We start from the raw sequence: 217,947 nt of genomic DNA, 5'->3' as shown, positions 1-217,947 counted from the left end.
TTATTTTGTTTTGAATTGTATTTTCATGGTAGTACAGAATTGGATAGATCATGATTGATCGTACATTCCAGCACAGTAGGTGGCAGCATGCACTTTAAACGTTTTTTTCCTGCCCGCCCTGATATCGTTGAAGAAGAAAAAGAGCTAGGGTTAAGGTTAGAGCTATGGGTTATGACTTGTTAGGGCTGTAGCCTAATGTATGCCCCATATTTTACAGCTAGATGGAGCTATGTGGTTGTAGCATGTCTTTGGCAAGGATTGCCTTGCAAGTAGGTGCAATTCCTTGCACAATAGCTGGAGGCACTGTGCCTCATTTATTGTTGGAGTAACAAGCCAAGAGAGGATCTGCTGCTCGTTTCAATGTAATCCTGTCTCTCCCCGCACACAGTCGTCCGACATGGCGACCATGAAGAAGCTTCTCGGCGGTACAACCAGCATCTGAACTCCATTTGGCTCCACGCAAGCAGCCTGAACTGCGTCTGGAAGTGGATGTAAAATATTTTGTAAATTGGGAATTATACAGGTGGATTATCCACATTTTAAAAACAGGGTAAGATTTTATACCATTCATTTCCCTATGTGCAAAACGGCAGTGTGCAACTTGTTTCAGCAGATTAGAGAAATCGTAGAAGTAGCCTATCCCCAGTTGTCTTGGATTTTTGTAATCGTGTAGCCCGTTTTAAAGAATAACAGTATGCTTCACCATATAGGCTAATTGTCGCCGATAGAACAATTTGTTATTAAAATCAAGTAGTACATTGATGGAAGAGCTAACCGTGTTTTTGCCCAGTCGTTCTCACAACCAAGAGCGGTGGTTAAAAAAAAAAACGGCAATAGTCATCCACTAAATCAGACGTAACAACACCAACATTGAATGGGATATCATCTCATGACCGTAGACCATAGCCTGTATACAATATTGTTGGCATAAAGGTGTTGGATATACGGCAGTTACATAGCCATGCCTCGTTTGCAATTTAAATAGAAACGTCGTCAGTGAGAGTACGTTTTCCATTGTTAGTTTGTTACCCTTGAGGGTAGTTAGTGGCTGGTCAGTTGAGTCGAGGTTATGTATTTGTGTCACACCACGCGTGGTAGCCTAACAACGTTTTAAGGATTACTGTACTCCTCAAGACTGCATTATCGTAGCTATGGGCGCAAAATGTCATGAGGACTTTTCAATAACTAATCCAGTTACCGTCTTGCATTCTTAATAGGCAACAATGAAATATTTAAAAAAAAAACTTGTCAATTTGTTTTGTATTGGGTGTGCAAACATTTCCTGTACGTTTCCAAATTGGTTCAATTTGATAATCCAAATATGCCTGCGTCAAGACTAGATTTTTTTTGTGTAATTTTTCCAGAAAGATTACATCGTATGACTCACTGAACTGTCAAGCAATCGCTCCTCCCCCATAAAGTACACTCATTAATAATCTGGATTGTCAAACAGAAAAGGCAAACTGATGTTCTGTTATTTGATTGATCCTCTTGTAGGAACCACAGCTGTAGAGGGGTTTTGGTTAATTGCCCAGATCTGGGCTCCTACATAATTTCAGAAATATGGGTATATTTCTTGAAATCATATTCAATCATACAAACCCCCTTTAACACGTAATTTATAATGGTATATACATTTAAAATTGAAGTTCTGCATACAGTTGAATGCATAGGTTAAAATATGCGAGCCACACCCAGGTATACATGTCTGTGGAGCTGAAGCAAGTTGCTGTCCAGTGGAAATAGGAGTGGGTTTTCGGCACGTCTCAGGTAGACAGTTGGCTGAACTACCCCATCCTCAAGCCCATTCTGCTGGCTGTAATCAAATCCAGCTGTACAGTTGCAGAAATGGTGCCTGCATGTGTTGGACTGCTCTGAAGGACTCTGTGTGCTTCTGCTGCATACAGACAGAGGAGCCTCTGTTAAAGCCCAAACTGCCTGCCAGCAGCCACAGCACTATCTTACATGGTTGTGGGGAATTTCAAGCCAACAAGTTCCAAGCTTGGGTAAATCGCCCTGTGAACGCTGGGGGTATGAATATGTTCCCCTGGCATTGTACGCAATAGTATCCTGGGCTGGGTTGGCATACCAGTAATATGTCCCAGCCTGGTTGTCTTCCACAGTAACAACATAGTAGTAACAGAGCTGTGACGGAGTCACACTCGTCAAAGACTACATTCTTATTCAGAGGGCCACATACTGTAGGGCGACACATGGCAGACTGGCCGTTGATTCATGAGCTTGGGGGCAGGGAAGGGTAAGCATCAGTTGAAATAATCATTGTCTGCTCTCTCATAGCCCTGGGTCTCACTCTGTTGTTTGGAGTGTTTAGTTACAGTATTTATGGGTTACTTCTGAGCCAAGGGTTTCCAGTCCCATATTAAAATCCCAATGCACATTTGACATGGTGTGGTAGCTTGTAAAACAATAAGGGAGTTAACGTCTCCTTCATGGTTTCTCTTGAAGGGGAAGTTGTCCCCTTCAAGAGAAACCATGAAGGAGACGTTAACACAGCCGTGCTTGGACTGCATGAGTATCGCTATGCCCCTTGTGACAGCAGTGACAACGGCTTTCATCTCCCCAAGTGAATGGTGTCTTCCCTCCCACGCGTGTGACCCCTTTGCTGGAACATTCTAGCAGCACTCCACCCTCATCCAGGCCATGGCCGTGTATATTATGGACAGGTGCAGCTGATTAAAGCATTTGCTCTAAACAAGGTCGGTTGTGTGGCGTGGCAGCGTGTTCAGCAACCTCCAACCATGATGATGATGATGATGATGATGTGTTAAATATTCATTGTGTGTAATGGTGCACTGCCTCCACACTGTAAACAAACCGTTTATTTGATCAGCTCTATGGGGGACTAAGAGGCTGCTAGAAATAAACAGAACGGTCGTTGAACAGATCAACAGTTTTAGCCTCAATTTGCCCCGCTCTTGATGGGTCGGCCAAATTCAAATGTCTTTGATATGCAATCCTCAGCTTAATTCGAATCCGAACTTTGAACATTGCGTGTGCACTTCTTCAAGAGTCAGCGAGCCACCACTGTACTGTCTGAATGAGAGCTGCCCCCACCACCACGCTCCAATAACCCATTTGGTGAGCTCTCAACATGACATCAGCATGCTGGAATGTGTGATAAACAGAATTAAGCAGGGCCTCTGGGTTTGGCTTGAGAGATGGAGGTGGATTGACCTGCTCCTGTTGCCTCAACCCAGACCAAATGATCCTGCAACTGGTCAAAACACATTCCCATCACCTAGAGCTAGTCATTCATTGAAAGGAACTGATTTAGGCACTGCTCATTCACACATGTCCACCTATGCCTAATTACACTATCTGCATGTTGCATGTGATTTAATATGCCATGCATGGCGATCTCCATGGAAACCGTGCTGTCATACATAATGAGGAGATCCACACAGCCCAGATGTTATGTCCTTATTAGCAGCTGGATGTCTGTGAACTTGGGACATACTCTCGCTCGGCTGCTCCTTACTATCTCTGCTGTTTTGTAGTTCACTCACTCTATCTGCCTATATACTGGAACACCACAGGTCATTTGTCCAAACAAATAGTTTGAAAATAATTTACAAAGAGTCAATTGTTTCTACTTTTTGATTTTAGGGACTATCCCTGTTATTGCTTTGTCGAGTGACTTTGCACTTTGAAATCAAGCAACACATTGACAGAGAGAGGGACTAATTGCTTCTCCCAAAGGCTACAATTATCACCCATTAGCTTAGAGTGCAAATACCTCATTTGCAATTACGTTGCTAGTCTGACACAAGCTGTGAACTCTCTCCCCTGGGACTTCATCTCCTTTTATGTAACCTACCCACCTCCTCTCCTCTTTTTTCCCCTCCGGGATAGGGGGCGGGGGGGTCCCACTCCATAATGCTCAAGTTGTACAATGAATAGTTGAACGGTTGACAGACGTGACATAAACTGCATTATTGCCCCACCGACAGGCAAAGGCGGGCAAGGTGCGTGTTTGTGTGTGTGTGCTATAACCATGTAACCCAAGGTGCGTGTTTGTGTGTGCGTGCTATACCCATGTAACCCACGGTGCGTGTTTGTGTGTGCGTGATATAACCATGTAACCCAAGGTGCGTGTTTGTGTGTGCGTGCTATAACCATGTAACCCAAGGTGCGTGTTTGTGTGTGCGTGCTATAACCATGTAACCCAAGGTGCGTGTTTGTGTGTGCGTACTATACCCATGTAACCCACGGTGCGTGTTTGTGTGTGCGTGCTATAACCATGTATCCCAAGGTGCGTGTTTGTGTGTGCATGCTATAACCATATAACCCAAGGTGCGTGTTTGTGTGTGCCTGCTATAACCATGTAACCCAAGGTGCGTGTTTGTGTGTGTGCTATAACCATGTAACCCAAGGTGCGTGTTTGTGTGTGTGTGTGCTATAACCATGTATCCCAAGGTGCGTGTTTGCGTGTGTGTGCTATAACCATGTAACCCAAGGTGCGTGTGTGTGTGTGCTATAACCATGTATCCCAAGGTGCGTGTTTGTGTGTGTGTGCTATAACCATGTAACCCAAGGTGCGTGTTTGTGTGTGCATGCTATACCCATGTAACCCACGGTGCGTGTTTGTGTGTGCGTGCTATACCCATGTAACCCAAGGTGTGTGTTTGTGTGTGCGTGCTATAACCATGTAACCCAAGGTGCGTGTTTGTGTGTGCGTGCTATAACCATGTATCCCAAGGTGCGTGTTTGTGTGTGCCTGCTATAACCATGTAACCCAAGGTGCGTGTTTGTGTGTGTGTGCTATAACCATGTAACCCAAGGTGTGTGTTTGTGTGTGCGTGCTATACCCATGTAACACAAGGTGCGTGTTTGTGTGTGCGTGCTATAACCATGTAACCCAAGGTGCGTGTTTGTGTGTGCGTGCTATAACCATGTAACCCAAGGTGCGTGTTTGTGTGTGCGTGCTATAACCATGTAACCCAAGGTTATGGACGAAGACTGGCGTGAAATAATACAAATAATTACCAACAGAAGATGGGACGGCCGGGCGTTTGTGCACTTATGTCCTTTTCTGCGGTAACACGGACTCTTAAGAACATGATGAAACTTTGTTGCTCCTTGCTGAAACAAGAAACTATCAAAATAGTTTTAACCCCCCCCCCCCCCCCCCCCCCAAAATGCAGCAGTAGCAAACATAGAAAGGCCATGGAACCTTTAACCCTAACGTTTTGACCCTGTAAACCCATGGGTAGACTTGCAATGGCTGCCTGGTATTGTGATGCAATCATTTCCATGGTAAAGTTGAATGTTCATTCAAATGATGTAAACTGATGTGGCCCATGTAATGGGATGTATTTTTTTGTAATGTCAATTCGGTTAAATGAACAAATCACAGCACATATTGATGGTTCTGACTAGGTGGAATACAGCCACTACCGGACGTGACTTTTTCGTCGCAGGTTGGGGGAATTAGCTAACCTTAAGGATTAGGGTTAGCTAAAATGCTCTCCCAACCTCCTACGAAAAGTCCCTTCCGGTCGTGGCTGTACTCCATCTAGTTACAACCCATATTGATGGGTAAACTACACGTCCTTCTTTTACTTCCTGCTTTTACCTCCTGCTCTGCTCTTATGGGGTACACTAGTAATGGCTGCCCATCCACCCGTTTATGCCATCATTGACTTGAATGGGGACACCCTTTCTATTCCCTCTATTTCTGTGGTAACACATGTAGTCAGGAACGAAGGAGAGGAGAAAATGTGCATCTAACATTTATTACATTTGAGCTATTTATGACATTTTTGCTATTATGGAGAGAGACTGTAGCATTTGGCTGGTGTGTGTGCGTGCGTGCTTAAGTACATGTGAGTGTGTGTGTTGTACAAAATGTCCCGGGTTCGAGCCCAGTGAGGGACAGGGACGGAACCTACTTTGTTACACGTGTGTGTGTGTGTGTGTGTATATGACGGTTCTTCTGCCTCCCCTGTAGGCTGTACGGTAGCACAACAGAGCACCATGGTGGAGCCTGAGCACAGAGCATCAGCAGCCCAGCGTCTTGGAGCCCAGGAGACCCTGGGCATCAGCACCCTGGACCCTGGCCACCGGCCTCCAACAATGCCCCCTGGACGCCACGTCTCCATTAAGATACGCATGTTGGACGACACAGAAGAGGTCTTCGACGTCTCGGTGAGTTCTGATTGGCTGTCTGTCTCATTGGTTTATAGTGCACTGTGTTAAAGGTGTAAATGGTGGCATCCTTTTGTCGTCTTTTTATAGCTTTGCCATTAAAGCAATACATCAAAGGAAGGACTTTTTTCCCCCCCTTCTTGAGAGCAGTCTGTTGTTAAGGGTTACAGGTTGGCATGGTTACTGTATTAAACTTCAAGGTGCTGAATGCATGAATGAGCCAAGACTGATAAGTGCTGGAAAATGTCTGGGTTCTAACCGGCGTTCTGAACATCTCTGACTTCAGCTGTTGGTGTGATTGATAAAGGTTACTGTTCTAGTTCTTTGGATGTTGTTGTGTAATTTAAAGCCTTACTAAAAAGATAAGAGCAACTTTTAAAGAGGACTATCGTCGTTGTCGGGTGAAAACCTCTTATCTCCAAAACTGACATTTTACCATTAACAAACATGTTCTTTCTAAACTTCAGAAGGTACTGTATTTTGAGTACATTTTATTGGTCCTAGAGTCATGGAATGTTAAGAGGACATTGAGGAGAGTTACTGCTTTCAATGCATGAATAAAAAAAGTATGAGGTTTTCATTAGACCACATGTGAAAACACCCTGAATGTAAAGTGTTACCCAAGTGGGTGTATGGATTGTGTTTAGTTTATTGAGATACACATTTATACATCAGGACTAAACTTCCTAGGTTCATACGCTAACACACTGTTATATATAATGAAAGCCAAGGTATGAGACCAACTGGTCTGTCTTGGCCACAGGGGTGGGCAACAATACAGCCCGTGGGCTTGATCTCGTTCCAACTGTCCCGCGGGAGGTTTGAGTAAAAAAACACTTCAGGCAACTCTTCAACGTCTAAAACTTAATAGAATGTATGTAGAAATGTTAGTGGACCTATATGTTTTCAAATAAGTGCCAATGCAAATTGCTTTTGACAAGAAAACAACATAAAAAAAATCTGTGCGGGCCTCCTCTGAATTTAAATCCTGATGATTCCCAAAATGATTCAAATCAAATTGTATTGGTCACATACACATATTTAGCAGATGTCATTGCGGATTTAGTGAAGTGCTTGTCACAGTGTGCCCACCCTATACAGTATGGTTGGGGAAAGGGGACGATTTGTGATGTTTGAATGGGCAGAGATCTGCCATGATAAATTGTGCTTTTCATTACCAGCCTATTTACTTCTGTGGTTATTAAAGATTCTCTCTGAGATTGCTTTGCTTTGTGATCCAAATCAGCCAATGTATGCAATGCAATATTTTAGCCTAAAATCACATCTCAGAATAGTCCTAGATTGGTGCCTTTCATGTGAAATGTAATCTGCTTGATAATGAATGACTGATGTTCTGAAGACTGCAATATTGTTTGAAGATGTTTTAGAGAATGGTAATGGGTGCTTATTGAAAGTGATGTGAATGTTAATTTAGGACCTTAAGATTTAGCAAACAGACATGTAAATCCCAGCACTTCCTGTTGAATTGGACAAAAACAGATTGGTTGTTCTGTACCGTTTTTTTTCTCCTAGAGTTCCTCTGAAATTGTGGTATTACTGAAAGGTATACTCTATGACCCTGATATAGCCCTTGAACTACAGGGTGGAGTTTGGATCAAAACTATGTTATTTTCCTGAGAATAGTCCAACTAGCAATATCCTTTGACCACAGTTCTTCCTGCTGGGAGTGAGGGAGCGCGATGGGTAGTGAGAGGGAAGAAGAAGTGATGATGGAGGGAAATAGACACGCAGAGCATTCATTCAAAGGGTATGAATAGAGCTTCATAGTAGAGATGCTTGAAATGGAACCCTATGACCGACAATATGGACGTGTTTGACGCTAGCTGCTGAGAAACATTGGCAGGTTCCCAACTGCCGTGCAGGGAACAGTCTTGTTCCCACAGCATGCTGTGAGACTTCCTCTACAGACCATGAGGATTGGCTTTTCAGGGAGACATTTCACTGGTGCTAATGAATTATTTATATACAGTGCCTTTGGAAAGTATTCAGACCCCCTGACTTTTTCCATATTTTGTTACGTTACAGCCTTATTCTAAAATGTATTAAATATTTGTTTTTTCTCATCAATCTACACACTATCCCATAATGACAAAGCAAAAACAGAACTACCTTATTTACATAAGTATTCAGACCCTTTGTTATGATACTCGAAATTGAGCTCAGGTGCATCCTGTTTCTATTTATCATCCTTTATGTTTCTACAACTTGATTGAAGTCCACCTGTGGTAAATTCAATAGATTGGACATGATTTGGAAAGGCACACACCTGCCTATATAAGGTCCCACAGTTGACAGTGCATGTCAGAGCAAAAACCAAGCCACGAGGTCGAAGGAATTGTCTGTAGAGCTCCGAGACAGGATTGTGTCAAGGCACAGATTTGGGGAAGGGCACCAACATATTTCTGCAGCATTGAATGTCCCTAAGAACACAGTGGCCTCCATTATTCTTAACATGGAAGAAGTTTGGAACCACCAAGACTTCATCGAACTGGCCATCCTGACAAACTGAGCAATCGGGGAAGAAAGGCTTTGGTCAGGGAGGTGACCAAGAACCTGATGGTCACTCTGACAGAGCTCCAGAGTTTCTCTGTGGAGAAGGGAGAATCTTCCAGAAGGACAACCAATTCTGCAGCCCTCCAACAGTCAGGCCTTTATGGTAGAGTGGCCAGACGGAAGCCACTCCTCAGTAAAAGGCTCATGACCGCCCGCTTGGAGTTTGCCAAAAGGCACCTGAAGACTCTGAGACCATGAGAAACGAGGTTCTCTGATCTGATGAAACCAAGATTGAACTCTTTGGCCTGAATGCCAAGCGTCACGTCTGGAGGAAATCTGGCACCATCCCTACGGTGAAGCATGGTGGTGGCAACATCATGCTGTGGGGTTGTGTTTCAGTGGCAGGGACTGGGAGACTAGTCCGGAAAGATGAATGGAGCAAAGTACAGAGAGATCCTTGATGACAACCTGCTCCAGAGTGCTCAGGACCCCAGACTGGGGAGAAGGTTCACCTTCCAACAGGACAACGACCCTAAGCACACAGCAAAGACAACACAGGAGTGGCTTCGGGACAAGTCCCTGAATGTCTTTGAGTGGCCCAGTCAGAGCCCGGACTTGAACCCGATCAGACCTGAAAATAGCTGTGCAGCAACGCTTCCCATCCAACCTGACAGAGCCTGACAGGATCTGCGGAGAGGAATGGGGGGAAAACTCCCCAAATACAGATGTGCCACGCTTGTAGCATCATACACAAGAAGTCTCAAGGCTGTAATCGCTGCCAAAGGTACTTCAACAAAGCAAAGGGTCTGAATACTTCTGTGAATGTGATATTTGTTATTAATTTGCAAAACATAACTTTTTTTTGCTTTGTCATTATGGGGTATTGTGTGTAGATTGAGGGGGGGGGGGAACTATTTAATACATTTTAGAAGGCTGTAATGTAACAATGTGGAAAAAGTCAAGGGGTCTGAATACTTTCCAAATGCACTGTGTACTCTAAATTACTGACAGGCTGCTGTTGCCACCTTGACTCCATCTTGGGACTCCCCCACCAGTGTAACTTTTCTTCGGAAGCTATAGAAATGAATTCATGAATGTCTATATTTTGTTTTTGCCATGTTTATTATATTTCACCTTAATGCATACTTTTAAGTTGTATTATGTGAGCTAAACATACAAATAAAGTTCTGTCACCACTACAGCAACAAAATACCTAAATACGTAATTTTGTCCTTGAAACATTTAATTGAAATACTGTAGAATTCCATTAATTCCCATGTAGGTTTGCTTAAACTGGGGAGTGCCAATATGGCTGATAGGTAGCTTCAAAGCCTCTCATCAATACATTGCATCTGCAATCCAGGGTTTATATACGTCATTTGGCACTAATGTGTAGTGCTCTTGTGTGCTCTTCTACTGTACACTGAGGAAAAACTGACAGGAAAACTCACATTGACATGTCATGAGTTAGCTAGCCTAGCATTCATATCCTAATTTAAAGTCACACCAAAAGCCAATTACTCTTTTGAGAGAAGGAAATCACTCACCCTACCCAAATGACACTGCATTTAGCTAACAGGCAATGTGTGACTTTTTAAATTAGGATATGAATGCTAGGCTAGCTAAATGCAGTGTCATTTGGGTAGGGGGTGAGTCATTTCATTCTCTGAGTGGTTGGTTTTAGTTTTAGGAGGTATTTTACTTCCCAGCTCATGACCAAGAGCTTCAGGTCATGCAGTCGTTCATGCTTGAAGCTCATTCAGAAGTTTTTTTTGTCTCTGAATTATAGAATTTTGCATCGTTTTAACCAAATGTGAGTGTGAACTCTGGGGCCCATACATTAATGAGCTGCCACCTAGACTAATTTTAGAAGGAGAAGGAGGGCAGTTACGAGGAATATGGAGGGAGAGACGACATGTTTCTTCATCCGAAGCTAAAACGCTCTAATTAAAAAGGGAAGAAGGGAGTCGTAGTGATTATGCTACACTGTAGTGGTAACACTTTTCTCTGTGTGAGTTACTTCTACGAAGGAGTCTTTAGTTGGATAGTGTTCTCATACATTTACCCTGTTCCCACAATTGGGTAGTGGCCCTCATGCAGCGATGGGTAGTCCTACCTGGGTGTTATGACTGCTGCAGGGAGGCAGCTGCACTCTTAGGTTCTTCGGCTGTCCCAAAAGGAGAACCCTTTTTGGTTCCCGGTAGAGCCCTTTTTGGTTCCCGGTAGAGCCCTTTTTGGTTCCCGGTAGAGCCCTTTTTGGTTCCCGGTAGAGCCCTTTTTGGTTCCCGGTAGAGCCCTTTTTGGTTCCCGGTAGAGCCCTTTTTGGTTCCCGGTAGAGCCCTTTTTGGTTCCCGGTAGAGCCCTTTTTGGTTCCCTGGAGAGCCCTTTTTGGTTCCCGGTAGAGCCCTTTTTGGTTCCCGGTAGAAACCTTTTTGGTTCCCGGTAGAGCCCTTTTTTTTGTTCCCGGTAGAACCCTCTGTAGAAATGGTTCTACCTGGAACCGAAACGGGTTCCACCTACAACCAAAAGGGTTCTCCTATGGGGATGATAGCCAAATAACCCTTTAAGGTTCTAGATAGCTAGACTCTTAGAAAAAAATTGATCATAATCGTGTACACTAATAGACGTCAAAGCTCGATCTTTTAACTATATATATATTTATTTAGATTTTTTTCAAATTCTTCATAACGATTTGTAGGAATGTGCTTTGGCTGCCGGAATGTGCAAGTGAAATTTTTGTCCTGGGGAAAAAAATATACAATTATATCTTGAAGACCACGTTAATTTGCTTTGAGTTTAGGGGAGTAGTACACGTGTATTTGTGGGGCACAACAAAAAATAAACCAATCCAATTATCACAAAGTTCTTCTCCCTAAATTCCCTTTCCTCTCCTTGTCTCATTCACTAAATTGCATTCTGACCGCTCCCTCCACACATGCTTGCTAAGTGTGCACACAACCTCCCGTTTGGTCTACAGCAATGCCTATTATAAACGTATCTAACTGATGGGATACACAATCTACATTCCTTGCCAAATGACGACAGTTTTATCACAAATTCAAAATGGACTGGTTGATTGAAGTAGGAAAATATGTGTTCCAGCAACGAGCTGAAGTTTTGGAATAATTGTGTCCCATATATTTTCCGCTTAGGCTACTTTGCAAACTGCTAGTGCCATTTCTAATTGGTTAGCCTATGCCCCCTAAACAGAGACAAGTTCCACACTGAAAATATGCAAAAACATTAGTTTGATAAAGACAGAGCGTATTTTAGTCAGAATCACGGCGCCCGAGGCCTGCAGCGTGACGCCCTTAATTGCGTCAATAACTTCCTGCAGTCCCCTCCCCCACCCTCCTGTAATAGACTATGCCTATTGGTCTTTTTCACTCTGAGCTTCAAGAAAGAGGAGGGGGAAGGGGGGGGGGGCTGCACAGATTTAAATGCAAATGTGCTTGGCTTCAGCAGCACTGATGGTGATGAATTTGATCACTGCAGTAATAAGGCAACATGATCGCTGAATCGTTCCTATTTGCAGTGAGACAGGCTGCGTTCTCTCCACTGTAGAGGCTCAAGATGTTTAGGATTGTCAGTCCCACTGGCCCAATGTCAGACCATCCTTCCTAGACAATTAGATTATCACGATTGTGTATTTCATTACAGGAGCATCGAGTTCAGGCAATGAAATCTGAATCTGTGGTGGGATTTATATTCATAGTGACTGATCGGTGAGAAATGTTTTCTATTTCACTGATCTGCATGCAACAACCCAACCACTCCTGTGAAAATCGATCCCTTTCCTGTTCCCCTGGTATAAACTCCCAGCCCGTCAGACAAGGTATTGTATTGTAGGGAAACAAAAGGAGCATTAGAGTGGGTCACATAACCTGCTGTGGCCTACTTAGTGCTCCCTCTGGCTGGGAACTAAACTGTTGTCCCCTGTGGCTGATTCGTCACACCTTGATGAGCACTCTTTTGTGGCCCCATGAAGGCCTTTAGTATGCACCAACCGAGAGCAGACCTGATCTGACCAGCCCAGAGCTAACACTACCGTGAGTCATACAAGGGAGCTGTGCTTTCCAAACACATGAGGTGAACCTCATATAGAGTCATGTGTTCATATCAGTAACCAAAGCTTTCTGGCCAGCTATAACATGACTTTGGACAAGTGACCAAAAATGTCATGGGATGGATGTTCATTCTGGAGATGGCAGTGGTTGTCTTGTTGGCTGTGATCTCTGTTTGGGTAACATGTAGTTGAGGAATGGGGATTGACAGACAGAGAGCCCCATTCTCATTTGTCAGGATGAGAGAAACAGTCGAGCTCTAACTCCAGACACCTAAACCTTACTGGAATGTTACTGGAGAAAACAGAGATCCTGGCAGTTCATGTGGAGCGTTCCGCATGGTTCTCTCTTCTGTCTACTGTATATCTATCCCTTCTGTCTCTCACACTCTCACCCTCTCTGTATTAGTGATGGGGGGGAAAACATAGTTACATATCACAATATTATTTTTGACGTTATATTGTATCGTTTTGACAATTCCTCAATATTATTTTTGCGCTAGTTGGCTGTACCTGCACCAAAACTCCTTCATAGCCTTTTCTCCGTCTTCTTTTTAAATAGGGAGACCGTTTGTTTTCAGCACTTTTATTTCCATGACTGATCAAAACTCGTTTTCTCATGTCTCTCTCTGTCCCACTGCAGCAGACATATGGTGAGGAATATGTTTGGAACATGGAATCTCAATAAAATCACAGTATAGAATTGCAATACATATCGTATCGTGATATGGCAATTCCCAGCCCCTAGTGTGTATGTGGGTGTACCCTACCCTCTGTGTGTGCCCTACCTATCACTTCTCCCCTAAACAAAATCCCCTAGAATAAAAAAATGGCCTCTTATACATATTCTCAATATCCATTAGGCACACTGTTCTGGCGCTGTGTACCAGCATGTTAGCATTGCCTTTACATAGTTTAACTTGGGTCAAATGTTTCGTGTAGCCTTCTACAAGCTTCCCACAATAAGTTGGGTGAATTTTGGCCCATTCCTCCTGACAGAGCTGGTCTAACTGAGTCAGGTTTGTTGGCCTCCTTGCTCGCACCCGCTTTTTCAGTTCTGGCCACATATTTTCTATAGGATTGAGGTCAGGGCTTTGTGATGGCAACTCCAATACCTTGACTTTGTTGTCCTTAAGCCATTTTGCAACAACTTCAGAATTATGCTTGTGGCCATTGTCCATTTGGAAGACCCATTTGCGACCAAGCTTTAACTTTCTGACTGATGTCTTGAGATGTTGCTTCAATATATCCACATCATTTTCCTGACTCATTTTCCTGCCTCCCTTGCCTTGATGACTGCTTTGCACACACTTGGCATTCTCTCAACCAGCTTCACCTGGTATGCTTTTCCAACAGTCTTGAAGGAGTACCCACATGCTGGGTTACGTGTTGGCTGCTTTTCCTCCACACTGCGGGCCAATTTTTTAAAATTATTATTACGTTTTTATTGGGCCATACGGTTTCTTCAAGGCCCACCTAGGTCTCGTGCAGACGAGACTTAATTTACACAGCTCTTAAGACCCCAAGATCACAGTAAATGCAAATTGTGTGGATGTTAATATAGCAAAAGCTAATTTGCGCTCAAGCCATAATGCATTATACATCAGCGGCATGTTGTTTCATGAATGTACTACTAATCACAGTGAAAGGGAAGAGACTCACTGCTGTTGCCTGGCACTAATCCTGTGAACCGCCACAGACAATCCTGTCTAGCTTTAGCTTCTGCTCCATAACATTGACTTAGATCACTGGGCTAGGATTAAGATGCTTGTTTCTATATGCTGTGTGGTAAACTCTATTTGTACCCCTATATCTCAGTTGATATAATTTATCCTCTAGTATCGTTAGGGTTGCAAAGGGAGGGTATATTACTTGAAACTTCAAGTCTACTGGTAAACTACCAGAATTTTGGTATCTTTTTCAAGGATTTTATGTAATCCATCACAAGACATCTCATGTCTCTGATTCAGAGGGGCTGTGTTAAATGCGTAAGACACATTTCGGGTTGAATACTTTCAGTCGTGCAACTCACTAGGTATCCCCTTTCCCTTTTGGATACTTCAGATTATCACAGGTGTCTAATCTCTGGCCCTATCACATGTAAAATAATTAAATAAGGTCATTTTAAAGTGTAAAAATAGAATGACAATGGTGTAGAACATGAATCGTCAACTTAGTGAAAACCATTGGTGTTTAATATAAGGGTTCAGCATTCATTAAAAAATATATATTTTACAGTGTCTGTGTTTGCTTTTTGGCATCAAACTGGTGGCAGTTGTGAAGAAAAGTCAATAGTTGGACGATTGCAGAGTTAATTGAAAATAATGCCATGCATTTTTCATTAATTAGGCTATTTTCTCTAAAACCATATGGTCTATCTACTAGAAACTCATGGACACCGATATACAAAATGAATGCTATATTTGTATGCATTTTTTATAAATAACCAAAGTCACAATAGATTGTCATAAATGTTATGTTAATATCCAAACTGAATCTTCAGTAATTTAACTTTCATAAGTTATCGTCATCTTTGCAACCCTAAACATCGTACTTCACACTTCCTTCCCACAGGAGTTAATGGAGTGATGGTTGAAATGGACATGGTTGTCCCATAATAGTGTACACTGAGTGTTCAGTTTATTAAGTACACCCTTCAAGTACCGTGTCGGACTTTGCCTCCAGAACATCCTGAATTCTTTGGGGTCTGGATTCTAGAAGCTGTCGGAAACGTTTTGCTCAATTGGTATCAAGGGAACTAACGAGTAGCAGGAAAATATTCCCCACGCCAGTACACCACCGCCACCTGGCTGTACCGTTGACACCAGGCAGGATGGGTCCATGGACTCGTGCTGCTTTACACCAAGTCCTGATTCTGCCATCAGCATTTCTCAAAAGGGACCGGGATTCGTCAGACCAGGCAATGTTTTTCCACTCCGCAATTGTCCAGTGTTGGTGATCACGTGCCCACTGGAGCCGCTTTCTTCTTGTTTTTAGCTGCCATAGCCAATCCGTGACAAGGATCGAGGAGTTGTGCGTTCCGAGATGCCGTTCTTCACACCACTGTTGTACTGTGCCGTTATTTGTCTGTTTGTGGCCCGCCTGTTAGCTTGCATGATTCTTGTCATTCTCCTTTGACCTCTCTCATCAGGACTGCCGCTGACTGGATGTCTTTTGTTTCTAATATACTGTATCTGGGATGTCTATTGTTTCTAATATACTGTATCTAGCGCGCCTGGCACCGACGATCATAGCATGCTCAAAGTCGCTTAGATCACCCCTTTTGCCCATTCTAATGTTCAATTGCACAGTAACTGGATGCCTGTCTGCCTGCTCCAAATAGCAAGCCACGGCCACGTGACTCACTGTCTAGGAGCAATCCCATTTTTGTGCTGGCCAATGAGTATAACATTCATGTAATATTGGTGTTTCTCAACCCATTTTAGGGTGCATTTAACACTCAGATTGGTGTAGGGATTATGTCCTTGGGATATGAACCCCCCCCTTTGAAAGAGGAGGTCCGAGGTAGACTCATCCATTCACAATGATGTGTGTGTGTTGAAGGTCTGTTAATTCCACTTTACTCTGTAACCCGTCTCTCCACTCCATCTCTGAAGTTGTATCCCCCTTTTTTTCTGCCTGAGACATTTATTATAATCAGTCATTTGTTACAAATGTGTAAATCAGATGTTGGAAAATGCTAGATGAGATCATTAGTCTATCCAGTGGTTTGATGTGTTTACAATCGCTAAACATTTTCATCTTTAGTTCTCATGTCTATTACTAGAAAAATCTGACCTAATGTAGCAAAACGGATCCTTCCATTTCTAATATTAGCCTGTTTGTAGATATCAGCTTGTATAACACTTCCGTTTCCCATTCTATCAAATGTCTTCAGTATGGGTACTCATGCCATGTACATAAATGTTTATTGAAATTCCCAGCCTGAGAATCAAGAGAAGGACAGACCACCAAGGCTACACCACACGTTAGTGACCTGTATTTAGCATGACTGGCGCTAACCATAGCTAGGCTAACTGGTCCTGAAGACACACACTCACACCACCGTCCGCCCACAATCATTCACTGAAATGGAAAGCAAGGGTATTTTAAGCAGCTCCAGCAGGCCTTGTTGTCAGATTAATGGCTTCAGCAGTGACTTAATGAGTGGAAACATGATGAAGGGGCTCTTTGGAGAGGGAGCTGGTCCTGGTCTGGCAGCTACAATATGGAGACCAGCAGCCTTAGTTCTCACTGACCCGCCATGCTGATGTTAGAGCAGGGCCCATATTAAAATGTCTAGGATCAGTCTTGCCTTATACAGTGGCTTGCGAAAGTATTCACCCCCCTGGCATTTTTCATTTTTTTTGGGAATTAAAATAGATTTTGGGGGGCGTTTGTATAATTTGATTTACACAACATGCCTACCACTTTGAAGATGCAAAATATGTTTTATTGTGAAACAAACAAGAAATAAGACAAAAACAGAACTTGAGCGTACATAACTATTCACCCCCCAAAGTCAATACTTTGTAGAGCCACCTTTAGCAGCAATTACAGCTGCAAGTCTCTTGGGGTATGTCTCTATTAGCTTGGCACATCTAGCCACTGGGATTTTTGCCCATTTTTCAAGGCAAAGCGGCTCCAGCTCCTTCAAGTTGGATGGGTTCCGCTGGTGTACAGCAATCTTTAAGTCATACCACAGATTCTCAATTGGATTGAGTTCTGGGCTTTGACTAGGCCATTCCAAGGTTCCCCTTAAACCACTCTAGGTGTTGCTTTAGCAGTATGCTTAGGGTCATTGTTTTGCTGGAAGGTGAACCGCCGCCCCAGTCTCAAATCTCTGGAAGACTGAAACAGGTTTTCCTCAAGAATTTCCCTGTATTTAGCACCATCCATCATTCCTTCAACTATGACCAGCTCCCCAGTCCCTGTCAATGGAAAAACATCCCCACAGCATGATGCTGCCACCACCATGCTTCTCGGGGTGATTAGAGGTGTTGGGTTTGTGCCAGACATAGTGTTTTCCTTGATTGCCAAAAAGCTAAATTTTAGTCTTATCTGTCCAGAGTACCTTCTTCCATATGTTTGGGGAGTGTCCCACATGCCTTTTAGCGAACACCAAACGTGTTTGCTTATTTATTTTCTTTAAGTAATGGCTTTTTTCTGGCCACTCTTCCGTAAAGCCCAGCTCTGTGGAGTGTACGGCTTAAAGTGGTCCTATGGACAGATACTCCAATCTCCGCTGTGGAGTTTTGCAGCTCCTTCAGGGTTATCTTTGGTCTCTTTGTTGCCTCTCTGATTAATGACCTCCTTGCCTGGTCTGCGAGTTTTGGCTTGTTGTGGCGCCATATTCTTTCAATTAAAAAAAAAAGTTTAAGATATTTTGTATTACTCTGTACTTCTCCACAACTTTGTCCCTGCCTGTCTGGAGAGCTCCATGGTCTTCATGGTGCCGCTTGCTTGGTGGTGCCCCTTGCTTAGAGGTGTTGCAGACTCTGGGGCCTTTCAGAACAGGTGTGTATATACAGTCGAAGTCGGCTGTTTACATACACCTTAGCCAAATATTTTTAAACTGTTTTTCAATTTCTGACATTTAATCCTAGTAAAAATTCCCTGTCTTAGGTCAGTTAGGATCACCACTTTATTTTAAGAAGTTGAAATGTCAGAATAATAGTAGAGAGAAGTATTTATTTCAGCTTTTATTTCTTTCATCACATGCCCAGTGGGTCAGACGTTTACATACACTCAGTTAGTATTGGTAGCATTGACTTTCAATTGTATAACTTGGGTCAAACGTTTCAGGTAACCTTCCACCAGCTTCCCACATAAATTGGGTGAATTTTGGCCCATTCCTCCTGACAGAGCTGGAGTAAATGAGTCAGGTTTGTAGGCCTCCTTGCTCGCAACTGCTTTTTCAGTTCTGCTCACAAATTGTCTATAGGGTTGAGGTCAGGGCTTTGTGACGGCCATTCCAATACCTTGACTTTGTTGTCCTTAAGCCAGAATTATGCTTGTGGTCATTGTCCATTTTTAAGCTTTAACTTCCTGACTGATGTATTGAGATGTTGCTTCAATATATCCACATTATTTTCCTCTCTCATGATGCCATCTGTTTTGTGAAGTGCACCAGTCCCCCCTGCAGCAAAGCACCCCCACAACATGATGCTGCCACCCCCGTGCAGGGATGGTGTTCTTCAGCTTGCAAGCATTTTTCCTCCAAACATAACGATGGTCATTATGGCCGAACAGTTCTATTTTTGTTTCATCAGACCAGAGTACATTTCTCCAAAAAGTACAATCTTTTTCTACATGTGCAGTTGCAAACCGTAGTCTGGCTTTTTTTATGGCGGTTTTGGAGCAGTGGCTTCTTCCTTGCTGAGCAGCCTTTCAGGTTATGTCGATATAGGACTCGTTTTACTGTGGATATAGATACTTTTGTACCTGTTTTCTCCAGCATCTTCATAAGGTCCTTTGCTGTTGCTCTGGGATTGATTTTCTTTTCGCACCAACGTACATTCATCTATAGGAGGCACCGTCTACTTAGTGAATGTAAACTTCTGACCCACTGGATTTGTGATACAGTGAATTATAAGTTAAATCTGTCTGTAAACAATTGTTGGAAAAATGACTTCTGTCATGCACAAAGTTATTGTCCTAACCGACTTGCCAAAACTATAGTTTGTTAACAAGAAATTTGTGGAGTGGTTGAAAAATGATTTTTAATGACTCCAACTTGTGTATGTAAACTTTTGACTTCAACTGTGTACTGAGATCATGTGACACTTAGATTGATTGGACTATATTTATCTAATTATGTGACTTCTGAAGGTAATTGGTAGCATCAGATCTTATTTAGGGCCTTCATAGCAAAGGGGATAGATATGCACGCACCACTTTTCAGTTTTTAATTTTTTAGAATTGTTTGAAAAAGTTGTTAATTTCACTTCACCAATTTGGAATATTTTGTGTATGTCCATTACATGGAATCCAAATAAATATCAATTTAAATTACAGGTTGTAATGCAACAAAATAGGAAAAGCACCAAGGTGGATGAATACTTTTACAAGGCACTGTAGATCATAATGAATGGGGGGGGGTCCTTCTCAGGGACACTTTATGAATACGGACCCAGGGCCATGTCTATAGGGCTCATAGCCTGCTACACCCAGCTGCTTACTCAGACAGAGAATAGAGTGAGCATGCCATGTCATGTTCACCTTCTGGAGTTTCCACTTTGCCATTCTCGCACCTCCTCTCCGCTTGGTGAGAAAAATTTGTGTAATTGGTCATTCAAGAGTTGAGTTACAGAGAAGCCCCACAGCGTCTCGTGTTTCCTGTTGCATGTAGTTCAAATGAGATGGGTGGATTGCATGAGAGCAAAGCAGTGCTCGAATAGGGGAGAGTGGGGTACGTTGTACCAAAGGGTGAGTTGACCCACCCCTTGTTTCTAGGAAACCATACACACAAAATGAATGATGTGACCAAAATATTTATTCCACGGAGTCTGTGAAGGAAAAAACAACATGGGAAAAGTGGTAAGCAAATAAAGTCTCAAACCTTTTACACAGTTAAATGAATGTATTGTTAGGTTTCGTGATGCTTGTGTCTAATCCAAAGTAGATTGTTTTAAGACTGTTTTATAGATCAGTTGGGTTCTCTAAATGCTACAGTATGAGGTCCTAAAGCTAGCATGGAAGTGTGTCCTTGTAGCTGTGTGGGCTAATATAGTCAGTGGTTGCTTTGTTTGTGCCATTTGGCCAGGGGCAAGTTGAGCCAATGATGATTACATTTAGTCAGTTTTATGCATAGTATGCATAGTATTTTTGCTATTTGTCATGCATGTGAACTCCAAAATAGTGTATTTTTGTTGTTACAGAGCAGACATCATCATGCCCCGTGTATCCAAACGTAAAACAATTCGGGGTCTACTAGATCCCCTTGAGGTTTGACAAAATAGACTGACACTGAAGAGGTACATTGACAAAAAGGAAAACGAACAAAGAGAGTCTGTGACAGAGTAGCAGAGGGCACACAAGGTCGTGTCTGATGACATAGATTCTGAGCTTGAGAAACATACCAGGAATATTTTCAGACCAGTTTCATGTTAGGGTTAGGGTTAGGGTTTAGTAGACACAAATGCGGAGAACTTGCTTACTAATTTGATTGGCTCAACATACCCTGTTCCTATGCTCAATTTACCCTCATACCCAAAATTGTCATGTTTACCTGAATTCTGATTATTTCCAGGGATACACATCATCCTGAAATATATGTAGATATCTTTGTAATAAATCATACTATATTTCCCTTGATGCTGAATGTGGCTCAACATACCCCGCTCTCCCCTACAGAAACGGTCTAGATGCCTTTCTCTATGGTAGTTAGTAGATTCTGGTGAACTGTGAGTCGTGGTGGAGTGCAAGAGCTGTGTCTGGTTTATCAGCCAGACTACACTGTGAGGATGGACGAGTCACTTGGACATAGACTATGATTTGGCCGTGACATTTTCTGATGACCTGTCGTTGGCCAAGCAGGATGAGTGGGATTTGATTGGCCATCCCAGACAGAGCCACAGGGAATCTACCTATAAGGATGTAGCAAGAGCCATGGATTACTAACCCACCACCATGAATCCTGTTACCAATCTTTCTACTGTGAAAATGAGCTTTCTCATCCTATTACCTCACTACATTTTCATAAGTGAACTGTTAGTATTGGATCTGAAATGTGCTGTCCCTTTCTATCTCGTTCAGATGAAGATGCATTTTTAGTGTGTTATATTTCTCTATGTATTGTGGGTGAATGGGGCCTTTGGAGAGTGAGAGTACACCATTCTGTAATTCTCCAAACCATCACCATGACACTCCATAGACCAGCAGCTCAGAAATGCTTCAAATCAGACTGTGGCCATGGCAACCTCTCCCTCAGGGTTAGCTTGGCTGTGCAGAAAATATTGAATGAAGGGATTGTGAAAGACTTCAGTCGACACTGTCTGCAGATATGGCCCTCTAATTTAATCTTTCATGGCGACTGCTTGCTTGTGGTTTGACTCGTTAGAGAATCCGAAAGGAGCCTTTTTGATTGGTTGACACAGGCAACATCACTGTGGGGAGGCCAGGGGGTAACTCCCAATCAGCTGATGTTTTTCTCCCCCTATTTTCTTCTGTCCTCATGATTGTACAGGCTCTTCAAACCAGGAAAACACTTTCATTCTGTGTCTAGACTGTGTGTGAATGAATGAATCACAGACAGTCCAAGTACTGTCTGCTACTGCTCATGTGTGATTACTCTCTAGAGAGAATATGCCACCTTGGCAGTGAATTTGTCAGGATGCTCACTCCTGTCATTCATCATTACCTCAACCTCATTACCTCTATGGCACCCTGGTAATTCTCTCCAGCTTCACTCTGAACGTCCTTGGAGTTTCCTGTCCCATTTTCACCTTCCTCCTCTGTCAACCTAGTAGTCCTGTGTAATCACCAGGCATGTGAAGGTGTGCACATGCATTTGAACCCTGTATGAGCTCGTTGGCAAGGCGCCACATGGAATTGCAGATGGCCTGTCTATCTGTGGGTCGCCATGGTTACACCAAGGGGCAGAGGGAGGAGGACTGGGGGAGGAAGGGGGTGTGTGTCGGCCTCTGTTGGTTGCCGTGCTGCAGAGTTCTGAGTTCTGTCTCCCACTGATCTACGCTGCCATTTTCTCCGGAGAGGGGGGGGTCTAGATGTGATGCGATGCAGGGTTTTAATGGGAGTGCAGGGGGGGTGGGGGGTGGTGCTAGCAAGTATATACGAGGCACACCAATTAGGTGCAACATATTCAGGTTACACACCATGTTCCTTGTGTATGCGGCTCTCATGTTAAAATGCCACGGCGGACAATATGGTCGACAATACTGAAATATGGCATCTTCTGTTTAGCGGGGGTAGGGGGCATCATGAAATTAAATGTTGGGCAATGTAGGGGCACCTTATTTTTGATTGATTTGACCTTTATTTAACTATGCAAGTCAGTTAAGAACAAATTCTTATTTATATACACAAAAGTATGTGTGTATTCAGCTATTTCAGCCGCACCCGTTGCTGACAGGTGTATAAAATCAAGCACACAGCCATACAATCTCCATAGACAAACATTGTCAGTAGAATGGCCTTACTGAAGAGCTCAGTGACTTTCAACGTGGCACCGTCACAGGATGTCACCTTTCCAACAAGTCAGTTCGGCAAATTTCTGCCCTGCTAGAGCTGCCTCTGCCTCTGGAAGCAACACCAGCACAATAACTGTTCACCAAGAGCTTCATGAAATGGGTTTCCATGGCCAAGCAGCCTCACACAAGCATAAGATCACCATATTAAATGCCAAGCGTCAGCTGGAGTGGTGTAAAGCTCACCACCATTGGACTCTGGCGCAGTGGAAACACGTTCTCTGGAGTGATGAATCACGCTTTACCATCTGGCATTGTGACAGACAAATCTGGGTTTGGAGGATGCCAGGAGCACGATACCAGCCCAAATGCATAGTGCCAACGGTAAAGTTTGGTGGAGGAGCAATAAGGGTCTGGGGCTGTTTTTCAGGGCTAGGCCCCTTAGTTCCAGTGAAGGGAAATCTTAATGCTACAGCATACAATGACATTCTAGATGATTCTGTGCTTTCAAGGCCCTTTCCTGTTTCAGCATGATAATGCCCCCGTACACAAAGTGAGGTCCATACAGAAATGGTTTGTCGATATCTGGGTGGAAGAACTTAACTGGCCTGCACAGAGCCCTGACCTCAACCCCATAGAACACCTTTGGGATGAATTGGAAGGCCGACTGCGAGCCAGGCCTAATTGCCCAACATCAGTGCCCAACCTCACTAATGTGGCTGAATGGAAGCAAGTCCCTGCAGCAATGTTCCAGCATCTAGTGGAAAACCTTCCCAGAAGAGTGGAGTCTTATTGCAGCAAAGAGAGGACCAACTCCATATTAATGACCATGATTTTGGAATTAAATGTTTGACACGCAGGTGTCCACATACTTTTGGTCATGTGGCGTATAATCACCATTGTTGTGTATTTTATTCCTCTTGTGCTTTTAATATTTTTATTTTTATGATTATTTTTTAACTCTGCATTGTTTTGGAAGGGCTTGTAAGCAAGAATTTCACGGTTTAGTCTTCGACGCATGTGACCAATACAAGTTTATTAGGTTTCTGTATCGTAACAAGTCTCTTTCATTAAGAATGATGAGCTTTTGCACTCTGTTGTGAGTGGATAAGTATGAAACTGCAAAGTCACCTTTTGTTCCAGTTACATTAAGCAATTTCTTTGAATATTAGGTTTGTATGTTCAGTGTAAACGTGGTCTTTATGCTCCTTCTGTCAGTCTAAATGATTGCTCTATCAGTCTGAACATATTATTTCTTATGTTGAACTCTGAACCTTTTCAGTTGCCTCTCGTGCCATGAAATTGAAATCCCACACATGGTGATGTGGGAGAGATTGTTTTCCGTCGTACACCAGTCTTCCTGCCTGCCTGCCTCCTGTGTTGTAATGTAATTGGGTCTTGCAGGACGAGAAGCACAGGGATGAACAGCCAAGAGCTTATCTGGTGTCCTCATGGCTCAGAATACAGAATATGGTGGTTGGTAGGAGGGATACACACTGGGAGATTCTCAATTGGTTTTGCTAACTCCTCCGTCCTCTCCTCACCTCTGGGGGGGGGGGGGGGTCAAAGGTAATCAAGGAGAGGAGGAGAGGAAACGTGGAAACAAATGATCTTGTATGGAATGAGACACCTTTTCCACTTGTGCGTCATCAGGCAAATTCAAGTTCATAGGGGTGGAATCCCAAAATAAAAATGGTTGTTTAACAAATTGTTTGATAATGTGTGCATGCTTTTCTCCTTAGAAAACCAACAGCTGATCCAAAAGGCTTGTGGCTGATTCGAAAACACTTCCACGCTATTTGCTGTGAGGATACTCTTGTGCATCCTCTGTCGAAGTAGGTAATCAAAGAGGGGAGGAGCCTCCTTCCTTCACCTACTAATGAAATGACTCTCCTCGGCCACTCGACTTCTTATCGGACGTTGGGATGGCACATCTTTCCGTCATGTCTCTTTTTGCCTTGTTGTGTAGATTGAAGTGGATGGAGCACAAGATTTATTCACTCAATGCCGTGAGCGTTTTGGAGCTGCCTGCGACAGGAGAGCAGTGCCAGCGTTTCCCTCCATCTCCTCATAGATCTGCAGTAAAAAAACAAAACATAATGGGTCTCAAAAGGCAGTTAAACACAATTGATGGTGTTAAGGTTCTATACACTGGGGCCACATAAAGACTTATGATAACCAAACAAACCTGTGTTAGTAAACAACCCTAAGGTGAAACATTCAGCGGTACCGCATAGCACGGTACACTCCCCTCCTCACATTCAATTACACGTTTGTCTTGTTATGGCGTACACCGTATATTTACTTAGAGTAAAATGCTTAACTTGCTTAACCTGAGATTCTATAGGTTCTTCCATGTGCATAGGGACAAGTGATGACTTCATGAATCTGTTCCTATAGAAACTGAGATGGTTCTTGTCACTGCAGTAGCTAGCTTATTCTGTTTGGTTCGCTCTCTGCTTTGGAGAGATTCTGCCTGCCTTTGTCTGACAACATGTCTGTGTCAATTCACAAAGGCACGAGACTTACGCAAACACTGTTCTGGGGCAATTCTTCGACTCTAGTTTGGCTCTTTCCTGCTGTAAACATGCATTTATTCCTTTTGAACTGTGCCCCTTGATGATGCAATTCAGATTCTTTCATTACCTTGCATTGGAACTACGGCCCTGCTGGGGTGAGGCGGTAGCAGCAGTATTGGTGGTGGTACAGGCTACACAGTACACTGTAGAGTCATAGTGGTTGGGTGTGGAAGCTATGCAGCTCATTGCAAGCTTACTGCTTTCCCTGGCAGCGCCTGAAGCCCCTGTGGGAGGCTGTATGCAGGCGCTTCACAGTTGCATTGCTCCTCCTCCATGAATTATGAATTTCTCATTGATATTCCAAAGGCTAATTACGATGTCACAGCAGATGAGCCGCATGCAATCACAGCCTTGACGTACCCTCCCCACCCCACTGCTCGTCCACGGCCTCACCTCTCCCATCTTTATTAACCAACTCCTATAGGGAGGTGAGTTCGACATGCTTTCATCACACGATGTATCCTCAAGATGCCCTTGTCTATAATAACTAAGAATAAGTCATTTTGAGCATAGCAAGGACATGAGCTATGGGGTAAGGATGGAAACGGGTAACCCTGTGAGTTAACCACCACCACTGTCTCCTTTAATGGAATGTTCTGCTGTGCTTAGTGTCTGAATGGAAATTAAATGCACCCCTCCCCCCAGTTGCATTTCACCTTAGCCCTGCCCTCATACTGAGCACTTGAGCCTTGGGCAATATGCCTGTGATGATGTCATGATCTTGATGCGTTTGGCTTTGACTTTCATTGCAGCATTCCTTGCAGCTCTACCTGGGCCTCTCTCTATCCCTCTGTCCTTCCCTCTCTCTTTCCCTCTCTCTCTCCCTCTCTCTGCGTCCCACTGCTCTAAGGCTTTAATTGAATTTGGGGTATCTGGGGAAACGGAGCGAGAGGAGGATGAGAGATGAAGAGAGACTGATTTGTCTCCAGAACTCTGGATCGGTGGGCCCCAGCTGTGCACAGCTCAGCCCGGCTCGGCACATATTGACGTGACAGCAGTGCTCTCCCAATTAAACTGGAAAGTGTTACATAAGCCTCCAAGAGGAACTAATCACATCAAACCATGAATGGTAAAACACAAGATTTAATTTGGCCTGAGGCGCCAATGCTTCTGCCAAGTTCGCATTGCCTTGCAGGTTCCCTGAGTTTTGGCTATTTCATTGTTCAAGTTTTATCTCTGTGAACTTCATGGAGGTATTGTATGCTGGTACTATATTGAGCGATGGACTGGGCATCCACACCGTGAAGGCTTTCTGTCCTTGTCTCTATTGCAGAGTGATGCTCGGAAGTGCAGAGCTGAATGAATCAAAGGCATGTCAATGGAGGCCGAATGTGGGACGTTCTCTTAATTGATATCAAAGGGTTTGTCCCTGTAGATTTCTCCTTTCACAGAGCCAGCATGACTGGTATTTGTTATGGGCATTGAGGTTTCTAGTCTCTCACAACAGAGGCAAACGGTTGTTTTGGTCTGTCTGTCACTGTCACTGCCAACAATGTGGCTACCTCTGGAAGCCTATTGGCAAAGCCATTACAGGGAGAAGCCAATGTACCCTCATCAGTCATTCAGACATTTCTGCCGCGCCGTTCAAAGCTATGGTCTGTTCTGGTTGTTGTTGATCATGGGTATTCTCTTGCCTGTTCTGTAATAGGCTGATAGCCTTGACTATATTCGCTCCGTTGTCAGTTACGACCAGTAGGATCTTCTCCTCTCGTATGTCCCATGCATCCAGTGTGCAGTCAATTAGCACTCCGGTGTGTGGATCCTAAATCCAATGGAGGTTGAGCAACACAACACATGCTGTGCCTTGTTGGAGGAAGGGTGATATTCCCATAAACGAAGCAGTCCGTCCTTTTCTTGCTCCATCCGTTTACATACAGGGTTATTTTTCATACCTCTTTCTGTATCCATTAGCAAAGCAATCAACCCTTTTATTCGTGCAGCGCCAGTAGTTTTAAAATTGGGTTTTACATTTCTGAAGGCTGGCTCATCACGGTCTTGTGGACTTGCCAGACTGGATGAATAAATTAACCAGTGCTTCTTATCTTTCTTTTTTACTCATTTTAATTAGGTTGCCATGTTTCTGCCCTTTTCAGGCAAACTGCTAAAGTGGGTTGTCCTAACGTTGACATGCAGCTATTAATAGCTGGTGACTGTCTCACCTTGTCTTTATCCAGAAATTGTTTGTAGGATTCTTTGTGGGCGCTGTCCAGATGAACTTTAAGGTTGGTTTGGTTTTCCCTTTTCTCTGTTCCACACGCTGCCATCTTCTGTTCCACACGCCGCCATCTTCTGTTCCACACGCTGCCATCTTCTGTTCCACACGCCGCCATCTTCTGTTCCACATGCTGCCATCTTCTGTTCCACACGCTGCCATCTTCTGTTCCACACGCCGCCATCTTCTGTTCCACATGCTGCCATCTTCTGTTCCACACGCCGCCATCTTCTGTTCCACATGCTGCCATCTTCTGTTCCACACGCCGCCATCTTCTGTTCCACATGCTGCCATCTTCTGTTCCACATGCCGCCATCTTCTGTTCCACATGCTGCCATCTTCTGTTCCACACGCCGCCATCTTCTGTTCCACACGCTGCCATCTTCTGTTCCACACGCTGCCATCTTCTGTTCCACACGCCGCCATCTTCTGTTCCACACGCTGCCATCTTCTGTTCCACATGCTGCCATCTTCTGACACATTTGCTTTTGTCCTTTCCAGCAAAATATTCAAAACAACTTGACCTTTTTCCTGCCACCATTGTATTTCTTCCCTGTTAGCTACTGATAGCTAGTCATAGTGACGCACAAGCTAGACCTCATTTGAAACAACACCGTCTACTGGAAACATTTACCCGCCAGATTCAGAAAATCTTGAAAAGTTTAGAGGTATAAAATATATATATTTTTTTATTTGAGTTAGTTGTGCAGTCAAAGATAATAGTTTCAGTATAGTTTTTGTTTTTCAAAAGTATTCATTATTTTATTTGTTTACTATAATAACCTTGCTTTGGTCTTTTAGACAGTTGTCATCTTGAAGCGCAATAAGATCTCCACTGCACATTAAATGCCAACTCGATAGACGATAACAATACATTGTCCGCATTCTACTAGTGATGGGGGGGGAGCGATACTGTTACATATCGTGATATTATTTAGATACAAGTAGACTTATCGATTTGTCAAAATTGCCAGGTAGTGTTAGCTAGCGCTAGTCGGCATTACCTGCTCCAACCCTTTTTTTTTATCCTATAGCTTATTCTCCTTCTTTTCAAATAGTGAGTGAACAAGTTTTCAGCACTTTTATTTTCATGACCATGAATATTGTATTGTGAGGTCCCTGGCAATTCCCAGACCTACATTCTACCCCTTCGCCTTAGTAGCCTCTTGAAAAATGTGCACAAGTACATTGAAATGCCTTTCTTGCAAGCTCTTTCCCATCAATGCAGTACTCAATATCATTAGTACTATGAACGTAAAGTAGAACAAAAACACAAAGAAAGACGAACATGAGAAGGTAAGTAAGTTCTGTACAGGGTCAGTGCCAATCCCATATTTACAGTGTGCAGTGATACTGGAGTGGTAGGGGTAGATATATATATATAAACAGAGTAGGAGCAGCGTATATTATTGTATGAGTGTGTGTAGTACGAGTGTGTGTGTGTGTGTGTGTGTGTGTAGGGAGTGTCGGTGTGCGTGTGTAGAGTCCTCTGAGTGTGCCTATTAAAAGGTCAATGCAGATAGTCCATGTAGCCATTTTGTTAGCTATTTAGCAGTCTTAAGGCTTGGAAATAGAAGCTGTTCAGGAGCAAGTTGGTGTCCGAATTGTTGCTCCAGTACCGCTTGCTCTGCGGAAGCAGAGAGATCAGTCTATGGCTTGGGTTGCTGGAGTCTTTAAAACATTTCCGGGCCTTCATTTCACACCGCCTGATATAGAGGTCCTGGATGGCAGGGAGCTCGGCCCCAGTGATGTACTAGGCTGTCAGCACCACCCTATGTAGCGCCGTGCGATCCAGGGTGGTGCAGTTGCCATACCGAGCAGTGATGTAACTAGTCAAGATGATCTCAGTGGTGCAGCTGTAGAACTGACTTCCTTCCAGTAGGCTTTCTCATCGTTGTCAGCAAACTTGATGATGGTGTTGAGTGCCACGCAGTTTATCCAGTTGCTAAGGGTGACAAGCTTGGAGGGGGCTATGGTGTTGGAATGCTGATCTGTCGTCAATGACCAGTATTTTCACAAAGGTAGTCTGCTTATCTAGGAGGGTGAGGGCAGTGTAGTGCCATTGCGATTATGTCGTCAATGGATCTGTTGGGGTGGTATGCAATATGGAGTGGGTCTAGGGTGTCTGGAATGATGGAGTAGATGTGTGCCATAACCATCCTTTTAAAGCATTTCATGATTACAGATGTGAGTTCTACAGGGCGGTAGTCACTGTAGCAGGTAGGTTGATTAGAGAACAAGAATAATGGTGGTCAGCTTGAGATGAGGGGATTACAGACTGGGACAAGGAGAGGTTGAAAATCAATGTGAATACGCCTGCTAGCTGTTCTGCGCATGTAATGCTATTTTCACTTTGCGTCATATATATCCACAAGCGTTCCACATATATCCACAAGCGTTCTATAATTAATCAAAATCTAATTTTATTTGTTACATATGCTGAATACAACAGGGAGACCTTACAGTGAAATGCTTACTTACAAGCCCTTAACCAACAATGCTTTAGGTAGAATTTAAGTGACTGCATAGATTAAAAACAGAGGGTAGCAGCAGCGTAAAACAGGGGTCTGGGTGCCCTTTGATTATCTGTTCAGGAGTCTAATGGCTTGGGGGTAGAAGCTGTTAAGAAGCCTTTTGGACTTTGACTTGGCGCTCCAGTATCACTTGCTGTGTGGTAGCAGAGAGAACAGTCTATGACTAGGGTGGCTGGAGTCTTTGACAATTTTTAGGGCCTTCCTCTGACACCGCCTGGTATAGAGATCCTGGATGGCAGAAAGCTTGGCAGGAAGCTACGCACTACCCTCTGTAGTGTCTTGCTGTTGGAGGCCATACCAGGCAGTGATGCAACCAGTCAGGATGCTCTCGATGGTGCAGCTGTAGACGTTTTTGAGGATCTGAGAACCCATGCCAAATCTTTTCAGTCTCCTGAGGGGGGAATAGGCTTTGTCGTGCCCTCTTTACAACTGTCTTAGTGTGTTTGGACCATGATAGTTTGTTGGTGATGTGGACACCAAGGAACTTGAAGCTCTCAACCTGTTCCACTACAGCCCCGTCGATGAGAATGGGGGTGTACTTGGTCCTCCTTTTCCTGTAGTCCACAATCATCTCCTTTGTCTTGATCACGTTGAGGGAGAGGTTGTTGTTCTGGCACCACACGACAAAGTCTCTGACCTCCTCCTTATATGTTGTCCCATTGTTTTCGGTGATCAGGCCTACCACTGTTGTGTCATCGGCAAACTTAATGATGGTGTTGGAGTCGTGCCTGGCCATGCAGTCATGAGTGAACAGGGAGTACAGGGGGGGACTGTTTAGTCCCAGGGTCCTTAGCTTAGTGATGAGCTTTGAGGGCACTATGGTTTTGAACATGAGCTGTAGTCAATGAATAGCATTCTCATGTAGGTGTTCCTTTTGTCCAGGTGGGAAAGGGCAGTGTTGAGTGCACCAGAGACTGCATCATCTGATGGAGCGGTATGCAAATTTGAGTGGATCTAGGGTTTCTGGGATAATGGTCTTGATGTGAGCCATGACCAGCCTTTCGAAGAGCTAAACTTCATGGCCACAGAAGTCAGTGCTACGTTTCGGTAGTCATTTAGGCAGCTTACCTTAGTGTTCTTGGGCACAGGGACTATGGTGGTCTGCTTGAAACATGTTGGTATTACAGACACAATCAGGGACAGGTTGAAAATGTCAGTGAAGACACTTGCCAGTTGGTCAGTGCATGCTCGGAGTACACGTCCTGGTAATCCCTCCTGCGGCCTTGTGAATTTTGACCTATTTAAATGTCTTACTCACATCGGCTACGGAGAGCGTGATCACACAGTCGTCCGGAACAGCTGGTGCTGTCATGCATGTTTCAGTGTTACTTGCCTCGAAGCGAGCATAGAAGTAATTTAGCTCTTCTGGTGGGTTTGTGGCTGTGCTTCCCTTTGTAGTCTGTAATAATTTGCAAGCCCTGCCACATCCAACGAGCGTCGGAGCCGGTGTAGTACGACTTAATCTAAGTCCTGTATTGACGCTTTGCCTGTTTGATGGTTCGTTGGAGGGCATAGCGGGATTTCTTATCAGCTTCTGGGTCCTTGAAAGTGGCAGCTCTAACCTTTTAGCTCAGTGTGGATGTTGCCCGTAATCCATGGCTTCTGGTTGGGGTATGTACGGCCACTGTGGGGATGACGTCATCAATGCACTTATTGATGAAGCCAGTGACTGATGTGGTGTACTCATCAACGCCATCTGAAGGATCCCGGAACATATTCCAGTCTGTGCTAGCAAAACTGTCGTGTAGCTTAGCATCTGATTCATCTGACCACTTTCTTATTAACCGAGTCACTGGTGCTTCCTGTTTTAGTTTTAGTTTGTAAGCAGGAATCGGGAGGATAGAATTATGGTCAGATTTGCCAAATTGAGGGCGAGGGAGAGCTTTGTACGCGTCTCAGTGTGTGGAGTGAAGGTGGTCTAGAGTTTTATTTTCCTTCTGGTTGCACATTTAACATGCTGATTTGAAATTTGGTGAACTCATTTGTTTCCCTGCATTGAAGTCCCCGGCCACTAGGAGCACACTATTAGATTGTGTTTCTTACATCTGCAAACAGCTAGTTGTCTAAATCGTCAGCTGCTAATGCTAATCGCTAGTTAGTTGGCTAGCTAGCTAGCTAATAAATGTACTGAGTCAGAGTAAACATAGCTACCTATACAACCTGATACCAGTGATAGTGTAGGCCTAAATCAGCATGTTGTTTGTGCAAAAGTCTAGATTTTTTGCCTAGATTTTTTGCCAATATCGTGCAGCCCAATGTGGCAGTGTGGAAATGATCTCAAAAGAGTGCAGGAAATGCAGAAAATGATCTTTGGTTGAAGTTGAATTGAACAGTATAGAACAATCAGAATGGAGAAAGACTAATTGAAATCACTTAGAATGTATGTGTTGCCACCCCAGGATCACCCACTACTCATGAAGCAAATTAGAATTTCTATTATTAAAAAAACGTAAAATACCGTCAACGTCCTTTTAAATACAGTGATATTATATTTTGTCCATAATTGCCCAGCCCTACAGCTTCCTTTGTAGTCCGTAATGGACTGGAGCCCCTACCACATGCTGCGGGCGTCGGAGCCTGTATAATGGGATTCCACCCTGTTCCTATGTTGTCTCTTTGATGGCTCTACATGTTCGTGCCATAGCCTATGGTTGGTTGGCTGCGATAGACCGATATGCGTTAGCCCTGTCCTTTAACTTAGCGCCAACCTCTGTTAATCCAGGGCTTTTAATTGGGGAAACAACTAACCTTCTCTGTGGGGACAAAGTCGCCGATGCATTTCCTAAGGAAGCCGGTGACTGACTGCGGTGGTTTGCGCCGACGCTATCGGTGGAGCCCTGAAACATATTCCAGTCGGCGCTAGCAAAGCAGTCCTATAGTATAGCCTCCGATTCAGAGGACCATTTCTCTATGGAGCGTGGGACTTGAGCTTCTGCTTGTAGACATGCAGGAAGTATAGATCCATGACCATGATTGCTGAAGGGGGGGGGGGGGGGGGGGCTTGTATGCTTAATGGAGGGTCGAGTAACAGTTGTCTAGGATTTTATCACCCCTAGTGGCGAAGGAGATGGGTTGATGGAAGTTGGGCATCGTGTCTTAATGACGCCCAATTAAAATCACAGGTGCCAGGAAAAGCAGCCTCCGGGTGCATGGTTTCCTGCTTGTTCATAGTCTCGTACAGTTGGTCAAGTGCCAGCTTGTTGTTTTTCTTTTCCTGACGTGACATATGTACAGCAGTCAAGACAACAGCTAAACTCTCTCAGGTGATAGAAGGGTTGGCATTTGACCATCAGGTATTCCAAGACTGGTGAACAATGAGTCGAGCCTTCCCCTGCGCTAGAGTGAGCACACCATTTGCTGTTGATGAAGAGGCATACCCCTCTCTCGATTACCTTGAGTCCCTGAATCTACAGTCTTAAGAAGTGGATTGTGTGATCAGAATGGCAGAGGTCCAGGGATTTTGCCCAAAGATTCAGTTGAAACAGGATTTCATGTGACTTCACTTGTCTTATTAGGCTACATTAAGAACTTTCAGATGAATGGCCTGTACTTTAACCAGTGTTAGAGGGAGGTACATTAATAATTCACAGTTAACACTAGATTGGGTTAGTCTTATTGAATCAGCTGATACTGACACACATTGTAGTAACTGCGTGTTTTAGCAGTCACTAGGCTCCCAGGCCTCAGGTAAACTAGATAAGACATTCCCTGAATAATGTGTTAAATGGTTTGGGTTTAAACCGAAACAACGATACATCTCTTGATGCTGAATGCCTTCAATGATGGCACACTGTACATCTCCTAAGTGATACTGCTGTGGTCCATGTTAAAACTGTTCCTGGTCCTTTTCTGTTGACTTGGTTGGTCTCAAGGAACCTCGGGGAATATATGGCTCATCTCTGACCACCATCCACTAAACATCACTCTGATCAATGGCTGACAGCTTACTGCAGCTCGACACCCGTCATTTGGTTTCACTGAAGAGGCCTACGGAACTTTTTTGCGAGTTTAATGTTTACTGTAAATTTGATTGTTTATTTCACTATTGTTTGATCTATTTCACTTGATTTGGCAATGTGAACATATGTTTCCCATGCCAATGAAGCCCCTTTTAAATTGAAATTGAATTAAGCCCAGAATGATATGTGATGATGGTCAATTTCTGATAAAGCCCCTCTGTGGGACTGGGTGTTAATCCTGTCAGAATGGGGTGTTCTTGTTATTCTCAAGCTTCTAAAGCTACTCTCACAGAGCACAGTGGGGGGCTTGGCTGTTCTCCAGACCTCAATGTGTGAACCCTTGGACTGAGTGCAGGCCCCATCCCAGGTCCTATACTCTGTCCTTCTATGGAACTGTTTCAAGCACACACAATAATACTGCAATGTGTTCAAATCCTTGTTTTTATATTTATAATGATCTCCCTGAAATACTTTTTATGTTAGCGATTCACAAACCATTTAGCGGGAGCCATCAGCATTCCTCCAGAATGGAAATGGTTCCAGTTTTATTAAGGGATTAAGAATTAAAACCCTTTTTAAGTTGCCATGGTTACAGGCTTCGCTCTCTCTCCCAGGGTGCAACATTTGTATTCTGTTGTCACAAAGACCTACATTCCTGCTGGACCGTCAGCCTGCGGCCATGGAAGGAGCACCAGCCCCTCGCTTCTGCAGGGCCGTCTGTGTGTTAGTTAGAGGACCTCCTATGGCAGCCCTGAATGTGAGAATTCAGCGAAGGGATAGAGCCGTTGTGGGCACTCTGTGGAATGCTACTAAGCAGATTCCCCTACAGTTCTATTCACGATGCTGACAGGAGTTGGTACAAGCAGGTCTGACTGAAATTTGGGATGCGGCGGCACAAGCTGATACATGTCAGAAGACGGATGACAAACGATGGCATCCCTAAATCCTTCTTTTGCGGATGCAGTCATTTAGAATGGCTATGTGTCAGTTATAAACATGGGTGTAGCCTTACATGCCCTCTAAATACTGTTCCAACACCACTGGCTTTACCCTTAATCAGAGTATTTAATCAAGAAAGAACACTCAAAGTCCAGCTGCCCGGGCCTCCAAAGTCCCATAGCTGTTCCCATAGAGAATATATGCTTTTAAAACCCCCAAATGGTTTGTTTTACCATCACCCTATCGCGTGAGTTAGTCTTGAATACCAGCCGTTGACGTTGTATTGAGTGCTGTGACATCCATCCCAATCTTACTGCAGTGTGCAACTCCCACCAGTGGTCGGAAAACGATTGAATATGTGGCTTATGCTAAGGGGTGAGTTCAGTGGGTTAAAAATAATTGTCCTCAACACTCTCACATCATGTGAGCTTAGCGTCCAGTAGCACAAAGACAGTGTGATGTCGTGGTCTAGAAGATTGACTATCCATCGGTCTCAATTATTGTTCTCCTACTCATTAAACCACATCCAATAACAAATAATTACATTTGCGCTGGTTTTAATCACGGTCACATGATGCTAACCTAGTATGTGGAGAACCCTGAATGTGATTCAATCAACTCGTCCCTGACACAAAGGTCGTAGGTTGAAAGATACTTGTATACTGGTATTGACCATACATCACTGTGGAGCCTGTCAAAAACAAACTGGAAATGATTTCTTGGTTGTTGACCTTAATCCCCATCCCTAGGAAGTACAGTGACTTTAGCCCAGGATCTGCTTTCTCCCAGATCAGGTCTATTTGGACTGACTAACTGGGGATCGAGAGGAAACTCCTCTCATTGACCGCCATATTTAGTTCTTTAATAATTAAACAAGATAGTTGCCTTTATGTGTTTATATTGAGTTATTTATTTGATTAAATACACATTCCTGTAGTTTAATTTCCATATAATAACTTTTGTAGTTACCGTTCAGCTAATACTGTTCAAATAAAATAAAAAAAATAAATAAATGGTTTATTGGAGTAGAATTTAATAACCAAACATTTTCCCAGTGGGAGATGATGTTCCATAGCTCCATAAATACTTTAATAATACCGTCATACCTATTTAATTTGACAAACTTTATGCTAGCATTCTTTTGTTCTAGCATGCCAATTCTCTTTGTGTTTGATGGTTTTGTAGGTACAGTTAAACTGAAACTGGCCTTCCCTGTGGGGAAGTACCCTGTAGAGTGACAGTGGATTTGTTGTGCTGAAGGTTAAGTCGTTTACACTAATCTGCAGGAGACACTTTGATTGGTCTTCTCCAGGAACGGAGCATCTGTAGCTGTCATCATTTATTACCAGGAGGATTATGGGTAAATGAAAGGTTCCATGGGGCGGTACCACCAGCCGTGTCACTTCCTAGGGGAGACCTGCCCCCTCCTCACGCACCTGTTGACTTTCCCACTACACCCTGCCTTAGCCCTAACCACAGATCTAGGATCAGATCACCTAACCGCAAATCCAAACCATGACCATTAGGAGGATGGCGGTCAGAGGCTACGTCTACCTACTCCGTCATAGCCTAGTCTCCCTTCACTCTGTTGATGCCCACCACAGGGTCACCGTGTGGGTAGGCTAGTTTGAGTGAGAGGAAAGTAAAACATCCCAGGGCCATGTCCCATTACTCCTACCGTCTGTGTCTGTTCTGTGTTAGCCTCTGTCTGGGGAATAGAGAGAGAGAGTCAGTCTCCCACACTGCTAAGTCATTAGTGAGGTGTTGTCAGTTGGGATAGGGCTTTCTCCGGCAGTAACGTAACAGCAGTAGGTTAGAGATGGTTTACCGTACTCTCCTTCCCACTCCAATAATATTGGCCGTTTTTTTCTCGTTTTTTCTTCCTGTAACTGAATATTACTGCAAACAATCAAATACTGTTATCACTCCACATTTTGCTGTTGCGGAACCCGTCAACTGGGGGTTGCAGTTGCGCTACCAATGATTTGCAGTTGGTATAATTAACATTGTGTTGGGCTCTGTGGATCTGCTGTGCCGGTCTCTGATATTAATGACGAAGAACACTTTTTATAATGTGTCTGCACTAAATCTAATATACAAAGCCCTCTATTTGGCCTTCTAAGTTTCTTTTTTTTTCTCTCTCTCATGCATTCTCACACACACACACACACACACACAGATATGTCTGTTCCGATATCGCCAAACCGTTATTTTTACAGACGGAGGCCCATAATTACGTACAGTTAACTTTCATATACTTTGGTGAAGAAACTAAATTCAGAAGCCTGTGTCCCATCTGCTACATGTCTGCTGCATGCAGCCATTCAGACCTGACCTGAACCATAGAGAGAGTACCTGGCCAGCAGCCTTGGATGTTTCTGATGCTAAGCCCAGGCTGCTAATATAACAGCTGTTCTTCAGGTTCTTAAACACTGGCTAATAATCTGTAATGTGTATAACTGTCTCATACTCACACCTAGGCCTATTCCAAGGATCATACAGATTAGTCAAAGTTCATGACTCTGGAGGTGATGCTGTGGTTAGCAGAGAGGTAACTGAGCCTGGCCTGTTGTGGCATGTTTCGGTAGGATTTACTGTGTAAAGGACAACTGCGCGGCTGGTTGGCTCGCGGCCTCAATGGACTGTGATGGCTTTAGGAAGTCTCCCCCCTGTTTCTTACCTCGCATGCGTACTATAGTTGCTCCCTCAGTCAAGTTGTATAGGTTTGAGTTGGCATCTTCTTGTGCCCTCTCCTCTCAGGTTCACTCCCTGTCTGTTTACATGGACCTCAATCGGCAGAGAATTGACAGAGGCATGAATGAGCAAATCAATTTATGCTATTCTTTTTTTCCCCCATCCATTGGCTTTGACCTCAGCCCATATTTCAGTCTGTTTGCGATTAACAAAAGCTGGCTTCAGTCATGCTGTATTTGCGGGCACTGAGTGGCATATTGGCAGATTTGGCACACTGCTGGGCTGGCTGTATGGCTGATCTGAGATGATCTGTATTGGGCCTGTTCCAAAATGCTATCATTCAACACAGCTCTCCAGAACTAACAAAGTGTTCTGTCATGAGATACTGTGTGGTTTAAAGGTCAAATGAGATTGGGCCAGCAACAATATATGATATCAAATGACATCCGAATCAACTTTTTGTTGTGTGTTTGTATGCAGATCTGGATCGTGCGCAACATTTTAAACAGCACATTCACCTTTTAATGATGTTGAGATCCTTGAACACTTCATTCATCTGTCAATTATCTTATTGATTGCCTTGGCCCTCAAAGGTACTGTACTGTGGTGTGTTTAAAACCAGTGCCCATGTTCATGAAGACTCTCAGAGTAGGAGTGCAGATCTAGGATCAGTTTAGCCTTTTCATTCATAACGAATGAGATTACGTGGACAGGGGTGACCCGATCCGAGATCAGCATTCTCACTCTGAGGCGCTTTATGAACTTCGGGCCGAGGTCAGAGATGTCCTCTGCTGTTTCTCTTTATTATGGTGTCCAATTACAACACCCCATGTCACCCCTGTAACAACTGACGCTTATCAGCATTCAATCAGCCCATAAAGTCATTTTTTAAAGGGTGTAACAACAATGGCACCTGATGAAGATATTCAGGAAAACCATTTTTAATGGGGCATCACTCGCTAATCGACCATTTAATGGAATGTGATTTGCTTGTTCTGCGGGGAGGCTAACAGTCCTGAAACAAACATCTCCTGTCTGTCTTCTTTACAAAGACAATGTTGATAACAGGATCTTATCACCTCAAAGTGATGATGCTGCCTCTATTTGATAAGGGACATACTGTAAATGCTTATCTCTAGAGCAGCGAAAGAGTCATGACAACAACACAACTCAATAACCGGGAGGGGGGTGGGGGGGTCCCTCCACTGTTTCCCTTTAAGGATGGATTATACCATTTTAAAACACGGCTAATTTCCTTGTTATTTTCTGGATTCTTTCATGTCATTGTTTGTTGTATGTCACTTTCTGGACATATCTGGAGTGGGAGAAGAGGAAAGTGTCAGTTGCTGCTGGGGAAAAGCATCCTACACAGAGTGACAGTAATCCCTGGCTTTGGGAATATTCGTGGCTGACAGTTTTAAGCGAAGCAGCATGGTGCCGGAATTTCAAGTGTGCTGAAAAGGATTGGGGGACGAGAGGGGAAAAGAGGGCCAGCCTTTCAGTAATTCCAAACTTCCTCAGAAACCCCCTGCCCCTCCGTTTATTTCCATGATCCTCTAAGCCAGCCATGAAAGAGGTCTCCAGCTGTAGAATATACACAATGTCATGGTTATGTGAAGCACAAGATTGCTAAATGTTGTGCCCAAACCTTTTGCTTTGCCCCAATGTTGTAGCCTATGCTGTCTAAGCTTCCCCTGTGTTTTGTTGACGTGTTCTGCAAAGAGAGGGCAAAGCGAGGCTGTAAAATCAATTGGGTGATTTGCAGCGTTACGATGAACAGTAGGAGACCCTCCGAGCACAGTGATGCACTGTTTTCCATTCTGCAGCGCAATGGTCACAACAGGACACTTCATTATGCTTATATGCAATTATATGCAAAAATCAATATGTTTCAAGCTGTCTTCTCCAAGGCGAGCACATTAAAGCCAGGCACCATGGAGGCAGTTTGGGAGAAAGAGGGGGACAGTCAAGGGATGGAGGGAGAGGAGCCACACAAAAAAAATCAGGCCATTCTCAATCTCTTTAGCCCCCCAGTCCCCTCTGAATCCTGGGGACATTCCTGTCATGGCTTTTCTCTCCAGCCCCAGAGGTTTGGTTGCTGTGACATAATGACTTTGACAGCTGTGGCGGCCAGATCCCCACTTTTGCAAAAAACTGTATGTCGCTGTGTTTTTATCCGCAGCTTGGGGTTTGGGCTTGGGATGGAATGTGGGAAGAGTCGGGATCTGATCTATGATCCTTTTTCAAGTAAAATATCCATGCATTTTATCCACTAAATAACACACTTTTAGAGTCTCCCTTGAAGTAAATTAAGCTCTTATTTTGTAACCGCACACCTTTACTGTAAGGGTTGTCTGTCCCAGATCACTCACTCACACACACACGATCACTCACTCACACACACACACTCACATACTCACATGTATACTACCGTTCCAAAGTTTGGGGCCACTTAGAAATGTCCTTGTTTTTGAAAGAAACACATTTTTTGTCCATTAAAATAACATCAAATTGATCAGAAATACAGTGTAGACATTGTTAATGTTGTAAATGACTATTGTTTTCTAGACTGGTGTTTGGCGGGTACTATTTAATGAAGCTCCCAGTTGAGGACTTGAGAGATTGTACTTCGGGGCCTCCCACTTTTCTATTCTGGTTAGCGCCAGTTTGTGCTGTTCTGTGTAGGGAGTAGTACAAGATCTTCAGTTCTTGGCAATTTCTCACATGGAATTGCCTTCATTTCTCAGAACAAGAATAGACTGACAAGTTTTATAAGAAAGTTATTTGTTTTCTGGCCATTTTGAGCCTGTAATCGAACCCACAAATGCTGATAATCCAGATACTCAACTAGTCTAAAGAAGGCCAGTTTTATTGCTTCTTTAATCAGAACAACAGTTTTCAGCTGTGCTAATATAATTGCAAAAGGGTTTTCTAATGATCAATTTGTCTTTTTTTAAATGATACACTTGGATTAGCTAACACAACATGCCATTGGAACACAGGAGTGATGGTTGCTGATAATCGGCCTCTGTACTCCTATGTAGATATTCCATTTAAAAAAAATCTGCCGTTTCCAGCTACAATAGTCATTTACAGCATTAACCATGTCTACACTGTATTTCTGATCAATTTGATGTTATTTTAATGGACAACAAATGTGTTTTATCTTTCAAAAACAAGGACATTTCTAAGCGGGTGTACATATGGTGTGATTTTTTTGGGAGGAAGTAGTTTGAAAGTCTTAGCCCTGGTGATGTCTCCTTCTTCTTCCCCCCATTGTCAGTCTTAGGCTCCTGCTGCAATAAAGTCACCCTGAGCTCTGGGCTCTCCTACATGACCTGCATCTCAATGATCAGTCACTCACTTCTCGGCCCTGTTCCTTGCTTACAGTCTTGATACTCACACAAGCATGCGTGCACACACACAGTCTCTTTTGCATCTTGGATGTCTTTTGGCTATTGCAGTTACATTAGCATGGCGACATTATCGCCTTTACTGTGTGGATGGGACGGACAATGAACAGGCTAATGCATGCGATCGGCATGTCAGATGATCTTTGCCGTTACATGATTTGTTATGTAAATCGAAGTAGTGGGGATTTTGATCCCTACTTTAATCCTCTCTATATGATGATGTCGTGATGCGTACATATGGTATTACTTAGCGCAGCGGCGCAGTTAAAAACAACACAGAGGCGGAGAGAGCGAGAGAACACACTGCCTCAGAGACTGCCTCCTCCCTCTTCAGATCTGTTTCCAATGAAAGCACCACAAGGAGTCACCGAATGGGAATGCATCTGCTTCTGTCCTGTAACCAAGCCTCTGATCTCAGCCCGACCTAGTTTTTCCAAATGGAGAAACAGACATAGGAATAATCTAACAAACCATTCTCAGTGCCCAGTGCAGTTTCATTGTGTCTGGCTTCCCAGATGCTGCTCTGTGCTGTGGCCAGCTGCCTGGATCCCCAGTCTCCACACACAGCCAGGCCTGGCCAGCTAGGAGACCCTGGCAGACCCAGTCCACAGCATGAAGTCTAGGGGGGGACCTCAACCCTCAGACCTGCTTAGTGTCTCTCATCTCTAACCAGGCATGACCCCCTTTGTTCCATGCCTGCCTGAGTCTATGGAGTGTGTGTGGGAACCCCCCCCCCCCCCCCAGGAGAGGTTTGGTGTGCAGTGGGCTGGCTCATGGTGGGGGAGGTGGACCGTACAATGTACTCTGCGGGGGTAGACTGGAGAGACGCAAGAGAGGGAGAGGTACAAAGCCAAACACCTGACAGCATGTTTACAAACAGCAAAGAGGCGGAGGAGAGGGAGGAGGCCTGGGTTTGGTTGTGACCACCAGCACAAGCAGACATGAGTGCAGACACTGTCATCTCTGTTTACCCCTCTCCTGTCAGCTGGAGCATGTAGAGGTCAGTTTACCGAGAACTACATGCCTCCGCTGGAACATATAAACACTGCTAACATCCGAAGAGACCGGGTTCAAATAAGTTCAATCTAGACACAGCTTTCCAGGATGTCTGGCTACAATTGATATACAGAGATGGGCTGAAATCGGATTGACACTGGCATTACTGTGCAAACCATCTGAAAAGCTCCTTAGATGAAGGCCCAAAGCAGAGTGATTTGTGACATTCTCCTGGAACTGTAGAGGACGATAGAAATGTCAGCTGCCAAGTGTGATATTTGCTGTTGTAGTGGGACCTTTTTTGATAGTGAGTTCTGTGCCATGGGGATGGGACCAGATAGTATGTGTTTGTGTACCCTGGGAGAGAAATGTGTGTGTGGTTGTGTGTCTGTCAATGTGCATGTCTGTGCGCACATGTGAGAGAAAGCAATGTGTGTGTATCTTATCAGCAGAGCAGGCTGTGTACTACTGTACTGTATGCAGAGTGATGGTGGCTGTGTCTTGGCAGTGATCAGTCACTGTGACTCATGTGCTTCATTAATGACTGGGGTTCTTATTGTGTTGGCGGTCGCAGATGGCAGGACTATTACTGCACTGTGCCTCTGCTTCTAATCAGGCCCTCCACTAGTCTACCCTACCCTACTCTACCCTACCCTACCCTACTCTACCCTACCCTACCCTACTCTACCTTACCCTACCCTACCTTACCCTACTCTACCTTACCCTACTCTACCTTACCCTACCCTACTCTACCTTACCCTACTCTACCTTACCCTACTCTACCTTACCCTACTCTACCATACCCTACTCTACCATACCCTACTCTACCATACCCTACTCTACCTTACCCCACCCTACTCTACCCTACTCTACCCAGCCCTATTCTACTCCACCCAACCCTACTCTACCCTACTCTACCCCACCCTACTCTACCCCACCCTACTCTACCCCACCCTACTCTACCCCACCCTACTCTACCCCACCCTACTCTACGCTACCCTACTCGACCCTACCCTACTCTACTCTACCTTACCCTACTTCACCCTACTCTACTCTACCCCACCCTACTCTACTCTACCCCACCCTACTCTACTCAACTTCACCCTACTCTACCCTGCCCTATTCTACTCCACCCAACCCTACCCTACTCTACCCTACTCCACCCTAACCTACTCTACCGTACTCCACCCTACCCTACTCTACGCTACCCTACCCTACTCTACCCTACCCTACTCCACCCTATCCTACCCTACTAAACCCACTCTACCCACCCTACCTTACCCTACTTCACCCTACTCTACTCTACCCACTCTACTCCAACCTACCCTACCCTACTCCACCCTACCCTACTCCACCCTACTCTACTCACTCTACTCCACCCTACCCTACTCTAACCACTCTACTCTACTCCACTCTACCCTACTCTACCCCACCCTACCCTACTCTAACCACTCTACTCCACCCTACACTGCTCCACCCTACCCTACTCTACCCACTCTACTCCACCCTATCCTACCCTACTCCAACCTACTCTACCGTACCCCACCCTACTCTACCGTACCCCACCCTACTCTACCGTACTCCACCCGACCCTACCCTACTCCACCCCACTCTATTCTACTCCACCCTACTCAATCCTACCCTACTCCACCCTTCCCTACCCTACCCCATCCCACTCCACCCTACTCTACTCTACCATACCCTACTTCACACTACCCTACTCCACTCTACCACACCCTACTCTACCTTACCCTACTCTACCTTACCCTGCCCTACTCTACCCTACCCTACTCTACTCTACCCTACTCCACCTAACCCTACTCTACCCTACTCTAGCCAACCCTACCCTATTCAACTCTACCCCACCCTACCCTACTCTACTCCACCCTACTCCACCCTACTCCACCCAACCCTACTCTACTCTACCCCACCCTACCCCATCCTACTCTACCCCACCCTACTCTACTCCACTCTACTCTACCCCGCCCTACTCTACTCAACTCTACCCTACTCTACCCCGCCCTATTCTACTCCACCCAACCCTACTCTACTCTACCCTACTCAACCCTACCCCACCCTACTCTACTCTATCCCATCCTACTCTACTCCACTCAACCTTACTCTACTCCACCCTACTCTACCCTACCCTACTCCACCCTACCCTACTCCACCCTACCCTACTCCACCCTACCCTACTTCACCCTACCCTACTTCACACTACCCTACTCAACTCCACCCTACCCTACTCTACCCTATACTACCCTACTCCACCTTATCCTACCCTACTCCACCCTACTCTACTCTACCCACTCTACTCCACCCTACCCTACTCTAACCACTCTACTCCACTCTACCCAACCCTACCCTACTCTAACCACTCTACTCCACCCTACACTGCTCAACCCTACCCTACTCTAACCACTCTACTCCACCATACCCTACTCCACCCTACTCTACTCTACCCACCCTACTCTACCCTACTCCAACCTACCCTACCCTACTCTACTCTACTCCACCCTACTCTACTCTACCCACTCTACTCCACCCAACCCTACTCTTCCCTACCCTACTCTAAGCACTCTACTCCACCCTATCCTACCCTACTCTACCGTACCCCACCCTACTCTACCGTACTCCACCCTATCCTACCCTACTCTACCCACTCTACTCCACTCTACCCTACTCTACTCTACCCACCCTACTCTACCCTACTCCAACCTACCCTACCCTACTCTACTCTACTCCACCCTACTCTACTCTACCCACTCTACTCCACCCAACCCTACTCTTCCCTTCCCTACCCTACTCTAAGCACTCTACTCCACCCTATCCTACCCTACTCTACCGTACTCCACCCTACCCTACTCTACCCTACTCTACTCTACCCTACCCTACTCCACCCTATCCTACCCTACTCTACCCACTCTACTCCACTCTACCCTTACCCTACTCCACCCTACTCTACTCTACCCACTCTACTCCAACCTACCCTACCCTACTCTACTCCACCCTACTCTACTCTACCCACTCTACTCTACTCCACTCTAGCCTACTCTACCCCACCCTACGCTACTCTAACCACTCTACTCCACCCTACCCTAGTCTACCCACTCTACTCCACCCTACTCCACCCTACTCTACCGTACCCCACCCTACTCTACCGTACTCCACCCTACCCTACCCCACCCACTCTATTCTACTCCACCCTACTCAACCCTACCCTACTCCACCCTGCCCTACCCTACCCCATCCTATCCGACCCTACTCTACCGTACTCTACCGTACCCCACCCTACTCCAATCTACTGTACCCTACCCTACTCTACTTTGAATTTCTATCCTTGACTCTGTCCCACTGGATTCCTCCTTGTTCTCCAGGAACAAGTGTTGCACTAAGTACAGAAAACCCAGGCTACTGACTTAGATTTCCTCTCTGTATTAAAACTAGGCCTATGACTGTTTTTCTGTGGAGAGTTCTGACACTGCTGGTTTACGGCTGGTTGGTTCTGCAGCAGCACGGCCTTGGCAGGCAGGCAGCAGTGTGGGTGGTTGTTTGGCTGGTGTCTGCTCTTGTGTCCTCTAGCCTCCTGCTCCCCTGTGGTCTCACCCATCACCCTTCCGCCATATGGAAACAGCTGGTCCTATGTGGTGGTGCCCAGAGCTCCCTACATGCCGCAGTCAGAAGGGAGAGTATTGGAGGGAGAGATAAAGCAGGGAACCTATGGAGAGGGAAGCTGTGTTGATGCTTCTTTTGGACACTTCAGTTGAATGGATTATTATGCTGGTGATGCAAGTAACTGTTTAATGAACACTGATATAAGTGAGTGTAATAATGGAAACCATTTCCCATTGGTTAGTTATGTGGGTTTGCCCACTTGTGATTGGAAGAGGTCACTATATAATCCAGGAAGTAGAGAAGTTCTTAGTTTCAATGACTGCCCTTAGAGAGGGATAGCACTTGGTGGAGAAGGAGAGGAGTACGTCGTGGGCGGAGGATGTATAGAGACTAGAGTGTGTGGGGGGGGGGGGGCTGGAATGGAATCAGTGGAACGTACTCGAGCGTGGTTTCCATATACTTGTTGTTTGATACCATTCCATTAATTCCATTCCAGCCATTACAATGAGCCCGTCCACCTATAGCTTGTCCCACCAGTAGAGTAGGAGAGGGGGGAGGGGTGCAGAAGGGTGGAAGCAGTCAGTCTCAAATGGTGCTGGGTCATTATCCTACACTCTTAGAAAAAAGTGTTCTTCGGCTGTCCCCATAGGAGAACCCTTTTTGGTTCTAAGTAGAACCTTCTGCGATCCATGCAACCAAAAGGGAACAAAAAAAGGTTATTTCAAAGGGTTCTCCTATGGGGACAGCCGATGAAGATTTTAGGTTCTACATGGCACCTTTTTTTCTAAGAGTGTAGACAGGGTGGGACTGTTACTATAAACACTGGAATAACTGTGCTACGTTCTGCTCCGGTGAAAATCAGCCAGAAGAATGCAGCCTGGCTAAACGGCTCCACTCCCTTCCTCTCTGCCATGCTTCAGTCGTCTTAGGAGTTTTCTAATAGGAGTTGTGGCTTTAAACTGCAGTCCCTGACATCCCTTTGTGCCTCTAAATGAGGAAGGTTTTCTTCTATAAAGGCAGGGCTGCTATTTGGGGTTGCTTTGGTGTCGGCTGTGTATGTTCCCCTGGGATTGGAAAAGAAGTAGTGGGTGAAAAACAGCCAGATGATGGACTCAGACGGAGACTTCAAAGTGTTGTCGTGGAGGAATGGACCTCCTGGGTGAGCCGGGCTGCCAGTAGATCAGCTTCAAAGAGCACTGTGCCATCGACAGTCCCCACGGTAACGCTTGTAATTCAGAACAAAGTCACAGGGACAGACTCGTCCCCCTGTCTGTCTGATCCTCAGTGTCCCAACCCCTGGGCCTCCGTAGAGGGAGGGAGATGCTTTGAGCAATCATCTAGAACCTGGGAGTGAAAAGGAAGGGGGTGGTGGCGCATTAGTCAACCAGGATATGGCTTCTATGAAGCCACCCACTATCCATCCAGTCAGTCAAACGACACTCAGTCACTACTGCAAATGTCACTATTGTTTGTCTGTGCCATTCCTCCTAAACCCCTAAGTCCTAGAGGGATGATGAGACCCAGTCCGGAATGTGCTCTGATGCTCGTTGGTCCTTGATTAGACTTGCAGATGGAGTTTGCTGAGGGGATTTCCAGTGAAATGTCATCAGAATGAGTCTTTGAAACCAGGGGGGGGACAATATCATCCTTAGTCCAAGTACACATTGCTCATTGAATGGTTGAGCTAGTGAATGCCAGCCAGCCCGCCTTACAGTCAAAAGACAATCACTACTGCACCATGTATTTCTGTAGCTTACCCATGTCTGTTTCTATGTATTTTACAGCAAAGAGCCTCTGGCAAGGTGGTGTTTGACCTGGTGTGTACCCACCTGAACCTCGTTGAAGGGGACTACTTCAGCCTAGAGTACCAAGACCACCACAAGATGATGGTGAGGGAAGAGAAAAACACAGTACGACAGGGGTTGTTTCCCGACTAGACGGGAAGGTTGTTCCTTTGTCTAAGTGTAGAAGCTTTAAATTCGTATCTCTATGCCGACTAAGGGACGTTTGTCTTCCTTCTCTTCACAGGTTTGGCTAGACCTCCTTAAGCCAATAGTCAAGCAGCTGAGACGTAAGTAACCCAGACTTCATTACACGCTTTTACACGGCGAACAATGGACAGTTCAGTCTTAATTTGCTTCAGCTAACACTGTTGTTGTTGCTGCTAACAGAAGAAAATGAATCAAGCCAAAACATGGGAACATTAAGTGTCTTTGAAAGGAGACAGCTCGGCGAATTCATTTAGTTGTGGCTTCTCAAAACCACGTCTCATCTGAGCAAACTTAATCACACAGAGAGACCATCTTCCTTCCAGTTGGAGGCTCTGCTGTTAAATGTTTACATCTCCAGTCATAAAACATTCATGAAGTCTTATAAAAGACTGGTCTGCTCATCTACAAATGAGGACATGTGGTGCGCAAGAGCCAATGCACTTCTTCCTTGCTATGATCGGTGTGAGAACCCAGATTCAGGTCTGAGTGAAGTAGAGTATCGGAAGGAATCATAGAGATTCTAAATCCTAATTCTATGATAGGAATCTCCCTGATTTTAGAACGTGTCATTTGTATTGTCTTGGCTGTGACTGTACTTATATAACCATGCCATGATCTCACACCCACAGGGCCCAAGCACACAGTCCTGCGATTTGTGGTGAAGTTTTTCCCCCCTGACCACACCCAACTACTGGAGGAACTGACTAGGTAAGACTAAACAGGAAGAAGCCTATTAAACCACAGGAGTTTTAACCAGCAACATACCAGCCACCATTTCAGAGGAACCTTCAGTCTACAAGGCTTAGCTATAAGATTTCCTCATCTACAGGTGCTTAATAATTGGAATTTGTATTCAGCTGACGAGCTGTCAGTGCATGAAGTCGTATAAGGCTGACTGCACAGCACACAGCAGGCTATCAGCAGGCATATTATGCAGTCTTTCCATTAGACTAAGTCATTCTCGGGTCAGATCTGTGTGTGGAAACGACTGCGATGTCACAGAATATAACTGCTAATTCAGAAGTGACTAATGTGTTCAAGCCTCCCAGCAGATTTATTTCTGCCTCGGACATATAATTCACGCCGTCCATGTTTTAAACCTGCAAGGTTTTTAATGTAGCACCTTGAAATGGTGCTGGTTATTTTCAATAAGACTAATGTTTTTCTGATGTATATTTTCTCATTTATATCATTAATTCCTTGACCCTACAGAAGGTTACAGTTGATATTGGATGGGTAACGAAAGACCGCTTATCCATAGACAAGACTATTGCTCTGCAGTCCAAGTTGTCTTTGTTAAATGCAGTTTTTGGGGGTGTTTGTACTGTACTATGATGCAATCGTAAGGGGTCAGTCAACAGTCAGTACTTCCAGGTGTGGTGACATGTATGTGCCAAGAAGCTGTCTTTCTGAACCTGTTGCGTTATAGATCGTATTTGGCAAGCTGGGATCAACTCCAAGTGTTTCCTTTTTGAGGCTGCTCCCTCCTGCGTTGTCGTCTGACAGGTTTTTGATGTTAACCACACACAGCCACAGTCATCCTGTTGACTCTGTTCTAACCTGTCTCGTTGTACCGTCTTGTTCAGGTACCTCTTCGCCCTGCAAGTCAAGCATGACCTTGCCTGTGGACGTCTGGCCTGCAACGACAGTAGCGCGGCCCTGCTGGTCTCCCATATTATCCAGTGTACGTCTCTCTGTTACTTTATGGCTTAGTGGACCCACAGGGTGAGTAGAGAAGATGGATGTGTAGGGAAACACGTTGTGTTGCTCGTGCCGTCTTCAAAATGTGCCGACCAGGATGTGGTGCAGCATCCCAAATTGACAATCAGTGTGTTGCCATGGATACCTTTTTATAGTCTTCGTCTGAATGAAATCTGGAAAGACGGACGGCTTCAGAATAACCAAACATGTCAGTACCCTCCCCAGAAAACACTCTCGAGGAAGTATTTTTGAAAAAGTAATCCGTTCCTCAGCCTGCCAGGATTCTAATGCTAGAGGGAGCTGTCAAAGTGTGATTCTAGAGGGAAGAGACACAGATGAGGATGTATTCCATTGAATCTATTCTCATCTGTTCTATTTAGGGATGTAAGCGAATGATCCAAATGATCAACCTGCGGTGGTGCAGATACACTGCACACAATGTAATACAATGTCATAACATTAACCCTTTGTCCTCCAGCTGAGATTGGGGACTTTGAGGAGAGCCAGAGTCGGCAGCACCTCCTCAACAACAGCTACATTCCAGACCAGGTGGCTCTGATCGACAGGATCATGGAGTTCCACTCCAAGAATGTGTGAGTAACTCCTCTATAACTGGTTTGTCTGCACTGAGCTGTGCAGGCATTATTCAGGTCCACTCTGAACAGGAAAAGGTCGTGAAATACCCTTATACTTTCCAAGGCAATGTTTAATACGCAGATGACACAGTCGGGGAAACTCGCCACTGAATGAATAGAGTGCTTTGTTCCAGTGTGCTAACTGACATGGCATTCTTCGTCATGTTTAGACAAGGCAAAGCCCCCTGGGCTGGTTGAGCGGTTAAGGCCTGGAGGTGCATGTGTGAATGTCTGCTTTTATTAGCAACCCTGCTTGGTCCCCAGAAAAGGTCTGGAATCTACTCGGATCACAGCCTAATGAGCAACACACCGCACCAGACTTCAGCATGGAAAACAGCTAACAACTTTGGATTTCCATTGTTGTATCTCTCCTGTCTAGTCAGCTGACAGGTTGGCACAAGGGAAACGGTTGCTTGAACTCACTCACTGTAGCTTCTCCTACTCCCAGTGTTTTTCCCCCTATAATCTCTTTCCTAATTGGATAGTTCTGTACTCCTGGGAGAACACACGGTGGAAGGCTTCCATATCCCACAATCCCCTCTGTGTCGTCCTCATCGTTGCAGCTGGCTGGCTCTAAACATGTGCCAGGAGGACATGGTCAGCCCTTCCCTCACCCCCCCCCCCCCCCCCCCCAGTCCTCCACGCTACACTGGTGTCATGGCAGAGATGGGAGATCACCAGGCAGCTGACAAGATGAAAGGAGCTCCGTTAGATTTGACTGTCCTCCCCGGCTTGTTATTTTTATTTTCTGTCTTTTCAGCTGATAACACTAACCACAGTTCTCCTGGCAGGGAGCCATGGCCAGAGTTAAATCTCTAACTACAGCACACAGGAAACAGGAAAGCTTTTTCACAGATAAGAATTAGGGAAATGAGGTACTATGCAACTTCGTTTCTACCCAGAACTCGGTGGTGTGTGGTGTCAACTGAATGTGGGAACACAGATTGGCTTGTGGCTTGGTCTCTCACCACATTTACAGAACATATAGGACGATGTATTTGATGGTAGATATTATTCCGATTTAAAGTACAGTTCTTGATTTAGAGCAGCCAGGTTTAGAAGCTCAAAATGGATGTGAAATGTAACTGTTTGAATTCTGACGCATCCCACCTCATCTCCACCTTGCCGTGATTGTGAAACTCACAAGAGACTTGTGTGAGACTGCGTCAAAAGTAGGGCACTATAAAGGGAATAGAGTGTCATTTGGGACATGCCCTTGGAGAGGCCTATGAGACTTACATGAGACTTGACGCAGGCTATTGTTTGTGTGCTTGTAGGGGTCAGACGCCAGCAGAGTCGGACTACCAGCTGCTGGAGGTGGCACGCAGGCTGGAGCTGTACGGAGTGAGACTGCATCCTGCCAAGGACCGCGAGGGCAGCAAGCTGAGCCTGGCCGTGGCGCACACTGGTGTCCTGGTCTTTCAGGTGACCGACACTACTTTACAGGTCAACACAGAGTAGAGCTGGATGGAGTTAGAGGATTTGTAGACTGCTGTTTATAATTAGAAACGTACAGGATGTTTGATCCAAATGTTTGATGTGGATGGTGTAATGGCAAATGGGTAGTTTAAATGATTAACCAGCTTGGTTATGCCACACTTGCTTGCAGCTGTTCTGCTTTTCAATTGCTCTTTGAAGTGGAATTGAGTTTGACAGGCTTTTGACATGTGACAGTTTCTCTGTTCACAAATCTATTGGGATTAAGAGCTAGTTCTATTTGAGGAATGTGGAGCTGATGTTTGATGACAGGATTATTAAGACGAACAGGCTGGCTTTTATTGCATGGCACACACCATGTTAAACCGTTGTGTGAACTTCTACATTGGCTGCAGGGACACACCAAGATCAATGCCTTCAACTGGTCCAAAGTGCGCAAATTGAGCTTCAAACGGAAGCGGTTTCTCATCAAGCTCAGACCAGACCTGAACGTAAGTCATCTGGCCATAGACTATAAGAATTTCAAAATGATAATCATCACCAATGCCTAAGGGTGTCCAGCCCTGAGTTTTTTGCATTGATGCGTGTTACATCTATATCTGTCCCACCCTGCAGCAGAGCTCTTACCAGGACACTCTGGAGTTCCTGATGGGTAGCAGGGACTGCTGTAAAGTATTCTGGAAGATCTGTGTGGAATACCACGCCTTTTTCCGCCTCTTCGAGGAGCCCAAACCCAAACCCAAGCCTGTCCTCTTCACCCGAGGCTCCTCCTTCAGATTCAGGTAGACAAGCTGGCCCCTCGAGGGCCCCTGGGGCCACACAATAATAAAGCAGTCTCTCATGACACATATAGCAGGATATAGCAGGTTTGATGAAGAACCAGTCAGTACCTCAGTCTGAATCTCATTTACTAACTGTCACCCAGACAAAGCTGCTCCAGCTCTGTTGTAAGTTCACTGACCTCAATCATCTCCCTTGCTACTTTTCTCACTGCAGCGGTCGGACCCAGAAGCAGGTGATTGATTACGTGAAGGATTCTGAGTTTAAGAAGATTCCCTTTGAAAGGTAAAGACTTAGGGCTCTATTTTTGGCTGATGTTAAGCCAGCGCGATTGTCTATTCTTCTATTTTCATACCCTAGTGCCAGGACTGGTCTTATATTAGCTCACTTGCGCTGATATGGGATGGGTGGCAATATCGGAGGTGTGTCCTTAACGTGCGCCGAAGTGCCAATTTCAGTATGCGCCGGTGGGGATATTTCAGAAACAATTATACAAAACCAATAGAATGTTATATATACACTACCGTTCAAAGGTTTGGGGTCACAAATGACTATTGTAGCTGGAAACGGCAAATTTTGTATGGAATATCTACATAGGTGTACAGATGCCCATTATCAGCAACCATCACTCCTGTGTTCCAATGGCACGTTGTGTTAGCTAATCTAAGTTTATCATTTTAAAAGGCTAATTGATTGTTAGAAAACCCTTTTGAAATTGTTAGTACAGCTGAAAATTGTTGTTCTGATTAAAGAAGCAATAAAACTTGCCTTCTTTGGACTAGTTGAGTATCTTGAGCATCAGCATTTTTGGGTTTGATTACAGGCTAAAAATGGACGGAAACAAAGCACTTTCTTCTGAAACTCTTCAGTCTATTCTTGTTCTGAGAAATGAAGGCTATTCTACGGGAGAAATTGCCAAGAAACTGAAGATCTCGTACTACTCCCTTCACAGAACAGCGCAAACTGGCTATAACCCGAATAGAAAGAGGAGTGGGAGGACCCGGTGCACAACTGAGCAAGAGGACAAGTACATTAGTGTCTAGTTTGAGAAACAGACAAGTCCTCAACTGGCAGCTTCATTAAATAGTACCCGCAAAACACCAGTCTCAATGTCAACAGTGAAGAGGTGACTCCAGGGTGCTGGTCTTTTTTGCAGAGTTGCAAAGAAAAAGCCATATCTCAGACTGGCCAATAAAAATCAAAGATTAAGATGGGCAAAAGAACCACACATACTGAGTAGGTGACTGGTTGATCTCCGCGTCACGACAGTTGGAACCAAAAATGGCAAATTTGGACTCCTTAGACAAAAGGACAGATTTCCACCGATCTAATGTCCATTGCATGTGTTTCTTGGCCCAAGCAAGTCTCTTATTATTATTATTATTGGTGTCCTTTAGTAGTGGTTTCTTTGCAGCAATTTGACCATGAAGGCCTGATTTCACAAAGTCTCCTCTGAACAGTTGATGTTGAGATGTTTCTGAAACTTGATCTTTGAAGCATTTATTTGGGCTACAAATTCTGAGGCTGGTAACTATAATGAACTTATCCTCTGCAGCAGAGGTAACTCTGGGTCTTCCTTTCCCGTGGCGGTCCTCATGAATGCCAGTTTCACCATAGCACTTGAAGAAACTTTTGAAGTTCTTGACATCTTCCAGATTGACTGACCTTCATGTCTTAAAGTAATGATGGACTATCGTTTCTCTTTGCCAAATAGGCCTATCTTCTGTATACCACCCAACCTTGTCACCACAAGTGTTTGGCTCAAACACATTAAGACGGAAAGGTATTCCACAAATTAACTTTTAACAAGGCACACCTGTTAATTGAAATTCATTCCAGGTGACTACCTCATGAGGCTGGTTGAGAGAATGCCAAGAGTGTGCAAAACTGTCGTCAAGGAAAAGGGTGGCTACTTTGAAGAATCTCAAATATAAAATATATTTAGATTTATATAAAGCTTTTTTGGTTAGTACATGATTCCATATGTGTTATTTCATAGTTTTGTTGTCTTCACCATTATTCTACAATGTCCTTGAAGGAATAGTGTCCACACCTTTAACTGGACTGTGTATATATATTTAAAAAATATATATATATATATATATGGGGGATTGGGAATTATGCCGACAATTACATCGATAGAAGCCGCAATGTTGAAGATGATAACAAAAATAAAAGAAGACCAACCGAAAGCTGGTGTTCGCAGTAACGGGGTTGGTTAGGATTTTGACAGCGGAAGCACAGCCTATCCAGCCGTGACGCACAGTACCTATATGCACAAGAGAGATGTGCTTTTAGTGCCCGTAAACCTCATATTTAGAAACCTAAAAATCCTGTTTCATTTGATTTAAAAACCAAGCATAGCATCCCCTTCTCCTCATCACCAAAGCTTTATTAAATTATCATGTTTGGCAGCAGCAAAAGTGAGTGGAAATTCCATTTTTATCCATATACAGTTGAAGTCGGGAAGTTTACATACACCTTGGCCATTTAAACTCAGTTTTTCACAATTCCTGACATTTAATCCTGGTAAAAGAATCTCTGTTTTAGGTAAATTAGGATCCCCACTTTATTTTAAGAATGTGGAATGTCAGAATAATAGTAGAGTGATTTATTTCAGCTTTAATTTCTTTCGTCACATTCCCAGTGGTTCAGAAGTTTGCATACACTCAATTATTTGGTAGCATTACCTTTCAATTGATTAACTTGGGTCAACCGTTTCGGGTAGCCTTCCACAAGAAGTTGGATGAATTTTGGCCCATTCCTCCTGACAGAGCTGGTGTAACTGAGTAGGCCTCATTGCTCACACACGCTTTTTCAGTTATGCCCACAGATTTTCAATAGGATGGGGTTAGGGCTTTGTGATGGCCACTCCAATACCTTGACTTTGTTGTCCTTAAGCCGTTTTGCCACAACTTTGGAAGTATGCTTGGGGTCATTGTCCACTTGGAAGACCCATTTGCGACCAAGCTTTAACTTCCTGACTGATGTCTTGAGATGTTGCTTCAGTATATCCACATAATTTTCCTTCCTCATGAAGATATCTATTTTGTGAAGTGCTTCACGGTTGGGATGGTGTTCTTTGGCTTGCAAGCCTCCCCCTTTTTCCTCCAAACATAACAATGGTCATTATGGCCAAACAGTTATATTTGTGTTTCATCAGACCAGAGGACATTTCTCCAAAAAGTACGATCTTTGTCCCTATTTTGCAGTTGCAAACCGTCAATCTAGGACTCATTTTACTGTGGATATAGATACTTATGTACCTGTTTCCTCTAGCATCTTCACAAGGTCCTTTGCTGTAGTTCTGGGATTGAGTTGCACTTTTCGCACACCAAAGTACAGTCATCTCTAGGAGACAGACCGCGTCTCCTTCCTGAGCAGTATGACGGCTGTGTGGTCCCATAGCGTTTATACTTGCGTACTATTGTTTGTACAGATGAATATGGTACCTTCAGGCGTTTGGAAATTGCTCCCAAGGATGAACCAGACTTGTGGAGGTCTACAATTGTTTTTTTTAGGTCTTGGCTGATTTTCTTTTGATTTTCCCATGATGTCAAGCAAAGAGGCACTGAGTTTGAAGGTAGGCCTTGAAATACATCTCCAGGTACAACTCCAATTAACTCAGATTATGTCAATTAGCCTATCAGAAGCTTCTGAAGCCAAAAACAATTTTCTGGAATTTTCCAAGCTGTTTAAAGGCACAGTCAAATACGTGTATGTATACTTCTGACCCACTGGAATTGTGATACATTGAATTATAAATGAAATTATCTGTCTGTAAACAATTGTTGGAAAAATTACTTGTCATGCACAAAGTTGATGTCCCAACCGACTTGCCAAAACTATAGTTTGTTAACAGGAAATTTGAGTAGTGGTTGAAAAACCAGTTTTAATGACTCCAACCTAAGTGTATGTAAACTTCCGTCTTCAACTGTAGGTTATTAAATGATTTTAGCCTGCTCCTCTTATTATTTTGGATGTGCTTACAATCCCCTCCATGTAGCCTATATGCCCGTCATGGAACCAGTGATTAGATAACCCGGTGACACTCGTATTTAGAAACATTGAAGTTATTTTCCTGTAACAGTTGGCTTGTTTTCCATTTAATTTGATTTAAAAATAATTCCTTTTGTTAGACTACCCTTTCCCTACGATAACGAAAGCTCGCTTAACAGCAATGTGTTTTGGTTTCATGCTCATCCTGGCCAATTATTAGCCAAGGAGCCTTTACATAAGTTTTCTAAATGGTCTACTCGTGAGATTTTTGCTGACCTACGTTTTCAATATTCGCAAGTCACACAGGCCTACCGGCAGTGCATACTCCATTCGGTTTGCGTCCAACGCCATATTAAAGCTAGGCCTAGGCTATATCTTGCTTATTGAGAACATGCCTCACAGATACATGATCTGTTTTTTGTTTTTGAGGACAAGTGCAATGCGTAAAGACCTAATACTAGTTGAAGCCAATTACAATGCTGACTGTTAACATTCCAAACCTATTGAGCAAACACAGGATTTTGTTGTTGTTGTTGTTGCTATCACTTGTTACTGTAGCCTATGCTATTTAATAAACTGTAGTATCAATCCACAATGGACTAGGATGAGAATATTCCGTGCCCCCAGCCAAATGACCTGTCAATAACCTACAGAACTTGAAGCAAACGCCTATGCAGTATTAAGCTATGGAACGCCGTTGATTGGCCAGTGAGTGGCCAAGCCCTCATCACACCTACAACTTATTTATTCATCAAAACCCAGCCCTTTCGCACTACTGCCAGCTATTGCGCTCGTAATAACGACTGTGAAAATAGCAAAGACGATTCTGACACACCCCATACCTACGACACATGCACAGCGCCAGCGCTTAGATTAACTGTCGGTTTGTTCAAATAGAGCCCTTTAATGGCTGTGTTTTTTTATATCTAGTTATACAGAGACTGGATATGCGAAGGTTTGCCAGGTGTATAACATGTTCACTTCCTGTCTCCTCTTCAGGAAACACAGCAGGGTCCAACACAGCAGCAGCCGTCTGTCTCCACTGCCTTCCCCGCACCGCCCTCAAGTGCCAAAAGAAGTCAGTGTCTCCTTCGAGGCTAGTGTACTAAATGGCACTTTGTGGAACCGTCTCTATCTATCTGCTAGCCAAGCCAGCATGTTTTCACCTAGGAAGATTAGAACATGAAAAATATAGTGCGTAGAACAGTGTTAATAATTGAGTGGAGTGAATAACTAACTCTATTTCCTTGTTTAACTGTCAAGTATAACCTTCAACCCTCTCCTTCTCTCTCTTCTCCCGTCTCCGTACGCCACAGAGTGTGAGCCGTGCTCCAGGAGACATAGTGGACTCTCCGCCACGCCGTCACTGGAAGGAGTCCGTGTTGGTGAGCGCCGAAGACCCATCGGCCCTGCGGACCAGAAGCAGCCCCTCCAGCCAGAGGAATGGGGCACACAGCGAGGAAAGGCCAGGCCCCGGGGCAGAACCAGGCCCAGCCAGGCAGCCCCACCCAGAACATCTGAACACAGGTCCAGCCTCCCGGGGCGCTAAGGGCAGCAGCTCCTCCATCCCCTACATTGACTGCAGTGATATAGATAGTGAATACGACGTGGCCAAGGGCCGGGTTACCAGGTCTCACCCTAATGAGAGCTATGGGGAGGAGGTGGCGGGCCCCCGCCGTGGCAGTATAAACGAGCGAGAACTCGCTCTGGGTAGGATGAGGTACATGGAGTCCCCTCCCTCCCCAAAACCCCCCCTCAATATGAGCCGTGCATTAGATGAGTCGGGAAACCTGTCGTTCTTCGGCGGTGGTCCGCCACGTGGCCCTCTCCATAGTACTATGATGGAGGATTTGGGGGGTCGTGGAATTGGGGATCAGCGTAGCAGCAGCCCCCTGACAGTCCGCCATATGTTAGGCTCTAAGAGCACCACGTCAAGCCCCGTTATGAGCACCTTCCACCGGACAGGTTCGCTCAGCCACGCCGATCAGAACGGCTACGGCTCCCGGCTCCCGCGCTGGGACGAACCGGGTCACGGGGGCTTTAACGCCCGGGGGGGCCCTGGGGGGCCCCGAGATGAGGGCCAGGCCCCGCCAAACTACGGCAGCTACTCACCCATCGTGGCCCGCTCGCCACACTTACAGAAGCTCCACAACATGCGTAACCGTTCCGACACTGACCCCTTCGTCCTGAGCCCGCAGCAGGCCACCTCCACGCCCTCCCACGATCCCCGACCTGTCGTCTCCCGCAACGAGCGCATGGCTGCTCTGGAGCGCCGTATGATGGCCAATGGCCTGTCTGCCCCCGGCCAGCCCAAGCCCAGCCCCTTACAGAAGCTGTACAGCCGGGGTGGCGTAGACCACATAGGGGCTGTTCAGATGATTGACGGCTCCACCAGCAGTGGCACTGAGTCCAGTGACTCTGAGACCGAGACCACCACGGGCAGCTCCAGCAGCCACCCGCTGACCTATGGTAACCCCATGGCCATGGGGGTCAACTCCTCCCCCATGCCCAGGAACAAATACTCCTTCGGTAGCCTCCAGCTGGATGAGGAGTTGGAGGAAGATGGCTGCCTTAATTTTAGTGATGAGGACGGGGCTCAGGTGTTCAGCTGTTAGGCTAGCCTTGAGAAAAGAAGTCCAGAGACCTGCCCTATAGGCAGGGTAGGGTAGCGTTGGGTCTGAGAGGAGATGGGATGGTTAGCGTGGTAGATGGTGATAGCTATGCCAGTTTGTGTGGAAGGACAGATGTTGCTTAGGAGGGTTTAAGACAAGGCGCTACTAACCCCCTTCACACTCCTCTGTCGCTGTGCTGAGCATACAGTAGAGTACGCTCAACAATGAGCCAGCCTGACACTCTGTTTCCCATTGGGTCGCTCTGCCCTTTAACTGAGGGAGAGAGGGATGAAGGCTCTCTCTGTTCTCTTCTACCCTTAGGGGGTTAACCTTTCATGTCTTCTCGGATTGTATTGGTGTCTGCACACACCAGGTGGTTCTGAATTAGAGAGATTATCGTTTTCTAGTGCCAAGTCCTTTGAACAAACACTGCATGAATGAAATGCAGTGGTCGGTGAGGGTTTCAAACACCCTGATGCTCTGTAGCTGAATGTTTGGGATGTAGTCGAGGGAATTATTGTTTCACACTCCGTCTACGATGATGCATTGTAGGGTTTATTGATTGTCGGAGGGTTCCAATGCTCTGTCTAATGCCGTCTTGTGTCTTCATATAACACAGGGGTGGGCAACTCCAGTCCTCGGGGGGCCTGATTGGTGTTACAGTTTTGCCCCAGCCCCAGCTGACACACCTGACTCCTATAATCAACTAATCATGATCTTCAGTTTAGAACGCAATTAGTTGAATCAGCTGTGTTTGCTAGGGATGGGGAGAAAAGTGTGACATCACTCCCGCCCGAGGACTGGAGTCGCCCATCGCTGATATAACATCCATTCTGTAAATTGACAATATGTTGTTGTTTGATAGCATGTCGATGGGGGAGTTGGTTTACGTTTTATACGATACTGTATATGCACTTGTATTGCTTTTGTAATCGTTATGATCGTATCTGTAGACTTTTGTGATGGATTGGTTCGTGTTGAGTATACTGTGCCTAGAAATAGAGGAGACAGACAGGCAGTTTCCTTGTAATGTTCTGTGTTAACGTTCTATGTCTGATTAATTGTTGATATTTAGGGAGTTGCTTAGGTGGGCACAATAGTATTGACTATAGACGTGGGTTTTGCTTGTACTGTACATGCGGTCAATATCTAATTGGTGTCCGTAGTGAGAGAAGTCGGTCATGTCTTTGTTTGGTGCTGAGAAAGCTTCCAGTTCAGCTGCAGCACGTCCCAACTCCTCATTTCATATTCACTATGTTTACAGTAACCCTGTGTTCTGTACAAATTCTCAACGGATTGAAATTCAGCTAACTACTGTTGACTGTGTGTGTGTGTGTATATATATATATATATATATATATATATATATATATATATATATATATATATATATATATATACAAACAGAGCAACAATAATTTTTCATAGATGTAGTTTGTTCTGGCGAACATCCGTTTTATCGAAGGAACGTTATTTTAAGACTTGACATACCAGCAGATATCCATACCCACTTAGTACTACTGGACAGTGCTGGTACTGGTTGTCCAGAAAAGCAATTCTCTGTGGGTTTTAGGCATGTTTTATTAGACGTAAGAGAGTGTGTTTGAGTGTGTGTGTGTGTGTGTGTGTGAGACCTCAGGTGTTGGTGGTATAATATGGCTCTGATGCCCACTGTTGGCATCTCTTCTTCTCCTTGTCTACCTAAACATCTCTTGTAAGCGTTCATTCTCTATTGTTCAGTGAACTCCAGGGGTATACTTTATACTTATCTCACTGATTTGTTCTTTTCCTCCAGCATTGCAAAGGTAGCCATTTTTCCCTAACAAAATTACTCTGCACTTTTGTGTTTTATTTGTTTTCTTGCTGTCCCCGATTTTTTTTCTTCTTTTTGCTTCATTCTCCTTGTCATTTGTTTGCAGTGTATAATTTTGATTAAGGATTTATTGACCTTATATCACAATGCTTTTAATTTTTTAATTTTTAATTTCCCGAATTTCCTTGTCCAATTTGAAACACTGTTCTGTCAGCATGCAACACTTAAGGGGTTAAATCTCACCTTGTCTCTATTTCCCTGCTCTGAAAGCATGTGAACCTGTTCCTGTACTGTCCTGATGTCTTGCTGTTCTGTAACTGACTGTGTGAAGAGAAAAGGGGTTCAACTGGGTCTCCTTTACTGCAGTGGTCCCGGTGACTGTCAGCAGAGAGTACAGAGGACTAGAATGTAGGACTGGGGAGTTGAGAAATGACTCTGTTCAGGATGACAGGAACCAGGGAATACGCTGGGAACACGGAGGCAGGTTTCAGTATGTGCTGCATGTTATGTGTCTGAAAGGCAATTTAAGGGCAGCGTCTCAGTCTCTCAGCTCATCCGTCAATTCCACGGGCTTCTGCTAGTCTAGGATCTTTGAGACTCTTCTAGGCTTGGGCTTTATCCACGTGTACAGAGTATTTATTATCTATTGTGTCATTTTATGATATTGGTCCTATTTATTAACATGGTCCAAAATGAATATAAACTGTAAATAATAACACAATGTTGTTTTTACCTGATTCATTGATGACTTCCAGGTTAAGTGTGAGAGGGAACAGTGTGAGAGTAGTGCTGGTCGCTGGATCACTGCAGGCAAGGAGAACCCTGTCAGGTACACCAAGCACTGTCTTATGGCTCTGTGGCGTTGGGCTGTTGCACACGGCTGATATTTCAGGTCATGATTTGTATTCGATACCAACACATTCACTACACCTACTCTATAGTAATATAATATAGTAATATATTGTGTGCCAGGCTTAAATTCATGGCTCTATAGGCCAGGCTTGTGTGTGTGTGCTAGTCTCGACCGCGCTTGGTTCCATTGCATGTCCAAGAAGCTAACCCAGGGCTCAGGCATGATGTTGATGCTTTCTTGCCCTGGCTGTTTCACGATGTATGTACCCTCACCTCACTCCTACCTGCTGTAACATTTCACCAGGCAGATATCACTCACATCAGACAAGCCAGTAGCACTTTCAGCAGCAAGGTATAATTTGATCCATCTGAGACGACAATGTGCATTACGTTACGATGATTACTGCTCACCCATTAAACTTTGATTTAAGTTCAATTTTATAACGAGTGGACACAAAATGCTTCTTCTGCAGATTGTGCTGCTCCTACGATTGACACAATTGATTTGTATAATATAGCTTGAGTGTACAATCGGTATGCTCCCTCTAAAGCAACTGACTGTCTTAATAAAGTATTAGCAAAGTGGTATCTGTAGTAATACTGCAATAGAGAGATTATTCTGGGAAGCTCTTTGTGCACTGTGACACCTACAGGTACTATTAGACAAGTCCCAGAATATGCTTGTTGTAAATTCCAACTTGACTTGTTTCTCTTTCCCTCTTTCTCTCACTCACTCGCTCTCTTTACTCACTTCCGTCACACACTGTTTGCTACGGTCTCGTGTTGATGTTGCTTTGACACTCACTGGGCTCTGATACTGATTTTACCAGATCTTCTCTTTTTCCCGGGAGACTTTCTACACTTTTTAACCTTGTATACGGTTGTGCACTAGTGTCAATAAAGTTGACCTTTATGAAGTGGGACTCCGGAATCTTCTTTTATAAAGACCCCCCCCCCCCCCGACATTGTCTCGTGACTGTTTTTAGACCCTAGTCCCATCCTCATCCTCCTGTGCTGTCGTAGATGTAGCGTAGCTCTGTTAAATGTATGTGTGTGTGTTTATAGTGTGTGTTTTTTTTATATACACTCATTTGTGTGTCTCGTGGCTGTGTTCATGTAGTCCGTGTTTGGTATTCCCGTGGTGCTTGTTGTCACAGCTGTCCTCTCCATTGTAGAATGTAGTATCGTGGCGTCTGTAAGGTGTTCACCAGAGATGTTGCTGGTTTAATCATTGTTCTGTCCATGCCAACGTGGTGCTATCAGAGGACAGGAGACGGTAGTGGGCAAGTATGCAATCAAGTGTCCCTAGTGAACATCCTAGTGGAAGTGTAGTTGATTTAGGTAATCGATTCCAGTCATTCATAATACTGTATTCAACCCAACAGCAGCGTAATCCTGATGGTATCATGCTGAAATGGCAGACATTACAGAGAGAGAAGAGCACTAGAGCTGTCTGGGCAGCAGAGTGAGTCATGGGTGACTCTTGTCTGGATGCAAGTAGCTACAGTAACTAGCTACAGGCAAGGCACATCCCCCAATTTAGCTCTCATTATTATCCCTGGGACAATACTATAAGATGTATATGACTGTAATTGAACTTGTTCGTCTCTAACTCTTCCTCATTTCTCATCCCCCTCTCCTTCGCTACAGCAGGAGTGGTGTCCAACAGCCCCCATCTCTCTGCCTCCTCCGGTAACTCCCAGGGCATGGTCAATGGTCAGAAGCCGGTTGAGCTCTGTGGTCACAGTCCGGACGGTCGGCAGCCCTCCCCCCTTACCAGCCCCCTGCTCAACGATGCCGGAAGCGTGCGCACCGACGATGAAGACGAGGTTCGGAGGAAGGTTTGTGGTCCAGAGAGGGCCCCCGTTAAAGGATTAGAACTAGAGAGGGATTGTTGTCAGTTGCTGTGTGGATGTCGTTGTGGTTTTAAATCTCCAGTTAGCATAACCAGCTTCAAAGAGGCTACAGTCATATAGTACCTAAAATAGCAGAGGACCCAGATTACCTGGCCTAAATAACTACCCACAGGGACCAGTGTTGTGAACACTGTACAAAATGTGATGTACTGTAACTGGGCTACATGTCTTAACACTGGAATTGATGACACAAAATGTGAAGAAAAATACCCAAGACACAGTCTACAGCTTACTGTGTTGTCTCTGCTCAGTTTAACACTCTGTCCTCTTCCTTTCACAGAGATTCCCCACCGACAAGGCCTACTTTATTGCCAAGGAGCTGCTGACCACAGAGAGGACCTATCTGAAGGACCTGGAGGTCGTGACTGTGGTAAGGCCCATCACCAGATAGATTCTTCCGCTCTCTCAGGGACTCAACACTGACCTTTTGTTTATTTTCTCCCATCCTCCGGGCAGAAAACATTGATTATTCCGGCTAGCTGCTTTACAAAAGAGCATATGGCAAACACACAGGGATCCATGCAGTGGGGGTGGGAGATGTTTTTTGGCAGGTGGGGGAAATACTCTGAGAATGCTATGAAATGTATTCATCTGTTTATCTCACCCAAGGCTGTAAATATACAGTGCAATGAGATCCACGGCCTTGAATGTCCCTGCTTAACGTTGGGCTGACATCCTATTTTAGTCATTTCCTTTTGGCTCCCACCGCCTCTGTACAGACAAACATATGGACGCATTTTTATTTGTCTCTCAAGGGAGACGCAAAAGAAAACAGGACATTAAAAGAAAGGCACATCTCCTTCCAGTGTATTGCAATCAGTGAAGGAAGTTGCTGTGAGTGTTGGTGTCACGTTTTATTAGTCCTATGTACGGGATACACATGGTATACATGGTATACACCATCCAATGAAATGCTTACTTGCAGGTTCCTTCTCCACAATGCAACAGCAGTACGAAACGATAAAAGATAATAATATGAACATAAAGTAAATGGCTCAGTAGAATAAAATAAACGTTTTAGAATAAGTATAATACAGCCACAATTTATAGTCCAATATTTACACGTCTTTTGGGGAAGGGGGGTTGAGCGGCAAGTGTTTTAGTCGTGCGGGGTATGAAGTCAGTATTCAGTATTCACCCTGTGAACATCATCTGGTTGTAGCAGCGTTCACAGATGTGGAGACGGAGACTGGAGAACCACTCTCTTCTCTCGCTGTTTATATGGGCCGCCACCGCTTCTTGTCTTCTCTGATGTTTAGAGAAGCCTTTTACACTTCTCATAAACATTTGCCTTGGCTGCTCTTTCTCTTTCGGTCACTCTGTCTCTCTCTTCTCGCTTTCTCATTCTTTCTCTCTTTTTTTCCCCTCCCCCTCTCCACCCTCCCCCATTGGCTGGTGTTGTTAAGTCATCTGAGAAACAGCTGCTGCCTGCTGTCTGCTTCCCAAGGCCTTTCAGCAGCACCCTGCTTTACCTCCTCTAAACCCTGTTCCTCTCCTGTCTACACTGCCTTCATACAGTATTCACACCTCTTGACAAATTTTCACATTTTGTTGTCTACAGCCTGATTTTAAAATGTATTCAATTGAGATTTTGTGTCACTGGCCTACGCACAAAACCACAAAAACCAGGGATGTTTTCAAATGTCTCACAAAGAAGGGCACCTATTGGTAGGTGGGTAACAAAAATGTAAACAATCTGACGTTGAATATCCTTTTGAGTGTAGTGAAGTTATTAATTACACTTTGGATGTTGTATCAATACACCCAGTCACCACAAAGATACAGGCGTCCTTCCTAACTCAGTTGCCGGAGAGAAAGGAAACCACTCAGGTATTTCACCATGAGGCCAATGGTGACTTTAAAGCAGAAAACTGAGGATGGAGCAATAACATTGTAGTTACTCTACAATATAAATAACAGAGTGAAAAGAAGGAAGCCTGTACATAATAAAAATATTCCAAATCATGCATCCTGTGCCAAATAAATGGACTTTTTGTGCTGAATACAAACATTATGTTTGGGGCCAACACAACACATCACTGAGTACCACTCTCTTCATATTTTCAAGCATGGTGGTGGCTGCATCATGTTATGGGTATGCTTATCATAGGCAAGGACTAGTTAGAGTTTTGGGATAAAAAAGAAACGAAATGGAGCTAAGCACAGGCGAAAACCTGGTTGTCAGCTTTCCAACAGACACTGGGAGACAAATTCACCTTTCAGCAGGACAATTACCTAAAATACAAGGCCAAATATACACTGCCTTCAAAAAGTATTCATGCCCCTTGACTTATTGCTCATTTTGTTACACCCTGAATTCAAAATGTATTAAATTGATTACTTTTTCACATTCATCTACACACAATACCCCAAAATGAAAAAGTGAAAACACGTTTTAGACATTTTGTACACGTATTGAAAATAAAATACAGACATATCTAATTTACATAAGTATTCACACCCCAGTCAATACATGACAGAATCACTTTTGGCAGTGATTACAGCTGTGAGCCTTTCTGGGTAAGTCTCTGAGACTGGATTGTACAATATTTGCCATCATTTTTTAAATTTTATTCTTCAAGCTCTGTCAAATTGGTTGTTGATCACTGCTAGACAACCATTTTCAGGTCTTGCCATATATTTTCAAGCAGATTTAAGTCAAAACTGTAACTCAACCACTCAGGAACATTCAACATTTCTTGGTAAGAAACTCCAGTGTAGATGTGGCCTTGTGTTTTAAGTTATTGTCCTGCTGAAAGGTGAATAGATGTCCCAGTGTCTGGTGGAAAGCAGACTGAACTAGGTTTTCCTCTAGTATTTTGCCTGTGCTTAGCATCATTCCATTTATTTGTTATCCTGTAAAGCTCCTAATTCCTTAATGATTACAAGCATACCCAAAACATGATGCAGCCACCACTGTGCTTGAAATTATGGAGAGTGGTTCTAAGTAATATTTGGGCAAATCCAAAACACATAACACAAAAGTGAATTGTTTGACACATTTATTTTACAGTATTACTTTAGTGCCTAGTTGCAAACAGGATGCATGTTTTAGAATATTTTTATTCTGTACAGGCTCCACTTTTTTCACTCTTTTAAATGAGTTTTGTTTTGTGGAGTAACTACAATGTTGCTGATCCATCCTCAATTTTCACCTATCACAGCCATTACACTCTGTAACTGTTTTAAAGTCACCATTAGTCACCAAATCCCTGAGTGATTTCCTTCCCCTCTAGCCAGTTAGGAGTTAGGAAGGACACCTGAATCTTTGTAGTGACTGGGTGTATTGATGCATCATCCAAAGTGTAACTAATAACTTCACCATGCTCAAAGGGATATTCAATGTCTGCATTATAATTTTTACCCATCTAACAAGAGGTGCCTTTCTTTGCGAGGCATTGGAAAACCTCCCTGGTCTTTGTGGTTGAATCTGTGTTTGAAATTCAACGCTCGACTGAGGGACCTTACTGATAATTTTGTGTGTGGGAGAACAGATATGAGGTAGTCATTCGAAGATCATCCAATTTATTATATGGCTTGCCATAACAAAGGGGTTAATTTAAGACATTTCAGCTTTTAATTTTTAATTAATTTGTAAAAAAAATCTAAAAACATAATTCCACTTTGACATTATGATATATGAATATATTTTAAATTCAGGCTGTAACACAATAAAATGTCGAAGTCAAGGGGTGTAAATACTTACTGAAGCAACTGGAGTTGCTTACCAAGATGACATTGGATGTTCCTTAGTGACCTAGTTATAGTTTTCACTTAAATCGGCATGAAAATCTATAAGACTTGGAAATGGCTGTCTGGCAAAGTTAACAACCAACTTGACAGAGTTTGAATAATTTCTTTAAAGAATAAGGGCAGTTATTGTACAATTCAGGTGGTCAAAGCTTTTAGAGCCTTACCCAGAAAGACAGCTGTAATCACTGCCAAAGGTGATTCTAACATGTATTGATTGACTCAGGGGGTTGAATACTTATCTAATTATGATATATTTGTTTTTTTAACATCCATTCATTTAACAATATATATACATTCTTCCACTTTGACATTACAGAGTATTTTGTCTAGATTTTTGTCAATTAAATCCATTTTAATCCCAACAAAATGTGGATAAAGTCAAGGGGTGTGAATATTTTTGCATGACTTTTGACCAGAACACTATGGGTGTATATATAGTGCACTATATTGGGAATAAGGTGTCATATGGGATGCAAACCAGCTAAACCACCCCCCCACCACCTCCAACTCCACCACTCCAAACCACATCAGGCTATAGCTTCCCTTTTAATCTGATCAGGTAGCCTTTAATGAAAGACTCCCCCTGGGTCTTGTCAGGAATGATGGGCTATTGATTCCTCCATTTCCTCCATTCATCTCCAGGTCGATTCCTCCATTCATCTACAGGTCGTTAAAGGATTTGGTGGAAGTCATGAGGCCAATGTGATTGTTGCTAAACAACAGCACAGAGGTCTTTTGGCAGCAGCACATCAGGCAGATTCTAATGCAATCCAAGCAGATGGGCTCCTAATTCACCAGAAACACTGCATTTCACCTCATTAGATTGCAAGTCCTCTTTTGGCTACTGGCAATTGAGAATGTCACGATTTGCACAATAAAGAATGTGCTCTAATGCAGAACTCTCTCTGTGTGTGTGTGTGTGTGTGTGTGTGTGTGTGTGTGTGTGTGTGTGTGTCTGTCATCCCAGTCTTTTCAGAACTTGGTGGGTAAAGATGAAGCTGCACCGGACTCCCTGAAGAGCATCATCTTCTCCAACTTTGACCCTCTGTACAAGTTCCACTCCGGCTTCCTCAGAGAGGTGGAGCAGAGACTGGCTCTATGGTGAGATGGCATGAAAGGCCTTGTACCTCACTGGATGACTATAATCCATCACAATGATACATCTCTTTTATAGTTCAGGTCATTTTTTTCTTAAAATGCCAGTGCACTTAGCCTCGTTTTGTGTAAGGTCCCCTTAGAGTAAGAACACAGTTGGGGTTTGTCATTGTGAACTGGGCTCATTGATCCCGGGGCCTGGTCTTTGTCTAATGAGCGGTATTGACATTCCGTCTGGGAGGCCTCATCGCAGAGACGCACCTCCTCCCGTGGATGACCTGGGGAGCTGGGGTTGCTATGGCAATGGTCGCGCTGCATCAAGCCACTACTTCTAGCCTGTGGGTTTTTCCACTGTCTGCTCCTCTTAATGATGTGGTCCTTACATCAGAGCTCCCCCATGGTGGCACAGAGAGGGCCTGGCTGGCAGACGGTCACTGTTGCAGACTTCATACTGTAGTAATCAGCATCACATGTCCAGACGTACTACAAGACCAAACGAGAGCGAAAGGGACCTCCACGCAAGATCTGACTGTGTTTTCTCTCAAAACATGGCTAAAGCCCCAAAGGCAAATCAGCAGACTGAATACAGAGCACAGATGCATGTAGCTGGCTATCTTGTTTTACATATTCAAATGTTATTTTAGCCCTCTCCTGACTGTTGACCTTTGATTTAGATCTGGTAGAGGGTTTTGTCAGTGAAAGAGGGGTTGTATCTCAAAGGCATAACATTCAAAATGTCCTCTTTGGGCTTGTATTACCCACTCCAGAACGTATTGGTTCGTATTTTGAATGAACGAGCGTGGAGAAAGGTCAGTCTGCATGGTGCTATATCTAGCTGTCAACTGCAATTCATGCTCAAGGTAGACACCTGCTTGCGGTTTTCAGCGGTGCAGTCAAACGCCATTTAAATGTCCTTGCATGAGTGTTGGAGCTCACATGAATATGAAATATGGCTTTAAGAGTCTTAAGTGCTTCACATTCCTCTGCTGTCCACAGCAGAAATCTCTCGGCACAAACCCTAGAATGAAACTGTTCCAGAGAGAAGAAGTTGCTAGTGTTTTATTTTTTTTATAGGGAAGGGCGCTCCAATGCCCACATTAAAGGAGATTACCAGCGCATCGGTGATGTCATGCTGAAGAATCTACAGGGCCTGAAGGTATTGGCTGCTTTTTCTTGCACTTTATATCAAATTCACTTTGTATCTGCACCATGACCAATGTATGCTGACTTGTACAAACTGTCGTACAGCTCCAGGGGCGTTGTTTTGCGGCTGACCCTGTGCTGCCCGTAGCCTGTTGTGTGTGTGTGTGTGTGCAAATGGTCAATAAAGATCTATTCTACTCAACCCTACTTTATTGTAGCCGCTGACTGCCCACCTCCAGAAGCACTCGGAGGCCCTGGTGGAGCTGGAGAAGGCATGCCGGGGCTCCCGGCGGCTGGAGGTGCTGGTCCGGGACTTTGAGCTGCAGAAGGTGTGCTACATCCCTCTCAACGTGTTCATCCTCAGGCCCCTGCACCGCCTCTTGCATTACAAGCAGATCCTGGAGCGTCTGTGCAAACACTACCCCCCCACACACGTGGATTTCAGGGACTGCAGAGGTAACTGTTACTGTTCTGTAGCCGTCAGGGGCTCTCTGAGGCCGGGCTAGCTTAGGGAGCCCCCCTGGTGCAGTTGAGGTCTATGACATCACAGACTGAGCGTTGCTGTGTCCTCTCCCGTAGCCGCGCTAGCGGACGTGTCAGAGGTGGTGGCCCAGCTCCACGGCAGCATGATCAAGATGGAGAACTTCCAGAAGCTTCTGGAGCTTAAGAAGGATTTGATTGGCATCGACAGTCTAGTCACTCCAGAGCGGGTGAGTTCAAGTAGGGATCTGGATGCGTCCCTGAAGGCACCCTATTCCCTATATAGTGCAAAAGTAGTGCACTATGTAAGGAATAGGGTGCCATTTTGGACGGAATCCCATATCAACATTTTGTATGTGAGAGTAGCCAGTTTGAAAAACTCATTTGTTTTTATCAGTTTTTATCTTTCCCTGAGATGTTGTGATGGAATTTGTTGTGATTGGTGTTTTTCAGGAGTTCATCCGGCTAGGCTGCCTCAGCAAGCTGTCTGGCAAAGGCCTCCAGCAACGAATGTTTTTCCTGGTAATGTCTGCAATGCATCTGAGATGTCATCCTGAATGAGTTATTAAACAGATTATTCAGTCGAGTGATCTCACAAGATAGACGGCTGTGGAAAGTAGAGCCCTGTGTTTAACCTCCTCGGTATGAATGACTTTGTACAAAATGCCTCAAAGACGGCTTCCTTATCTTTCTATGCAGCTGTTTACTGTTTTTGAGCCAGTGTCCCTATTCGTTATTGTAGGGCATCTAATTGAGACCACGACTCATCTGAATCACGATTCGTGTTAGAACAGCTTGAATGTTATCTAGTGCCGCTGCAACAGGCGTATGCCCAACACAGCCAATGTATTCACCAAGCCACAGACAATCGTTCAGTGTTCTTTTTGTGTGAAGTCAATAAGTGAGGTTGGTGTGGCTATTAATAACCCGTTAATGATTGCCTTCACTTTTCTCTTGTCTCTCCGGTGACAGTTCAATGACGTCCTCTTGTATACGAGTCGAGGGATGACGGCGACGAACCAGTTCAAAGTGCATGGGCAGCTCCCTCTCCATGACATGACAGTAAGTTGACTCTCTTCTTTCACCTTTTCTTAACCCCCCTCTTGTGCCCTGGCGTGGAGTGCAGCACAGTAGAGTACAGTAGCTGTCACAAGTTTGTAATTACTTGCTGTAAATAAACTAGCGTGCTGTGCCACAGTAACTCCCCTACCATCTGTGTCTCTCTTTAATTCCCCCTCTGTCGCTCTCTCCCTGTCCCCCTTTTTCTCTCTCTCTCACACACACGCAGTCCCTCTCCCACAAGCAGATTTGTTCCTCTCATGCCCCATGTGTTGACTGGCTGTGTCTGTGTGTCCCCAGATCCGGGAGAGCGAGGACGAGTGGGGTGTGCCTCACGCCTTCACCCTGGTTGGGCAGCGTCAGTCAGTGGTGGTAGCAGCTAGGTGAGTCTGTGGTCCGAACCCCCGAACGAGCTGGACTATTGGGTAGTCGTTTTGACAGATGCCAGACAACAGTATGTGTACAGGGATGTGTGTTTTCATGTTTGCCGTGGTATGACTAAAGTGGTCGGTATTCAGAATACAGTGGTTGGTGAATCGGCAGGTGACCGGTAAACTCAGCAGTTGACAATAAGGCATTTGAATAATCACAAAGGCACGTTCATTATTTATACAGCACACTTGGTCATAGAAATAACCACATGAAATATTTATTAGGTGAAGCCCAGCACTGGTGGAAGAAAATGCATTACCTTTTCTGTCCATTTCTCTCCCTCTTTCTCTCTCATTCTCTCCCCCCCCCCCCCCCCCTCCCCTCAGTTCCCTGTCAGAGATGGAGAAGTGGATGGAGGACATTAAGATGGCCATTGACTTGGCAGAGACCAGCAACGGCCACACAGCTGACCTGCTGGCCAGAAGTCTGACTGATAACAGTAAGTTGATACTGCAGTACACAGACTCTAGAGCATGGGCACTGGGCCTGCCGTAGGGGACAACTAGTAGTGTCTGGAGAATCATCCGACCCCGCGCGTTAATGAGTTATCGCTGAGTTCTCCCCATTCTGTTCCCTCATTGCACGGACAGTTGCTACTCTTCTAGAAACTTCAGAGGCAGAATGGGCCAACCTATACATCCGAAATGAGCTTGAATAGCTCAAATACAATGCTTCAAAATTGATGGTTTATAAAGTCTTGAATTAAATAATTTTTCTAATTTCCTACAGCCTGTCTGCATGTATTTACAAACCTAGCCACTATGAAGTATTGTGCTACTATTTATCTCATCAGGTTTTACAGTAGGATCCGTCTTCCCACGTTGTCGCCGTGTGTATGTGGAATTAACCGCTTCCTGAATTTCCCAGAATCCACAACAGAGGACTCCTGTGCGGAGACGGAGTCTGAGGACGACCTGATGGCGTCACGCACCTCCCTGGAGAGGCAGGCCCCTCACCGTGGTAACACCACGGTGCACGTGTGCTGGCACAGGAACACCAGCGTGTCCATGGTGGACTTTAGCATAGCTGTGGAGGTACCACAACCAGTCCTAACCTGTCCTGCTCTGCCCTCCCCTCCCCCATCTCTCTCTCACTCACTATGTATCTGAGTGTGTATCTGTTTCCTCTCCTTATTGAATGTGCTTCTCTCCCCTGGGAACAATGTCCTCCTGTGCCACCCTCTCTCTCTGTCCTGTGCTATTTAGACATTAGATTACCTCAGTGCTTTGTCCCCAAGCTGTTGGCACTGTCTCGTCTGTGAACTGCTACATAGGACACTCGGCAGGATGTCACCGTCGTTTTTCGGTCTTGAACAGCACATCTCAGTGCAGCTGAGACGGCATCTTTCAAGCCGTTTATTTTCTCTGTTATGTTGTATACTGAGCTCAGAGCAAGACCAGACTTTAGCATGAGGTGGGTGCACTGACAGGACACTGTTCTCATCTTGCCCTCTGTGGCTAACGGTTCCAGTGTGGTTTTCTTATCTAATCTCTACTGTGGATGTCCCGTGTGGTTTTGCGCTCCTTTTTTCTCTCCTTCAGAGCCGTACCTGGACTCACCGTTAGTCCCCCCCCCCCCCCCCTCCGTGTTTAGCCCTTGCAGTGCATGCGTGTTTACACCTACTCAGTCTTTGTGTCTCTGTCCTCTCCTCCCTCCCCCCCTCTCTCTTTTCTGTCTGTCTCTTCTGTTTGTCCGTCTGCCTGTCCTCCGTGGTAGAGGACCCTAGTCCAGTCAGTGACTCAGAGGCCTCCCTCTCGGGGCCCGGCAGTGGCCAGGGACCAGTGCCTCTGTCTCTTATCTGCTGGTATCGAGTTCACAGCCTCTCCTTTAGTGATTCCTGCAGGAGTCTAGAGGTAAAGGAGCCAGGGAGAGAGGAGAGGCCTCCCCATCGCATTGTAGCATTACTGTCATATACTAGCACCTTGTATCTTCTTTGAGGTCATTGGTGAAAAGTGGAACGCTTTTGTGTAACACTTTTCACCTGTAAAGACCTACGATGAACTAAAATAAGTTGGTGGAAGCCTAAAATGATGGCTCAGTTTACAGTAAATGCTTTATATTGCCACTAGATGGCAGTTGTTTACAGTGACCATAGAGGTCACTGTTAGTTCAGTGACTTTAAACTGTTGCTGGATGGACCCCAGGATAGACACTGTCTGTTTATAGCTGTACTTACCTCCTTTAAACCACTGAAGTGAACAGAGGCCTCAGGCTTAATTACAGTGGGTTTATTTTCAGAGCTTACAGTGCAGCACACACTATTCCTTACGCACTAACATACAGTGCCTTCAGACAATATTCGTTCCTCTTGTCTTATTCAACATTCTGTTTTGTTCTTTCTTCTCACACATCTACACACAATAACCCATAATGACAAAGTCAAAACATGTTTTTAGAAATGAATGCAAATTTATTGAAAATTAAATACAGAAATATCTAATTTACATAAGTATTCACACCCCTGAGTCAATACATGTTGGAATCACCTTTGGCAGCGATTTAAAGCTGTGAGTCTTTCTGGGTAAGTCGAGAAGTGCTTTGCACACCTGGATTGTATAATATTTGCACATTTATTCTTTTAACAATTCATCAAGATCTGTTGGTTGTTGATCATTGCTAAACAGACATTTTTAAGTCTTACCATAGATTTTCAAGCCGATTTTAAGTCAAAACTGCAACTAGGCCACTCAGGGATATTCAACATCATCTTGGTAAGCAACTCCAGTGTATATTTGGCCTTGTGTTTTAGGTTATTGTCATGTTGAAAGGTGAATTTGTCTCCCAGTGTCTGTTGGAAAGCAAACTGAACCACATTTTCCTCTAGGATTTTGCCTGTGTTTAGCTCTATTCCTTTTCTTTTTATCCTATAAAACTCCCTAGTCCATGCCAATGACAAGCATACCCATAACATGATGTAGCCACCACCATGCTTGGAAATATGAAGAGTGGTACTGAGTGATGTGTTGTGTTGGATTTGCCCCAAGCTTTGTATTCAGGACAAAAAGTTAATTTCTTTGCCACATGTTGCCACATCTTTGCCCTGTTGCAAACAGGATGCATGTATTAGAATATTTGTATTCTGTGCAGGCTTCCTTCTTTTCACTCTGTCAATTAGGTTAGTATTGTGGATTAAGTACAATGTTGTTGATCCATCCTCAGTTTTCTCCTATCACAGCCATTAAACTCTGTAACTGTTTTAAAGTCACCATTGGCCTCATGGTGAAATCCATAAGAGGTGTCCTTCCTCTCCAGCAACTGAGTTAGGAAGAACAGCTGTATCTTTGTAGTGACTGGGTGTATTGATACACCATCCAGTGTAATTAATACCTTCACCATTCTCAAAGGGATATTCAATGTCTGCATTACAATTTGCATTACCAATAGGTACCCTTAGCAAGGTATTGAAAAACCTCAGTTTTTTGTGGTTGAATCTGTGTTTGAAATTCGCTGCTCGACTGAGGGACCTTGCGTACTTTTATGTCTGGGGTACAGAGATGAGGTAGTCATTCAAAAATCATGATAAACTCTATTATTGCACCCAGAGTAAGTCCATGCAACTTATTGTGTGTTGAGCACATTTTTACTCCTGAACTTATTTATTGAACTTATTTAGGCTTGAGTACTTTACTCAAGACATTTCAGCTATTCATATTGAATACATTTCTAAAAACATAATTCCACTTTGACATTATGGGGTATTGTGTGTAGGCTAGTGTTTAAAAAAAAATCGATTTTAATCCATTTTAAATTCAGGCTGTAACACAAAAACATGTGGAACAGGTGATGGGGTGTGAATAGTTACTGAAGGTGCTGTAAGTGTTTGTTGAAATTCCCTCTACATGTTTTTATTTATATTTTTGTCATGTCATTTTTCTATGTAGTACATGAACAAAGTTCACTGATTTGTAAATCGTTTTTTCTACTGTAGAATCAGCTGTCAGGAAACCTGCTGAGGAAGTTCAAGAACAGCAACGGCTGGCAGAAACTCTGGGTGGTCTTCACCAACTTCAGCCTGTTCTTCTACAAGACCCACCAGGTGAGGGCTAGCACCTACTCCTCGTGTTTGTCTGTCTGTGTAGACCATGGCCCGTGTTCACAAAGCGTCTGAGTAGGATTTCTGCTCTACGACCAGGTCCCCAATGTCCATGTAATCTTACTAATTATAAGTTAGCACTCTGAGACGCTTGATACATTAGGTACCAGAACTACAGCAATGTGTTCTGGGGCCTCTCTCCCCCTCCTTATGATCCATGTATGTCTGTGAAGGCCAGAAACACAACAATGTGTGCTGGGGATGACCCCCTAGCCTCCTCCTGCTCATGATCTTCAATATGGCAGTATTGTTTACAATCTAGCAATATCCCATTAATTTAAGAATATCCCATTTCTCTGTGGAATTTCAAATCCATGTGCCATGTAAGGGAGTTACGCACATCCCCATGCCAGTTGATCTGCTCTCACTTTCAGCACAGCTCCCCTGAATCCGTTAGAATCACCACCTGAAAGAAACCATTGTTTGTAATGCTATAGTTAGTTACTCATGTTTTGTCACATGTTCTGTGACCTGTTGCCGTGGGGCATTTTCCCTCATTTTAAAATGCACCATGAAAGTATGATAGTGTTATCAAGTGTTTTTGTAGTGAAAAGCAGTGGTGGTAAAAGTAAAGACACAGTAGAAATGTAGTCAAATAAAGTAAGAGTAAAAGTCTTACTTGAGTAAAAGTCTAAAAGTATTTGGTTTTAAATATACTTAAGTATCAGAAGTAAATGTAATTGCAACAGATATACTTAAGTATCAAAAGTACAAGTATAAATCATTTACAATTGCTTATATTAAGCAAACCAGATGGCACAATTTTCTTGTTTTTGTCATTTACGGATAGCCAAGGGCACACTCCAACACTCGGACATCATTTACAAACACAGCATGTGTGTTTAGTGAGTCCTCCAGATCAGAGGCAGTAGGGATGACCAGGGATGTTCTCTTGATGCGTGAATTAGACCATTTTCCTGTCCTGCTTAGCATTCAAAATGTACCAGGTACTTTTGGGTGTCAGGGAACATGTATGGATAAAAAGTACATCATTTTCTTTAGGAATGTAGTGAAGTAAAAGTTGTCAAAAATAAAAATGGTCATGTAAAGTACAGATACCCCAAAAAAACTACTTAAGTAGTACTTCAAAGTATTTTTTACTTAGGTACTTTACACCACTGAGTGAAAGTGAGTAGCACCTTGAAATTCTGATTGCTTTAACTGTTTGTTACTGAATGTAAGTAGCTTCATAACATTCAGAATGCTTAACTGTTTGGTCCTTTCCCCTCTCTCCAGGATGATTATCCTTTGGCCAGTCTCCCCCTGTTGGGCTACTCGGTCACCATCCCCACTGAGTCTGAAAACATCCACAAGGACTATGTCTTCAAACTGCATTTCAAATCCCACGTCTACTACTTCAGATCTGAGAGCGAATACACTTTTGAGAGGTACAGTACACTTCTGTCTATCCTGTATTGTGTACAGTATATAGTATGTTTGTTTACAGATGTTACTGGGCAGTGAAACCCCCTGTCTTTTTCTCTCCATACAGGTGGATGGAGGTCATTCGCAGTGCCACCGTCTCTGCCAGCAGCACCCGCATTCTGAGCCGGAAAGAGCCCCATCCGTACTGATCCAAAGAGCAAGGGCTCTCTCCCTGTCTCCATGCCTCTTCTCCCTACCACAATCTCCCATAGGGTCTGGCCACATCTAGCCTCTCATCACACTACGACTCCCCAAGCAGCAAGCTGAAGCAGAGCCCCTCTGGAGCCACATTCACTTCACTTCTCTGGACACTCTTGATTTCCTTTTCTACACATATCTGGGACATATGTACATTGAGCAGTGTCCATGCACAATCTTGGTGCTTTTTAATGCTTTAATGGTGACATGTCCGCTGGTTTAGACTGCATCAGAGACTGCATTTTCAGCATTTTTACTCAGCTCTGAACCTCTTTTTGTAGGATGCCATTTTATACTGTTTTCTAACGGGCTGAATCACTTACTGTACTTCTGGTTTCACATTCTGTCATTGGATTGTTTTTATGGTGGGAACATGTTGATACAGAGATTCTGCATTTTTAAACTTTTTTTTCATAGATGGTTAGAATATCACTGCATCCTCAAGATTTTTGTCTCCTTGTTTACTTTAAGGGGGAAAATAATAATGAAAAAATGATAATAAAAAAGTGCCAAACAGTTGAACCATTTTCCTACACTTTTAATGCAATTTTACTACATTGGTGGTGAGGAGACTTGAAATGTGTTGTAAGAAAAAAGAAAAAAAAGTCACTTTTAAATTCCATTTTCTTTTAATAAGATGTTTCTGGACAGTGAGAGACCTTGTGATAAGTAAGATATCAGAATATTTTGTTGTATCATCGACTTAACTCTAGAACTACTTATAAAGCTATCAGGGTAGTTACCATCACCACTAACGCCATTATTCAAGTGAAGTGAATATTCCTGTTATGCTTTGTTGTAAGGATACTTCAGAGGGTGTTCTGAAGACTATTATATTCCACCCTCAATTGTGTGAGAAATGTGAGATGTTCATAATCTGTGTATTATGAAGGAAACTGTAATGGAAAGCTTTAAAGAATATGTGTGAAACAAAATCTAAACTTTCAGTTCCAAGCACCATTGCCCTTGTTGGACTAGGCTGCCTCCCATATGTAAAGAGACCTTTAAAAGTCTAAATGAAATGGATATATGCATATGACAGAGAGGGAAAACTTTGGTTTTCCTTATTGAGGGAATGCTGTGTTTTCCCAGACACCAGAGAGCGCTTTGGAAATGAAAGCAATAAAAACCTAATTTGAACATTTGTATTGTGGGTTCTTTTGCTAGTCCATAATAGCTAACAGAGGTGTAATTGCCCATTTAATGTTTTTAACCACTTTCACCTTAGTACACTACAAGAGAATTGACATTTTGTTTCTTGTATTCCCATAGATGGCATCATTGCTCAATAACATAAGACCTGTGCCATTGCTGGTCACGTACTGGCCCGAAGTTATTGCATAATTTTAATCTGATGAAATAATTCTACGTAGTCCTCCTAAAAACAAATTTTGGTCATTCTCATTAGGTTTTCACCGTCCAATTTAGAATGTTGTGTGAAGTACTTCACTGTATTTAATTTATGCACGTTTTAATAGTTATTCTACATTCACTGAACAATTTCAACTATGGTGACAGACATGGCATTGTATCTTCTCTACTTTCCACGTTACATGTCGATAAAAACAGCCCCCCCCCCCCCCCCCCCTATGAATATTACTGTAACAATGATTACAGTACGTTCATAGCCTGCTCATACAGAAACTGAACTGGGCAGGCCTTTGTAAATCACTGGAGGAGGGAGGAGTGGAGAAGCGTGGTAGAACGACGCACGCAGATTACGCTTTCTGACTGGCGTCGCATGTACACCGAGCATAGCGAGACCGACGACGGACAGCCGTAATGAGACGGTGAACGCGCGGAAGAATGGTTTATTATGACAACAACAACTCAGCGGGGGGATGCAACAGCTGCGGGATAATACAATACAACTTTCACTAGTAATTGTTGCAAATTATGAGATCAAAAAGGCAGAGTGAACCAGCACAACATGACCCAGTTTTAAACTCAAGGTGCGCTCTTGTGCTGACGGAGAAACGGGAAAAGCCGGCTGATGATTCCGTTCTTACTCTTCTTCTTTGACGTTTTATAAATTCCTAAAGAAATTGATGAAAGGCAGGACTCGACAATGTCAGTTCCAGTACATCCGGAGACCAGGAAATTTACAAGGGGACTAAGTAAACCTGGCACTGCGGCTGAACTAAGGCAAAGTGTCTCTGAGGTTGTCAGGACCTCCGTGCTTGTTGTAAGTACATTAGACAATTTCCATCCCCTTCTAAGCTCTCTATGCTACACGTCTGTTTGCTATTGTGCCTTGTGTGTTACATTCTAGCCCGTAGAGATGTGCGCCCATTGTCACCCACCCTCGAGGTCAGCAGGTGCAGCACTAAGATAATTATACTCAATGTGGCCCAATAAGACCTGTATCACATTTTGTACATGTAGGCCTACTTGAAAGCATTACATTATGCATTCCATGTTGGTCGTTTACCTATTATTTGACTTGGTTTACCTGTTAATTGTTTAGGCCTACATTACTTATTGGTGTACACAGTGTTAAGCCAACTTCAGCTGACTCCCTCATTTCATTGAGTTGTATTCCATTCTAGTCTATTTTTTGATGTTGCTCTCTGACCCTCCAGCAAGGCCAATCATCCCTCTATCATTGATTAAACATGTAAATTAGATGCACACATAATCAATGGTAGGCCTATACATGGATTATCATGGATATGAATAATCCTGTACGTTCGGTTTTTTTTAATGCTGCAATATGTAACTTTTTGGCCGACCCTACAAAATTAACATAGAAATGTGAGTTATGGATCTGCCATTCTCACTGAAAGCACGTCTAAGAAGCGGTAGATCTGTTCTTTCTATGCTTCCCGTTCTTTTACTTTAGGGTCTGTACACCAGCTTCAAAGAGAGAACATAATATTTTGGGTTATGGAAATATATTTCACAGCTGTTTAGATGGTACAAGGATTCTCTACACTACGCTTGTTTATTTTGTCATATAAACTGAAATTCGGCAAACTATTAGAATTTTAGCAAACATGGAAATGTCTATTTCTGCATAGTGCACGTTTTAACTAGCCCTACATTTTTATAACCTGTTGTGAAAAACGTAACGTATTAAAGGTGCCATCTATACTGAGATCCATGGAGCACTTGGAAGGCCAATCTTGTAGAGACTTCATTAGGTCTGTCTAATGGGATGCACAACATGTCGGTATTAGCACACTGTACTCAATAGGCCACCATATTGTCCCCTTCAGGTCAACATATTTGCATGATACAAGGAAAAAGGTGATTTTTAGTACATAACTAAAACTCCTTCATGTGTATGTGTAAGGATTTATTTGTAAATTTTCTTTGCTTTTAGAAATTACAATTTATATAGTGACCAAATAGATGTTAGGAATCTCTGCCCCATTATAGGGTATTTAGTATCAGTGAGGTAGTCTATGTCCATAGAAAGGCTCAGAGGCACCACATTACAAAGAGAAGTGTTTGGAATCAATTTCATGGTCGGTGTCCCAGACAGTATCGGGTGCCATTTGTCTAATGTTGAATTTGACCATCCAGCTTGGAACATTTGGGCAACGGGGACCTGTGATATCACAATATTAATTTTTGCAAAGGCTCTGGAGAGAAAGGAGTTGACCCTTTTGTGTGTACTGTGTTTGGTGTGGTGTTTGGAGTAATTGTTCCAACTTTCCTAGAAGAAGTTGCTAGGTAACTGAAACGGACACCGTCCAGGCTCTCTGTCAGGGAAATGGAATCCTGACTCAAGATCCCAGACCCACAACCACACCTTCATATTATTTATTTATTTATTCATTCATTCATTTTCTCTCATGGACCCAAGCCAGAGGATTCTGGAGGAGACTAGGGGTATGCAAAATAATGTGTTTTTATAAGGAAGTCATTGTGAATAAGAACAACTCCCAAGTTCACTGACCAACATAAGGTGAATGGTAGGAAGAATAAAGTGTGAAGTATAGCTCTGTTCTGGTGGAGCCCCTCAGTGGAGTGGGACAGGAATGTGATTCTACACAAGACCATCATGCACACACACAGCTTGTAATTAATTCCTCCATGAAACATGTAAATACCCTCCGAGAGGAAGAAGGATCTCTTTCAGTGACATAAAGGGGAGATTGTGACGGACCCCCCCCCCCCCCCCCCATCGTGGACGATTGTGTTTCAATCTGCATTGAAACACAAATGTATTGTCTGAAAGATTGTAATCCAAATACCCACTAAGAAGTCATAATGAACTGAATAGATCCTCTTTGGTCAGTAGATATTGTATGGCTCAAACTGATCATGGATAGGATCAAATGCAATAGTTAGATTTCAGAGGCAAATACTGTTCCACTGATTAGTCAGTTCATGTAATGTTTCTGAGAGGACACACTGGGCAGAGCCCCTTTGTTTATTGTTGAAATAAAGGGACGTGCCAGTGGACAGGGCTCATAGCTGAGATGTCCCTCTTTCTCCATGCACGCTCAGAGCAGAGCCAGATCTCTCTTTGTGAAAACCATTGCAACCATAATGGCCGTCATCAGCTTTTAATTTGCTGTGCTGCTGGTCGTGGTGGTGGCAATAACTCCAAAGTCTGCCTTTGAAACAAACAGGACTCGGCATTCTCTCTCTCTCTCTCCCGTATTACATTAGAACAGAAATGCATTGGATACATTAGAGAAGATTCCTCTGAATTTAAAGGCTCTGTCTTCCAGCTCTGCTGTCCTTGTTTGGAAAAGTGTGGAAACTAATCCATCGATGGCAGCTGGATATGATCTGTTCATGCACAAGTGCTATAAAACCGCTGGGGGCAGTTATGTAATTGCAATCAATAGTCCATGTTGGATTTCAGCTAATGGTGATAAACTTAGATCCACACTGGCCCTGCTGTTGGTTGGAGCCTAGACGATTGTAAATCAGGAGGGATGTCATCACACACAGCCTCCAGGCCTGTCACATGGTCCAGGGGCCTGTGTGAAAGACCAATTTAAGACACTTGTATAATGTCTGTGTAGCCAAGGCATTTGGAGCCTCGCGTGGGCCACTTTATTTGTCTCAGAGGGAGATGGAGAAATCAGATGTCCCATAAACTGTTTGGCAGGAGGCGCAGCAGAGTATTTCATGTCTCAAGCAAACAAAAGATGGATTTACATTAGTTATATAAGAATTATAAAACATGGCATTAGTAAAATATGTCTAGTGAGATCTACAGTATCTATCTTCATCATATTTGCTCTTTAAACTAGTCTTGGATGAGCTGTTGCCAAAGCCACATTCCTGCTTTATTTGTGAGTGAAGCTACTGGCATACCGTAAATACCATAGTATACAGACAAACAAAATAAGGATAGCTATTCAAACTATACAGGAGCTTCTCATCTAAACCATATCGCACGTAGTTTTGCATACTTGTTTAATGCGATGATTCACAAATGTGTGGATATTTTAAAAGCCTTTCATTTTCAAAAATGCAGATTAAAACAGATTTAAGTCCAAACTGTAGACCACTCAGGAGCATTCAATGTCATCTTGGTAAGCAACTCCAGTGTAGATTTGGCCTCGTGTCTGAAGTAATTTTCCTGCTGAAAGGTGAATTTGTTTTCCAGTGTCTGTTGGAAAGCAGACTGAACCAGGTTTTCCTCTAGGATTTTGCCAGTGTTTATAGTTGTATTCCATTAATTTTTATCCTGAAAAACGTCCCTAGTCTTTGCCGATGAGAAGCATACCCATAACATGATGCAACCACCACCATGCTTGAAAATATGAGGAGTGGTACTGTTGGATTTGCCCCAAACATACACTTTGTATTCATGTCATAAAGTTAATTTCTTTGACACATTTTTTGCAGTATTTCTTAAGGGCCTTTTTCCAAACATTCTGTACAGACTTCCTTCTTTTCACTCTGTCATTTAGGGATTAGTATTGTGGAGTAACTACAATGTTTTTGATCCATCCTCAGTTTTCTCCTATCACAACCATTCTACACTGTAACCGTTTTAAAATCACAATTGTCCTCATGATGAAATCTTTGTAGTGTGACTGGGTGTATTGATACACCATCCATAGCCTAATTAATAACTTCACCCTGCTCAGAGGGGTATTTGTTTGCTTTGCTATTTCTTTTACCCATCTACCAATAGGTGCCCTTTTCGAGACATTGAAAAACTTCCCTGGTCTTTGTGGTTGAATCTGTGCTTGAAATTCACTACTCGATTGAGGGACCTTACAGATCATTGTATGTGTGGGGTACAGAGATTCTACAATCACGTTAACCTCAATTATTGAACATGGAATGAGTCCATGCAACTTATTATGCGATTTGTTAAGCACATTTTTACTCCTGAACTTATTTGGGCTCGTCATAACAAATGGGTTGAATACTTATTTACTCAAGACTAAATGTATTCTACAAACTAAATTCCACTGACATTTTGGGTTACTTTGTGTAGGTCGGTGACACAAAATCTAAATGTAATCCATTTTAAATTCAGTCTGTAACACAACAAAATGTGGAAAAAGTAAAGGGGTGTGAATACTTTCTGAAGACACTGTATCTCTTCTGGGGCCTAGTTTGTGTCGTCAAAGTAGTGTAGTGTAAAGAGGCCCTAACCTACTGAGCATCAACAAACTGTCGTCAAGCACATCTGCTCACTACCCATGTAATTGTCAATTTCCCTCCTCCACTTGTGTTCTTTCGTTATCGTCCATTATGCTTTTTTCTTCAGGCATCATTTCTAGTAACAGTCACAATTGTTTTTGTGAGTCATGCCATTATTATTCCATGATGTGAATCCTCACAGCGGTGTACTGACAGACCGCTCAGTAAGAGTTGTAAGGGTTCATGTGTCCTCAGCTATTGGACTTTAATTTCATAAGTAGCTCCAGGTGTCTTCATTGAGGATAAAGGATTAGGCATAATGGCCATTTGTACAGTAAGGTCAACAGGACAGACCCTGAGCTGTTCTGCTTTATGAGTCTCAGGATTTATTACTAAACTTCCAATAGCCTGAAAAAAAGAACTTCAGGATTATCTAGTATCTATAGTACCTGCTGAAATTTTCCCTGGCTGTCTGTTCCCTTGTCCATTTTGGTCCAGATAGAAGAAATAACACGTGTGCAACATCGCAGGGATACCTCAGGTGGTCGTGTTAAGAATAGGCCATGCCACAGAGAGGGAACACTGGGCCGTGTCCAAATACCCTTACTTGCGTCCTAAATATTAGGTCTTTTTGAGTATGCGAGAAAAAATAACATTTAATAGTAAGCGACATTTCGAAAATCAAGTATACTTTAAATGCCCGGATGTCACACTCATTTTGGTTTTGATGGAAGCTGATCAATTAGATATGGGGATGCTTTACCAAAATCAACGAATAGTGGGAAGCAACGCAATCGTGCATGACGCATTTTCAGTAGGCGAGAATAGAATAATTTATGTGATTTTGGAAACTCAACTCTGATTTAAATGCCAGGTTGATATTACTCATTTCACCTCTTCATCTAGTAGAATTTAATGCAAGTTTTTCCACAAGGCACTGGAAGAGGTGTGCTGCGAGTAATAGGCCCTAGTTCTCTTCAAGTAGCCATACAACAAAACTAGGCTACTTAATTGGGAAGATGCAGAATAGCGATGCTTCTGCGGTGGTGTTCAAATGTAGGCTAAGAAGTTTTTGTCGTAGGCGACATCTTTGAACATTTATTTGGGACTTATTTTTTTGTATTTCTGTTTTCTCATTTAAAGTGTTTCTGGTTTACTTGGCCTTTTCTCTGAGCTTTTAAACTAAATACTAAACCATGTTTTGGTTTCTGAATGAGTCGGCGCCGGGAACTCGAGTTGTGCATGCATCATTTTAATCAGGCTGTTTGATTTCAACATATAGATTGTTTCAGTTTTGTAGGCTAGGCTTCCTAATTTAATTTCTGGATCAAGCCTTGGCAGTCATTCTGATCTCGTTCCCAATGATCAGTGCTTTAGTTTATTATGCTGCTGTCCAGCGGTTTTGAATTTGCAAAGCACCCGACTGTCCACATTTATGTGAAATAGCCTAGTACATAATTCAAAACACTTAGATTTTATTTACAGTGCATTTGGAAAGTGTTCAGACCACTTTTTCCACTTGTTACATTACAGCCTTATTCTAAAATGTTCAATCTACACTCAATACCCCATAATGACATTGCAAAAACAGGAAATATCACATTTACATAAGTATTCAGACCCTTTACCTAGAGTCTTCTGGGGTATGACACTACAAGCCTGGCACACTTGTATTTGGGGAGTTTCTCCCATTCTCTGCAGATCCTCTCAAGCTCTGTCAGGTTGGATGGGGATCATCGCTGTAGGTTTTCATCCAGGATCTCTCTACTTTGCTCCGTTCATCTTTCCCTCAATCCTGACTAGTCTCCCAGTCCCTGCCACTGAAACACATCCTCCACCATGCTTCACCATAGGGATGGTGCCAGGTTTCCTCCAGACGTGACGCTTGGCATTCAGGCCAAAGAGTTCAATCTTGGTTTCATCAGACCAGAGAATCTTGTTTCTCATGGTCTGAGAGTCCTTCAGGTGCCTTTAGGTGCTGTCACGTGCCTTTGACTGAGGAGTGACTTCCGTCTGGCCACTCTACCATAAAGGCCTTATTGGTGGAGTGCTGCAGAGATGGTTGTCCTTCTGGAAGTTTCTCCCATCACCACAGAGGAACTCAGAGTGACCATCGGGTACATTGTCACCTTCCTGACCAAGGCCCTTCTCCCGCGATTGCTCAGTTTGGCTGGGCGGCCAGTTCTAGGAAGAGTCTTAGTGGTTTCAAACTTCTCCCATTTAAGAATGATGGAGGCCGCTGTGTTCTTGGGGACCTTCAATGCTGCAGAAATAGTTTGGTACCCTTCCCCAGATCTGTTCCTCGACACAATCCTGTCTCAGATCTCTACGGACAATTCCTTCGACCTGATGGCTTGGTTTTTGCTCTGACGAGCATTTCCAACCGTGTGACCTTTATATAGACAGGTGTATCTAATCATGTCCAATCAATTGAATTGACCACAGGTGGACTCCAATCAATCATTAGGGGATATTGTGTGTAGATTGATGAGGAAAAATGTGAATTTCATCCATTTTAGAATGAGGCTGTAATGTAACAATGTGGAAAAAGTCAAGGGGTCTGAGTACTCTCCGAATGCACTGTACATAACATTCATGACAAAACATTCCTAATATTGAGTTGTTCCCCCCACAAGGTGTCGAATGCGTTCCAGAGGGATGCTAGTCCATGTTGTATCCGAAGCTTCCCACAGTTGTGTTAAGTTGGCTGGGTGTTCTTTGGGTGGTGGATCATCCTTCATACACACAGGAAACCTTTTGAGTGTGAAAACACGTACCCGGTTCAAGGACACTTCAGTCTTCAGTCCTTTTTAAATAGGATAGATAGGCTAAATGGGCTAGGGTATAGGCCAAATGTGATAGTCTGTCTGTAACCAACCTAAATAGACCTATAACTCCATTACTATTCTGTTTAGAGTTTAGAGAAATATATCAAACTGGAAATTAGCTATTCTCAGGCTGGTTAATGTGATTCATGTCTGTTGAATTTGGAAAAATCCACCTGCACTCGACCCTTTTTTGGCCCTTTACAGTCATGAATCCAGTGTTGAGCTTCTGCCCTGTGAGTCTTGTGTATAAAATGATTTGGTTTCCTGTCAGTAAGAGAGGGTGATGTGTGGGCTGTGACATTCTGTATGCCACCAGGCCAGTCAGGAGATTAGTGGGTTATCACTGTTGTCCAGTGGCGCCCTAAGCAGCTTGCCCGCACGCACTCTCTCCGATCTCTATCTGGTTTCTCTCTGGTCTTTTTCTTTCTCTCCCTCTTTCATGCTCTCTCTCATTCAGCAGGGCATGTCAAGGAAGCCACACCATCCCACAGGGGGTCAAGCTGAATAAAACGCTTGGGGCTACCTGGGCCTGCATTCACCACTCTCTTTTTATACTCGAGTCATATTACCTGAGCACAGAGCAAGCTGTAGGACTATTCAATCATACATTTTAAAGTGGGATGTTTTGTAATTGCTGGGACTGTACTTTAATTAAACGTATAAAACTGTACTTTAGTTAAACATATAAAACACGGGGAACATTTTGGGGAAATGTTTATGCGTTTCTGTAATCGCAACTGTAGAGCGTGAACACCTGTCCAGGGGGTCAGATGGTGAAATGGATCAGCTGTCAGCCTGCCTGGGTCAATAATACATGAGAAAGAGAAATTGGCGTGCTCAGCTCAAATGTGTGTAGTAACAAAGTCTTTGGGTGCCGGGTTCAAAGGGGCATTATTGAAGAAAGGAAAAGCCGGCACTCACTGAAATATTCTTGACATTTGAATGTATTTTTTTGTGGTCGCCTTTGTCAGCGTTTACCAAAACACGTCCGTTTGTTCTGACCTGCTGCTTAAAAACCAAATACATTACTACTTAAATAGTATTTCAGTGAGTGCAGGTTCTTCCTTTTGTTCAATAATACATGAGCCCATATGACCATCAAGAGGCCCACTCTCTCCTCTGTGGTTTGGCCAAGGCAAAATGTAGAGCCACTGATCTAGCACACTGAACAAGCCCTCTGCGCCTCCCCCAACACAACAGTCTGGCTTGTAGACAGCATTTGAACTTCTCTGATATCCTTAATAGATACACTACTATCCGCAGCAATTGGCTCTGGCCTGCTGTATTCATTAGAGATAGTATTGTCCATCATTCCAACTCCATGTAATGACTGTGACACTGGGAGAGAATCCTCTGTTTGGGAATTGGACTGAGTTGAAGAGGCCTTTGTATGCTCCATTACAGATCATCTGCTAGAGTCGTGCATTCTATTTCAGTGGCATCTATCTGTTATCTAAATAGGACGAGACAACAGAGAGAACTGAAATAGGTCAGATGCTTTTCATGCCCTAGCCTAGTATACAACTGGAATGCTTTTTCCTGTCAAATGTTTTTCCACGTTTAAATTTCAGAAAGGGGTTGCTTTTAATGTTAAGAAGCTTTTTAACTAGACTGGAAACATTTAAAGCCCATATGACACAGCTATGACCAATGATACGAGGGAAATTCCATGGTAACGGAGTTAAAGTTTTTTCACTTTAAAATGTATGCAAAACAAAAATGATTGATTTCAAAGTTTTAACAAACCATACAAATCTATTAGGACTATGTGTAACACTTTTCACGGACATTTATACAAAGATGAATTTAGTGGAAGAACTGTGCAAATGTGAACTTTGGTAACAGAATTACATGTTTTTAATTGCTTAATAATTCCTTAACAAAATGTAATATCAGTAAAATCACTAACTAATTGGTAGGTCTACCATTACTTGTTACATCTATATCCTCTCTCCTCATGAGGGAGAGAAATTAGAAAACATTTTTTTGGGTGGTAATGGAATTACAAGGCAATATTTCTTAAACGTACAGACTGTAAACAATTTCTCCAAAACTAAATGTAAGTGTTGATTTTAGTTGGCAGGGGTCTTTACATCAACATTAGTGTGTTTTGATGTATTTTTAATACTTTTAAAGACGTTTTCTAATACCCCTTTTCCATCTGTTTATCCAGAAATCAAAACCTTTAGTTATGCTGCATTTTTAAGATGGAAAATGGTTGAAAAATGTATCTATGCCATCATCTATGCCAAAAACATACTCTAGCTTTCATTTGACACCCAATTTGATATGCTCCTATGAACTTCAGATGTTGGTGCTCATGGGTCCTTTTCGACTAATAACTTGAAACCTGATGTGTGAGTTGTGACGTGGAAGCGTCAAGAAAAGTAAAGAATTAAACACACCCACAGGGCCGGCCATAAACAACGTCTGCTTGGCACAGGGCAGGGTTCTTGGCAGTTGTGGTTTTAATCCAAACCAGATCCACCACTTGAGGTCCTCATGGTCAGAGGAGAGATGCTAGAGGTCCCCGGTGGAGCACTTGAGGCAGAGGATAATTAACACCATCATGCCCAAGTGAAAGGGGGATCGTTTTAAGCCAGGGTCTGTCAAGTCTTGGTTTTTCCACTTGTCTGAATGCAGTAGGGTCGTTTCACCAATTCAGTGCCTTTTTGAGATGTTACTTTGATTGCACCTAATTTTAACATTCTGTCATAAAGAGCACATGTTCAAGTTAATAAAAAAACACGTTTTTCCATCTCAAGAAGTTACATTTTTTTTAAAAATACTATAGTAAGTGTGTATTAAAGGAACATTTTTGGACTATATCAACAATGGACTAATGAAACATACCAAAAGATAGTTTTTGTGTGGCATTTTCCTTTTAATTAAAACCTCTGAAGGATCGGACCCTTTCTTTCAATTTTTGCCTAAAATGACATTCCCAAATCTAACTGCCTGTAGCTCAGGACCTGTAGCAAGGACATGAAAGGAGACAATTTGAAGTTTGTGGAAACGTGAAATTAATGTAGGAGAATATAACACGTTAGAAACAGCAGGGGTTCAAACTTAAAAATAGATTTTATCAAACAAAACTATGCTACATTTTATCTCTGGGACCCTCAGGATGACAAATCAGAGCAAGATTACTGAATATAAGTACATTATTTACCTTCTGAGATTGCCGTGTTAAGTTTGATGTTGTGCACTCATCAAACAATTGTTATTTTTCACTGTAATAGCAACTGTATATTGAATAGTGCAGTTAGATTAACAATAATATAAGCTTTCTGCCCATATCAGATATGTCTATGTCCTGGGATATGTTCTTGTTACTTACAACGTCATGCTAATCACATTAGCGCACGTTAGCTCAACAGTCCCTGTGGAGGAAAAATGATCCCTAGAGGTGAATATAGTAGCAGGGTTGACCTTAACACATTTGGCAATTTCATCTTAAATCAGGCATGAATCCCCTTGTGACAGAGGGAAGGGAAGCTTGTTGTGTGCAACATGGAGGGGCAATTGACTGCAAGCTTCATAAAATAATATGAAATTGTTGAAACATTTCTAGCTTGGTAACAGGGTTAACTTGTTATGCTCGACCCACTCAGTTTTCCACCACAAAACACCAGAAAACGACCAAAAAGAGAGCAGCTCACCTGCTTTTACACCATGATTTGACTATGACATGTTCAATGTTTCTTTAAAAATATATATTAACCATATTAAAACGAGAGTTCAATTCACGTAACAGAGTTGACCTTAAAACGACTGACAGGTAGTTTTTTCAATTGTATTATTTTTTATATTTTTTTATGAATCCCTAATCTTCAGAAATGACTTTGTCAGAGCAGCAAAATAACTAGGGCTTTACAACGACGGTGAGAACTTGGAGACATGTTGTGGTTAAGTGGATTAAAATCTTCCTTAAAGTCAGACGGTGCATGGAGGAACATGTCACAATACAACAATTTGGCACTTTAGCAAGTCTTTATTCATATAAAACGATCTGATTTATTGAATAATCCATGTGGTCTATAATAAAGGGCACATCATCGAATATATTACAGGCTTTTAAAATTCAATATTGATGCACAATTTCAATTTAGAGTGACTGCTCCCCCCCCTAAAAAGTACCTTCTCGTTTTGAAAATGGCCTACAGAAGCATTGATATGAGTCAAACATTTGATTCTAGTGTCAAAAATGTAAATAGGATCATTTTTGGTAATAGTCAGTCTTGTCCAAAACAGATTTGCGAGATGATAAGAAAAAATGGTGTCATGGAATGAAGGATACCGTAACAGTTTTCCTTAATCCTGCCCACGGCTGGCAGCACCCAAGTAATCATTCATTCGGAGCACAGCTGCACGCGACCCGATCATAATGCCAATGGTCAATTTGGTTTGACATTTGATTTTCCCATGGGGCTAGTTAGGGAGACCATCTGTGAATTACACAATGTACACGGGACAATATTTTAAAAGGTCAACGGCTCCAAATTTCAATGAATCTCAAATCAACTATAAATTGTAGAAATTCATATGCAAATATTGAAAGCATTTAATGAGACAACTAAAAGATGTGCAACATGAAAATTATTGTCCCATTTAAATTGTGTAATTTATTGACAGTCCCTGGCAGGGTTTCCATTAGCTGGTATTAGCCAGCTTCTGGCCCAAAAAATAAATAAACAAATAGAAATGCTGATTTTTTTATTTAAATATAGAATTGGCCAATTGTATGGGAGAAGAAGAAAAAAAAATCCCATCTCGAAATAATACTTTTTTAGCCTATTCATTAATGTAAATACCAGTTGATGTAAATACATTTGAACAGTCATGCTTATCAGTCTATAGGTTAGTTTGCATAATTGAGTGGAATTAAATCGGTGCGCATGTATGTTCGGTATGTATCTTATCACACACACACACAGCATACAGAGCTTTTGAGCGGAAAATCTGTCAGACAGCGCCAGAGCTGTTGCTACAGGATGGCATCTCAAACAGCAAAGGCAACGGAAGGCAGGCTTCATCAGCGTGTCTAACACCACTTTGCAATGAGCTGGAGGCAGTATGCATTTTGAAAACACATACTTAATCATTACTAACCTGAACGTTTTACTGCATATCATGAGGCATGTGTTACCTTTCTTTCAAAGTAGCCAAGCCAAAATCAGACCATCTATGTAGACGCTATTATTTTATATCAACTTTCTTTCACAGTTCATTAGCCAAAGGCACAATCCTAGTCATGCATGCTAGTTGTTGCATATTACATCTCCCCTCTTTCTAAATGTAGAGCTGATATTTTCATTTGTCACATGAAACCGCTTGCTTTTGACAAGTGTTTTCCCTCTAATTGCATTCTGGAACAAACATTTGCGTGTAGCCTACTGCCTTGTGCACATTGCTGTGTCTATAATGTGAAGAAATAATAGTTTTGTCAACGTTTTTAAAGCCAAACGTTCTGATCTGTTGCCATCAGACTCATTGCGATATAAATAAAAATGTGTAACCCAGACCTACTGGCTGTATGAATTTGGGATTTATCGTTCCACAACTTTCCCAGAGTCTGTTTGGAATAGGCCATTTCTTTCTCGACAAGCTGACCAATAGAATAGGTCAACTCTTCTACTATAGGGGATAGTAGATTGACATAGGCTAGTGATTTTGCTGTTCGTTACTCGTATTGTTGGCTGAGGAAAAGTAAATGTGGGCATCGGAATTCACTAAGAAGAACCTCACATCGTTGCATCCTCGACTTGCATGTTCTGTAAAAAAAAATGACCATAATCTAAATGTGATTTCTGTTATTCTGAGCACCGTGCCTAATCAGGTTACGCACCCAATGATTATGGGTCCCTTACATTTCTTAAATGTCTGGTAAATTCAAATGTCCGGCACCACATTTTCCTAACGGAAAGCCTGGTTCTTTACTATCCCCAGAAATAGGCTATCCAAAGTCAAACCAATTTTGCCACAGTCGCACACCAGCAAGCTGAAGCTAATTTTCGAAATGATTTGGCTAACTCTTCCCACCTGCAAACACACACGAGACACCCACATCAAAGCACACCCTGAAACCAACTCATGTCATGGCCACTAGCATTGAGGCCAATCAGGACATTAAGTTGCCCTTTAAAATATCAGCAAACGGCACTTATTTCCTGTAACTACCCAGTAGCAATGAGGCCAACTCAAGTTATTTCAAGGACAAACAGAGATTGCTTTTGTTTACAAAACATTTATTTGGAAAAGTGATTAACCATGGTTGATTCTTGCACTGACACATAGCCGTAAATATATTTGCGACCGCTAACCAGAAGACATTCTTTGCACCCCCAGTAAGTGCACTGTGCCAGCGGACAATCACACTTTTCCAGAGGTGTGGTCATTTCATACTTGTGGCTTATTTAACCATTTCCTGCAACAACAAAAAAAGGAAAAGTACCGTCTCTTCTATGTTTCCCAACTCTTCTCTCCAATAGGTTATTGTATTCTCAGATGTGTGATTTATTGGCCCTTTTGGCACACTAGCCCATTGATTTCTCTGTGGCTAAGCCTGGGATTCCATTTGTGTGCACTGATTTTAAAGGCTCTTATGTAATTGTGCTTGGTGAGAGAGAAATAACTCTCCATTTGGACCAGAGGCGAGAGAACGGGGCAACTCTTTCCATTTTCCAGCTCTGAGTGAAAACACTCTAAACTTTGCACCCCATTGAATACGCCACTGACCTGCACTGCCACAAAATTGATAGACCCTGCCCAAACAGGAAGTGCCCATGACTTCCTGTCTCCCATCTTGTGAGAGTAGAGAGGCCTGAGAGTTCCTAGATAGAGGTGGTTTCCTGTGGTTGTAGCTGGACTGGGAGAGCAGACCGGCAGGCAGTGCTGGGAAACCTGCCCACTGTGACCGTTCTCCCTAATAGAGCCTGACTGTTTTGGAACACAAGGGAGGTTACCATAACAAAGTGCCTGAGTTCTAAAGAGCCTGGCTAGATGGTGTTTTCCTGTTAACAAGTGCAGGGCAACTGCTCTGGGACCTGTTTCGCCCTACCACCCATGACAACACATCGACTGCTTCCACACAACTGCTTCTCCTTCAAATGTTGAAAGTGTTCTCATGATAATATTTGAACTCAGAAATGTTGGTTTGTTACCAAAACACTGATTTTGTGTGTGTGTGTGTGTGTGTGTATAAAGAGTGAGGCAAGCGTTGGTCTAGTCGAGGCTTGTTGCTGAAGTGAGTTTAGTTTCTGTGGAATGCTCTCTCTGCTGCTCTGACAGTTTGTTTGATTCTGGTGCTCTCTCATCCATCCAGATGGGGTGTTATTTGGGTGTACTGAGCTTTTGGGTGGTCGTGGGGTCAGCCATGCCTCCTGCAAGGTTTTTAAAGGCTGGTTTAAAGACCACCTCCCTACATGATAAAACATCCCTCTCATTTACTCAAGCACTTCCTAAGACCTGCTAAAGTGTATGAATGGTGTGCAATATATGTTACATTCTACAGATTATCTTCCTACCATATCATTATGTAATTCAATCGATGGGATATCTGTTCACTCCAGCCTGTATCCTTTAGTTGAAGGATGCTATTTCGGTTGATCAGCACCCACAGTTGAAGTTGGAAGTTTTACATACACCTTAGCCAAATACATTTAAACTCCGTTTTTCACAATTCCTGACATTTAATCCTAGTAAAAATATTCCCTGTCTTGGGATGGTGTTCTCTGGCTTGCAAGCCTCCCCCTTTTTCCTCCAAACATAACAATGGTCATTATGGCCAAACAGGACATTTCTCCAAAAAGTACGATCTTTGTCCCCATGTGCAGTTGCAAATGGTAGTCTGACTTTTTTATGGCGGTTTTGGAGCAGTGGCTTCTTCCTTGCTGAGCGGCCTTTCAGGTTATGTCGATAAAGGTTTACTGTGGATATAGATACTTTTGTACCTCTTTTGTACCTGTTTCCTCCAGCATCTTCACAAGGTCCTTTGCTGTTGTTCTGGGATGGATTTGTACTTTTCGCACCAAAGTACGTTCATCTCTAGGAGACCGAACAGGTCTCCTTCCTGAGTGGTATGATGGCTGCGTGGTCCCATGGTGTTTATACTTGCTTACTATTGTTTGTACAGATGAACGTGGTACCTTCAGGCGTTTGCAAATTGCTCTCCAGGATGAACCAGACTCCTGGCTGTCTACAATTTTTTTTCTGAGGTCTTGGTTGATTTTGCCATGATGTCAAGCAAAGAGGCACTGAGTTTGAAGGTAGGCCTTGAAATACAGCCACAGGTACAACTCCAATTGACTCAAATTATGTCAATAAGCCTATCAGAAGCATCTAAAGCCATGACATCATTTTCTGGAATTTTTAAAGGCACAGTCAACTTAGTGTATGTAAACTTCTGACCCACTGGAATTGTGATACAGTGAAATCATCTGTAAACAATTGTTGGAAAAATTACTTGTGTCATGCACAAAGTAGATGTCCTAACCAACTTGCCAAACTATAGTTTGTTAATAAGAAATTTGTTGAGTGGTTGAAAAACAGGTTTTAATGACTCCAACCTAAGTGTATGTAAACTTCCGACTTCAACTGTAGGTGTGGCGGTGAGGGACTTACTAACTGATTGAGTCATATCCTCCTGACCTCTTTTTCCTCCTCTGATAATGTTGCAAAGCCAGTTTGCGTTCCAGTGTAAACTGATAGAACTGTAGTAATCTTCATTTGTTATCCAATAAGGTATTCCTGTCCTGTTGTGTGACTGAAGTGGAGAAGTAGTGACAGGCAGGCGGGAGCCAGGAGGCATATGGAACGGTGTCATGTCATCCCCTGGAGGGAAGCCCCATAAACCACATATTCACCAGACGCCGGGAAGTATCTTCCCACAGACGCTTTAGTTTTTGAAGAGATATTCAACCTAATCTCACAAACCTCTATCTTTAGGGTGTGCCCGTCATATGTTGAGAAAGTTCCCAGTAATTCCTGAGACTCTTGCTCATTTCTAAAGAAAGGATATGAGTATGTCTCCATAGGCCCTAAGCAGCTTGGAGGTAGTAGCCATATTAATGCGGTCATTAAGGGGAAAGACGGCAGGCCCTCACATGTCCCTCCCAGCCCTTCTACAGGAAGTGAATCCGAGGAAGTCTATAGCTGTGCTTGGACACACACACACGCACACACAGGGCTGATCCATTGGCTTGTGAGTGCATGGCCATGTTCCAATAACCAGCAGATGAAGTTGGTCCAGCATAAAACCTTTATGGGTACGATCAGCGCTGTGCCTCTCCTCCTCCTCCTAGTTTGTAGATTAAACTCAGGGGATTATGTCCTCAAGCATTACGTCCAACTGTGCAGGACCTAGCAGAGAGTGGAGACCGGTCCGTGTTTACTGCATGGAGGTAAAGTGTGGGAAGTATTGTGTAATCTAGATGGATCTCACTTACTGATGGAGAAAACATTTAATTTAAAAGGTTGTTTATTTTGTTTCGTGAGGTGTTTTGTTCTTTTAGGCCCCTTGATTTGTCTATAAAAGTATTGCTTCTCTCCCTTTACCCCCCTCTACTAACTACCTTAACGTTGTAATTGTGGGAATCGACCGGTGCCTCTGAAGGGTGAAATTGAAGCCAAGCTTTCTCTCATCTGTTTTCTTTACTCCTCTGCTTGGCCTTTTCTCCATTTTTGAACCACTTCCAGTACCCCCCCCCCCCAGCCCTCTTCATGAGACATTTTGCTCCCCTTTTATTCCTACAACATAGGTAATGAAGAGCCACATCCTCTTCCATCAGAGCCTATAGCACCTAATTATTTCTTAAAGTATAATCCAGCTCAGATGAAGTATTACTGTATTAAGTATTACTGGTCAAGCTCCACACCAAGGTTGAAGTCCCTGGTGATTCTAGGGGTATGTGTCCCAGAGACAAACTATTGACTTACCAGAGTGGACTGCTACTATACTGTAGGTTCATCTGCTTTGAAGAGACTGTCATATCTGCGCAGCCACACAGACCACCTTGACTTCGGTTAACTGTGATCATTGACCTTTCACCAAGACTCGCTCCATGTGGTCATCTACTGTAGAGAGAGTGGGATTAGAGTACACTTTGAAATCATCAATAAATCCCTTTTGTAGTCGATGTTCAATTTGATAACACACATTTAAAACCTAATGTGTTTTTTTTAATTCAAAGATTAGAGTATTTACTATTGACTCATATAGGGAAAAGTGTTCTGGTACAGTATATTTGACTTCTGATGTTGGAGGAATGCTGAGGTGTGTTTGGAGATCTACTTAAAATTCCAGGTCTCTGCCACTGGAGTCTGTCTACAGTAAGATGAAAGTGAAAGTTTGTAAAACTTTATTGTTCTTCTGGAATTTTCCCCCTTAGTCTGTTTGTGTGTTTCAGTGCCAGTTGTCTGTATCTTATCTGGATCTGCTACTGCAGTCATTGTATTTAGTTCGTCCCATTGGATCTATGCTTTGTTATCAACAGGCAAGTTTAGATGTGTTTTTTATTCAAATCATAAAACCTTAAATAGAGATTAAGGCCATGTCTCTGATCAGTGGCCATTTTAGCATGTACATCTTGGTGGGGTAAAAAAATGTTAAAAGGTGGGATGCATGTCAGCAAAGCCACTAAACAATACATTAGTTGCACTATAACGTTGACAAACGGTCTACATAAAGCTGTCCCAACAGCAGTCCCAACATCTTACCACTGCTACACCTGACTATCAGCAGAGCCTTGATTGGCAGTGAAACAGTTGATTCAGCCTCATTTACTGCCTTTAAAAAACATAGCTGATATGGCTGACTTGCTTTAATTAACAAATGTGGTTTCTACTGACAATTGAGATGCGCAAACTATGGCATAAGGGGACCACAAGCAGATAAGAGGCAATCCATAATTTCAGTTTAAGACATTAATGAGCAAGCTAGGATGGACACATATAGCTATTTGTTTAGCACTTTTGAAATGTACAGCGACAGAAATCAGAACATGGGCCTTTCTTACAGTGTTCTCCCTGTACAACAAGTCAGAACTGTAGGATAAATAAAGGGGCCATATAAGCAGACAATGAAAGCTCTTACAATATTCAATGATTACATTTCTCTAAAACAGGTTATAGGCTACATGTGCACCACCAAGTCAGAACAGTAGGTGAAATTAAGAGGCAAAAATATATCACATTATTAGGGTGAGACACATGGGCTACTAACATCTTACTACACAACATACACTTAATATTACTTTCTTAGCTACATTCTACATATCTCACTGGCATATTTCATCATTTATGCAGCAGCATACAAGACATTTTTGGACTCACCTTGTTGTGCTCACTTGAACAGGAAGGTGGCGCGGCAGTCCTTCGTGGGCAAATTTTGTGATTTGAAGTCTGGTATTCTCTGGATTTATGGTGCTTTCCAAAGAACTGGGAAAAAGTTCATGATGACGTCATTGATTTTCGGGTCGTAGCACTAGAAAGATGCCGGATTTACAATTCTGAGTTAGATGACCTTTCAAAACTTATTTTCCCAGTCGCAGCTTGTTTATTCCCGAACGCACTGAAGTCAAGTTTTCGGCAGTTCCGAGTTTATTTGGTTTGAGCACGGCACAAATCATGCTTCATTGACAGCATGACCAATGTTGAATATTTATTGTGTCAAACTTGGAAAAGATCCCCTTAATTGCAGATTTGGGACCACACAGCCACTCCACTGAGTAGCAGGCTAGTGATTGCTTTGCAATGCTTGCAGTTAGCCACTGTCACTGATTCCTTCCAAACCACTCATTGTCGAATTTGCGATTTCCAACTTATTGTGTAATGTTTTGCCCAATGGCCGATGAGCACCGATACGTTTCATCTATGATTTCTCTTCATTATTTCTCTTCATTATTTCGACAAGGATTAAAAAGGATTTTCCAGCAGATGTCGACAACAGCTAGCTAAGATGTTGACATGATCAGTTCAATCAAAGCTACTGTACATAACCTGATTTGACATCATTTTATATGTGGCCAATGAACTTGAGCCTTCTTGGATGGGCACTTCTAGTGTAACTCTATGGTAGCACCCAAGGGGCTCTGCCCCACCTGCCCTGAATGATGGGTCGCCACAGTCTCTGATCATATCCGCTCCCACGTTACCTGCTGCTAGTTTGATAAAATGTGATTGAGAAGCTCTTTATCATTAGCCTAGCACACGTATGGCTCTGTGCACTGCACTGGCTGTATCTGTATGGTACCTGTCTGCGTAGCCAGTGGGGATCAACTTGAATTACTTTTCATCAGGCTGGCTGCATAGTTGGAATTCCTAAGTCTGAAACTGTAGCCCAGGGAGGGAGGAGGAGAGGCCTGGCCCACAAGGGTGGGGGCTGTTCTCAGAGACCGGGTGGGGATGGGCAGGGTTTGTGTTCAGTTTGCCTGGCCTGCTATTTGGATTGTGTGTGGGTTGGGGGTTGGTGGTAATGTTTTATAGCCTGTAAAGCTGTTTGGAGTTCTGATCTGGAATGGAAAAGTTACACTTGAGTTGAGTTGTGGGTGTTTCATCCTTCTCTTTATTGTGCTCAGGCAAAATGCTCATATTTAAGAACCTTTCAATCATAGAGGAATTATGATAAGTGGTGTCCCAGTCGAGGCTAATGTACTTGAAAGACTGAACTGTTGTTTTGGAAACCTGACACAAGCCTATTGTGCTGTACCCCTCACGCTCTCCCACAATATAGCTTAGCCTACATACAAATGACTGTGTTTTTGCAGGGCCAGTGTTCGGTATGATCATTGATGCGTGTGGTCCGTTACATCAGCTGACACATTGAAAATTAGTCAAGTCAAAAGGCGACAAAAAAACGATTGACATAAACCAATGTATTATGAAGCAGGAAATCATATTCCCATGTGACAGTATTTGGTTTCTCTGTCCCAGGCTGTGTATACAGTGGAATGAGGACTCTACTTGAGGAGTTGTTTTTGTTTGCTCCTCGTTTGTTTTACAGGGACTTATCATGAGGAAGCAGGATTGCACTGGGCTTGCACTTTGCTGCTGCGACGGGACCGTGTAAATAAAGCACGGACGTGATGTGTATGTAAGCCTTGGGGCGTGCTCCCAATCAGCCTTGTTTGTGATCGAGGACTCGAGGGTGATCCCAGACACTGCTTTGTTTACGTCCCAGCATATGTGGGGCTAAAACCTAAAAGCCCTAAAAGGGGGTGTCAGAAGCGTGCCGCATCACACCACCGCTGTCTGTTCTAACCAGCGTGGCCCTGCAGGAAGATGGAGTATAAAGAGCTCAGTAGCTTTGACCTCTAAAGCTCTTCTTAGTGTTTCTAGTCACAGTTACAGGGGCGTGACCTGTGTCATACCACCCCCCCCCCCTCACTAAGCTATTAGTTAATCATTTAAAGTGTTATTTGGGCTATTGGATGTCTCCCTGTTCCTGAGGACAGGTGATCATGATTTAATGACGGTCCAACCAACCACCAACCCTGGAGAAGCCCTTTCTTGTTCTCCCCCTGGTGACTAGCTTAGAGTGTCGTGTGACCACAGTCAACCTCAGCTGCCATAGCAACCAGTCACACAGTTTTAAAGCTCTATTGCAGCTATCCTGATCCCAGTAATAAGTGCATCCGCTGAAAGTTCACTAAAAAGCTTGGAGTGCTGCATTGTGTGCTATACATACAGTGCCTTCGGAAAGTATTCAGAGCCCTTTGACTTTTTCCACATTTTGTTACGTTACAGCCCTATTCTAAAATTGATTACATTATTTTTCACCCCTCATCAATCCTCACAATACCCCATAATGAGAGAGGTTTTTAGACACTTTTGCAAATTTATAATAAAAAACCCTGGAAATATCACATTTACATAAGTATTCAGGTCCTTTACTCAGTACTTTTGTTGAAGCACCTTTTGCAGCGATTACAACCTCGAGTGTTCTTGGGTATGATGCTAAAAGCTTGACAAACCTGTATTTGGGGAGTTTCTCCCATTTTTCTCTGGAGATCCTTTCAAGCTCTGTCAGGTAGGATGTAGAGTGTTGCTGCACAGCCTTTTCAGGTTTCTCCAGAGATGTTCGATCGGATTCAAGTCCGACCTCTGGCTGGGCCACTCAAGGATATTCAGACACTTATTTTCCGAAGCCACTCCTGCGTTGTCTTGGCTGTGTGCGAAGGTTCGTTGTCCTGTTGGAAGGTGAACCTTCGCCCCCAGTCTGAGGTCCTGCGCTCTCTGGAGCAGGTTTTCATTAAGGATCCCTCTGTACTTTGCTCCGTTCATCTTTTCACTATCCTGCCTAGTCTCCCAGTCCCTGCCTCTGAAAAACATCCCCACAGCATGATGCTAACACCACCATGCTTCACAGTAGGGATGGTGCCAGGTTTCCTCCAGACGTGACGCTTGGCATTCAGGCTAAAGAGTTCAATCTTGGTTTCATCAGACCAGATACTCTTGTTTCTCATCGTCTGAGAGTATTTAAGTGCCTTTTAGCAAACTCCAAGTGGGCTGTCACGTGCCTTTTAGTGAGGAGTGGTTTCCCTCTGGCCACTACCATAAAGGCCTGATTGGTGGAGTACTGCAGAGATGGTTGTCCTTCTGGAAGGATCTCTGTCAGAGTGACCATCGGGTTCTTTGTAACCTCCCTGACCAAGGCCCTTCTCCCCCGATTGCTCAGTTTGACCGGGCTGCCAGCTCTCGGAAGAGTCTTTGTGGTTCCAAACTTCTCCCATTTAAGAATGATGGAGGTCACTGTGTTCTTGTAGACCTTCAATGCTGCAGAAATGTTTTGGTACCCTTCTCCAGATCTGTACCTCGACACAATCCTGTCTCTGAGCTCTACGGACAATTCCTTAAAACCTTGTGGCTTGGTTTTTGCTCTGACATGCACTGTCAACTGTGGGATCTTACATATACAAGTGTGTGTGCCTTTCCAAATCATGTTAAATCAATTGAATTTACCACAGGTGGACTCCAATCAAGTTGTAGAAACATCTCAAGGATGATCATTGGAAACAGGATGCACCTGAGCTCAATTTCGAGTCTCATAGCAAAGGTTCTGAATACTTATGTAAATTTTGGTATTTCTGTTGTCGCTTTGTCATTATGGAGTATTGTGTGTAGATAGCTGAGGATTCTTATTATTCTTATTTTTTTTAAACGTAACAAAATGTTAAAGTCAATGGGTCTGAATACTTTCCGAAGGCACTGTACACTGGGACTGACTGGTGAGACAGTGTGCAGAATGTGGCCTATTCAAGTCACAGACAGGCCATGAGACGAAACTATGCAGTTCAATATTGACTGTCCCAGACTTTCTAAAACAGAGATGCCAGAACATGTGTTTCCTCTGTCAGGAAGGGTGGGTGGTTCCAAGGGGGCACCACTCCCACCTTCACCCGCAGCCCTACCGGGCTGCAGCCAGCTCACACTGCCATGTCAGGAGGAGGGCTGTGTGCCACCTCTCTGCCATTGTAAACCGAGCCAGTGTCCCTGCCAATTTCCAGCCGGCCAGGGAGGCAGTCGTAAAGGCAACGCCTGCAGTTATAGAACCATCCATTACAACAGAACTAAACACTAACCCAGATATTTTTTTTATTTTTATTTAACCTGGATGCTGACAGCATTTCTTTGCCTCTGCTAAAGCTCAGAATGCACAAGGTTTTCTGTCCAGGGTCCAGTCACCTTCGTGTGTATGCCAACCCTACAGTGTCAGTCCACAGCTCAGAGAGGCTTAAGGTTCTCAGTGGTACAGCGACAGCAGTGCAGGTAGAAGGATGCATGGCATTCTGATTGTCAACAGGGTGCTGAAGCAAGGCTCAATAGGTTTTCCACTGATTACAGAAGATAAAGCTGAGGATCCAAACCACTTCCTTGCCCTTCCCTGCTGCTCCTTCACCTCCCTATCATAAGACATCTGTCACAAACTATTATCTGTGATCCTTTTTATATTAGGATCTTCATGCTTTAATTACACAGGGTATAATGTGGTAAGGAACACGTACGGGAATATACAGTGGGGTCTGAAATGATTGACACCCTTGATAAAGATGAGCAACAAAGACTGTATAATACAAATACTGAGCTGTATTGTATGCTAAAAAAAATGACCAGATCCTTCATGTCCTTCATCTGTGCTTATGGACGGACCTCATCAATTCAAACCACAGGTTTGGAAAGATTGTGTATGGAGGAAGGGTCTAAGATCCCTCCCAATGTGTTTTCCAATCTCATAAAACATTTGAGAAAAAAGGCTCAGTGTCGTTATCCTCGCAGGGGGAGGGTGCTGGTGTATTGAAAACAAGTGATCCACAAACCTCCAATAATAATTTTGACCCTTTTTAAAAATATTATTTTGTTACTTCTTAAACAGAATATCTTTCTCTGAGCAATTGTATTAGTATAAAATAATATTACCATTTTTGTTGTTGCGTTCAGTATTTGTATTTATTTCAGTCTTGTTTTTGCTCGTCTTTATCACTAATTCCGGACCCCACTGTGTTCAATAAGCACATGTGAAAGGATGGGTTTTCCTATAGCCCTCTATCGGTTTAAAAATAGACTATTGATGAATGAGGAACAGCTTTGATCCCGTAGCTATCAGGTTCTCGCTCACTCACTGTCTCAGGGGCATTTCTTTCCCAGCCCAGTGAGTTCTGTCCCATGCTGGTTGTCACTGGGGGTTCTAAAGATTAGAGTCCCCTCCCGCTGCGACTCGGACACTCTCTGCACCTTCCTCCGAGCATGCCCCAGCTGGGTGACGATCGCTTCCTGACATTCTTCCCTCTTTCTCTCCCTCCGCCCATCGCATATCTCATGTTACACACTGTACAGTACGCTATGTTGGTGTGTGGCAATGCTAAGCTTAAGCATCTCAAATGACATATGCCAATTGAAGGAAGTGATCTGTATTTTTTATCTACTCGGAGTAACTATTTTTAAGGGAATCTTGTTACATACTGTACCATCTGTTGGGACAGCAAGTTAATCTCTTAATGACTACACTTATGTGGGGATTTCCCATGCTCTTCTCAGTAAGCGTCTCCTCTCTTAGCTGCCTCAACTGGAAGACTGGTTTCCAAAAGGAAAAAGGTTTCACTGATTTTTGCATGGTTAATTTTCAAATGAATCCCATTGTTATTAATGGTTAACTCTGTAATAAATGACTGATAAACATGTTTTGAATTATAGACTCCTTTAGATAAAATGACAGACTCCTAAAATGTATCTTATGTTTACAATATGTTTCGATATATTCCGATGCCTTTGTCTGCACACAGGCATTTGCTTGCATAAATAACAGCAAGTTGTTGTACAATTCTATTCACTTTGATGCATTAGTGCATTACAACTGGCTGCTCCTTCCACACCAAGTCAATACTACTGTAAGGCTTGTCCAATGTCCATTCAATTGTTGCTCTCATAAGCAACCCATTAACTTACTGTAGGGCACTATTCTGAGACTATCAATGTATTTGAATGCTTTTATTGACAGACATACTTATTAGAAAGTAGGAAGTACATTACAGCCTTATTCTAAAATGTATTTAATATACTATTTTCCTCATCAATCTACACACAATATCCCATAATGACAAAGCAAAAACAGAAATACCTTATTTGGGTGGCAGGTAGACTAGTGGTTAGAGCGTTGGGCCAGTAACCGAAAGGTTGCTGGATCGAATCCCCGAAAATCTGTCGTTCTGCCCCTGAACAAGGCAGTTAACCCACTGTTCCCCGGTAGGCCGTCATTGTAAATAAGAATTTGTTCTTACCTGACTTACCTCATAAAAAAAAAAAAAAAAAAACATAAGTATTCAGACCCTTTGCTATGAGACTCAATTGCGCTCTGGTGCATTACGGTGAAGCTCGGGTGGACTCCAACTTGATTGGTGTCCACCTGTGGTAAATTAAATTGATTGGACATGATTTGGAACGACACACACCTGTCTAAATCAGGTCCCACAGTTGACAGTGCATGTCAGAGCAAAAACCAAGCTATGAGGTCGAAGGAATTGACCGTAGAGCTCCGAGACAGGGTTGTGTCGAGGCACAGATCTGGGGAAGAGTACCAAAACATGTCTGCAGCATTGAAGGTCTACAAGAACACAGTGGCCTCCATCATTCTTAACATGGAAGAAGTTTGGAACCACCAAGACTTGTTCTAGAGCTGGCCGCCTGGCCAAACGGAGCATTTGGGGGAGAAGGGCCTTGGCAGTGTAGCCTAGTGGTTAGAGCATTGGACTAGTAACCGAAAGGTTGCAAGTTCAAATCCCCGAGCTGACAAGGTACAAAATCTGTCATTCTGCCCTTGAACAGGCAGTTAACCCACTGTTCCTAGGCCGTCATTGAAAATAAGAATTTGTTCTTAACTGACTTGCCTAGTAAAATAAAGGTAAAAAAAAAAAAAAAAACGATGGTCACTCTGACAGACCTCCAGAATTCGTCTGTGAAGATGGGAGAACCTGCCAGAAGGACAACCGCCTCTGCAGCACTCCACCAATCAGGCCATTATGGAAGAGTGGCCAAAGGGAAGCCACTCCTCAGTAAAAGGCACATGACAGCCTGCTTGGAGTTTGCTAAAAGGCACCTAAATACTCTCAGACCATGAGAAACAAGATTCTCTGGTCTGATGAAACCAAGATTGAACTCTTTGGCCTGAATGCCAAGTGTCACATATGGAGGAAACCTGGCACCATCGCTACGGTGAAGCATGGTGGTGGCAGCATCATGCTGTGGGGATGTTTTTCAGAGGTAGCTACAGGGACTGGGAGACTAGATGAGGGAAAGATAAACAGAGCAAAGTACAGAGATTTTTGATGAAACTCTGCTCAGGACCTCCGACTGGGGCAAAGGTTCACCTTCTACCTTCCGAATGCACTGTCGACAAGGAGGTTTGGGACCACACAGAGATTGAGCCCCAGTCTATGGTGGAGAGTCGTATATGTCCATGGAGCCGCCATGCCCGGAGGGTTACCACTGGACCACAGTAGCTGTCAATGAGGAGTCATGTACAGTATGTGGTCAGTCATATCCTTTCTCACAGAGGTGACCCCTGGGCCAGGCAAGTGGGCTTGTTTGCTGATCTCTCCTCCTCCAGCTGGGTGACTGCATGTTGTGTACCGTCCCTTTTTATAAGACCCTCACCGCTGTCTTGAAAAGACCCCACACCTAAGCCCTGTACGCTGTACATGTGGACAAAATACTGCATCTGGTTGGAGGAAAAGCCATGTCTTTCCCACATAAAGCACATGGTTTTCCCTCAACCCCTCTGTTTGGCAAGTCTGTTTGTTTAACCCTTATAGGTCAATGATTGATTTGTGGTTTCTGTAGCCTCTTGTCGAATGGGAAGCAGGTTTTTACAGTCACAGCTACTCCGTGAAAGCCATGTTTGTGTCGCAAAAATAATTGAATGAGTAGTCATGTTTAGCTTTGCTTAGACATTGTGGGTATCATAATGTTATCAGTAGGTATTTGGTTCCCTCAGGCCATCTGCTGTAATGGTCATGTTTGTGGACTTAGATGTGGTTCTAGGCCGAGTAAGTAATATAAGCAGGAATTCCAGGAACTGGGTCCGCCTTTAACTGCACTGTACTCCCTCTGCCTGCGGTCAGAAAGTCCTCCCAGTGTGAGTACTGATTGTTTTCTCACTGACCTGCTGTCCAGGGCCGAGTTGTAAGCTATAAACAATGACTGCAGTGTGTTGATTGACGCTCGGGGTACAGTTGGTCAGCTCTATGACTGGTGAAGACGGCCAAGTGTTGCCCGGCAAGTCGGGCTGTGACTTGTCTTGCACCGTCATTGGTGGGGACATGGAGTGACAGTGATGACACCACTCAAGCTTACTCGAACACAGGCTAGTCCTGTAAGTAGGGATGACTGAACAATGTTAGAAGCTTAGTGACTAGACTATACAAATAATAAGAACAATGCACATCAAAGAGCATGACTACAGCTTTATGCTTACAGAGCAAAAATAAATATGGTCTTTTAAAAGCAGTTTTCATATCCAAAACACAATACTCAATCATGACTCACTATCTGGAGAGGACCTTAGCAATTACATCATAACTTTGGCAGAGTAGAGCATGGTGAATCAAGACTGATTGCGTAGTGTGTTTGTGTGTTTTCAGGTCTAATTGGAACCAGATGGCTTGCAATACGAGCATGAACACAAACCTATGCAAATGTATTTTTGCGTGATGAAAATAATGTATTAGTGAACATTTCTAAACAAGAGGATGGTTGTGTGAGGTGAAGTAGGATCAGTTGCCTTTAGGTGGCAGTAGCTGCATTGGTAGTGATATCTTCCTGTGCCGCCATAACCTTTCTGCTTGTGATGGAAGGAGGAGCAGTTGAACTTCAATGGCTCATCTTTTATGGGAAAATTTTCACAAAAAAACATAAAGGGTAGAAATGTAAGATTGTGTTAGATTTTACGGTGTGTTGACTTAACAGAACAGAATAAGATGAGCAGTGGAATATTGGAAAGTACCATGGAGTTGTTGAAATTATACATGAGATAATAATCTGAAATATAGTTTTACTAGGCTACTGCCTTAAGGAAATGCAGACCGAATAGCAATGGAGCCGATGTCATCTAAGCGTTAGTTCCACCAATATCAACCCATATGACAGCTTGATCCTCATTCCTAATCCTGGGAGCGAATCTTCACTACACAGCACTACTTGACAAATTTTGAATGTTTTTTTTCTGTGCCAACTCAAGCTGGCTTCGGCTGACAAGGCATTGACAGCAGGCCCATGGGCATGGGGGTTGGCACTGCTTCAGACTGCCAACGCTGGTGCTGCAGAGAGGAGAGGGCATAGCCGGATGATGTGAAATATCTACTGTAGAGGCTCCCCAGCAATCTTTATCTGTGTCCCAGGGGGGCTTAGGACTGAATTAAGTATGTCATTGGGATGCAAAAGGGATACTTCAAAAGACCGAGATGTAGCCTATGTGTCTTCCTGTATTCTGTACACTTGACAATCAATAGGCTTGTGTGGGGGGAAAAAAAGGTGTGTGCACAGGTCTGTTCGTCCACATTTGTGTTTGTGCATGTTTTTCTACAACGGGCCAAGTTAGTTATGCCTCACCCAGTGGCAGCACTACAAAGTAAAGGAAGCAGGGCCCAAGCCCCTCAGGAAAATGGGTCGGTTTCTTCTCCAATGAATAAATAAACCATCCCAAAATACTGAGTGGAAGAGGAAGAGGATGTGGCCCCTTTTTATTTGTGCTGCGGTGCCATTTTGGAGAGGGACAGGCTACCCTCAGTCGCAGGTGAAAAGAGAGACAGACTAGAGTTTAGTTTGTGTAGGCCAATGGGAGTATGCTTTCAGGCAGGGCCTATAATCCTGGGTCAGTAGAGTGGGAAGATCGAGTAGAGCTTATATAGTGTGTAAACCAGACTCCTAGCGCTCTGTAGTATTTGCAGCCTGTTGTGCACTCAATCATGTGCGGTCCGTAGTAGTAGGGAGGTATTTTGTGGCCTGTAACGTGAACTCATGCTCATGCATTGGCATCTGAAATGTGTAGCATTTGGCTTGTGGGCATTTCCGTCTAAAATGTCCCATGAGCACCAACATGTGAAGTTTGTATGAGCATATCAAATTGGATATCAAATGAAAGCTAAGAGTATGTATTGTTTGTTAAGGCTTAAATACATTTATTTCAAACAATTTCTGTCGTCGAAATGTGGAATATTCAAAAGGCTTTGATTTCTGGTCGAACAGATGGAAAAAGGGGTCTTTGACAACATCTACCAGAAAAGGTCTTAAAAGGTATAAGAAATACACTGAGTGTGCAAAACATTATGAACACCTGCTCTTACCCTGACAGACTGACCAGGTGAAAGCTATGATCGCTTATTGATATCACTTGTTAAATCCACTTCAACCAGTGTAGAATGAAGGGGAGGAGACCGGTTAAAGAAGGATTTGTAAGCCTCGAGACAATTACGACATGGATTGTGTATGTGTGCCATTCAGAGGTTGAATGGACTAGGCAAAAGATTGAAGTGCCTTGAAATAGGGTATAGTAGTAGGTGCCAGGCTCAACGGTTTGTGTCGGGTTTTTCACGCTCGACAGTTTCCTATGTGTATCAAGAATGGTCCACCACCTAAAGGACATCCAGCCAGCTGTGGGAATTATTGAAGTCAACATGGGCCAGCATCTCAGAGGAACGCTTGGCATAAAAAAACAAGAGATTTTCCATCTGCACCATTCTTCTAGTAAATGTGTTTTTGTGAAATTGTCTCTAACTTGTTCAAAGTAATCCTTGTGCATAGAGTCGTATGGTTTGTTAAACTTTTGAAATCAATGGTTTTTATTTGGCACACATTTTAAAGCTTAATTCCGTTACCATGGAATTCCAGCCCCGTTCCCTCTCCCTTCTGCCAGTACGTATGCACAACTGTTATCCCTCCCTTCAGCCCTCCCTGTCTCTTGTAACTTTCTATCATGGCTCTGAACTTTGTCTCACTTTAGACACCCTTTGACCAGGAAAAGGCACGTTGGAAGAATGAACCTTCACTCTACTTCCCGTTAGTGCGAGTGAACTCTCCAGGAGGTTAACATTCAAGTGACAAACGTTCAGGAGGTTTAAGTCAGTCTCAAGGAAAGTAGGCAAAGAGAGTAGCTTTGTTGTGATAAGGTTTACACATCAGAAGGAAACAGCCACTTCCCTCTCCACCTCCCCAAAGAGACCCAGCTGGGAGCAGCGCTGTGTTATCTTACCTGCTCTGTTGGACGCCATGGTGATGTCACTGTTGTCCACTATTCTATATATCGGCCCGTTAAACACACACACACACACACACACTCCCCCCGCAGAGCTCCTAGCCGACCCAGGGCATAGAAACACTGCCAGCTGTGGACCTGACCCCTGACTTGGACACTCCTCAGATGAGATGCCAACTCCTCATGACTCCCCGCCCCCTCCACTCCTCTAATCCAGAGACTTTATGGGGCTGTGTAATGTAGTGTACACGATGGGACGTTCCATCTCCCCGCTATGGGGCGGGGGGACTCCAGCTGACCCTTCTGTGTCCACATGTTCAGCCTTTGATGTTTTTAATTAGACCCCACCCGCTCTGCTCTCACAGCTTGACATTACACTTATATGACATAATACCTCAGGAGGAGGGTGACACCGTTAGAGGCTATTGCAGGACAGTGACACTGTCCACAGTCACCAGATGTGGAGTACAGTGTCCGTGTCCCCAAGTGGAAGAGATAAAGGGTTCTGGTAACAACCACTGCTCATTGATCACAGGGATTCCTGACCTCAAGTCTCTAAGGGGTTCAGATGGAGCATTTATTAATTGAGCAAGTCAGCATGGTATTATGAATCAATACTGTGTGACACCAGGGCAGTCTTGGTTACATATAACTGCTACTACTACACAGTCTAGCCGCAGTGTCATCATGATAACCAGGTACAGTGCATTTGGAAATTATTCAGACCTCTTGACTTTTTCCACATTTTGTACCTTATAGCTTTATTCTAAAATTGATTAAATATATAAAAACCCTCTTCAATCTACACACAATATCTCATAATGACAAAGTGAAAACAGTTTTGTAGAAGTTGTTGCTGACTTATTTAAAAAAAAATGTTACCTAAGTATTCAAACCCTTTGCTATAAGACATGAAATTGATCATCCTTGATGTTTTTACAACTTGATTGGAGTCCACCTGTGGTAAATACAATTGTTTGGACATGATTTGGAAAGGCACACACCTGTCTATATAAAGGTCCCACAGTTGACAGTGCATGTCAGAGCAAAAACTAAGCCATGAGGTCGAAGGAAGTGTCCGTAGAGCTCCGAGACAGGATTGTGTCGAGGCACCGATCTGGGGAAGGGCACCAAAACATTTCTGCGGCATTGAAGATCCCTAAGAACACAGTGGCCTCCATTATTCCATTTAAGAAGTTTGGAACCACCTAGACCCTTCCTAAAGCTGCAATCGGGGGAGAAGGGCCAAGAACCCGATGGTCGCTCTCTGACAGAGATCTAGAGTTCTTCTGTGGAGATGGTTGTCCTTCTGGAAGGTTCTCCCATCTCTCGGAAAACTGTTTTTCAGCGGCAAGGACTGGGGAACTAGTCAGGATCGAGGGAAAGATGAACGGAGTAAAGTACAGAGAGATAGATCCTTGATGAAAACCTGCTCCAGAGAGGTCAGGACCTCCGACTAGGGCCAAGGTTCATGTTCCAACAGGATAATGACCCTAAGCATACAGCCAAGACAATGCAGGAGTGGCTTCGGGACAAGTCTCTGAATGTCCTTGAGTGGCCCAGCCAGAGCCCGGACTTGAACCCAATCTAACATCTCTGGAGAGACCTGAAAATAGCTGTCCAGCGACACTCCCCATCCAACCTGACAGAGCTTGAGAGGATCTGCAGAGAAGAATGGGAGAAACCCCCAAATACAGGTGTGCCACGCTTGTAGTGTCATTCCCCAGAAAACTCGAGGTTGTAATCGCTTCCAAAGGTGCTTCAACAAAGTACTGAGTAAAGGATCTGAACACTTATGTAAATATGATATTTCAGTTTTTTTATATTTTTTATAACAATTCTACTACAACCCTGTTTTTTCTTTGTCATTATGTGGTATTGTGGGTTGATTGATGCGGGGGATCCATTTTAGAATAAGGCTGTAACATAACAAAATGTGGAAAAAGTTAAGGGGTCTGAATACTCTCAAAATGCACTGTATATCTGAGTAGGAATTAAACTCAATTGGTAGGATATTAAATGTCTATCATCTTGGATCCCCTTCCTTTATGCCCAGCGCTCAGATCTTCAGACACCATGTCAGCCCTAAGCTGGCTGCAGCAGATGAGCTGGCCCCTGAGATGTGTGTCCTGCAGCCTCCGGTCACATGGTATATTCCATAGACTGATGGGAAGAACAGTCCAGCAGTGTTCCCAGCCGATGTCACTGACTCTCTTCATATTGATGTGAAAACAGCAGTAAACACCAATCAGGGAATTCACCAGTCATCTACAAAAGTATGATTGAGCAGTCGGTATCAATCTGAGAATGCGTGCCACCAACTATCAAAACACACTGGGTGGGAGGGGGATGTAATCAGTGTGGAGGACAAACTAAACAGACTTGTGAGAAGAGCTGCAGTTTGGCTGTAGTACCAGCAGCAGTAATCCAGCCATGTACATCAGTGCAGCTGAGTCCCAGACAGACCGTGCTTATCTAGAAGCCAGCAGCAGGCAGCTGTGTCCAGATTCAGCGTGGGTCGGGTACAGCTTCCATGCCCTAATACAGGATGTTTACACTCCAACATCCACACACACAACCGCCTTCTTCTTCTGCCATGGCATACATTAAGCCGATTTGCGCTTAGAAGCTTCAACTCCGATTTCCCATAGCTGACTATGCAATGGTACTATCACTGCTGTATAGGGAGTAGTGCTGCTCTTGGTCTAGTTAACTACTGCTGTACAGAATAGTCTCATTCCACAATGTGTCCATACAGAAGACAGATTTTCTGCTGAGGCTGATGATTGTGGATGTTCTGCTTGTAGGTCACAATGTTACTGAGGTTATTGAGTGGTTAGGGACTGTGTGGGTGGGTGGGGTGGGGGGGGGGACACTGAGTTTACCCTCCACATCCTGGCCCAGTGGTTTGTTTGTTGTCCAGAGGAGAGGTTCTTACGGTGCTGCAGCCTGCTGAGGAGGAGTGGAGTGAAGCAGTAGAAACACAGTTGATCCCTGTGACTCAGCAGTCTTCACCACCCAACATGGCCTGAATTATTCATCATTAGCACAACACAGAAAAGAACAACAAACCCAGTACTGTACACACACACAATCTGGTTTCTCCTCAGCACTGCTGCTGCAGCACTATCGGTTTATCATTAGCTGTTTCTTCTACGGGGTAACCCTCTCGGAGACTTCCAACTCTTGATCATGTGATTGGTTGGTGGTGAGGGGTGGAGTGGGATTGCAGACACCCAGCAGGACTCATGGACTGTACCTCCTGCGTAGGCATTGAGGATTTCTGCACTGCATTGCTAAGAGAACCATTCCCTGATAACAAGCCTCCAAAATGAGAGTAGGATGAACTGTGTTGCAAAAGGCCCCTTTCTCTAACAGCTGGTTAGGTTTTATGGACCACTCTGAGAAATGGTATATTAGAGGTCGACCTCAACCGTGACACGGCCATAAATGTTGTGTTTGGCTATGGAATACATTTTGAAATCGAGAAATGTCTGACCATGTATCAGTACCTTCAGAAAGTATTAATACCCCTTGACTTATTCAACATTTTCTTGTTACAGCCTGAATTCAAAATGGATTCAAAGAAAACAAACAAGATAATTCTCACCCTTTTACCCACAATACCCCATAATTACAAAGTGAAAACATGTTTTTAGATTTGTGCAAATTTATTGAGAAATTAAATACAGAAACATCTATTTTTACATAAGTATTCACACTACTGCGTCAATACTTTGTAGAGTAACCTTTGGTGGTGATTACACATTTGAGTCATCTTGGGTATGTCTGTAGCAGCTTTGCATATCTGTTTTTAGGGATTTTCTACAATTTTTCCTTGCAGATTTTCTCAAGCTCTGTTAAATTAGCGGCTGTGAACAGCAATCTTTAAGTCTTTCCACAGATTCTCAATGGGATGAAGTCTGGGCTTTGGCTGGGCCACTCAAGGACATTCACATTCTTGTTCTGAAGCCATTCCAGCATTGCTTTGGCTTATGCTTGTGGTCACTGTTCAATTGGAACATAAATCTTCACCCCAATCTGTCGTTTGCACTCTGAAGCAGGTTCTCATCAAGGATTTGCCTGTATTTGGCTCGACTTATTGTTCCCTTTATCCTTACCAGTCTCCCAGGCCCTGCCTTCTGGCAGGTTCTCCCATCTCAGCCAAGGAACTCTGTAGTTCTGTCAAAGTGATCATTGGGTTCTTGGTCACCTCCCTGACCAAGGTTCTTTTCGACCAGTTGCTCAGTTTGGTCAGACAGCCAGCTCTAGGCAGAGTCTGGGAAGTTCCATAATTGTTCAATTTCCCAATGGTGGAGAGTGGAGAACACTGTGCTTTTGGAAACTTAACACAAAAAAAAAAATATGTATACCCTTCCCCAGATATATGCTTCATCACAATCTCAGAGATCTACAGATAGTTCCGTGGACTTCTGCTCTGACATGCACAGTCAGCTGTAAGACCTTTTTATATAGTGTCTTTCTAAATTATGTCCAGACAATTGAATTGGCCACAGGTGGACTCCAATCAAGTTGTAGTGACATCTCAAGGATGATGAAATAAAGTTGGATGCACCTGAGCTCAATTTGGAGTGTCATAGCAAAGGGTTGTGAATACTTAGAGTAGCAATCAAAAGTTTGGACACACCTACTCATTCAAGTTTTTTTATTTTTTATTTACAACTATTTTCTACATTCTAGAATAATAGTGAAAACATCAAAACTATGAAATAACACAGTAACCAAAAATAGTGTTAAACAAATCAAAATATATTTTAGATTCTTCAAAGTAGCCACCCTTTGCCTTGATGGCAGCTTTGAACACGCTTGGCATTCTCTCAACCAGCTTCATGAGGTAGTCACCTGAAATGCATTTCAATTAACATGTGTGCTTTTAAGTTAATTTGTGGAATATCTTTCTGGAAGATTGCCATTTTTTACATTTTTTATTTCACCAGGTAAGCTATTTGAGAACAAGTTCTCAGTTACAACTGTGACCTGGCCAAGATAAAGCAAAGCAGTGCGACAGAAACAACAACACAAAGTTACATGGAACAAACAAGCGTACAGTCAACACAATAGAAAAAAAGAAATTCTATATACAGTGTGTGCAAATGGCATGAGGAGATATGGCAATAAATAGGCCAAAGTAGCAAAGCAATTACAATTTAGCAGATTAACACTGGAGTGATAGATGAGCAGATGATGGTGTGCAAAAGAGCAGCAAAGTAAATAAAAATAATATGGGGATGAGGTAGGTAGATTGGGAAGGCTATTTACAGATGGACTATGTACAGCTGCAGCAATCGGTTAGCTGCTCAGATAGCTGATGTTTTAAAGTTAGTGAGGGAAATGTAAGTCTCCAGCTTCAGTGATTTTTGCAATTCATTCCAGTCACTGGCAGCAGAGAACTGGAAGGAAAGGCGGCCAAAGGAGGTGGTGGCTTTGGGGATGACCAGTGAGAGATACCTGCTGGAGTGCGTGCTACGGGTGGGTTTTGTTCATTTGGAGGTTAGTTAACACAGTGTCCAAAGAAGGGCCAGATGTATACAGAATGGTGCCGTCTGTGTCGAGGTGGATCGGGGAATCATCCGCAGCAAGAGCGACATCGTTGATATATACAGAGAAAAGAGTCGGCCCGAGAATTGAACCCTGTGGTACCCCCATAGAGACTGCCAGCGGTCCGGACAACAGGCCCTCCGATTTTACACACTGAACTCTATCTGCGAAGTAGTTGGTGAACCAGGCGAGGCAGTCATTTGAGAAACCAAGGCTATCGAGTCTGCCAATAAGAATGTGGTGATTGACAGAGTCGAAAGCCTTGGCCAGGTCGATGAAGACTGCTGCACAGTTTTATCGATGGCGGTTATGATATCGTTTAGTACCTTGAGCGTGGCTGACTTGCACCCGTGACCAGCACGGAAACCGGATTGCACAGCGGAGATGGTATGGTGGGATTCGAAATGGTCAGTGATCTGTTTATTAACTTGGCTTTCAAAGACTTTAGAAAGGCAGGGCATGATGGATATTGGTCTGTAACAGTTTGAGTCTAGAGTTTCACCCCCTTTTGAAGAGGGGGATGACCGCGGCAGCTTTCCAATCTTTAGGGATCTCGGACGAAATTAGAGGTTGAACAGACTGGTAATAGGGGTTACAACAATGGCGGCGTATAATTTTTGAAAAAGAGGGTCCAGATTGTCTAGCCCAGCTGATTGGGTCCAGGTTTTGCAGCTCTTTCAGAACATCTGCCAACTGGATTTGGGTGAAGGAGAAGCTGGGGAGGCTCGGGAAGTAGCTGCGAGGGGTGCGGAGCTGTTGGCCGGGGTTGGGGCAGCCAGGAGGAAAGCATGGCCAGCCGTAGAGAAATGCTTATTGAAATGTTCGATTATCATGGATTTATCAGTGGTGACCGTGTCGCCTAGCCTCAGTGCAGTGGGCAGCTGGGTGGAGGTGCTCTTATTCTCCATGGACTTTAGTGTCCCAAATTTTTGGAGAGCTACAGGATGCACATTTCTGTTTGAAAAAGCTAGCCTTAGCTTTCCTGACTGACTGTGTGTATTGGTTCCGGACTTCCTTGAACAGTTGCATATCGCGGGGACTATTCGATGCTATTGCAGTCTGCCACAGGATGTTTTTGTGCTGGTCAAGGGCAGTCAGGTCTGGAGTGAACCAAGGCCTATAATGGGGATCCTTTTTTATGCAAACAATGCCTGCAGTACTAATGTCGGCCTTGAACTTCCATGGCTTCAATGAGAGGTGGCAGTCTTTCTACCCTGCAATAGATTCATAATGGGACTTAGTGAGTGTCATAGCATTGTTTTAGACATACCTCAGTGTGCACAACAGGAAGAATCTGTGTCCTCAAGGTGAGATTTATCCCAACCAGCTGTGTCACTTCAAACCATGTCCTCTAATTAATTATTAGCCATTTAACCTTATTTGCAATGGTTCTCACTCAAAAATAACTGTCTCACTGTTGACAGACAGTGTTTTCAAAAGAGAACTTACTTGACTAGACAGACGTGTGTGTGTGTGTGTGTGTGTGTGTGTGTGTGTGTATGTATGTGTGTGTGTGTGTGCGGACTGTCCATGTATTGTGTCGCTTAGGGGCATGCTATTTTAGTTGCTGTGCTGCATAACTATGAACGTCAAGCCAGCGATAACACTGTGAAGTCACACTGATATTCCTTTGTCATAACCCTATAGTACATGATCCTCTTGCCCTTTACCTTACTTAGGGATGTGATCACTGCTCTTACAGTAGCAACAGTTCAAGCAGGAGACATGAAGCTTTCATTCCTCATAGTCCACTCTGCGGGCTGCTCTTATCAGTCCCTAATGTAGAGTTTGACTTGGCAATTTCACAGCAGATTACTTCTTGCTGTTCTATATGTTAAGCTTAAAAGCCCTCTCTCCACCATCTGACGGTCTATCCTGCTGTAGACTGCAGGCCATGGGGGATGGGGAGAGTGTGTTGAAGCCATGAGGTTGAAATGAGGATGTATTTCTAAGAGAACAATGAGTATACTTGAAGTCTTCATCCATCCATCCCTCCTCCTGCTCACTCACTCACCCACCCATATATCTGAATTCCATCAACCCCGGGCTCAGCTGCACTCCTCATCCCCCCCAATCGAATGTAGTTCACTGTGTCAGGTGCTGCTGAAATATTAACACAGCACACGCACATGCTGAGGGAGTTTAGCAGCACACTACACTGGTGCGCCCTTTGGAAGCACTTCTAATGCTGTGTGTGTGTGTGTGTGTGTGTGTGTGTGTGTGTGTGTCCTGATCAATGTTATTGCCCCACAGTATGACTTTTACTGTAATGGTGGTAGAAAATCTCCCCCAGTCACACAGAGTTTGAGCCTTTGACCGGTCAACTGAACACTGCATGGCTTTGGGGAATTACCCCCCGACATTTTACATCGCATGTATTTTCAGCTTGTAAATTCATATCAAATGAAATATTAATGTTTTAGTATGAATCTCATTCTCAATGGTGAACTCTCATCAGTGTTATTTTTCTGGTTCATGAAATCCCTCCCAGTATCTAGGAAGACTGTTCACTGTATGCACTTCAGTAGCTGATATGTGCATGTGACAATACAACCCCGGGTCCCGTGGATTATTCCCTGCCAGCTACTGTCCTGTAAGTGTGTGTACTGGGGTACTTTATGAGCATGCGACCCACAGCTGCAGCAGGAAACAGGGGCCGCCTCAGAATGACGGGAAATTGATAAGTAAACAAGAGATGGACAGTGCCCGGTTTCCCTGTCTGTCTTTCCCCAATCAGGACATGGGGCATGGCGCTGCAGACTCTTGTCAGTACAAACATGTCCAATGGCTCGAAGGCAGAGAGTCCATAAAATCAGGCCTGATTTGCAGGTGGGAGATATTAATTGATATAAGTGAATATTGATTAATTTCTTTATGAATGTGGAGCCAGTTCAGGTTGATTATTAAACAGCATGGTTTTATGGGTAAAGTTCCTGGCCCTAGTTAAACTGTGTGGCTGATGGATTGTATCTGGATGAATCCTAGTTTGACATCCTTGAAGGTCTTTGCTTAATCAACCTTTTCTGTCCTACTTCTAATATGTTTTATGCACTTGGTAGAACAGGAAGGACATGCTCTGATCCAGCCAGAGGCTAATCTTTTATTTAGAATTTATTCTCTGTGTGACGTCTCGGCATAAAAGGCTTAAATCCGTACATTTCCTTGGTGTGCTTTGTAAATAAAGATGGCTTTGAGCAAAAGCACTGGCCAGTAAATGTTTAGATTTTTTTTTCTCTCCAGGTTTCTAAAGTAAAACAGATTCGTCTTTGAACACAGGCTGACTGACTCAGCTGCTGTTTGTGTGGGCACACACTTTAATTGGAATATGTTAAGTCACAGAGTAGGTTTGACTCAAATCCTGTTCTTTTTAGATGAGCTTTCCCTTGATCAAGAAGATTACGGAGGATCATGTCCGTTTAGAAAACAGTTTTCCAAGCAGTCTGGCTGAGGTGGAGGAAGTATTTACTGTGTCTTTATTAAGGCTTTCATTAATCCAACCGTAATATGCTGCCATGTCATCATTATTCATGTTTTAGAGAAGTGTAAATGATGAACTTATTTGATTCTTGGAGAATTTGTCCCTTCGTTTCCCCTTGTTTCTCACTTCAACTAAATAAGCACTCAGCCACATTGCGCTTTGCCTGACTGTGGAAACAATCTATCCTAGAGTTAGCACACGTTCATTTACTCCTTAGTCAACGCCTTAATCTTCATCACATTCCCTCCCCTTACTGTACAAGAACAACTATTGTATTTTGGTGCGGTTATGCCGGCTGCTTATTTCTGAATGCATTCCCCAGAGAATGCAATAAAAGCAAATATTTTCATGTACAGATGTGGTCTGACTGTGAGTAAGGGAAAGATAGAGTTGAGGTTTCAAAGAAGGGAGAGGCAGGGGAAAAGAGAGAGCGAAAGGGAGAGCGATGCACAGCATCAGCAGCAGCCGATAGAAGCTGGCATTGTGTCGAGGCTCAGCATTGGCTGAAGCTGCAGCAGCGCTCACAGCATCCCCCCCTTCCCGTCTCTCTCCCTCTCTCGCTTGCCTGCTGACTGAGGCACTCCTGCAAACACAGGCTGGGACAGCTCTGCTTTGCTGTGGCTCTGACCGAGGCTCCTTTCCCTGGCTGGATAAACTCTCTCTCCAGGCTCCCAGGCTATCTCTCTGTTTCTCTGAGCCCAGACAGCAGCCTCGCCCTGGGGGTGCAGTCATAGGAAGTTGTGGAGCTGTGTTTCAGGATGGACCAGGCTGTAGTAGGTTTGGATCTGGGAAACTGGGTCATCGTCCGGCTCTACTGAGGGATGCCTGTTTTGGACCTGGAGTGATGGGGTGCACCACCAGTGTGGTTGTGTTTGACGGACTGCGTACGGTCTTACAGAGGAACTGTGGGTACATCTGCAAAAGTGGTGCTGCCGAGCCCGTCGGGCAGAACGAGGCTGAACAAGCCGCGTGCAGCCGGAGGGAGTCCCGGGTCCCATGGCCAACACCTCGAGTACTGAAGGTGTGTGTGTGTGTGTGTCGTTATTACTTATGACGTGCCTGCCAGACTGTAGCTCTGCTCCGATCTCTTCATACAGTATAAATACAACACCAGTCCTGACCTCCCTCAGCAGCCAGGTGCTTCTTTAAATCAAAGTAGTGTCCAGAGACAGGATTTCAGTTCCTAAATCCCCTCAACTGTCTTCCCATATCCTGTGAATTATATAGGGAACTTTTCAAGGTTTCCTTTAACACCAAACTTCCATTGAAGCAAAATGTGATACCGTTTTTCCAACTCAGGAAACAGCACATGATCTGTAGGAAAGTAGGCCGAACCCCATTGTGTTGCCATATTCGTTTTTTTATGGACATCTTATCCTTCCATTTGAGGTACCCAAAGCCACAAGACAGCTTTTATGTACTTAAAAGGAGCATAATAATAGTTTTTTTGATAAATGAATCAATTTCCTCCTTTAACTGACCTACTGCATTTCAGCTGCAGAAGTGCACCTATTTCAGTACTATATTTTACTTGATCCACCAGTGTGTGAAATTAAGAGGAGGAGGTTTGAATCTCACCCTCTGTGATGCGCTCCATGGGTTAAACCCTGTGCAGGAGAGGAGAGACCGTGGGCTCCGTGTCTGCTACAAATCCATCATCTTTGGGCTGCTGGCTGGCTGCATCTTCTGTTCTACCCAGTACCAGCTTGTCTGTCTTGACCTTTGTCTATGTCTTGTTTGCTCTCTAAGGATGCATGCAATTGCACCCTATTCCCTATATAGTGGACTACTTTTTAAAACTAAGCCTTATGGGCCCTGGTCAGAAGTAGTGCACTTTATAGATTAGGGTGCCATTTAGAATCCATTTGGGATTCTTCCTAACTGTGTATAAAGGATACTGATGGCTCTTTCCTCCTGCTGAATGTGACATCCATTGGGTTAACTGTGATGTGAACAGATTGACAGAGACGGCTCCATGGTAGAGTAGACCGAAGAGACAGGAGAGATGTATAGGTCAAGGGCATTGTGACCTTCCATGGCTCAGAGATGCTCTGGTCATCTAGCTCTGCTGATTTGAATTCCCTCTCAGCATTTGGTCGTGTCACAAATCATTAGGCGAAAAGGTGCAGGCAGGGAGAAGGATGCCGCATGACACCCGTGGGGGACACCTGTATGCGACACCCGTGTGCTATACTGTAACCGATAGGACGTCAGAAGAAATGCAATATGGTTGAAACTGAAGCATGTTTAGCTCCTTGGTGACTGCCCTCATAAAACAATGTTTCAGATGGACCAGCCGTACTGGAATCCCCTGTCCCCTTGACTGGAGTTTTGCTCTCCTTGTTGTTATGCTTCTGATTTATAGCAGGTATTTTGGTCCACGTAACCTGTAAAGACGTCAGCCATTAGTGTTGTTCTATACATTCCCTATGGCTTGAAGTCATTATCTCTGTGTGGGGGAATTTAAAGGAAAGGTTAAAGGGGTAAAAGCCACTGGGTGGGCCCCACACATACACACACAGAGAGAGAGATAGGGGTGGCTATTAGTAGGTAGTTCTTCGGTCCAGACTCACACAGTATGCCATTAGGGGGGTTGTTTTGAGAGTTGGACTGTTCTCTTATTTTACTCCCTCTCTGATTACACCAGCGCACCCTTTTCCTTCCTTTAGGAAACTCACATCTCTAGCTCTTCAGGGGTGGGGTGGATGCCTTTTAGGGGACAAAGGTCACTGCTATTAGGATTCTGCTCTCTAAGTTTTTCATGATTTGTCTGTCGCTCCTGCTAAACTACTTAGCTGTGTTGTACATCATCACTATGTTTACATTCTTACCATACTGTTGACAAGTGCACAGCTTCTTTCCTCCTCTAGAGCTCCAGGAGATTTGAGGCCAAAACCAATATTGCAACACAAAAGCAAATGTGCCAGCTATTCTTATCAATGGAATGTCGTTTCGGGAGCAGGAGAGAGAATGGTGCCGTCAAGTTGGGCCATGATAAAATAAGCTTTATCGTGTGGTGTGTTGAGGAGTAATGCTTGAAATATAGACTAACAATGTTTTCACTTATAACAAATGGCTAATGACTCAATTACTCTGTATATCTAAAGTGCCGCATCGCAGTGCTAGCTGTGCCACTAGAGATTCTGGGTTCGAATCCAGGCTCTGTCGCAGCCGGCCACAACAGGGAGACCCATGGGGCGGCGCGCAATTGACCCAGCGTCACCCGGGTTAGGGGAGGGTTTGGCCGGCAGGGATATCCTTGTCTCAACGCGCACTAGCGACTCCTGTGGTGGTCCGGGCGCAGTGCACGCTGGCACGGTCGCCAGGTGTACGTACGGCGTTTCCTCGGACACTTTGCTACGGCTGGCTTCCGGGTTGGATGGGCATTGTGTCAGGAAGCAGTGCGGCTTGGTTGGGTTGTGTTTCGGAGGACACGTGGCTCTCGACCTTCGCCTCTCCCGAGTCCGTACAGGAGTTGCAGCGATGAGACAAGGCTGTAACTACCAATTGGATACCATGAAATAGGGGAGGAAAAAAGGGGTGAAAAATATGTTTTTTAAAAACTGGCTTATAGAAATTTTTTCTAATTTATTCCAAATTAAAAACTGATCCTGAATCGTCTTGGCTGTGTGCTTAGGGTCGTTGTCCTGCTCCAGGGTGCTCAGGACTTCATCAAATCCCCCCCCAAAATGTCACATGCGTCGAATACTTCACGTGAAATGCTTAATTACAAGCCCTTAACCAACAATGCAGTTCAAGAAATAGAGTTAAGAATGAAGAAAATATTCACTAGATAAATAAAAAGTAACACAATAAAATAACAATAATGAGGCTATATACAGGGGGTACCGGTACCAACGCAATGTGCGGGGGTACAGGTTAGTTAGTTAATTTGTACATGTAGGTAGGGGTCATCAATGTAAATAGTCTGGGTGGCCATTTGATTAGCAGTAGTCTTATGGCTTGGGGGAGATGCTGTTAAGGAGTCTTTGGGACCTAGACTAAGGTTCCGCTTGCAGAGAGAACAGTCTATGACGGGTGATTGGAGTTTAACTTTTTTTTAATGGAAAAAAAATAAACGTGTGTGTGTGCTTTAAAAAAAAAATGTTTTTTTTTAAGTACACACACACACTTTAACTTTTTTTTTTTAAGTAAAAAAATAAAATAAAAATCCAATCACTGTCATATTCAACAAATTATTCATTTTTGGGGACCCCTACAGTACCCCGGGCCCCAGTTGAATACCCCTGCTGTACAGCATAACTGTGAATTAGCCGTAGTGTTACTCCCCTGGATGGCTGTTGCTGCTTTAGATGGTGACCACGTTGAATTTAGTCTGGTGTTTGTCTTAATGTCGTTAGGACGAGGTGTGGGACCATTTATTTGCAATGTCCGTTGCTGAGATCATAATATATTATCCTAGCCTAATTCCTTATAGGCATACAATCCTTCTCCTCTATTTATGTCATCCTTATAATTATTTTCTACAAGTGGAAACTCTGACTAGCCCCCATAGATAGTCAGTGTTATACACACAGGCTGGGCGTTCACCAGAACATCCACATGAGAGCAATGTGCCGTTAAATCTCTGCAGAGAGAAGACAAACAATCAGATCACTCCCCTGTACTTTTTACACACTAGCCGTAAGCACAGCTAAATAACAACAGACTTAGCTATCTAGCTAGCTAGGGCAATGTTTTTCTATCTGTCATGATTGTGTGTGGCGTCTCAGGCCGTTGTGAAGTTGCCTAGAATGGGTTGTTTCCAGACATGCTAATAACATTAAGGTGCTTTCCGTTGCCCTCTCTCACACACTCTGATTGGGACAGGAGAACATTATCTCCAGCACTTAGCTAGGCTCCTTCACAGTGACCTACTCTGGCAACAAGTCCTAGAGACACTAGACTAGAGCAACAATGTGAGATCTATGTGCAGCTGTTCAAACGGGCCACACATTTGTTCGATAGAATTGCGTTGCGTTCGGCCTTGGGTGAAAAAGAGTACATGTATCTATGCAGGAAGGAGGAGTCTGGAAATGCCATAGTGTGCTGTATCCATCCCTACTGTGGTCATGTTTTGTTTCCCAGCTGCTTTGTGTGAGATGAGACTCTTGTTCTCACCTCTTTATACACTACTGACGTAAGCAGCAGTGGGCGTAGATGTGGACTGACACTGACTGTATTATGATTTGCCTTATCTCCATGCAGTCAGTGTGAATTCTCCATTTTACCTGGCGCCTGGGAGCTCCCCGGGGAGACTGGAGTGAAAACAGCCTGGGTGCTGGTCCTGGGAAGGGTGTGTTCTGATGAAGAGGGGATGTGTGTTTTGTTACATTCCAGGGTTACACCCATCTGGTTTTCCCCTGGCTCCTACTGGGAAGAGAAGGCCCAATTATTGCATCAAGCCTTTGTTATGTAACACACCGCCCCAGCCCTGCTCCCTCCAGGCCAGAATGGGATAGCTGGGTGTGGGTGTCTGGCTAGCTTGACCTAGGCAAACACCAGTCCATACTGAGACCTGGCAGCCATTGTTTTTGGGCTTATATCATCTGAATAGAGAGATTTAGTTGAGGGAGTTTCACTATGTGCTAACCTTTTATCATTGGTATACAGAGCTAAAGCAAAGTCCTAATGAAAACACTGCTATCATTACCCAATTTGATAACCGTCCTCTAGTGCCAGATGCAGTGTCATAGGCCGTAGCAATTTACATTCATGCCATAAAAGTCCCTTATACCGAAATGGATAACAAGGTGATTCAGTGATGACGCAGACTGAAACTCAATAAAAGTCTAGGACTGATGCAGAGGACTAAAACAGAGGAAGCAACTCTTTCTTCTTAATGAGAGTGCTTCAGATAAAACGTCTGGGTGGAAATGAAGGGCAACAGTAATGATGAAACATGACGATAACTGTAGCAGACTTCTGTCCCTGCTCTGCTTTGTGTTTCATCACACTCTATCAATACTATTTCATATCTTAAAGATACAGATACACATTATGGATGCAATAGAAAACAGCTCTGTATTTACTCTGCACTTTCACAATCCTATAGTACCGTAGTTATGTATTCAGGAATATATATATATATATATCATAGGGATACACTGTTTCAACTTAAAGTCTGGCGTGACTCTTGGTCTCAGTAGAAACTGAACAAAAAAAGCATAACAAAACCCCCAAATTCACCCAGAATCTTTCCCCCTTCTGTGTAGTTGACTTGATGGCTGTGTGGGAATACAGTAGCTGCACTGCAGAGGGGGGAGGCAATGTCTTTTGAAGTCCTCCACAGTACATTATCTCGCTCTGCTGCAGACAGGAGCAGGGGGTGGAACCGGCAGATCCTGACTCCTGTCCATGTATAAACACATTACAGCTCTCTGATCAACGTCATTATGGACTGTTAATGTGTTATTGTTCCTTATATAGAATAACTAACCAATTAGGCATCAGAGCTGACATCTGGTTGTTTCTGCTTGACTAATATACAGTTAGCCCACTGTGTCCTGGGTGCTGTGTTAGTTTGAATGTGCAATCCAGGATCTAGGAGTCTTTCACCGCATGACTGCCATTATTGTTCAATAACTGTTTACATGCTGATTTTGTAAATGTCAAATGTAAAATTGTCAAAGGCTCCAATCACCCAAGTCATAGACTGTTCTCTCTGCTACCGCACGGCAATCGGTACTGGAGCACCAAGTCTAGGACCAAAAGGCTCCTTAACAGTTTCTACCCCCAAGCCATAAGACTGCTGAACAACTAATCAAATGGCCACCTGGACTATTTACATTGACCCTCCCCCTTTCTTTGTTTTTACACTGCTGCTACTCACTGTTTATTATCAGGGTACCGGTACCCACTAAAGTAAGCATCGTTATTGTTATGTAAATATCTTGTTACATTTAGAATTTATACTTTTTTAAAAAACTTTAGTTGATTTAGTCTATTTTATTAACTCTATTTCTTGAACTGCGTTGTTGGTTAAGGGCTTGTAAGCATTTCACAGTAAGGTCTACACCTATTGTATTCGGCGCATGTGACAAATACAATTTTATTTTATTTGATGTCACAATCGGTATTAACCACACAGTAATTCAGTTGGATTCCGCTGAGAGTGTGACATAATGAACAAGTGGGTGTTTCAAAGGATGTCTGATGGAATTCCTCATGGAATTGTGGCGGGCAGCAGTAGGAGTAGCTAGATTACTGTACTTGTCCGCAACTTGGTTGTTCGCTATGTAGAGTCAACATCCAAACAAAAATTTTGTCAACAAAATGTGGTGACCTTGCATTGCATCAGGGCAATGCTTTGACTTGGTTTGCTTTGACTTTAAAATGTTTGCCAAACCAAAAACATTGATTTAGAAGTTTAACAAACCACACGGCTATGCACAATTTCCACTAAAACATTTACAAAAACAAATTCAGTGGAAGAACTGTGCAGATGCAAACTTGGCTAACAGCAATACATCATTATGGATATGAATGTCATTCTCCTCATGTTTCACAAGTTTGGACATCACAGCGCAGCACAGCAGAGTACAGTGCAGTACAATACAGCACAGCAGAGTACAGTGCAGTACAATACAGCACAGCAGAGTACAGTGCAGTACCATACAGCACAGCAGAGTACAGTGCAGTACAATACAGCACAGCAGAGTACAGTGCAGTACCATACAGCACAGCAGAGTACAGTGCAGTACCATACAGCACAGCAGAGTACAGTGCAGTACAATACAGCACAGCAGAGTACAGTGCAGTACAATACAGCACAGCAGAGTACAGTGCAGTACAATACAGCACAGCAGAGTACAGTGCAGTACAATACAGCACAGCAGAGTACAGTGCAGTACAATACAGCACAGCAGAGTACAATACAGCACAGCAGAGTACAATACAGCACAGCAGAGTACAGTGCAGTACAATACAGCACAGCAGAGTACAGTGCAGTACAATACAGCACAGCAGAGTACAGTGCAGTACAATACAGCACAGCAGAGTACAGTGCAGTACAATACAGCACAGCAGAGTACAGTGCAGTACAATACAGCACAGCAGAGTACAGTGCAGTACAATACAGCACAGCAGAGTAGAGTTCGGTACAGTACAGCAGAGTTCGGTGCAGTAGAGTTCTGTACAATATACTGTATCGAACTGTACTCTGCTGTGTTCTACTCACTAGTGTTTTGACTTCGATACCAGGTCTAGTATCACGATACTCGATACCACAACAAAAGAAAGAAGGCTTATTAGACCAAGTCACAGAATGGCACTTCTCTATGGGGGTGCCAAAGGGTTCAATTCTCAGGCCGACTCTTTTCTCTGTATATATCAATGATGTTGCTCTTGCTGCGGGCGATTCCCTGATCCACCTCTACGCAGACGACACCATTCTGTATACTTCCGGCCCGTCCTTGGACACTGTGCTATCTAACCTCCAAACGAGCTTCAATGCCATACAACACTCCTTCCGTGGCCTCCAACTGCTCTTAAACGCTAGTAAAACCAAATGCATGCTTTTTAACCGTTCGCTGCCTGCACCCGCACGCCCGACTAGCATCACCACCCTGGATGGTTCCGACCTAGAATATGTGGACATCGATAAGTACCTAGGTGTCTGGCTAGACTGTAAACTCTCCTTCCAGACTCATATCAAACATCTCCAATCTAAATTCAAATCTAGAGTCGACTTTCTATTCCGCAACAGCCTCCTTCACTCACGCCGCCAAACTTACCCTAGTAAAACTGACTATCCTGTCATCTACAAAATAGCTTCCAACACTCTACTCAGCAAACAGGATGCAGTTTATCACAGTGCCATCCGTTTTGTTACTAAAGCACCTTATACCACCCACCACTGCGACCTGTATGCTCTAGTCGGCTGGCCCTCGCTACATATTCGTCGCCAGACCCACTGGCACCAGGTCATCTACAAGTCCATGCTAAGTAACGCTCCGCCTTATCTCAGTTCACTGGTCACGATGGCAACACCCACCCGGAGCACGCGCTCCAGCAGGTGTATCTCACTGATCATCCCTAAAGCCAACACCTCATTTGGCCGCCTTTCGTTCCAGTTCTCTGCTGCCTGTGACTGGAACGAATTGCAAAAATCGCTGAAGTTGGAGACTTTTATCTCCCTCACCAACTTCAAATATCTGCTATCTGAGCAGCTAACCGATCGCTGCAGCTGTACATAGTCTATCGGTAAATAGCCCACCCAATTTTACCTACCTCATCCCCATACTGTTTATATTTATTTACTTTTCTGCTATTTTGCACACCAATATCTCTACATGACCATCTGATCATTTATCACTCCAGTGTTAATCTGCAAAATTGTAATTATTCGCCTACCTCCTCATGCCTTTTGCACACAATGTATATAGACTCTTTTTTTTCCTACTGTGTTATTGACTTGTTAATTGTTTACTCCATGTGTAACTCTGTGTTGTCTGTTCACACTGCTATGCTTTATCTTGGCCAGATCACAGTTGCAAATGAGAACTTGTTCTCAACTAGCCTACCTGGTTAAATAAAGGTCAAATTAAAAATCTATTGAATTCAATATTATTACATGTTTTAGAGGTAGCTGTGTATGCATTAATGAATACATGTTACAATCAATGTGGTGTAGTTTTAGCAATCATTTTGACTCTGGTGAAAACAATGTGACTACACAACAACATAATGGTAAATCTCTATTGTTAATCTGGGTAACTGAAGATGTAGCCTAGGTCTATTTACAATACAGGTGAATGCATATTATTCAATAGGAGTGTGTGCATGCATTGAGTTATTGAGCTGGTTTCATGGGGCTACAGATGACAAACAATTCCTTCCATTTAGGACTTGTTTTATTGGCAACTGCTTGGAGAACATATTTTATTATCAACATGTGCATGGAACAGGGATGGGCAACTTTGATGGGGGTGGTGACCACAAAAATCTGAAATCATCATGAGGGGCCGCAGTTGCTTGCGGGTCTGCATACCACGTTGGTGTATATCACATTTTTTTAAATTGTACCTTTTTTGTATTCTACTATTCTAACTTGCAACAGTAAAACATATACATGTATACATACATATACATACATATACATATATACACAGTACCAGTCAAATGTTTGGACACACCTACTCATTCAAGGGTTTTTCTTTTTTTCAACTATTTTCTACATTGTAGAATAATAGTGAAGACATCAAAACTATGAAATAATACATATGGAATCATGTAGTAACCAAAAATAATGTGTCAAACAAATCAAAAAATATTTAAATTTGAGATTCTTCAAAGTAGCCATCCTTTGCCTTTAGTACAGCTTCACACCCTCTTAGCAAAGCCGTCGTACTGCTTGTAGAAATGTTTGTTTAAAATATCCTTCACCGGTGATTGAGAGAGACCCCTGTGCTCAACGTTACTGCCACCGGCTTAAGTCTTTGTTATGGTAGAAACGTAGGCTACGCTGTTACTCCTCGCAGACCGTGCAGGTCGCAGGGAAGATGGAAACAGCAGGGATTTGGGCAACTTAATAATTCATAAACAAAAATCAGTAAAATCACTGTAATTGGTAGATCTACCATTACTTATTTCTGTGAGCTTTCATTATCCTCGTTCCTCAGTAGGGAAATATCTTAAATATATGTGGGTTTTTAGTAATGGCAATATTTCTTAAACAGAAAGGTAAGAAAAATGAACCAACTAATCTATGCCTTCATTTCATTTGATATATGCTCCCATAACTTTCACATGATGGTGCTCATGGGTCCTTTTTGATGGAAATGCATACTGTAAAACATAATGAGCAATGGTTGTTAGTAGTATGAGTAATGTGTTTTATCAGAGACAGGAACTCTGACTCACTGCTGCTCTGAAACACAGAGAGCGCTGACACTTGTTGCCCTCAGGAAGACGGACTTGTAACTCATTCTACTGTGGAACCTGTCATGAATCCTGTTCCTGTCATGTTCTCCAGTCCTTCTCCCAGAGTCTCTGTGCTTGAACCTGGGTGAGGCTGGAAGAAGGTTGTGCATTTCAATGCCTGGGGCTCCAGCACTTGAGCGGTCTAGTGTGGGACGGGGGTTAACTGTGGAGGCCAGAAGGGGGGAGGTGATAGTTGGATGGGAACAGCTGTAGTCCCCACCGAGGCGCTCACGCTGAGCTCTGACACAACCACGAAAAGATAACATCCTCCCTGCTGTGGCCCACTGAGGAATCTGAAGGGTCGACCCTGCACGGAGGTGGGTTAGCAGGGCTATGTCAGCCATGGAATGGCTCTCAGGCAGATGGATCAACAACCAGAGGCTCGTACAGACCGAAGACAAGCATAATCTCCTTGTCCGAGGCCCTGGCAAGGCCCTGTGACAACCAAGTGGCAGTTGGACACAAAAAGATTTACATTCCACCCCTTCATACAATGCACAGATACAAACTGGTGACTTGTTTACTGTAGATCTGGAAATTAGGGATTCAGACGATAGTCACTAGTATCATCAAATAAGTTGCCACATTTAATTTAATTCAAGAGTTCATCTTCAGTCGAAAACTGAGTTCCAAAGAGTTTCAAACTTAGTGGGAACAGGAGAGAACGAACTTGGTGTTCACTGTTTAGATGGCAATTTATGTGGGTCACTCAGGATTTATGAAAGATGTTTTCTGAGGTACTCACGACAAACTCAAGCTGAGGAGCCGATTCTAGCAGCTTAACTGAATGTTGACGTGGGGAAATCACTCCTCATCAGTGCTGTGCTGCTGCGTCTACTATCCTGTCAGATATGAATTCTCCAGATGTTATTTTTAATTCCTTGAATAAATGACATGGGCGATGTTGATGACGGTACACTATTCTAGTCTCCGTGTCTATTATAGTCTCGCTTGCTTCTCTCTTTGTTGTTCTTCATGCTGAAATGGGAAGCTGCTCTATTTGCAGCTGTGTTACAGAAGTCGTGGAGTGGTGGACCGGACACTCCCTGGTTGGACTAGAAGACCAGTGGAATGGAATGCGTCTTTGTCTGTCGTTGTCAGCCTTTTGTCATTAGAGTGCAGGTGGATGGTGAGGGGTCAGAGGAAGTTTGTGTGTGTGTGTGTGTGTGTGAAGGCTGTAACTCCCCCAGCCAGGAGGCACAGCTGAGTGTGGGAGGGGCTCCTCTCTCTGTAGCCTGGGTGTGAGTCTAGGACTGGGAGGCTCAGACATTCAGACAGAGAAGTCCGAGAGAGGGGAGTTGGTGCCTGAAGAGAGCTACAGGGGTTCTGGAGAACTTCCCTAACGTTACCCTGCATAAGGCATTTCTCCATTGGACATGCTGGCTGCCTGTTGCTGCTCTTTGGGATCTAGTGAGGAGATTTGTGGCCACAGCTGTTGACAATGCAAGGAAGGGCTAACAAAGCCCCTAAGAAGGAGCTGGTGATCGAGTCACCCCAGCAGTACAAGAGCTTGGCTGGAGCCGAGGCGGAGGTGGAGGCGGTGCCACAGGTGGTGGTAAGTCACGGCATGGGGGGTTACTTAGCCATGGTTTTTGTTGAGACACTAAAAGTTACTGAATTTCCTTACCACATGTTTTAAGTTTACTTTGGAAACTCAAAGTACAGTACTGTCGAGGATATGGTTCAGAGTTATATACAGCTGTAGCACTCTTAAGTGTTGCTTGTTGTGGCGTACTTGTAGCATAACTGTTGTGTGAAGCAGGTCAGGCGCTTGGAAGCTCTGAGCTGGCCTTGCCCTGCCATGTAGCTTCATGGCTAGTCTAAAAATCCACTCTCCTTTTATCAGATCTCAATTATTCTATACAATGGTGCGGGCTCACATTTCAAAGTGCTTTGTGTGCGCCACTGGAGAGGAACGTTGGACTCTGCTGGTGCTAAATTAGCTGCATGGACAAGACCAAGGCGGTGAATTGCATTCTTGAGAGGGTAATTACTGTGGTGTATACCGCTCATAAAAGTTCCCTATTTGCCCCTTAAGCTCAAAAGTCAAGCATAATAAGAAGTACTGTTTAATCCACGGCAGGTTGAACTTTTCATCCGATTTGTCCTAAACGGTCATTTAACAGCGTATTTTAATCAAAGTGAATTAGCAACTGTATCTAATATAAAGGCATCACAGAGTACCATTGTTCCAGTGTGCAGCAGTAGTGTAGTGAGAGGTGCAGAGTAGGGAGAGATAGGAGCCAAGGCCTGGGGAAACACAGCTGTCAGAGGGGTAGAGAGTTGGACTTGGCTCCAGAAGCAGCTATTTGTTAACTCTTTCTCTTCAAGGGTTTGTGGTTTGTTTATGAAGCTAATATCCAGATGTGAGAGATTAAGTAATAGCTATGTTATACTCCTTTGGACTGATTGTCCTATAATTGCAAGCCTTTGGTTACTGCAAATGTGGAACTGCCATTTTATATCAAAAGGTTTCCCAGAGACACTTGTTTTGAATAAGGGATAGTTATCCTTCTGTTTCAAATCATATTCATATTGCATTCCATGTTATTACTGAGCCTCACTGCCCATTGTTTATGGTAGATCTCTGGTAGTCCTCAACAGGCGTTTGATTTGCAAATCTCTACAGCATGGGTGTCAAACTCATTATTCCTGCGGGCCCCATCAGTGCGGCCCTTTCAACACTGTCATTTTTAGGAATTGTCTGCTTCTTTACTATCCAGCTTTCGTTTTGGTGTTTCTTAGCAACCTGAAAAGAGTGTAGAGACTATATAAAATATAGTTCCAATATAATTTGTATACAATTTCGATTTGGTTTTAGACATTTCAGGGAGATTTTTTTTCAAATCAATGTTTTACTCAAAAATCCGCATAGAATGGGCTCCGGCCCGCGGGCTTTGACTTTGATACTCTACAGGAAGAATTAGGAGGTTATGTGCTATTATCACCAAGGCTAAAATATAGTCGGGGCTGTACTGTACAGTAGGAGGAACAGGGTTGCTGGTACAGCAGTGAACTGGACTGTGGTCATTGCTGAGGGAGTGAAAATGACTGGGCTCCAGTCAGTGAAGACATTTTCCTATCCGATGCTTTACTCTGTGGTCTGGCTGAGCTCGTATGGTCCCTGACAAAGACATATGGAAAACCTCAGCACTTATGTGGACGGTGGGAGGAAGGCTGAGAACAGGCAAGATTTTAATCATGAGGCAGAGTTTGTAGGCTCAGGAATTCATCACCGGTGAGAGGAGGAGGAGGAAGACGCCTAACAACAAGGTTATTACAACTCGTTTAACCTCCAATCAGCCAAAATGTCTAGCCACAGTTACAGTGCATTTGGAAAGTTTTCAGCCCCCTTGACTTTTTTCCACCATTTTGTTACGTTACAGCCTTATTCTGAAATAGATTATTTCGTTTTTTCCCCCTCATCAATCTACACACAATATCCCATAATGACAAAGCAAAAACAGGTTTTTCAAATATTTAGCAAAAAAAAACCTCAACAACTGAAATCTCACTTACTTAAGTATTCAGACCCTTTACTCAGTACTTTGTTGAAACACCTTTTGGCATTGATTACAGCATTGAGTCTTCTTGGGTATGACGCTCCAAGCTTGGCACACCTGTATTTGGGAAGTTTCTCCCATTCTTCTCAAAAGCTCTGTCAGGTTGGATGGGGTGCGTCGCTGCACAGCTATTTTCAGACCTCTCTAGAGATGTTCGATCGGGATCAAATCAAATTTATTTGTATAGCCCTTCTTACATCAGTTGATATCTCAAAGTGCTGTACAGAAACCCAGCCTAAAACCCCAAACAGCAAGCAAACCAGGTGTAGAAGCACGGTGGCTGGGAAAAACTCCCTAGAAAGGCCAAAACCTAGGAAGAAACCTAAAGAGGAACCAGGCTATGAGGGGTGGCCAGTCCTTTTCTGGCTGTGCCGGGTGGAGATTATAACAGAACATGGCCAAGATGTTCAAATGTTCATAAATGACCAGCATGGTCAAATAATAATAATCACAGTAGTTGTCGAGGGTGCAACACGTCAGCACCTCAGGAGTTTATGTCAGTTGGCTTTTCAAGGCTGATCATTAAGAGTATCTCTACCATTCCTGCTGTCTCTAGAGAGTTGAAAACAGCAGGTCTGGGACAGGTAGCACGTCCGGTGAACAGGTCAGGGTTCCATAGCCGCAGGCAGAACAGTTGAAACTGGAGCATCAGCACGGCCAGGTGGACTGGGTACAGCAAGGAATCATCATGCCAGGTAGTCCTGAGGCATGGTCCTAGGACTCAGGTTCAAATCTGGACTCTGTCTGGACCACTTAAGGACATTCAGAGACTTGTCCCGAAGTTACTCCTGCGTTGTCTTGGCTGTGTGCTTAGGGTCGTTGTCCTGTTGGAAGGTGAACCTTCGCCCCCAGTCCGAGGTCCTGAGATCTCTGGAGCAGGCTCCCTCTGTACTTTGCTCTGTTCATCTTTCCCTCGCACCTGACTAGTCTCCCAGTCCCTACTACTGATTATCGTCCCCACAACATGATGCTGCCACCACCATGCTTCACTGTAGGGATGATACCAGGTTTCCTCCAGACGTGATGTTTGGCATTCAGGCCATGAAGTTCAATTTTGGTTTCATCAGACCAGAGAATCTTGTTTCTCATAGTCAGAGTATTTAGGTGCCTTTTAGCAAACTCCAAGTGGGCTGTCATTTGCCTTTTACTGAGGAGTGGCTTCCCTCTGGCCACTCTACCATAAAGGCCTGATTGGTGGAGTGCTACAGAGATGGTTGTCCTTCTGCAAGGTTCTCCCATCTCCACAGAGGAACTCTGGTCGTCTGTCAGTGTGACCATCGGGTTTTTGGTCATTTCCCTGACCAAGTCCCTTCTCCCCCGATTGCTCAGTTTAGGAATAGTCTTGGTGGTTCCAAACTTCTTCTATTTAAATAATGATGGAGGCCACTACGTTCGTGGGGACCTTCAATGCTGCAGAAATTCTGTGACACCCTTCCCCAGATCTGTGCCTTGACACAATCCTGTCTCGGAGCTCTATGAACAATTCCAACCATGGTTTGGTTTTTGCTCTGACATGCACTGTTAACTGTGTGACCTTATATGGACAGGTGTGTGCCTTTCCAAATCATGTCCAAATAATTGAATTTACCACAGGTGGACTCAAATGAAGTTGTAGAAACCTCTCCCAAGGATGATCAATGGAAACAGGATGCACCTGAGCTCAATTTCGAGTCTCATAACAAAGGGTCTGAATACTTATGTAAATAAGTTATTTTATTTAACTTTTTGTTAAATACATATTTTTTTTTTTTTTTTTTTTTTTGCAAACATTTCTAAAAACCTGCTTTTGCTTTGTCATTAGGAAGTCTTGTGTGTAGATTGATGAGGAAAACATTTGAATCCATTTCAGAATAAGGCTGTAACGTAACAAAATGTGGAAAAAGGGAAGAGGTCTGAATACTTTCCAAATGCACTGTACATGGTCTGAACTTCCAATGCAATCTATACAATGATTTTCATGTTGGATGAGGACTTGTGGGGTGGTAAAGTGATATCGTTACAGTAGTTCTGATATTGATAAAGTAGCACGTGTACTTGTTTTCTTCAAATCAATGTACTGAACGCAACAAGCTTGTATGTTTTTATTCCTAGTGAGTATATTGTTAGCGACTGTAGGCTGATGGTTGACTTACTGTTGTAAAATCAGGCAGCAGTCACCTGAACCCCCCCCCAGGTGTGCCCTACCCAGAGGGTGTGTGGGAAAATCACACCCTCTGGCTAATAGTGTACCCATGTACAGTGAACATAACTGTCAATGAACAGTCACTGACTTGGAGGCGGGTTTGGTTCTGAAAGAATGCAGCAGGCGATGAACAGGTTAATATCTGGGTTCAGGAGAGGTAGCTCTGTGATATTATATAGATAGGCTTCACAGTAGCTGTCTGACAGGTTACCTGTGTGTACTGTAGGTGTGGGGCCATACACACATCAGCGACTGTGCTCTGTGATCATAACGATGTGGAGTTATCAGCTGACAGAGGATGAACACACACACAGGTAGTCTGTCGGACTGTTATCTCCTGTTAGTCTGTAATCACGCTGAGCTGTTCGGCTGTAATATCCTGACTCACCTGGCCTGTCTGCTTGAGTGCAGCGCGTGACTTCCGACCTCATTCCTCCCCCTTATCTCAGTGTGTCAGAGCGTGAGTGTGTGTGCGCATGCCTTTCGTGTGACACCTCTCTACAGGTATGTTTGGGCACTTTTGTGTGCATGACATGTTCTTCGGAGTACATGTGTGCATTCATGCGTGCGTAAGCCGTCGTCGCTCCTTCGAACTGAAGAATGTCTGATGATCCCTCACAGGCTGGTAGCAGCCAAGAAGGAACCCTCCTCCTCACTGTCTTGCACTGATCCTCTGAACTGTGACACGAACACGGATCTCACCAGTCAACGTTGATAGGTGCTGGCTGTGTTATTAGCATGGCCGCTAGAAACGCATCTTAAAACTGGTCCTTTTCCAAGACTCTCCCTCTGAGATCATACTTCGTATTATCAGGCCCAGATGTTGACGCAACAAGCAAACTGTACTGGCGCTCAACCCCAAGACCTGGCTAGCAACACGCTTCACTTCACACCTCACTATCTCTCTGAGATAAACACCACCGGCTTCAGAGTTGTAGTGGAGCTGTTGAGCGCGTTGAGGCATGGGCATGGCAAGTGTTCTGTGTCTCTATGGCCACTGTGTTCTTACTGCTTGATGAGGGGAGATCTGACTTGTGTCGTATACACTACCGTGATGTAGCCTACCACGAATTCAACAGAATCATATGTCACCTCTGTTTTGGTTATTCAGATAGTTCAGTGGACCTTTTTCATTTGAACTAATGGATGTGGTTTGTAGCTTATGTAATTATTCAACTGCCTGTTGAGGTACAACTTGTCCAAGCAGAAGACGTTACGTGAGACGAAAAGGCTACAGTTCCTTTCCTCTGGAATGAAATCAACATTCCTATCTGCGTAAGGCATTGTGTTGACATGAACAACAATGCTGTTTTCAAAATACCTGAAAGTCGATTTGTACAGCGTTCTGATATTTGATCTAACTGTAATCGTATCAATCATAAAGCCAGATGGGTTGGAAGGGGACGTCCAAAGATTCATATTTGAGATCACTACATTCTGTGTACGTAAGGGAACAATGCTCCTACTTGTGGTGTTGCGTTGTAGCTCCTCGGTGACGGGACAGAGCTGTGTGCTAGCTGTCAGTGAGGTGAAGTCATAATGATCCTCCCATCTGTGAGCTCGGCTAGGCGGATGTATTCTATGTGGGAAGCTGCAGGCTGGAGCTCTCATAGGACCGTCATGGTTGGACTAACAGATAGCATGTGTGAGGACAGGGCCCAGCCAGCTACAGATTCTCTGAGCACAACATACAATATTGACTGCGTCCCAACAGTAGACTACTTTTGACCAGGGCCCTCTGTTGATTTCAGCTCAGAAGTGACAATCTGACTCAGCCATGTTTTATGTTGTGTGTTAGATCTGAGAGTTTTCTCCTTAAAACGAAGATATCCACCTTTTTCATAGCAGTCCTCTGGTCAACACCGGACCAGCGTTTTTAAAGTTGATAGGGCTACCTAGTGTATGCCTCAGAGTGATGAAATCCTACTCCGCTATGGCAAAGTGATGTTATTACATCTGTGGTGCATTGAGATGCTGTGCTCTGTCAAATCAGGCCGTTGAGGCTTTGGAGAGCACTACACTGACATCACTTACTCCACATTTCCCCCATACCTAGGTTAAATGAGCCCACTTTCCACATGCACAATAGTTTCCACTTTTAGTGCTCCTTGGGTTTGACTGAGTCTCTCTGAAGGTGAGCTGTCACCGCTCAGAGAGAGAGAGAGCGAGAGAGAGAGAGAGAGAGACTTTCCTTCGATTTAGAAGGAATGCTTTAAATAGTCTCTGGGGTGACTTAAATCCTCCGACTGACTGTCTAGATATTCAGACAATATGGTGTTTTCCCTGGACTTATAATGTACTTCACGGCACTTTGCCTGTCTTTTTGATTTCCCAAATTACACTTCCCTGGTGAGGATGACGACATTGTTGTGTCTGAATAAATACCTGTATATTAACAGAGAACGTTTTGTTTGTTCCCCAGGTGAAGCCCAAGGTGATTGAGCCGCTGGACTATGAGAGTGTGCTGGTCCAGAGGAAGACCCAGATTCTCAGTGATGTCCTCCGGGACATGCTGCAGTTCCCCCAGGAGGACTTCCAGGTGAGTCACCTCTGACCTGTCACTGATAGGCTCACAGACCACTGAATTATATTTTTGGGTAGAGGGCGATTCCTCACGAAACTACAAAACAGGATTTTCATAATCCAATCCAAAGAAGGTTCCTTTGGGGGAAGGATTGTTGACATATACTTGACATTTGTATGTTACAGAGAATTCCTTCCACCTTATGGCTTGGTTTTTGCTCTGACATGCACTGTCAACTGTGAGACCTTATATAGATAGGTGTGTGCCTTTCCAAATCATGTCCAATCAATTGAATTTACCAAAAGGTGGACTCAATCATGCTGTAGAAACATCTCAAGGATGATCATTGGGAACAGGATGCATCTGAGCTCAATTTCTAGTCTCATATCAAAGGATCTGAATACTTATTAAAATGTTTTCACTTTTTCATTATGCGCAATTATGTGTAGACAGATTTTTATTTATTTAATCCATTTTAGAATAAGGCTGTAACGTTAAAAAAAATGGAAAAAGTTAATGGGCCAGAATACTTTAAGAATGCACTTTATATTATGTTCAACAAAAAATATGAATGTTTATTTTTTTCAATATTCGCATATTTAAAACTTCTTAGGGCTGCAATCCCGTTAACGGTATCGATATGACAACAGCCAGTGAAAGTGCAGGGCGCCAAATTCAAAACAACAGAAATCTCATAATTAAAATTCCTCAAACATACATGTATCTTATACCGTTTTAAAGGTAATCTTGTTAATCCCACCACAGTGTCCGATTTCAAATAGGCTTTACAGCGAAAGCACCACAAACGATTATGTTAGGTCACCACCAACTCACAGAAAATTTCAGCCATTTTTCCAGCCAAAGAGAGGAGTCACAAAAAGCACAAATTAAGATCAAATGAATCACTAACCTTTGATGATCTTCATCAGATGACACTCATAGGACTTCATGTTACACAATACGTGCATGTTTTGTTTGATAAAGTTCATATTTATATAAAAAAATCTCAGTATACATTGGCGCTTTACGTTCACTAGTTCCAAAAACATCCGGTGATATTGCAGAGAGCCACATAATTTTACAGAAATACTCATTATAAATGTCGATAAATACAATTGTTAGACATGGAATTATAGATATACCTCCCCTTAATGCAACCGCTGTGTCAGATTTCAAAAAACTTTACGGAAAAAGCAAACCATGCATTAATCTGAGACGGCGCTCAGGAAAAAATAATGATCCAGGAATCGCAGTTCCACAATAAATGCTTGATTTGTTGGATAATGTCCATTATTTATGTCCAAGTAGCTACTTTTGTTAGAGCGTTTAGTACACAAATCCAAACTCTCGTGCAGGTCCAGCCGAACGTCGGACGAAAACTTCAAGGAGTTATATTACAGGTCGAAGAAACTTGTCAAACTATGTATAGAATCAATCTTTAGGATGTTGTTGTCATAAATCTTCAATAATGTTCCAACCGGAGAATTCTTATATCTGTAGAGAAGCAATGGAACGCAGGTCGTATCATGTGAAATGCGCGTGACCAGAACCTGGCTCTCTGCCAGACCACTGACTCAAACGGCTCACATCCGGCTCCACAACACAGTAGAAGCCTCATTCACGTTTCTAAAGACTGTTGACATCTCGTAGAAGCCCTAGGAAGTGCAACATATCCAATATCCCACTGTCTATTCAATAGGGGATGGGTTGAAAATTGACCAACCTCAGATTTCCCACTTCCTGTTTGGATTTCTTCTCAGGTTTTTGCCTGCCATGTGAGTTCTGTTATACTCAGACATCATTCAAACAGTTTTATAAACTTCAGAGTGTTTTCTATCCAATACTACTAATAATATGCATATATTAGCAACTGGGACTGAGGAGCAGGCCTTTTACTCTGGGCACCTTTCATCCAAGCTACTCAATACTGCCCCTCCAGCCATAAGAAGTTAATGTTAGAAAATTGGACTTGTATTACAGGGCAAGTGGTAAAGCTTTATTACATAAATATTTCTCTTGATGCACCAGGCCATCATTGTAAATAACAATTTGTCCTTAATTGACTCGTCTGGAGAAATAAAGGTTAATAAAAAAATACAGATGCATCATTATGGAGTTTTAAAGGAGGCCTGGGTAAGACTAAAATGTCCACAAATGTTCCAACTTCAATGAACTATTTCTCACTTGTGCTTTAAGATACAAATGTCTAATATGTGTCAATAATCCTTTCTCCAAAAGATCCTTTCTATCGATGACATTTCGTGAACAAAAAAATTATCCTGGTCCTGTTTTGTTCTAGTTTCGTGAGGAATCACCCAAGAATAGAATTAGCGAAATCATTGTAACAAACTATGTGTGGCTTGACAAGGACAGAAATGGAGTTGTCAAGAGCACAAACTGATCTGGGTCCAGGCTAAAATAGAATACCATCTGAGGAATTTGCTACTGGATAATGATCCAGAATAGTTAGTGAGGTAAATGATCTGTCAAGTGTTGATAAGATCTTTATAGTTTCCATACCAGTGTACCATGTCAATAATTTCCATTATCTATTCATTGTTCATCTATCGACCTCAGTCATCTCTGCCTCCCACATGCATGTTTTGGATGTTATGTTTGTTGTGATTTCACGGTATTTCAGTGCGGCCCAGCCAGGCCCATGTTGATTGTAGGGCGAGGTCCTCCACAGAGGCTTTTCTTCTGTTTACATCCATTCATGCTGTAAAGTTCAGGGGTCATATGTTTTATTGGCTCATTCTGCCTCTGCTGTTGTGATAGAGTAAGGGTTATCTCTATCCCCATTCAGCAGGACGTAGCTCCTGTCACCCTCTCAAACATTCCATCGCTACACAACACGTGACGCCCGGTGTGGAAACTATGAAATGGGAGTCTGGCCTGGCAGAAGCCCTTCAGGAAGTGAGAACACTTAGACAGATGCTCTTAACAGCGACAAGAAGGGACCCTTTTATATCCGCAGAATTTGACCCTTCCTCTGTCTCACGATCCAACTGATATTTTCCATTTTTTTATTGTCTTTTTCTCTCGTCTACTGAGAGGGTCCTTTGTTTCACAAGCCATAATGGTTTTTACATCTTTCATTAGAATATATATATACAGTGGGGCAAAAAAAGTATTTAGTCAGCCACCAATTGTGCAAGTTCTCCCACTTAAAAAGATGAGAGAGGCCTGTAATTTTCATCATAGGTACACTTCAACTATGACAGACAAAATGAGGGAAAAAGAATCCAGAAAATCACATTGTAGGATTTTTAATTGATTTTATTTGCAAATTATGGTGGAAAATAAGTATTTGATCACCTAAAAAAAAAGCTAGATTTCTGGCTCTCACAGACCTGTAACTTCTTCTTTAAGAGGCTCCTCTGTCCTCCACTCGTTACCTGTATTAATGGCACCTGTTTGAACAGTATAAAAGACACCTGTCCACAACCTCAAACAGCCAAACTCCACTATGGCCAAGACCAAAGAGCTGTCAAAGGACACCAGAAACAAAATTGTAGACCTGCACCAGGCTGGGAAGACTGAATCTGCAATAGGTAAGCAGCTTGGTTTGAAGAAATCAACTGTGGGAGCAATTATTAAGAAATGGAAGAAATACAAGACCACTGATAATCTCCCTCGATCTGGGGCTCCACGCAAGATCTCAACCCGTGGGGTCAAAATGATCACAAGAATGGTGAGCAAAAATCCCAGAACCACATGGGGGGACCTAGTGAATGACCTGCAGAGAGCTGGGACCAAAGTAACAAAGCCTACCATCAGTAACACACTATGCCGCCAGGGACTCAAATCCTGCAGTGCCAGATGTGTCCCCCTGCTTAAGCCAGTACATGTCCAGGCCCGTCTGAAGTTTGCTAGAGAGCATTTGGATGATCCAGAAGAAGATTGGGAGAATGTTATATGGTCAGATGAAACCAAAATGTAACTTTTTGGTAAAAACTCAACTCGTCGTGTTTTTGAGGACAAAGAATGCTGAGTTGCATCCAAAGAACACCATACCTACTGTGAAGCATGGGGGTGGAAACATCATGCTTTGGGGCTGTTTTTCTGCAAAGGGACCAGGACGAATGATCCGTGTAAAGGAAAGAATGAATGGGGCCATGTATCGTGAGATTTTGAGTGAAAACCTCCTTCCATCAGCAAGGGCATTGAAGATGAAACGTGGCTGGGTCTTTCAGCATGACAATGATCCCAAACACACCGCCCGGGCAAGGAAGGAGTGGCTTCGTAAGAAGCATTTCAAGGTCCTGGAGTGGCCTAGCCAGTCTCCAGATCTCAACCCCATAGAAAATCTTTGGAGGGAGTTGAAAGTCCATGTTGCCCTGCAACAGCCCCAAAACATCACTGCTCTAGAGGAGATCTGCATGGATGAATTTGCCAAAATACCAGCAACTGTGTGTGGAAACCTTGTGAAGACTTACAGAAAACGTTTGACCTCTGTCATTGCCAACAAAGGGTATATAACAAAGTATTGAGAAATAAATTGCAAATAAATTCATAAAAAAATCCTACAATGTGACTTTCTGGATTTTTTTTCACATTTTGTCTGTCATATTTGAAGTGTACCTATGATGAAAATTACAGGCCTCTCTCATCTTTTTAACTGGGAGAACTTGCACAATTGGTGCTGACTAAATACTTTTTTGCCCCACTGTATATATATCATTATATATATCATTTTATGTATGTATGTATGTATGTATGTATGTATGTATGTATGTATGTATGTATGTATGTATGTATGTATGTATGTATGTATGTATGTATGTATGTATGTATGTATGTATGTATGTATGTATGTATGTATGTATGTATGTATGTATGTATGTATGTATGTATGTATGTATGTATGTATGTATGTATGTATGTATGTATGTATGTATGTATGTATGTATGTATGTATGTATGTATGTATGTATGTATGTATGTATGTATGTATGTATGTATGTATGTATGTATGTATGTATGTATGTATGTATGTATGTATGTATGTATGTATGTATGTATGTATGTATGTATGTATGTATGTATGTATGTATGTATGTATGTATGTATGTATGTATGTATGTATGTATGTATGTATGTATGTATGTATGTATGTATGTATGTATGTATGTATGTATGTATGTATGTATGTATGTATGTATGTATGTATGTATGTATGTATGTATGTATGTATGTATGTATGTATGTATGTATGTATGTATGTATGTATGTATGTATGTATGTATGTATGTATGTATGTATGTATGTATGTATGTATGTATGTATGTATGTATGTATGTATGTATGTATGTATGTATGTATGTATGTATGTATGTATGTATGTATGTATGTATGTATGTATGTATGTATGTATGTATGTATGTATGTATGTATGTATGTATGTATGTATGTATGTATGTATGTATGTATGTATGTATGTATGTATGTATGTATGTATGTATGTATGTATGTATGTATGTATGTATGTATGTATGTATGTATGTATGTATGTATGTATGTATGTATGTATGTATGTATGTATGTATGTATGTATGTATGTATGTATGTATGTATGTATGTATGTATGTATGTATGTATGTATGTATGTATGTATGTGTGTGTGTGTGTGTGTGTGTGTGTGTGTGTGTGTGTGTGTGTGTGTATATATTGGAGAATCAACCATTTTAAAGAAGGGTTCGATTTCCTAGATTTATTCAGAGTGTTAATTGTTTTTGTCTAATGGCTGTATTGCCAGAAAATAAGAATGCTTACTTATAGGCTCACAAGTTATCCAACTCCTCATTACGTTTACTACGTTACACTGCAATCGTGCCCTCGCTCTTTTTGAGAGAACCTCCTGGCCTGTCTTTGATGCTTCGCGATCAACCCAGTAAAAAACAAACAACCTCTGTATTGCATTTGCAAAAAGCTGTGAGGGAAAGGGAACATTGTGGTGTGAGAGCTGGGCAGGAGACTGAGGAGGGGGGCAGGAGCTCTTGCCGGCTGGGTGTATGTGAAGGCCAGACAGCTGGACCACTCAACTTGGTGACACGGCCTTGACCAGCCGTGTCTGGTGTGCTCTCATGGTGCTCCAGAGGATCCCTCTGCTCTGGCCATGACATATGAGTACTGCATCCACTACAAGCGGTGCGTTGTGAGGGGAGCGACAGGTGATGATCCTGGAAGAAGAAAAACATTTGGGAAGACTGAGCCCCACATCTGTTTAGGTCACATGACTCTCTGAGATCTTCCTTACGCAAGTGGTTTTATCTGGTTGTATGTCAAGACCTTTCGATTGTGGGATTTCAGTGTTATAGGCAGAGAAGGGAGGTTTCTGATGCTATTAAAGTCCCAGGCTCTGACTGTGTAGTGATAGCAGCCTATAAATCCAGTCCAGACCCGGCAGAGCTCATCTGACCACACTGCTAGTCTGTGGGCTGTTTTCGGCTGGTGTGTAAATCATTTTGTTGGCAGACACCGCCTCAGCTCAGGAACCGCTGTCAGGTTTCTCATGTCCTCTCTCTCCCCCCTCTGGATCCAAGGCCTCTCATTGGAGGTTGTTATCAAATTATATCTCAGAGAGAACAGGGACTTAACTGTTTAGGAAAATAAATTGTGAGATGGTGTTTACATTACCTCATCTGGATTTGATCAGACGGCGCTCGGCATTAGGAGAGCCAAGCACGTTTTGTCAACGTGTCTTCTTAGGGAATTTGTCTGGGATTACTGGGAAAGAGAGAGGAAGGGAATGGGAAGGGAACCTCCCTCCCCGCTTAAACTTGAGATGTACGCTGGTCATAAAGCCTGCGGATCAGGAAGAGCTCTAAACTGTCACTGGATTTACTCCCAGGAATGGCAAGGCATTTTCCTCTTCCTATTTCTGTCTATTTGAACGACTTCAGCATGGCAGGGTGGTTTTAATAAAATCTACGTATACCTTCAAGTTTCAGGATTCAATGAGTTGAAGTTGTGAGGGAAACATGAGATGGGGAGAAGTCTAATGGTAATTTTTTGAAAGAATATTATATTAAGTACAATTTGAATGGACTACAATGGGAGGTCATAGTCACAAACCACATGCTACTGTCCTCTCTTCCACTGGCATACTGTTATGTTCCCCGGACTGTTTTTCTCTTTGTCGTCTGGCGGTCAAAGCAAGAGCGTAAAAGGTCTGGACTCTCTCTCTCTTTCTCTTCGCTCTCTCTCTCATATTTATATATTGTCACCTCTACCCATGTGCCCCCTCTCTTTCCATTTACTGTGTACAGCAACCTCACGCGTTGAGCACCGACCAACATCGGACATCCACAGACGCTGAAATTTGCCCAGTCCAACCTGGCCTTGATTTCAACATCCACAGACGTCTGGACCAGTCTTAATTTGACCCATACATAGACGTCCATGATTGGTTCGGATTTGGTCCGGACCGGACCAGTTCACTTACTGTTCAATAACAGAAATAGATTTTTTCAAACTCAAGGTGCCGTGTCATAGCTGACACCCCATTCTTTCTGCAGACATCTTTGAATCTTAATAAACTGATTCATATAAACTGATTTTACCGAAATTCTGTTACCAAACATTGCATCTGCACAGTTCTTCCAGTAAATGTGTTTTTGTAAAAATGTTCAGTGTAAATTGTTAAAAGTGCATAGAGTTTGCAACAGAGTATGGTTTGTTAAACTTTGAAATCAATGTTTTTTGTTTGGCATACATTTTAAGGGAAAAATCTGATTCTCAGCGCCACTGTGGAATTGTCCTGTATCTCATGCTAGTCTTTTCACGAAAGATCTCCACTGTGCTCCATGGGGTTGTCACCAGTATCGCTATACTATGATAGCATGAGTATTGGCAAAAGCAGACTAAACTCTTTGGTCCTTTAAAAACCTACTGTATGTAAAATATTGTGTGCAGTAGCTTGGAAAAGAGAAATGGGATTCTGGGTCACAACATAAGGCTGTTTGTTTCCAAAATTAGCAGGGTTTTCCTCAGGGAATCGAGGACATGACATGTTTTGTTTCTCTCTGAGTACCACGATACTGGTATCGTGACAACCTTAGTGCTCCCCAGTGCTTCTTCTGGTCCACTTCATGATTCCCTCTGGACTCTTCTGGCTTACAAGCCTGTTTGTTTCTGCTGCTTAGATTATGGTGAGATTGTCATCTCCCAGCAGGAAACCTGGGCTAGAGAGAGGAAATGGAGGAGAGAACTCAGGTTCACAAATAGGACCTCTGCATTGTATTCCTGGAATGGAGTGCAGGGCTAGGCTGCACTAACACCAGGCAGTCTCAGAGAGAAGGCTATTCTATTTTAATTTTATTTTAATTTGACTAGATTACCTGTAGTTTTTCATGTCTGTCTGTAATTGTGTATTGACTTGGTGCTGCCTATCTTGGTCAGGATGCTCTTGAAAAAGAGATTTCAAATCTCAATGAGCCCTTCCTGGTTAAATAAAGGTTAAATAAGAAATGCTCAGCGTTAGTCAACTCGTCACATCAACCAGTCTCACTGTATTGATTGTCAATAAACCTCTACTGTAACAGCCACTGTATTTTTAACGATAAGTTACCTGTTCACCTCCAGGAGTTCCCTTTGAAATGCCCTGACTGTAACCTGTGGCCCTACTCCCCCACTGCCTTTAGGCTAGGTACCTGAATGGACCTCAGGCTCTATAACCAAGCCTGTGGAGTGCATAATAATATCCCATTGATTCCCAAGGGAGTCATTTCTGCAGAGAATTTGAGATAGAACTTTTCTCTTCTGTTGTGGTGCCGTTTTGTATCATTGTGCAATGATTAAGCTTGGGGTGGTGAGGTTTGGTCTATGATTTTGAATTTCTATTCTCCATCCTTTGTTTGGGCATAGGGAGTAGAAAAAAATTACGTCTGCACTAACCTGATTGGGCTTTTCATTTCACAGTCTGTGACTCAATTCAAGATTAATTGGAGAGCTGCTTTGCTCTGCATGCTGGAAAAAATCCTGACTGTGTCTGCTGAAGGCTAGAGATAATGACTAAAGCTATTGGTTAGGTTGCTCAGGGAAAGCTGTGTGAACAGGAGATTTACTGCTGTGTTGAATTGCTTACCTTACTCCTGCCCCATTTGCCTTGACCTATTCTTTACTGTAAGTCAGGTACCACAGTCACATTTCTGTCACGGTTCACCTTTGAACTGTGTCCAGTTTGGCTTTAGCATGATATGAGTTAAGTGGAGAAGGTTGAGGTTTGTTATTCTTCTCTGGTGTTTTTGCTGTAGTTTGTTTCTCTATCACTCATGTGGGGTAACTGTAATCTGCTGTGTCCCCTAGTGTTTATTTTCTGTTTCCCTTACTTTAAAGATGTAAAGTTGAAAGGTTTCTGCTAAAGGAATCACCACGGGGTAACATGCTAGAGAAAATAGGATTACAAAACCCTCTCTTTTAGTTTATTATCAAGGGGGATCTCCATTTAAGTGAGATATGTCAAACCGGTCTCAAAGGGGAGCTTAAAACTAGGTTACACTCCTAACTGGGATTTAAATGTCCTATTAAGAATGAAGAACAACAGAAGGGAGCTCCAGCAGTATTTGCCTTTCATAAATCTGCCGACATATCAACATTACTGCTATCTAAAATGAGTCCCACATATAGAGTAATTGATTCATAAAATTGATGTGTATTGGTCTTAGTTAAAGATGGTCTTTCTGAAAGTAAAATTAGTTCTGTGTAATTTTAAGAGTGGGTTAACCCGTTAGAAGCCTTGTGAATGGGAAATGAGGTTGAATGTGTGGATAGACAGGATATTGTAAACACTGAGTTCCAGGTTATTCTAGTGGTATTAAGTTGATACTGTCGATACCACTAGGGGTGTCTGGTATATTTCCCCCTCCCATCACTAAACAACCACCATATGCCTGCAGAGTGAAGGACATGACCCAAGAGGGTGCAGAAGGAGGTGGTGTTGAGATGGTGTCCAGATCCTCAGGGAGGGAGCCCCATGGCTGGGCTGGGTGGCTGAGAGCCAGGCTAAGTCCCTGGGTGTGTCTGTCCATGGTTCCCTGGCCCAGCCTGGAGGTTAAAAATGTAGCGTAGCATCACATCCTGACGCTGCCTACCTCTCTACCCTCCTGAAACCTCCACAGACCTGAGACTTTTCTCTGGCATGGAGTAATATTTGTAGGAGTGTTCAGGGAAATCATGTCCAGCTGAGACCACATACTGTAGTACTGAGAAAATATGATGTTAGCAGTCCTGTGTTGTGTCATTCCCAAATTATATCTTGTATACTTTCATTTTTATTTTTTATTTTTTTATTTATCTGTGGTGATTTATGGTTTTGAGTTCATTTTCACAACATCACTCATCCAGTGTCATAATCTAGTCAGACCTTGTACTTGATTTAATTAGCTAAATAAAACTGTTTTCCATCCACAGATTGCGACTCAGAGGCGCCAAGGAAGAACTCTCTACCCCACAGTGCCTGAGAACGCCGTGAAGGAGGCGCAGAGTCTGTTTGTCCAGGAGGTAAGAACCCACAAGTGCAGTAACCCTGCAGGAATTAACCTTTGTGCAGAGAGAGCAGTGGTTTTATTGACAGTTGGATGTTGGCATTATGATGTGCCATTACGTGTAGTGTACCCTACAGCCATATTAACCATAAGTACAGTTACCATAAACACAGACATTAGTGTCAGTCTTCAGCCTGCTTCTGGCCTGGCATTGATGTATATGGCAGCCTGCACAAGATCAATAGATATGGAAACACACTGGACTGCACACACTTTTAGTGTCTCTGATTTCCCCATTGTTTATAGAATGTGTCCAGCCAAACTGAACTTCCATTTCACCTAGCACATACTTTATGACACAATGGTGTTTTATTGTTCAGGACAGGCAGGAGTAGGAATTATGGGCCGCTACTGGACGCCATCCAGTCAACAGGAGTATTTTCATTCTCTTCAATAACATCTATTCAGGCCAGGAGACCAAAAAACTGATAAGCGGAATCCAGTTCCAAAGTAAATGGATGGTTCTTCTCCGGCTTCTGGTCTTCATCCTCTCAGAGCACTGTTTACACTAGTGCCTCCCTGTACCAAGCCTGGTAAATGCCTTCTGGTCTTCATCCTCTCAGAGCACTGTTTACACTAGTGCCTCCCTGTACCAAGCCTGGTAAATGCCTTCTGGTCTTCATCCTCTCAGAACACTGTTTACACTAGTGCCTCCCTGTACCAAGCCTGGTAAATGCCTTCTGGTCTTCATCCTCTCAGAGCACTGTTTACACTAGTGCCTCCCTGTACCAAGCCTGGTAAATGCCTTCTGGTCTTCATCCTCTCAGAGCACTGTTTACACTAGTGCCTCCCTGTACCAAGCCTGGTAAATGCCTTCTGGTCGTCATCCTCTCAGAGCACTGTTTACACTAGTGCCTCCCTGTACCAAGCCTGGTAAATGCCTTCTGCAACCAAGTAGGGTTGTATCTTAAAATCAGATGTCATCCTTACTGTACATACAGACATACATTCTGTTCCCATACAGTACTTTATTTATAAATAAATGTTAAATTAAAAATAAAAGTCTGACATTTTAACATCTTGCTTAAACACACAATCTTCCACACACAGTATACCTGAGCTACACAATGGTTTACTGTCATTGTGTCCCATGTGGCCAGTTGGACACTTGATGGACACTGCTCCCATTGTAGCACTGCTCTGCAAACCAGAGGCAACCGGCTGCTGACCCCTCAGGTCAAGGGTCACAGATTAGGGAGTCCTGTCTTCAGTCATGAAGAAACACTTCCTTTTGGTTAAGTGCAATATGACATCAGCAGGACAGCTGCAGAGTACAACCCTCTCTCTTTTCCATTCCTCCACTGATCAGACTGACTTTCCGCAACTCAGGACTCCCTTGTCGAACCATTTCTTGTAAACTACACACCTCTCTGTATGAATACCATTCTGGATGTTCATATCAATCTGGAAGATTTAACAGTGAACAGATGTGTCTCACCCAGACTGAGAGATATAGGAGTATACTCCCTCCCAGTTTGTACTGGGTTGATCTAACGCCTACTTGATGATCCTTTTATGTCTGGGGTGAAGTGTCATACTGTGGGGATGGGAAATAAGAAAGTGTACTTTGTGTGGGGCTGTAGCATTCCTCCTGAAGTGCCCAGACATAACTGCTGGGCCATAATTAGGATTTATGCCATACTGCTCTAATCATAAAATATTTCCTTTTCTCGTTGGTAGATTTGACTCTCCCGAAAAACTATACCATTTCCGTCTCAATATTTGTCTTCAAGGCAATTAGGATAATTACTGTAAATTGATATCTAGGATGTGAAATGAGACAAAGTAAGTCGGTGTTTCTTCATGTTACCGTCAAACACTTTTTAAATGTGTAAAGTCAGCAAGTAATTGTATAGGCTGATGAGAGAGTGCTCTGTGGAACAATTTTTCTTTAATTCCAGATCCTGTGGAAGGCTTTAATTTCCACCAACTATCTGCTCAAGACGAGCATTCACTTTGATCCTTCTTCCCCTTCCTTCCTTCAGATGTACTAATCTGATTTGAATAGGGAGCAAAGGATTCCCAGAATAAGGGCTGTTTCAGAAAGCCACTGCGTTAAAAAATGGACTTCATATAGGACCTAAAACATGTTACTGTTTCAGAAGGTATTCATACCCCACATTTTGTTGTTACAGCCTGAATTAAAAACGGATTAAATAGATGTTATTTCTCACCCATCTAAACACAATACCCTATAATGACAAAGTGAAAACTTTTTTTTTTAATTAAAAAATGTTTACAAATGTATTGAAAATTAAATACAGAAATGTCGTTTTACGTAAGTATTCACACATGAGTCAATCATTTGTAGAAGCACAAGTTTTTCTGGGTAATTTCTAAGAAGTTACCACACCTGAATTGTGCATCATTTGCCCATTTTTATTCTTTAAAAAAATTATTAAACCTCTGTCAAATTGGATGTTGATCATTTCACTGTCTTCTTCAGTGTAGATGTGGCCTTGTTTTAGGTTATTGTCCTGCTGAAAGTTGAATTCATATCCTAGTGGAAAGCAGACTGAACCAAGTTTTCCTCTAGGATTTTGCCTGTGCTTAGTTCATTCCATTATTGTTTTATCCTGAAACTCCACAGTCCTTAACGATTACAAGCATACCCATAACATGATGCAGCCACCACTATGCTTGAAAATATGGAAAGTGATACTCAGTAATCCATTTTATTGGATTTGCCCCAAATATAACACTTTGTATTCAGGACAAAAAGATAATTGCTTTGGCATATTTATTTTACTTTAGTGCCTGATTGCAAACAGGATGCATGTTTTGGAATATTTTTTATTCTGTACAGGCTTCCTTTTTTCACTCTGTCAATTAGGTTAATATTGTGAAATAACTGCAATGTTATCCATCCTCAGTTTTCTACTATCAAAGCCATTAAACTCTGTAACTGTTTTTTAAAGTCACCATTGGCCTCTTGGTGAAATCCCTGAGCGGTTTCCTTCCTCAATCGGCTACTGAGTTAGGAAAAACGCATGTATCTTTGTAGTGACTGGGTATATTGATACGCCACCCAAAGTGTAATTAATAACTTCACCATGCTCAAAGAAATATTCAATGTCTACCAATAGGTGCCCTTTTCGAGGAATTGGAAAACCTCCCTGGACTTTGTGGTTGAATTTGTTTGAAATTCACTGCTCGACTGAGGGACCTTACAGATAATTTAATGTGTTGGGTATAGAGATGAGGTGGTCATTCAAAAATGTTAAGCACTATTATTGCACTATTAGTGAATCCGTGCAACTTATTATATGACTTGTTAAGCACAGTTTTACTCCTGAACTTATTTAGGCTTGCCATAACAAAGGGGTTGAATCCTTATTGACATTTCAGTTTTTCTTTTGTAAAAATGTCAAAAAATATAATTCCACTTTGACATTATTGGGTATTGTGTGTAGGCCAGTGACAGACAAAATATATTTAATCCATTAAATTCATTCTGTAACACAACAAAATGTGGAAAAAGTCATCAAAGGGTGGGAATACATTCTGAAGTCACTATAGCTATCTGAAAAGATGCTATTGGCCGACACTGATTTGGTTGTTGTGTGCTTGTTTCCTGTTTCCTGTTTCTTTAGGCTAAACATTGAAACTGTCTTAGACTACACTTGTAAACCATTGATTGTCTTTCTTTTTATTTCAGTGCATCAAGACCTACAATTCTGATTGGCATGTCGTTAATTACAAGTATGAGGACTACTCCGGGGACTTCCGGCAGCTTCCAAAGTAAACCCTTTGCTCAGTCAGTATGGTGTCTTGACAGACGGTACAATGTTATGTAATGTGTAACCAAGTTGTGACTTCCTCCTGGGCAAGTTAGAACAGCTACCCTCTTTGTGCAGATATTTCACACTGAAGTGCATGCACACCAGTGGAGGCTGGTGAGAGGAGCTATAGGAGGACAGGCCAATCATGGTAATTGGCTGGAACGGAAAACATGGAACAGTATCAAACACATCAATCGTACGGAAACCACGTTTGACTCCATTCCATTCAAATGATCCAGTCCTCTTATAGCTCCTCCAACCAGCCCCCACTGACGCACACACCCGTGTCATTCTGTCGGTAATCTTCAATCAGCCTTAGTTGCTGATCGTTCAGGATATTTTGGCATGGATAGTCTACAAGGAAATGCAGGTTTTATGATTTAACCCACATTAACAATAGAGACTTCCTCAAGCCACACTCAGGGATTTAGTCACTTTGGAAACCACCCCCGGTTCAAAGAGTGTCATCAATTCCACCTTCTGCCCTGAGGGCAATGGTTTCCAGTGTCATTGTGCTGGAATTTACACACAAAACAAAGCTGCCCTGACCTTGAGACTTGCCATTGATGTCAACAGACCTTTGGTCAGTATTCAGTGTCCGGGGAGGGAAATAGAAATGTTTTCCTGAGGTGAATTCGTTCAGTGGGACATGCGCATTACATTGGGTTTCATTTGTTAGATCAATGAATGACTTCTCAGAGATAAAAATAATAATTGATTAACTTGATTCACATCCTTGTGTTTTACAGCAAAGTGTCCAGACCAGACAAACTGGCTGTCCATGTTTTTGAGGTGGATGAAGATGTTGATAAAGATGAAGTAAGTGAATGTTCTGGCTACAGTTCATTGGAAGGTTACAAATAACAAACAATTTAGTTAAGCCGCTTATTCCTTCGACTCTCAACATGAACCACCTGCTCCATGTACAAATCACCTCAATACCCTTTTCTCCTTCTAAGTCTTTACTGTAAATACCTCAGAGGCACTGAACAAATAATCCTCCATACAGACAGACAAACGATATTTCCGCGCTCCGTTTACCGTCCAGCAGCTTTGACGTTGCCAGAATGGCCACGGTATCTGATGTTTTTTTTGCACTAGAAACCAGTCTTTCCTAGAACACAAGCACCAGATCTTATTAAGTGATTTAATTCAGATTAGGAACTGATTTGGCTGTCCTGTTCCAATCCCAGTTGTGAAACGTCTCCGGCATGAGATGAAAGCGTCATTGGGTCTGAATAGCACATTTTAATGTGAAGTATAAAGTGTAATTAGCCGCCGGACTTTGGTTAGCTGGCCGCCTCTCAAATGGTCTCGGGTTCTTCTCTGCTCTGCTCCATGTGTTCATGGCCCCCAGACTTCTCACAGCCCATGAGTTTGGCTCTCTTTGTTGTGAGCTAATTTAGAACATTTCGCGTCTGCCTGATTATACAACTGTGAACTCTTAGCTGGAAACATTTTTGCTCTGTGAACCATATAGATGTCTGATTCTGTGCTGTGAACAGTCTAAATTAGTATTTGTTGGCCTTGGAATAGCTTGTGCGAGTCAGTGCACACAAGGGAGGCTATTGGGTCACCTTTGTTCAAGCCAACCCTGAAGAGAGGCTGGATCACTGATGCCTGCAGAACCCTCCGAGGGACGGTGCTCCGCAGAGCATGACCGGAGGCAGTCTCAGGCTGTTGATGACACTGATGTTCTACTGCCATCTATTCAACTGCTAGGGTCATGTTGACATTTGCATATGTCACATACTGTTTGTTATGTCTTCTTTATGTCATACATGAGCAAATTAATAGGGATTTGAGTGACCTCGCTCACTTAACTGGGATGTAGGCAAATGGATTCTTGAGCCGAGAGACTAACCCAGGTCACCAGAGGTCAGGGCCAGTGAACATTAGATCTGACAAGGAAGGGGCATTCCTTTCATCAGATAGAGACTACCTGATGACAAGACCCCTCCCAGTTCACCCTTTCCCTCACCTCACACACAGCTGTGTAAGAGCGTCCCTCACCTCCCACACAGCTGTGTAAGAATGCTCCCCAGCCCAGCAGCCAAGAGCGTCCCAGCTACATACCCCTCACCTCAGTTTGTCGCACGCAGGGAAGTAGGTGCACCGAGCAGATGATAGCTAAGGAAGTGAGCCATTTCTCCTGAAATCCCCAAATAAATCCTCACACACTGTGTCTGTTCATGTGTTTAATGACAGTAGCCCCAGCCTGTGGCATTGCTATGTGACCAAAGTTAAAATGTTTATGGTCAAATGTGTCACTGATTTTATGAAATGATTATGCACTGTGTTGCAGTTTAGTTAATCTGGTTGGTTCAGGGGTTGCCAGGCAACATTTACAGAGCTTTGGGGTTCACTGAAAGCAAGCACAAGTAATTTGTCAGCTCTCCTAGGGACTGGCGTATTCTGGTCAGCGAAAGATGAGTGGAAGCAGGCCCTGAATGTTTCCAGACCCTCCTCATATGAGTCGACGATATACTGGAAATATTCTCTGCCAACACTTTTTAAAGCCATTTTATTGGACGAGAGAGGGAATAGGAATCATGTCATCTTGAAAACCAATTAATTATATCCAAAATCGTCTGGAACAATGGCTTTTACCTCTGTAGTCTCTCGAAGAGGAGGCTTAAACACTCTGGATGTCTGATCACGAGGACCAGAAGGAGACCATGCGAAGGGTAAAACACTGGTGCAGCAGCTCCTCTTCCCTCACTACCCCCCTAATTGATTTATTTACACAGATCATTACGCCTCTGGAAGTCTCCGTGCAATAGAGATGGAAGCCATGTGTCTAGTCATACTTGCTTTGTGCCAATGTTTTAGCTGGTTTTATGGTACCTGAGAACTGGGATGATATGGTCATGCCTCAGTGAAGAAGCTAATGAGAGGGGATGTTTATTTGGGTTCATAGAGGTGGTTTGTTGAGTCAGATAGACCGACATTAAACTTAGCATTCTCTCATCTCCTTCTCCATGTCTCCTATACTGTTTTTGTAAATATTATCTCGACCACAGGATCAAGGGCCTCTCTTGAAATGGACAGTTTTGTAATGTTTTGGCAGAGAGTGGGCAGAGTGATGTTTTGATGTGGTACAGTTTGTGTATTTGTGTATGTGTGTGTATATAGTCTTGAGTGTGTCTGATCCTGTGCTCATGTGTCTTCCAGGACACAGCCTCTCTAGGTTCCCAGAAAGGTGGGATCACAAAGCATGGCTGGCTGTACAAAGGCAACATGAACAGTGCCATCAGTGTCACCATGAGGGTGAGTGATCCTAATGACAGTGATGACACTAGCTGTCTCTATTAGGAATTATTATTACACAGTGCGCCAGATGTGCAGTGATGATGAATAGTCAGTGCTCGTGTCTCCAGTGACAGCAGGATGGAGCCTGGTTTTCATTAATACCATTTCTCAGAAAAACGGATAGTAGTTTTGCAATATTAGGCTGTTGACTTCCTTCAAACCATGCTGCTGCAATTATCCGTGCCAAAACCATGCCTCTTGTTGTCTAATAATAGAATTATGTTTTTTATTGTTGTATTCTACTTTCTAGTCTTTCAAGAGGAGGTATTTCCACCTAACCCAGCTGGGTGACGGCTCTTACAACCTGAACTTCTACAAGGATGAGAAGATCTCCAAAGAACCCAAAGGAACCATCTTCCTGGACTCCTGTATGGGAGTTGTTCAGGTAATATAGGACACTCTGTGTCTGGGATTGTGCTTTGATTACACCATCACACTAACATTTACATTGAATAAGCCAGACGTACTTCCCTTCCAAAGTCTTTTACTTCCTGTAGTATATTTACCCATGTAGAATGTTACATGATCAGTTAAACTCGGCACAAGTTAAAGCTAGCAACAGGGAATTGATGAGGAAATGTGTCTGTCTGTATCCCTGCTTGGGACCCTTCTCCAATCCCCACCTAAAACCTGAGCTCACTCCCTCTTTCTCCAAGGTCATAATTTACTGCTGACTCTCAGCTGCTGAAACAAGGTGAATGCCGATAACATACTACCATGCACTTTGCAGCAGGCTAACAATCAATACCACATGCTCTAGCTAGCAGGCGCACATTTCCAAGTCCCAAGATGGGCTATAAGCATTATTGGTCTTCTACACACAAATGGATGGAAAGGTCCTGATTTTACTTACCAAGCATTCAGCTGACATTAATCAGATACTTTAAAAGGAGGTACACTATACATACAAAAGTATGCGGACACCCCTTCAAATTAGTGGCTATTTCAGCCACACCTTTTGTTGACAGTTGTATAAAATTGTGCATACCACCATGCAATCTCCATAGACAAACATTCCAATTAGAATGGCCTTACTGAAGAGCGCAGTGACTTTCAATGTGGCACCATGATAGGATGCCACCTTTTCAACAAGTCAGTTTTGTCAAATTTCTGTCCTAATAGAGCTGCCCCGGTCAACTGTATGTGCTGTTATTGTGAAGTGGAAACAACAGCGACAACGGCTTAGCCGCAAAGTGGTAGGCCACACAAGCTCACAGAATGGGACCAACAAGTGCTGAAGTGCACTCGTTATTTGCAGCACTCACTTGTTTGCAGCACTCACTACCGAGTTCCAAACTGCCTCTGGAAGCAACATCAGCACAAGAACTGTTCGTCGGGAGCTTCGTAAAATCAGTTTCCATGGCAGAGCAGCCGCACACAAGCCTAAGATCACCATGCGCAAAGCCAAGTGTCGGCTGGAGAGGTGTAAAACTCACCGCACTTGGAATCTGGAGTAAGGGAAATGCTTTCTCTGGAGGGACGCTTCACCATCTGGCCGTCTGACGGACAAATCTGGGTTTGGCGGCTGCCAGGAGAGCGCTACCTGCCCCAATGCATAGTGCCAACTGTACAGTTGGGTGGAGGAGGAATAATGGTCTGGGTCTGTTTTTCATGGTTCGGGCTAGGCCCATTAGTTCCAGTGAAGGGAAATCTGAACGCTACAGCATACAATGACATTCTAGATGATTCTGAGCTTCCAACTTGTGGCAACTGTTTGGTGAAGGGCCTTTCCTGTTTCAGCATGACAATGCCCCCGTTCACAAAGCGAGGGCCATACAGAATTAGTTTGTCGAAATCGGTTTGGGAGAACTTTACTGGCCTGCACAGAGCCTTGACCTCAACCCCATTGAACACCTTTGGGATGAATAGGAACTCTGACTGCAAGCCAAGCCTAATTGCTCAACATCAGTGCCGAACTTACTAATGCTCTTGTGGCTGAATGGAAGCAAGTCCCTGGAGCAGTGTTCCAACAGCTAGTGGAAAGCCTTTCAAGAAGAGTGGAGGCGGTTATAGCAGCGAAGGGGGGACCAACTCCATTTAATGCCCATGATTTTGGAATGAGATATTTGACAAGGTGTTCACATACTTTTGGTCATGTAGTGTATCAGAGAGGAGTGGAGAGCTTGGCTTGGGCCTCCTGCCCTACAAACGGGCCTTTTATGTGACCAGAGGAGAGGGAGGGTCCCTTGAGAGGGTGTGTTTGTGTGTACTTGTTCTGAAGGGGAGTGGAAGTTGGAGAGGTCACTTGAGCGTACGTGCTGTACCTACCCTCCCATGTTCTATCATTGTCCCCCTCGCACACACACTAAAGGGGCCACTAAGATAATAATCCACCTGGGTTCTGTCCAGTTGGAGGGGAAACACAGTTGATTCCCTGTTTCATGTCTCCACAGAAAGGGAGGGAAGTTTCCGCCTGAGATGGCTCTAATATTGTACCACTTTGTCATCTTTATGATTGCAAAAGATTGATGACTTTTGTAACCTCTCAGTTATGGTTCCCTGCCATTGGCAACAGTTCAGCCTCCTTAATATTCCTCTCAACATATACTGTAGGTATATATCTTTGTTATTGTCCATTTTGTTCAAATGTGTTGCACAGTATATAGATTGTGGTGAACGCTTTCTCTTCTTCATCGACCATCTGAGGTTTTGAATGCTAGGTTTATGGCATGTGCTCTACAACCATAACAAAGGTTGCTCAAAATATTGTTGTTTTAAAAAAATATATTATGGCAACTTTTACTGTATAGAGTGCCTTGCAAAAGTATTCAGACCACTTGCATTTCTTCTCATTCTATTGTGTTCCAAAGTGAGATTAAAATTGATTGAATTATTTTTTGTTGTCAACAATCAGTCAGAGTGGGAGAAAAAATACATTTATTTGATACGATTAATACAAATTAAATAACTCAAATATTGTAGTTGCATAAGTATTCAGCTCCCTGAGTCAATGCATGTTAAACTCCTTTGGCATCAATTACAGCTGTGATTCTTCTTGGGCCTATAAGAGCTTTGCATAACTGGATTGTGCAATATTTGCACGTTATTATTTTCAAAATTCTTCAAGCTTGTCAAAATGTTGGATCATGGCTAGATGGCAATGTTCAAGTGTTGCCATAGGTTTCAAGGAGATTTAAGTCTAAACTGTAACTTGGCCACTCAGGAATATTTACTGTCTTCTTGGTAAGCAATTCCATTGTAGATTTGGCCTTGTGTTTTAGGTTATTGTCCTGCTGAAAGGTGAATTCCTCTCCCAGTGTCTGGTAGAAAGCAGACTGAACCAGGTTTTCCTGTAGGATTTTGCCTGTGCTTAGCTCCATTCTGTTTCTTTTTTACCTTTTAAAATCTCCTAGTCCTTAACGATTACATCCATACCCATAACATGATGCAGCCACCAATATGGTTGATAATATGAAGAGTGGTACTATTGTGTTGTTGGATTTGTCTCAAACATAACGCGTTGTATTCAGGGCAAAAGGTTAATTGCTTTGCCACGTTAATAGCAATATTACTTTGGTGCCTTGTTGCAAACAGGATGCATGTTTAGGAATATGTTTTATTCTGTGCAGGCTTCCTTTTCACTTTGGTAATTAGGTTAGTATACTAGGCATAACTACAATGGTGTTGATCCATCCTCAGTTTTCTCCTATCACAGCCATTCAACTTTGTAACTATTTTAAAGTCACCCTTGGCCTCATGATGAAATCCCTAAGTGGTTTCCTTCCTCTCCGGCAACTGAGTTAGGAAGGACACCTGTGTCTTTGTAATGACTGGGTGTATTGATGCATCATCCAAAGTATAACTAATAACTTCACCGTGCTCAAAGGGATATTCAATGTAAGCTTTTTTTTTTTTTTTTTAAACCTATCTACCAATAGGTGCCCTTCTTTGTGAGACATTCGAAAACCTCCCTGGTCTTTGTGGTTCAATCTGTGTTTGAAGTTCATATCTGTATGTGTGGGGTACATAGATGAGGTAGTCATAAAAAATGATGTTAAACACATTTATTACACACAGACTGAGTCCATGCAACTTATTATGTGACTTGTTAAGCACATTTTTACTCCTGAACTTTTTTTTGACCTTTGACCTTTTCATTTGTAAGAAGGCCAAAAACCATAATTCCACTTTGACGTTATGGGGTATTGTGTGTAGGCCAGTGACAAAGCATCTAATTGTAATCCATTTTAAATTCAGGCTGTAACACAACAAAATGTGGGAAAGGTGGAGGGGTGTGAATACTTTCTGAAAGCACTGTATGTACAGTAGGGTTGCGCATTTTGTGGTATATTCAGAGGTGGAAACCTTCCGGTGGTATTAATGGGAATAATTTGGAATTTAATTGGAAATGTATGCCTATTAATACCATTTAAATGTAGATGTTTTTGCATTGGATATATTTACCATATCATATAGAGACAGAAACATAAACCTTTCCTTTATAAATAGATAGCAAATAATATAATAGCAAATTATTATATCCTTCCAATAGAAATTTTTTAAAAACAACTTAGTTACGAATTGAACTTTAATTAAATGAGTTGAATCTTCACATGGGATGATTTCACTGAACAACAAAAAAAGGGAATATTGAATGATCCCCAATGATCCATCGCATCTCCCAAAAATGTTTTCAACATACATCTGTAAAATGATAGTCTAGAAACTAAAGCTTGGGTTGTCTTCCTCTCAGGCTTCCATGTCTTCTCCCTTGACCTCCTCAATGTCCACCTCTTAAACATCAGACTCTGATGCCTCATATTCACTGTCACTTTCCAACCTCGTTGAGAATGGCTCGTTGTCAGGCTCAAAAAGCCTCATTTGCCCGGATGGCCACCAATTTTTCAACCCCTGTAATGGTCAGCCTGTTGCGTGCTTTGGTGTGTGTGTTCCCAAACAAGGACCAGTTGCACTCTGAGGTGGCTGATGAGATATGTTCACACGACTGCCATATTGCATCTCCATCCCAAAGCCCTTGCTTGGAAGTGTACTTCCCCAGACTGCCAAGAACATTGCCCTCATCCAGGCCAAGGTGGCAAGACACGGTAGTGATGACACCATAGGCCTTGTTGATCTCTGCACCAGACAGGATGCTCTTGCCAGCATACTTGGAGTCCAACATGTACGCTGCGGCGTGTATGGGCTTCTGGCAGACGTCCTCACACTTTTTATGTATTTCAGAACTGCAGTTTCATCTGCTTAGAGCAACAGTGGGCAGTGCAGTATGGATTTCTTCTCTTACATCTGCAAGCAGAGTCTGAACATCAGACAGGATGGCATTGTCTCCTTCATTTGTGGAATGGCTACTGTTATAGGTTTCAGGAGTTTCAGGCTGCTTACCACTCTCTCCCGCAGACTGCGATATGGCCATTTCTTGGAGAGACTCCTTCCCCTCCAGGAGATGTGGTGCTCTTACTCTTCTCACTTTGCTTGGTGAAGTAGATTGCTGCTATAACTTGATGACCCTTCACATACCTAACTATTTCCTTGGCTCTCTTGTAGAGTGTATCCATTGTTTTCAGTGCCATGATGTTCTTGAGGAGCAGATTCAATGCATGAGCAGCACAGCCAATGGGTGTGATGTGAGGGTAGGACTCCTCCACTTTAGACCAAGCAGCCTTCATGTTCGCAGCATTGTCTGTCACCAGTGCAAATACCTTCTGTGGTCCAAGGTCATTGACTGCCTTCAGCTCATCTGCAATGTAGACCGGTGTGTCTGTTGTCCCTTGTATCTGTGCTCTTGTAGAATACAGGTTAAGGAGTGGAGATGATGTAGTTAATTATTCCTTGCTCTACGTTCCTCTATTGAGTCAAAAAAAACTTCTGATTCCTGGAGGACCATGAGCTGTTGCTATCGATAAGATGTCTGATTCATCATTTACACCTCTAATAGAAGTAGAGGGACTTTTGTCAGAGGCTTGTTGTGAGCGCTGAGGGAACTTTATGCACTTGGCCAGATGATTCTGCATCTTTGTTGCATTCTTCACATATGATTTGGCACAGTATTTGCAAATGTACACAGCTTTTCCTTCTACATTAGCTGCAGTGAAATGTCTCCACACATCAGTAGTGCCCGTGGCATTTTCCTGTAAAGATTAGAAAACAGTGAGTAAAAAAACAACACATACAATTCCATGTACAAATAAATAGTTAAGCAGTTAGATTAAACAACTCATTTGTAAGATACATTTTTGGTGGGATTTGGAGGATGATGGAGGCAACAGGGGAAAGAGCCTCAGATCCACAAAGTTCCTTCCACCAGGTGGCTGATGAGACTAACTAGCAGATTGTAAACAACTTAAAAATGATTTCAACACACTTTGCTGCAGGCTACTATTTACTAGTAAATGAAAAATCATGTATGTCATATAAAATATATTCACCCCACCCAGTATTGTAATCCAAACTTACCAGAAAGCATGTAGTCCTCGGCTCAGACAGTGTAGTAGTGTGGGCTCAATAGCATCTTGTTAGTGTGCAAGATCTTGAGAATCAGCTTTACATGTAATGGAAGAATGCACTGTGCATGCAGAGGGTTGCAATTCCATTGAATTGGGTATAGTTTAACCAAAATATGCCACAAAAAAGGTTCACTGTTATAAGCTAACTTTGTTGATGAATTTAAGCAAAATTCCCCAAATTCCATGGCTTAACTTCCCATGGAAAATTTCTGCCAATATTCTGGAAATTTACCGGAAAGTTTCTGACCCTTTGCAACCCTAATGTACGGTACGGTACGTACGTATGTATCCGAAAGCGGGTCATGCTAGCCTACTTTAGCCAACCAGATGTGTCCCTCCACAAAGTAAACAAAGATGGTGGTGCCTTTGCCTCCGTAAAAACAAAAGTAGTTTGGTCAATTCTGTTTCCTGTCAGTTGTCTATGTATGCAATCAACTCCACTCTGGACAGTTCTGCGTTTGATTTTTGCGGAGGTTTCACGTCATATGGGCAAGATAATATTCCTCATTGTAAACCACAACAGCTGGTCTTGGGATCTGCTCTTGATTAACTCTGCAATTATTGGCATATGGAGTGACGTCATAGTCCCCCTCTGGCCCCAAGCTCGTTCAGCACGCTTTGCCCTGCTCTTTTATGATAGGCCAACACACATGAACAGGAATACATACACACGCGCACACACAAACTTATTGAGGCTATCCAGCTGCCTGCCGGCCATCTCTCCCACTAGGAGGACCTGCTCTGTGTGATCTGAGATCTCAGGTCTGGTGTCCTGTCTCCAGCCATTCTCTTACACCCCCATCATAATCCTTCCCATCCCAGTGCTGCTCAAACTTTCCATGATGAGAGGACCAGAGGATGCTTCCTAGATCCTCATCTCCCTCTGCGTAATGTATGGAGTTGAGTTACCAAGGCTTTGTGTTCTAAACCAGTGGTTGAAATTACTTAAGTAATACTTTAAAGTATTATGTTTTTTTGTGATATCTGTACTCTACTTTTTTATATTTTTGACAACTTTTACTTCACTACACCCCCACCAAAAAAGTACTTTTTTCACCATATACATTTTCCCTGACAGCCAAAAGTATTTGTTACATTTCGAATGCTTTGAAGGAGAGGAAAATGGTCAAATTCACACACTTATCAAGAGAACATCCCTGGTCATCCCTACTGCCTCTGAGCTGGCAGACTCACTAAACACATGCTTTGTTTGTCAATGAGTGTTGGAGTGTGCCCCTGGCTGTCCATTCATTTAAAAAACAAGACATTTGTGCCATCTTTTACTTTTGATACTTAAGTCAATTTTAGCAATTACATTTACTTTTGATGCGTAAGCATATCTAAAATCAAATCCTTTTAGACGTTTACTCAAGTAGTATTTTACTGGGTGACTTTCACTTTTACTTGTCATTTTCTATTAAGGTATCTTTACTTTTACTGAAGTCTGACAAATGAGTATTTAAAAAAAAAATCCACCTCTGTCCTAAACACCAGGCCTGCCTATTTCACTCATTTGCATCATTGGAGTCCTTGCTGCTTAAGGGTGAAGTTAAGGCAGTGGTATACAAAGTCAGGTCGTTGGGGGAACTGCAGTGGGCTAGCCAAAAAATGGGCCCATCAGAAATTCTGGTAAAAAAAATAAATAATGTGGCTCAGTAGAGTGATTATCTGCTCATATCTCTAAGTATAAAACTGTTACTCAATGTTAATGTGTTATTTTGAGAATATATAGAAAATGTCTTCCTCCTCTCTCTCTCTAATAACCTGGTTATTAATCCTGTGGTGATGAATCCACTCTGATCCCTATCCCAAACACCCCCGTATCTACTGTTTACTTTATTGGTCTTGAGCTAATGACCCTCCCTACCATCCTCCTCCCTCTCTGCAGGATGAAAGGCTCCTCCTTATTGTAATAATAACCATGGTGGCTAAAGCATGGCCTAATGTAATGCAGTGCTCTATCAGAACTCCCACGTGGGCCAACTCAGTCCATGATTTATTTAGTAATGTTCCGGCAATGTTATTTTTTTGGGGGGGGGGGGGTTGTTTACACAACAGTGGAATTACTGCACCTCAGCCTCCCTCACTTAGCTCTCCTGAACATTTTATGTTAACTCCATAAGGATCAACGCCTGGATGCATACTGTAACATTACTCAACTACGGTGGTTAGTTTATGGCGGCTGACTGAATCGCCAGCATCGGGAGGTTCTGAGGCGGTGACATCACTCTGGCTGGCTGATTTTGGGGGTCGTAGGTCAACTCCACAGCTCGGGCCCAGTGCTGCTGACTGACTCCCTCAGCAGACCCAGTCCCTTTTTATAAGAGCTCAGCTCCAGTCCTGGCACTACACTTTTTTTTGCGCATATGGAAATACTTTCTCTCTTCCACCCTGCTCCGCTGTGTGTTCACTCTTCCACCCTGCTCCGCTGTGTGTTCACTCTTCCACCCTGCTCCGCTGTGTGTTCACTCTTCCACCCTGCTCCGCTGTGTGTTCACTCTTCCACCCTGCTCCGCTGTGTGTTCACTCTTCCACCCGGCTCCGCTGTGTGTTCACTCTTCCACCCTGCTCCGCTGTGTGTTCACTCTTCCACCCTGCTCCGCTGTGTGTTCACTCTTCCACCCTGCTCCGCTGTGTGTTCACTCTTCCACCCTGCTCCGCTGTGTGTTCACTCTTCCACCCTGCTCCGCTGTGTGTTCACTCTTCCACCCTGCTCCGCTGTGTGTTCACTCTTCCACCCTGCTCCGCTGTGTGTTCACTCTTCCACCCTGCTCCGCTGTGTGTTCACTCTTCCACCCGGCTCCGCTGTGTGTTCACTCTTCCACCCGGCTCCGCTGTGTGTTCACTCTTAAAGATGTTTTTTTTCTCCTCCATGTCTCTTTTTAACTATCACAAAGAAACACTTTTTAAGGCTTTCGTAAATATAGGATTTATGGACGATGATGCTATCGTTGTAAAATATATACACATACCAGTTTGAATGTTTCCTCGTATTGTCTTACCCTAGTGTGTGACTAGATGAAATGTGCAATGAGGGAGAGGATATGAGTTGTTTTCAGTAACGCTTTCTTCAAGAAATAAATCAGAAAACTAAGCAGGAGCTGCCTTCTGGTGACCTGACTAAATATTGGAAGTTAACTTGGGTGATCCAACTGGGATTCACAGTTGGGCATTTAGTTTTTCGACTGTAAGAAACACAGGCACCCTCGACCTGCACACACTGTCATCGTCCTCTTTTCAAAAAGTCAGCTCAACTGATGTTGTTTTGTGTGATGCTACGGCTTAGTTTTTTAAAAATGAAGAGCACGTCCCTCGGTATTTGTAGTTGACCCTTGCTCTCTAATCAAACTGTTGCTATTCCTTAGCAACTTCCACTCCAGCGCTACATAGACATTGATGGTCTCACCAAGTTTCCTCCCCCTCTGTGTGTCTGTCTGCAGAATAACAAGGTGCGGCGCTTTGCCTTTGAGCTGAAGATGCAGGACAAGAGCACGTACCTGCTGGCTGCCGACAGCGAGGGAGAGATGGAGGACTGGATCAGCACTCTCAACAAGATCCTCCACAGCAGCTTCGAGATCGCCATGCAGGAGAAGCGGAACGGGGACATCCACGATGGTGTGTTTGTGTGCTGTGTCTGTGTGCGTGCATGCTCACGTGGGTTCATGGGATGGGAGGTAATGAGAGACATAGACAGACGGGCATTAGATTTCCTTGTGAATTCTGTTTAAAACACCATCCACCAACAAAACCCCTAGTACAAGGATACTGTGCTTCTCATAGTGCCAGTAAAAGAAAGAAAACATCTCAGGGTTCACTGCAGTACACTTATCCGCCTGTCGGGGAAAGGAATGTGTAAATACGGTGTACTTAGGCCTGTTCTACAGTCTGTAGTTTACAGTATGCCACAGAGAAGAGGATGTCATTGGCCTGCACCCTTTAATCACACTCCCATGTAAATAACCCTGTTTTAGCGTATTACATTTTTACATTTACGTCCTTAAGCAGACGCTCTTATCCAGAGGGACTTACAGGAGCAATTAGGGTTAAGTGCATCGCTCAAGGGCACATCGGCAGATTTCACCTAGTCAGCTCGGGGTTTCGAACCAGCAACCCTTTGGTTACTTGCCCAACCTCATAACCGCTAGGCTACCTGTCGCTCACATTGATGGCTTAAGCACCACATTAATTGAGTGTTGTTGGCTCAGAGTAGTTTAACAACGCCTAGGAGGTAGTTCCGAGAGGACAGTGGTATAAATACATAGACTAGATCCTGTACAAGCTAATGCACAGCATTAGCATTCTTGTATGTCTATGTGGCACACAATACCAGTCAATGTGAACTCGGTGTTTACGCCCACACACCTCCCAGACGCCTTCTCCTCCTGGTCTGTGGTGGTGCTGTAGCTAGAGGGCCACCCAGGTTTTTAATACTCCCCTCCTGTCTGATCCCAGGCCTGAGCCAGGAGGAAAGAGCCATGTCTGCACAAAGAGCCCCGCTAATCTCAGTAACCCCTCAGCTTTTATTAATCACGCTCTCCTAGGGGGGAAACAACCCTGGTACCTCCAGGGGCTCTAGGATCTGATCTGAGGCCTGCTCTGTTCTCAGGGCAGTCTAAGTCACTGTTTACTCTACTTAAGTGTTGGTAGCATGCGATTTAAGGAAGAGGTGTGGTTAAGTTGTAACCTATGAAATAGTGGATTTGTTGAACCATGTGATGGCTCTGTTTCCAGTGAGTGCTCTGCTCTCTTTTCTGTTGCAGATGATGAGCTGGGAAAGGCAGATGGTTCGTTGGGGAGTATGGACAGCTTTCAGGTAGGTCCTGTCTTTTCACTAATGCCCTGCCTCAAGCACAAGGGCCCTACAGGGCCTGTTCACATGAGACATAATGTAGTTGCACCATGAAATCACTTCACCATGGGAGGTAGGGAGCAGCCAGTCAGGCCTCTCAGAGGAGTGTAGCTGCCTCTACAAAAATATATTTATTTAGCTTTAACTCTGCTTGTGTTTAGATAAGCACCTTGTTTAAAAAATATATATATATATATATTCTCTATCTATGGTTAGACATACACAGACAGATGACAGCTCCCGCTGTTTGAAAAGTGGCCAAAAAAAAGGAATGGAACCAAAATCGAATAAGTTCCTATAGAGAAAAGCTACAGTATGAGATTTCCATGGCCATTTGCTGAAGTACTCAGTGCTTGTGCAGACATCAACGGCTGGGGTTTCCAGGAACAGCCTGGGCTCTGAGGTGGACATCTGACTGTCTCCTAGGAGCACATGTCCATGTGTCAGCCCTGAAGAACAGTCTTTCTCAAAGGATAAAAGCAGTTCAATTTGAAAACCTTTTGCTTAAGGAGGTTTCAATTTCTTGTCCTCAGAGTGCAAGAGATATTGAATCGAAAATGAGGAACGAGACCAGATTGAAACTGTTCACCTTGGACCCTGACACACAGGTTAGTAACTATCAAGTCTCCCAAAAGGTATTTCACAATCCCTCCCAGCTCCAAATGTTGATTCAAAATCCCTTTTTTGTATCTTTAGAAACTTGACTTCTCAGGGATTGAGCCTGATATAAAGCAGTTTGAAGAGAAGTTTGGAAAGCGCATTTTGGTGAACTGCAATGACCTGGCCTTCAACCTGCAAAGCTGTGTAGCGGAGAATGAGGAGGGACCAACAACAAACGTAAGCCAGATGTCCTATTCAGAGTCCTCAATGAGTCAGTGCTCAATTTGTACAGTCAGTGTGTTATTATCGTAGTGTATAGTATCTGCTCTGGAGAATGGACTAGAGAGCGCAAGAGAGGGGTGGAGGGATCACTGCTGTTTGTCTTTGTCAAGAGGGAGCACTGGGTTGGCATAGTAACCAGCCGAGAGCCACGGTAATGAAGGAAGGCGCTGTCTAATGGAGGGCAGTTTCCTGCTGTCACACACAGCAGGCTGTCCAGTGCCAAGAGAACATGTCAACCTGTTCAGAGAAACACAGACCTGACAGATACAGACCTGACAGATACAGACCTGACAGATACAGACCTGACAGATACAGACCTGACAGATACAGAGATAAACCAGAGGGATACAGACCTGACCGATACAGAGATAGACCTGACCGATACTAACCTGACAGGTACACAGGTACAGACCTGACAGGTACACAGGTACAGACCTGACAGGTGCAGACCAGACAGAAACACAGATACAGACCAGACAGATAGAGACCTGACAGATACACAGGTAGAGACCTGACAGATACACAGGTAGAGACCTGACAGATACACAGGTACAGACCTGACAGATACACAGGTACAGACCTGACAGATACACAGGTACAGACCTGACAGATACACAGGTACAGACCTGACAGATACACAGGTACAGACCTGACAGGTGCAGACCTGACAGGTGCAGACCTGACCGATACATCATGGAGCAGACCAGACCGATACATCGGTACAGACCTGACCGATACATCGGTACAGAGCTGACAGATACATCGGTACAGAGCTGACAGATACATCGGTACAGACCTGACGGATACATCGGTACAGACCTGACAGGTACAGACCTGATAGATGCAGACCTGACAGATACATCGGTACAGACCTGACAGATACACCGGTACAGACCTGACAGATACACCGGTACAGACCTGACAGGTACAGACCTGACAGATACAGACCTGACAGGTGCAGACCTGACAGATACACCGGTACAGACCTGACAGGTACAGACCGGACAGATACAGACCTGACAGGTACAGACCTGACGGATACACAGATACAGACCTGACGGATACACAGATACAGACCTGACGGATACAGACCTGACAGGTACACAGGTACAGACCTGACAGATACATAAGTACAGACCGGACGGATACAGACCTGACGGACACACAGATACAGACCTGACGGACACACAGATACAGACCTGACGGACACACAGATACAGACCTGACAGACACACAGATACAGACCTGACGGACACAGAAACTTGGCATAATGACACTGTCAGTCCCTTGTCCAACCTTCTGGCTCACTATGTCATCAGTGCTCATCTATAAATGGTGTAGACTAGACTGGAGGTTCATTCTCAGACTCTGTTTAAACTTGTGCTTCATTTTGCAGGTGGAGCCATTCTATGTGACCTTGTCGCTGTTTGACATCCAGAACAGCAGGAAGATCTCGTCGGACTTCTATGTGGACCTGAATCACCCGTCCGTCAGACAGCTAGTGCCCAACCCCAGCAGCCCGTACATGAACGGGGGAGGGGATGCTCTGCCGGGGGCGCAGAGGGGGGTCCACGGCCTGCCTGAGGGGGCCATGCAGTACCCCAGACAGGTGAAGAGATATTAGAGACACTAATCTCTATACAATCTTTTGAGCTATTAATCTCTCAATATGACGATGTGGTTTTCGAGGTTCACTCATATCTGTCATGACTTGGTTTTCTGTCTCCACAGGGAGTGTTCTCTGTAATGTGTCCACACCCAGATATCTTTCTGGTGGCTCGCATTGAGAAGGTCCTGCAGGGGGGAATCACCCACTGTGCTGAGCCCTACATGAAAAGCTCAGACTCCACCAAGGTACGCTCTGTACCAGGCCTCAGCATCACAAAACGCAACAGTCAATTCCCCCACACTCAGCAGATTTCATTTGATTATTCCATACATAACAAATGAGAAAATCATCCATGTCATAAGTGCTGGCTGGTTACATCAACACTCCACAAGCATTGGTTTTGGCTATACAAATCTGGTTACATGCTGTTAAAGGGGGTACAACGAGCAGTAATGGGATCCTAGAGAGAGAATCTGAAATGCATTAGGGACCATTTTCAAGGTGCATGTGTTTGTGCACGCTTGCGTATGTGTTTGTGTACGCTTGCGTATGTGTTTGTGTGTCCGTGCCTGTTTGTGGAGATTGGCCGGCCTCAGAGCTATGAGATATGCTGGAGATATGCTGGAGTGCTGACCATCACCTCTGTCTGTGTTGTCAGACCAGCGTGGTTTCACTTACACACGGTTCCTCTTTCCCACCAGGTGGCACAGAAGGTCCTGAAAAATGCCAAATTGGCCTGCAGCCGTTTGGGCCAGTACAGGATGCCTTTTGGATGGGCCGCCAGGTATTATTTGGTTACTAACCTGAACTGATGTTTATAGTAAGAGATTATTGACCAACGTTTGACCTTTTGGAATATATTTTCATCAGTAGAGATATTTGACAATATGTAAGCAACGTCTACTGAATAAGGCATCGCTTTGAAAGGATAGAGTACAAAATGTCTAGATGAAATGAAAAAGACTTGTAAAATGTAAAAAAAACATTGCGTTTATTCCCAGGCACAGTAAAGGGTAGGGAGTTTCATATGTCTGTTTTTCTCTTTTTGGCACTGGTGAATGTATCACTCTTCAATGAATTGTGGAAAAGCTCAGTACCCATGGTGTCTGGAAAGAGAATAAAGGTGTCACAGGATACCAGACCAGGGGGAAAAAACCCTGACAGGAACATCAGCAGATCTTTGTCCAGAGACCTACTGGAAACAGACCTGGGTTTTTAATGATTCTCATCTCTCCTTCCCTGCAGGACTCTGTTCAAAGATGCATCGGGGACGCTGGACAAAAGTGCTCGTTTCTCCGCCATCTACAGACAGGACAGCAACAAGCTGTCCAACGACGACATGTTGAAACTGCTGGCTGACTTCAGAAAGTTAGTAACTCTCCTGTCTGCAGTTAATGGAATTGAAAATGTAGTTAATTGTTGAAGTACTATATCTTACAGAAATGTTGAATTTGGATTATTCTTGCTTATTCCGAATGATTACAGTGTTCTAACAGTGGGTATTTCTTAAGCTGAATCCCATATAGCGGTTTGTTGGCTAAAGAGACTAGATGGTCAGAGATTCTCTTTCACAATGAAAGCCTGTACCCCAGATGTTTTCCCACCTTTACAAATATGTGGTTTCTCCTCTTTGGTTCTGTCTGTTCACAGGGTAGTTTCCAGGCGGCTTGCCTGTTTTCCATCAGGTCCTCCTAGGTAGATGATAACAAAGGCATTAACCGCTGCTTATTTTTCCTTCTCCTCCCTAGGCCAGAGAAGATGGCCAAGCTCCCTGTCATCTTAGGAAACCTCGACGTTACCATTGACAATGTTGCCCCTGACTTGACAAGTAAGCCCTCCAAACTCAGCTCACACTGGGAACATGAAAGATGTTTCTCTCCAAGTCAGATTGGTCTGATTGTCTATCGGCTGTTTATTTGACCCCCCCCCGTCTGTTCTGTGTCTGCATGTGCGTAGGTTGTGTTACCTCATCCTACATTCCTGTGAAGACTTTTGAGAGCAGTGAGAAGACTAACATCTTCTTTGAAGTGGAGGAGTTTGTTCCCTGCATAGCCAAGTGCTCCCAGCCGTTCACCATCTACAACAATCACCTCTATGTCTACCCCAGGCACCTGAAGTACGACAGCCAGAAATCCTTCACAAAGGTATAGTCACAAACATTGACCCTACATTTCTGTTTGATCAAATGATGTATACTGTACATTTACGTGGATTTCAAATCATGAACCGTATGTTGACGCAGTCTGTACACTGATGTGGTAAACTCCACTATTTGCTACTGCATTTCATATTGCATTTCATATTCATACTGCATAGTAGTGGTAAGGTACTTGTAACTTGTCCAACTTTCTCTAACTGAGAGAGAAACTTTGCTCTAGACAGTTACAGCAGAAATGTGTTCCCGCCAGCATCTTCAAGTCGGTCAGCTTTGTTCTGTCTGTCTCCTCTCTCTCCCTTCAGGCTAGAAACATAGCTGTCTGCATCGAGTTCAAGGACTCGGATGAGGAGGAGGCTGTTTCGCTCAAGGTAAGCTCCTAGTCATGTGACTCCTTCTGGCAGAGTTCCTGAAGCCACAGTGGCATTTGGTAGCAGAAGAACTGCATACTACTTAGGGGAGTGAACATGCTGTTGTTATTACCCACAGTGCATCTATGGTCGACCAGGAGGACCCCTGTTTACTAAAAATGCATTTGCTGCAGTATTACATCACCAGCACAGCCCAGAGTTTTATGATGAGGTACGTTGTTATAACAAGCCAACCTGGCCATCTTTATACAGAGCGCTCCAGTCATGATTAGTGAGCAGACGAAGCAGTGGCAGCATGTAATGCTTGCTAACTCATAAGGTGTATATTTTTGTTCCTGTCCCTCAGTTTAAGATGGAGCTTCCCACCCAGCTCAATGAGAAGCACCATCTGCTGTTCACCTTCTTCCACGTCAGCTGTGACAGCAACAGCAAGGCCAGCACCAAGAAGAGAGACGTGGTGGAGACACAAGGTATTTTATTTTTTATTACACCTTTACTTAACCGGGTAGGCCAGTTGAGAACAAGTTCTCATTTACAACTGTGACCTGCCAAGATAAAGCAAAGCGGTGTGACCGAAAACAACAACACAGATTTACACAAAAACAAACGTAGAGTCAATAACACAAAAGAAGAGAAACATTTAAAAATCTATGTACAGTGTGTGCAAATGTAGAAGAGGAGGTATGGCAAAAAATAGGCCATGGAGGCGAAATAATTACAATTCAGCATTAACACTGGAGTGATGTGCAGATGATGATGTACAAGTAGAGATACTGGGGTGCAAAAGAGCAAGAGGATAAGTAACAATATAGGGATGAGGTAGTTGGGTGTGCTATTTACAGATTGGCTGTGTACAGGTACAGTGATTGGTAAGTAGCTCTGACAGCTGATGCTTAAAGTTAGAGAGGGAGATATAAGACTTCAGCTTCAGTAATTTTTGCAATTCGTTCCAGTCATTGGCAGCAGAGAACTGGAAGGAAAGGCGGCCAAAGCAGGTGTTGGCTTTGGGGGTGACCAGTGAAATATACCTGCTGGAGCGTGTGCTACGGGTGGGTGTTGCTATGGTGACCAGTGAGCTGCGATAAGGCGGGGCTTTACCTAGCATAGACTTATAGATGACCTGGAGCCAGTGGGTTTGGCGATGAATATGTAGCGAGGGCCAGTCAACGAGAGCATACAGGTCGCAGTGGTTGCTGGTATATGGGGGTTTGGTGACAAAACGGATGGCACTGTGATAGACTACATCCAGTTTGCAGGTAGACACCAGACCCAGGATTAGGGTTGAAAAATTCTGTGAATTTTCAATAAATTCCCTGTTTGTTTTTTTTCTTTAGAAATCCTGGTTGGAGCATTCCAGATTTCCTACTTAATCCCTCCTGATTTCAGGCAATCCTCCAACCGGGACTGACATTTTTCAACCCTACCTAGGATACAGCCCTCAAGGCCTAGATCCAGTGTTAAGCCATTCATTGTATCCACCCTATTTCTTTCCATTGCCCTCCCCAGTATAACGATTTGTGTCTGTGCTAGTTTCCACTCTTCCCTATTCTCCCAGTGCTGAGTCACTGTTGGGCGTGACCATAGAGATCCTAGTAAATGAATTAGTATTCTAATTCCTAATTCTATGGGTATGACACTGTCTGTGAGCAGACTGACAGTCCTGTCTCTTGTCCTTGTCTCTCCCCAGTGGGTTACGCCTGGCTGCCTCTGCTGAAGGATGGCAGGGTGATCATGAATGAGAGTCACGTCCCCGTGGCTGCCAACCTGCCCGCTGGCTACCTCAGCTGTCAGGAGGGTGTCAGCAAGGTAGTGCTCCCTTCACTCCCACTGACACACACACTGTGGCTTCCTTCTCCCTTTCCGTGGCTCCTTTCCTTTTTATTTTATTGAACTAGGCAAGTCAGTTAAGAACCAATTCTTATTTACAATGACGACCTAGGAACAGTGGGTTAACAGCCTTGTTCCAGGGCAGATTTTTACCTTGTCAGCTCGGAGATTCGATCTAGCAACCTTTCGGGTTACTGGCCCTACGCTCTAACCACTTGGCTACCTGCCGCCCCGTCCTTCATCACCACAAGACTGAAAGAACATAATGGGTTTAAAGCAATCGGATTTAAACCTATCCAGTCGTTTTAGATCAGTAAAATCGAACCTATTTTGGCCGTGAAAGAAAGTAGAGCCGTGAGCCACAGACTTAACCTTTGTGTGGTAGTGCCCTGCCTGTAAATTAGAGTTGGCACTGTGGGGATTACTTGTTGTCTGCCTCAAGGTTGTGTGAGATGTAATTATCCAATCAGGGAAGGTGAAAGCGTACAACAGTGTGACCAAACAATATTAAGCTAATTGCATGAGAATATATGGCTGAATTAAGTTTCAACTTAATGTTGAGCTTTAGATCTGTTCTCAGCGTTGTTTTGGATCAACTTACGGTAAACTTAAATGCCTTTCATTTTGTATACGTTTCTGCAACTACCTCCCCATAACAAGCAACGTTTTAAGTATGTCCTACCCTCTTGTGGCATTGCGACAGTGACCCCTATCACGGAGTGCCGTTTGAAATACATCACCAATACATGTTGCGTGATCCAGTACATAACCAATGATAACCACTGTCGTTGTTTTTCTGATTAAAATATGTCCTATGTCTCACGCAGCAGCATCCTGAAATCAAATGGGTGGATGGAGGGAAGCCTTTGTTCAAGGTGTCCACTCACCTCGTCTCTACGGTGTACACTCAGGTTGGTATCGTTTCACAGATAAACTCAGGGACACAACTGACCCAGGATTCTTAAAGGCTTGTTCTCCACTGTCTTTTCTAGAAATCTTGTTCTAACATCTCTCCCTTTTTTCTTTCCTCTGTAGGATCAACATTTGCACAATTTCTTTGCCCACTGTCAGAGCACAGAGTCTGCAGCCCAGGTGGCAGCAGGAGAGCTGGTCAAGTATCTGAAGGTAAAGCAGCAACCGTGGCACCTCTGGGTCTGACAGAAATGACACTTGTCACATCTCTCTCCCCAACACCTGTCACCCATCACTCTGATTTCCTCAGGATGTTTAGAAATCTGTGCTTGTTTCCTCAGGCCGGGGTGGGACAATGCTAACATGACCCTAGGGTCTAATCCACGGGCGCTCTCTCCATTGTCCCCCTGTGGACATCGACATTTTCAGATGCATCTCTGGGGTGCTCATGTAAACACACTAGTCCACAGCACGCAAACAATGGCAAGAGGGTCACACAAGATCAGGATTTAGCAGAGAGCATTTCACTGGCAGGTTGCCAAATAATTTGGCCGGCTTTGGCTGTGTTAGCAGCCCCTACAAATGTAGGCTCTTAATTTGATCACCTAGTTGCAGGGGAACTTTGTATTTGTGGTTTAAAAAGGGATATTTTTTTATTTCCACTTTGAAATTTTACACTTGATCTTCTGCTATAATTTTTTTCATCAACCCCTACAAAAATGTCCATGAATTATAATCCACATATTTTACATTTCCTGTTGCCACAGGATTATTTTCCTGCTCTAGCAAACTGGATCAAATTAAGATCCTAAATAGCCAGTGATGCACCAGTGCCCCGCTCTGCCTCATTCCAGGATAGACGTGTTTGTGTGTGTGATTAACACATGCTTATTCTCAGGTGTGTCCTGTTATTCTGTGCGACTTCCGTTTCCTCTTATGCAAGCTTGTGTTTGTTTTTTTTTCGCCTCTTTTGGATGTGGGATGGAACTTTCACCCCCTCATAGACTCCCGAGACTGATTAGAGCCAGGATGGGAGGGAATGTTTACAGTATGCCACCAAGCATTTACATTGAAGCTGATTCTTGTTCTCATGTAGCCTTGTTTTATCTCCCCCTCAGAATAGTTTTATCGATTTAAGTACATTCTGATCATGCAGTTAACCCTGTCTAGACGTTTGATGTGCTTGTGGATGATATTCTGCAGGTTCAGCGTTTTGGCTGGGAGGGGAGCACAGAAAAACACAATGCCTTGAGCATCTTATTTACTGCATTCTCTCTTCTCCCCCCCACCCACCTCAGAGTCTTCATGCTATGGAAAGTCACGTGATGGTTAAGTTCCTGCCCACCACTCTCAACCAGCTGTTCCGGGTGTTGACAAGTGCCACCCATGAGGAGGTGGCCGTCAACGTCACCAGGTCAGTAGTCTGGCTCCCAAATGGCACCCTATTCCCTAGTGCAATACATCTAGTGCAATACATTTGACTAGGGCCCATAGGGAAGCTATATGGGGAATAGGCTGCCATTATGGACATAGCCATAGTGAGTACTGACTATGAGTATTGAGACATAAACCACAAACATGTTATTATTGCACAAGTCTTACACATGCTTTTTTGCCCTGTTCAGAGTCATGATTCACATTGTTGCCCAGTGCCACGAAGAGGGGTTGGAGCACTACCTACGATCATATGTCAAGGTAATCGTCATACTGGTCCATTTATCATATGGCACATTTTCTTATGCTGTGTTTCTAGAAACGCTTTTAAATTTTTTGTTGTCTCTTTCCTGGTTCAGTATGTGTTTAAGACTGAGCCATACACAGCCACTACCACGAGAACAGTACATGAGGAGCTGGCCAAAGCCATGACTGCAATTCTAAAGCCTTCCACAGACTTCCTCACCAGCAACAAGTTGCTCAAGGTAATAGATAGCACAGCATCTGTGTGGAAAAGGAGTCTATGGACATTTGCATCAGGTTTCATGTTGGCATTGATTTGTATTTCTTTCCGTATTTCTGTTTCGTAGTACTCCTGGTATTTCTTTGAAGCCTTAGTAAAGTCCATGGCCCAGTACTTGATTGAGAGCAGTAAAGTCAAGGTAAGTCTGATGTGACACTTTACTAAGCCAACTAAGTCTTCATTTTTCTTTTTATAGAAATGTCAGCTTATCAGTAATAGCTCCTAACATGCACAGCCATGTGGGCTGCTACATTCCTCCCACAGAATAAAGCACAGCCATAACTAACCACCGCCTCAATGCTACCCACAGCAATCTCTCCTAACCAACCATAGCCCTGAGTTTCCTCTCTGGCATGGCCGTGTATAATCAGGAAGCTGCTGTAGGAACCATTAGGAGTGTGCCACACTAAACAGAGGAAACAGGGACACTCCATTAAGGATTCCCCCCTCTGCTGTGGTTTTGTGGTGGTTCACTGGGATGGCCTCTCTCTGGGAATAGCTGTGTTGGAATCAGAAACACAACAGCGAGTTGTTGTCTCTCCTCAAGCACCACATTGGAAATTAGTGTTGTATATGAATTTCATGTGTTAGCCTCTACTGTAATATTAACCAAAAAGGTAATTCAATCAAATAAAAAATGTACAGTAACACCATGGACAGTAACACCATGGACAGTAACACCACGGACAGTAACACCATGGACAGTAACACCACTCTCAATAACAGCTCTGGCAGTAACAGCTTGTCTCTGTTTCTCAGCTGTCCAGGAACCAGCGTTTCTCGGCCGGCTTCCACCACACGGTGGAGACCCTGGTCAACATGATGATGCCCCACATCACCCAGAAGTACAAGGACAACCTGGACGCAGCCCGGAATGCCAACCACAGCCTGGCTGTCTTCATCAAGGTCAGCTGGCGCCGTCTGATTGGCTAGTCTAGCACTGTTGGTCCTCCTTATAGCCGGTTCGGGATAATAACAATGTATTGGTGTTCATTAGAGGTTGATGATATCCACTGTTCTGTACTATACTGAACTGTATGTGGGAATGTCCTTTCCTTCCTGTGTCCACAGCGCTGTTTCACCCTGATGGATAGAGGCTTTGTCTTCAAGCAGATCAACAACTACATCAACTGTTTTGTGCCCGGAGACCCCAAGGTAGTTATCATGATTAAATAATTATCATTACAAATGATAGTCCACCACTAGACCTTTTTGTTTCTTACACTAATGTGCTCTTATTTTCAGACTCTGTTTGAGTTCAAGTTTGAGTTCCTGCGTGTCATATGCAACCACGAGCACTACATTCCCTTGAATCTGCCCATGCCCTTTGGAAAAGGGAGGATACAGAGATTTCAAGGTGAGCACATTTCCATCGTTTGGGCAAAATAAATGCGACTGTATGCAGGTATACCAGGGTCACATGAGGTACATCTATTGAACTACAAGCACAAGGCTTTTGTAATATGAAGTTTTGAGGGCTGTCTGCCAAAGGCTCTTGTCCATTTTTACATAGAGTGTTTCAGCAGATAGTGGATTCAATCGTTTCTCCAGCAGCATCTCGTCGAACTCAAGCACAGTACCCGTACTGTCCAAGTTCTGTCAGCCAAATGTCATAAAGACACGTTACAGTATATCATGTACTGTTCTCTTTGTGTTCTTGCTACCTCTGTTTTGGAATAGAGCTTATTTGTTTGTTTCCACTTTGCTCCTCTTCTCTCTTTTGCCAATTAGCTTTACTTTCTCCCAACATGGAGTCATACAGTAATCCTGTAGGTAGGTTCAAGGTGTGCTGTCTGCTTGTCCTGTCCGAAAAAAAATACTTTGACCCCCCCCCTTTTTAAATTATGGCCACATAGGCAAAATAATCCCCTTGAACAACTCAATTGAGTCATTCATTCAACAGCGTCATTACATACATTTGGCGTGGATGTGGAATGATTCATTTGTCTCTCCCGTGTCTAATACTAAATTATCATTTTTATGCTTCATCTCTATCTATATGAACTGTAATTGGCTGTAATGAGTGAGTTAGAAAAGGTATGGGTGTGTGTACGTTTTAATTCTTTGGACTACAAAGCGTTCTTATTTCTGTGTCAAGGGTTTGGATTGTGCGACGATAGCAATAGGTTTGTACTTGAGGGCAAACCATTTTTTTTCTTTTTTTCTTCAATTGAATTTCAATTGGTCATTTCGGAGGCGTTTACATTTTAAAATGTGCATGTAAACCAATTACAGCTCATATTGAGGCTAACAGTGGATGTGAAGTTTTAGTACCATCATTTCAGTACACCTTCTGTGTGTCACTTGTGATTTGATTTGACTTGTGCCTCATGCTCTGTGACGCTCTCAGTTTATTTGCCGGTCTGTTACCCATAACAACCACCCTGCTTGCTGACTGTATCTGTTTATTCACTGCCTGGTCCCCGACTCCTTTAGACTCATAATTACCAGACAAATTGCCGATCTGTGTAGCTAAACAGAATGTAAGCTTGTGAACCTTCCAGGATGGTTGTACGAGGTTATGACTCCTGTCTGGTTGTCTTATTTTGACTGATAATCTCTGTTATATACATTGTATTGCAATACTTTAGAAAGTCATTATTGGGTGTATTTTTTTAATTATTGTGTCTGATCGATTATCATAAGTGATCATGAAATTGTAATCATTGTAACCAATATGTGTTATCCTATCCTTAATCTATTTGTGTATCAGCATGTATTGGGGTTGTTGGTTTGTTTGAATACTCTATCTTGTTGGAAAAGTTTCTCAGCGTTGGAAATAGTTTTGTGGCCTGATTACAATCTTCATTAGAGTTCAAGTGCAGTTGAACTTCATTCGAATGGCGCCAGTCTATTAAAGGCAAAGGTCGGTTCAGTGCTACACTGGTGGTATTGTTTACATCGGGGCAGATAGTTTAGTTTCAGGACTTCCTCCTAAAGTCTGTCTCTTGTCTGTCCTCCTTCCAGACCTCCAGTTGGACTACTCGCTGACCGACGACTTCTGTAAGAACCACTTCCTGGTTGGGCTGCTGCTGCGGGAGGTGGGCGGGGCCCTGCAGGAGTTTCGAGAGATCCGTCAGATATCCATCCACGTGCTCAAGAACCTGATGGTCAAGCACACCTTTGACGAACGCTACACCTCCAAGGTAAGCAGACTCATTCTCCCTGCCTCTTTCCTCTAGTCGTTTCGAAAGTCATCATAAGGAACAATGACGTTTAATCAGAGCTTTATCTCTATTTCAGAGCCAGCAGGCTAGGTTGGCAACTCTCTACCTGCCCCTATTCGGTCTGCTCCAGGAGAACGTCAACAGGCTCAATGTGAAGGAAGTCTCCCCATTCATCATCAACCAGTCCAACAATGTAAGGCTGACATCTAGTGGCTGGATACCACCACAACTCAAAGGCCCTACCTGTAAATGTTTGACTTTACTAATGGTCCATTTTCCTTTCAGAATGGAAGAGATGACCCACTCCTGGGCAACTCCATGATGATGACGCCTCCACGCTCCAGTACTTTGTTAGACAACAGTTTGCACAAGGATGTGTTTGGGGTTATCTCTGGCACCGGTGAGATTCAGTCTGCTTTTGGCAGGCAACGATATGACACTCGACTCATGTTGTCCCGTAGTGATTGAGCGACATGCGAGTTTAACTGTGCTGTTGTCTTTGTGTTCCCCAGCCTCCCCCCACGCGTCCTCCACCCCCAACATTAACTCTGTCCGCCACGCTGACTCCCGGGGCTCCCTCATCAGCACTGACTCTGGCAACAGTCTTCATGAGAAGAGCAACTCTCTGGACAAGGTACAACTCCATGGAGACATAGTACAGCCACTGTCATGGACCGTTACTTAAAGTTGACCATTTCTGCTTTCACTTATTGAGGGTGCAGCCTGTGCCTGTTGTATGTGTCCTACTGGCACATGACCTCCATCAGGATATCAGATCCCTGCAGTGCTGTTAGTCCATGTGGGCTAGAAATAGATTTGTACGGGTCAATATGAGTTTAGCAGCTATTCAGTGAATGAGATTTAGGCCACGTATTTAGTTGAGGATGTTTCATGCATCATTTTCTGTATTTCTCACTGACACATAAGAGGTGCGTCCATTACAGTGGCAAGACAAAGTATGTGAACCTTTTGGAAATACCTGGATTTCTGCATAAATTGGTCATAACATTTGATCTGCTCTTCATCTGGGTCACAACAATAGACGAACACAGTGTGCTTAAACTAATTACACACAAACAATTATACGTTTTCATGTCTTTATTGAACACACCGTGTAAACATTCAGTGTAGGGTGAAAAAGTGTGTGAGGCCTTGGATTTAATAACTGGTTGACCCTCCTTTGGCAGCAATAACCTCAACCAAACGTTTTCTGTTGTTGCGGGTCAGACCTGCACAACGGTCAGGAGGAATTTTGGACCATTCCTCTTTACAAAACTGTTTCAGTTCAGCAATATTCTTGGGATGTCTGGTGTGAACTGTTCTCTTGAGGTCAGGCCAAAGCATCTCAATCGGATTGAGGTCAGGACTCTGACTGGGCCACTCCAGAAGGTGTATTTTCTTCTGTTGAAGCCATTCTTCTGTTGTTGATTTACTTCTGTGTTTTGTGTTTTGTTTTCCGGTTGCATCACCCAACTTCTGTTGAGCTTCAATTGGTGGACAGACAGCCTAACATTCTCCTGCAAAATGTCTTGATAAACTTGGGAACTCATTTTCCCATTTGATAGCAAGCTGTGCAGGCCCTGAGGCAGCAAAGCAGCCCCAAACCATGATGCTCCCTCCACCATACTTTACAGTTGGGACGAGGTTTTGATGTCGGTGTGCTGTGCCTTTAATTCTCCACACATAGTGGTGTGTGTGTGTGTGTGTTCCTTCCAAACAACTCAACAGTAGTTTCATCTGTCCACAGAATATTTTGTCAGTAGCATTCTGCACTGTGCTCTTGCAGTCATCTTTGCAGGAAGGCCACTCCTAGGGAGAGTAGCAACAGTGCTGAACTTTCTCCATTTATAGACAATTTGTCTTACCGTGGACTGATGTACATCAAGGCTTTTAGTGATACTTTTGTAACCCTTTCCAGCTTTCTGCAAGTTAACAATTCTTAATCTTAGGTCTTCTGAGATCTCTTTTGTTTGAGGCATGGTTCACATCAGGCAATGCTTCTTGTGAATAGCAAACTCACATTTTGTGGGTGTTTTTTATAGGGCAAGGCAGCTCTAACCAACATCTCCAATCTCGTCTCATTGATTGGGCTCCAGATCAGCTGATTCCTGACTCCAATTAGCTTTTGGAGAAGTCATTAGCCTAGGGGTTCTCATACTTTTCCCAACCTAGACTGTGAATGTTTAAATGATGTATTCAATATAGACAAGAAAAATACAATAATTTGTGTGTTATTAGTTTTCCATGTTTGTCTATTGTTGTGACTTAAAATGGAATCTTATCTTCATCTATGACCAATTTATGGAGAAATCCAAGTAATTCCAAATGGTTCACACACTTTTTCTTGCCACTGTATACCTGTGACAGTTATGAGGTTATCCCCTATTAACTTGTCGTTGTACCATTGACTCCTCCACCCACCCACACACTCCTGCTGCTGGCAGAAGGAGAATATCAGGCGGAGACACTCTGCCAACGTGCTGCGCTTCTTTTCCGAGACCGAGGACTCCGTGCTTTCCATTCGCTCCAAGCGCGCCACCGTGGACTTTTCCCTGCTCACTGTCCCGAGTGTCTCAGAGAATCATGTCCCGCATCACACCACCACTCCACTCCAAGTACAGAATACCAATACCCCCCCCCCCCCCTTCCTCCCAAGAGTGTCCCATCTGGGAGTGTGTGTGTGAGAGAGTGTGTGTGTTTTAGTCTTTGCCGAGTTCCTTTCTTTGCCAGGCGGATGATACACAGTTTCGTCTCTGGTGCCATGAAGCACAGCTACTGTGTGGCTTCATGGGTCTTTCTGTAGGAGTGATACACACAGCTGGAGCCTCTTTATTTTTGATCTCGCTCACATGTGCTGTGTGACTTTTCTATCTCCGTCTGTAAGAGTTCTGAGGACCAGTTTTTGTAGGATATTCCCTTTCTTTGTGTTATGTTTCTCTCCATTTTGTCATTTTTGAATGATACTCTGAGGAGGCAGTTAGCCAGAAGGGGAAAGAACAACATGAATGTGTAATATCTGCTTAATTTTTAGGCTGTGAATGATACCCATCTAGTATATTTCCAATTATAAATCTGTCTTAATAAAGAATTCATGTAAATGATCGCCTACCCTCTTCAGTCAAGTTCCCAGACTTATTTGGGGCAGCTAAGTTTAGCCGCTAACTTTCTCTGTCAACACTCCTCCAAGACAAGACATAGCTGCAGTCTTTCCGTGAGGTCATCCTCAGTTAGGAGTTCTGGTCTAGACTAACTCACCGCTGGCAACGGAAGACGCTGTATTTTGCCAAACCCACGCTGTGGTATAACTCCTGGTTCCTGCTCCCTGCTCTCTGTCCCAGCTTTGAGAATTCTAGTGATTAGGCCCTGCACGTAGAGCTGATCTGGCAGTCTCACCCGCGTCTAGAGGCCAACAGGGCCTGAGTGACTGACTCCATTAGTGTAGTCATACTGCACCGTGAGTCATACTACATGCTTATCAGCACATCATATCACATGAATACTAATGTATAGGATGTAGATGTACTGAAGGGCAATTTAGTATTACATAATAATGGCAATGATAAACTCTCTGTTTTACAGTTGAAAAACTGATTTTTCAATTCGTTTTTATTTTCTACCCGTTTTGCCTTTTTAGAACATGGACGGATTAAGATGCGATGAAGAAGTAGACAACAAAATGGCAAATATGTCAACAAAGACCGGAATATGACAATACTACTCCTCCCAATAGCGTTATGCTGTGAATAGAGCAGTCCGACAGGGCATAAGTAGAGTGTTGTGGTGTATTCCAGCTGATCTCTGACCAGCGCGTCTGTCCCTCAGAACCAGCCAGCCTCAGCCCTGGGCAGCAGCCTACTGCGCTGTGACAAACTGGACCAGGCTGAGATCAAGAGCCTGCTCATGTGCTTCCTGCATGTCCTCAAGAGCATGTCTGAGGGTAAGACCACACCTCTCTCTAGTGCAAGTACATGGTTATATGTTTTTTTTTTTTGGGGGGGGGGGGTTGGATATGCTTAGTGACCCGTGTTTAGTTTCCCCAATACTTCACCCCACATGACCCCCTATCCTCTATTTGGTGAACTGCTTTTGACCCAGTGCCATCTGGGACGCAGCGCAGGTGACTCTCTAACTCCCTTCTATCCTTCGTTCAGATGCTCTGTTTACATACTGGAACAAGGCCTCGTCTGCTGAGCTCATGGACTTCTTCACGCTAGTAGAGTAAGAAGTGAACTCGGCTTGGCCGTGTTGTTGTAGTCCTGATGCTACTCCATACCATTTACCGTGCATATCGGGGGATGTTTAAGCGTCCTCTGTCCACATTGAGTAACGATGAGTCTCCCAACGTTTTTGTTTCCAGGGTGTGTCTCCATCAATTCCGATACATAGGAAAAAGATCCATCGCAAGGTAATGTTGCCAGAATGGTTCAATTAGTTGTATCGCGCTTGTATGTAAAACCTGTATATGAGACTACATTCATCATTTATTACACTTTCATATATTTTATATGTTATTGTTTATATAATTGTGTTGATTCAAATGTTATGTTAATGTTGTGTGAATATTGTCCAACCATTTTAGGGACATGATATTGTGCTATTTTAAGGTATAGGAATGAATGTCGTTTTGTAGTAACACTGGAGACCAGAACACAAACCAGTGACTGATATTTCTACCAATAGGCCCAAAACAGTACTAATGTGTGGTTTGTTGAGCTTGGTTAACATTGTGTGTACAGTAAAGCCCCTGAAACACTACACCATATAAACACACTATACAGTACGCTCATAATTTGCCTTTGGACTCTGGCACACACATTCTCTGTGGGAGCTCTCTGCCGGACACACTGATGGCTATGGGTCTCACTCTCCACTCTCTCTAACCCACCACCACTCTCTCTGTTTTTCTATTCATTTTAAATGCTGGCAAGTTTAATATAGTTTTATTAAAAAAAACATGGCTCCTGCCCCCTCCTGCTTGGGTAAGACTAGAGGTGGAATTAACTCTCCTATACTAAAAGCATGTTGTCTTCTCTTTTCTGATTGGCCATCTTATAACAGCACACAACTGATTGGGCATGTAATAGCACCTCATTACTCTATCCTGACATAAGCGTCACCGTATATAGTGTCTGTCACTGTCATGTGCATGCGCTGGCTTCTGCTGCTACTAACTGCTGTCATGCTGATCTGGCACTGTCTGACCCATCGCATGAGAAACACCCTTCTCTGAATCGCCTCACAGCTATGATTTTACTTCTCAACACTGAATCAGGACTGTATAGATGATCACAAATGGGAAGAGTAGCAGTGTGTTAAATTCGCTCCAAGATGCTCCAAATATACCTAAAGCAGACATTTGTTCATGTCCTAGAGGTGCGCTTGATTTTCTCTTTAACCCTTTTTCTAGCCTGGGAGACAGTTCATGATTAAGACAACCACAAAGGAGTCTTAAACTGATCTGGTTACCAGGCTATACATTATATCCTACCATTTTTTAAATCAATAGAATAGTTAGGTATGTAATATCCAGTCTAACCTGCTTGACTAACCCTGGTCCTGCTGGTAGTGAGCCACTCGTCTAACAGTGTCCTGTTTCCTCATCAGGAACCAGGAAGGGGTGGGACTCGTAGCAGCACATGAGCGGAAGTCTCAGACTCTGCCTGTGTCCCGTAACAGGGCGGGAATGATGCATGCCCGCTTACAGCAACTCAGCAGCCTGGATAACTCATACACTTTTAACCACAGTAAGTGCCCCCAAACACTCACCTTTAAACCAAAGGCCCCTCTGCTCCTCCCTCTGTAGTCAGTCATCTCATCATCATCATCCTCTTCATTAGAATCATGTGTGCCAAACCCAAGTCCAAAGTCAGCCGTTCTAGAGCCGTCCATGGATGTTGTGGTTTTGAGTGAATAAAAGATAGGGGTTTTATCCTAGAGAGTACATGAACCCTTGGGTTGAAGGGATGGTTTTCATCGGGCCAAGGTCACCATGTAACGTTATACTGACTTCACAGGAAAGCAAAAGAGATTCAACTCTATAGTATAGGGTGTCTGTTACATGATTCCCTTTTAATGAAGTGGATTTCTTTGTGTTTTCAGTGTAAGAAAGATTTCAAGTGTTCTTGGAATATCTGTAGACCATGGTAAGAATGTATCAGGTCAACGACAGGCAGCTTTCAGACTATTAGCTCTGTTCATCTGGTTAAATTAAGAGCATGCCATTTTAGCTGAGAATGAGGCATCTTAAACCCTCTGATCCCTCTATCCTGTTCATTTCTGTTGCCTTAACTCATTTCTTTGTATTCAAACCTCTGAAAAATCACAAGTAAAATACATTTTGTTTTCAACTCCACGGAATATTATTTCCTCCTCTGAAGCAAGTTTTTTTTTTACCTTGATACTAATGATGACTAATCTCTATCTCTGTATTGTAATGATTACTCACGAGGGCATTTATGCAGCCCTGACTCAGTCTGCAGTGCACCCTAGTCCCTATACCAGAGCCCTATGGGTCCTGTTTAAAAGTAGTGCACTAAATGGGGAATAGGGTGCAATTTGAGACTCTGTCAGAGCACATAAGAATTTAGGGGTGATTTGAAAGTGCTCCAGCTGTGTGTGTGTGTGTGTGTGTGTGTGTGTGTGTGTGTGTGTGTGTGTGTGTACCCTGCAGCCTATAGCCACTCTGATGCTGACGTGGTGAACCAATCGGTCCTGGAAGCTAACATCGCCACGGAGGTCTGCCTCACCGTGCTGGACACTCTCAGCATCTTCATCATGGGATTCAAGGTACACTCCTAGCTGTGGTTTCTGTTGGTGATAATAAGCGGTCCTCAACATGTAAAAGTAATCTCAATGCCTTACTAATGTGATTATGTTATCTAAAAGTTGAAACTCCCTCTTCAGTTTTCTTACCAATCACTGACAAGAATGCAATCCTGCTTGTGTACAGTACATGCATTTGTTATGTCTTGTTTTCCATTTGATTGGATATGTCACCTTTTTCCCCACTTCTTACTTGATGTTGTCTATTACTGCCAGTCCCCGGGCTTTTGAAGATAACTGTCTGTACTTTTATGTCCTCAGACCCAACTCTGTTCGGACCATGGCCACAACCCGCTCATGAAGAAGGTGTTCCAGGTGCACCTCTGCTTCCTGCAGATCAACCAATCAGAGACGGCCCTCAAGCAGGTCTTCACCTCGCTGCGCACCTTCATCTACAAAGTAAGGAGGCCAGTGGTCCTCAACACTTCGCAGTAGTGAAGTGTTTTTCTCACCCTGTCTTAAATGTGCCGAGTATCTAATCATCACTGTGTGTCTTGTTTCCAGTTCCCCTGCACCTTCTTCGAGGGTCGTGCAGACATGTGTGCTTCGTTCTGCTACGAGATCCTGAAGTGCTGCAACTCGAAGCTGAGCTCCATCCGCAGCGACGCCGCCCACCTCCTCTACTTCCTCATGAAGAGTAACTTTGACTACACCGGGCGCAAGTCCTTCGTCCGCACTCACCTACAAGTGAGAGAGAGAGAGGGTTTCCCTTCTACATGCTGATACATTTGTCTCCTCAGAAGATCTCTATGTAGCAGCACGCTCTATGGAGCTTTCCTAAAGAGTGGCTTGGTTGATGGTTATGGTAGTAGTTTCGTATTGATGTGTGCGTTTACTGCCCTCACGCCCAGGTGGTGATCGCCGTCAGTCAGCTGATCGCTGATGTCATCGGTATCGGAGGAACCCGCTTCCAACAGTCCCTGTCTATCATCAACAACTGTGCCAACAGTGACAAGACCATCAAAGTCAGATCCCGATGGGGACACTATTCTCATTCCAACTGCATGTCATCCGTATTGCTTGGTCTTTAATGAACATATTATATGAAATATATTACAGCCAAGGTTGGACCACTTGAATAATCTGCTGTATTATCCTGTGTAGAACACCGCTTTCCCGTCAGATGTGAAGGACCTGACCAAGCGGATCCGGACGGTCCTGATGGCCACAGCTCAGATGAAGGAGCATGAGAGAGACCCGGAGATGCTGGTGGACCTGCAGTATAGCCTTGCCAAGTCCTACGCCAGCACGCCCGAACTCCGCAAGACTTGGCTGGACAGCATGGCCCGCATCCATGTGAAGAATGGAGACCTGTCCGAGGTCTGTACCAGGCTACGGGTCAGAATTTGGGCCTAAAAATCTGAGTATAAGTCAATGCCAGAGGGATGGGTGTTATTTTGATATGTGTAGTTATTTAAGGAATGGATTATGGTAGAATCTCTCTATACACAGTATGATGATGTTATATGTTGAATTCAAGTCATGTGGGTGGCTGGTAAAACATACTGATCTATCTGGAATGTTCTCTGTTGTTCACAGGCAGCCATGTGTTATGTGCACGTGGCGGCACTGGTGGCCGAGTATCTCCGGAGAAAAGGTGCGTTATCCGTCAGCAGTAGAGATGTTGCTGATGATTGTCATTCGATGGTGCCGTTGTCTCTTTTCAAGGCAGGAGAACTTCACAAGGGGTTCATGAATGGTCAGCGCATTGTGATTTTAATGAAATTATTGGATAGTTATTAGTTTGTTATTAGTCAGTAGTCCAATACTGTACTGTGATTAGTGTACATAGCACTATGTAATTTGTCGTTCTTTCTACGTTCCGATACGATCAGGGGCCGTATGTATTAGTGATGGGGGAGAAAACCGATACAGTGACATACAGGGATCTTATTATAGGGTCGATATAGGGTGTTGTTTTGACAATATCGCAATATTATTTTTGCGCTAGTTGGCTGTACCTGCACCAAAACTCCTTCATAGCCTTTTCTCCGTCTTCTTTTTAAATAGGGAGACGGTTTGTTTTCAGCACTTTTATTTCTATGACTGATCAAAACTCGTTTTCTCATGTCTCTCTCTGTCCCACTGCAGCAGACATATGGTGAGGAATATGTTTGGAACATCAAATCGCAATAAAATGGCGCTGTCGAATCGCAATACATATACAGTTGAAGTCGGAAGTTTACAGACACCTTAGCCGAATACATTTAAAATACGTTTTTCGAAATTCCTGACGTTTAATCCTAGTAAAAATTCCCTGTCTTAGGTCAGTTAGGATCACCACTTTATTTTAAGAATGTGAAATGTCAGAATAATAGTAGAGAGAATTATTTATTTCAGCTTTTATTTCTTTCATCACATTCCCAGTGGGTCAGAAGTTTACATACACTCAATTAGTATTTGGTAGCATTGCCTTTAAATTGTTTAACCTGGGTCAAATGTTTCGGGTAGCCTTCCACAATAAGTTTTGGAATTCGGTGAATTTTGGCCCATTCCTCCTGACAGAGCTGGAGTCAATGAGTCAGGTTTGTAGGCCTCCTTGCTCGCACACGCTTTTTCAGTTCTGCCCACACATTTTCTATTGGATTGAGGTCAGGGCTTTGTGATGGCCACTCCAATACCTTGACTTTGTTGTCCTTAAGCCATTTTGCCACAACTTTGGAAGTATGCTTGGGGTCATTGTCCATTTGGAATACCCATTTGCGACCAAGCTTTAACTTCCTGACTGATGTCTTGGAATGTTGCTTCTACATATCCACATAATTTTCCTCTCTCATAATGCTATCTATTTTATTAAGTGCACCAGTCCTTACTGCAGCAAAGTACCCCCACAACATGATGCTGCCACCCCCGTGCTTCACGGTTGGGATGGTCTTCTTCGGCTTGCAAGCCTCCCCCCTTTTCCTCCAAACATAACGATGGTCATTATGGCCAAACAGTTCCATTTTTGTTTCATCAGACCAGAAGACATTTCTCCAAAAAGTACAGTCTTTTTCCCCATGTGCAGTTGCAAATCGTAGTCTGGCTTTTTTATAGCGATTTTGGAGCAGTGGCTTCTTCCTTGCTGAGCGGCATTTCAGGTTATGTCGATATAAGATTTGTTTTACTGTGAATATAGATACTTTGTAACGGTTTCCTCCAGCATCTTCACAAAGTCCTTTGCTGTTGTTCTGGGATTGATTTGCACTTTTCGCACCAAAGTACGTTCATCTCTAAGAGACTACTTCCTGAGCCGTATGATGGCTGTGTGGTCCCAAGGTGTTTATACTTGCGTACTATTGTTTGTACAGATGAACGTGGTACCTTCAGGCATTTGGAAATTGCTCCCAAGGATGAACCAGACTTGTGGAGGTCTACATTTCTTTCTGAGGTCTTGGCTGATTTATTTTGATTTTTTTCCCATGATGTCAAGCAAAGAGGTACTGAATTTGAAGGTAGGCCTTGAAATACATCCACAGGTACACCTCCAATTGATTCAAATCATGTCAATTAGCCTATCAGAAGCTTCTAAAGCCATGACATCATTTTCTGGGATTTTCCAAGCTGTTTAAAGGCACAGTCAACTTTGTGTATGTAAACTTCTGACCCACTGGAATTGTGATATAGTGAATTATAAGTTAAATAATCTGTAAACAATTGTTGGAGAAATGTGTTCTGTCATGCAGAAAGTATATGTCCTAACCAACTTGCCAAAACTATAGTTTGTTTTTACAAGAAATGTGTGGAGTGGTTGAAAAACGAGTTTTAATGACTCCAATCTAAATGTATGTAAACTTCCGACTTCAACTGTAGAATCGTGAGAATCGCAATACATATCGTATCTCCACCTAAGTATCATGATAAAATTGTATCGTGAGGTCCCTGACAATTCCCAGACCTAGTATGTATCAAGCACCTCAGAGTTAGAGTGCTGATCTCGGATCAGGTCCTCCCTGTCTGTATTCAATGTGATCTAAAAGGCAAAACTGATCATAAATCAGCACTTTTGCTCTGAGATGCTTGATACATACAGCCACATATTTTGTCATGTATCACTATAATCTGTCGGTCTGTGTTGTTTCACACACAGCTTCTTAACACCAGAGGGATAATCAGCTCTGTGAAAGCAGGTCCACTCATAGCACACTGTATAAGAGAGCAATTATCTGTTTCCCTGACAACAAAGTTTGACCTTTTGCTTGTTAGTACACCAGATAATGTTCTGAATGAAGCTATATTTCGCCCTTAGTTTATAACCTGTATAAAACACCTCAGAAAGAAGAAAATGTCTGTCTATTTGGTTTATTGATGATGGTCCCATCTCCTTAACGTCTGTAGGCATGTTCAAGCAGGGTTGCTCAGCCTTCCGGGTGGTCACTCCCAACATTGATGAAGAGGTGTCCATGATGGAGGATGTGGGCATGCAGGATGTCCACTTCAACGAGGTGAGAGACTAGCTGCTCTCTGCTGCCAAGTCAAGACATGAGTTCTGGTGCTCGTTTGAATGTCCTTTTTTGGGCGGGGCATTCACAATTCTTATCTTTTTTTTAATGATCAGTTTATATCCTTGGATCATTTCCAGCACACTTGCTGCTAAATTTTGGAGTTTGTACTTTCCTGGAGATAACTAGGCAGCTATCTTGTAGAGATGTTATCTGTGAATCAGCTCTGCTCCTCACTATCGAACAACATGCAAAACAAAAGTACTTACAGAACAACATGCAACCAATTCCACATCTAATGATACGCTTGAATTTATTACAAATAAATCCTCTCTGTTCTCTAATAAGGCACAGTGTAGCTTATCAGTGTGGCATATGATAGCCGTCCAATAGCCATTTAGAGTTGATGTGGAACAAATGTGCATTTAAATCCCATTTTCATATCCTGTTCAGCACATCCTCATTATACAGGATGTCATTGGAGTTATACAACTGTTTATGTTGTTGCATCAAGGACAATAGGCCTCTAGTACTTTCTCTTTGCACTAACCTTCATAAAGCTTAGAAATGAAGCCCTCGTGTTGTCTATAGTCAGATCACCTTTTGTGTGGACACCATATGAAAAGTGTTGTTTTCTACATCCAAAACAGGATGTACTGATGGAGCTGTTGGAGGAGTGTGCTGATGGCCTGTGGAAGGCTGAGCGCTATGAGCTCATCTCAGACGTCTACAAGCTCATCATCCCCATCTATGAGAAGCGTAGGGACTTTGAGGTACAGTAGCAGACCTGCACCCTCTGTTGCTTCCACTCTCAAGGTCACGGGGCTCAACAGTGAAGGATGAAGTCCCAGACATTGATTCAAATATGCTGGTTCTTATCGGTGTGTTTCTGAATTCCACAGAAACTGGCTCACCTGTACGACACTCTCCATCGTGCCTACAGCAAAGTGACAGAGGTCATGCACACGGGCAAGAGGCTGCTGGGCACATATTTCAGAGTGGCTTTCTTTGGTCAGGTGAGCTAGCTATTGAAATCTGACGGTAGGCTGTTGTATCACAGAACAATGCAATGGAGATCTCACATTGTTTCACTTTACTATTGCTTTGCTCTTTCAAATACAGTATGCAGGTATTTAGATTTTGAACTAATTATATTTTCAATGTATTGCTTAAGATTCATTCAAATTCAAGGCGCAAATGGCGAAATAAATGAATAAGTGCCCTTTATCCCCCCCAAAATAATCTTGATTTGAGCATGGGAGCTGCTGGAAGTGTTTTGATTGATAAAAGCATGACCACGTCACGTGGCCTTTTATTATCTATTCTAATACTTTTTTCCCCCTGCTTCTTATCCTCTTTAAAGGCAGCGGTAAGTTCTGCACTAGGATCTGCTCCTGAACAGCCAAAATCTGTGTGTGGTGTGCTGTTGCTGTAATCCATGCCATTTCTTTCAGCCAAAGTGTGCTGCTTAAAGCTCTTAGCAGTTACATTAACTCACTAACCTTCCGCCAACTTTTTTTGTGTTTGGTTTTGTTGCAACAGCATTGCATGTTGCTGATTCAATGGAGTAATATACTGTCTTCTTAGCTTCCATTTCCAATGTTATTTTCTAAGTCTTCTTACACCTGGTTCTTCCTCATCTTTCACTGTGTTAACTCTTGTGTTTTGCAGTTGTTGCTTTTGACAGTTTGCTTTGTTGGCGTGGATAACCTTCATAGAACCATGTTCCTTGGTGTTACTTCTGTATGTGGTGTTATAGTGTGAACACTTACATGCTATAGTTGTAGTCTGGGTAGTGTTGGAATAACTATGATTTTTTTTGTTTTCTGTTGCTCTACCTACAACTCCGTAGCAGTACCAGTTTACTGACTCTGAGGCTGAGGTAAATGAATGAGAAAGCGAATACCGTGGTTGGCACTCTGCATTAGAGCTTAAGGCTTGTGATGTGCCCCTGTTAGTGCAGTCAGTGGTATTAACCGCAGCCTAGCTTATCCATCTCGACCCTCTACTACTCTCTGGCTTAGTGTTGCCCTGACAACAAGCATATTATTCAAGGTTCATTTTTCGTCTCTGTATCCATTCATCCAGGTGATAGCTACTTCCCCATTCAGCTACAGTGCTGAGGGATTTTTGTATTATTGTTTTTTTTGGGTATAAATACTGTGCACCCTTTGGAGTGAAATCCAAACCCCTGCGTCGGTCCTTTTATTTGTCCAGTAGCACTGATCCTAGATTAGTTTTGTTGTTTGTTTCTGTGCTCTGACTGTGACACAGATCCAGGGATATGTATTTTGGGAATATTTCTTGCTCTTAGGGTCGGGATATGAAATTGTTGCTGTCACTCATCCCATTTCCACAGACAATTAGTCAACATGGCGTAGTGCCTTGCTCATTTGTCTGTTATACTCTTGTTTTTAAGTCTTCATACTGCTTTTGACGTCGTTGTTACATGAACACCTTGACATTTGGATTTTCGTTGGTTTCCTTTTCTCTAGTACTGTAACCATAGTGTGTATTTTTGGCTTCCTCCTAGGGATTCTTTGAGGATGAAGATGGTAAAGAGTACATCTACAAAGAACCCAAATTCACCCCACTGTCAGAGATATCTCAGAGGCTACTCAAGCTCTACTCTGACAAGTTTGGCCCAGAGAATGTTAAGATCATTCAGGACTCTGGGAGGGTAAGTGTCAAATCTTTACTCTTGGTATTTGACCCTCGAGTTGTGATTGGTCATTCCTCTTATTGGTCATTTATGTTATGTGTTCTGATTGGTCTTTTGTGTTATGTGTCCTGTCCAGATCAACCCTAAAGATCTCGACTCGAAGTATGCCTACATCCAGGTGACCCATGTCACCCCATTCCTGGAGGAGAAGGAGCTGGTGGACAGGAAGACCGACTTTGAGAAGAGCCACAACATCCGGCGCTTTGTCTTCGAGATGCCCTTCACCGTGTCGGGGAAGAAGCAGGGTGGGGTGGAGGAGCAGTGCAAACGCAGGACCATCCTGACCAGTAGGTGTTCCACTTCATCTAGACCGTTAAGGCCAATGAAGGGACACTGAGGTCAACATCTTATTCCAAATGTATGTTCGTGGACGTGCAGATTTGTAAAAGATTTTCCTATTGCTTACACAGTGAGACAAACCTATAGAGGACTCTCACGGAAAATAATGCGACGCAAATATCAGACGCATTCCTTATCGCTCAAATGTGATCCGTGCATAACTGCTTAGAACACTCCCTGCGTGTAGCTGGGAAAGGGGAGGTTATCCAGGTAATCTACAGATATGTGTAGTCCATGGGATCATGCTGCTGAGCAGACAACGGTAATAAAAACACATCGGTCAACACAGTTCCAGTCACAGAGGAGTATTGATGTTAAATATGCCGTAGTATCTTTAGTATTTACTTTGACAAGTACCTTATACCCATATAAACCTTTGCTAGCATCCGGCATGTACCTGTGTCTCTACCTGGCATAATATTGCTGTAGGAAGGGTCCTGTGCAATAATGGAAATATCTGATTAGGTTCTGAGTATGTCAGCTATTTGTTAATAATATTTCTTCATCTTAATTGGTTGTGTTTTTATTGTTGTACAGTGTAAAACACTCCAATGTACAAACTTCATCTTGTATCTTCATTATCTGATAAGGCTGCCTTGCCTCAAAGGTCTTTAGTGAGTGAATGGGCAAGTCTCACGCCATCAAACCGCTTAGGACACATATCTGTCTGAACCTCTAATAAAAAACGTATGTGTAGGTGAGGATGTTTTATGCACCTAATAGGTTGAGCAACCATGTTCACATCCATTTTCTCTCTCTCTCGCATAGCAACACACTGTTTCCCCTATGTGAAGAAGCGTATTGCGGTGATGTACCAGCATCACACAGACCTGAACCCTATAGAGGTGGCTATAGATGAGATGAGCAAGAAGGTGGCCGAGCTGAGACAGCTGGTTTCCACCAGTGATGTGGACATGATCCGCCTGCAGCTCAAACTACAGGGCAGCATCAGTGTCCAGGTGCAGGCCTATGCCCTCATAAACCACAGTTCCTGTCCTCACTAACCACATCCCCTGTCATCACAGAGCACAGAAACACAACTTCCTCATTTTTTTACCCAGTCACCTCTTCTATATGGCAAAGACATCCCTCAACTTTCCAATCTGAAATAAATGTTCTTCTCACCTTTTAGGTAAATGCTGGTCCCCTCGCATATGCCAGAGCTTTCCTGGATGATGCCAGCACCAAGAAGTATCCTGACAACAAGGTCAAACAACTTAAAGAAGTCTTTAGGTGAGTTCTTGCAGAATACACATTCCCATATCTATCCACTAAGTAATTACACAAGACCATGAATTACATACACTATGTATTTTGTATGACACTGGCCTTTTGTGGAGCAGGCAGTTTGTGGAGGCGTGTGGCCATGGCCTGGGCATCAACGAGCGGCTGATCAAAGAGGACCAGCAGGAGTACCATGACGAGATGAAGGCCAACTACAGAGACCTGGCCAGAGAGCTGTCCGCCATCATGCACGAGCCAGTAAGGAGGATCTACCTGCTAGCATAACAAACTTTGGGACTCAATATTGTTTGTGCATCAGTCGTTTTTAATGATTTGTACATTTTGAAAGAATCTGTTGTATTTGTTCTGGTTGCGATGCTGGTGAAACAGTTTAGTTTGAGGATTGTTATGAACGTAACTGTTATTATAAGGCATTGGAATTTCATAGTCTAATATTTGATCTTTGATATCCCCCTTTTCCCTCTGTTTTTCCTTTGTGCTGACATGAGCAGATTGGATGGTAAAACATCTTTGGCATGGACTTCATTATGTGTGATTAATTCTGATGAAATTGTCTGAAATAGACCATTTATCATTTAACATCACCTTGAACTCTCTCTCCCTCGCTCCCTTTTCCTGCCTTCCAGATCAGTCCAGTGGAGGATGGCATGAAGAGCGTTCTTCCAGACTCGCTGCACATCTTCAATGCCATCAGCGGTACCCCCAGCGGTGCCACCATCGCGGGCATGCCCAACTCCTCCTCTGTGGTGTGAGATCCACTGGGATTGGCTCACTCCTGACCTCAACGCTCCGCATGCACGCGCCAACCAGTGTGCCAGTGCTGCCATGAGCCCCCATTCCTGCTTCACTGCTCTCCTACTAATGTTCTTTTAACCTTCACTCACCCCTCCTTTGGCTTGTCCCGTGGGCCAGGACAAAGGACCATGTCGTTTTCTGTTTTCACTATCGTATACAGTACAGCCACTCTGTGGAGGATGGGACCAGGGAGATTGATCCATGAGGACGACTGAACTAAAGGAGTTCCACATGAACAGAGGGGGGTGGGGGGATGGTGGGGTTGTCTATCTGTGGAGCAAACATACAGAATGAGGGGGGGACTGGTGTATCCTCCACCCTGCGTGTGAGTCTGACTGGGGTTCCTGTCTGTGTAGTGCTGGGGTTCCCATGATATATACTGTATATGACATCACTGGTAGTGTTTCCTGTGGAGACGTTCCTGTAGGGATCCTTAAAGCAACACAAATGTGCATGTGATGTCACTAGCTCCCCATCAGCCTCCTGTCGTCTCATTTTCATCTTTTTGTTTTGATCATTTGTCTTCTGCTCTGAACTCTTCAAGTGATATTGTATGTACATTATTCCACTTTGGTAAATCTCATATTGATGTCTTGGCGAACTATATTTGCTGCATACATTGGCATTCATCTCTCTGTACATGAAGACTCGTTATGTTTTTACATAGCTGCAACTTAATGGAAAAAGAGCCTCCTATGAAAACATTAGTGTTCAACCTTAATCACTGAAATGTCTTAGAATGGGATTTTTTTATTATTATATTTTTTTTACAGCCATTGCATATAAGTATATTCCAAGCTGTTCATTCTTGTATATAAAAAAGGAGTGCAATATTTGTCTTTTGCAAGGTGTCTTGCTGTGTTGGGTTCAATACACTGTAAAGATGTTTGTCCTTCTTGCCAAAGCAATGAGGTGTGGATCCAGAGACGAGGCCTACTGTGGTAGTTTATATGAAGCTTTGACCATTTTAGTGTTCATTCAAATGTTAATGAAATCATTTTTATATTTGGGAAGCATTGGGTTTTTTATTTTTATTTAACAGAAAGTCACTGTTCTGCTGTATACAGAAATGTTCCCTAATGCTTTTCTTTTAAATAAAATTCCCTTATTTCTCTGCACTTCTACTTGATTTCCTTATGAACCTTTCTCACAACAACATCGATGGAAGTAGTCTAGTAGTTTATTGACTGTAACGTTGTTTTGTATGATACGGTATTATCTAATTATTAGCTCATTCCAAGTATTGACTCACTCTCACCTTCCTGCCTCTGGTGTTCTCGCACAAGATAAAACCATAAAACAGCACTCTGGGATACGATTCCAGGGTCGTGCCTCCTAGTCTTAGAGGCAGGAATCACTGTGTTAGCCTGGAAGGGATCACCTAAGGATACTAAACATTACAGGACAAAGAGCAGTCTCTATACACTGCCATCATGACAGGTCAGGCAACAAAATGCTATTAAAATTGCATCTGTTAAATGCTATTATGGATCTATGCTATTCAGATATCTGGCATTTTCTGATAGATGCATTTTGTTTCACCAATAACATAAGCCTATTTAATTGTTACATCAGTACCCTGCTTAGATATCTCTAATATTTGATATATTTAACCTAATGGTTTTATTTCTCACACACAAAAAGATGAAGAGGATGTTAAGAAGAGCAAGTCAAAGGTAAGACTTCTAGTGCACTGTACATTGTCTGGATTCATTTATTTTACAAGTGATGCTCTGAAACCTAAATAAATGCTTCAGAGATTAAGTTAACTAGCACCAATTGTTAGAACACTATGCAACGCAATTCAAGCTTGCATGTTCAGCTACACTACATGACCGAAAGTATTTGGACACCTGCTTGTCGAACATCTCATTCCAAAATCATGAGCATTAATATGGAGTTTGTGCCCTTGCTGTTGGGAAGGCTTTCGACAAGATGTTGGAATTTTGCTGCGGGGACTTGCTTTCCATTCAGCCACGAGCATTGTTGAGGTCCGGCACTGATGTTGGGCGATTAGGAGATGTTCGCAGTCGACGTTCCAATTCATCCCAAAGGTGGGGTTGAGGGCAGGGCTCTGTGCAGGCCAGTCAAGTTCCTCACACCGATTGACAAATTATTTCTGGATAGTCTTTACTTTGTGCATGGTGGCATTGTTATGCTGAAACAGGAAAGGGCCTTCCCCAAACTGTTGCCAAAAAGTTGAAAGCACAGAATCGTCTAGAATGGAAATGCCAACTGACATTCACTCATGAGGTGCTGAACTGTTGCAGCCTCTGCAACCACCGTGATTATTGTTATTATTATTTGACCCTGATGGTCATCTATGAACGTTTTAACATTTTGGCCATGTACTGTTAGAATCTCAACCCAGCACAGCCAGAAGAGGACTGGCCACCGAGAGCCTGGTTCCTCTCTAGGTTCCTGCCTTTCTAGGGAGTTTTTCCAAGCCACTGTGCTACTACATCTGCATTGCTTGCTGTTCGGGGTTTTAAGTTGGGTTTCTGTATAGCACTTTGTGACATCGGCTGATGGAAAAAGGGATTTATAAATAAATGTGATTGGTAGCATTAAGATTTCCCTTCACAGGATCTAAACGCCTAGCTCGAACCATGAAAAACAGCCACAGCACATTATTCCTCCTCCACCAAACTTTACAGTTGGCACTATGCATTCGGGCATGTAGCGTTCTCCTGGAATCCGCCAAACCAAGATTTGTCTGTCGGACTGCAAGATGGTGAAGCATGATTCATCATTCCAGAGAATGGTAAATCTCACTGCTACAGTGTCCAATGGCAGCGAGCTTTACACCACTTCAGCCGACGTTTGGCGTTGCACATTGGGATCTTAGGCTTCTGTGCTGCTGCTCAGCCATGGAAACCCTTTTCATGAAGCTCCCGACGAACAGTTCTTGTGCTGATGTTAATTCCAGAAACAGTTTGGAACTCGTTAGTGAGTGTTGCAACCGATGACAGACTATTTAAACGCTACGTGCTTCAGCACTCGGTGGTTCCGTTCTGTGAGCTTGTGTGTCCTACCACTTCGCAGCTGAGCCATTGTTGCTCCAAATCGTTTCCACCTCACCATAACAGGATTTACAGTTGACTGGGGGCAGCTCTAGCAGGGCAGAAATTTGACAAACTGACTTGTTGGAAAGGTGGCATCCTATGCCGGTGCCACGTTGAAAGTCACTGAGCTCTTCAGTAAGGCCATTCTACTGCCAATGTTTGTCTATTGAGATTGCATGGCTGTGAGCTCGATTTTATACACCTATCAGCAATGGGTGTGGCTGAAATAGCCAAATCCACTCATTTGAAGGGGTGTCCATATACTTTTGTATGTATAGTGTATGTGTATTTCATTCAATATCATAGCTGTAAGGGAATCCTTATTTTTTAACTGCACTCTGCAATTTTAAAGTAAATAGGCTTTTATTCAGATATAGTATATATAAAGTTATAAAGATACCAGAGTAATATGGCCCTTATTTTGTGTCTGTATGAACAGGAGGTATGTGGCTATCCCCTAAGCATATTCTTCATTGTTGTAAATGAGTTCTGCGAGAGATTCTCCTACTATGGCATGCGAGGTAAGAATATGACAGTATCTACTACATGGGAGTAATCAACAGTTCTAACCCAGTGAGCAAAACTAGTTGAAAATATCTCATTTCAACGAGTTTTGCCCACTGGGAATAACTACAGTGGCTTTGTGTAGTGCCCATCCTGAGGAGCTTCCCCTTCTCTCTCTCCTGTCCACAGCTGTGCTGGTGCTGTACTTCAGGTACTTCCTTCGGTTTGATGATGACCTGGCCACCTCCATCTACCACACCTTCGTGGCTCTGTGCTACCTGACTCCCATCCTGGGAGCCATTGTAGCAGACTCCTGGTTGGGCAAGTTTAAGTAAGTGACTGTTCGGAGTCCTAGAACTAGGGTGTATTACAGAACAGGAATTCGTTCTCGTGTATTGGATGTGAAACGGCTAGCTTAGTTAGCGGTGTGCACTAAATAGCGTTTCAATTGGTGACGTCACTTGCTCTGAGACCTTGAAGTAGTAGTTCCCCTTGCTCTGCAAGGGCCGCGGCTTTTGTGGAGCGATGGGTAACGATGCTTCGAGGGTGACTGTTGTTGATGTGTGCAGAGGGTCCCTGGTTCGCGCCCGGGTATGGGCGAGGGGACAGTCTAAAGTTAAACTGTTATACTTGCACTGGTAGCTAACACCTTGATTTCCCCTTCCTGTAGGACTATCATCTACTTGTCCATTGTCTATGCAATTGGCCAGGTTGTGATGGCAGTCAGCGCCATTCATGACATCACAGACACAGACAGAGATGGCACGCCAGACAACTTGACCTTGCATATGTGAGTCGTCCTCATTTAAAGTCAAGTTCATAGATTCGCTTCCGAAAAACACAAGTCACATACGAAGGCTTGCCGGAGTATGTCCTGACTCCACGGACTTTGTGAGGTGCTACTGAATCCATGGCCTAACAATGTTGCTCTGCCTCCACTCTCAGTGTGCTGTCCATGGTGGGCCTGCTCCTCATTGCGCTGGGTACAGGTGGTATCAAACCATGTGTAGCTGCTTTTGGAGGAGACCAGTTTCAGGACCACCAGGTTAGCAGAATAACTCCGTATTCGGGGGAATAACACCACCACTGTGGCTGTCTGTATCTTTGTCAGTAGGCAGAGATTTCCTCACTACAGCTGCCAAGTCATTTTAATACCCACGAACCCTGATGTTAACTTTGAAATGAAGAACATGTAGGAGTGCCTTTGCTCCTTTGATAAGTGTAATGTACATGTATCTCCTATGAATGGCACATAATATACAGTACCAGTCAAAAGCTTGGACACCCACTGATTCATTTTGACTAGTTTCTACATTGTAGAATAATAGTGAAGACATCAACACTATGAAATAACACATATGGATTCATGTGGTAACAAAATAACTGTGAAACAAATCAAAATATATTTTAGATTCTTCAAAGTAGCCACCCTTTGTCTTGATGACAGCTTTGCATACTTGGCATTCTCTCAACCAGCTTCATGACGTAGTCACCTGGAATGCATTTCAATTAACAGGTGTGCCTTGTTAAACGTTCATTTGTGGAATTTCTTTCCTTCGGTATTGTTGGGACAAGGTAGGGGTGGTATACAGAAGATAGCCCTATTTGTTAAAAGACCAAGTCCATATTATGGCAAGAACAGCTCAAATAAGCAAAGAGAAACGACAATCCATTATTACTTTAAGACACGAAGGCAGTCAATCTGGAACATTTCAAGAACTTTGAAAGTTTCTGTAATTAAATGCAGTCGCAAACACCATCAAGCACTATGATGAAACTGGCTCTCATGAGGACCACAACAGGAAAGGAAGACCCAGAGTTACATCTGCTGCAGAGGATAAGTTCATTAGAGTTATCAGCCTCAGAAATCGGCAGTTAACTGCACCTCAGATTGCAGTCCAAATAAATACTTCACGGAGTTCCGGTAACAGACACATCTCTACATCAACTGTTCAGAGGAGACTGCGTGAATCAGCCCTTCATGGTCTTTGTAAGACACAGAGTAGGTGAACGGGTGATCTCTGCATGTGTGGTTCCAACCGTGAAGCTTGGAGGAAGAGGTGTGATGGTGTGGGGGTGCTTTGCTGGTGACACTGTCTGTGATTTATTTAGAATTCAAGGCACACATAACCAGCATGGCTAACATAGCATTCTGCAGCGATACGCCATCCCATCTGGTTTGCTCATTTGTTTTTCAACAGGACAATGACACAACACTTCCAGGCTGTGAAAGGGCTATTTGACCAAGAAGGAGAGTGAAGGAGTGCTGCATCAGATGACCTCCACAGTCACCCGACCTCAACCCAATTGAGTTGTTTTGGGATGAGTTGGACCGCAGAGTTAAGGAAAAGCAGCCAACAAGTGCTCTGCATATGTGGGAACTCCTTCAAGACTGTTGTAAAAGCATTCCAGGTGAAGCTGGTTGAGAGAATGCCAACAGTGTGCTGTAATCAAGGCAAAGGGTGGCTACTTTGAAAAATATAAAACATTTGGATATGCTTATCACTTTTTTCAGTTATTTTGTTACCACATGTTTCCAGATGTGCTATTTCATAGTCTTCACTATTATTCTACAATGTAAAAATAAACAAAAACTCTTGAATGAGTAGGTGTGTCCAAACTTTTGACTGGTACAGTACAAACTTTACACACGATACAAATCTAGTCCTTTTTATTTTTGCAGGCAAAACAGAGGAGCACTTTCTTCTCGGTTTTCTACCTGTGTATCAATGGTGGGAGTCTCCTGTCTACTATCATTACACCAATCCTCAGAGGTAGGGGAAATGTCCAAGCCAGGCCAGGCTATGTATAATAACTCCCTCAATGTCGTCTGAAGATATTACCACAAATCTGCATAAATAACTATTTATTACACAACACAACTGCAGCTAGTGTATGGATGAGTGATGTCTGTGCTGTGTCCCTGTGTTTAGGCCAGGAGTGTGGCATCCACAGCCAGCAGAAGTGTTACCCTCTGGCCTTCGGTGTCCCTGCTGCGCTCATGGTGGTCGCCCTTGGTTAGTGTCTCTACCATCTTCTTTATTCTACCTACAGATGTAGGATCTTAATTTGACCTATATTGTCAAAGCAAATTAAATCCTGCAGCAACAGGATTTGAATGTTCAGTCTGTAATTTTGCTTGATCAGTGGTCAGACTATTAGCCGGGCAAAAGTAGATGGCAGGAAAAGTTCAATACTGTTAACATAACCATGTGTTAGTGTGGGTTTTCAGTGAATGTATGTAAATCATGAAGTTCATCTGCATTTCCTGCGGTGAAAGAAAATTCTCAGCAACAAAAGAGTGATCAAATTAAGATCCTACAACTGTACCTTGTCCCATTGTTTTGCTGTTATATTTATTCGGATAAAGAGTATAAAAATGTTGTTTTGACGGTGCTGTTTTGCTGTTTGTCCCTACAGTCGTGTTCATAATTGGAAGTGGTATGTACCATAAGACTGAACCGCAGGGAAACATAATGCTGGATGTGTGTAAATGTATCGGGGTAAGTCATAACATTATCTAGTACCAGCATTCAGCATAATTGCATCAACTTTCACAACAATGTGTAAAATGACTGGTGGAATCTTCCCTGCAGCCACTCTGGTGTTTCTGAAAGGATCATTTCTGTGTCTGCTCATCTTTACAGTTTGCAATAAAGAACCGCTTCAGGCACAGGAGTAGCTCCTACCCGAAGAGAACGCACTGGATGGACTGGGCCGAAGAGAAACACGAGGTAGGTTATCTACACTGCAAACTATACAGTACTATCTAAATGGCATGTTCGGTCTCAAATACATGAACAACACCTCAAATTGTCTTTCTCTCTTTTTGTGCTTGTAGAAACTCCTCATTGCTCAGATAAAGATGGTGCTGAAGGTCCTATTTCTGTACATTCCCCTTCCAATGTTTTGGACCCTATTTGACCAAAAGGTATCCGAGATACGTTGGTAGATAATCTAGTTTGTCCTGCAATATTTGATGTAACTTGTAATATCCATATGGTATGATCAAGTAAAACGTTCTGCTCCCTCACAGGGCTCTAGGTGGACTCTTCAGGCCACCACCATGGATGGAAACTTTGTACGTTTCAAAAACATCCCACTGTAAAAAGTCAACCAAAGCTACAATTTGCAAGTTGTTCATGTCCGTAATGACCTTGCTCTCTTTCCAGGGATCCCTCATTCTGCAGCCTGATCAAATGCAGGTAAGTTAGAGGTACTTTATGGTTCCTGGTTGTTTTCATCCATGGCTAAATGCACTTCTTACCATAGAAACCATCTTTTTGACAGACTGTCAACCCTATCCTGATCCTGACTCTGGTACCGATCATGGACAGTGTGGTGTACCCACTGATAAAGAAATGTGGCCTGAACTTCACGTAAGTTCTACTTAAAGAAAAATGATAAAAACAAATGCCTGTACAGTATCTACAAAACAGTGAAGAGGCAGGTGTAAGCATGCTTAGGAATCTAACCATGAACCTTTCCTCAACAGTCCTTTGAGGAGAATGACAGTGGGGATGTTTTTGGCAGCCATGGCCTTTGTTGCCGCAGCTTTGGTACAGATCCAGATTGATGTAAGTGTGTACAATACATACATTGTGTGGCAGTTTGTTTCTGGTTTAGTAAAGTATTCTTTGATGCTATCATGGCCTTGTATGCCTAGGAATAGATGTAGCATTGTTGAAAGCAGAAACAGTCTAGGACCCGGGCTACAGGAAATCTATATTATGACAAAGTCAAAATTGAGAGTATCCCATTTTGACCCTCTTCATGGCAATACTTTCACTGTCTATAGAATTGGAACGCATAACAAAGAGATTATATTATTTGCTAAATCCTTACTTGTACCCAGAGCCATATACTAACATATATCTATCTACAGTTGAGGTAGGAAGTTTACATACACATATTTTGGAGTCATTAAAACTCGTTTTTCAATCACTCCACAAATTTCTTGTTAACAAACTATAGTTTTGGCAAGTCGGTTAGGACATCTACTTTGTGCATGACACAAGTAATTTTTCCAACAATTGTTTACAAACAGATTATTTCACTTATAATTCACTGTATCACAATTCCAGTGGGTCAAAAGTGTACATACATTAAGTTGACTGTGCCTTTAAACAGCTTGGGAAATTCCAGAAAATGTCATGGCTTTAGAAGCTTCTGATATGCTAATTGACATCATTAAAGTCAATTTGAGGTGTACCTGTGGATGTATTTCAAGGCCTACCATCAAACTTAGTGCCTCTTTGCTTGGCTTTATGGGAAAATCAAAAGAAATCAGCCAAGACCTCATAAAAAAAATTGTAGACCTCCACAAGTCTGGTTCATCCTTGGGAGCAATTTCCAAATGCCTGAAGGTACCATGTTCATCTGTACAAACAATAGTATGCAAGTATAAACACCATGTGACCACGCAGCTGTCATATCGCTCAGGAAGGAGACACATTCTGTCTTCTAGAGATGAATGTACTTTGGTGCAAAAAGTGCAAATCTATCCCAGAACAACAGCAAAGGACCTTGTGAAGATGTTGGAGGAAAAAGGTACAAAAGTATCTATATCCACAGTAAAACGAGTCCTATATTGACATAACCTGAAAGGCCGCTCAGCAAGGAAGAAGCCACTACTCCAAAACCGCCATAAAAAAGCCAGACTACGGTTTGCAACTGCACATGGGGACAAAGATCGTACTTTTTGGAGAAATGTACTCTGGTCTGATGAAACAAAAATAGAACTGTTTGGCCATAATGACCATCGTTATGTTTGGAGGAAAAAGGGGGAGGCTTGCAAGCCGAAGAACACCATCCCAACTGTGAAATACGAGGGTGGCAGCATCATATTGTGGAGGTGCTTTGCTGCAGGAGGGACTGGTGCACTTTACAAAATAGATGGCATCATGAGGTAGGGAAATGATGTGGATATACTGAAGCAACATCTCAAGACATCAGTCAGGAAGTGAAAGCTTGGTCGCAAATGGGACTTCCAAATGGACAATGACCCCAAGCATACTTCCAAAGTTGTGGCAAAGTGGCTTAAGGACAATAAAATCAAGGTACTGGAGTGGCCATCACAAAACCCTGACCTCAATCCTATAGAAAAGTTGTGGGCAGAACTGAAAAAGCTTGTGTGTGCAAGGAGGCCTACAAACCTGATTCAGTTACATCACCTCTGTCAGGAGGAATGGGCCAAAAATTCACCCAACTGATTATGGGAAGCTTGTGGAAGGCTACCTGAAACGTTTGACCCAAGTTAAACAATTTAAAGGCAATGCTACCAAATACTAATTGAGTGTATGTAAACGTCTGACCCACTGGGAATGTGATGAAAGCTGAAATAAATAATTATCTCTACTATTATTCTGACATTTCACATTCTTAAAATAAAGTGGTGATCCTAACTGAGCGAAGACAGGGAATTTTTACTCTGATGAAATGTCAGGATTTGTGAAAAACTCAGTTTAAATGTATTTGGCCAAGGTGTATGTAAACTTCCGACTTCAACTGTATATATAAATATATGACTCTGCTTGTATCTATTTCAGAAAACCTTGCCAACCTTCCCATCATCCTCCCAGAGCCAATTAAAATTACTCAACATGGGCAGTATCCCCCTGACAGTTACCTTACCCAATAACGATCCATTCGTCATTGAAGCAGCTACGGTAAACCATCTTGAGGAGGTTCTCTTAGGCATTCATATCACAAAACCTGGCTATTGGCAGAAATCTTACACAGATGTTGATGTCTACTAGAAGAATATCTTTTACATGTTTTATTTAACCTTTATTTGATCAGGGGGTCATACTGAGAGAAAGGTCTCTTTTACAGATGAGCCCTGAATTACAGAATTTACAGAAAATACACACATCAAAATGTAAATACAAAACGCAAACAGAAAGAAAAAAACAAAGCCATTAATCAGTAATAAGGTCCTCAAGTGATGGTTTAAGTAGAATGGTGAAGTTATGATCAGCCAAAACATTACATTAAGACATTTATCATTTGTAGTAACTGTTCTAATTGAACCAAATGCTTCACTGTAACTGTCAAGTGTTTATACCTTGTTGTGGAACTGACTCCACTCATATATTTTACAGGCTAGTGCAAATTACCTTACATTTGAGGAAGAAAGCATCCAAGTTTCATTTCAGAGTCCTGCAATATCTAGGAATATTTCCTTAGCAAAGAACAAACGGCAAACACTTCTAATTCCCTCAAACCTCAGTGCCCCAATGTGGGAGGTGGTAAGTACATACCTACTATTGCACCCTTATAAAAGTACAGTATTAACATCATGAGCATTAAGTCAATATACATTTTCTCTGATCCTCTTTTGCAGACTGATGATGTGATGGCAAAGCCAGAGCAAGGGGCCAATGCAATCAGGTAAATTTGGATGCATTTCCCAATGTTGTTTGCCGAGATGACCGATATGAACATACATTTCCAGATAATCTATAGCCATTCATGGTTAACTTGGATGTGTTTTTTAAATTTTTATGCTCTTTCTCAACTCTGTGTGTTCATTTCCAGATTTGTAAATGGTATGGCTGGAGCGGTGAATGTGTCAACCTTTGGAAGCATTGACTACTCCTCTGCTTCCAACTACTCTCTCATATCAAATGGAAAGTAAGGAATTAATTATTGATTATACTTGCAAATATGCAGTATAATAAAGAGGATGACATAAAAAATATGCAGCTAAATCCTTAAAATGTGTATTTACCTGATTTTGCTTACGTTATAAGACTCACAAACACGGATTTCCAAAGCATCTCTTCTTACTCCTTTCCAGAGCCACCTTCACCATAACCAATGGTGCGAACACATGTAAATACTCCAGAGAATTTGGATTCGGGAGTTCTTACACTCTGCTTATCCCCAGTCATTTTGTATGGGGCCCGACTGTAAGTTTCACTCCTTCTACGTGTCACTTAATAATACAGTGATATATCCCATAATCAGCTTCAGTAAATTACAGTTTTGATTGTCTCTTTTATATAGTGCTCGGAATCCATTTCTGGGGTTGAGGATATCCAGCCCAACTCCTTCCATATGGGCTGGCAGATCCCACAGTACTTCCTCATTACCTGTGGAGAGGTGGTGTTCTCTGTTACTGGCCTGGAGTTCTCTTATTCACAGGTGAAGCACACACACCCTTATTAGTCGACATTTAGTCATATGTTAGACCTGAACTTGAATAATTCTGATCTGCCCAACAACAGGGGAAAGTATAAAGTAATCTCTTGAATTTTCAGTTGTAAAATAATGGGTGGCTGTACAATTCACAGCATAATTTACCAAGCGATATATCTTTCTTCAAAGGCACCGAGCAACATGAAGGCAGTGCTACAAGCAGGCTGGCTGTTCACTGTAGCTATTGGCAACTTTATTGTCCTTATTGTGGCTGAGATTGCACAGATCGAAGAACAGGTACAGTGCCACTACACTACACTCTAAAGATAAATCTCTCATTCTATGTCCTCTGAGGACACACTCATAGCCCTCTTGCGGCACGTTGTCTGCGTATTGGGAAAGCCAGCCCTGACTCTATGGGTGAAAGAGTTGAAGTCTTCAGTGCCCATGAATCATACCTCAAAGGCCAGATCTGATGATGTAAATATGTGACGTGTCAAATCTTTGTGTTTTTTTCCTCCTGCAGTGGGCAGAGTTTGTCCTCTTCGCCTCCCTCCTAGTGGCAGTGTGTGTCATCTTCTCCATCATGGCTTATTTCTATACCTACATGGACCCTGCAGAGATCGAGGCCCAGTTCAGGGACAAAGATGGTACGGAGGAATCAGACAAAGAGGAGCTTCAAATGCAGAAGAAAGATTTCGTAGACCATCACAATGATGATGATGAAGCCAAACAATCAAAAATGTAAATTTCTGTCAATTTGCATAATTGTGTGTGTGTGTGTGTGTGTGTGTGTGTGTGTGTGTGTGTGTGTGTGTGTGTGTGTGTGTGTGTGTGTGTGTGTGTGTGTGTGTGTGTGTGTGTGTGTGTGTGTGTGTGTGTGTGTGTGTGCACGTGTGCGAGCGAGAGACTGAGTGAAAGAGAGAAGGGGCAAGAGAAAGAAAGAACATGAATACCAATTGTATTATATTATAGTTTTGATATGCACAAAATAACTGCTCCAAGTATGGTGCAGAGAGGGAAAGGGACATTTTTACTACATTTAAAATACACTTAAATTCCAGACTTGTTTTAAGCTTTCGACTGTGAGAGAAAACAACAAAACATTACAAATGGAACAATCTGTTTTTGAAAAAAACTGTAAAACATCCCAATGTCCATCGATCAGGATTAATTTTGCATGATTAGACTGTATAGGTTGTTATTAATATAGCAGTTAGTGTGTATTAATAAAAAGCAAGATTTTCTAAACATTTAATTATATAACTGGAAAACAAATCTGTCATTGCTTAAATAAACATGAAGAAGACACATTTTTATCGTGGCTCTCATTTAGGCTCACTTATATTCATCTGCGGCTTGGGCATAATACAATTTATAGTCCATGTGATTTGCCTTAGACTATAACATACATTTTTTAAAGAGGACTGGGTTTGCACAGGCCAATCATTTATAATTAAGCTACTTTTTGGGACATAATGAGACAATATGTGTCAGATAACATACAATTTGATTCATATCATTATGTTTCTTTAGACATTACTGTTACAGTTGAAGTCGGAAGTTTACATACACTTGGATTGGAGTCATTAAAACTCGTTTTTCAACCACTCAACAAATGTCTTGTTAACAAACTATAGTTTTGGCAAGTCGGTTAGGACATCTACTTTGTGCATGACACAAGTAATTTTTCCAACAATTGTTTACAGATGATTTCACTTATAATTCACTGTATCACAGTTCCAGTGGGTCAGAAGTTTACATACACTAAGTTGACTGTGCCTTTAAACAGCTTGGAAAATTCCAGAAAATGATGTCATGGCTTTAGAAGCTTCTGATAGACTCAAATTATGTCAATTAGCCTATTGGAGGTGTAGCTGTGGATGTATTTCAAGGCCTACTTTCAAACTCAGTGCCTCTTTGCTTGGCATCATGGGAAAATAAATCAGCCAAGACCTCAGAAAAAAAACTGTGCCCCTCTACAAGTCTGGTTCATCCTTGAGAGCTATTTCCAAACGCCTGAAGGTACCATGTTCATCTGTACAAACAATAGTACGTAACTATAAACACCATGGGACCACGCAGCCGTGGAAGGAGATGCGTTCTTTGGTGCAAAAAGTGAAAATCAATCCCAGAAAAACAGCAAAGGACCTTGTGAAGATGCTGTATATAGCCTCATAACTGTTATGTAATTTTCTTGTTACTTTTTGATTGGATTTTTTATTTTTTATTTAGAAAACATTTTACTGTATTGTTGGTTAAGGGCTTGTAAGTAAGCATTTCACGGTAAGGTCTACACCTGTTGTATTCAGGCGCATGTGATAAATACAATTGGATTTGATTGTCATGCAAAAGCCTGCCGTGATCCTTAATTAACAAACACGTTTAGCATCTCCAGGGGCCTCTTTTATCAACTGTGCAAAGGCACAAGTCTGCGTAAACCATGCGTGGGATCATTTCCATGCAAAGTGTGAGATATATCAATATAAATGTTTGCTTGTGAGTGTGATTACATTTAAGCACAGCCACGACCATGTGTAGGCACAGTGCCAAGTGGTGGAATAAGGGAACTGCTTGTCAAGAATGGGAAGAATATGTTGAAAATGTGGGAAATTGTTAGAGTAATATTTTTTTTTACATGGATTTACTTGTATTTCCATTGTGAATTCATGTAACAGCTGTTGACAAGATACATATTTAAGTTGACATCAGTGCTTTTGTTATAATAATAATCCAGATAAAGTAGCCTACGGTCATTTGTTGAATTAGAGGCACATGTTAAAGTGAAACCATTGTAGAAATACTATAAAATACTGCGACAATGGAAATCAAATGAGAGATGCCTGATCTTGCTCTGTTGGAAGATTTGGCACACGCTGCATTTTTCAGTGTGTGTGAGCCTGAGAACAATTGGTATTTATCAACGTTATCTCCTACCAGTGTGCATAAGATCGTAGGATTGTTTGAAATATCAGACTTTTTCTATGCCTATGAACATTCTAAATTCCATTCATAAGTAGTATTTTAGAATAGTTTCTACGCAATTATGATTGCACACAAGCAGCTTGGAACATTTACATTTATAATAAATCAATTTAATATACATTATCACAATAAATCCATGAAATACAGTTGAAGACGGAAGTTTACATACACCTTAGCCAAGTACATTTAAACTCAGTTTTTCAAAATTCCTAACATTTAATTCTAGTAAAAATTCGGTCAGTTAGGATCACCACTTTATTTTAAGAATGTGAATCACTCCAAATCCTTGACTTTGTTGTCCTTAAGCCATTTTGCCACAACTTTGGAAGTATGCTTGGGGTCATTGTCCATTTGGAAGACCCCTTTGCGGCCAAGCTTTAACTTCCTGACTGATGTCTTGAGATGTTGCTTCAATATATCCACATCATTTCCCTACCTCATGATGCCATCTATTTTGTGAAGTGCACCAGTCCCTCCTGCAGCAAAGCACCCCCACAATATGATGCTGCCACCCCCGTACTTCACGGTTGGGATGGTGTTCTTCGTCTTGCAAGACTCCCCTTTTTCCTCCAAACATAACGATAGACATTATGGCCAAACAGTCCTATTTTTGTTTCATCAGACCAGAGGAATGTATGATCTTTGTTTAACAATGTTTATTACAGCGACAGGGGCAACGGTACAGGACGGCAGTCAGGGTCAGGTCAGGCAGAGGTCGGTAGGACAAAGGTGGGGCAAAGGTACAGGACGGCGGTCAGGGGCAGGCAGAGTGGTCAGGCAGGTGGGTACAGGGTCAGGACAGGCAAGGGTCAAAAACCAGGAGCACGAGAAAAGAGAGACTGGGGAAAAGCAGGAGCTGACACAAAAACGTTGGTTGGCTTGTCAAACAAGACGAACTGGCAACAGACAAACAGAGCACACAGGTATAAATACACTGGGGAAGATGGGTGACACCTGACACATGGAGGGGGGTGGAGACAGTCACAAAGGCAGGTGAAACAGATCACGGTGTGACAATTTATATTGCGCAATCCACAACGTTTCAGAGATACAGATTGAATAGAGCCCTACTAAGAGATTTCACTGTCTTTCAGTTCAGGGTCTCCTTCAATTTCTTTGCAATACTTAAGCCAACCTGCTAGCTACTGTAACATTGCTACTGACTCAAGGAAGTCAACGCACATCCACACTAGCTAGCTGTGTTAACTAGTTTATTAAATTACTAGCTATCCAACTATGGGAAGACATAAGGTATTGAATCATTTGCACCAGAAAGAGGCCCGCTGATAAGCCCAATCTATTGAGCCATACACTGAGTGTACACAATATTAAATTAAGGACACCTGCTCTTTCCATAACATAGACTGACCAGGTGAATCCAATAATCCCTTATTGATGTCGCTTGTTAAATCCACTTCAATCAGTGTAGATGAAGGGGAGGAGCCCGGGTTAAATAATGATTTTTAAACCTTAAAAAAATTGAGACATGGATTGTGTATGTGTGCCATTCAGGGTGAATGGGCAAGATGAAAGATTTCAGTGTCTTTGAACTGGGTGTGGTAGTCGGTGCAAGGTGCATTGGTTTGAGTGTGTCAAAAACTGCAGTGCTGCTGGGTTCTTCACGCTCAACAGTATCCCCTGTGTATCAAGAATAGTCTACCACATAAAGGACATCCAGCCAACTTGACACAACTGTGGGAATTATTTGCGTCAACATGGGCCAGCATTTTTTGTGGAATGCTTTCAACACCTTGTAGAGTCCATGTCGCGACGGACTGAGGCTGTTCTGAGGGCAAAAGGGGGAAAAACTCAATATTAGGATGGTGTTCCTCATGTTTTCTACACAGTGTAGATGTGCAAAGAAGGCAGTGTCTGGTATGCTGATGTTTCAATCATGTAGTCTTGTAGATTGTATTATTCTTGTCAAGCGGTGCTTCACTCATATCTCTGCCTTTTTATCTAGATATCTAGACTGCAGAACAGCAGTGGCATGCATTCATGGGTGCCAAGGGAAGCCAGGCTTCCCCCAAAAGAATGTACAAGGAAAAAAATACAAAAACATAGAAAATAGTGTATCTTTAGTCTCTCTGTTTCATAAATGTCTTTCAATTGACTGACTGTATCTCACCAGATAAAGCCTCGAGCAAACGAAACAGCGCCCATCTGTCTCAGTATGTGTAGCCCGTCTACCTGATGCTGTCTGATCAAAAAGAGTACGACATTGTTGCCGCCTGTAGCATTGAATGCAAGGGAAGCCAGCAAGTATTTGGCCTCCCTTGATAAAAAAATTAATAATAATAATAATAGCCAATCACCGTTGAGCTAAACTGAGTGAGGTCAGCTGTGAATTGTACTGGTGTACCCAAAAAAGTGTCAAGGGAAGGGCTTCACACCAATCACAACACATCAGAAGCCAAACTTCATTGACAGAACAAAATTGAATTGTTGCATCATCTCGTTGTGTTGTTGTCCTCTGGTGGCTAGTTAACTAGCTAAAATTGTCCCTTTCCTAAATTAGCCATGGATGGAGATTTGGACTTGTGGTTTAATTAATTTTCCATGCTGGCCAAGGATTATAATGCCGATTCTGATCAAACCATAAATTCATACATTGTGCCCCTGGCCTGAGAGGGTTGAAGTTCAACAGGAAGCTAGATGTAGTAGGCTAATGTTAATTAGAAGATCCTGCACATCGCTGCCCATGAAATAAAGTTAGGCTAGCGAGCAGAAAACAGTACATATGGACAGCCATATTTAGTTTACGTTGATTGAACTAAATCATTTGTGGTATATTTTAGTTGTCACTATTAGACTAAGCATAGGTGATTAGATGATGTTGAAGTTGAAATGGTGCTGGAATAGTGATGGCAGCACCTGTTTTCTTTGCTACTTGCGGTAACTCTCCGTGGCTCTAAATCAGTAGTTGATTAGTCGTCAGAAATGTTAAAACAGGAACTTGCATGATCATGCTGTAGGTCATGTAACTGTTTGTTACATGCGATATGTTTTGTGGACTTCACTGGACAGATGTTGCTCTCCGGTTTTGTGATGAAACAAAGGTGTGGTGGAATTTATTCTGTCACTGTCTGCTTATTGTCTCGGCCTTAGCCCTATATATCACGGTGTCAAGACATTTGAACTAACAAGATATTATAAACCAAACAACGCAATTATCACAACACAGGTTGTAATATGGATTTTTTTTCCCCCCTGGCTTGGCTTCACTGGTGATTTTACCCATGCACCGCTACTGTAGGACAGATGGCCATTATCACTGCCCCCAGTGTGAAACAATCAGGAGAGATAACATGACAATTCACCTGCTGTCGTCTCAATGGGCTTCTCGTGTTGCGTCATCTACACTGCCCTCCATACCTGCTTGGTTGTCAATGACAAACAAAAAGTGTTTTTTGAATGATTTTAGATTAATGGCTATAAATCAATCTCTGAATGTGCTACCATGATGAAACCACTCTCTCCTGGTGCGCTACGATGTAACGATTGCAGGCATATTCTTTGTGGCTGTGACGTAGGGTTCAGCCAGGAGTTGATGGACAGTCGGAAGAGCGAATGAAAGTGTAGGAGGGACATCCCAGCTTCAGGTGATTTCAGATTTCACATCCTACGTTACAAAGGCTCAGAAAATATACTCTGTGTCCGTGGGAATCAATGCAAGCCATTTCGATCTATGGTGTCCACAGGTCTAATTGTAAATTAAAATGTTGGTTGGAACTGATACCAGAACCACACAGGTCCCCCTAAACAGGGGACCTTACAACTAAGAGGTTCTAAAAATAATTTTGCCACCCACATGACCTGAAAACATACAGACACTTCCAAAGATTGTAACAGTCACAAGCCATCTAAAAAGCATCTGTGTAGATGCTACAAATAGGATATTAGCATTTTTTTTAAACTGAAAGGATTTTCAGCACGTACAGTAGAAAACCTGGGGCAAAAGTCATTCCATCAGATGTGAGTTAAAGGAGTGTCGAAAGTATCGTTTCTTTGCAGAAAGGAGTAATCTACCCTTCAGTCAGTGTGAACATGTCTGTTCACAGACTGTGTGAAGACACGCAGTCTGAAGAATTTCTTGAAACAACAGTTTTCAAAGAATCGGTTGCATGCACATTTGTGGGAGAAACTAAAAAGGCGACTTGCCTAAAGAGGCAAAAAGCTGCCCCAGAAAGCTCTTGTACCATTTTCTGTTTTGGTCCAATTTGGTGAATCCCCAAAACAGATCGGTCTGTCAATACATGAGCCCATAATAAAGCATTTTAGTCAGCTTGGCAGAGGAAATGTGACCTACACAAACAATAACACTTGGCATTGCCCCTTGTGATGCCATATCCTACCATCACAAAAGTAAACATAGGAAAATTGCACTTATTTGAGACAGACTGATTCACCACAAGAACTCCTCCTGTTCAGATAACTAAAAAAAGGTGTAATCTCTTTCTCTCTCCCTCTCTCTCCCCCCTGTCTCTCCTTCAAATGTTTCGCCAAGGACTTGTGTGATGGCCCCACTCTCCATGGATGGACACACACCTGAGGCTACTGTGGGAAACTGTTTTACTATGCAAGTGTCTACTGTTATGGTTGTGAATGGAAAGGTATCATGTAGTTATGAAAGTTCAATCAGTAAGGCTGGTCTGAATGGATCGTCACTTTTCATTCATCAAATAAACTCATATCGCTTTCTCTCACTCATCAGCATAGCAGGTATGACTATGGTGGTGGTTATAATGTTACCTCATCAGCTTAGTGTCATGTTTCTCCTCCTTTACTATTAGCAAGTGTTTCGGAATGTCATCCACCTATTTAACTTCGGCCTATGAGCATGGCACACTAAGTCAATTAACCTATGGGCTCACTCATGCAATAATCACTTCCCTTTCTTTCAACCAATGGGCATGAATCTAGGGGAGTATTTCTATGTCATCTCAAACCTTATCTCCCACTTGATGTTTTGCAGCAGAAGTCTTCCAAAAAATTCAGAAATTCTACAAATTAACATTTAACAAGGCACACCTGTTAATTGAAATGCATTCCAGGTGTCTACCTCATGAAGCTGGATGAGAGAATGCCAAGATGGTGCAAAGCTGTCAGGAAGGCAACGGGTGGCTACTTTGATATTTCTCAAATATAAAATACACTTTTTTTGGTTACTACATGATTTCATAAGTGTTATTTCATGGTTTTGATGTCTTCACTGTTATTCTACAATGTAGAAAATATTGCAAATAAAGAAAAACCCTTAAATGAGTAGGTGTGTCCCAACTGGTCCAGTATACCTCTCATAATATTTCTCCCCTAGTGTTATTAGCCCACCTCCTATTTCTCGCTCCATCGTTACTTCATTCCTTCCTGGCTTTCAACAGTTAAATGAAATACGGTTCGATGTCCTTATCTTCATCATTCTAATGACATCCTTGAATAATATAGGACTAGAATTAGATGCGGACGGTCTTCTCTTTACGAAGATTGAATGGTTATGGGTCTGAATGAATAACTGCCATAGCCTACCGCCGTCGTGCGTTCCGTCTTCTTTCAAATTATCCTGTGAGTTATATTATCTGCTGTATTTAACATTCAGCAAAAAAAGGGCTTGCCTCCCTCTTTGAATAGTCTATTGGTATAAGAAATGCAAAAAATAAATAATGTCCAGAAAGCTATTCTAGTCTAGCTTTTCCTGCATGGGACTCATAGAGTAAGGGGCGTTTTTGAGGAGAGAGGCCAGCAGAGAACAGGTGTGTGCATATTGCACAAGAGACGGCTATAAATTAGAAGCTTATTATGCATAACCCATCATTAATTAGATAAATATAAGGTGAATAGTGCATTGACTAGTGCACTACCTGAAAGAGGTAGGCTAGGACATCTATATATATAGGCCTATATATCAATCTAGAACAGGATGATCTATTTTGGATGCAATTTGAATCATGGAGAGAAAGAGTTGATGGAGAGAGACTGTGAGAGAGTGCTCGTGCGTGCACTGATTTAAAGCAACGGTATTCAAGTGATAGGCTGTTTTAAAACTCTTCTCAATAAAACAAATAAGGTGACCCCTAATGCGAGATGGATACATTTGACGGGCATTCGGTCTTTATATTAATGTAGCATAGCTGCAACAAATGCAGACCTACCTGTCACAAGAATAAAAGTTACCATGATGAGATAGATGATAGGTCTATATGCATTGTGAACTGCACTCCATACTGAGATGGGCTGTCTGTCCCCACCATGAGCATTGATGATCCATCATGCAGAGGCCGTAGAAGCCAGATTTAGACATGACATATAATTTAACAGTTCCATTTCACTCCATGCTGTTCATATAAATAATTTATCATAATTTACCGGTTTCTAGCAGATATCACGGAAAAGGGACTGGTTTTGGGCAGTAAATCCCAGCCACCGGTTTCCCTCGATTCAATTCTAGTCTACATTTAGTCATCTGTTAGGCCCTGTGCTGTATTTGAATCATTCTGATCTGCCCAACAACAGGGGAAAGTATAAAGTAATCTCTTGAATTTTCAGTTGTAAAATAATGGGTGGCTGTACTCCAATTCACAATTCACCAAGCGATATATCTTTCTTCAAAGGCACCGAGCAACATGAAGGCAGTGCTACAAGCAGGCTGGCTGTTCATTGTAGCTATTGGCAACTTTATTGTCCTTTTTGTGGCTGAGATTGCACAGATCGAAGAACAGGTACAGTGCCACTACACTAAACTCTCCTGATAACTCTCTCATAACACTCATAGCACTCCTGCAGCATGTGGTCCGTGTATAGGGCGAGCCAGCCCTCTATGGGTGAAATTTCACCTCTATGGGTGAAAGAGCTGAAGTATTCAGTGCCCATGAAGCATACCTCAAGGGCCAGATCTGTTCAAATCTTTGTGTTTTTTCCTCCTGCAGTGGGGCAGAGTTTGTCCTCTTCGCCTCCCTCCTAGTGGCAGTGTGTGTCATCTTCTCCATCATGGCTTATTTCTATACCTACATGGACCCTGCAGAGATCGAGGCCCAGTTCAGGGACAAAGATGGTACCGAAGAATCAGACAAAGAGGAGCTTCAAATGCAGAAAAAAGATTCCATAGCCCATCACAATGAAGATGATGAAGCCTAACAAACAACTCTCAATTCATCTGTCAATTTGCATAAGTGTGTGTGCGTGCGAGAGGGGATTAGAGAAAGCGGGAATTACATGAATTAGAGAAAATACACACATCAAATGCAAGCAGAAAGAAAAACATGGTCATGAAAAAACAAACACATTAGTAACAAGGTCCTCAAACAGCTTTCTGAATTGCCAAAGGCACCAAAACATTTTGAAGATTGTTCCACAAATAAGGTGCAAGAAAACAAAAATTGGATTTATCTAACTCAGTAGAGACCAACGGAATTTACAGAGTTAGCCATCCCTGACACCCTGTGTGGTAACTCGTACTGTATGTATAAAGT

At 43.2% G+C, this 217,947-nt stretch overlaps 3 protein-coding genes across 21 annotated transcripts; all 3 read left to right on the top strand.

The window, feature by feature from the left end:
* The first annotated feature begins 202 nt into the window (after window positions 1–202).
* On the top strand, window positions 203–78,390 carry LOC109867079 (FERM, ARHGEF and pleckstrin domain-containing protein 1). Of its 9 annotated transcripts, none has more exons than XM_031795688.1 (27): window positions 206–550; window positions 5,972–6,168; window positions 47,619–47,723; window positions 47,863–47,905; window positions 48,455–48,533; window positions 49,412–49,509; window positions 50,005–50,119; window positions 51,439–51,586; window positions 51,994–52,089; window positions 52,214–52,380; window positions 52,595–52,663; window positions 57,377–57,473; window positions 57,694–57,904; window positions 63,305–63,495; window positions 63,851–63,940; window positions 68,291–68,424; window positions 69,493–69,574; window positions 69,780–70,017; window positions 70,141–70,271; window positions 70,495–70,563; window positions 71,014–71,103; window positions 71,401–71,483; window positions 71,859–71,971; window positions 73,249–73,385; window positions 75,461–75,568; window positions 76,862–77,013; window positions 77,118–78,390. In XM_031795688.1, the coding sequence occupies exons 2-27, from the start codon at window positions 5,998–6,000 to the stop codon at window positions 77,197–77,199; spliced, it is 3,099 nt and encodes a 1,032-aa protein (XP_031651548.1). In that variant the 5' UTR covers window positions 206–550; window positions 5,972–5,997; the 3' UTR covers window positions 77,200–78,390. The 9 variants fall into 9 exon arrangements, 8 of the variants coding, with proteins under 8 accessions (XP_031651548.1, XP_031651529.1, XP_031651536.1 ...); XM_031795669.1 differs by lacking the exon at window positions 73,249–73,385 and adding an exon at window positions 72,400–72,566 and having other exon boundaries at window positions 209–550; window positions 52,217–52,380; XM_031795676.1 differs by lacking the exon at window positions 73,249–73,385 and adding an exon at window positions 72,400–72,566 and having other exon boundaries at window positions 209–550; window positions 63,305–63,483.
* A 588-nt stretch (window positions 78,391–78,978) lies between these two features.
* LOC109867043 (dedicator of cytokinesis protein 9) lies at window positions 78,979–196,903 on the top strand. Of its 11 annotated transcripts, XM_031795622.1 has the most exons (55): window positions 119,248–119,439; window positions 137,509–137,625; window positions 148,024–148,113; window positions 151,816–151,898; window positions 152,689–152,758; window positions 155,114–155,209; window positions 155,502–155,636; window positions 165,153–165,327; window positions 166,473–166,525; window positions 167,095–167,169; window positions 167,258–167,398; window positions 168,840–169,052; window positions 169,175–169,297; window positions 169,754–169,836; window positions 170,298–170,420; window positions 170,801–170,880; window positions 171,009–171,196; window positions 171,513–171,578; window positions 171,697–171,789; window positions 171,925–172,048; window positions 173,266–173,384; window positions 174,233–174,316; window positions 174,441–174,530; window positions 175,616–175,731; window positions 175,943–176,012; window positions 176,111–176,236; window positions 176,342–176,413; window positions 177,034–177,180; window positions 177,346–177,429; window positions 177,520–177,631; window positions 179,242–179,420; window positions 179,518–179,634; window positions 179,727–179,841; window positions 179,954–180,075; window positions 183,264–183,378; window positions 183,593–183,659; window positions 183,799–183,846; window positions 185,046–185,185; window positions 186,112–186,227; window positions 186,525–186,662; window positions 186,768–186,950; window positions 187,115–187,228; window positions 187,368–187,583; window positions 187,803–187,860; window positions 190,581–190,687; window positions 191,335–191,457; window positions 191,587–191,700; window positions 192,048–192,053; window positions 193,218–193,364; window positions 193,483–193,693; window positions 194,514–194,704; window positions 194,878–194,978; window positions 195,089–195,227; window positions 195,482–195,489; window positions 195,617–195,729. In XM_031795622.1, coding segments are annotated over exons 1-55 (6,201 nt in total). In that variant the 5' UTR covers window positions 119,248–119,262; the 3' UTR covers window positions 195,618–195,729. The 11 variants fall into 11 exon arrangements, with proteins under 11 accessions (XP_031651463.1, XP_031651509.1, XP_020311563.1 ...); XM_031795603.1 differs by lacking the exons at window positions 119,248–119,439; window positions 195,482–195,489 and adding an exon at window positions 78,979–79,433 and having other exon boundaries at window positions 195,617–196,903; XM_031795588.1 differs by lacking the exon at window positions 195,482–195,489 and having other exon boundaries at window positions 174,236–174,316; window positions 195,617–196,903.
* A 204-nt stretch (window positions 196,904–197,107) lies between these two features.
* On the top strand, window positions 197,108–208,347 carry slc15a1a (solute carrier family 15 member 1a). Its single transcript, XM_020455984.2, has 23 exons — window positions 197,108–197,225; window positions 197,430–197,461; window positions 199,290–199,371; window positions 199,544–199,685; window positions 200,025–200,144; window positions 200,300–200,399; window positions 202,038–202,128; window positions 202,288–202,371; window positions 202,775–202,857; window positions 203,002–203,088; window positions 203,196–203,285; window positions 203,391–203,435; window positions 203,527–203,559; window positions 203,645–203,733; window positions 203,850–203,931; window positions 205,903–206,022; window positions 206,458–206,604; window positions 206,700–206,746; window positions 206,894–206,989; window positions 207,156–207,267; window positions 207,365–207,502; window positions 207,686–207,793; window positions 208,023–208,347. Exons 1-23 carry the CDS (start codon window positions 197,219–197,221, stop codon window positions 208,242–208,244), a joined length of 2,157 nt encoding a protein of 718 aa, XP_020311573.2. The 5' UTR covers window positions 197,108–197,218; the 3' UTR covers window positions 208,245–208,347.
* The last annotated feature ends 9,600 nt before the right edge of the window (window positions 208,348–217,947 follow it).

Source organism: Oncorhynchus kisutch, linkage group LG2 (genome assembly GCF_002021735.2).
Source record: "Oncorhynchus kisutch isolate 150728-3 linkage group LG2, Okis_V2, whole genome shotgun sequence".
NCBI classification, from domain to species: Eukaryota; Metazoa; Chordata; class Actinopteri; order Salmoniformes; family Salmonidae; genus Oncorhynchus; species Oncorhynchus kisutch.
The sequence above is the reverse complement of the archived record's forward strand: the minus strand, read 5'-3'. Positions and strand labels throughout refer to the sequence as shown.

What these genes read in the sequence shown, in the direction of transcription:
- LOC109867079 (XM_031795662.1), top strand. Translation starts at nt 5,998, where the DNA reads ATGGTGGAGCCTGAGCACAGAGCATCAGCAGCCCAGCGTCTTGGAGCC. An exon ending in CTGGTGTCCTGGTCTTTCAG is followed by an intron (nt 51,587 to 51,993) that starts GTGACCGACACT and finishes CATTGGCTGCAG; the next exon opens with GGACACACCAAGATCAATGC. An exon ending in GTCTAGTCACTCCAGAGCGG is followed by an intron (nt 70,272 to 70,494) that starts GTGAGTTCAAGT and finishes GGTGTTTTTCAG; the next exon opens with GAGTTCATCCGGCTAGGCTG.
- LOC109867043 (XM_031795578.1), top strand. Translation starts at nt 119,263, where the DNA reads ATGGGGTGCACCACCAGTGTGGTTGTGTTTGACGGACTGCGTACGGTC. An exon ending in ACCTACGATCATATGTCAAG is followed by an intron (nt 176,013 to 176,110) that starts GTAATCGTCATA and finishes TTCCTGGTTCAG; the next exon opens with TATGTGTTTAAGACTGAGCC. An exon ending in CCGCCATCATGCACGAGCCA is followed by an intron (nt 195,228 to 195,616) that starts GTAAGGAGGATC and finishes CCTGCCTTCCAG; the next exon opens with ATCAGTCCAGTGGAGGATGG.
- slc15a1a (XM_020455984.2), top strand. An exon ending in CCACCATGGATGGAAACTTT is followed by an intron (nt 203,436 to 203,526) that starts GTACGTTTCAAA and finishes CTCTCTTTCCAG; the next exon opens with GGATCCCTCATTCTGCAGCC. An exon ending in TCTCTCATATCAAATGGAAA is followed by an intron (nt 206,990 to 207,155) that starts GTAAGGAATTAA and finishes ACTCCTTTCCAG; the next exon opens with AGCCACCTTCACCATAACCA.